Consider the following 288,358-nt stretch of genomic DNA (forward strand, 5'->3'; position numbering starts at 1 on the left):
AGTAACTTTATTAAAATATTTTTTTTTCTAATTTGATGTACAAACAAGATACAGGTTGATAGAGTGGTAGTGTTTCCTAGGCCTTATCAGTAAAATGAGAGAACAGCAGTTGTGTCATTGTGAAAAGCAAATGGTAGTGAGGCCAAGCCACTCAAACAGAAAAAGAGAATATTAACTATGTCATGGTGAAAAACCATGTGTAGGGTTTCACAGGTCCCTCCAGAGGGTAAAGAGCTGACTGTCACTATGAAATACCACTAGCTGGGAGGACCTGTCAGCAGAAGACAAACTGACTGGCCATGTTGCTGTGAAGAACCACAGAAGTGGGGTACCAGATGAAAAGAGAGCTGGCCATGCAACTCTGAATTGCTGGCAAGGAGGTCAGGCCACACTTGTAAGAAGATAAGCAGACACTGAGGTAGATCGATGGAAGGAAGATAGAGTAATGAAACTGAAAACACTCATTCTGGTCCATAGTTGACCTAAGACATTGTTTTAAAAACCTGATGTTGCATAAGTTGACTAGGTAAGAAAAGGGACGTCTAGGCTAGGATATTCATATATTGAAGTGAAATTTATAAAAGATTCACTGAATGCAGAGTCTTTTATAAAATACCCATGAGCCTAATTTTATAACCCCCCCCCCCCCCCGATATTCAAAGCTACTTTTAGCAGTCATACACAGCTGCTGACCAGTTAAATAGCATATTGGTGCCCAAGCTCAGACATTCAATGGGAAATAACAGGTTATCTCCTGCTAAAAATATGCAGTTACCAATTAGCCGCTAACTGGCTATATCGCGTGAAATAGATGGTTAGGCACAGATAGCACTTAACCAGCTATGTTCAACAGTTAAAATAGGCCGTATAAATAGTCACTGTAATTTTAAGTACTAAAAGGTAAAACAGTTAGCGCTGAATATCAACTTAACCAGTAAACATTTTAGAGGTTTAAAAATGCCCCGATATTCAATGCTAGTCACTGGAAGCTGCCTGGCTTTGAATATCTGGGTTTAACACTGGCAGCGGATAGCATAAGCACTGCTCACTGCTGGCTGAATATCGGGCCTTGTGTGTTTAAATGCCACTTATTTATTTATTTTTTAAAAATTCTAAGCCTCTCTATTCTCAGTTCTAGGAAAAGCACATGTGTACATACCAAATCATATAAAACAATAAAACAGGACACAAGGGAAGTCTTGCCTCACCAATTTGCTTCATTTCTTTGAAGACTTGAATAAACATGTGGATAAAGGTGAGCCGATTGATGTAGTGTAGCTAGATGGGTACTTTAAAATCAAGGTTGATACATCAGTCCTAGTTAGGCCAAGAGGCATTTTGTGAAGCATGAGTAACAGTGCAAAGAAAAAAAAGGGAGATATATGAAAGAAAACAAGCATTTTAAAGGACAGTTCAATTCAAACCAAACAATATTTATGATGCAGCCCCAAACAAACCCAAGTAACCCGCTATCCCCCAAACCCCCCAAGTCTATCATCCCCTCCACCTAGCCCTCTCTACCTTTCCCCCAACAGAAGAAAACAGTATATGCAAAAACCATACAATACAAATCCTTGAATAAAAATGAAATAGTAATGGGGTAGTGGCCAAGATGGCGGCCAGGCGCTGAGCTGTGGCATTCCTCAATTTCTGCTGGAAAACTTCTTCATCTTTTATTGCTTGATACACTATGCCCCACATATAATATAAGGGGTGTTTAGAAGGGGCTAAGGGAACAGAGAGGGGGTACCGGCGGAGGAGAAGATAAGGCCCAGAGGAGGGGAAAACCCAGATTCTTAGTTCAGGGAGTTCCACATGTCAGGAGAAAGCATAGATCATTTTCCCCAGAGGGCTGGAGGCAGGGTAAAAACTACAATTCCCAGCAGCCCTTGAGGAAGTCTTACAACAGAATCAAAGACTTCCTATCCCAGCAGCCGCCAGTGGAGCCCAAGGGAAAGGCAGGTAAAGGTGAAACCCAAGACACGGAGGGGAGACCAGGAATGGAGGGAGAGCCTCTAAGCAGAGCTAATCAGGGGGAGGAGGATCAGCTGGGGAATGGGTGGGGCAAGGAGCCAATGGAATGGAAGGGGGAAGAAAAGAAGGAAGAATTGAGGCAAGAGGGGCCGATGGAGATTGCAGCTCTGGCAAGATCCACAAGTAAAAGGTTCAGATAGCAGGTAACCGCTTGGTGTGGGGTCTTGGTAAACAAGGGAAGGCAGTGGGTATCATGGACAAGCCAGGGAGTGGGGTCAAGTGGGAGGAAGCCAGGAGATAGAGCTGGCCAGAGGATGGAGGGGACCCCTGGGAGCTTTCTGCCTCTGAACTGCTGATGGGATTTCTAAACTGCTTGTTTGAACTGCCTGCTTGAAAGTGCTTGTTTTCTTTGAGCTGCTTGTTTTTCTTTTGGAACATTTTTTGCTTTTGGGATTACTTATTTTGAATTGCATCATTGGGACTGCTGAGATTCATATCCTGTTGGTTTATGAACTGCGTTTTTGAAGCTGTGGAGATTCCTGAACTGCTTTGCATTTGGAACTGCATTATTAAAAACTACTTTTTCTAAACTGTTTGTTTTTTGGGATTGCTTTCTTGAAACCGCTGGGATCATTTCCCTGGCAGATGTCTAGGGAGTTGTGCTGGAATAGTACTGCTGACGTACCTCAGGTCGGAGGGTACACCTGGAAGATTACAGGGAGTTGTACCTAAGTGGAATATCATATAGAAAACTTGGGCCGGAGGCCAGACTTTTCCTGAGAGGAGCGGAGGGATCCTTCACAGGGGATAATGAAGGCATTACCCCTGCCAGCTGGATCTTCATCCATGCTCCAACAGACCTTGGAGTGCTATGTGGCCAGACCTCAGCCGGTGATCGGGAATGAGAGCCCTGCTGTGCAGCCCGACGAAGAAACGTCGGACCCTTTGGGGCAGGACACTTTGTTGAACCAGTCTGTCACTAATGTTCCGCCATGTCCAGCTGCCCTACGTGAGGAGTCTGCAGTTTCACAGCTGGTGGGATGCTTGGGCTGTGGTGGTAGAAGCCCTCTTGCAGTGAGTATGGCTGTGTGAGGACTCCTTGACATTATGTTGATGACACTTGTGGATATAGAAATTACTAGTAAGGTTTTCAGCTGGTTTTATGGGTTTTTAACCAATAGATTGTACACAATAATTATGAATAGCAGTCTTTCTGAGGACTGGAAAATCCCTTGTGGGGTTCCTCAAGGATCCCCTTTGCCTCTGATTTTTTTAATGCATTTTTGTATACACTGGGGTTTGAATTTGAGAAAAATGGGTATAAATCTTATATCTATGCAGATGATATTTCAATTCTTTCTAATTCTTATTAAAAGTTGGTCTGAATCAGAGCTGATGAATGTACAAGCAGAACTGAATCTGATAGAAGCCTGGATGTTAAAACACAGACTGAAGTTAAATTCAGATAAAACAAAGTTTATATGTTTTGGAAATTCATTCAAGGCCTCTTTTACAAAGCTGCACTTCCGATTCTAGGTGCGGCAAATGAAAGGAAGCTCATTCAATTCCTATGGGCTTCCTCTTATTTGCCACATGGGAATCGCTAACACAGCTTTGTAAAAGAGGCCCTCGATTTAATTTCATCAATAGTAACTGTGGACCAGAAAAAGCCACAGTCCGAACCAAAGATTTCAGTCCCTCCCTAAACTTCTGGAACACTCTCTGTGCTGTAAACTTGCTATTGTTGGCCAGGTCATTTGCCCCAGGTGAATTACAACATCAGTGTTAGAAGCCTCGCTCTCTCCTCGGATCACTTTCAGTATTTGGTTTGTACATTCTTGTAGCTGAAGATCCTGGAAGACAATTCACTACGTTGGAACCCCTGAACTGTGTTCTTAAGTTAATGCCTCTCTGCCTGGAATATAGTAAGAAAATTGTCACCCTCCAAAACTGAGTGTTTCTTTTACACGCAGAGCAGACGTGAGGCGCTGCGCCGTGCTGCACCGCGCTGCGCCGCCGCTTCATAGATTTTGTTTTACAGACAGGGTGCCGGTGGCAGGAGAAGAGGGCTGTCGTCTGTCGATGGAGCTGCGGCGCCAGCCAGCGGCCCTTGGGTGGGAGGCAGCAGTGGGAGCGGAGCACCCCCCCACCTGCTGACACCCGGGGCGGACCGCTCCGCCCTTGGTACGCCACTGCAAAACAGGCTTAAACTGTTTGTTCAGGAAGAAACTTTTGTTCAATTTACCATTCTATTCTCATTCTATTCTCATTCTAACATTTAACTCTTAATATCAAATCAAATCAAATACTAATGTCTTGACCTCTAGTAACCCTAATTCAGGGTTCAATGCGGTGGACAGAGTAGATAATAAAGTACAAAATTAGTTCATATTACAAACATAACAAAAGATTCTACTAGTCATTAATGAGTCCTTTTACCAAGCTGCAGAAAAAAGGACCCTGCACTGGCGGTGGAAGCCATTTTTCCTGTGTGCCAGGACCCTTTTTATTGCAGTGGGTAAAAAGACCCCAGGCACATATGGCCATGCGGTAAGAGAACTCTTACCACATGGCCATGCGATGGGAGCCTTTAATGCAACCCATTGAGGTGGCAATAAGAGTTCCTGCGCTAACCTGGTGGTAACTAGGCAGCGTGTGGTGATGCCCAATTACTGCTTGGTTATCGTCGCGCAAGCCATTTCCGGGGTGGGGGGTCTTTTTCTCCCAGAAATGGCACACGCTCGGGGCAGGACTACTGCCAGTGGCCATGTTGGGATGGTGGTAGTCCCGAAAGAGCAAGCTGTAAGCCCACATTGGGATTATCGATGCTCTGTAAAAGGGCCTCTAACATGTTTAGGAAATAAAAAAGTTTTCACCTTCTTCCTAAAAGTAGCATAGTTATATTCAGTCCTAATATGAGAAGGAAGAGAATTTCACAATAATACTCCCAATACTGAAAATATGGAGTTAAAAACCTGACATTTTTATTAAAAGGTGGGCATAAAATCAATTGATCTCGAAGTCACGGATAATGTTCAATAATGAGTGAAGTAAGCTTAATCAATAGTTCTGAAGTGGACCCATATAAAATTTGAAAGATTAAACAAACTGATTTAAACTTAATTCTCTCATTAACAGAAAGTCAATGTAATTTCTTAGTGTATAATGTAAAACTGAGAATTATTAGACGCATCAGACGTTTTGTTACAGAGGACAATTTTAGCAAGGTTGTCCAGTCTGTTGTTTGTCCTCTGCTGGATTAAGGATGTGATGATGCACTGCATAAGATTCTGGTGAGACCTAATTTAGAATTTTGTTTACTTTTCTGGAGACTGCACCTTCAAAAAGGCATAAACAGAACGGAGTCAGTCTAAAATGTTCAGTGGTCTTCATCATAAAATATATTCAAACAGACTTAAAGATCTCAATATATATACTTTGGAAGAAAGACAGGAGATATGATTGAGACATAAATACCAATCCTGCTTATTTTCGAAGGAGAAGGGCGCCCATCTTCCGACACAAATCCTAAGGTCGGCCAAATTGGCATAATAGAAAGCCGATTTTGACCGCCCTCAACTGCAGTCCGTCGCAGGAGCGGCGAATGTTTAAGGGGGCTGGTCGGCGGTGTAGTGAAGGCGGGACGGGGCGTGGTTAATACATGGGTGTCCTTGGCCAATAATGGAAAAAAGAAGGGCGGCCCTGATGAGCATTTGGCCGACTTTCCTTGGTCCATTTATTTTCAGGACCAAGCCTCAAAAAGGTGTCCGAACTGACCAGATGACCACCGGAGAGAATCAGGGATGACCTCCCCGTACTCTCCCAGTGGTCACCAACCCCCTCCCACCCTAAAAAATAAAATTAAAAACATTTTTTGCCAGCCTCTATGCCAGCCTGAAATGTCATACCCAGTTCCATGACAGCAGTATGCAGATCCCTGGGGCAGTTTTAGTGGGTGCAGTGCACTTCAGGTAGGTGGACCCAGGCCCATCCCCCCCTACCTGTTACACTTGTGGTGGCAAATGTGAGCCCTCCAAAACCCACCCAAAACCCACTGTACCCACATGTAAGTGCCCCCCTTCACCCATAAGGGCTATGGTAGTGGTGCACATTTGTGGGGAGTGGGTTTTGGGGGGATTTGGGGCGCTCAGCACCCAAGGGAAGGGAGCTAAGTACCTGGAAGCAATTAATGAAGTCCACTGCAGTGCCCCCTAGGGTGCCCTGGCATGTGAGGGGGACCAGTGCACTACAAATGCTGGCTCCTCCCATGACCAAATTGCTTGGATTTGGCCGATTTTGAGATGGGGGGGCCTCGGTTTCCATTATCGGAAAACCGAGGCCGGCCATCTCTAAGTCCGGCGATCTCAACATTTAGGTCGACCATCTCTAAGGTTGACCTAAATGTTGAGATTTAGCCTGCCCCGACCGTATTATCGAAATGAAAGATGAACACCCATCTTGTTCAATAATACGGTTGTCTCAGCCCCTTCCCGGGGCCGTCCCCGGAGATGGGCGCCCCCATTCGATTATGCCCCTCTATGTTGCATAAATGCTCAAGAAGTGAGTCTCTTTCAATTGAAAGAAAGTTCTGGAATGAGGTACACAATGAAGTAATCTGAGAAAATACTTATTCATGGAAAGGGTGGTGAATTCATGGAACGGCCTTCCAATGGAAGTGGTAGAGAAGAAAACAGTATCTGAATTCCATTTTTACTATCCATAAATATTTGATTGTGGTGACTGGTTTTGCTTCCACACACAGAGTTAGTAGTCTGGAAGGTAGTCTGTAAGATTGTCCAGTTGTCAAAGTACGGTCATGCTGAGGGTCTCCCCGTTTGCCCCTGAAGAAGCCCTGTGGTGGTGAAACGGGTCCGTTGGGCAGGGAAGCCCGATGGCGACCGCTTTTCAGCTAAGTGATGTTTAACATTATGGGCAATGTAGCTTTTGATATTTAATATTTGATTTGTTTGTTACAAAATTTGAGCACATAGGAGGATGGTGAGAAAGTGACCAGTGATTGATTTGTAGTGACGCTCATGTAGAGCACAACTTGTTCAGCATTATTGCTGTATGTCACTTATCTGAGGTCCTTTCCACTTTTCCTTATCACTATTTTTGAACAGGGTTCCCATTCATACAAACCCGCTCTTTTCTTGTTTAAATAAATAAATACAGTCTCAAAGGGAAACTACCCAGCACAACGTATGCACCAGAAATTGCATATGAGGACTCAATTATACAATCTCCACATATAAGGTCCATCTCTCCACAAATCTGCACCAACTCTTTTTTCAGTAGACAAAAGTGTGCCTACTGGTATTATGTGCTTACTTTTACTCACAGAAAGCATGGGGCAATGCTCAGCCTGCAAACACAAGTTTATCCTTATAAACTACTTTAGCTATTGTCCCACACTATTTTATAACACAGTTATTGAATGCTGAGTTTTGATATATTTTTCTGAAGATTTAAACTGTATATAGTATTAAGTACAAAATATTACTTGTTATACATAGAGACTCTTTTCAAAGTGATATATATCTTTTTCGTAATGCTACATAACATTGATATATTCCTCACTGTAATGGAGCAGAACCTTCAGAAGCATAGTGATTAATCACTGGGAGAAAATATCAATACTAAAAATTCTTTTAACATTTGAAGATGCAGTCTTAAAATCTCAGTAACTAGTCTACCAGTAATTCTGAAAAGTAAATATTTTATGTGCATATGATTTATCTTATTTAAGTTGTTGTTTATAAATAAAGATTACGTGGAGTATTTATGAGTTAAATATATTTTATTTAGTTCATTTATACGATACTAGTAAAAAAGCCCCGTTTCTGATGCAAATGAAATGGGGGGCTAGCAAGGTTTTCTTCAGAGTGTGCATGTGGGAGTGTGTGTGTCCCTGCCTTCTGCCCTTTCTCCCTTCCCCTCTGCTCTCTCCGTCCCCTCTGCTCTCTGTCCCCCCCCCCCCCCAGTCCTTCAGTGTTAAGTTTCCTGCTGTGCTGTGTTTGTTTGTGTTACAGAGAGAGTGAAGGCGTCTGCCCTCTCTCCCCTCCCTCCTCCAGTCCTTCACTGTTACAAAGAGAGCGATTTCCTGCTGTGCTGTTTTCCTTCACTGTGTTACAGAGAGAGCGAGGGCGGGGCAGACACTCATGGGGAAACCGGATATCTCTGCAGCTTCACACTTCCGGCTGGAGGCTTCATTAGAACGTTGGTGCTGCCTTTTATATAGAGAGATATCCTAATTTTACTTCTGTCTGTATGAAAAACGGGGGCAAACTCTTTTGCATTCCACCCCTGCTCATAAATATATTTTGTGGCACGTGTAGTGGACATGCACAAAAATGAAATTACCACCCAGGCCACACGGTAGCCAGGTGGTAGTTCTGAATTAGCGCGCATTGGGAGCATGTAGGCGCCTATGCAGCTTAGTGAAAGGGCCCCTACATTTGCAATCCTTATGGAGGATGTTAACCAGAACAAATAGGCTCATGTTTGAAAGTGCAATCTTTTTGAATGTTCCTTGGCTCCTTTTCTGTTGTTGAATTATGCATAGTATTAATATTCCTTCCCTGATTTTTCCTTCTGTCCCCTCACCTATTTGGGGACTAAGGGGTCCTTTTACTAAGGTGCACCGAAAAATGGCCTGTGGTAATGTAGGTGTGGGTTGTGGGCGTGCGCAGAATCATTTTCAGCACACTTGTAAAACAGGCCTTTTTAAAACTTTTGCCAAAAATGGACATGCGGCAAAATAAAAATTGCCGCACATCCATTTTGGGTCAGAGACCTTACCGCCAGCCATTGACCTAGTGGTGAAGTCTCACTTGGTAACTGTGCAGTAATGACCTAAACGCGAAATGCCACTTGTCACGTGTCCGATACTCACAGCAGAAAATAAAAATTATTTTTCAACCGCGCACATCAGATGCGCAGCAAAAATGAAATTACTGCAAGAGCCACGTGGTAGCTGTGCAGTAACTCCATTTTGGCACATGTTGGGCTTGAGTAGACACTTATGTATTTATTTTAACTAGTTCATTGTAAGCCGCTTTGGGGCTGCAACACTGTGGCAAAAGGCGGGGTATAAATGATCTGAAATAAATAAATAAATAATAAAAGGCCTAAGGGTTATTGTTTTTCTTTAATTGTGTAATAGAATATATTTCTCTTCTGTTCTTTATATATTTGAATTAGTTTGTTGATTCTGTTTTCTTTTCAAGTAAAGGTTTTCCTTGAATTGTAATTTGAAATTTCAATAAATATAAAATTTTTAAGAAGTTGTTCTACAGCACTCCAGGACATATTTCAATTGGGATATATTTCTAAACCCGTAGTTCATTCTTTAGTATGTTTTCTCCTCCCTATTCTGAATTACTGGAATAATGCTGGAACAAAATGATTTCGCTTTAGTGGCCACCAAATAAATCAACAAATGTTGATTAACTATATCCTAGCCCTCTCATTTTATAATTTTGCACACCTAATTGTATGCATAATCCCCCGGAATCCATGTAGCCAACTTAAGTTGTGCATACAAATCCGGTTTTATTCCGGATTTGCATGTGTAGCTTAGTTAATAAGCCAATCAGCACCGATAATTACCACTTAACAAGCAATCATTGGCACTGTCATTAATTAGAATTTATGCATACAACTGTCTAAACGTATTCTGCAACATGATATGTGTAAATTGTAGATTACATAGTTGAAAAGCTGGAGTGGCCATGGGCATGGAATGGGTGGATCATGGGCGTTTCTCAAATCGGTGCACGTTCTTATAGAATATATTTTATTTAGTTCATTTATACGGTATATCCTAATTTTACTTCTACCAGGTTTTACTTGGCATAACTGTCTGCCACTAAATTTAGTTGCATGGATGGGTGCTCGACATATTCTATCATCCACACAGAAATTTAGGCATACTTTATAGAATACGCCTATATTTTTTCAGCGTGGATTTTTCATTTGTCATATATAGAATCTAGCACAATGTACACAATTGTGTACAAGGTTATAGAATACTTAGAGTTACACTCATAACTTACATGTCAAGTTAGTTACTAATTGGCACTAACAACCAATTATTCATCATTGTTGGTGTTAACTGGCACTGAATGGCATTAGTTTGTAGTGTCTGTGATATCTGCCATAAGAATCAAGCGGGAATTTGTCCACTGATCCTGAAGCAGAATATGCAAATTCAAAACGCTGGTCGCATTGATCACGGTCAAAATTAATAAAGGAAACACAAAGATCGACTTTAAATTGAGCTAAGTTTGTTGAATTGCTATTTAGCCCTTATAAACGTTTATGCGAGGTTTTTCTGGTCGATGATGAGGAAGTCCAACCCCCCAATTGACCTTTTTATGTGTCAAGGGATTTCTCGAGGCTTTTTCCTCCTAAGTCACTATCCAGCTTATTTTCGAAAGAGAAAGACGCCCATATTTCGACCCAAATCGGGAGATGGGCGTCCGTTTCCCGTGGGCGCCCAAATCGGTATAATTGAAACCCAATTTTGGGTGTCCTCAACTGCAGTCCGTCACGGAGACGAACAATGATCACTGGGCGTGTTGGAGGCGTGGCGAAGGCAGGACTGGGGCGTGGTTATCGGCCGAGGAGAGATGGGCGTCTTTAGCTGATAATCGAAACAAGAGGGGGCGTTTTTGACAAGAATTTGGTCTGCTTTATTTGGACCCTTTTTTTTCAGGTCCAAGTCCCAAAAAAGTGCCCCAACTGACCAGATGACCACCGGAGGGAATCGGGGATCACCTCCCCTGACTCCCCCAGTGGTCACTAAACCCCTCCCACCAAAAAAACCCACTTTACAAACTTTTTTTTCCAGCCTGTGTGCCAGCCTCAAATGCCGTTCCCACCTCCATGACAGCAGAATGTGTTCTATCCTCTGACAGCCTTTCCCTGGTTCTGATGTGGGTCTCGGGTGAGTGTGACACCTTTTCTGTTAAGGGCACTACAGAGTCACATCACCAATGCATTGTGGTGGGTGCAGGGTATTGGGCTCCGTGATTCCACTAGCTTGTGGCAAATGCTCACAATGTTGGTAGTTGGTAGGCTCTACTCCCATGGTGCTTTTCCCCTGCTTACTGGATCAGAGTGTGCCCTATTTTGTTTCCGGTAGTCCATGCGGTAGTGGCCATTTGTGTAAGACACTTTTAGATCACTTTCATGTGTTAGCTATGTTACAGCACTTGGTTCTTACCTTGAATGTTGCTGAAAGAGGGCATTGTACACCATGCTGCCAGCTCGGACCTACTGCTAATCTCAGTACCAGCGAGACTCATTGCCAGTGGGGCACAACCTCTGATCTGCAGTTAACTGTGAGGAAAGGTGCTTATTCAAATAAAGGACGTTTTCAGTGAGATTAGTCTTCAGGTGTGAACTGCTGTGCCAATGTTATACACCAGCAACAAGTCCTGTCCCTGGAGCACTTTTAGTGCGTACTGCAGTGCACTTCAGGCAGGCAGACCCACCCGTAACACTTGTGGTGGTAAATGGGAGGCCTATAAAACCCACTGTACTCACATGTAGTTGTCCCCTTCACCCCTAAGAGATATGGCAGTGTTGTACATTTGTCCCTCCCATGATCAAATGGCTTGGATTGGGATGCTTCTGAGCTGGGCATTTTTAGTTTCCATTATAGCAAAAAAAAAAAAAAAAAACACCCATCTGAGAAGGGACCAAATCCATGGCATTTGGTCCGTCCAAACCGTATTTTCAAAACGAAAGATGGACGCCCATCTTTTTCGATAATACGGTCTGTCCCGCCTCTTCACATACCCGTTTTTGGACATAGACGCCCATGGAGATGGGCGTTCGCGTTCGATTATGCCCCTCTAAGAGTACTTACTTAAATAAATATTTGTTTGAGAACCTAAACAACATTTTTTACCATTAGTTTGTAGTTAGACATTTAACTGTAGTTAGGGGCCCCTTTACTAAGCTGCACTAAACAGTGGCCAGTGCTGTTGTTAGCACATGTGTTTCCCAGTGCTGTGGCCACTTTTATTACGGCGGTAAAATGGCCACAGTTGTATCTTTTTTTGTAATGGCCGTTCACTAATTTCCAAATTAGTGCATAGCCATTACCACAGGAGCCCTTAACATCCCTGTTTTCTAGGTGTAATGGCTCCTAGTCTAACCTCACGCTAATCTGACAGCATGTGGAAATGTGCTGACACTACCTGATTAGAGCACGGCATGCCTACTCTTCACCCATTGACACGCCTCCCACACTAACAAAATGAAAACTACTTTTTAGTGTGAGATTAGCACGTGCTAAATGGCACAGTACTGCAGGATGCCTCAGTGTGTCCTTTAGCAGTGCTTTTCGGCACCCGGTAGGCACGTGTTAGTGTCCACTGCGGTTTAGTAAAAGGGCCCATTAGTATTATTTATTTATTTAGATTTTGCTCACACCTTTTTCAGCAGTAGTTCAAGGTGAGTTACATTCAGGTACTCTGGATATTTCTCTGTCCCAGGAGGGCTCAATTATATAACTATAGCACACACAAATTCTATAGTGTGTAATTGCAATGAGGGTGTGGACATGGAAGATCCATGAGTGGGTCAGGGATGTTCCCAGAACTTACACGATAAAGTTCAGAATGCAGACAGTTATGCGCACAGTTGTAGCATTTGGCCATGTACATTTTTACACCAGTCATTGACATGGTGTAAGAAGGTGCTTAAGTGAGGACTTACACTAGTAATCTATAATGAGAATTATGCGTGCAATTGCCGATATAGAATTTGCAGCACCCTGTTGCCTAGCCTTTGGTAACCTGTAAAGCACTACCCCTATCCCCCGGATTCTATATAGCATGTCTAGAGATCTGCGCCGAAAACTAAGCATAGTCTATAACCGCGTACATAACTTAATTAGCTTAACAAGCTAATTAGCATTGATAACAGCATTTAACGAGCAATAATGAGAACTAATTGGCAATAATTAGAATTTACATGCACAAATCCTTAAGCATATTCTGTATCGTACAGCGACTAAATTCTAATGCATGCAGTTCAAAAGGGGCGTGTCTATGGGTGTAGAAAAAAGGCATTTATGTAGGTTTCAAAATTTGCATGTGTATTATAGAATATTATGCCACATTTTTGTTGGTGTAAATGGACGCATTTAGTTTTAGGCAATGGAATATCAACTAAGCATATTCTATATACTATCCTGCTTATAATCGAAAGAGAAAAACGCCTATATTCCGACCTAAATCGGGACATGGACATCTTTCTCATGCGGGTGCCCAAATCGGTATAATCGAAAGCCGATTTTGGGCGTTTCCAACTGCACTCCGTTGCAGGAACGAATAAAGTTGATGGGGGCGTGTCAGAGGCGTGGTGAAGGAGGGACTGAGGCGTGGTTCTCGGCTGAGCAGAGATGTGCGTGCTCGGCCGATAATGGAAAAAAGAAAGGTGTTTTTAGAGAGAATTTAGGTCACTTTTGTTGGACCCGTTTTTTTCACAAACAGGTCCCAAAAAAGTGCCCTAAATGACCAGCTGACCACCAGATGGAACCAGGGATGACCTCCCCTGACTCCCCCAGTGGTCACTAACCCCTCCCACAAAAAAAAACGAACATTCTTTTTCCATCTTGTAAGCCAGCCTCAAATGTCATCCCCAGCTCCATGACAGCAGTATGCAGGTCCCTGAAGTAATTTTAGTTTAGTTGGTGCTGCGCGGGACCCATGCAGAGAGGAAAAATCGGAAGAAAAAAAAAAAAACAAGCAAGCAAGTGCAGTCAGGGACCTCCAAATTAAACCGATAGTAAAAGGGGGATTTGAACCAGCAACCTTCTGATTACAAACTCAGTGTTTTAGCCACTGCACCACATTATTCAGTTGCTTAGATATCCTTCCCTTTCCATTAAGTCCCTCCAAGTTTCTGTCAGCCAATCACTGCTGTTTAGCTGACACCTATGTCAGCTAAATGAGATGTGATTGGCTGACAGAAACTTGGAGGGACTTAATGGACTATCTAAACAACTTAATAATGTGGTGCAGTGGCTAGAGCACTGAGCTTGTAGTCAGAAGGTTGCTGGTTTGATTCCCTCTTTTACCATCAGTTTAATTTGGATGTCCCTGACTGCACTTGCTTGCTTGTTTTTTTTTTTTTTTCTTCTGATTTTTCCTCTCTGCATGGGTCCTGCGCAGCGCCAACTAAACTAAAATTGCTCTGGGGACCTGCATACTGCTGTCATGGAGCTAGGTATGATATTTGAGGCTAGCATAGAGGCATCTCAGGGGGACCAGTGCACTACGAATGCTGGCCCCTCCCACGACCAAATTCCTTGGATTTGGTCGTTTTTGAGCTGGGCCACTTCGGTTTCGATTATCGCTAAAAAACAAAAACGCCCAGCTCAAAAAACGCCCTAATCCAATGTATTTTCGAAAAAAAAAAGATGGACGTCCATTTTTTTCGAAAATACAGTTCGGCCTGCCCCTTCACAGACCCGTTCTCAGAGATGGACGTTCTTACACATAGGCGTTCACGTTTGATTATGCCCCTCTATGTATAAATGTAGGCGCAGCTTATAGAACACACTTAGGAGGAAATGTTTACCATGTGGATTTTGTAGGCACCATATAGAGAATCTGGCCCTATATGTGTAATGGCTTTGAAGTTAAAGTTTGGTCAGTACTTGTAGTACTGAAAGATATTCATAGCAACCAATTAATGGTTCATTTAAAGGTTACTAATATGTCTTCTGTACACTATATTGTGGTAAAATGCCATTGGCTTCATTTATTAACATTTTGATGTGCACAGCCATCCTGTATTTAAAAAACAAAACAATTGATGCTGAAAACATTACCAGACGGCCTATGATATGTAAAATGCAATTTATTTTTCTGACTCATGAATTTTCTTTTGATTTTGTATAGATGCAATACAATAATAAACATGTACTGTTTGTGGGCATTAATTTTAGAGGATACAGTAGTTACAAATAAAAGTGCTAAGGCAATTTGTTTGAATTTCTTGAGTTGCTTCCTGGCAGGTTTATAAAGCGATAAATAGTGTAATATACAACTTATAGGCTATATAATTTATGCAGTTTTCTTTCATTTTTGATCATAAGCTGTACTATAGGACCATGTACACAAATTAGTAAACTGCAGAAAAGGCAGTATTTTCAGGTAGATGCATATATCAGTGGTGAAATAAACTTTTGGTTACAAAGTAGGCTGAGAATCTGGTCACCGCATCTCAAAAAAGATATAGTGGAGAAAAGGTACAGAGAAGGGCAACGAAAATGATAAAGGGGATGGGAGAACTTCCCTATGAGGAAAGGCTGAAGTGGCTAGGGCTCTTCAGTTTGGAGAAAAGACAGCTGAGGGGAGATATGATAGAGGTCTATAAAATAATGAGTGGAGTGGAATGGGTAGACGTGGATCGTTTGTTTACTCTTTCCAAAAATATTAGGACTAGGGGGCATGTAATGAAGCTACAAAGTAATAAATGTAATATGAATCGGAGAAACGTTTTCTTCATTCAACGTGTAATTAAACTCTGGAATTCGTTGCCAGAGAATGTGGTAAAGGTGGTTAGCTTAGCGGGGTTTAAAAAGGGTCTGGACTGCTTCCTAAAGGAAGAGTCCATAGACCATTATTAAATTGACTTGGGAAAAATCCATTGCTTATTTCTGGGATAAGCATCATAAAATGTATTGAGCTTTTCTGGGATCTTGCCAGATATTTCTGATCTGGATTGGCCACTGTTGGAAACAGGATGCTGGGCTTGATGGACCTTTGGTCTGTCCCAGTATGACAATACTTATGTACTTATAACCAGGGAAATGAGAGTCCAAATCCCACTGATGCTTCCTGTGACCTTGAGCAACTCTTTTTGCCCTCCACTGCCTCAAGCAGAAACTTGAAAAGGCTAGATTCCTGAAACTACCATGTTAGTATGTGCTACTGCCATTAAATAAGGATTATTAGTAAACAGGACCCTTTGTATAAAATGGGACCTGTAATAAATAATGCTTCCCAATGCATGTTAGCATGTACTAACACACTAGATCACTTTAGTAATAAACAAATCAATATTTGAATGGGCTGAGTCGGCATTAGTGCCCGACAGCCGCTAGTGCGGCTTAGTAAACAGGGGGATAAATGTTGCCACTATCTGGATATGTTCCAGGATTGCCCATGATCCACCACAGGACTATCCCCCAGATTCTATAAAGGTCACCTAAAGTTGGGCGCCCAAATTTGAGATACATGTACAAATTAATTAACGAGGCACAATTACAGACAATATTTGGATGCTAAAAATCAAATATTTATGTTAATTGACACAAATTAGTATTTATATATGCATCTTCCAGAATGCTATTCTATAACCCTGGGTGCCTAAATCCCATAGTGCACAAACCAAAAGGAGGCATGGCCATGGTCAGGGGATTTCTGAAAATGTGGGTACAGTGTTATGCAATAGTGCCATTTACCCGCCCAAATGCTATGAGTTGGGTGCTGGCATTTACACCAGGTTTCATCTGGAATAAACATTAGCACCCAAATCTAGGGGTGGGATTATAGTTATGCATAGTAACGTAACATAGTAAGTGATGGCAGATAAAGACCTTAACGGTCCATCCAGAGCGCCCAACAGTCACACTCATCAATTCATGATTAAATCAACAATGAATGTGATATTATATACTTTACCATGAGTCTTACTTTGGTGTTTCTGGAACATAGACTGTAGAAGTCCACCCAGCTCTATCCTTATGTTCCACTTACTGGAGTTTCCATCAAAGCCTACTCAAGCCTATCAAAATTTGTCTTCTCATTTGAAGGACCCAGACCATAAAGGTCTGCCCAGCACTATCCTCAGTTCTAGCTACTGAAGTTGATATTGAGGCCCTTCCAGCTTATCCTAAACCGGATTGCCATATAGAGACACAGACCTACAAAGTCTGACTGGCACTGGCCTTAGTTCTTTATAGCCAGAGTAGCCACCCAAGCATCACTCACACATCCATCCCCTGTAGCCATTTAAGATGTTTTTAAATGTATTTATTTTGTTTTCTACCATCTATTTTCTAGATAGAGTTCCTCTGTGTTCATCCCATGCCTTTTTGAGTTTTGTCACTGTTTTTGTCTCTACCATCTCCCTCAGGAGGGCATTCCAGGCATCGACCACCTTCTCCATGAAAAAGAATTTCCTGACATTACTCCTAAGTCTTACCATCCCACAACCTCAGCTCAAGTCCTCTAGTTTTATCATTTATTTATTTATTTTTATTTGTTACATTTGTATCCCACATTTTCCCACCTATTTGCAGGCTCAATGTGGCTTACATAGTACCAGAGAGGCATTTGCATACTCTGGTGTAAACAAATACAAAGTGATGTTGTAGTAAGATAGAGTTCATGTGGTACAGCCACATTAGAGAATCATTCAACGGAAGAGTTGTGTAATGTCCATTTCATAAGATAGGTATGTTGTACACCCCTTTTTGCCTGCATGCTTTAGAAGTTAGGTACACTGCGTTACAGAATACGCTTAGCAAGTTGTGCACATAAATTCTAATTATTGCCAATTAGTGCTTATTATTGCTACTTGAGTGCTGCTATCAATGGTAATTAGCTTGTTAAGCCATTTAAGTTACATGTGTTGTTATAGAATATGCTTGGATTTTGGTGTGGATCAATAGCAGGCTTATTTTCGAAAGAGAAGGGCTCTCATCTTTCAACACAAATCGGGAGATGGGCGTCCTTCTCTCAGGGTCGCCCAAATCGGCATAATCGAAAGCCGATTTTGGGTGTCCCCAACTACTTCCCGTTGCGGGGATGACCAAAGTTCCAGGGGCATGTCGGAGGCATAGCGAAGGCGGGACTGAGGCATGCCTAACAGATGGGCATCCTCAAACAATAATGGAAAAAAGAAGGGCGTCCCCGACGAGCACTTGGCCGACTTTACTTGGTCCATTTTTTCTTACGACCAAGCCTCTTATAGGTGCCCAAACTGACCAGATGACCACCGGAGGGAATCGTGGATAACCTCCCCTGACTCCCCCAGTGGTCACTGACCCCCCTACCACCCTCAAAAAAACAACTTTAAAAACTTTTTTTGCCAGCCTAAATGTCATACTCAGGTCCATCGCAGCTGTGTGTGTGTGTGTGTGCGTCAGCGGAGGCATAGCAAAGGCATGGACATCCTTCTTTCAAACATTTTGGACATCCTGAACCGCCCCCCCCCCCCCCCCACAGGGACACCACATTTCAAGAGCATGGAGTGGCAGAGTGGCCTAGTGGTTAGAGTACCGGTCTTGCAATCCAGAGGTGGCCAGTTCAAACCCCACTGCTACTACTTGTGATCCAAATAAATAAAGGGGTTGTTAGAGGCATAGCAATCTACATTTTGGACATCTTCAACTGCCCATCACAGGGAAGGAGGCATAGCAAAGGACCTCTGTCACACATGATTGCTTTGATCTTCTATGTACCCATCTGTATCTATATTTTGAAATTCCTGTCCTATGTTGCTATAACATTTTGTAAGCCACATTCAGCCTGCAAATAGGTGGGAAAATGTGGGATACAAGTGCAGCAAATAAATAAATAAATGATCTTTACCATGATATCACTATGTATTTGTCATACCGGAACTGGCGATCACCAGCACGGTACTATGTATGCCACATTGAGCCTGCAAATAGGTGGGAAAATGTGGGATACAAATGCAATAAATAAATACTCTAAAAAAAAAAAAAAAAGACATCCCTGACGAGCACTTGGACGCTTTCACCTGGACTTCTATTTTTCTAAGGTTGTAGATTGTTATTATACACGCAGCTTGTCTGCATATATGAAGTCATCTTTGGCATGCGCAGAGCAGCCATGCATAACGCTTGGCTGCTCTACACTGGCTTCCCCTCCTTAGGAAGGAAATCATGTGCAAATGAGCTAACAGTGAGCAGCTCATTTGCATGCAATTTCCTTCATACATGCCCGTTCCTTTCCAAATCACTAATGGATCAGTAAGGGAAGGGCTTTTTCCATTGAGTTAGTGCATCTGGCTGAAGGTAAGGGAGCTATGTACCTGGAAGCAATTTGTGAACTCCACTGCAGTGCCCCCTAGGGTGCCCGGTTGGTGTCCTGGCATGTCAGGGGGACCAGTGCATTACGAATGCTGGCTCCTCCCATGACCAAATGGCTTGGATTTGGTCATTTCTGAGATGGGCGTCCTCGCTTTCCATTATCGCTGAAAATCAGAAACAACCAAGTCTTGGGGAGACCATCTCTAAGGTCGACCTAAATTTGCTGATTTGGGCGTCCCTGACTGCATTATCGAAAAGAAAGATGGACACCCATCTTGTTTCGATAATACAGGTTTCCCTGCCCCTTGCTGGAGCCATCCTGCGAGGACGTCCCCAGGAAAACTTGGGCGTCCCTTTCGATTATGCCCCTTTAGGCGTGCTATATAACATCCAGGGGATAGTTACTGAATAGCACATAGGTGGATTTTTGGCATGTAAGTGCATATGTGCATGCCCATATTCTTGTTATTTACATGTCTATTTGCCACAACAATGTTAGTGCCATCTTTACAGAATTACCATTTCTAAGTGTGAACATTTACATTTGCCTCCGTGCAGCTGTAAATGTCCATGGCTTCATTTTATCTGCAATGTCTGTTGGATTTGTTCCTGTATTTTATAAAATAGGTTACAAATGCAGCTTCTTCCCCCCTCAGTCATGTTGACCTACTGTATTATTACCCTCATATTGACTGACTTTATAGTGGAGAAATAACTTTTTGAGGACAATTGTAATTTGGGTCTTTGTCGGTGGTCACAGATCTGCACTGACCCTACCACTGCCTCTGGCTTCTGAATTATGTATCTGTATATTTGTGTGACACAGTCACTGCAAAAATTCTGAGTTATGAGGCAAGACATGTATGAGTGTAATGTCAGTGATCCGTAACAGATTGACAAATTAAATATAGTACTGCTTGTAAGTAAAACTGTATAGTGCTGATATAACATTGACAAATGTTATAAATGTGTTACATGGGACACTTGGCTGATGCTAGTACCAGGTTTACTAGTTCCTGCTGCTGCCACTCAAACATCTAGGCAGCATTTGCTGTTAATCAGGTTTTTTTTCAGTTACTCAGATTCACATTTACTTTTAGTCCCTCCTCCTTCCCCAGCAGCAGCAGAACAGGGGAGCAATGTCACAACACTATGATACTCAATGAAATAGCAGAAAAACAAATGCAGTATCAATCTGCTCATTTTGAAATGCGCTTGTAGTTCACATCAGCAGATTACAAGCAGGACACACTAGCATTTCCTTAGAATGGACCTGTTTCCCCCACTGAAAAGAAACATGATGCACTTTTCTGAGAGCTACAACAAATGCCTATATGCTACCCAATAGTATCAACCATATAAACGGCGAGTGACCGACTCACTCGCAAATGCGCAGTAGACACTTCCCTCTCTGTCCCGCCCCCGCGTCAAATACGTGATGACGGGGCGCGACAGAGAGGGAAACTGCGCAAAGCCGCTGAGGTCCCTACCGCTCCCCCCACCCCACCCGAGGTCGCCGCTACTGCTCCCCCCACCCGGTGTCGCCGCCGCCAGCCCTCCACCCGGCCCAGGCCCTCTCTCCGCTACTGAACTTACATCCATTCGCCGGAACGCAGCATGCACAGCAGCTGAGCTGCCGTCCACCTTCCTTCCCTGCCTGTGTCCCGGCCTCGCTGACGTAACGTCACATGAGGGCGGGACACAGGCAGAGAAGGAAGGCCAACGGCATCTCAGCTGATGTGCGTGCTGCGTTCCAGCGAATGGATGTAAGTTCAGTAGCGGAGAGAGGGCCTGGGCCGGGTGGAGGGCTGGCGGCGGTGACTGTGTGGGGGGGGAACGGTAGCGGCGACCTCGCGGGGGGGAGCAGTGGTGACCACGTGGGGGGGCAGCGTCAACCTCCGAAAACCCCAATACCATCCCGTTTTAACAGGCTCAACGGCTAGTGCAATAATAAGTGCTACAAGGCTGTTTCCTTCCTCCTTTCTATCTGTTCTTCTCTAGTCCTTTCTGTCTCTTTTTCCTTCTCTTCCCCTTTAACTCTATCTTTTGCCTCTTTTCCACCATTTATTTGTATGCATTTATTTACTAGATTGATTTATAAACTAACCAGAGAGGGTGAACAGCATACATAGAAAGTATACAAACGAAAAATGCAACACTGGGCCTTCAAGACTGAGACAACAGGAGTCTTTATTTCACAGATGACCCGACACGATTTTAAAATGCGTAAGATATGTAGGTCCAATTCCTCAATAAATGAAAAGATCCCTAAAACCTAGCGGTTCTGTCGAAACGGACAGCCGCAGTGTAGTAGAAAAGCTCCTGTGATAGCCTTGTCTTCTTAAAGATTTTTTTCAAAGACAAGGTTATCACAGGCAGGGTCGTGCCTAGGGTCTCTGGCGCCCCCCTGCAGCCTATCAGTTGGCGCCCCCCCTGCAGACTATCAGTTGGCGGCGGCGACGGCGGCCCCCCCCCCCCCCCCGTGAAAATGATCGCTCACCACTTGCCACACTGACAGGAATTGTCAGCAATAGTCTTAGAAAGAAATTGCTATACATTGCAAAATAAGATAGCAGATGTAAATTCTCAAAGTGGACATATTCCAAACACTAAAATGAAAATAAAATGATTTTTTTCTACCTTTATTGTCTGGTGACTTTCTTTTTCTGATCATGCTGGCCCAGTATCTGATTCTGCTGCTATCTGTCCTCTTAACTCCATTTCCAGGGCTTCCTTTCCATTTATTTCTTTCCTTTCCTCTTTTCTTCTTCATTTCTGGTCCTCAGCTTCTGCCTATTTTCTTCATCCATGTGCAGTTTTTCTCCTCTCTTCCTTTTCCCTCATTTCATCTCCTTCATCTCTCTTCCCTCCCCTCTATGTCCAGCAATTTCTCCTCTCTCCCTGAGCCCTGCCCTCCCAATCCATGCCCATCCATGCTCCTCTGTCCCCTGCCCCCTCCATTCATCCCTTTCTAGCAATTCTCCTCTCTCCCTGAGCCTTGCCCTCCCAATCCATACCCATCCATGCTCCTCTGTCACCTGCCCCCTCCATTCATCCCTATCCAGCAATTCCCCTCTCTCCCTGAGCCCTGCCCTCCCAATCCATACCCATCCATGCTCCTCTGTCACCTGCCCCCTCCATTCATCCCTATCCAGCAATTCCCCTCTCTCCCTGAGCCCTGCCTTGCAATCCATATCCATCCATGCCCATCTGTCCCCTCCATTCATCCCTATCCAGCAATACCCCTCTCTCCCTGAGCCCTGCCCTCCCAATCCATGCCCATCCATGCTCCTCTGTCCCCTGCCCCTCCATTCATCCTTTTCCAGCAATTCCCCTCTCTCCCTGAGCCCTGCCCTCCCAATCCATGCCCATCCATGCTCCTCTGTCCCCTGCCCCCTCCATTCATCCTTTTCCAGCAATTCCCCTCTCTCTCTTCCATGACCCCCCTCGCATCCATGCTCCTCTCTCTCCCATGTCCCAGCCTGGCCCGCCCTCTTCTCTCCCCCCATTCGCATCCATGCTGTCGTTTCTCCCCTGCCCTCCCGCTCCCATTGTTCAACTGCCCACCCTCTTCTCTCCCCCCAACATCCCTTTTCTTTTTTTTTTCTTTTTAAATTTACCTCCGTGGCGGTTCCGGCAGCGCAGCGTCAGGGAAGGAGGCGGCGCTCCCGACGTCTAGCCTTCCCTTCGCTGTGTTCCGCCTTCTTCTGACGTCATCCTTGACATCAGAAGAAGGCGGAACACAGCGAAGGGAAGGCTAGAGACGTTGGGAGCGCCGCCTCCTTCCCTGACGCTGCGCTGCCGGAACCGCCACCACGGAGGTAAATTTAAAAAGAACAAAAAAGAAAAGGGATGTTGCGGGAGGGCGAGCGAGGTGAGCATGGTACGGCGGTGCCCCCCAGAGGGAAGCGCCCCCCTGCCATGCTTACCTCGCTTACCGGGTTAGCACGGCCCTGATCACAGGAGCTTTTCTACTACACTGCAGCTGTCCGTTTCGACAGAACCGCTTGGTTTTAAGGATTTTTTTATTTATTGAGGAATTAGACCTACATATCTTACGCATTTTAAAATCAAACCCTCACCCCTGAGGCAGGCGTTGTTTAATGCCGAAACACGGCCCGTGTCGGGTCATCTGTGAAATAAAGACTCTTGTCTCAGTCTTGAAGGCCCAGTGTTGCTAGATTGATTTATAAAATACCTGCTCAATTTAGGGGCCCTTTTACTAAGATGTGGTAGAAAGTGGTCTTAGAGCATCCTTACATGGGTTTTTGTCATGCACTAAGGCCATATATATCGCCCCAGTAAGACTAGGGGGATTGTGGAGAATTTAAAGTGCGGTGACTTAAAGTGCAGTAAGTGTAAACTCCATGCAGTAAATGCAAGAATCATACTCAGTAACTAACTGCATTTAGCTCACAGGGCAGACACTTACCATGAATATTGGCAGATAGTGCAGATGAACCCTTGCATGTAAAATGGTGCCCATTCAAGGCAAAACAAAAACATAGATGTACCACTGTGCTGCAACCAGAACCCCTCTGATCAGGTCCCCCAATCCCTGTGTTCAAGCCTCCATCTGAACACACGACTCTGATCCAATTCACCCCATTAGCACCACCTCCGGAAAGTACCCACTTCCACAATGAAACCCCCTAGCACATACCTCCACCAGAGTAGTACCCTGCTGACACACCCTCCCAAAGCCAAGCTCCTCTTTTAGGCAACCGCCCCCCAATATCATACCCCAAACCCCTTCCTGGGCCCCCCAAGATCATACCCCAACCCCCTTCCTGGGACACACCCAGGGTTCCCTAGTAGTCTAGAAGCATGGACTCAACATTCCACCTCTGCTCCCACCCTGCCTGGTTCTGGGTTTCCAAATTTTTCCTTATATGGATGAACTCTAATGGTAGTTCTGCAAAAAGTCTGATAGGGGTTATTGGCATCATTTTGAAACCTGGAGACAGACATGGCTAGAGTGGAGGAGAACCACTCCTAAATTGTGTCTCTAACTCTCCCTCTGCCCCCCCCCCCCCAACCACCCTTGGGTGAGTGTCAAGGTGGTTGGTGGCAGAGGGAAGGCTGGGGTACGGTGTTAGGAATTTGACTGGGGGATACTACTCTGGAGGAGGGGCATGTGCTGGTGGGGGTATGCACTGAGTAGATTTATTTCTGGGGGTGAGTACTGTCTACTTGGCCAAATTGCGTGCACAACTTAATTGATTAACAAGCCAATCAGTGCCGATAATTGGTACTTAACAACCTTTAATTAGAATGTACATGCACAACTTTCTAGGTGTATTCTACAACGTGGTGCAAGTAAATTCTAATGCATGCAGTTAAAAAGGGGGCATGGACATGGGCATGCAAAGGGTGGATTGTGGGCATTTCAAAAAAGTATGCGCACTATTATAGAATACACCCGATCTGTGCCTAACTTAGGCACAGGTATTTAGGTCTGGTTTTAGGTGTCCTAAATGGGTGCACTTAAATTTTAGTCACAAGAATGACGTATGAACTTTAGGCATAGCTTATAGAATCATGCTAACTGTGTGTTTTTTCAGCACTGATTTTTAAGGCACTATTTATAGAATTTGACCCTATGCATTATTATATAAAGAGTGCTTTGAGTTGGCCTTGGAAAATGTGTCTTTAAGCTAGGGAGCACTGGGAATCTTCATGTGAGGGAAGGATCTGATGCCTCAGGGGCTGGGTGAAGGAGAGAAATCACATTATGAGGGTTATCGAGGTGGGGAGAACATGAGCAGCGATTTTAGAAAGCTGCTCCCCCCCCCCCCCCCCCCACACACACACACATTGGGTACTCATGCAGGTATTTTTTCTCCACATGCAACTTTCTAACATTGCTGCTCATACCAGATCTGGAGAAAAATCAGCATGCAATCCTGTATATCCTTACATATATTTTACAAGAGGTTCTGAGCCTGGCAGATCGTTTTGTAAAATATGATAGGACTTCTCCACATCCCAACCTGGATATCTTAACTTTGCTCTCCATATCCTATCTAAAATTAATAGATCTAATCAGAAGGGGATTAACATAAATGGTATTCTTGGAATGCTTTTCTTCCTTCCTTCCTTCTTTCTTCCTTCCATCCTTTTTTTTCTGTCCCTGCCATTTATATTGGTCTCACTCTCACTGCTTATTCCTTTGCAACTTTCCCTTTGTCTCAAGCATTTTAACTGTTTTCCTTCTACTGTCCCTCCATATTATTTTGTACTTATTTACTTCTACCTATCCTACTCCCCTCCCCCCTATATAATTTGTTATTAGGGATGAGTAATTAGTACTATTATAATTATAAATCATAATGAAAGGAACATATTTCAGTCATTAATCAATATTTTCAGGTGGTTCCACTTCCATTGCTTTCAAAATGATGAACCAACAGAATAAATTATAAAAATATAAAGAATATACCCCCACACAGATTATGCATTTCCTTCATCAGTCCCACATATAAAATGTTTTTACTTGCATTGATGATATTGTAGCTTCAGAATCAGTTCATTAAAACAAATAAAAAACTAATACAAGTCCAGAGCTACTCATTGATAAGTACACATCGGACTAAATTCAATTACAGAATAATGCTTAGCGCCGGGAACCACGAGTACATTTATGCGTGACCATTTATATCAATGAAACCCTGATGTAAATCCCCACATCAGATCACCTTTATTTTATAATAGCACATATACATTGTTGGAATGCCTCGATCTGCCCATATTTTTATTTTATATTTATTTATTTATTTGGATTTTGCTCACACTTTTTTCAGGAGCAGCTCAAGGTGAGTTACATTCAGGTACACTGGGTATTTCCCTGCCCTTGGAGGGCTCACAATCTAAGGGACCTGTTTACTAAGGTGGACTAACGTTTTTAGTGTGTGCTAAAAATTAGCGCTCGCTAACGCTAGATACACCCATATATTCCTATGGGTGTCTCTAGCGTTAGTGTGTGCTAAAAATGCTAGCATGCCTTAGTAAACAGGGCCCTAAGTTTGTACCTGAGGCAATGGAGGATTAAGTGACTTGCCCAAGATCACAAGGAGCAGCAGTGGGATGTGAACTGGGCACCTTTGGATGTCAAGGATGGTGCTCTAACCACTAGGCCACACTTCCACTGCCCATGACCTTCCCATTGCCATGCCCTCTTTTTGGAGCATGCTTAGATCTGGTTGTGTAAATTTACACACACAAATTTTAATTAATGCCAATTAGCACCAATAATTGATTGCAAAGGCCTAACTATTGATGCTAACTGGCTCGTTATTCAGTTAAATTGCATGCACAAATTAGGCATATATCCAGATTTGCCTGAAAATGTTTTAGCGCCATTGATACAATTAAATGGATTATGCCTTGAAAGTTACCTTAAAGACATGCTCCAATATTAGTACTATATATTTTTTGATTATATGCTTTTTAAATGTTTTGATTTGATTATTATTGTATATGTTTTTTAGACTCCTAAGGCAGGCCTTTGGCCAAAACACAGGCCTGTGTTAAGTCAGTGGATGTATTAAAGAATTGGACAGTGTCATCTATTCATTGGCATCTTTGCTGTGGTTGTGCATCTGTGCTGCATGCAAGGGCTGTTTCCCCTGTGCTCTTTGTTTGCCCACAGCCGTAAAGCCATTATCATTAACCCTATATCAGGAGTCAATGTGTTCAAATTACTTCAAGTCTGACAACTGCATCACCATAGCACTGATATTCAGTTTCATGCATCCATACATCTGTAAATCCTTTTTCTAAAATATTAGCAGAAATTGGCATGTCCCACACTGGCTGTCTTAATTTCAGTTTGTGCGTTCTTTCTAAAATCTGTCTTTTAATAAACTGCAATACATGTAACAAGAAACAAAGGCTTCAAAGGCATTTACCCCTTTAATTAATATAGATTAATATGCCATTTGAAGGATCTACAATATACTAAATTGTAGTAATTTTCCATTAGATCAGATGAGGTTTTAAAACATTTTGCAGGATGTATATTGACATGTTTGTGTTGTGCATGGTCAAGTGTAAATGATGTTATGGGATACTGCCTCTGCAATCATCTTTAAATATAAATGAATTTTATACATATATGAGTATGAGTGGTTTTAGCATTAGTACATGCTTGAAATAATTGAGTTTACCGTATATTAAAGTGTCACCCTAGTGGCATGAGAGCTATTGCAGGCTTAGAAATCTGTTGTCAGGTGCAATCTGAGGGGCCCTTTTACTATGCTGCATTGGCGCCTACGTGCGCCCAACACAAGACAATTTTGAGTTACCGCTCAGCTACCGCGTGGCCCTTGCGGTAATTTGATGCGTGTCCGATACGCGTGCTGGAAAATATTTTTATTTTCTGGTGCATGGCAGTAATCGGGTGGTAATCAGCATTTTACATGCGTAGACCGTTATCACCTGATTAAAGCGTGAAACCTTACCACTAGGTCAATGGCTGGCGGTAAGGTCTCAGACCCAAACTGGACACGTGGAAATTTTCATTTTGCTGCATGTCCATTTTTGGCAAAAATATAAAAATGGCATTTTTTACAGGTGTGCTGAAAAATGATTCTGTGCGCGCCCAAAACACACGTCTACACTATCGCAGGCCATTTTTCAGCGTATCTTAGTAAAAGGGCCCCTAAGGCATTATAATTATTTGTTATTAAGAATATAACTAGCACAGCCCGGTGAAATTGAAAACTTTTCAGAATTTTTTTAGGTTAACTGTCCTGTGGTTGAGGGAGATTGAAAAGGAAGTTGGTATGAGTGTTCATGGGGTGATTGTTGCTGTACTGTCATTTGATGAGTTCTTTTGTTTAGTTTTTCTTAATTGTACAACACTCTAACTTTTAAAAAGGGGGTATATCAAATTCTTTAAATCTATTAAATTTATCTAGTGTCTACCCATAATAAATTTGTCCCCGCCCCCCCCCCCCCCCCGCCCACCACCCAAAAAAATATTAGTTCTGGCAACACCATGGATTGAAATGTTATTGCTTGTAACAGTTAGGAGTGCAAATTTAAAGATCACCATTTCAAGCAGATCAATACGGAAAACAACAGAACAGAGAGCACGTTTATAGTTATCTCTCCTGTTCCAGTTGCTGGTGACCATCAGTCATACTTGTCAAAATATTGATAAATCCATTAATTTAGCTGGAAGCACCTTTCTGAAGTACAATGAAACGTTAAGAACCTGAAAAGTATTTCAGTAGTCACAGTTTCATAGACTGTTTTAAGGCCAATTTCAGTATAGAGTAAAATAATACAAGTGCACAGTATCCTGCTAAAAGAAGCATTTATTCAGGTGTAGTCATATTTAAGACTATTATTTTTCTTCTTAAAATAAAAACCAACCTTGGTGCTTACTGTTTGAAATCTATCTTGATGTTTCCCCAATTGCATCCAAGAAACAGCTCACAGTAGTACAGAGTCATGCAGTATTAGCATGACATATTTTCAAAATTACTGCAATTTAGTTTTTCAGAAGGCATTAACATGTTTATTGTACTGTTTGCTGCTTGAAATACCATATAAAAACAGGAGAAAATTGAATTAGATATTCAAAGCAATCACTGCAGAAAAAGATCACTTGATCATTTTAAAGGAGAATATTAGCGTTTGCAATTTTTTTGTTATAAAATTGCCCAATTAAAGTAATTACAAACAATTTCAACCCTTTCATTTGCTTTATCAATCAAACCTTTTCATCATTCAAACTCTTGCTGTTTTATTCTTGAAAATAAGCTTGCAGGGCTTGACTGTACAGACTCCATGAACCAAAATATGATTTTTGTTAGCACAATGTAGCCCCATAAGTGCTTCACCATCGTGATAAAACACTTCTTTTCCCTGAAGCAACAAGAGATGATCAGGTAACATGGGTCTTAACTCAGTTCAAACCTACCCCCCAGTTTTTAGAAAACTTCATATAAAAAGTTATTCACCAAGCCCCCCAATCAGTTTTTAGAAAACTTCATTCTTCCTTCAGTCAATCGTGGCTAATATAAATTCAAACAGTAAAGATATGCTGCTACTTAGCTTGATTTATCAGATATTGAGGGCTATTAGCGTCTGACATGAACCATGTTTCGCCGACTCGCAGCTTTATCAAGGATCAACCCCCCTTTTCTTAATGCCAAGCCATTGTATGCTGAAGTGTTACCGTTTGACATACAATGGCTTGGCATTAAGAAAAGGGGGATTGATCCTTGATAAAGCCGCGAGTCTACAAACCATGATTCATGTATGGAGCTAATAACCCTCTACAGCTGATAAATCAAGCTAAGAGCAAATCTTTATTGTTTGAATTTATATTAGCCACTATTGAATGAAGGAAGAACAGAGTTTCTCTACAGAAAGTTATGCAGAAGATTTCAAACAGGCATATAAAAAATTTTTAATGGACAAGTGATTGATTTGGGCAGGTCAGAGTGATTTAAAGATATATATATCACCAGACCCCCTTACTGAGGTCCACTTAAAAAATCTTTAGAAGACTCAGATATACAAGTTTATTTTTTATAGGGGTGATTTGATTGTTTTATAGCTTGTTAACCAACCATCAGTTCTGACTATTTGATTTGATTACTATTAATGCTAGCATGAACTGAAGAGCTAAAAATGCTTTGATTATCACTCAGCGTCATTTAAAAATGTGCCTTATAGAAAACAGTGTGTTGAAAGCTAAATATGATGAAGAACATAATGTAAGGGTTCTAATCACTCAAATTATTTTTTGCCCAAGGAAAACAAATACAGGAAAAGAATTATAGGTAACAACTGTAGTTTTAGCTGGTACAAATGAAATATTCATATGATAAAGTTTAGTATGACCTGAAAACCAATTTTCAGAGCTTGTAGGAGGAAAAGTAATGACATACATTCTGATATTTTCTCTGCTATTTCAAAATATTAATTATTCATGCATTCCCATAAGGTAGCCCAAGACAACTTATAGCATAAAACAGAGACAAATTAATTATAAGACAAATAATATCAGACAGACAGAATATATACAGGCTGGTAATCAAATGTGGCCAATGCAGAAATGTTTTACATATGTGGATTTTAAAAATATACAGACAATATTTGACCATTTAAATCATTAAATTGCGCAATATTGTTTGTATATTTGTGGGTCAAGTTAGGGGAGGAGTGAGGGTGGACCAAAAATTATACAGATAGCAGCAATATTCAGCCATTATCCAGATAAGTGTTATCCCCCTGATTCTATAGAATCACCAAAATTGTGTGCACAAATGTAGGCGTGTTCCCAATTTGCATGTGCAATTTAATAGAATAATTAGCCAACTAGTGCCAATAATTGGCTTTTTAACAGGTAATTATTAACTCTAATTAGATTTAAATTGGGACCTATGCGTGTAAATTAAGTCTAAAATTTATACATGGCATGAAAGAGAGAGAGTGCAGAAAAGGGAGGGTCTTGGGCGTTACAGGGTGGATTGGGGGCATGGTTTTGAGTTAAGTACATAATTATAGAATAACACTACTGTGCACATAAATTTAGACATGGGCATTTGCACCAAGTTTTCATTGGTGCAATTGGTGGTGCTTAAATTTACGTGCAACTTCTCTGTTTAAACCACGCTGAACTTTAGGTGTACCTTCTAGAATTCTACTTAAGCAGGGTTTTTTTCAGCACTGATTTTTTAGGTGCCATATATAGAATCTAGCCCTATATGTTTAATTTAGGCTTGCTGAAGGCAAATATTGTAACTATACCAGGGCCGCTAAGAGACTGAGCTGGGCCCAAGGTGCTGTTGAAGAGTATGAGAGAGGAAAGAGATAGATCCCAAGGGGTTGAGTAAGGGTAGCAGGTTTACTGGTTCTCTAGGGCCCAGTCTAATGTTTATAACAGTGTCTTTTCATAGGTGGGTTAGGGCTATTATGGTTTGGTAAGGTTCTCCACTGAATTGCCTGCCCTACGGCTGCTTTTCCTCTCACTTCCCAGCGTGATATGTTACATATCTCAAGGCTGTCCCAAAACACACTTAGTCTGGTCCTATATCATTCCACTCTGCATATGGAAGGGGGAGAAGATACATCAGGCAGTAGAAAAAATAAGGTGTAAGATAAACAAATGGTTGCACACATTTATGTTTGCTCTGAAGGGAACCTGCATTTCACTCAATCTGTTGATGGAGGCATGCCTTGAGTTGTATCTACCTGACGGGGTCCACCTCTCATATTCCTTTCCAACATACAGGATGCTCTCGATAGGTTGCTGCTTAGGAAAGGTGTTAACACTGGTTGACTGCCCAGTATCTGCTACACTGTACATATGCTGATTATTTATTTATTTATTATCTCATTTATACCCCACATTTTCCCAACTGTGTCAGGCCCAATGTGGCTTACATCACACTGCAAAGGCGGACACCAATGCAGTAAATTAAGCTAATACATCATGAAACCTACATAAGAAATCATGGATAGGATGGGGAAGAAACGAAAGGTTATAAGGCAGTTCGCTTGGAACAGTTTTTTAAGTTAACATTACATAGTTAATTAAGCTGTGAGGCGAGGGGGACTCTACAGTGGTTGGGGATAAAGGGCCATAGCAGGGGCCCAATGGTAGGAGACCCATAACAAGTGAGGTGTCACTGTCATGGACTGTGGTGGCTAGGAGAGGTAGCCAAGGGCCACATGCAAGAAAAGGGGCCATACAAAAGTGTGCATACTATAGGGAGACCCCTCTACAATGGGGGTCATTGATCTCATTAGATGAAAAGTGGGAGGGGGTCACCCATCTCGAATGGATGGGAGGACCTATTTGACAATGCTAAAATCAGCTGAGACCACCAAAACTCTCACCCTTGACTTGGATGGTTGAGGGTGGGGGGAGAAAGGCGGAGAACTGGGTGGGCCTGGACGGCCACTTGAGCAAAGAGTATATATGGCCTTGCCAGGGTGTGCTTGTCATGGCACAGTGGATAGGAAAGGTAGCCAAGGGCCATGTACAAGAAAAAGGACCATATAAAATTTTTTATGCTACAGGGAAACACTCTCTAGAGTGGAGGGCATTGATCTCATCAGATGTAAAGTGCTGTGATCAGCTTCTTATCCTTGACTTGGATGGTTGAGGGTGTGGGGAGAAAGTTGAAGAACTGGGTGGGCTTGGATGGCCACTTGGGCAAAGAGTGTACTGTAGAAGGTTACTAGCTTTGACAGCGGCAACTGTGCTGAGAAACAGGACACCCTGTAGCTGGTTTTAGTCCCACTATAGCAATGTGGATAGCCCCCAGTTGCCAAGAGAGTAGAGTAAGGTTACCTCCCCTGGACCAACTAGTCAGTTCTAACTGTTAGAAAGTTAGGCAAGGACATTGTTGATTTGCTGATGTTTGTTATGTTTTGAAATGGATATTGTAACTGTGCTGCAGGCATTGTAATAAATTCCACCTTTTGAAGAACTAATACCAGTGTGACATGTGTTTTATTTCTAGAAGGGGGGAGGAGGAAACAGGAGAACAAAAGAAGAGAAAGAAGGGAATCCAGGGAACCCACCAGTCGCTGTCTACCCTCTTTTGTGTTTGGGGGAACTGTCTTCTGGGGCTATAGAAGGGCTGTCTACAGCGTGTATCTAGAGGAAGAGGAATTTGTTGGGCTGAGGTATCTGCTGGAGAGGAGATGGTCTTATAGGATGATACTCAGGGCTGCATGCCCCTTTCTCTTTTATCCACAGAGGATTCACTTTTAGTAAGTTTTTTTTAATATGATACTTCATATACTATGAAATAAAGTTTAGTGAGAAATACTAAATCTTTCCCTTATTAATATGGAATTTGTATAAGTATGATAATATACATGCATTACTGTTAACTATACAAAGTGGTGTTTACTAAGGCCTTAACATTCTTTAAGAAATAACATGTTCACAGTGGGACACTAGTACATAATAAAAAAGTATGTTAATGCATTTTTAATGTTCTTTAATAAATAGACTCCTAAAAATGTCAATATTTTATGATGGGTATTTTATATGCATAAAAGTAGTTTATGTTTGTTATAAAAAAAATCCTAGTAAATATCTGTAATAAATGTATGATACTTTATTTGTTTTGCCATTCAATAAGCATTTCATAACAGCTTAAGGAATGGTGATTATTACTACAGTAATAGATCTTACTCTATTCAAGATCATCACTTGATTGACCAGACAGAAAGAGATAAAGTTGTTGCTTTTATTATTATTCAACTTTATAGTGTATATAGGAAAGATGAATACTGGCTCTAAAACTGTTCTGAACTGTCAAACAATATACTACTAAAATGTCAACATGCAAACATTAGCATTCATCAATTAGTTTTTGCGTTATTAATGAGAAGATGGTATCAGCTGTGAAGTGTGGTTGGCCTCATTTTTATTTTAATGGGATAGATCATAAGAATGCTCATGTTTGTCCACATATTTCAGTGACTGACATTGTATTTTGTCATCTGTCATACTAACAGCCTTGAATGTCATTGTGGTAGTACAATATGGATGGTATGTTCAGATTTGGATCTAAAAAGGTTATGATATACTGACAGCATTAAGTGAGAGCTATAACACTGGTGTTAAAACAAATAAATATGTGGACATTTTATGCCATATGGAGGGGCAAAATTGATGGCCGGCCATCTTCAGGGCCGGCTCCGCGACGGGGCGGAGCCAAGCGTATTTTCAAAATACGCTTGGTGCAGGCCAAATCGCTCGCCGGGTTTAGAGCAGGATCGCCAGGTTTATATGAGATGGCCAGCTTCATTTTTCAGCCATAATGAAAACCGGGCCCGGCCATCTCAAACCTGGCAAAATGCAAGGCATTTGGGTGTGGGAGGAGCCAGCATTTGTAGTGCACTGGCCCCCCTCACATGCCAGGACACCAACTGGGCACCCTAGGGACCACTTAAAAAATTAAAAAAAAAAACAAACAAACACAAAAATAGCTTCCAGGTGCATAGCACCATTACCATGGGTGCTGAGCCCCCCCAAATCCCCCCAAATCCCACTCACCACAACTCTAAACCATTACCATAGCCCTAAGGGGTGAAGGGGGGCACCTATGTGTGGGTACAATGGGTTTGGGGGGGATTTGGAGGGCTCAACATTAACCACCACAAGTGGAACAGGTAGGAGGGAATGGGCCTGGGTCCACCTGCCTGAAGTGCACTGCACCCACTAAAAACTGCTCCAGGGACCTGCATACTGCTGTCAAAGAGCTGGGTATGACATTTCAAGCTGGCATACAGGCTGGCCAAAAAAGTTTTAGTTTTTTTTTGGGTGGGAGGGGGTTGGTGACCACTGGGGGAGTAAGGGGAGGTGATCCCCGCTTCCCTCCGGTGGTCATCTGGTCAGTTGGGGCACTTTTTTCAGACTTGGTCCTAAAAATAAATGGACCAAGTCCGGCCAGTGAAATGCTCATTCGAGCAGGCCATTTTTTTTCATTATAAGGTAAAGCCGGCCATCCCGTACCCACGCCCCATCCCACCCCCGTCCCGCCTTCGCTACCCTACCAACACGCCCCCTTGAAGGTTGGCTGGCGCTGTGACAAAAAAGCAGTTGGGGCCAGCCAAAATCGGCTTTCGATAATACCGATTTGGCCGGGATCAGGAGATTGCCGGCGATCTCCCTATTTGTGTTGGAAGATCGCTGGTGATCCCTTTCAAAAATGAGCTGGCTACTAACCTTATGTAATATAGAAATTTGCCTATGGTAAATGACTATGAAACAGTATCAGGGAAGCATGTACAATTCATAAAGACCTCAATAAACTGTAAAATTACCTTCCCAACATGTGGGTAACAATTAGGCACATACAGACAGTATGGGGATATGTTTCTAGAGATGGATTTGGGATGAGATTGCATTTAGATGCAGGCTTTAGACTGTGACTCTTATTTTAGAAGCCTTATCATGAGTTCCATGTATAAATATCAACATTTACATGTGTATATGGCGTAGACATGCAAATACCGATTTTGGAAAGCCACTATTTACCCATTTATGTGTAGCTTGTGTAATCCCCTTTTATAATGGGGAATACTAAAGAACATGAGATAACTCTACAGAGTTACTGAGGGAGAGTTCTGAGGTTGTGGGTGATAAAGAGTTCCTGGGTAAGTTGCAGAGGAAAATGTTTCAGGTTGTTGAATGGCAGTAGAGGAGGAGTTAGGAATTAATAAATGTTTTGGGGATTTGCACAAGGTCTTTGGTTACCTCTACCCCCATTTGGGACCCTTGAGAAGAGGGGGTGTCTTAGATAGTTTCAAGACACTAAGCCTAACCAAAGAGGAGGCTTCTGCCAGTAAAGCATTAACCGTGAAGTGGAGGATTGCTCCAGGTGGGAAGTAGGGGATCCCAGTCTAGGAGCAGGAACAGGAAAGATCTGTTCAGGGCCAAAGGTAGTAGCCTGGAGAGGTACTCTTTTAGAGGAGAGAATGTGAACAGATAGAGATGTCTGATCCAGAGGAAGATCTGCTTGCTGTACAAGTGCTGCAGGCACAGCCTTAGGTTGTTACACCCAGAAGGGATGGCTATGGACAGGAGGAGTTGTAAATATGTACATACTGTAGGATTATGAATTGCATTTGAGAAGATACACTATTCAGCTTATTTTCGAAAGAGAAAGACGCCCATATTTCAACCCAAATCGGGAGATGGGCGTCCGTTTCCCGTGGGCGCCCAAGTCGGTATAATCGAAACCCGATTTTTGGCGTCCTCAACGGCAGTCCGTCACGGAGACGAACAAAGATCATGGGGGCGTGTCAGAGGCGTGGTGAAGGTGGGACTGGGGCGTGCTTATCGGCCGAGGAGAGATGGGCATCTTTAGCTGATAATCGAAACAAGAAGGGCATTTTCGACAAGAATTTGGTTTGCTTTATTTGGACCCTTTTTTTTCAGGTCCAAGTCCCAAAAAAGTGCCCCAACTGACCAGATGACCACCGGAGGGAATCGGGGATGACCTCCCCTGACTTCCCCAGTGGTCACTAACCCCCTCCCACCAAAAAAAAAACACTTTACAAACTTTTTTTTCCCAGCCTGTATGCCAGCCTCAAATGCTGTACCCAACTCCATGACAGCAGAATGTGTTCTATCCTCTGACGGCCTTTCCCTGGTTCTGATGTGGGTCTCGGGTGAGTGTGACACCTTTTCTGTTAAGGGCACTGCAGAGTCACATCAGCAATGCATTGTGGTGGGTGTAGGGTATTGGGCTCCGTGATTCCACTAGCTTGTGTTAAATGTTCACGATGTTGGTAGTTGGTAGGCTCTACTCCCATGGTGCTTTTCCCTCTTCTTACTGGATCAGAGTGTGTCCTGTTTTGTTTCCAGTAGTCCATGAGGTAGTGGCCATTTGTGTAAGACACTTTTAGATCCCTTTCATGTGTTAGCCACGTTACAGCACTTAGTTCTTACCTTGAATGTTGCTGAAAGAGGGCATTGTACACCATTCTGCCAGCTCGGACCTACTGCTAATCTCAGTACCAGTGAGACTCGTTGCCAGTGGGGCACAACCTCTGATCTGCAGTTAACTGTGAGTAAAGGTGCTTATTCAAATAAAGGACGTTTTCAGCGAGATTAGTCTTCATGTGTGAACTGCTGTGCCAAGGTTATTCACCAGCAACATGTCCTGTCCCTGGAGCACTTTTAGTGGATACTGCAGTGCACTTCAGGCAGGCAGACCCAGGCCCATCCCCCCCCACCCGTAACACTTGTGGTGGTAAATGGGAGGCCTCTAAAACCCACTGTACCCACATGTAGTTGCCCCCTTCACCCCTAAGAGCTATGGTAGTGTTGTACATTTGTCTCTCCCAAGACCAAATGGCTTGGATTGGGATGTTTCTGATCGGGGCGTTTTTAGTTTCCATTATTGCTAAAAAAAAAAAGCACCCATCTCAGAAGGGACCAAATCCATGGCATTTGGTCCGTCCAGTGGCGTTCCTGGCCTGGATGGCACCCGGGGCAGAGCGCCGATGCGCCTCCCCCTGGGTGCAGCGTCCCCCCCCCCCGGCTAAATTACACATTCCCCCCCTCCGGCGAAATGACACGCCCCCGGGTGCACGCTGCTGGGGGGGGTGCCGCGGCGCACGCCTGCTCCGAGTTCGCTAAACTTCGCTTCGCTGCAGTTCCCTCTGCCCCGGAACAGGAAGTAACCTGTTCCGGGGCAGAGGGAGCTACAGTGAATGAGCAACGAAGTTTAGCGAACTCGGTGCAGGCGCGCGCCGTGGCACCCCCCAGCGGCATTGCACCCAGGGCGGACCTCCCCCACCGCCCCCCTTGGTACGCCACTGGGTCCGTCTAAACCGTATTTTCGAAACGAAAGATGGATGCCCATCTTTTTCGATAATACGGTCTATCCCGCCTCTTCACATACCCGTTTTTGGACATAGACGCCCATGGAGATGGGCGTTCGCGTTCAATTATGCCCCTCAAAATCTCTAATTTTGCTCTGGATTTATAGTTTGTATTTGATATCAAGTTGGAATACAAATTGACTGTTGGAGTCTTTTTTTGTATGAGAGTGAAATGGTTTTTGCTCCCAGACTGGTAAAGAAAAGAGAAGAGAGTAAAAAGAAATAAAGCCACGACTCAGGACACCACGGTCTTCTGGATTTTTATCTGGCACTGGCCTGCACCCAAGCTCAAGTGAGAAAGACTGAACTATGTGAGTCTGGAGAAAAATGTGTTTTGGTTTTGTGGCCCAGGTCAAGGGGTGCCCGACCCTGAGAACTGGCTGGTGCCCCAGGATGCTGTGCTGGAGGAGGTGAGACCCGGGTTACACAAATGGCACCCGTAATATGGGATGATAGGGTATGAGCTGGAGGGACTTTCTAAACAAGAATTATAAACTTCTGTTGTTCCTGGTACTGAAGGAGTGTGGCAGGGGGGGTTTGGAATAAGCCCATAAATACTGCTTGATTTAGATTTGGGACTTAAATGGTCATACCAATGTCTAGGGTGGAGTGGAAAGATAACATCTGAAGCCTGAGTACCTGGGAAAGCGGTGGAAAAGATCTGGGACCCTGTTATAGCTACCATTTCCATGCTGGACACAGTGAGGGGATGGAGAGAAGCGTGCCAAATTGTTATTCACTGGATAGAATACTGGGAGCAAGTTTCTATTGGACAGCTGACTCGCATGACTTCACCCATAGTGCACGAGGGCAGAGGTCGAGTATGAGGACCGAGGATGGTGCTTGGGGAGATAAAACCTGGAGCAGATCCCACAGATCATGGAGAGGAGGTGGATGTCATGCTGGGTGACCAGAGTAGTGGTGTTGGCAAGATGGCTTATCACCTGCATGTGACTATTAGCAACCCGACATAATAGACCATGACAAAAAAAAAACAACAACCCCCCCCCCCCAACAAAACAGAGTGAAACCAAAACAGACCTTGACAAAAAAAAACCCTCCCAAAACCCCCCAAGACAAAATAGACTGTACACAAAACAGGGCAGGGAAATCTTAATCAAGCTGGATTATCTTGTCAAGCAGATTTGATTCTCACTAGATACCAAATGTGGATAGTGAAGTCAAGCCATAGGCAGGTGCCAGGACTTTCAAGTGACAAGCCGTGGACTTTCTCAGTAAATCTATTTCATCAGACCCTTTTGTCAGGAGTCTATTTTGTCAGGGACTTTTATGTCGGGAACTTTTTCATTTGGAACTTTTTTGTCTGGTTTCTTTTGTCTGTTTTTTTTTACCGGTTTCTTTTGACAGGGTGCCGTGACTATCAAACTAGCAATGGAGGATGGAGTCAATGTGGGCTGTGTCATCTGCCCAGTGCACCTGTGCTGCCTTGCCTGTGGTACAGGATTCTACTGGAGGGAGGAGAGATTGAGGTTCCCTGCTGCTGGCAAGGTGGAGAGGAAGAGAAAGTAAAAAAATGAACTACATCTGGATGTGGATCTGGGATAGGAGGAGGATTGAGTCCCCAGACATGAGCTCCTTGGGGGAAGACCCCGAGGGGATGGAGGTGGCTGGACTGGAACCACCTAAGGCGGCAAGCCTGAAGATCTGTTCAGGAACTGGAGGCCTGAGTCCACTGGAAATACCAAGAAAGAGTTGGGGAAGTTATGGTGAAGGAGAGTTGAGTGCCAGCACTCCCCAGACATCATTATCTGTAACAGCAAGCAGCCCGGAGGGCATCTTGGAGTAGATGCAAGGTTGAGTTTGGAGGAGGAGATTGGTTGAGAAGGAAGAAGGAGCTGGTGGTGCCCTTGGATGGGGAACTGATGGAGGTGAGAGCAGTGACCCCTATGCCAGAATATGTCCAGGGGAACCTGGATAGAAAGCTGGGTGGTGGGCTATCCTCACAAGAGAAAAAAAACAGTGCATCATATGGAAAGTGCCAAAGACTTGGAGATGGGCCTTCCACAACCCGCCACCATGTTGCAGTACTTGTACTTGGCCACAGGGGAGGTAGGCTTGGACATTTCCATGCCGTTGGTGTCTGAGTTGGTGGCAAGGAGTCCAGAGGTTGACTGCGTGCTCATGAGCCTCCACCTCTGCACAGGCCCAGCTAGTGGAGAAGGAGTGACTGTGCTGAGACCTGAGGAAGTGACTATCTGTTGTCTAGGAAACCCAGTGAAGAAGGAACTACTGGAAGAGCCCTGGATTGAAAAAGAGAATACAGGTGGTGAGAAGCTCTTCAAGGTGAACAGAGTGGATAGACACTTGAGAAAAGTGGTTTGGAACATGTGAGAGCTGGATTATTCATATGTGCTCGTGCTCATAATGTGAATTGTGAATGCAGAAAGAGAAGCCTGGATGTGGGAGGCAATTTTTCAAAGAATGAGGCCCGACCCATGCCATCCTATTGAGCAGAAGACCCATGAATTTGTTATCACATTGAAGCATAATACAGAGATTGGACTATTGCTAAGTCCATTTGGAAACATCATGTGGTGGTTGTAGATACTTACCATAAAGCCCAGTTCCATAGCATGACCAGAACACTGCATGGGGGAGTGCTGGTGCACAGGCCGGACCCTAAGTGAACTAGAAAGACCTAGATTTTGTGGTTTTTGTTAAATTGAAACATTGCATGCCTGTGAATTATGCTGAATGAAAATGTTTGCTGAGAAAAGCCAACAAAAAGGACCCATGTGCCCTTCAGCTAAACATAAACCATTCTCCTTCCCAACCTGATCCCTTACCCCTTTCTTCCTCCTCCCCTCCCCTTCCCTCCCCTCCTCTCCCTACCCTATCCTTCCCCTTCCTACCCCATCCCTCCCCTTTTCTAAGGTTTCAAGATAACTCCACATCACCTATATAAAGTTCACTGATTACAACATAAAGCTGTGAGTCTATATTTTTCACAGATACATCCTATATAGTTGTTTTCCCTTCCCTTTCATTATTGCCAGTGCCTGTACATGTCTCTCAGACAGATTCCTTGGGCATCTCCTCACCACCTGAGGGGTTCGGGTCCCCCCAGGAACTGGCAGGGACATATCTGGCCAAAGCTCTCATCTCAGGAAAGGCCCCACTCACAGATTCCACAGCAATGATCTGGGAGAAGGAAGAGGAAAGAGAAACTAGAAATGATAATTGAATGTAAGGCTCATTCACATATTTATTTGCAGGAAGTAACTAAGGCAAAGTGGGACAAGTATTTAAATTATATACAGCAAGTAGGTAAAAAAGAATGTCAGTTGTTTCAGATACCCAAGTTTTGGAAAAATCTTTTTGCATGATATAATTTTATTAAAAAAAAAAAGATTGAGGACTTGGATATATCTTTCCCTTATGGTATGGGATTTGGAAGAGAGAGAGAGAGAGGTGAGGGGATTTGCAGTCATAGTAAGTCTGGAATTGGAGAAGTATGTCGCCAGTAAGTTACAGTGACTTGGAACCTTTACCTTTATTTATTAGTGGAGGAGTGGCCTAGTGGTTAGGGTAGTGGACTTTGGTCCTGGGGAATTGAGGAACTGAGTTCAATTCCCAGCACAGGCAGCTCCTTGTGACTCTGGGCAAGTCACTTAACTCTCCATTGCCCACCACATTGAGCCTGCCATGAGTGGGAAGGCATGGGATACAAATGTAACAAAAATAAATAAATTTGTGATAAAAAGTTGCAAACAAGATTTTGCCCCTATTAATGGTGGTGGTAAATACCTCACTGCAGGAGGGAAGGGTCATTAAAAACATTAGCATATGAGTACTTACCAACATCAATTTTGTAGACAGATTCATATGCTAATCCTGTGCTGAGTAGCTCAGAAATGCCCAATCTCTGCCTCAGATATACCCCTCCATAGTTTGCTCATTCCAATTCTTACTAGAGGACACCTGAGCGTGCCCGCAGTAAGCCCTTTTAAATTGCAGTAATCATGTGCTAGCACTTACCACAGCTTAGTAAAAGGGCCCTTAAGTTTTTTGTACCTGGGGTAATGGAGGGTTAAGTGACTTGAGTTTTAAGTGAGGGTTAAGTGACTAAGAAATCTTGTCAATTGAATGGGATTCTAATTGGCAGTACCCAATTGTGTCTTTATTCATGGGATACATATACTGGTCAGGACTGAAATATGTTATCTAGACCAGTGCTTCCCAAACTTGTCCTGGGGCAGTGGCGTAACCAAGGGTGGGCTTGGGTGGGCCCAGGCCCACCCACTTTGGGTTCAGGCCCACCCAGTAGCAGCATACCTATGATGTGGCTGGCAGGTATCCCCAAGCCCCACCAGCCGAAAACTCCCAACTAGTGTCCCTCCTGCATACCTTGTAAGTAGCAGATCTTTGCCTGCTAAGGTAGAAACAGGAAGTTGCATCAGAAGGAAGGGTGTGGGGCTAACATGAGCAGTGTGTATTAGTTGCTGCTGGTGAAAATATGCTATTTAACAGGTATACGGGAGAGGGGGTATGTTTGAGAGACCATATTGCATGCAGGCGAGAGAAGGAGAGACAAAATCACCTGTGGGATGGGGCGAGGTTCTTCTGCCCACCCATCTTGGACCCAGGCCCACCCAAAATTGGGTGTCTGGCTACGCCCCTGTCCTGGGGTCTCCCTAGCCAGTCAGATTTTCAGTATATCCACAAAGAATGTTCATGAGAGAGATTTGCATGTTCTGCCCCCACTGCATGCAAATCTCTTTCATGACTATTCATTGTGGATATCCTGAAAACCTGACTGGCTGGAGAGCCTCCAGGACAAGTGTGGAAACTACTGGTCTAGGTATTTGACTTCATGCAAAGTTAACTTTGAAACAGCAGATAAATCAGGTTGCCTTTTATTAGCAACACTTGTGAAATCTTTAAAGCCATTCCTGCTTTTTTCTGATTTTTGAATTGTCCAGATGATGCTTTTACTATCTTGTTTTGAATATGGTAAATGTATGTGGGCATCCCGCAAGCCTATGCTAAATCATTGCAATTGATTCAGAACATGGTTGTAAGACTTATATATGGTATTCATAAGGGAGAAAATATTACCCCATTTTAACTACAAGTTCATTGGTTGCTGGTGGAATGACAGATGAAGTTTAAGATGTTAATGATAATATTTAAAGATTTACATGGATTGGTCCCTGCTTATATAAACACAGTCATGTATTCTCACTGTCCATCTCTTATGTTATGCTTAGTGAATCAAAATTTATTATCAGTTTCTTAAAAAGGTTGAAACTCATGCTCATGCATTTTAATGTGTAGCTCTAGTATCGTGGAATGCACTGCCTGCTGATTTATGGTCTGATTTAGAAAGTTGGTAAAAGCTTATATTTGAACAAGCATTTGCAGGCAGTGTGCAATTGATGCTGTTTTGTCTTAAGACAGAGCAGCAGAAGCATATGCGATGAATTATTTTGCTATGTTTTATTATTTTATGCATGTAATGATGATAATATTCGTTATGGTTTTATTTTGAGCCACCTAGAATAGTACAAGGGTGGTACAGAAATTCTAAACAAATAAATAATGCATAACTTTTTCCCAATATTAAAATTCACAGTGTGATAGAAGATTAAAAGGGTATGAGCTCTCTCAACATAAATGATATTCTTTTGTTAGAATATTTGCCACTTTAATTTATGAAGGGCCCCTTTTACAAAGCTGCAGTAAAAGAGGCCCTGTGGTAGCATCGGTGTTTGGATTTGTTGCACACCAAGGCCCAATTTTACTGCAGAGGGTAATAGGCTTTTTTATTTTTAATGAAATGGCTATGTGGTAAGTGAACCACTTGCAGCATGGCCATTTCCTGGGGGAGGCCTTACCGCTACCTATTTAGGAGGCAATAAGGGCTCCTACACTAACACAACAGTAACTGGGTAGCATGCGGGCTGCCCGATTATCACCGGGTAAGCCCCCGGTGCTAAAAAAAATAAAAGTATTTTTCAGCTATGGAAATGGTGTGCATTGGGGCAGGCACTACTATTGGACTCCTGTAGTAACCCAGCAGTAGTGCAGGATTGGGGCACGGCAAAGTTACGGTACAAGTACCGCTGCTTTGTAAAAGGGGCCCTAAATGCGGTAGCTATGACCCTTCTCATGCCTTTGGCAATCTTCCCTCAGGAACAGAGTACATGTCAAATACACAGCACTCCATGTTAAATAAATATGATCACAGTTTTAGATAACCAGTTGATACTCTGAGCTTTCCTCCTTTTAATTTCCTCTTCCCCCTTCCCTCTCTTCAACCTTCTTCTTCAGAAGATGCCATCTAGTTGATCAATTCCAGCCTCAAATAGCAAGGCCTTGATCTTAAGTTTTTATGCCAGGGGTAACTTTTGCATTAATAAGGCTGCCTGACCCTGAGATATAAGCTATTTCCATTCAGGTAGTAACTCATGCAGTTTCTTGATTTGATTTGGTTTGATATACCACATTTACACCAATAGGCACCAAAGTGGTTTACAATACAACAGCAATTACAATATGCCAATTATACATATTAAAAAAAACCCATCTAAAGTAACAGTATATTACTGCAACATATTATCAACATTCTACTGGAAATTTTAATAACACATCAAAGAATGACCTGACATTTCATTCACAATTGTCCAGACGAGCTTACATAAAGCCACGTTTGAAAGGATTTGCAAAACTGCAGATAACTATCTATACTTTTCTAATTTCCTCTGGCAACTGGCTCTCTGTTGTCACCTTTATTATTCAATGTACTACCTAAACCTTTAGGTAGAGTATTAGAAAAAACTTTATATAGATTTTTTTCTTATATGCAGATGATATTTCCATTTTACTGCCCGCAACTAGTGATTGGTCTGCTACTCTGCTTGATATTGTTAGATGTGTCAAACTAATTGACAATTTGATCACTTCTCATAGATTTTAGGTTGAATTGTATTAAAACAAAGTTCCTATAGCTTGATCTTTCTGAAATTATTAAAAACATATTTGTTCAAAAAGGCATACCATAATGACCCAACCTAAACACCGGAAACCCAACAATACAACGAAACTCATACAAGAATTGGACTAAACCTAACCCCTCCTCCCTGACTACCCAATGCACCCTTTCAAATACTAATCCTTACTGCAAGTATCACTCTGTATTTCATACCCAATGTACTTTATTACCTATTGATCCTTAATGCAACTACCACTCTGTATTTCTCATACTGGAATTGGCAATCGCCATCACGGTATTATGTAAGCCACATTGAGCCTGCAAATAGGTGGAAAAATGTGGGATATAAATGCAACAAATAAATAAATAAATAAAAATTTGGACCCTTCTCTATACCCCCAACAGTTTTCTACTAATAACAACCTTTTTCATTTTGAGTTTTGTTCGAGAATTTTGAGTGTGGAATTATATGGAATGTTAACGTTTAATGCATGTATTAAATCATTAATAAGCATATCATTTTATATATTGAGAAAGCTTAAGTCAATTCATGGGGTTTTTGAGCCAGGCAAATTCAGAATATTACTGTTGTTCAATCACTCATTTTGTCAAGACGCAATTACTACAATGTAGTATATAATGGTTGTTCTAAGTCATTGATTAAACATGTACAACTAGTTCAGAACATGGTGGCCAGACTAATATATTCAGCTGGTATATTTAAGTCTACCAGCCATTTGCTTAAGGAACTGCACTGGCTGTATGTTCTGGCTAGAGTGCAATTTAAATTGTGCATAATGATTTTTAAGGTCATGTAAGGAATGGCACCACTATACCTTTGTAATTTAGCTATTCTATTACATCATTGTGTTGCAGGTAGAACTCGAAACCAATTTATGTTGCTCTTTCCATCTGCGAGTCATATAAAATCAAAAAATAATTTTTGATTCTTCCATTCAATATCAATATGCAATGATATGGAATACTTTGCTATTAGAATTTCTTACACTTACTGACTATCGGGTATTTTGTTAAACATTGAAAATGTTTCTCTTCTCTAAATATATAGCTGTTGATAATTAGTCTGCTGATTTTATGGTCTTTTATAGAGTTATATTATGCTATTACACTATTTATTATAGTTCTTGTAATATCCTGCTTTGTAAGAAATTCCTTCCCTACACCCCTTCCCGTGCACTCCGCTCCATGGATAAATACTTCTTATCTGTTCCCTTCTCCACTACTGCCAACTCCAGACTTCGCGCCTTCTGTCTCGCTGCACCCTACGCCTGGAATAAACTTCCTGAGCCCCTACGTCTTGCCCCATCCTTGGCCACCTTTAAATCTAGACTGAAAGCCCACCTCTTTAACATTGCTTTTGACTCGTAACCACTTGTAACCACTCGCCTCCACCTACCCTCCTCTCTTCCTTCCTGTTCACATTAATTGATTTGATTTGCTTACTTTATTTTTTTTTGTCTATTAGATTGTAAGCTCTTTGAGCAGGGACTGTCTTTCTTCTATGTTTGTGCAGCGCTGCGTACGCCTTGTAGCGCTATAGAAATGCTGAATAGTAGTAGTAGTAGTTTTTCCAGTATTCTTTTTTACTATTACCTGCAATGAACCAGCATATGGTATTTGTGGAATATAAGATCCATGTAACAGTAACTGATTCCACAGATAAAGACCAGAATAACAAAAAGGCCCAATTCATAGTGGATGATAACTTAACTAGAGATAAAGGCAAAAGTTCCAATAAGGTTTGCTGTGAGAGCCAAAGTTGCCTTTTAGGAACATACCTTTTGAGCATTGCAGAAAGATAGCAAGGAACCCCCATTCGAAAAGCTTTAAATAACAAACATAACATTTTAAAAGTTGTTCTTGCAGTTAGTGGTGGCCAATGAAGCCCAGTCAGGACCAGTGTTATGCGATCACTTCTCTATTTAACCATAATTATGCAGGCTGCAGTATTCTGTACCAACTCTAACCTTTTCAAACAAATCTGGGGCATACCCTGGAAAAGCGATTTACAATAAACCAATCTGCTGGTCACCAAAACATGTGTAATTTTCACCAAACTGGCTTTGGTCAATATTGGCCTTAATTAATATATCATTCTCAATTGAAAATGACAAGACTTGATCCCATCATTGATCTGGAGATTAAATATCATTTGATCATCACAATGAAAACCTAAAGTAGCAAAATCATGGACAACAGTAAACAGTTTTCCTTCTAACAACGGCTTAAACTGTAATGGATGGACTTCCCTCCTCATTCTTCTAGGCCTCTGGAAGACAGTGGAAGGTAGTGGACATAGATCAAACAGTATGTAGAAATTTGCTCGGAGGCAGCCATACATTCATGAAGTTAAGGATGAACAATGGAGCCATAATAAAAGAGTGTTAATGAATCAGTGGAAAAGGGGAGTGAGCCTGATAATGTTCATCTCCTAGATGAAGCCATACAACAAGCAGCTCAAGCCAAATGTGACTATGATCAAAGGAAACCCCCATGTTGCCCAAGGTCATGGGGATGAAAACTCTCCTTTCCTCCTACTGCAGAAGATGAGCTCTAAGGCGGTAGGAGAGAGAAAAAGTCACAATGTTACTAGTTATCACCTTACCACTTGTTTCTTATAATCAATACTATACTGGATAACTAACCTACATTACAGTAGGAATGAAGGAAAAGTCTATGCAGGGTTGCAGCAAGTTAAGCAGAGGAATTTATCAGGTTCAGTAAAAATTGCGCTTTTACTACATCTTGATTTACAATGGGAGTCACCAACTTGCAGTATAACAGTCCCACAAGTTGATGATTACCATGAATAATGACGCTTGTGAGCCACCTCACAAACCGCATTATTCTAGCAGAGCAATGATAAACCCAACCCCAGAAGCTCTCCCCCCCTCCCCACCATCTTCTTGTTCCATTGTGGAGATGAGCAGGGCAGGAGTGACTGGGGATTGCCCTGTCTGAAGAGCACTGGACCAACAGGTACTGGGTAGATAGGTCTAATAAGATGGTGGGGGGTCCCTTTGGGGGGGTAGTAGGGATGTGATTAAGGGGTTGGGGGCTTGATTGTGGGGTCAAGGGATGTCATCATGGAGAGGGGGTAATGACACTAGCTCCTTTATGCTCTGGTCTGGGAGTGTTGGGCCACAGCTTTAATGCCCAGTGCCCACAACAGCAAAAGAACCCAAGCTTTTGACTTGTGTTATTTTATCATCATTTTATGCCTAGAACATGGCTTGTAGTGTATACCTAGTGCACACCACTAGTCACGTTCTGGTAATTACATAGTAATGAGGTGCTTTGCATGCATTTGCATTTCATTACTATGTAAATTACAGAGATCTAAGCATCACCACATTAAGGCAAGGCAGGCTGCATTAGAGCAATTTAAGTCTTTCTAATAGACAAATAATTTAACTTGGGGCCCTAACGCAGCTTGATAATTTTCCCTTTAAATGTGTTAACCTACTTGCCCCAAATTTGAGAATTCCATTATATTATATTATAGCATGTGTAGACAATTAAACATGAAATTGAATAAGGCAGGTTTCTGTCCACTGGGTAGAAAATATGGTTCACAAAACATGCAGCAAATTTCTGACAGGTATATATCACATTTTATCATCGATGGATTTCTCTTTAATAGAAGTTTGTTAGCACTGGCAGATTTACCAGTAAGAAGTATACACAACCAGCCACTTCTGTACAGCCATATTATAGGATCAGCCAAGAGCTATCATGGGAGGATTCCCTCAGGCTGACTACAACTTTGGAAGGGAACACCACATAGCCATATCTTTAGATGTGAATCAGCCCAGTCATGACTTCTGAAGGAAGTGAGGGGCAGTTCTGTTGCCTTAGGACAGTCATTGGTTTGCTGTAAATCCTTCTTTGTTCTTCAGTTTAAGAAACATTTACAAATTTTATAGGTTTGTCAAATTGTTTCAATAAACATCTTTCCAAGAAATGTTCATTCCTTACTGCTGATAATCTGAAAATATTTCAGAAATGTTTCAATTTGTAGGATTTTTAGTATTCAAAAATTTTCCCCCAGAATATTTATCATACAATCTATACATAAAAATAGTTAAGAGACAAAGTTCATGATTAAAGAGTTGTTTCAGCTGTTAACTTTCAGTAACCTCCCTTCCAAACCTGGATCTCACTTGGCTCCTGGAGTATTTTTTTTTTTTTGGGGGGGGGGGGGGGGCTTTGTTTCAAATTTTTAGATCTTGAGAACCTCTCTTGTTGCTTAGAAATGAAGACCACTTATACCAAGTCATGTTCCACATTAAAAGAGAAACATGTTGAATGGTGGTAAGTTGACAAGTAACATATTTATTTCAAGTAATATCCACTAAATCAATTCAGACAGTCCGCAAATCCCCATGCCTCCTCACTTTTCACCCACGGAGTCTCATCATTTTATTGGTTCCTAAGGGTTTTTGCCAACTGTGCACACTAACTGTGTGGTATTTTTTTTTTTTTTATATATTTTCAATTTTCAAGGGGACATGTCAAGGGTAAAGAATGAGCATGGGTGTGTTAATCAGCTTGTGAGATGACATTACCACTGAACTAACTGGTTATCATGTCCATAATGCAGAATTCCTTAGTGCCAATTGAAATTTACTGTTCAAAATGTTTTCTTTAAGCTCAGGTTATTATGCAGGATGAAAGATTTTTTTTTGTCACCCTCTAATTTTCGAACTGATGTCCCAACATCCATTATCCCATTATGGGATTATTGTAACACTCTTTGTTTAGGTTTACCCACTTATAAATTGCGTGCACTACAAATCTGTGAAATGCTGCAGCTTGGATTTTGTCAAACCTATTTCGATTTGATAATATTACTCCTGCTCTCTGAAAATTGCATTGGTTGCTTATTGCTTGGAGGATCAAGTTTAAGGTTCTGACTTTGGTCAATAAAGCCTTGAATGACAATGGTTCTTAATTTTGGCTAGTTCTCTGAAAATCTGTACACCAACTAGATCTTTGAGATCTAGTGGTAAATCATTTTTAGAAGTTCCTTCTTTTCAGCAGGATAGATTTGATCTTTGTCACTCTTCTATTTTTTTTATTGAAGGACCTGTTCCTGGAATGCACTACCTGAAGTTTTGCACAGAACTTAGGGTCCTGTTTACTAAGCCAGGCTAGCATTTTTAGCGCATGCTAAACACTAGAGTTGACCATTCAAAGCACTTAGCCTACCAAAGTTCCATAGAAACCTATGGAACTTTGAAGGCTAAGTGCTTTGAAAATATGCCTCTAAATGTTCTTATGGGCAACTTAGCATTTAGCATGTGCTAATCATTAGCATGCACTAAAAACTCTAATGTGCCCTTAGCGCTGCTTAGTAAACAGGGCCGTATCTCTATTGTACACTTGAGAAAGTACCTGAAGGCTCAGATGTTTGCACAAGCTTTTGTTAACAATTAAGAATGCTGTTATTTTTTTTTTTTATATATTTTTATTTTACTAATAGTATTTTATGCTCTATGTCTTAACTAATGTGTTGAATAATAGTGCATTATTTGTAAAGATTTTATTGTGTATGTATTTTGGAAACCACCTAGAATTGTAAGATAGTGCAGTCTATAAAAATTTTAAATAAATAATTGTTAAGTGCTCCCGTGTTAATTTTTTTAATTGGCTGCATGCTAAAGCTAATATTAGCTCATGGCCAGAAAAAGATATAATAGAAAAAGGCCTAATTTATGCCACACTAGAAATAGGCTTATCATGTGGGAAAGACCCACGTAATGATGTGTTAAGCTTATTTCTTAGCACAGCTTAGTAAAAGGGCCCCTAAATTAGTCTGACTTTCCCCTGATTATACTATGTAGGTGAAGATGATAGGACACAATGGGAAATGAGGCTTTTCTCACTTTAGTGGCTTTCATCTAAGTTTCTAGGGGTAAATCATGCCTGCAAAGGTCCTGCTAACCACTTTCCTGGATACAGAACTTCTATGCAGTACTGCATCCTGGAATGTTTCCCTGTTTTTTGATCTCTCTCCAATTCTTCAGATCACTCAGGTGAAAATTATTCCAGCTAGAATATAGGGTATGGAAGGTACTTCCTCTCAATTGAAATCTCAAATAGGTTCCTGCCTAGAACCCTTAACAGTTCTAAGTTCAAGAAATTCCCACTATAGAAGAAAGAGGTCAAAACTGTATATGCTCTTGGTTTTATTCAGTCTCCTAAATGGCAAGCTTAGCTCACCTAAGTGTTAATGAATGACTCTACACTCCTCCTTAACTTCAAATATGTCCCATACTGAGGATATATGCTGCTTGTAAAGGGACCTTTAGACTCTCTTATATTACAAAATATATGGGTACAAAATCAATTTTCTGTAAAGAGGGGTATTTTTTTAATTTAATCCAAACACATTTAAATAATGATACATTAGATAACTACAATTTTGTTATGATCAAGTAAGTACAGATGGATAGATTTAGCACTGGGATATATCAGATTATACATCTCACTTTGAATCACTGATGAAATACAGTAGAATTAAATTGCTGAGTTTTTATGATACTTTCAAGTCATTGTCTTCCTCATATGTTCTTTAACTATGTTAACTCTCAAAAGAATAGGAGTGTGCAGTTTCATTTCATCTTTTCTTTCTTTTTTTATGTTTTTGTTTCACTCATTAATAATGCACCCTGATATAAAAAATAGTACATGCCAAAATCAATAGCATATGCACTTTAATGTTACCATCTGCTAAATTAGCATGAACTAAAAATAGTGTGTTAAAATGACCAAAACAAAAAATGTGTATGCCTACAAAAGGGAAGTTTTGGTTCAGCAGTTCTTTAGACTCAAGAGGGAATTTGTGTGGAGCAGCAGAAAGAAAAGAAGAACGCAAAGGCAAAAAGGTTGAATAAAAAATGAAAAGAAAAAATTGGAAAGTATATGCTCTTATCATTGAACAAAGAGGTCTGTACACCTCATAAACGTAGTAGTAAATGATACAGGTAGGAGGATATAAGCTACAGAGCAGCAAGCAGCATTCATCAGGTAGTGAATCGTACATATCAAGGAGACTGAAGTGGATGTGATGCATGCATGAAGTAAAAGTGAATTACTGGATATGGCATATGTGTATGTGTGTTGTGAATGAGAGAGAGAGAGAGAGAGAGAGAAATGGGTACGGTGTACTGCATGCATGTGAATGTGTATAATTTGTATAGCTGCTATCACTTGCCACTTGAAAACAAAGGATACATCATGAAATCACATCCCTCACACTGGGGAGGTTATTTGGCTAAATCCTGTGGCTCAACAATGTTCTAATGCTGTTAAGCCCTTCCTAGTTCAATAGTTGCTCATTACAAGTAAAGCACCGTTTTCTTCCCCTCCTCTTCCTAGACATAACTTACTGTGATTACTCTTCCTGGATGAGTTGAACTACATGGTAGACCAAGAGGGGTAGAATGTAGCACTTGCCAGTGGTGTTGTACTCAGGAAAGTGCACTGTCACTGCTTCTTTGCTGCTGGCAGTGTATGCAAATCAGTCTCATGCATATTCATTACAGATATCCTGAAAACCTGACTGGTAAAGGAGTATTTCAAGACTGACTTGGGAAACACTATCCTAGAACACCAAGCAACTTTCTGCAAGGAAAATCTGACAGAATATTTCTAAATTAAAGCTAAGTAATGGCCAGGCAATGATAGTGGAAAAATGGTAAACTTTCTCTAGCTTGCTTTTTCAGATGTAATCACTCAACCTGAGGATCACTTATCCAGACAACTTATGACAGCCATCTATACTAATTTAGCTGGGAAAGTTATCCAGATAGCAGACTAAATATTTCCAATATACGGATAAGCTCTGGGACTGCCCTGGCTCTGCCCACACTCCACACTGACACTATCAGGATAGTGTAGATGTGGTCTATAGGGATATTCAGAGGCATTGTCCGGATAGTGTCTCTGAATATCCCAGTTCTGAGGAACATCCCGGTTATAAAAGTTACTTTTGAATATTGACCTGCAAAGGACTTTTCTCTGGATTTATATGCATTGTTCACTTGTACATCAAAATTAGTGGCTCTGAAAACTGTTGATGCTATAATGGGTATACTGTTTATTTATTTATTTATTGCATTTGTATCCCACATTTTCCCACCTTTTTGCGGGTTCAGTGTGGCTTACAATATGAGATGAGTGATGGAAATACAGTTTGTTACAAATTGGTTATGGATTACATTGTGCAGAATTATGCGAGACAATCGAGGTGTCGTTAAGGAATGTAACACAAACATTGAAACATTGGAAGGAGACAATGAGCGCTTAGAGGGCGATAATAAGGCATAAAGACATATGGTTATATAACTCCTCTCAAAAAAGCATAACTAGAGATGGAAAACTATGAAGCAATTGTAACCCTGGTCCACTCACACAGTTCTGGGCACCAACTAGTTCTTCAGGTGAGAATCTGAGACCAGGGACACAAAATAATCCCTGAGGGAGCTGAGAACAATCTCCCATGGGTCACACAGTCATCAAGAATGGGAGTAGGCTGAGGCCGGGCTAATCCCAGTAGGCAATGGGGTTGAGCAACCCTAATGATGTATATTTCATTCGTAAATCCCAGTGGTTTAAAGGAATTGCATTCACAGTCAATGACCACTCACCAATCCAGCAATTATAATCAATGCAAACTTTTACTGAAAGCTGCAACAGGAAGAAGAAATCCAAACTTTGTGGTAAAGGCGGTTATCTTAGCGGAGTTTAAAAAAGGTTTGGACGGCTTTCTAAAGAAAAAGTCCATAGACCATTATTAAATGGACTTGGGGAGAATCCACTATTTCTGGGATTAGCAGTATAGAATGTTTTGTACTTTGTTGGGATCTTGCCAGGTATTTGTGACCTGGATTAGCCACTGTTGGAAACAGGATACTGGGCTTGATGGACCTTTGGTCTTTCTCAGTTTGGCAATACTTATGTACTTATGTAGAACAATCCCAAAGTCTAGAGTGCATGTAACACCAAATCAAACCTTTAGAGAAATTGGTAGCTCCAGTCCAGTTTTGTAACTAATCCTTATCACTAAGGGGTCCTTTCACAAAGGCACATTAGCGTTTTTAGTGCATGCGTTAAATATGCATGCACTAAATACTAGAGATGCCCATATATTCCTATGGGCAGAAAGGACCCCTAAATGAATATGCTCTGATAGAGTCCCATATTATTTACATTTCATACAAGTGTTCCAGTCCATTCCCTATTCTCATCTTCTTGGGCAGAGTAATCCAAGGCTGCAGAACCAGACCTCCCCGTCTGTCGTTCTTCTCTCCTCTTCAGAGCCAGGCACCGCTCCAGCTACATCCCCCACTAGCACTGACATTCCCCCCAGCAGTCTCTGGAGAGTTCTTGAACATTCTTAGTAATCAATTACATATAGATAATTGGCATGGTGTCAATACAAATGAAAAAGGCACCTGAATGTCAAATCAAACAAAATCAATGAGTAAGTGAACCAGCAGTTAGTTACCTCCAACCTACTTTGTTGATGCTTTTGTGAATGGTGATATGGCAAGTTTTTTTTAATAAACAAAATTAAACTATTAAACAAGCCAGTTTTCCTTAATATACCATCAACTAAGCTGATTAGTTAGAATTAAATCATATACGCGTGTAGATATGGTATTAAGCAACCTTATTTTCTAAGATATCAATATGGGAATTAGTTTATGAGATTCCTCAGACATCTGAGCCTCAATATCTCCACATTAGATGACTTTGTTGACAAATATGAGGGATCCTACCAGTGTGTAGTTTCTGTAGAAGTCTGTTTAGTAGACTCTTGTTTATACTGCCTTTCTGTGGTACAACCAAAGTGGCTTACATTATATAAAGGTACTTTATCTCTAGTGGGCTCACAATCTAATTTTTTTACCTGGGGCAATGGAGGGTTAAGTGATCTGCCGAGGGTCATAGGTCGCAAGGAGTCACACTAACCATTAGGCTACTCCTCTACTTGTTCTGTTTTCCTGTAATAGATTTGTATTGCTGTTGGTATTTTAGGACATGCTGTTTTAATATTTGCAGTGCTATCATTTCAAAGATGAAGATGATGCTGTTAGAGTTCAAGCCGTGTTGCTATAGTATGTCAGAATTGTTAAAGGGTACACGTGGTCTGTTTGCAGGGTTTTGTATTCCTTTGTAATGTACCAGACAGTTGGCATTAGAGGAAAGTTTTGTTATTGTTGCATAGATGCTTCAAACATTGAGATGATAGAATAGGTGAATATTTGTGTGTCCAGTTATACACTCATATTTTTAGAAGATCATTCCTGGTAAGGGTGGAAAGATCATGAAAATTGCTTTAGTACTCAAAATCTTGAGTGGAGAATATAAGGACCTGAGCCATGATTCTTTTACGTACCCAGTAATGACTCTGTCCACTTCTCAAAGGTGCTACACATCACCCTTTTTTCTCTGTCATCTTTCTAATTCTCTCCACACAAGAAGAGTGGAGTCAGTAATATGGTAGGCCAGGCATTTCTCTAAATTGTGGCATCTCTTCCAATGTGTAGCACAAATCTGAAGAGCTGTGAAATATATAAACAGAAGAAGCATAATTAGAAGGAAGAACAGACATAGAGAAGCACTGAGTGCTGAAACATCAGCTACATTATCCTGCCTTCAGATGGGACAATGCTACCTTTGGGGAAGGAAAGGCAGGGGGCCAGAAATGATATGGGTTAGAGGGTACAAATATAAACTTTGCCACTGGTATATTAGCAGGCTTATTTTCGAAAGAGAAGGACGCCTATCTTTCGACACAAATCGGAAGATGGGTGTCCTTCCCCAGGGTCACCCAAATCGGCATAATCGAAAGCCGATTTTGGGCATCCCCAACTGCTTTCCATTGCGAGGATGACCAAAGTTCCCGGGGGCGTATCGGAGGTGTAGCGAAGGCGGGACTTGGGCTTGCCTAACACATGGGCATTCTCGACCCATAATCAAAAAAAGAAGGGTATCCCTGATAAGCACTTGGACAACTTTACTTGGTCCTTTTTTTGTTATGACCAAGCCACGGAAAGGTGCCCAAACTGACCAGATGACCACCGGAGGGAATCGGGGATGACCTCCCCTTACTCTCCCAGTGATCACTAACCCCCTCCCACCCTCAAAAACTTCTTTCAAAATATTTTTTGCAAGCCTCAAATATCATACTCAGGTCCATCGCACCAGTATGCAGATCCCTGGAGCAGTTTTAGTGGGTGCAGTGCACTTCAGACAGGTGGACCCAGGCCCATCCCCCACTACCTCTTACACTTGTTGTGGTAAATGTGAGCCCTCCAAAACCCACCAGAAACCCACTGTACCCACATCTAGGTGCCCCCCTTCACCCATAAGGGCTATGTTAGAGGTGTACAGTTGTGGGTAGTGGGGTTTGGGGGGCTCAGCACAAACGGTAAGGGAGCTATGTACCTGGGAACAATTTCTGAAGTCCACTGCAGTGCCCCCTAGGGTGCCCGGTTGGTGTCCTAGCATGTGAGGGGGACCAATGCACTACAAATGCTGGCTCCTCCCACAACCAAAGGGCTTGGATTTGGTAGTTTCTGAGATGGGCGTCCTCAGTTTCCATTATTGCCGAAAATCAGAAACGACCAAGTCTAAGGACGATCATCTCTAAGTCAACCTAAATGTCAAGATTTGGGCATCCCTGACTGTATTATCGAAACAAAAGATGGACATCCATCTTGTTTCGATAATACGGGTTTCTTCCCCTTCACGTGGATGTCCTGCGAGGACGTCCTCAGAAAAACTTGGGCGTCCCTTTCGATTATGCCCCTCCACATGTCTCCAACACCCAGGGTGAATAAAAGTAGTAGAAAGGAAAACAAATCTTCATTAAAAAAACAATGATGAGAACAGGAAAAAACGCCAGACTTCTATTAACAGAAGTGGAGTATATCCCCATGTGGAAATATTGGGTCCTACACATGCATTCTTTTTTATGAAATGAGGAATTCACATGTAGATTTTAAACTTACTAGGGCCACACCCAAACCCTGCATCATATTATGGACATCCACATGTAAACTGAGCCTTTTCTAAAAATTTGCATTTACACATGATGCCATTTCCATGTGTAAATGCCAGAATTTTCAGATAAAATTATGAATAATGCTTCCAACATAACTCCCATGTGTGTCTGCATATATATGAAATTAGCTTTTAAGTTTGTGTATTTGAGAGAGTGTTAAATTTTATGTGTATGTGTGTTTTATGATAGAGATGATTTTTTTTTTAAAGAAGGGGCAAAGTTTCCTGGGGAAGAGTGGGCTTTTGGTGGCTAGATAGCTCACAGCTGTGAAGGGAATAGAGATTAAGCAAGCCACTGACCCACAAGGAATTTCAGACTTTTCTAGTGTGTGTGTGGGGGGGGGGGGGGGCTCCGACAGAAAGCCAGTAGCCTCTTTAAGAGCTTGTCACTTTTGCCCAAAACAGGACGCTTTAAAGAAAATGTTACTTGTCTTCTGATGGCCATAAAAGTGTAAACAAAGTTTTTTACTACATTTTGCAATGGCTACAAATGAGCCAGGAGATCATTGGCATTCATAGCAAATTTTATCGAAAACGACCCTATCCCTTTGGGGCGGAAAAGGTTTTGAGATTGTACATTGTTCTCTAAGAAAGACAACTTCAAGATTATTTCTATACATCTAAATTAGGGGCCCTTTTTCTAAGGCGCATAGGTATCTATGCACGCCCAACACATGTCAATTTGGAACTATCTCCTGGCTACCATGAACACCAGGTGGTAATTCCATTTTTTTATGTGCGTTCGATTCGTGCGGCAGAAAATATTTTTTATTTTCTATTGTGTGGCATCAACCGGGTGGTAATTGGCAGTATACGCGTTCTGACAATTACCTCCTGGTTAACATGTGTGACCTTACCGCTAAATCAATGGGTGGCTGTACATCCATTTTTGGCCAAAAAAAGGCCTTTTTTGCAGGTGCGCTGAAAAATGGATCTGCGTGTGTCCATTACATGTGTCTACAACAGCGCAGGCTACTTTTTGGTGCACCTTAGTAAAAGGACCCTTTAGTTTTCATCTTCTTAATGGTTCTATAATTCCAGATGCATATGTTTCTATAGCATACAATGCATACAATGGAAGCCTTACAAATAAAAAGTGGTATTATCAGATTAGTAGCTTCTTACATTATAAAACATTATACATTGATACACCATTTTACTATAAACTGTAATAACGTTTCTTATTTTTTCAATAGGTATGGTAAGAGATGCCCTTTAGTCTAAGACAGGGGTTCTCAACACAGTCATTGAGACACACTTAGCCAGTCAGATTTTCAGGACACTCACAATAAATATGCATGCAGCATCTCCATTGTGTGCAAATCTTTCTCATGCATATTCATTGAGATATCCTAAAAACATAATTGGCTAGGTTTACCCCAAGGACTGGGTTGAGAACCACTGATCTAAGTCAGTCAGCTGTTACGATGAACTGCGGCAGTGATTCTGAAATCTGTCCTGGGGGGAACCACATCCCCCTCAGGTTTTCAGGATATCTACAATAAATATGCATGAGGTAGATTTGCATACCAAGGAGGCAGTGTATACAAATCAATCTCATGAATATTCATTGTGGATATCCTGAAAACCTGACTGGTTAAGGTTCCCCCAAGATAGGTTTGGGAATCACTGTACTTAGGTGATAAATTTCCTACTCAACAATGAAAGTGACTGTAGACTTGGCATTAAATTAGCCACAAAATGCTTTACTCATGCTGATAATATATGCCTCCTATGGGAGAGTGACATGAATATTAGTAGCTTTAGTCATAAAAAAAATACTGCAATGACATTTCCTACAGAACTGCTCAATTTATTATAACCCTTACAGACTCCAGGAAACAAAAGCAGTTGAAATCTGGAAAGATATAATTAATTACATATTTTTCATATTTCTCTGTTATTTGTGAAGCAAATACCATACACAGGAATTGTTTCAGATGTCACATTTATTAGCTAAAATCATTAATTACAAGAACTGAAACATCACAAAATAATATGGACTCAATTCTGTCAATGTTGACAGCTGGAGAGAAAAATCTAAGACAAGTATATTTATGATAAGTATGAAACATATATATACACACAGAGCTAGAAAAGGATCACCCTAATATCCTAACATATCAGCATAATATGATCCATTGACTATGTTTAAGATCAGGTTGGGGGTTTTTATGCTCATGATGAGTGAGGGGGTTCCTTAAGGTTGACATAGCTTGGAAGCAGTTAACAATGGAGTAACCCCGATATCTTTTTAGGCTTTTCCTCCATTTTTTGAGTGTCACCACATTGAAAAAATATGCTGATGTGGAAGTATGAAACATAAACATGTACGTTCATTAGTCTGCACTCAGTTTGATAGCATGGCTTAAAAATTAGTGTGTGCAAGATCAGTTTAGGTCACTTTAAGCTAAGAATTAACATGCATATAATCAATGTTCATGTGTTAAAATACTCTAATATCTGTTAGAATATAAGATTAATGTCTACTGTAAATTGAACTGAAATAAATTGTTGAAAATTTGGAAAAATTGTTTAAAAAAATCTGAAAAGAATAGATTTATTTATTTAGGGAACTTTTTACTAAGCAGTGCTAAAAAGTGGCCTGGGCTATTTCACCACAGGTCTTTCCCACATGCAAAAGCCACTTTTAGAGCTGCTGGTAAAGGGCCAACTTTGACATTTCTGCAATAATGGCCATGCATTAATTTCCCTATTACCATATGGCCATTAGCGAATGAGCCCTTACTGACATCTATTTTGTAGGTGGTAAGGACTCACACACAAATCCTACGCTCATCAGTTAGTGCATGTGCTAATTGATTAGCATAGACACACCCACTCTTCACCCATAAACACACCCCCAGCACTAAAAACACATTTTATTTTTTAGTGCATGGGTAGCATGCGCACATGCAAAAGCTACTGCGGGATACCTGAGTGAGCCCTGCAATAGTGCATTTTAGCCTGTAGCAAGCACGCATTAGCACTTAATGCAGCTTAGTAAAAGGGACTCTTATTTATTTCCATAATTTCTAGACCACACTATCCTGTGTACTAGCAGGCTTATTTTTGAAAGAGAAAGACGCCTATATTTCGACCCAAATCGGGAGATGGGCACCTTTCTCTCATGGGCGCCCAAATCTGTATAATTGAAAGCCGATTTTGGGTTCCTCCAACTGCAGTCTGTCACAGGAATGAACAAAGTTGACGGGGTGTGTCGGAGGCGTGGTGAAGGCAGGAGTGGGGCGTGTTTATCGGCCGAGGAGAGATGGACACACTCAGCCGATAATGGAAAAAAGAAGGGCGCCAGAAGCGAGAATTTGGGTCACTTTTTCTGGACCCTTTTTTTTCACAAACAAGTCCCCAAAAAGTGCCCCAACTGCCCAGATGACCACCGGAGGGATGACCACCCCTGACTCCCCCAGTGGTCACTAACCCCCTCCTACAAAAAAAAAGAACTTTAAAAACTTTTTTTGCCAGCCTATATGCCAGCCTCAAATGTCATACCCAGCTCCATCACAGCAGTATGCCGGTCCATGAAGCTGTTGTTAGTGGGTGCAGTGGACTTCAGGCAGGTCGACCCAGGCCCATCCTCCCCTACCTGTTATACTTGTGCTGGTAAATGGGAGCCCTCCAAGCCACCCCCAAAACCCACTGTACCCACATCTAGGTGCCCCCTTCAGCCATAAGTGCTATGGTAATGGTGTAGAGTTGTGGGGAGTGGGTTTTTTGGGGGGATTTGGGGGGCTCAGCACCCAAGGTGAGGGAGCTATGGACTTGGGAGGTATTTTATTTTATTTTTTTAAACTTTTTACAAATGCCCCCTAGGGTGCCCGGTTGGTGTCCTGGCATGTGAGGGGGACCAGTACACTATGAATCCTGGACCCTCCCATGACCAAATGCCTTGGATTTGTTTGTTTTTGAGCTGGGCGTCTTCGGTTTCCATTATCGCTGAAAACCGATACCGCCCAGCTCAAATCCGCCCAAATCTGATGCATTTGCCTGGCACAAATGGTATCATCGAAACAAAAGATGGACACCCATCTTTTTCAAAAATACGGTCTGTCCCGCCCCTTCACGTACCTGTCCTCAGAGATAGGCGCCCATGGAGATGGGTGTTCGCGTTCGATTATGCCCCGCTAGGTGGTTTACAATGCAACAATCATAATAAAATAGCAAATGTACAAATCTTAAAGCATAAGTGACAAATAAAATATATGATCAAAAATATAATCTGATACCATATTATGGGGTCCTTTTACCTTGTCATGCTAGAAAGTGGCTGGTGCTGTGATTAGCAGGTGGGTTTGCCATGTGCTCCAGCCACTTTCTAGAGTGACTGAAAAATGACCATGTTTGTTTTTCTTTTTAAATGGCCATGTGCTAATTTTCCCAATAGCGTGTAGCCATTACCACTAGGAGTCTTTACTGCCACCTATTTAGGAGGTGGTTAGGGCTCCTGCGCTACTCCTGTGCTAATCAAGTAGCATGTGGTAATGTGCCTGCCGATTATTGCAGGACTTACCTACTTCCCGTCCCATGCTAGAAAATAATTCATATTTTCTACCGTGGGAATTGGAGCTCACTAATCATAGCAAAACACTTCAGCACACCCCGCAGGGTGCTGTGTTGACGCACGCTACCAGTGGGATAACTCTGCCACCTCTTAGTAAAATGGCCCCTTAAGTTCTACTATAGGTCTATTTAAAAGCCTCTTATAATAAAAAAAAAGCCCTAAGCAGTTTTTGAAAAATCAAATAATACTTCAGAGCAAGTCGCTCCATAGGAAGACAGTTCCACAAATAGGCCTCCTCAGCGTAGAACATGGGTCTCTCATTTTTATCACACTTTTATTTGAATTATAAATGGAGATGTTGATTTTATTCTAGATACATAACTTTCAGGGGCACTCTTAATTTAAAGGGGCATCACGTCATTTGTGCAGTTTAAGACATCCACGCATCACAGCTTCACAGCACCACTTTTTAGGTTTCTTTTTTTTTTAAAGCCAGGTATGGTATTTATGTTACCCCCCCCCCCCCCCTCATTTACTAAAACTTAGCTTGAGTTATCTGCAGCAGGGCCCATTTTATTCCTATGGGCCCTGCTGCAGCTGCAGATAACTGGAGCTAAGCTGTAGTAAACAACCCCCCAGGTGTTTACCAACTTTCAGCAGCTCACACATGCTATGCACATCTTTTGATGCCTTCAGGCGATCTGACTAAAGGTCTTTTTAAAGGAGGTCTTCTTTTCTCGTTTATCTTTAGCATTGTGACTTTACTTCTTATATACTTTACTTTAGTTCTTCACAGCACATTTTGTGACTACCTTTACGTAGTTGGTTTTGATGTCCTCGCTGTCCACAAGTTTTTTTTGCATTATTTTATTCAAGATATGTGCACGTATATCATCTAGATATTTCACCTCACTTTAGTTGGTGGCATAACCCCATCTCGTATTTTTTTCTATCACTGGATGGATCAATATTATAGAAACCGCTCATCGTTATTTTGACACTGTAACTGGCCAAACAGAGAGGATAACCAGCATACATAGAAAGTACACAAACAAACAAAACAAAAAAAAAAAAAGCAACCCTGGGCCTTCAAGCCTGAGACAACAGGAGTATTTTATTGATAAATGACCCGACACGTGCCGTGTTTCAGCGTTAAACAATGCCTGCCTCAGGGGTCTAAACAACAAAACATATACAAACATATAGATCACCTTGAGAAATAATAAAATAATCAGGAAACATAAATTAATAAACATTGTTATGTTAAGAAAACATTCATAAAATAGATAATATGATATTAAAAATCTTTCATCAAATAAGTTATAAAACAAAGGAAAACATATTACAAAATCATCACTGTAAATTATGTACTGTGATATGTATAGAATTTCAGAATGGCTTTCTCCAGAAAATCAACAATAGAGAGAACACTTATATTTTTGAAAAGACATTTTTTAAGAAATCATGACATCTATATAAAAATATATTTAAAATATGTACATATATATCAAAACATATATATCAAAGCATGTTTAATAATAAGCATTCATATATAAATATATAAATAATAGTAGTAAATGTACTTTAAGGGTACATCCATAGCACTCCTTATAAATCAAGTAACATGTGATTATATTCATCTAGTTTAAAAATATGTCATTTAGGGGCTTAATCAGAACATATTCTACAATACACTGAAGAGTTATTCCATGAATATTTATTTTTATGATACTGTAATGAAATGTGTTTGCACCTACTTGTGAAGCTATTAATCCTATTATCAAATTTTATATACAGCTTATCCACTTGAGGTAAAACCAGTATATTCGTAAAGCTGTTGTTTTATTGATAAGTTTTATGCGTGGTTTTAGCTGTTTTTGACACACATTAAAAGCATGTTATAATAAATCTGTGAACGAAGTTCTTACCAAGGTTTGGGTGTAAGTTGTGTGAAGTTGGTATGTCTCCAATGTCTATCAAAAAAAAGGGGGCGGAACAAAAATCAGACATCAAAAATAAAAATAAAAAGTGTTGGCAATATTATATGTAATCACTATATTGAGCTTTTAATTTGAAGAGTGAGTCGCGTGCACTAAGAGGTCAAGCCGATATATATATAAAAAATTATGTATACGAATATACAGAAACTATATAAACTTTGATAGTTAAAACTTTGAGGTATAAGGGCATAATACAAAAGCATTATATGTTAACTTTAACTATCAAGCACAGATACAATATGAATAGAGGAGTGCCATTTGATTCCTATTTCGAAGTCTGTAAAATTATAAATCTAGCAGTGTTCTTAGACTTAAATTTATAGCATGGCTTCTTATTTGTACTGCTAATAAAAGAACATATAGAGGTGAAATACAGAGGAGGAAAGTATATGCTTAAAACAAATAAGTAGTGCTAAAAGAAAATCAAATATAAATACAAACTTAAGGTAGTACTTTGTAGTGGCAATAAAAAAAATCATTATTGTAGCAAAGAACAAAAATAAATATCCTTGGGGTATTTGTAAGATGATTAGAAATATCATTAAAGTCAAGGCATCTGTTTAAATCCTTTGTGAGGCAGAAAACTCATCCACATGCATACATAAATGAAGGCTCAGTATACTAATATTGCAGTTTAAAAGCTAAATGTAACATGCTTTGCATTATAAAAAAACAAAACAATTAAACGCAAGGAGACTGTAAATCTAAGGAGACCCCAGTAACGATACTCACTGGATCATATGTAAATAAGCATCTGTCCAAACAAGAAATGTTCATTATAAAAAAAATCACCATTAGGTGTCTATTCTGTATTGTTAGAGTGAAAGGAAAAGTAATTTTCTTTAAGGCTGCTTTCAGCAAATAGAGCACTAATGAGAACAGTTCAGATGAATGGCAACAGTGACATTTTGCAGACAATCATATTACTTGTTATTTGAATTTTCAAATAAAAATCAAATTATTGAAACTTAACAAGCAACTGATAGATTTTTAAAAACTTTTATTAAAGGAGTGTCCTTAAAAGTAGCTTTAAAATAAATTATATATGTTCTATACCAGTACTCACCATTCTTTCTACCCACCCATGACCACAAATGTGGGTTCATGACCCTGCTTAGGGTCATGAATTGTGGAAGCCCTGTTCTTCATATGGTGCATACCCATTACTAGACCTTGGTGCTAACTGAGATGAGTCAGTTTGTGTAGGAGGTCATGAAGTGTATTGAGCTGTCAGTAGAGATAAATGGTCTTTATCATGTTTTTTAACCCTCTGGAAGTTGGAAAGAATTATAAGAGGCCTGTTTGTATCTCTGTGTAGGAGCAACATAACTGAAAATTAAACAGAATGGGACAAAACCTTTAAGAATGGGCCAGCACATTTCTATGGAAGAAGGTGTTCTAGTTTCTGTAGCACAGAAAACTAATATACTGCGAAACATAGCAGTTAAGGAATACCTGTACTCTGCTCTCGCAACCCCCCAAATTGCTGTACCCCCAAAACTACCCCCACACAAACTGCCCCATTCCTACCTCACCCCAACTGCCACAATTCAATATCTAGCTCTCCATAAGAAGACCATCACCCTGTAAACTAAATCTATACAAACCACCCTCTAGTTACTCCCCAAAGATACACCACACACAGAACACACAACAGAGAATCACACAAGCATATGTACACCACTCAAACATACATATACATCATAAACATATCCCTACCACACATACAAAGTTGCAAATATTTCTGTAGCTGTGAATTACGCAATTTAAGTTATTCAGAGATAGATTTCATTTTCTTTGAGTTTTTTTTCTACTGGGAAAATATATATACTCAATTATACTGCTTTCTTATTGGTGGCTATGTGCACTGAGAACTACCTCCCCCCCCCTTTTTTTTACAAAGCCATGCTATAGGCTGCTGAAGGTAATGCCGACATAGCCTATTCACTTTGAATGGCTATGTCAGCATTCAGGGCCACAAGAGACTGAGCCAGGCCCAGGGCAGGACCGGGCCCGCCCCCCCCAATGGTCGCCGCCGCTCTAGCCCCAAGGATTGCCCCCGCTGTCGCCTCCCTCTGCCGGGCCCAGGCCGCCAGCACCGCAGTCCCCAGTCTTCACCTGCCTACCCTCAGCTCCCTTCTGTCTGCCACCTGGCCCCCTGCATTTAAAAATAAATCTCAAAATAGGCAGCGCAGCACCTTCTGTGTGAAAGCGGCAGATCGCCTCAGGTGGGCCTTCCCTCACTGTGTCCTGCCCTCCTCTCCTCTGATATAACTTCCTATTTTTGTGAGGGCGGGACATAGTGAGGGAAGGCCCACCTGAGGCGATCTGCTGGTTTCACACAGAAGGTGCTGCGCTGCCGATTTAGAGAGGTTTTTTTTTTTTAAATGCTGGGGGCCGGATGGCAGACAGAAGGGAGCTGAGGGTAGGCAAGTGGAGACTGGGGACTGCCGCGCAGGCGGCCTGGGAGCAGGAGAGGGTGAGAGACCCCAACGCCAGACCCTCCTTGAAGGCCCAGGCCTGGGGAATATTGCACCCCCTCTCAGCGGTTCTGTCGACATAACTACACTGGCAGCCACTAGCATGGCTCTGTCAAAGGGGGAGTAAGTACTTATTTTAGCATAATTTGCATTTAAGTCATCCATAAACTGGCACTTAGACAGTTATCATGCATAGACCTCTAAGTACCAATTTTACAAAAGTGGGATATGTGCATCTGTAACATGATGTCAGTTCAATTGTCAGAATTAAATATGCAGCAGAATTATTGAAATATGTAGAATTGTGCTGAATCAGGTACCAATATAAAAATGCAGCTTTTAAAAGACATATTGAAACTGCATCAGCAGAAACTGGTTCTCATTTCAAGCCCATCTTCCCCCCTCCCTTTTTCCTGGGAAACATTTGGGAACACTTAACAGAGACAAAAGGGCACTGCTTCACAGAGATATAAAACTAAGGTGGGTACGTGAAGGCTCACCAACATCAAAACACAATTGCAGACAGAGGGTCTGGGAAGGCATAACTCCAGCTATTGACAACAAAGAACTCAGCGGAAAACCATAAACAAAACATTTGCCTGTCATCAGAGGTATACCTGCCCCCTCCCATCAGCTATCAGACATGAAGACGCCAAGACATGTGCAGAAAGGAAAGACATAATGTGATCATGTGAACAGACTACAATAACCATAATGCCTTGCAAAATATCCAGTGCAAACCAGGAAGCAAATGATCCAGAATCATCAGCTTTCATCTGCTTTCAATGTTTTAATTCATATGTTTGATCTATGAGTTCTTTCCTATTAACCCTATTGGTACTGCATTGCTTTTTAAAAATGGCAGACTCGCGAGACTTCTGTTAAAGAAGATGTGGCAGCAAAAGGGTCTGCGGCAGTGGGCAGAAAAGACTAGGATCTTTCCTGCCCCGAAGAATCCACTACACCAACAGAGTGGCTTCAGATATGTGCCGGGAGGGCACACTGCTGCTCAGGGGAGGAGAGGCAAAGTTTAGATCACCGTGGATTCCTCCCACTCCTGTGCAGCTCTCTAAACAGGAGACAGCAATAGCAGGGAGCGGGAGGGAGATGCCAAGGCCACTGCAGGGCCCCTGGGAGCATGAGGTCCTGTGCGACCATCCCTGTTGCCCCTGCCAAAGGCATTTAACAGGCAAGGATTGGCACCTGATATCGCTGTTTAGCGGCAAGCAGTTAGCCAGTTATATAGCTGGCTATCCGCCAATTTCGGTGCATCACCACCTAACTTTAGTGACATATTTGGCTGCATTCAAGGCAGTCCTATATTTGGTTTGACTTTGACTGGCCTGTGCTGAATATTGGCTTGGCTGGTCAAAGTCAAACTGGCAAAATGTATAGTAGGTATTCTTTGATGGTCAGCGGAAATGGCCCAGCATTGAATATCTGGTTTTACAGCCAACAGTAGGAGTTAGCCAGGCTAACTCCCGCTGTCTGAATATCAGGCTCTATGTCTATCTCTGTACCCAACAGTCAAGCAGGTTCATTTATTCAGCTGGCAACTGATGAAGCCAACTCCTCTATACAGTAACTTTATTTCCTACTTGTGCTCCTAAAGGATTTTTTGCCCAAAGTGTTGTAAAGACTGCCATAATCCCCTTGCACTCCTTGTAACTCAGATCTGCAAGAATTGCTATTTCAGATATTTATACTTCCATGGACTCACTACTAGGATCCTCCTTCCTTTTGCTTCAGCAAATCCATTTCCATCTGCAATGGCTCCTCTATACCTGTATCTATTTCAGGCTATTGAGTAGAAGCTCCTCCATCCCTTCTCACAGCGTCCTTCCTATCCCAATATCCCCTATGTGAACTCTCATGGTTCCTAGGAATGTAGAGAAATATATTTGTCAGTGGTTAGCATGTCTTATGTCCTGTAGGCTATAGTATTCTGCCTCTTCTGATTTGCAAGAGTTGTTTCATTTCCTTTATAATAGTTCTTGGTAACAGAAGGGAAGATGAGCCCCTAGAGGAACCAATTAAATCAGCAGTTGGTTTCAAATAAGGACAAACCCCCATGCTGTTCTAATAAGCTCCACTTGGGGTACGTCTTGCTTTCTACTGTCCATGTCTTTCTGCTGGAGGAGTAGCCTAATGGTTAATTCAGTAAGCTGAGAGAACCTGTGGAGCTGGGTTTAATTTCCACTGTGACTCCTTGTGTCCCTGGGCAAGCCATTTACACCTCCATTGCCCCTGGTACAAAAAAAACTTACGTTATTGGTACAATATAGTTAAATTTTCATAAGAGTCACAGACAGTCAGGAGTTAGCATCACAGTGCTGCTATCACGTGACTCCTGCATATTCTCAGTCAGAACACTAAATAGTTGAGACTAGAACCACAAATGAGAGTTTCAAACATTGTTAAAATTTAAGGTGAAAATTTGATTTACGTGTTATCATTGCTATAAACATAGGAAGATATGACTCAAAATGAACTGTTCCTAATTAACCATTCTTCATTACCTATCATCCCAATAAGTTTGCAGCAGGAAGGTCTTATGTTTTATATTTTAATAGGTTTTATTCTTGCTAGTTTTCAACTATTGTTAAATCCACTTATGAAGAATTATCAGCTTCTTTGTTAAAGGTTTTACAACTAGTCCAGAATGTATCATTTATTTATAAATCAGCCATCTATAATTCTGAGCAGCTAACCAATCATCATAAGAAATAATCATTTTATAGATATAATATGCAGTTGAACAGTTAAACAAAGCATAACAAAATCAGACATAGTCTGGCTTCTTACCTGCTGATGCAATCTCAGTGAAGATATCACTCATAAGCAACGTGATATGCATTGGCTTCCTGTTATCTGGCCTATCAAATTTTAAATTGTCATTTTGGTTTATAGACCCCCCCATTTACTTGAAGTCTACGTTAATCTTATACATACCTGCACATTCCCATCATTTGTGTGAGCGAGAATTGTTGGGTATTTTATCCATGGACTTGGTCAGTCATGCAGGCATGTTCCCTTACGAGTACATCCTTTACAGTTGATGGCTTTTTGTTGTGGAACACACTATTTCTTGTAATATGTTTAAAGAAAGTTTTTGTGAATTTCTGGAAACAGGTGAATGCCTCTGTGCAGTCACAGATTTCATTCTTCAATATTGTTCAACTGCAAGTTTATAGTATGGTATTTTAGATGTGCTATTTATTGCTGTACTGTGGGTCTTTTACAAAGGCGCGCTAGAGGTTTTAGGGCATGTTAATCATTAGCGCAAGCTAAATGCTAGCCATGGGTGGAGCCAGATCTGATCATTTGGGGAGTCCAAAGCCCAAAGTGTGGGAGAACAGTGGCACACCACCCGGCTGTAACCCCTCAGTTTTAGTGAAATTGAGCATGCACATGACTTGAGGGGAAGCAGGGCAGGCAATGCGCAGAGACAGCGCTGGAGAAATGTTTCAGCTGGTGGGGGTTGGGGACCCCTGCCAGCCCAATCAGAGGCCCTGGATCCAATTTTGGGGGCCCAAGGCCCCCTGTAGATATGCCACTGATGCTAGAGATGCCCAAAGAAATATATAGGCGACTGGCATTTAGCATGTGTTAATTTTAGCGCTCGCTAAAAACGCTAGCGTACCTTTGTAAAAGGACGCTATTTCTTATCTTTGTATTGTAACTGTGAGGATTAGTGGATTGTAAATGGTTTTAAATACATAAATTACAGCAGAACTCACCACTAACCAGATAAACGTTTCAATGCCAACTGAATAATAAACAAACTTTTCTAATCAAATTAGCTATATATCCTTATAGAAAAGATTCTTATAAAAAAGAAAAAGAGAAAATATTCTCTATAAAGCATCTGTAATTGTTGATGATCATATCCATTGATTTAGGAAACATACTTCTATTAATTCTACATATTGCTTCTACAATGCTATTAGATGTGGACTGCCATTGATCAAGCTCATTGGCAAATGCAGAGTTATAACATAAAGCGGTACATGAACAGCTCTTAAGGATTTTAAAACTTCATAGTACTGATTTTTTTCATACAGACTCAGAAAGTACAAGCCTGTTGTTGCTTAGGTCCTCAATGAAATCCACCCTTCTCCTTTTTCACATGAAAGATTATAATATAAATATAACCCAAGCTCTACATCCTCTAAAGGTTCATTTCTGACTTTTCTAAAGACTTTATTACATGATATAAAAACATCTTTTCATTACTTGTTATTATTATAATTCATGTCTGCTTGGATGCTTAACTTCTAGGTGAAAGTGAAATATTTTCCATTATTGTGTAATGTATTTAAAGAGTCAGTAGGCATACTGTGTTCACAAATTAAATACAGAAACCTGAAATGTAATTCAGACAATGCTTCTAAAACTTATTTCTTCTCTGTTTCCAATAAATAAAGAATACAAGGTAAGCTAGGGAATAGTATTTCTCTAGATGGCAGTATTGCCCACATAACAAAATGTTTATGCTGATACAGTATTTTTCCTTCCAGATAGTTTCAAATTATTTTGACTTATCAGCAACTAAGGATACTTTGCCTATGTTTTTCTCTACTATATTTTCTAGTTGAATATTTCAGATAAAAATGGCTGACCTTTTAATGCATTAATGGTGCTGTACCCTCTGCCCTGTATGCCTGCACCCCACAATCTAACTTTGTCTCCTTGAGACAAGTATCACACTATTTCATGTACATTGAAGAGTTTGTTATTCAGTGAATAAAAATGGAAACAGCAGTTTATTTAACTATGGATACCCAATATTATCCTTTATATAATATATTGCTTTAACATGGAACAAGCTACACAAACAAACCTAAATCTCCACCACCCAAGCTGCAAAGGACTCAAATACAAATCAACCTATGCATCCAGCTTCTCTTATATAAGCACGCAACTATGGAACACACTACCAATTACCGTGAAAACAACATACGACCACCTAAACTTCCGGAAACTCCTAAAGACTAACCAATTCGAAAAGGCATACCCTAATGACCCAACCTAAATGACTCAACCCCGCTACACAACAAGATAAAAGTTTGTATTGGACATAACCTAACCCTTATTCCTTACAACCCCCAATATGCCTATCACACTTGATCATTATTCTGCTATAACTTTGTATTTGTTCATACCGGTATTGGCGATCACCTCTACTGTACTATGTAAGCCACATTGAGCCTGCAAATATGGGAAAATGTGGGACACAAATGTAACAAATAAATAAATTGGTAGCATGGAATGCTGCTACTAATTGGGTTTCTGCCAGGTACTTGTGACCTGGATTTGCCACTATTGGGTACAGGATACTGGGCTAGATGAACCGTTGCTCTGACCCAGTATGGCTATTCATATGTTATGTTCTTATGCGATATCAGCCCCTCTGTGGGGGTAGTGTAGGAACCTGGCAGTAGTTCTGAAGTTGGTGTGCACAGTTTCCCAAGGTAGAAAAAAAATTCTATTTTGTACCCCGGAGGCATTCCTGGTGGAAATCTGCAGTGCAGCCACATTGCTGTGTGCTGTCTGATTATGGTATGAGTAGTGCATGAGCCCTTAGTACCTACTAAATAGGTGGCTGTAAGGGCTCAGGCAGTAAATAGCTGCATGCTAATTTTAATATTAGCACGCAGCCATTTACTGCACCATTTTTTAAAAAGGGCTTTTCTCTGCCACAGTAAAAACTGGCTCAGCACACTCCAATTTTACACGCCAAAACTAGCACAGACCACTTTTTACTGTGGCTTAGTAAAGGGGCCCCTAAAAGAACAGGCATAATCCAGAATAAAATACAGCAATACATCAATGTCACAGAAAGACTAAAAAATCCACATCCTGGTTAAGTCCAAATGGGGAAACTGTATGAAAATTATAGTTGAACCTTTATTCTGCTTGCAAAAGTAGCCTATCCAAATCGTCTTCCCTTCAGGAGGAATGTGGCATACTTTATTATTATTATTATTATCATTTATATAGCACTACCAGACGCATGCAGCGCTGAACATCTGACACAAAGAGACAGTCCCTGCTCAAAAGAGCTTACAATCTAAATAATACAGACAGATAGGACAGATACAGGTGATGAAAAGTAATGGGTAATGAAGTAATAGGTGATGAAGAGTGATGGGTGAGAAGGAAGGAAGGGACAAATTTACAATTTTTCTCCATGCAGTGTTGTACTAGTTGCTTAGCTGCAGATCTTTTGTACTTTTATGTTCAAGAATATGTTTGTTCAAAATACATATGATCTTTTCTACATATATCAGCTGATATGGAGACATAGCAACATGCATGATCCCAACACTCTTGCAATTGGTAAATTTGAAAAGATGATATTTCAGTCCTGTAACTGGATGGGTGAACACTTTGATATTAGTATCAACTCTACAAACTGAACAGTAACCACATTTATGACATCCCATCAGTCTTTGAATTAGCTGCTGAGAAGATGCTGGGAGGACAGAGTGAACCAGCATTTCTCTGAGACTTTCTCCCCTTTCTTGTGTGCAATCATAATCTCTTTGTCCCTAACATGGTCAATTCTTTGAACAATGTGCCAGTGTTTCCACAATATTTTAATAATAGCCTTAGTCAAGTGAGTGAAAGGTTAGGTAACGACCATCTTTTCATTAGATTTTTTTTAAAGTTTCAACAGATCCTCTCTATTAGCTTTCAAAGCCATAGAGTAACCCTTGGACTGGAAAAGTCAGGTTATTTCTCTGGGCTGTTTCCTGAACAAGGTGTCTTTGGGGCAAAGCCTCTTACATCTCAGGAACTGACTATACAGCAAGTTTAACTTTAATGCCCAATTGTGGCAGCTATGGAAGTCCAAATATTTTTTAACATCAGTGGGTTTCCTGTAAAGGTCGCTATGAAAATATCCCTCTTCAAAACTGATGTATATGTCCAGGAACAGGATGCATTTCTTATCAAAAGACATCTTCAGTTTAAGATTTATTCAAAACAGTTAAGAGTCTCAAAAAATCCTTGAAGATCTTCAGCAGTCCCTTCCAGATCATCATAATATTGTCTACTAGGAAAAAATGCCCGTTTCTGAGCGGAATGAAATGGGCGCTAGCAAGGGGCCCCCTCCCTCCGTCCCTCGAAGCTACTTGCCTTGTTTGCTGTGGGCCGTTTCGGCCCTCGAGTGTCAATAGCTCCGCCCTCGACGTCATGACGTTTTGACGCGTCATGACGTTTTGACACGAGGGCGGTGCAGACACTCCAGGGCACACCGGATATCTCGGGCGCCTCAACTTCCGTGGAGGCTTCAGAACGTTGGGGTTGCCTTTTATATATATAGATGTATCTTCTCCATAGGTCAATATGGTTTCTCTATGATTGCTTCCCAACTTTTCCTCAAAGTCTGCAACATATAAGTTTACAACAGATGGTGCCATGGTGGCACCTATTGCAATCCCTTTAATCTGCTGATAATGCCTTCAAATCAGAAAAAGTTCATCTTCAAGGCTAAAGAAGTCAACTCAGTAATAAACTCAGTCAGAATATGAGGACATATGTGTACTCCCACTAATGCTTCTCTTATTACTTCAATTGCTTTGCACTGTGATATGTTCATGTATAGCAACCTTTTGCTGTACATAAACATATCACAGGTGATATGTTCATGTATAGCAAAAAGTCAAGGTGACCAAAAAGACTTCTCGCTTGACCTGTAGACATCCTAAAGTGGTGATAATGTCAGAAGAATCCCTCACATAAGACATAATTCTGGGGACAAGGGGTCTGAGGAACTTGTTCATAAAGATTGATAATGATTTCAGCACTGATCTAATGGCAGCCACTATGGTGCAGGCAGGTTGGAAAGGGATTTATGGATCCTAGGAAGGTAGGCGTTAACTGATTCTTCACCTTTAAGAACTCCACATGATGTAAGAAACCCTTCTTCAATAGCAATCTGAATCAGAGAGTCTACTTCTGCTTGAATCTCCCTGGTAGGATCACTCTTGAGCTTGAGGTAGAAGATATGATCTTCGAGTTGCCTATGAATTTCTTTTTTGTAGTCCATTGTGTTCATCACCACCACTGCACCTCCTTTATCTGCAGGCTGAATGATAAATGAAGTGTCTTGACTAAGTCACTTGATAGCTTGGTTCTGTGCATGTATGTATTATAAAACACTCTCATCTTACCACCTTCCAGTAGAGATATATCTTTTAGCACTAAGCCTCATAAGTCTGTATCAAAGTATTTTGGTTACCAGGCAGATTCCATTCATTGTTGTGTCTGACGAACAGTCAGTGCTGCTTGCTGTATTTGTAGCAAAGAAGTCCATGATCTTAAGATTCCTGATAAACTTATATAGATCAAACCTAACATTAAAAGCATTATACTTGAGGGTGAGAACAAACAACAGACCTTTACTTAGTTCCTCAATTTCATCCTGATCCAGTACTCTTTGTGATGATTGTATGACTGATTGTAATAAATCCTTACTGGTATTCCTCTCCATCTTCCTCTCCAAGGATATAAATGATAGGAGTCACTGAATTTTTCTCCTTCAAGAATTCCACTTCATGTGATATGTAAAACTCTCCTTCAATAGCGATCTGAGTCAGAGAGTCTACTTCTGCTTGAATCCCCTTGGTGGATCACCCTTGAGCTAGAAGTGTGACCTTTGAGTTGCCTATAAATGCTTTTATTGTAGCCCACAATGTCAATCACCACCATTGCACCCCATTTATCCTCAGGCTTAAAACTAAGTCTTTTGATCATTTGGTTCTGTGCACATTTGGTATTGTGAAAGACTCTCCTCTTATTACCTTCTAATAGACATGTATCTTTTAGTAGCAATGTCTCATAAATCTGTGTCAAAAGGACTTGGATTCCAGGTGAGTTTCATTTGCTATTGTGTCTGAAGATCAAACAGTCAGTGCTGCTTGTTGTATTTGTAGCAAAGAGGTCCATGATCTTAAGTCTCCCGGTAAACTTATACAGATCAATCCTAACATTAAAAGCATTGCACTAAAAGCATGTACACTTGTTTATGAGTCCTGGGAGCTTTGAACAACCAATAAAAGATGGGATACTATAGATTGTGTTCTCTTGTTACTATGTAAGCCGCATTGAACCTGCGATGAGTGGGAAAGCGCGGGATACAAATGTAATAAATAAATAAATAAATAAATAAATAAAATATTCCTTAACAAGGTCTGATTTCTTCTTTTCTTTTCCACTTTGGATTTATTTATTTTTTTATTTGTTGCATTTGTACCCCACATTTTCCTACCTATTTGTAGGCTCAATGTGGCTTACATAGTACCGTCAGAGGCGTTTGACCAGTCGGTTGATAACAAATACAAGGTTGTAGAGTAATCGAATGAGGTAAATGTGGAGGATCAGAGGGATGAAGATTGTGTATTGTCCAGTGCAATCATTAGTCATGCTATGTTTCTGGCTGAAAAGGTTTACATAGGGTCGTTGGGGTAGGTTTTTTTGAAGAGGTAGGTTTTTAGTGATTTCCTGAAGTTCAGGTGGTCATGGATTGTTTTCACAGCTTTTGGGAGGCCATTCCATAGTTGTGCACTTATGTAGGAGAAGCCAGATGTTTTGTATTTCAATCCTCTGCAATTTTGGTAGTGCAGGTTTAGGTATGATCTTGATGATCCAACTCTGTTTTTCGTTGGTAGATCAATAAGGTCTATCATGTATCCTGGGACTACATCATATATAATTTTGTGGACTAAAGTGCAGATTTTGAAGATGATCCATTCCTTTATTGGGAGCCAATGCAACTTTTCTTGGAGGGGTTTAGTGGACCAGTTGCCTTCTTGTTTTCTCACACTTGAAAATTAGTGGACAGCCAATGTGTCTTGTCATATTTTTTTTATATGTCTATCGTTGGCCTGAGAATATTCTAATGCCTTTGTATTGCTTCATAGTGTGACTGTACCTGAATATTGTGTGTAAGTTTGGTCATCACATCTAAAAAAAAAAAGATACATCAGAATTAGAGAAAGTACAGAGAAGAGTCACGAAAATGATAAAGGGGATAGGATGACTTCACTATGAGGAAATGCTAAAGAGGTTAGGGCTCTTCGGCTTGGATAAAAGACTGCTGAGTTGAGATATGATAGAAGTCTATAAACTACTAAGTGGAGTGTAAATGGTAGACGTGAATCACTTGTTTACTCTTTCCAAAAATACAAGGACTAGGGGACACACAATGAGGCTACTAAGTAGTAAGTTTAGAATAAATTGGATAAAATATTTCTTCACTCATTGCTAGATTCTATATATCATGCCTAAAAAATGGGCACAAAAAAATATGCATAGGCGTATTTGATAAAGTACACCTAAATTTAGGTGTACTTTATAGAATACACCTAAATTTCAGCATGGCTTATAGAATATGTCTAGCACCCATCCACGTGACTAAATTTAGTCACAGGCAGTTACACCAAGTAAAACTTGGTGTTAATGCCAATGCTTAAATTAAGCGCGGACCAGGTGTATTCTATAACAATGTGCATAGGGTCCTGCTTACTAAAGTGCACTAGAATTTTTACTGTCCACTAAAAATTAGTGCACTCTAGTGCTAGAGACACCAATAGAAATATATGGACATCTTTAGCGATAGCGTGTGCTAAAAGCGCTAGCATGCCTACAGAGCAGATTAGTAATCAGAGCCCATAGATTTCAGAATACTCATGACCCACCAATTCCACGTCTATAGCCATGCCCCCTTTTCAGCTATGCTCCTTAGAATTTGCATGCAACCCTTACAGAATATATGCATAGACAGTTGTGTGTGTGTAAATTCTAATTAATGCCAATTAGTGTCAATAAAATTGCTTGCTAATTGGCATATCAGCACTGATTGGCTTGTTAACTAATTAAATTGCATGCACAAATCCAGAATACAACTGGATTTGCACATGCAATTTAAGTTGCACAATGTATAATCTTGGGATCAATGTGTGTTTAAACTCTGGAATTCATTGCCACAGAATGTGGTAAAAGCAGCTTAGCAGGATTTTAAAAAGGTTTGTTTATTTTCCTAAAAAAAAGTCCATAAGCCATTATTAAGATAGTCTTGGGAAAATCTACTGTTTGTTTCTAGAAGAAGCAGCACAAAATCTGTTTTACTCTTTTGGGATATTGCCAGTTACTTGAACCTGGATTTGCCACTGTTGGAAACAGGATACTGGACATGATGGACCTTATGTTCATGCCTGAGGTTGGTTTCTCAAATTTAGTCAAAGTGAAATATAACACTAGCAGCTAAATTTATGTGAATAATTACATCCATAAAAATATAGATGTCCTGAATTAAACCTAACTTCACAAAACTTGTGGGGTTGAACTTGATATTGTTTTAGCTATGCACTTATAGGGAAAGTTGCTAAGGTGCATTAATGGAATGACACATTATTTGCCCCTTTTTGCTGTAACAGACTTAGTAATTATGCACAAAGACTAATCTAACTTGTATAAAATTTCATAAGTTGTATTATTCAAGGAAAAATAATACATTCAGCAAGATATTTTTTTGTCTTCCCTGGAAGCACTAGGCTGCCAACATGCAGACTGATTCTGCCAGATTCAAATTACTCTTTGGCAGATTTAAAAGCTTACCTTCATTATCTGATTCCCCTTTCACACATATCCATCCAGTCCTCTCATTCCCCTAGAACCTACTGGTGGTCTCCTAGATAGACAGTGGGTGGGGGGGGGGGGGGAGCAGTGGAGCAGGAGTGAATCCCATGCACCCTGCCTCGCAGCTCATGGAATCAAAATTTCAGCTTAAGATCCCAAGTAGTAATTTCACAGCACTGTTGCTAGGGGGTTAGGGTGTCATTAAGGGCACTCCCTTATTTGGCAGGCTGTTTCCCTAATGGTAATATGGTGAAACTAACACTAATGGACTGTGACTGCTGCTTTGAGCCAGAAGTTGATGAGGCAAGAGCATTCAGAGATAATTTCTGCCCCTTACCTACCTACCAGTAGGTATGGTAAGGGGGTGCATGCATTTGAGACAGGGGAGTATGGGGTGCAAGGGGATCAGGTAGCAGGTCTTTACCTGTCAAGAAGATCAGAGATGAGGTATTTTTAAAATAAGTAGCACTGAAGCCTTAGGAACATGCAATATTCTCACCTGCAGCAGTGAAAAGCACATTTACCACAGAATTCACTAACTTGCAGTAGTAATGTATCACAGATTAGTGAATCCCAATGTAAATTCTTCTGGAGTATAGAACATTTTACTACATCTCAGTAAATCTAGCCCTTAACTGGTTTAGTGCAACTGATTATCCAAAGTTAAAAAATGAATGTGAAACTACATGATATTCAGAAAAAACGGGACCCCCTTACATAGTTTCAAAATACGTTGCAATTGTTTAAACATTATGTATGACCTTTGAAAGTACATTAATCTACCATTTATTAGGAAACTCCCTTAGCAAGCACTTTGTGCCGTATGCCTTGTTTTGTTGCAAAAATGTAATTACAACTTTATCTTCTCTGCTAAACACCATTTTGCTAAAACTGATCTTAATGGTCACTTCCTGAATGATGTCATTTTGAAAACAGGGATCATCCAGTTTTTACAGCATCTTGCGGTAACACCTATCAATAATAGCATCCATCCCTTTAGCAGTCAAATTAATGGAAGGAATGGTGACCAAACAACTTACTGATTACTTAAACAAGTTCTCAATATTGCATGAGTCACAATTAGGATTTTGATCTAACCACAGTACAGAAACTGTGCTAATCACTCTCCTTTCCGAATTTAAGAAAACAATCGCAACTGAAGACAACATACTTCTCCTGCAATTTGACATGTCCAATGCATTTGATATGGTTAACCATGAAATACTGCTAAATATCTTAGAATACTTTGGAATTACAGGAAACATACTCAACTGGATCAAAGGCTTCCTAACAACAAGAACATACTATATCATCACCTTGGAAACCGGAATGTGGAGTTCCTCAAGGATCACCACTGTCGCCGACCCTCTTTAATCTCATGATGACACCATTAGCCAAAACATTATCCAACCAAGGCCTTAATCCTTTTATTTACGCAGATGATGTCACGATCTACATCCCATTTAAATATAGCCTAACAGAAATCACTAAAGAAATCAACAACAGCTTCCAGATTATGAAATCATGGGTGGATGCTTTTCAACTGAAAGTCAATGCAGACAAAACACAATGTCTCATTCTCTCATCGCAACACAACAAGTACAAGCCCACTCATTTAAATATCCCAAACTTTACCTTCCCTGTCTCAGAAACTATGAAAATTCTAGCAGTTACAATCGATCGAAACCTTACGTTAGAAAACCATGCGAAAAACACAACAAAGAAAATATTTCACTCAATGTGGAAACTTAGAAGAATAAAACCTTTTTTCCCAACAGAAACATTCTGCAGTCTGGTACAATCACTGGTACTATGCCAATTAGACTATTGCAATGCTATCTATGCTGCACAAAACACGGCAGCCAGACTCTTATTTGACAAAATGAAATATGAAAACGCCAGACCCTTAAGAGAAAAATTACATTGGCTTCTATAAAAAGAATGCATTGCATTCAAGGTTTGTACCCTGGTTCATAAGATCATACATGGTGAAGCTCCGGGATATATGTCAGGTTTCATAGACCTACCAACCAGGAACTCTACTAGCTCATCTCGTACGTTCCTGAATCTATACTATCCTAACTGTAAAGGACTAAAATATAAACTAGCATATGCATCTAGTTTCTCCTACATAGGCACACAAATCTGGAATGAACTACCAAAAACCATAAAAACAACCCATGATTTAATTAATTTCTATAAACTATTGAAGACCAATTTATTCAAGAAAGCTTACCATAACAACGCACCCTAATTGTCAATTAACAAGATGTACACTGGACTTTCACAATATCTAATTCTTTATTTTCTATTGCTCAGACTAATTTTGAAGTTTAATAATGGTTTAAGCTAAGTTATCCCGATTTTTATTATAAGATGAACTTTCCTTCCTGAATACCTACTCCATTCTGTCTACTCTACCTTAACTATGTATGTATTTCTTTTTCCGGAACTGGTAATCACCATTTTGGAACTATGTAAGTCACATTGAGCCTGCAAATAGGTGGGAAAATGTGGGATACAAATGTTGTAAATAAATAAATAAATATATAATATATATATTTTTAATAATAGTACATTTTGTGTGGTTGGAAAAATGTTGGGGGTCTCATTTTATTCTGGACACCGTGTACTTTGTGTCCTTTCTGTTGCTAATGAATATTGTCCCCTATGGGCCAGATTTTGTATATGTTGTCCAAAACATAGGTGTGTTGGAATAACATGCCTATTGCTATTCTATAAACTGCATCTATGATAAGATATGGTTTATAGAATAGTGTATAGGCCAGGGGAACATGAGTTCATTTAGGCGAGACCATTTACGTCACTGGAAACCTGGTGTAAATGACTGCTCCTAAATGTGTGTTCCCCCAAATTCTATAGCAATGTGTGTAAATGTGATTGACACCCCCGACATGCCCACACTTCTCCCATGGCCATGCTCCCTATTTAGCTATACACATTGGAATTTATATACACCTCTTTTTAGAATACTTCTAAAAAGAAGCACACATAAATTCCAATTATTGCTAATTAGTGATGATAATGGGTTGTTATCAGCCAATTATCATCACTAATTGTCTTGTTACTCAATTATGTGGCATATATAAATTGGCCACATGCACAATTTAATGTGAGTTACTCTCCACGCCTTATATAGCATCCAGGTGAATGTGCATAATGCTGTCTGCTGGAATCGGTTTGCTTTCACATAGCTATATGTATTAGTTGCTTTCTAATTTATTATTTACTCTTAGCAAAACTGACAATGTGGTCACACCTTTAGAGTTCTCTTTTGTGAAAATAAATTCAGCTCTCAAATGAGAAACATGTCACAGTCTACTTCTTTTGTATGCAAATCTATTGAGTGGCTGTTCATTGTGAAGATCCTAAAATCCCAATTGGCTAGGTGTGTCCACAAGACTGAGAACCTCTGACCCTAGAAATGGCTTTGAAAATTCTCCTCACTATGGGCCAAATTCTATAAATGGAGCCTTAAAAATTGGCACTAAAAAATCACGTGGTTAGCATGATTCTATAAACTACACCTAAAAGTAGGCGTAGTTTATAGAATATGTTCATGTGTCATTCTTGCAGCAAAATTTAGGTGTACCCATTTAGGCCACCTAAAACCAGACCTAAATACCTGCATTTAAGGTAGGCACAGATTGGGTGTATTCCAAAATAGTGTGCATATTTTTTTTGAAAAACCCACAACTCGCCCATTTCATGCCCATGGCCATGCCCCCTTTTTGACTGTGCACATTAGAATTTACATGCACCGAATTATAGAATACACATAGAAAGTTGGGCGTGTGTATTCTAATTAATGCCAAATAGTGCCACTAATTGGTTGTTAAGTACCAATTATCAGTGCTGATTGGTTTGTTAATCAATTAAGTTGTGTGCACAATTTGGCCATGTGGCCAAATTAGCACACACAAGTTAAGGTGCCATATATATATGGAATATGGGGGTATATATATACAAGAAACCTGAACTTTAATCAGTTGTATTTTACTATCTTTCAGAATAACATATCAGCAAACTTACACTTTGGTTTTATAGTTGAAAAATATTGACTTCTTCAGTCTTTCTAATTTGTGGCTCAATGTTTTCTTTCTGAACTTCATATTTTTTGATCTATAACCCTCACATATATCCCCCCACACCCAACTTTTTCTCTTATTGCACATATATATATATATATATAAAGAGAGAGAGAGAGAGAGAGAGAGAGAGAGAGAGAGAGATAATTTAATCAAGCACCAGCAGTAATATCAATGTTAGCTTAAAATATAGTATTCTTCATAAAAGAAAGGGCAAAATAAAGGCAAGATCTATTCTGCAAAACAGAGCTGCAATGTGCATTTTTCACATATTTATTAAAAACGTCTCACAGGTTAAGAAGATGTTATCCATTATTTGCACAATAGCCATAGTGCCTCCTTTAAATTGTTATTGAAAATCAATGGTTTTCAGTAGGAGAAAGCCACCTCTCCTTCATAAATCAAAAGAATGGATTTCATCGTTACAAATTTAATATAGAAACAATGAAAGCAAAACAAATAGCACTTTGCTGGTTTATTAATAAGAAGGAATCTAATAACATTATGGAATAAAATGTACTTGCGTTTGATCAAAGGTCGATGACATTTCTAACAAAGGAAAACCAATGGGCAAAACTTAGTTTATGTCTTACGTTACATGTTCATGTAAAAAAAATGCTGTTTTTTTTTCATATAAGATTGACAAGTGTGCAGAATGTTATATTATCTGGGGAAAAGGCAGAATTTTATATTATCTGGGGAAAAGGCTGTCTTCTATCCTGGTCCTTTTACAATAATTTTATAGCACAAAACATGCAGCTTTGGGATTTAGGCTTTCACAGTCCCCAAAGAGTATAAACTGATTTGAGTCATACAATTTGAAAAACTGAAAAATAAATTGCCCATAGTCAGCATGTTTGACATCTGAAGTGTCCTTTGAGGAGCAAAATGTATCACACTTGTTTTCGCTTTAATAGATATATAACCTGGATTTTGATTTCTGTAAACAATTCATCAATTTTCTTTGGTTTCACTGCTAAGTTCTATTTTATTTTAAATTCAATTTCAAATGAAAAACATGTTATGTTCTATTGCAGTAGGAAACTAACCTATAAGGAATTCAACAAACTTAAGCTGACACAGGGAAAAAAAACCACAATAATCCATTTTTATCATAACCATTGTTCAGGTTTCTGTTCTTCAAAATTCCTGATCTGCATCAGAATATAGAAGCAGATTCATTAAATATCATATATTGCAAATCACTTTTAACCATGTTAGAATATATGACATATGTTATATCCACTAAAATCCTTCATATGCACATTAAGGCATTTGCTAATCATAAGCAATACAATCTAGTGAAAGCTAACCATCTATGTACATGATAGTGAACAGATATGCAAATGAATGTGTAATGAGTATGCTAAAGATTTCACTCTGGTCACTAAACCTTATATTATTTTAGTCATGTTCTTATTCTAAAAAGGTATCACCCACTCCAGTGCAGGTATTAAATACTGATTTCATAAAACATAAAAAACACCTGATGACCCCGGACAATTTAAAAGGAGAAAATGGAGGCTTAATTTGCTGCTGCTTTAGGAAATCCTGAGGGAAACACTTCAGAGACAGAGATGCAGAAGAGGAGACAGAGGATAAGAGGAACAGGAGAGAATAGAGAGAAAGTAAGTAGCAAAAGGAGAAGAGTGGGAGAGAAGTTAAAGGAAGTGGGTGGAGGGTGTGATAGAGTCACATCCAGGATAGTTGGGTTAAGGCAGTTTCAGTCTGAAATACAAGTCCCAGAAGGCATTGCAGGCAAGGAGCCAGGGGGTGAGATGAAGAACCCGGACTGAACTCCTAGCTGCAATAGGGGAAGACATGGGTGTAAGCTGGCAAGACGTGTAGATTGGCTGCCACTAGGGGGAAAGAGAGATAGGAAACATTGTGTGCAGGAGCTCATCATTAGTCTAATGCTTAACTCAGCTGGTATGGGTGTGGGGGAAGCTACTCCCCCAGTGGTCACTAACCCCATCCCACCCTCAAAAATCATCTTTAAAAATATTTTTTGTCAGCCTCAGATGTCATCCATGACAGCAGTATGCAGGTTCCTGGAGCAGTTTTAGTGGGTACAGTGCACTTCAGACAGGCGAACCCAGGCCCACCCCCCTCCCTGCCTGTTACATTTGTGGAGGAAACAACGAGCCCTCCAAAACCCACCACAAACTCACTGTACCCACATGTAGGTGCCCCCTTCACCCGTAAGGGCTATGGTACTGGTGTACAGTTGTGTTTAGTGGGTTTTAGGGGGGGTTGGGGGCTCAGCAGACAAGATAAGGGAGCTATGTTCCTGGGAGCATTTTATGAAGTCCACTGTAGTGTCCCCTAGGGTGCCCGGTTGGTGTCCTGGCATGTCAGGGGGACCAGTGCACTACAAATGCTGGCTCCTCCCATGACCAAAAAGCTTGCATTTGGTTGTTTCTGAGATGGGCGACCTTGGTTTCCATTATCGCCAAAAATCAGAAATGACCAAGTCTAGGGACGACCTTCTCTAAGGACGATCCAAATGTAAAGATTTGGGCATCCCCGACTTGTTTCGCTAATACGGGTTTCCCCGCCCCTCCATTGGGACATTTTGCGAGGACGTCCTCAACAAAACTTGGGTGTCCCTTTCGATTATGCCCCTCCATGGTGCCTATAAAGTTAAGGCACGTTAAAACGCTCAAGTGTCTGTATATTCCTATAGGCACGTTAGTGTTTTAACATGCCTTAACTTTATTGTTGCCTTAACTTTATAGGTGCCTTAAAACCGCTAGCGCACCTATAAAGTTGAGGTGTGCCTTTGTAAACACAGGCATTAGAATGTAATATGCATGCATAGTTTTTGTGTTTGGGTCATGGTTATTTTCACCAATGAGAGCTTTTTGGGTTTTTTTTTTTTTTTTGCTTTATTCTCATTGTCATTTTAATGCATTTATAAAACAAGAATAAAAAGAGCAGAGAGGGATTTTTATCATGCCTGAAGCCAAACTATATTCAAATTCAGAAGTACTTTTTCTAACTTTGTAGGCAGTGGAGAGTTACCTGACCTGCCCAAGATCACAAGGAACAACAGTAAGATCTGAACCCTGGCTTCTTGCCAGGATGTATGGACTTCCTAGTCCGGAGAATCTTCACTGCTTCTGTAAGAAATCGCCCTTAACGTTTCCAAACAGTCCTTTAAATATGAAATATAATAATCTTTCTGATGATATTCCAGTCATAGGAGCTGCCTCTGTGGGTGCTATGGGTGACTGAGCACCCCCAATATTGAGAAAATTCCTTGTATGTGTCCAAGGAGGGTTTATTTCTATTTGGCTTAGCACCTCCAATAATTTTGAAAAGTTTGGCTCCTATGATTCCAGTCCTCTACCCATTAGGCTAATACTCCACTTTGAGCTTTTCATTGTCACTTATGTTGTGAGCCCTGTGTCCAAACAACCTGATGCCGAGGGCTACGTAAGTGAAATCACCAGCTACTCATATAGAAAGACTGATCTCCCCTGGAACATAACAGGACGCAAAACACCTCAGGTTTCAGACCAGCTTTCTTCAGGGACTTGGGTTAGGGCAGTCTCTCCTTCAAAACTGCCAGCAGCCTGGTTAATACGCCACTCTTGTAGTACTTATAAAGGCTCCGTACAAGGCAAGGTCACTCCGGATGTTGATAGATATCTGACGTCACTTCTATCAGCATAGCAGGCTTCAGACTGCGCTCTGGCATCCTTCTCCCAGAATCCTGTGCACCGTTAAGGCTGGTTCAATGTGCCAGAGGGACTTGTAATACTTCTAATTGGCACTAATTAGAATTTGCATGCACTACTTGCTAAGTAGAGTGCACTATAGAGAGGAGGACCCAGGCCCATATCCCAATCTACCTGTTACACTTGTGGTGAAAAGTGTGAGCCCTTCCACACTCCCTGAAAACCTACAGTTCTCACATATAGGTGGCCCCTTTACCCATAAGGGCTATCATAATATAGTTGGGTATAGTAGGTTTTTGATTGGGTTTTGGAAAGGTAACTATGAGGTGTGTACCTTCAGTGCCCTAGGGTGCTCCATTGATCTCATTTTTTCATTTTCATTTATTAGCATTTATATACTGCCCTTGCCAGAAGGGGATGTTTGTGTGGAAGACTACTAGGAATTCTGGCTCCTCCTACATCAAAATGGCTCGATTTTCCATGTTTTTCAATTAGACTTTTTTTTTCAAAAATGGCCCCAAAAGATAAATGCACAGAGCATGAAAACATCTTACATGTGGCCATTTTGAGCATGAAAACATCTTGCATGTGGCCATTTTTGGAAAAAAAAAAAAAAGATAGATGTTTTGCTCTTCTGAAAAAAGGTCAGATTTCCTATTCAGATTTGGTATGTATAGCACAAAATGATGGTTTGGAGCCATGTTTTTTCAGACTATTTCCATGTTTACGTGAGTTTGTGTTGTCACTGTTTGAGCAGCCAAAAATAATTTGCTCTCAAACACCAAAACTGTAGTGCTCAAAAGTAACACTCCCCTTTCATCTTCTTATACTCCTTGAATCCATCATCTTCTGAAAGTATGTGCTCTGTATGTTTGCTGCTCTTATTATGAATGGTATGTGTTCTTTCCTATCTCACACTGTAGTTCTTTTTTCATTTCTTCTTATTTTATTGTGTATGATTTTGGGGTTGTTTTTTTTTAGAAGTGTAAACCACTTTGTCCTGCTTGTCAGTTAAAGCAGTACAGAAAGTATGGAATAAATAAATAACTAAATAGATCTCTGGAGGTGATAACTCTCCATGAATAACCTTAATGCTATATGCCACAGAGATAATAATCAATTGCTCTACATTCATTTTCAGGTGATACAGCTAATTATTTTTTAAATGGGTATTGTGTCAGATTTTCACATTTTATTTTGAAACAATGTGTTATGTACAGTTAATAAGCATTAACTGCTCTTTAATATATGTTGCTGCCATAATGCTGCTTGGTAAATAGATATCCAAGTATGCCTTGTAGACTTTTGTTCTGGATTCTCATGGTAGGGATCATTCTGGGTGGCAGAAACTACAGTAAATTGATCTCTCCTGGAAGTGCATTGCTCTTTGAATTACAAATATACTGTATTTATTTCTTTTTAAAGTATACACGTCTCCTAATTCTATACGCTTCTATAAATATATTATATAAATATATGTCTAGTGCACAAATTTCTACGTAAAACTTATAGAATAAGTAAAATTATATACACAACTTAACTCCAAGTTAACAGCCAATTATTTACTTTAATTGGCACTAATTGGCCCCATTTAATTTCATTTTAATTATTAACATTTATATTCCATCTTTATCCAGGGCCGATTACAAATAAACATACATAATCACTCTAATACAAAAAAGATTCATACACTGGCTATCAATAAACACACTCATATCAAGCATCATAAATTTATCGTACATTCAGTCTGTACACAGGGCAATCAGCCATTGTTCAGCCACAGCTTAGAAGTACTAAGCTGATTGTTCTAGCAAATGTTGCTGCAGTAGTCTTTTAAACACCTGATAGTTCATTTGTTATAGAAATGATAAGTAGTAGTAAGAAGGGAAGACAGTTTATTCCATTCAACAGGTGTGGCTACTGAAAAAAAATCTTTTTCCTAGTATATTCATATCGAAAAAGCCAGAAATATGGTACTTTCAACAAACAGGAAGTGTCCGGGCTAAGTGCTTGTGCTAACAATCAATCAAATACCATGATGACTCCTGATGTAAACTCCCATAAATTAATGTCAATGACACTTTAAACTTAATTCTCTCCAACACAGGTAACCACAACATTTTTCTACTCAAAGGCGAGACGTGCTCATTCTTATCCAACCCATACAATAATTGAATAATAGAATTTTGGACAACTTGCAAGGACTGGATACAAGTAGCTGGCAAACCAACCTGTTCAATGCTGCAATAATGAAGCTCAGTCAATATTAGGCTCTCTAACAATCCATTTGTGAAATTAATGGTCGTCGTTTGCTCAGCAGCCTCAACTTAAAAAAAGACTTCTTCACAGACTGAATTAGTGTGCCCAACTGCCCTTAGTTGCTATGCTAGAAGTTGCTTGCACAAATTCTATTGTGCCCAGTTTCTAAGGTGTATGGATGTGGGAAGTGTATGAGTGGGTCAGGGGTGTGCCTAGGAGCTAAGGGCCAAATTCTATATATTGTGCCTGAAAAATTGGTGCCAATTAAAGTCACACTTAGCATGATTTTATAAAGAGTGTGCAGAAATTAATTGAACAACAAGGTAATCAGTGCTGATAATTAGGAGATAACAATCATTTATCAATAATTAGGATTTAGGCACATATCCATCTCTATAACAGATTGTGTCTAAATCCTATCATGCATAAAAATGTGGGGGTGTGATTAGGGGCATTCATGGGGGCATTCCCAGATTTTTTGCATGTTGATACAGAATCACACCTAAGTATGCCTAACTTAGGGGGTCTTTTACAAAGGCATAGTAGGATTTTTAGTGTGTGTTAATGATTAGCATGCGCTAAATTCTGGAAACGCCCATGGGAATATATGGGTATCTCTAGCATTTTGTGCACACTTATTTTTAGTGTGCACTAAAAATACTAGTGCGCCTTAATAAAAGAACCCCATAGGCACCAGTATTTAGGCCTGCTATTGCAGCCACCTACAGTTAGGCACACCTTAGTGCTAAGCGCAAATCTATAAAGGAAGCATACTCATAGAATCACAATGAGTGCATCACATTATCGGCACCGATTTTTAGGTGCTACTTATAGAATTTATTCCTCAATGCACAGATTGTAAAATACTGTCTTACTGTCAACAGCCACGAGCACGAACACCAGCCTTTGACATGGGGTAAGTGCTCACACTTACATTTAGGTGTGAAACTGCAGACTTATGCTAGTATTCTCCAACGACAGTTCTCGGCAGAATTGCCGATATAAAATTTGCACTTAGCACACATCATCCCAGCACTTACATTTTCGTTCTCTTTTGTGATTCTCCAAATTAACTAATAGCAACAAAGACATCCCTCCAATCATTACATATAGCAGAAACTTCTTTTTCTACATAGAATTTTTCTATGTTTTATGCTAATTTACAGCATAAACATATAAATAAGCCTCTTTCTGATACTCCTGGAAAATATATTTGTAATAAATTTAAGATATAGGAAAATGAATACACTTTTAATTTGACTGTAGTTATCCTGTACTTTATTCTTCATGCAAAAGTATTCCATGTGATGCACATAAATGCCTTTTTGTGCAGCAGAAAATTAAAAAAAACTCAAGTAATCCACAATAAGCATGAAGAGATTTGATTAAGAAATGATGAGTCTTTTTTTCATATTTAATAAGGTTCATCTAAAGCAATCTTAGATATGCATTGTATAATGGCACAAAGTAGCTACAGATACTTATACTAACAGCCATCCATGTTTAACAATGTCCTTTTCATCAAAGTTTTGCAATTATATCTTTCAGAAAATAAGGAGATGTATAGTAATGGAATAGTAAGATAATTGCAGATCTGTAGAGTTATTAATAACACTTAATTGGTGGCACTTTATAAGAAATGCCTATTAAAATTATTCCCTGTGGTAGTAAAAGTAATAATATTCATCACTGTAATTTAATTTTGCATTTATGCAAATATGAAATATAATTCCAGATAAATCACATTTTAATGTAAATTATTTTAATTATATACTAATCAGTGTGAATTACGATGGCATTCCCTTTGAAATAAATACAAAATCCACATTCAAGCCAAAGTTCTTGTACTCAGGTTGAATTTACTGATATCTAGTCAGTTGTTATAGAAAAGGAGATCAAAGAAATCAAGGGGGATTCAAAATGAAAATTTTAAATATAAAGCTAACATGGATGTATTTATTTATTCACATTAAGACTATTTAGTAAATTACTTCATATTTACATAGTCACTAACTGCTGTATGTGTTTTAATAGACTGACACAAATCCCAGAAGTAGCACCAGAATCAGATAGCCTAATAATACTGTTGGATTTGACATCCTCCTTCGGATAAGCATGATGAAGGTCTTACCCCCTGTAAAAGAAAAGGATTTCACTTATTGGATACAAAGACAGATGCTGATGGACTAGAAATGGTATTTGGTTTGAATATGGATACATAATTACCAAAACAATTTGCCATCACTTTTCTATTAAGTAGGCATCTTACTATGCTAATCTACCTTTAATAGCCTCCAAAGTTAGAATCAAATGCTGACACAGATACAAAACAGTGGACAGACATTTCAGTGTTCCATAAAGATATTGATTAGAGTGGGTTCTAATTCTTTTTGTATAGCTATAAGATTATGTGATATTTCTGCCATGATATATAGATGATCCTACAATGGAAGAATTTAGATTAAGTATAATAGAAGCAAATTATGGACATGTATTTATTTTTCTTCAACTTGATATACTGATTTACATTACATACCATGAAATAGTTTGCACATCAAACATTAGTTGAACTAAGGTTCCTTTTTAAATATGCTATTTTGTATTTATTTATTGAGTTTACTAACTGCTTTGTGGAAATATTAATCCAAACTGGTATACAGCATGCATGGTTTAACATAAAGTTTACATTTTTTTTTGTTTACGGCATAATAATAGTAAAATGACTAAATATAAGCATAAATACAATCAATAAGTCAAACTTGGAGGTGTGTTTTGGGTGGGACTAGAGCAGGCTTATGATTTAAGACATCCATCAGTGATAATGGAACATTGCAAAACTATTGAAACAGGTCCAGCCTAAAACATCATAACGACTAAGTACCAAAAGGGAACCCAAGTTGAACAGATGACTACTGGAGGGACAAAGGCATGACTCCTTTAATCCTCCAGTACTCACTAACCCCCTCCCACTCCCCTAAGAGGTGAAAGTGACAGTATATACCAGACTCTATAACATCTTCACATATACCGTGAGATTCTATATATCACGCCGAAATTTCCACATGGAAATCAAAGTGTATTCCATAACAATGCACATAAACTGATTGGTTAACAAGCTAATCAGCAGTAATTGGCATTAATTAGAATTTACACGCAGAACTAAGCATATTATAATGTGCTGCGCATAAATTCTAAGTCACATAGTTGAAAAGGGGACATGGGCATGGAATGGGCGGGTCATGGGCATTTCTAAAATCTATACACGTTATGGAATACACCCAGTTCCTGCCTAATTTAGGTCATGTGGACTGGTGCTTGGTATATTCTATAAACAGCATGGAAATTTAGGCTATAAAGTACGCCTAAATTAAGGCATACTTTATAGAATACGTATAAGTGAATTTCATTTTGGCACCAAAATTTTAGGCATGATATATAGAATTGTAGGGGTAGTTACCTGAGATCCCACCTTTGCTGGTCTTGGCCTATACAAGCCTGAACCATTCTTATAACAATATGGATTCTACAGCCTGAGGCCTGAATACATCTGTAACTATCAGAATCTAGCTTTCTTGCAAAGGAAAGTTACTGCTGAGCATTGCAAGATTACTTCATCTAAGGACATATTCTTTGTTGCAAACTGGCCCCCGTTATCTCCCTGGAAAGCTTGGAGGAGAAAAACACCCATGGCTCCAAAAAGAATGGAATCAGACAAGGAGTTTGCAGGCCATTGATAACCGCTTCATGGCTACAACAAAGGCTTCTTCATCACTATGAACTACTACTACTACTACTATTTAGCATTTCTATAGCGCTACAAGGCGTACACAGTGCTGCAAAAACATAGAAGAAAGACAGTCCCTGCTCAAAGAGCTTACAATCTAATAGACAAAAAATAAAGTAAGCAAATCAAATCAATTAATGTGTACAGGAAGGAGGAGAGGAAGGTGGGTGGAGGCGAGTGGTTACAAGTGGTTACGAGTCAAAAGCAATGTTAAAGAGGTGGGTTTTCAGTCTAGATTTAAAGGTGGCCAAGGATGGGGCAAGACGTAGGGGCTCAGGAAGTTTATTCCAGGCGTAGGGTACAGCGAGACAGAAGGCGCGAAGTCTGGAGTTGGCAGTAGTGGAGAAGGGAACAGATAAGAAGGATTTATCCATGGAGCAGAGTGCACGGGAAGGGGTGTAGGGAAGGACGAGTGTGGAGAGATACTGGGGAGCAGCAGAGTGAGTACATTTATAGGTTAGTAGAAGAAGTTTGAACAGGATACGAAAACGGATAGGGAGCCAGTGAAGTGACTTGAGAAGAGGGGTAGTATGAGTAAAGCGACCCTGGTGGAAGACGAGATGGGCAGCAGAGTTTTGAACCGATTGGAGAGGGGAGAGGTGACTAAGTGGGAGGCCAGCAAGAAGCAGATTGCACTAGACTAAACGAGAGGTGACAAGGGTGTGGATGAGGGTTTTGGTAGAGTGCTCGGAAAGAAAGGGGCGGATTTTATGGATGTTGTAAAGAAAGAAACGACAGGTCTTGGCGATCTGCTGGATATGATCAGAGAAGGAGAGAGAAGAGTCAAAGATGACCCCAAGATTTCGAGCTGAGGAGACAGGGAGAATGAGAGAGCCATCAACAGAAATAGAAAACGGGGACATTATGTCCTCATCTCTGATTGGTCCACAGGTATCATCTGACGCTTGGATACCAAAGGTTTGGACTAAAGAAAGTTGAGGGGGAAAAAGAACTGGAGAGAAAGAAAGGAGAATGAGAAGAAGAGAACCAGAGAGAGAAACACCGGAGAACTTGCAGGTGGATAGAAAGCTCTAAAGAGAGCAAGAGAATGATTTTCCTAATACCAGTGAACTGCATGCCTTTTAACCAACTCAAGGTTAGCTCAGCCACCACAAGGCCCTGTTGAAGACTGAGTAATCTACATTCAGAGATACAATTCTTGGACTTCTTCCTGGACTGAGACTTCAGCTCAAGTCAGAGGAAAAATCTGCTTCTCTACCATTGGGAGTCTATGACAGACGGCAAGATGAGATATCAGGATTTATTACCTATAGTCGGGGATAATTAGTCCTTAGTTTTTGTCTGGGACAGATAGGTTTACTTCAGGACTTCTGGTCTTTGTAGTCAGGTGATCACTGTGTTTTGCACAAGACGTGTGATAAGTTCTTATGACAATCATTAGGAATTCATGATTGTACTGGGTTGTGCAATCTAATTTTATAGCAATGGCACTTTGCTTCAGAAATATATATATATATATATATATATATATATATATATATATATATATATATATATATATATATATATATATATATATATATATATATTTATATATATATTTCTTTTTTTTTTCTTTACATAATAAATAATATATATTCCATCTGTGGCATTGTTCATTTCCTCACACAGCTAGCATATCATTCAGGCTATAAGAGTAACACCCCCTAGACAAGAGTCCAAGATAACTGATTAGCAGTGTTCTGAGTCATATAAGTACCTCTACCATGCCTTACAGAATCTAGCCCATAATGGCCATTCCTCTTAGAGCACCAAGAGGGTCCTTGGATTAGTCTTATGGTTGGAGCAGTGGAATGAGAGGACAGCCAGGCCCATATCCCAATCTAATTGATGCACTTGTGGTGGAAAATATTAACCCACAGAATACCTACTGTACCTACATATAGGTGATACTTGCAGGCTTAAGATCTATTGTGATAGTGTGCAGTTGGATATAGTATTTTTTTGGCTATTTCTGGAGTGCTCGCCAAACAATATAAGGGGATTAAGGTGAGATGCGTACCTGGGGCTTTGCATGTGACATCCACTGCAGTGCCCCTTTGGCTGCCACATTGCTTTGCTGAAATGTCTGTGTGGCCTGTCTACTAAGAATGCTGGCTCCCCATACATCCAATGGCTTCTTTTTGTGTATTTTTCCCTAGAACTTTTTTTTTTCAAAAATTGTGCCAAAAGATAGGCACACCGAGCACAAAAACATATAGAAAACAGCAATTTTCAAAACAAAAAGATAGATATTTTTCTGGTTTGAAAATTGCTATGTTCACCACTTGATTTTTTGACTTTTTAAGCAAAACATGCTAAATCGGACTTAGATATCATATCAAAAATACCCCTACCAATATCTGAAAAATATAAATTTAACAGCATTGGAGACTATTCATATAATATTTAAGCAACTGGAGGGAATTCTTTAAATGGTGCTAAAAATTTGGTGCCGGAAAAGTTTGGCGCTAAGCAATGGCATGCACCCTTTATAGAATTGTGCTTTGTGCAAATTTCCGTGCCTAGCTTTAGATGCTAGCATTTATGCCTGCTGAAATCTGGTGTAAAATGCTGGTGCCTAAGTTAGGTGCACATGGATCGGGAATACCTATCTTACAATTATAAACACAGAAAAAAAAACCAACAAAGGAAAGTCAGCAATGTACACATATAGATGTTGACATCTATAAGTATAATTTGGTACTTTACAACTTACACATCTAAACTGTTGGCACTTACAGGTGTATGTCACCATTTTGCAAACCTACATGCTGTATTCCCTTTCTGAAATGGTGAATACATACATAGATTTTACTTTTGTATAAATCACATCCCTTTGAAATCTACACCATTTGTTGAATGCAGATTTCCATATGTAAATAGCAGCTTTCCAAAATTGGTACATGTCATTATTTATATGTGGGGATTGTGAATAAGGCTTCTAAAACAAGGGCCATACTGAAATTACAAATCATACAAATAAGCAGGAACCAGTAGAGATCCTTTAAACCTGGTGGGGGGAGGAGGGTGCCATGATAATAAGCCTTGGTGCCAACAAGAATGTTAGCAAAGATATTCTGCAATAGCTGTAAATGCTTCATCAGTCCCTTTGAGAATTACAATATTCAGTTCATGATAATTGCTTGGATCAGAAGCTTCAAGTCGAAAGGCAAGACACAGCCACAATTGACTCACTTTCCATAAATAAACATTGAGAAAAGTGCAGGCACTCAAGTATTTATTTTCAATTGGAATCCTAATTCAGTTCACATAGTTTAGAAAATTAATTCAGTCTTTGGGGTGAGAAGAAAAATATCATGCACTTTTCCCTCGTGTATGCAGTACCAGAAACATTTTTAGGGACCCTTTCACAAAGGCATGGTAGGGCTACTGCGTGGGTAGTGCACGCCAAATCAGCCCTACCATCAAGGTAGTGCAGGAGCCTGGCAGTAGTTCTGAAGTTGGCATGTGCAGTTTCCTCCAGTAGAAAATATTTTTTTGTTTTCTACCACATTGGCATGTGCTGCCCAATTACCTTGGGGTTAGTGTGTGAGCCCTTACTACCAAGTAAATATGAGGCGGTAAGGGCTCACATAGTAAATGACCATTATTGCTGAAAATAGAAATTTGTTTTCTTGGCAGACGCGCTAACAGGTGGCCTGAGCATGTGGGAAAATTATCCGCTAAAAGTAGCGCAGGCCACTTTTTAGCACACCTTTTGATTTGTATTCATTTCAATTATTTTTGTTTTGTTTTTGAGTGTGCCAGTTTGCCTTTGTCTACTTTACGTGAAATAAGGCATGCTTAAACAAAATAGTATGAGCCAAACATAAATGAAAATGCTGCAAACAAAAATGCACACTCCTAACATTTTTTCCCCTCTCAGCACTCTCATTAGTTGACATGCCCCTCTTTTTCCATGTTCATGATGCTATCCAGGAAAATAATAATTCTAAGAAGAATAATGAGAGGTTGAGACCATTAGTGAAAGAAAATAAAATAATCCACAGGAGATTTTTAAAAAAGGCAGATCTTGAAAATGTATTAATTTATCTTCCTAGAAAGAGCTATTACCTATTGCATGTATGTAACTTTGGATTCTAAACCGCAACAACCCCTAATGAAATACACTTGGAACCAGTGTATTTCATTGTGGAGTTTAACTTACATTGCAAGTTCTATGAAAGAAATAGTAAAAATATTCAAAGTTAAAGTCTTTAGAATAGTAAAAGTCATATAGATTCAAAGTTTACTTTTTCTTTAAAATTGTTTCTATCCCACCAGTTTTGTTTCTATAATACTATAATATGAACACACAAGGAGTAAATATGGCCAGGGAGGAGGTTACAAGAAACATACACTCAGGAGTCCATCAGGCAGGTCATAAAATGTTATTTGCCACAACCTCTCAGTAAAAAGCATTTGATAACATGACAAGGGTGTGTTTTGGTGATGTGCCTGCTTCAAGGGTCCAGATAATCTATATATAGACATTCAAAACAATCATGTTGAACTCCACGCTGTCCTCATCACCATTTTTTGATGGAGGTAGAAGACCTCAGAGGTACCATGAAAATATTACGTAAAAACTTAGGGGTCCTTTTACTAAGGTGCGCTGAAAAATGGCCTGCGGTAGTGTAGACGTGTTTTGGGTGCACACAGAATTAATTTTAGCACACCTACAAAAAAATGCCCTTTTTGCCGAAAATGTACGTGCAGCAAAATGAAAATTGCCGTACGTCTATTTTGGGTCTGAGACCTTACCACAAGCCATTGACCTAGCGGTAAGGTTTCACGCGGTAACTGTGTGGTAATCTACGCATATCAAATTCCACTTGACATGTGTAGCTGCTGCGCGTCAGAAAATAAAAAAAATACTTTTCAGATGCGCATAGCGGAAGCATGTCAAAATTGAAATTACCACAAGGACCGTGTGGTAACCAGGCGTAACTCCAATTTGGCACACGTTGGGCGTGCATAGGTGCCTACGCAGCTTAGTAAAAGGGCCCCTTAGTGAACCAGGAAAATTTGGGAAACACTCAATTATTTATTTATTTATTTATTTATTTATTGTGAACATTTATATCCCACATAATCCTATCTATGCAGGCTCTATGTGGCTTACAATGTTAAGGAAAAGTACAACATAATAAGTCAAGTGCAAATCAGGGTAGAAAGTAGATGAGGGGTAGAGAGGGAATCAACAGGGGAGAGGAATGCTGGGATGCAGAAGATCAAACAGTAGAGGAGTAGGTAGGTCTTTAAGGATTTCTTGAACTGGCTGTGATCGGATGTCTCTTTTAACTTTGATGGTAGAGCGTTCCAGAAACGTGGACACGTGAAGCAAAAAGAAGAGGCAAAGAGCAACTTGTATCTTAAGTTCCTGCAGTTAGGAAAGTGGAGATTGAGATAGGTGCGGGATGACTTCACGGAATTCCTGGGTGGCAGGTTGATTAGGCTGAACATATAGGCTGGAGTGCTCCCATAGACAATCTTGTGGGCAAGAGCACAGACTTTGAATACAATACGTTCTTTGATCAGGAGCCGGTGGAGCTTCTAGCGAAGGGGCTTTGCAGCCTCAAACCACGATTTGCCAAATAGCAGTCTCACCTCCGTGTTCTGTGCAGTCTGGAGCTTCTTAAGGGCATGTTCTTTGCAGCCGGTGTAAATTCCATTGCTATAGTCGAAGTGGCTCAAGACGAGGGAATGGATAAGTGTCCTGAATAGGTCAAATGGGAGGAACTGCTTGATACGTTTAAGGAACCTCATGGAAAGGAACATTTGCTTTGTAATAGACATGACTTGAAGCTCAAGAGTCAAATGGGGATCCAGAACGACACCAAGGAGCTTCAAACTGGCTGCAACAGGAATGGTGGTGTTCTGCGCAGTAACCGTGCCCGGTATAGACTTTTTGAACTGGGAGGCGAGGATGAGGCATTGCGTTTTTCCCTGATTAAGCTTAAACTTAAATGTATTTGCCCAATTGTTCATGATGGCAAAACTACGCTGAATTACTGCTGAGATTTTGGCTAAGGAAGAACGAAAGGGGATGTAGATGGTCACATCGTCTGCATAGATGTAGGGATTCAGGCCATGGTTGTGAAGGGCCCTTGCGAGAGGAGACAGCATGATGTTGAACAGGGTAGGCGAAAGGGGGGAGCCTTGAGGAACCCCACAACGAGATCTCTATGATGGCGAAATAGAGGACCAGGCTTTGACCCGATATGATCGGCATGACAGAAATTCTCTAAACTAATCCAAGACAGGACCCCCAACACCACATTCAGCTAGTAACATAAGGAGGAGACTGTGGTCAACCATGTCGAACGTGCTTGACATATCAAATTGAAGAAGCAAGATGTTCATTCCGAAGGACAGTTACTTTCTAAAGTTGGATAGGAGGGTAACCAGTACGGTCTCGGTGCTGTGGTGCAGCCGGAATCCAGATTGGGAGGCATGAAGTATTGAGAATGTGTCAAAATAATCAGAGAGCTGGGAGTTTATCAAGCTTTCCATAGTCTTAACAAGCAATGGGATTGTTGCAACAGGATGGAAGTTACTAATAATACTAGGTTCACACCTTGGGTCCTTCGGTATTGGCGTCAGGAGAATATGACCGTGATCAACGGGGAAGCAGCCGTGCTGGAGCATGAAGTTGAGATAAGATGAAAGGTCAGCAACAAAACACTCTGGCACCGATTGCAGCAGGTAGTTAGGGCAGGTATCCACTAACACTCAATTATTGGAGCTGATTGGTACTTAATTGGCACTAAATAGGAGTTATGTGCACATCTGCCCTATTCCCTATTCTATAAAATATGTGCAGCACAAAGGGAATGTGTCCATGGGATGGGCATGGTGTGTCAGGAGCATTCCCAGAAATTTGGTGCAATGTTATAGAATACTTCGATTTGTGTACCCCACTACTTTCAGCTTTTGGCAGACATAAGTCCTCACTCCCAAAGTTAGGTGCGGGTATCATGCTAAACTAGTATTCTGTAAAGGGTGTTCTGCACAGAGTGCCATTTACAGAATACTAGCTTAGGGGTCCTTTTACAAAAGCGCACTGAAAAATGGTTTGCGGTAGTGTAGGTTTCGGTTTGGGGCGCGTGCTGATCCATTTTTAATGCGTCTGTAAAATATTGAGGAGAATGTGTTGGGAGACAGTTTGAGTGGAGAAGAAAATGAACATGTGAGAGTTAAGAGTATGGGAGTTTGTGTAGCCCTCACATCTTACTTCCCAACATCTCACATCCTGCACTCTCCTTACTCAGTCACACCCCCATATCTCTACTCACTCCAAAACACCTAAACATATACACATAACTATACTCAGCTATCCCAGCCCATCCAATGGAAAAAAATGTGATTGACTAGATTTAGGAATATTTTCATCTTAAACCCCAGCTGACTACATTCAGCTGAAATTTCACCAAAAAACATAACTGACTAAATATTGTGCAGGTACCTTGGCTGCTCAGTGCTATGAATACTGACCTCTTTCTAGATCCATGCTGTAATATTCATTTACACTACTTGACTCAAACCCAACCCTATTTACATATAGCAATTCAAAATGACGTGTAGTTAGCTTGATGTATTTTTCAAATATTTTTTTATATTACATTGAATTCTAATTTGAATATTTTCATGGCAACATTTTCAAAAGACAGCCTTTTCATTTTCATTATTTGTTTTTTTTCAGTTTGGTACTAGTTTTCACTTTTGTTTATTTGCAAATTGTGAAAAGAAAAATATCTAATCATATATCATGCAGATACAAAAAATATTGAAGATTGTTTCCATCTTGTCAGTGCAAACATATTTCTTTGACTAGAAGCAAAAAATTGGAAGACTTCTCAGATACTCAGTCTTTTATGTCTGACATCTGTGATAAAGAGAACTACAACAGAATCAGACAAGATTTTATTCTATGAAAATTTGACATTGTTGTGTAATTCTTGCCAGTGTTCATTTTAGTTGGCTCATTAAAACATGATGACATAAGACAAGGTTGAATCTTTCGTTTGGCAATGGTTCTGCAACAGCCTAATTAAAGTAAAGTAGTAGTGAGATGTGAAAGAATGGCAGTTCAGATGCTTCATGTGTGGGTTTCTCAGAAAAAAAAAAGTTTGCTTACTTATTTAATAAATGTTTGTCTTTTAAAAACCTGCCAATGGACATTTACCCCCAGAGTCTATATAGTGCGAATAAAGTTGTGCACGTAAATACAGTTGTATTCAGTAATTGTGCATGCAACTTAATTAGTTAATAAGCCAATCAGTGCTGATAATTGCCACTTAACAGCAATTATTGACACTAATTGGCATCAATTAGAATTCACACGCACGAGTGTAAACTGTAACACCTAAATTCTAAGGGCCCTGTTATATAGCCGCGCTATATGCATGGGTGTCTCCAGCATTAGCCCATGCTAATTTTTAGCATCCGCTAAAAATGCTAGCGTGCCTTAGTATCAGGGGAATAGAGAGCTGAAAATCTTCTGATTTCGAATTGTCTTTTCAAATGGTGATGCTAACATTAGTTGTTGTTTCTGTCTGTTAGACTGGACCAGATATAGTAAACTGTCAGATCAATATTCAGTTGTTATTTTTTTAAATGCTGACTGTGGTGATCAAAATTATCTGCATATTTTGTCTGGTGTTGAATATCTGGATATTGTTGGTTGCTATCCATATAACTTATCTGGGATAACAACTAAGAGGCTGATACTGAACCAAGTTGATCAAATGCCAGCCACCACGATTAAATTGAAACTGGATATGCAACCCTGGTATCCTGATACCTGTGGCGCTAAATACTCATTTCCAGTGCTGATCCTGAAGTACTGTCTGGTTAGCAGTTATATCTAGACCACTAATTGGATTGCAAACTGAATAAAGTTAGGACAGCCCTTTTCTTGTCACAATTTTATCTGGATAGATATTCAATTAGTGATGTGAATATGGCCACTAACTGGATAACCTCTATCTCCAGCCAAATGGTGGGGTTATTTTACTTGCTAGAAGAATTGGACCTCAAAGTCAAGACCCAATGCTCCTAGGCTTGATCTTACAGGAGCCAAGGTGCTGCTGTTAACCCATATATCTTTATATGGATAAAATTCAGAGGAAATTGGATAATTATTGATGATATCATCTCAAGGCTGTAAATTTTGTTTGTCAAGGACTTTTAAGTTTGGGTTTTCTACTACTACTACTACTACTACTACTATTTAGCATTTCTATAGCGCTACAAAGCATACGCAGTGCTGCACAAACATAGAAGAAAGACAGTCCCTGCTCAAAGAGCTTACAATCTAATAGACAAAAAATAAATAAAGTAAGCAAATCAAATCAATTAATGTGAACGGGAAGGAAGAGAGGAGGGTAGGTGGAGGCGAGTGGTTACAAGTGGTTACGAGTCAAAAGCAATGTTAAAGAGGTGGGCTTTCAGTCTAGATTTAAAGGTGGCCAAGGATGGGGCAAGACGTAGGGCTCAGGAAGTTTATTCCAGGCGTAGGGTGCAGCGAGACAAAAGGCGCGAAGTCTGGAGTTGGCAGTAGTGGAGAAGGGAACAGATAAGAAGGATTTATCCATGGAGCGGAGTGCACGGGAAGGGGTGTAGGGATGGACGAGTGTGGAGAGATACTGGGGAGCAGCAGAGTGAGTACATTTATAGGTTAGTAGAAGAAGTTTGAACAGGATGCGAAAACGGATAGGGAGTCAGTGAAGGGTCTTGAGGAGAGGGGTAGTATGAGTAAAGCGACCCTGGCGGAAGATGAGACGGGCAGCAGAGTTTTGAACCGACTGGAGAGGGGAGAGGTGACTAAGTGGGAGGCCAGCAAGAAGCAGATTGCAGTAGTCTAAACGAGAGGTGACAAGGGTGTGGATGAGGGTTTTGATAGAGTGCTCGGAAAGAAAGGGGCGGATTTTATGGATGTTGTAAAGAAAGAAATGACAGGTCTTGGCAATCTGCTGGATATGAGCAGAGAAGGAGAGAGAAGAGTCAAAGATGACCCCAAGGTTTTGAGCTGAGGAGACAGGGAGAATGAGAGAGCCATCAACAGAAATAGAAAACGGGGGGAGCGGGGAGGTGGGTTTGGGGGGGGGGAAATGAGAAGCTCGGTTTTGGTCATATTTAATTTCAGGTGGCGTTGAGACATCCAGACAGCAATGTCAGACAAGCACGCTGAAACTTTGGTTTGGATGCAAGGTGAGATATCAGGGGTAGAAAGGTAGATTTGGGAGTCATCAGCATAGAGATGGTAGGAAAAGCCATGGGATGAGATTAATGAACCAAGGGAAGAAGTGTAGATAGAAAAGAGGAGGGGACCAAGAACAGAACCCTGAGGTACGCCGACAGGCAGAGGGATAGAAGTAGAAGAGGATCCACCAGAGTGAACACTAAAGGTGCGGAGGGAGAGGTAGGAAGAGAACCAGGAAAGGACAGAGCCATGGAATCCAAGTGAGGACAGGGTATCGAGAAGTATGCTGTGATCGACAGTGTCAAAAGCAGCGGAAAGATCAAGAAGAATGAGGATGGAATATAGACCTCTGGATTTAGCCAGTAATAGGTCATTGGAGACTTTAGTAAGCGCAGTTTCGGTTGAGTGGAGAGGGCAAAAACCAGATTGTAGTGGGTCAAGAATAGCATGTGAGGAAAGAAAATCAAGGCAGCGGCGGTGAACAGCACGCTCAAGTAATTTTCCTGCAGTTAAAAATGTACGTTACAAATCCATCTATGACAGTTTATTTTCAGTTCAAGGAGCTAGACTTTGGAATTCATTACCTATGGATATTAAACAAGTGTTACCACTTCTTTTCAGAAATGTGTAAAGATTTATATGTATGAGTGTCACAAAACGCCTAGCCGCCTGTCTGGGGGTATCCCATGGCCACTTAGAGGGTCTATCCCCAGCACAGCTCAGGTCCACCTGCACCTGCTGCTTGTTCTTTACACTAGCACCCTCCTCCGCAGACTGCGTCACAAGCGCCTCTGTGCGAGTCTCCCACTCTCAAATTATCCCAAGTGATTTCTAGGTTACTGGAACCCACACTCCCAGTGGTCCCACAGTACCCAGAAAGCACTCACAGACCCAATATACAAACCACCAGGATTCTGTATCTGTCCAAACAGGCAGAGACAACAAACTAATAGTGTTCACTGTCATAAAAATATTGAACAGTGAAACATAAAAAGTGCAATCAGTAGAACAATAATAGGTAACTGAAATATGTATCAATTATAACACTAACTAAACATTTGTATACTATTTAAGTAAAACCTGGGAAGATCAGAACATATAACTGTTCACAGAGATTCAGCAAAGAGATCCTACTCTCGTTTCTTCCTGGCTAAGACTGAACACAAAACCAGTAACTTCTGAGTAGCTTCAAACTCCAGGCCAATTAAATCCCAGAACAACAAGTTAAAAACAAAACAAAACTGGTTATATCACTGCAGGCATTTCCTTTATCCGTGTTAACTAAAGAAAAAAAGGTCAGTTCTTTATTGACAGCTTAAAACATAACTTACACCACCTGCTGGCCAAACTAGAGAAATATACTTCAAGAATTAAGGCAGTTTTATTTATTTATCGCATTTATACCCCGCTCTTTCCCGCTCAATAGCAGGTTCAGTGCGGCTTACAATGTATGGGTACAAGGTATCACAGAGCTAACAACGTATGGGTACAAAGTATCATAGGGTAATACAATGTATTGGTAAAAGGTATCATAAAGATAAAACAATTGTATAGAGAAGGACAGGAGGAGATGTGGGTGGAAGGATTAAGACATGTTTAATGTTAGTGGTGTGGATTGGGGTCGTAAATTAAGTTGGGTCGTTTGGATAGGCTTGTTTGAAGAGGTATGTTTTCAGCAGCTGACGGAAGCATAGATGTTCGTTTGTTGTTCGGATGAATCTTGGTATGGCGTTCCAAAGTTGGCTGCCTATGACGGAGAAGTTGGATGCATAGTAGGTTTTGCATTTGAGACCTTTGCAGTTAGGCAGGTGAAGGTTGAGATATGTTCAAGAAGATTTAGACCTGTTCCTGGCTGGAAAGTTGATTAGATTGGTCATGTTACTTGGAGATTCTCTGTGGAGGATCTTGTGGATCAGTGTGTGGACTTTGAAGTTTATTTGTTCTTTGATAGGGAGCCAGTGGAGTTTTTCCTGGAGAGGTGTGGCACTTTCAAATCGTGATTTACCAAAAATGAGTCTGGCTGCCATGTTTTGGGCAGTCTGGAGTTTTTTTAGGATTTGGCCTTTGCAACCAATGAAGTTACTGTTGCAGTAGTTGGCGTGGGTGAGTACTGTGGATTGTACCAGATTACGGAACGTTTTGGGGGGGAGGAATGGTTTTGCTCTTTTCAGTACCCACATCATGTTGAACATCTTCTTCGTAATGGCTTTTGCGTGAGTTTCTAGTTAGGTGGTTGTCTAACGTTACTCTTAGGATTTTCAAGTTGTCGGATATTGGAATTGTGACGTCGGGGGTGATTAGGGAAGTTGGGAGTAGAGTGGAGTGTCTTGAAGAAAGGATTAAGCATTGAGTTTTTTCTTTATTCAGTTTCATTTTGAAGGTATTGACCCAGGAGGCTAAGATGTTCATGCCACTGTTCTATCACATTGAGTATTAATAATCTTCTGAAGTCTGGTTTTAAGGAGTTTTAAGTGAACTATATCTGGTATAGTAATTGTTTCCTCTTCATGAAAAGAATTTCATCTTGAATATGTAAACCTCCAAGAAGTCCGTTATGGATTAGTGAGCAGTATAAATAGCATGGCAAATAGCATAGCATAGTAAGGATATCAGCAGCTCCACAGCCCCTTTAATATCAAGCCTGGGAGCATTGGGCAATGGCTTTGAGGCCTGATGTTCCCCACACAGTAAAATAATCCATTGGACCATCAGTAAGAGCGACTCTCGCTGAAATTGGGGACTTGGGTAGTTTGGGGGTTAGACTGCCAGAGAACTTTGAGAGGGTTGTATTAGGGGGCTTCAGAGCTACTTGCATTATGGGGAGGTGTGATAGGGGTTAACAGCAGCCCCGTGGTCCCTCTAAGATCAGACCCAGGAGCATTGGTCCACAGATTTGAAGTCCAGTGCTCCCTTGCACATAGCATAGCACTGCTTGCAAGGTGGCTTGCAAGCAGCATCATTCTTTTATCATGGGATTCAATAACCTGTAGCACTAAGGTACTGGTAAATCAAGTTGCAGTAAACACGTTTACCACACTGTGGTAGTGTGAGCAATGGAAAGGTATGAAATCCTCATAAAATAAAGACAGAGGGCAGTGCAATGTCAAAAGGAAAGCTGTATTAGTATACAAAAAGGGAAGGGAAAGGGAAATGACTTGATATACCGCCTTTTTGAGGTTTTTGCAACTAAATTCAAAGCGGTTTACATATATTCAGGTACTTATTTTGTACCAGGTGCAAAAGGGAAATAAACAGGCCTGTTTCCTCACAGGTTTTGCACTCTCAATAAAGTCTCTCAAAAATAACTCTCGAAGCTTGTCCCTGACAGGTCCCACGCTTCAATATATACTACTTTTCCTTCTTGGTTCAGGGTCCCGGCAGCTTGCCCCAGACACAGCTTCCACAGGTTAAATATCACTTCCTCTTAACTCAGACTTTGTTAACTTAAGTGGCCCTTTTGCAGAGGCGCACCAAAACGTGGGCTGCGGCAGTGTAGGCACGTGTATTGAAAAAGGTTTTTTTTTTTGGGGGGGGGGGGGCTGGGAAATGGATGTGTGGCAAAATGAAAACCAGTGTCCATCTATTTATGGCCTGAGCCCTTAATGCCACCCATTGTCTTAGTGCTAAGGGCGCACACATTACCCGTGCAGTAACTATCCAGTGAGTGCCAACTGTCAATTACTGCTGGAAATGCCCCCGTGGTAGAAAATTATTTTCTATCGCACATTTTTTGCAGGTGCCAAACTTATTACAGCCAGGCGCGTGTGCTAGTCAGGTGGTAATGCCAATTTGACATGCGCTGCACGCAAGTAGGCCCTTACACGCCTTTGAAAAAGGGTCCCCTATGTTCCAAGGAAACTTCTCCTACCTTACTGAAACCTCTGCTTCTGAAACACTCAGGGTAGCAATGTCTTCTGGGGACCATTCTGCTTCCCTAGACCTCTCCAGGTGCTGCAGCAACAGGACAAACTGGGAGGATCCTTGCCCTCAGGACCTCATCTTTTGGAGACCATTTGCCTCAAGATCGCTCCCTGGGAAACCTCTCTCCTTGGGGCCTCCTCATCTTGTTCTGCCAGAGGGTTTTGTCTTCCTGCTCTTCCTTTGAGCCGTGCCCTCCTGGCCAGACAGGTTACCACACCTATTCTTAAGGTGGCTCCATTTTAGTGAAGTAGTGTTCCTAAGAGAAATCTGCCTTGTACCACCCACTCCTTCATATGCATCTTGATAACTTCCCCCTTTTAGTCCTTATTCTATAAAGGTTATACTCCTACATTTATGCTTCTAAAATTTATGCTCCTAAATTAGGAGCATACTCTATGCTCCAAAATAGATTATGCTCCTAATTTAGAAGCATATATTTAGGAGCGTAAATTATGCTCATAAATTAGAAGCATAACTTTTATAGAATAAGGCCCTTTGTGGCAGCATTTCTGAGAGGTATGTTAGAAAGAGGATTTAAGCAATGCATATTATTTTGTATGCTAAACTTTATGAAATGTATTTTGGTTAGAAAAAGTACCCCCAGAAAAAGAACATAGAAGTGTTTGCAAATACTTTTTCCTTAGGCAATTTTCACAAACCAAAAGTATATGTGTACTTTTCACTTTGAAGCTGTTCAAAATCGAGGAGTAAAATGTCTCCATTGACTTTGCTGTCTTATAACATAGGCAGAGAAAGCTTTTAGTATAACCACTGGAATAAATGCTCTTGTTTACAATCAAGATGAAGGTTAGTTTAAATTAAACTTTTTTTGAATTTATTTCCTTTATTGTAGAATAAACTTGCAAGAACTGTTATTAAATTTGAATAAGACAATGTAGGCATAATTGTTTATGACCAAATAATGGATCTTAGTTTAGATTTTTTTTTGTTTTCTGTACAATCAGAATGATGACTGGACAATTTATTAGAAAGAAAAATTATAATATTGAATTTTAATCTAAAAAAAATAATGTAAAAATATGCTATTTTTCATTTTTTTTAAATAGTGGAGCAAATGACGCAGAGGGGTCCTTTTACTAAGGTGTGCTAATGGATTTACTAATGATTAGTGTGTGCTTAATAATAAGATGCCCACTATATTCCTATGGGTCTCTTATCATTTAGCACATGCTAATCATTAATGTACGTCAATTCTTAGTTTGCCTTAGTAAAAAGACCCCTAAAATGTTAATAGTATCTAGTTTCCACCTAAACCCACCTCTCCTCTTCCTCCACTCTCCATCTCAGTTGATAACACCCTCATCCTTCCCGTCCCATCTGCATGCAACCTCGGAGTCATCTTCGACTCCTCCCTCTCCTTCTCTGCGCATATCCAGCAGACTGCCAAGACCTGTCGCTTCTTCCTCTTCAACATCAGCAAAATTCGCCCTTTCCTATCTGAGCACACCACACGAACTCTCGTCCACGCTCTCATTACCTCTCGCCTTGATTACTGCAACTTACTCCTCACCGGCCTCCCACTTAGCCATCTATCCCCCCTTCAATCCGTTCAGAATGCTGCCGCACGTCTAATATTCCGCCAGAACCGATATACTCACATCACCCCTCTCCTCAAGTCACTTTACTGACTTCCGATCAGATACCGCATACAATTCAAGATTCTCCTCCTTACCTACAAATGCACCCGGTCTGCGGCTCCTCACTACCTCTCCTCCCTCATCTCCCCCTATGTTCCCACCCGTAACCGCCGCTCACAGGACAAATCCCTCCTCTCAGTTCCCTTCTCCACCACTGCTAACTCCAGGCTCCTCTCATTCTGCCTTGCCTCACCCTTTGCCTGGAACAATCTTCCTCAACCCATTCACCAAGCCCCCTCCCTACCCATTTTCAAATCTCTGCTTAAAACTCACCTCTTCAATGCTGCTTTCGGCACCTAACCTTTGTGAATTATAGTATTCCTATCAGACGGACTCTATACTCTACACTTGTTTTTAGATTGTACACCTGTCTTTTAGATTGTAAGCTCCTTGAGCAGGGACTGTCCTTCTATGTTAAATTGTACAGCGCTGCGTAACCCTAGTAGCGCTTTAGAAATGTCAAGTAGTAGTAGTAGTAGTAGTTTCTAAATCAAACAAAGCTATTGTTAATTATTTTCTTTAATTAGAATTTTAGCATGGCTGTGTAAGGAAGAATATTTGAATTATTTGCAATGGAGATGATTTATATTCACATGGAAGTGGAGAGTGCTTTTTGCAAAACAAATACACTAGAATATACAACTGTTCATTGTTTGCAGACTGGACTCTTCTAATGGCATGCAAGAAAAATGAAGCTTGTATTGATTTATTATGGGGTCCTTTTACTAAGGTGTGCTAATGCAGAGTTTCCCAATTCGGTCCTGGAGTATCCCCTTTCCAGTCAGATTTTTCAGAATATCCACAATGAATATGCATGAGATTAATTTGCGTATAGTGCCTCCATTGTATGCACATTTCTTTCATGCATATTCACTGGAGATATCCTGAACACCTGTCTGGCAAGGGGGTACTCCAGGACTGACTTGGGAAACACTATGCTAATGGATTTAGTATGTGCTAATGATTGGTGTGTGCTAAATGATAATAGGGTGTCTTAGCATTTAGTGCATGCTAATCATTAGCGCGCATTAAGGGCCTCTTTTACAAAGCCCTGCTGCTGAATCCTGCACGGTAAAAGAGAGGAAGCACATTCAATTCCTATGGCCTTCCTCTCATTTGCTGCACGAGAATCTCTAGCATAGATTAGTAAAAGAGGTCCTAAGTCTCTTAGAACACCTTAGTAAAAGGACCCCATTATAAGGTAATTTGCAATATGTGAACCAGTACTATTGCAATGATATGGAACTCTTAATTTAATTAAAATAATAGTTTTATTATTTTGTTTTATTTGAAATACTTTACTGTTTGTATTTCTTGTATATATTAAATGCTAGTTAATATGGTGTTTGTAAAGCTTCTTCATCAAACACATTGTGAAGGCTGGTTGTAAATTTAATAAATTCAATTCAATTAGTTTCCCATTGGTAATTGAAGGTCCTTAAGCAGTACTGAAGCTAGAGGGGAGGCAAACGCGTGCATTTATAGTTTTAAAAAATGACTTGCTATCATATGTGCTCAGATTGTTTTGATCATATTTTATATCATTTTTAAATATAATCCTTGGCATAATGATTAAACCATCATAATGCAAAGCTATTCTCTGATTGTGATGAAATTCATGAATACATTCATAAATATTAAGCTTAATTCTGGAGTGAGTGATAAGAGGAAGCCTTGTGAAAGGAGGGCAAGAACAGAGAAAATTGATGACACACAAAATGTGTCCCAAGACCTATCAAAAATAGAGCTGTGCTGAAAGCATTACCTTCAAAACATTCATAAAGAATTTAATATAGCCAAAGGTGAACACATTTCAGAACTGAAACAAAATCTGTTTTGTGTCTCTCAGAGGCTTAGCACTACTTGATTTTTAAAGAATATGTCAATGACAAGCATATACACGTGATATGCTTATTAGTTTTGAAGACCCTTTTGTGACCAGGATTTACTGTATATTGTGCAGGTTAACCTTCTTCCAACCCTTTCATGTAATGCAGCAAATTTATATAAACTCTCTCAGGCTCACAAAGTTCACATTCTAAAACGCGGTTCCCTCATGATATTTATAACTAACATCTATTGCAAGATAATTTTCCAGATCTGTGATTATTTTTCTTAAAGATAATTTATAAAAAGTAATGCAAGCATTTATTCCATCTCAACTGGATTACTGCAATATGTATTATGATTAATATTATTATTATTTTTTTAAGGACATCAGTCTTAAAATTGCTATACTTAGACCAAAGGTTTACTTACTTCAATATCTTTATTGCCAGCAGTGGCCAATCCAGGTCACAAGTACCTGGCAGCATCCCCAAAAGTAGCAAGAATCAAGACACTTACCACAGAAATAAGCAGTGACTTTTCCCATGGTCTATCTTAATGGTTTATGGACATTTTTTTCTAGGAATTTATCCAAATCTTTATTTTTTGTCATCTATGCTAACTGCTTTTATCACATCCTCCAATGAGTTTCCGAGCTTAACTATGCACTAAGGGGGGTATTCTATATATGGTGCCTAAATCATTCATGGTGAGGTCCCGATATATATGTCAGATCTTATAGATCTACCAACTAGGAACTCAAAAAGATTGTCACGTCTGTGGCCGTGACAACCCTCAGACTTACCCTGTTTCTGGGAGTCAGTGTCTGTGCTGGCTTCTGCTTGTCTCTGTGTCTGTGTCTGTCTTAGGTTCTCTCTGGCTCTGTGTGCTGATTGCCCTACTGAACCTCACCTGTGTGGGCTATGCCTCTTCCAAGATGGCTGCCGCCTCCTCCTCTTTGCCAGTATCCAAGATGGCTCCCGCTGTTCCTTCCTATGGGCTGACTGCTCTGTGTGTCAAGCCTCTGTTTGGTTGCAAGGTGATTGCTGCAGCTGTGCCTCTGGTGTTGAGGGGCTTATTAATCACTTAGAGACTACAGCCCTGGCCTTTGCATCTCATCTAAGGGCCCTGGTGTGTAGAGTGCTCTGTACACTGCTTCAGTGTTTGCTCTGTGTGAGTTTCTATGTCTGACTAGCTAGCTTAGGCACCGTGTGGCTTGTTAGCCTGTGTATAGCTTTGCTAGTTCTCTGTGTTTGTTCCTAGTGTTAGACTAGCCAGCTTAGGCACCGTGTGGCTTGTTAGCCTGTGTATAGCTTTGCTAGTGCTCCGTGTTTGTTTCCAGTGCATGACTTGTTAGCTTGGGAACAGCTTTGTTGTTAGCTGGTGTATAGCTTTACAAGTCCCCTGAGTTTGCTCTGTGTATGTTTCCTGTGTATGACTGGTTTGCCTGGGTATAGCTTTCCTATTAGCTTGGGTACAGTTTACTAGTCATTGTGTTTAAACTTGCCGACTGCCAGAACCCGGACACTCCCTGCCTGTCTGCCTTGCCTTCGCCGAGGTGCCAGGGGGCACTCCTGGATCCTCATTCCTGCTGTTCCTGCTTGCAAGTTCCAGTTCCGGTTTTTCCTGTAAGCCCTGCCGGCCGCCAGAACCTGAGGGCTCAACCCTCGGGGAAAGGTGGTTAAGCGTAGGTGAAGCCTAGGTCCAGTGTGTTCCAGTCCAGCGGGTTCCGGTCCCGTGGGTTCCGCTCCAGTGTGTTCCAGTCCAGCGGGTTTTACTCCTGTATGTTCCAGTCCAGTGGGGCCACTCCAGTGTGTTCCAGTCCAGTGGGCTCCACTCCAGTGCGCACCCTTCCGGTGCGTTCCAGTTCCGTGTATTCCTGTGTGGAACTCCAGTCCGGGGTTCCGGTTCAGTTTTGTCTCATCTCTACCTTGGAGGTGATCTTGCCTGCCACTGCCGCTCCACGGTAGTGGCCCATGGACTCACAAACCCAGTGCTCCCAGGGAAGAAGCCTGACAGTATGCCAAGGTCCTCGAGCACACGACAAAGATCATCACGTACATTCCTGAACCTCCACTACCCCAGTTGCAAAGGACTTAAGTACAAATCAATATATGCATCTAGCTTCTCCTATATCAGCTTGCAACTGTGGAATGCACTGCCAAAGGCCTTGAAAGCAATGCATTCCGGAAGTTACTAAAGGACTAATCTGTTCAGGAAGACATACCATAATGACCCATCATCAGTCACCTAAAATCTAAACTCTATTAGAACCAGATAAAATTTGAACACTTTTCTTCTGATTGCTTTAATTAATTTGTCACTAATGTACATTAATGTTTTACCCCCTATCTCTTATACCGATATGAACTGTTTATCTAATTTACTTTATACTGTTCTTTAACATTTAGGAACTTTAATGTAATACTACTTTGTATTTCTCATGCCGGAAATGGCGATCGCCATTATGACATAATGTAAGCCACATTGAGCCTGCGAAAATGTGGGAAAATGTGGGATACAAATGCAATAAATAAATAAATAAAAAATCAGTGCATAAATCAATGCCGACTAAGCGTATTCTATAAGAGGCACCTAGATTTAGGCACATTATATAGAATATGTTTAGTTGATATCTCAGTGCCTAAAACTATGTGCTTCCATTTACACCAACAAAAATGTGCTGTAAATCTTGGTACATTGATTTAGGCGCACTAGGCCATATTCTATATCAATGTACATAAATTTCAAAACGCCGACAAATGTCCATTTCCCTGCTTATAACCATACCTCTTTATGCCTGTGCATGTTGGAAGTTAGGTGCACTGCATTACACAATGCACTTAGCGAGCTGTGCATGTAAATTCTAATTATTGCCCATTAGTGTTCATTATTGTTTGTTAAGAGCTGTTATCAATGCTGATTAGCTTGTTAAGCCAAATAAGTTATGCGTGTTGTTATAGAATATGCTTGGAATTCAGCATGGATCTCTGGGCGCACTATATAGAATCTGGCAGTAAGGGGGGAATTAATCAAGCAGTATTATGGTCTTAACACACCCTAATGTGTGTTAAGGGAATTAGTGCACACTAAATGCTAATTCCTTTAACGCATATTAAGGCCATAACATTGCTTGATGAATTCCCTCTATGTGTAAAACTATTTTCTTCAGTTTGTTTTAAATGTATTTTTTAGAAACTTCATGGCATCTCCTAGTCTTTGTATTTTTTGAAAAAAATAAACAATCAATTTTCTTGTACCTGTTCCACCCAATTCAGGATTTTAAGTGCATAAGTACATAAGTAGTGCCATATTGGAACAGACCAAAGGTTCATCAAGCCCAGCATCCTGTTCCAACAGCAGCCAATCCAGGTCACAAATACCTGGCAAGATCCCCAAAAAGTATAAAATATTTTATGCTGCTTATCCCAGAACTAAGCAGTGGATTTTCCCCAAGTCCATTTTAATAATGGTCTATGGACTTTACCTTAATCATTTTGGTTGCCCTTCTCCGTACCATTTCTAATTCCTCTATAACTTTTTTGAGATCTGCAAGAAATGTGCACAATACTGACATCATGGAGAAATTAATAGGCATTGTGTTATTTTTTGTTTTATTCTCCATTATATTTCTAAAAATTCCTAATATTCTGGGGCCTTTTTACTAATCAGTGCTAAAAAGAGGCCTACACTACCCCCAGTGTGGGTCTCTCCTGCGCACTAAGGCCATTTTTACTATTGCCAGTAAATGGCTTAATGTCTTATTTCTGCAATAATGGCCACATGCTAATTTTACCATTATTGCATGGCCATTACCGCATGAAGACTTACTGGCAGCTATTTTGTAGGCGGTAAGGACTCACTCGCTAATCCTGTGCTAATCAGTTATCTCATTGCAATGCACTGACCACTAGCTTACTCCTGGGACGAGCTTGCTGTTCTAATAGAAATGGCCATAATATCTGAAGCTGTCATATCACTGGTATGTACTCTCACTGTCACATCTTTGGGGGGGGGGGGGGGGGTGGGTGGAAGGTGTCAGTGACTACTGGAGGATTAAGGAGGAGACATGCCTTAACCCTTCATCTGGCACTTTGTGCCACTTTTGAGACATTTTCCCCTTTAAAAATGAGTGTCATAGTTAATAAATGATAATGTTTACAAATAATTTGTATTATCCATGAGGCCAAAGTAGAGTACCTCAACATACACAGGAATTTATCCATAGGCACTTTAGGTTTATCCAATAACAGGAGCAACTTGTAAGTATGATATGCTCTTTAACATTCCCATTTGCACATCGTCAGTTATTCTTAACAAAAATCTCAGCCCTGGCAAACCAAATAAACACCCAGCACTCCAAATGTCATATGAAAACAGTTGTGGCTACACTTCCAAATAACCATAATACTGATTTTTTTTCGTACACTTAGCAATTCAATCCTCAATCCCTCAGTGCAGCTGCCACCCTTTGAGAGCTATTCAGCTTCAAAACTAGCTCTCCCACTATTTCCTTCAAGGGTGTGACCTACGGTAACATCAAGCTACACCTCTGCTCCAAAGCAACCCCCCTTTACCCAAAAATAATTGCAAAAACCTCTTTACGATTCAGTTGCACTGAGTCAACTCTCCCCCTCTGGGGTACCGCTGACCCCCCCCAACACTGCGATGACCCTGAGCCCTGTAGCAGAACACCACCCCCATTCCCAAGCCCAAGACCACTCAAACAGCAAAACAAATACAAGACAACTACACAGAAGGGAGGGGGAAATTCTAATCTCCTCAGTCTCACCCGACCCCACACCCTCCCTTCTACACCAAAACTCCCAAAGCCCGCCAAATCTCCTAACACTAGCCTACCCTAAACCTCACCTCCCTGCAACCTTCCTATCAAATCCCCAACTTTCACTACCTTAAACCCTCTGTCAACTGTTACTACCCAAACACTCACATCCTCATCCAATACCTTCTCATGAACTTCTCCCCCCTTTCCCACACCTTTATTTCCTAGTCAACCCCCCCATTTCCCCTTACCATTAACCTTTTATATTCTCAGCGGTTGGCTTGCTCAGGAATGTTATTCCTTTTTCCCAGTCAAACCTGGGGGGTTCCTTAAATAGGTTTTCCTTAAATTGCTTTTGGATATTCCCTTGCTTTTCTTTTTGTTACATTTGTACCCCTTGCTTTCCCACTCATGGCAGGCTCAATGCGGAAGTTATTCTGCTTGAAATTTAAATTCCACCTGAGCAGAGCGTATTCTTCATAGATGAACGGACTGCCCAATAAGAAAGTCCTCTCTTGGATTTTTTTGGATGATGGCTATCAAATCCCAACAAGATATTACGATCAACTGATTTTCTATATACTGTAGTACATAGCATATAGCCTACTTTAAATGCATGGAGGGGCATTATCAAAAACTTGTCTAAGTCAGAACTGGGATGTCCTGCTCATAACATCCAAAAAAACATGTCTATCTGACAGCCAATTTCAAACAGGAAAAACATCCAGATTTTCTGCTTAAAAATGGCTGTGAGATGTATGTTTTCATGCTGAGAATGTCCAAAGTGAATAGCCATTTTATAAAATGAAACATCCAACTTATGAACCACAAAAAAACAGGTATAGGGACATTTTTCTGGTAGATTACCAGGCACAGCAGAGCAGATGGGCAGCCTAGTGGTTACATAAGTACATAAGTATTGCCATACTGGGAAAGACCAAAGGTCCATCATGCCCAGCATCCTGTTTCCAACAGTGGCCAATCTAGGTCACAAATATCTGGCAAGATCCCCAAAAAGTACAAAACATTCTATACTGCTAATCCCAAAAATAGTGAATTCTCCCCAAGTCTATTTAAAAATGGTCTATGAACTTTTCCTTTAGGAAGCCATCCAAACCTTTTTTTAAACTCCGCTAAGCTAACCACCTTTACCACATTCTCTGGCAACTAATTCCAGAGTTTAATTACATGTTGAGTGAATACATATTTTCTCTGATTCGTTTTAAATTTACTACATTGTAGCTTCATTGCATGCCCCCTAGTCCTAGTATTTTTGGAAAGCGTAAACACTCCACTCATTATTTTATAGACCTCTATCATATGTCCCCCTCAGTCGCCTTTTCTCCAAGCTGAATAGCCCTAGCCGCTTTAGCCTTTCGTCATAGGGAAGTTGTCCCATCCCCTTTATCATTTTCGTCACCGTTCTCTGCACCTTTTCTAATTCCACTATATCTTTTTTGAGATGCGGCAACCAGAATTGAACACAATACTCGAGGTGCGGTCGCACCATGGAGCAATACAAAGGCATTATAACATCCTCTTTTTTGTTTTCCATTCCTTTCCTAATACTACTTAACATTCTATTTGCTTTCTTAGCTGCAGCAGCACACTGAGCAGAAGGTTTCAATGTATGATCAACGACGACACCTAGATCCCTTTCTTGGTCCGTGACTCCTAACGTAGCTATAATTCGGGTTCCTCTTTCCCGCATGCATCACTTTGCACTTGCTCACATTAAACGTCATCTGCCATTTAGACGCCCAGTCTCCCAGTCTCGTATGGTCCTCTTATAGTTTTTCACAATCCTCCTGCGATTTAACAACTTTGAATAACTTTGTGTCATCAGCAAATTTAATTACCTCACAAGTTACTCCCATCTCAAGGTCATTTATAAATATGTTAAAAAGCAGTGGTCCCAGCACAGACCCCTGGGGAACCCCACTAACTACCCTTCTCCATTGAGAATACTGACTATTTAACCAACTTCCGCAAATTATTGAAGACTCATCTCTTTGCTAAAATTTATTGAAAGGATCAAAACACATGAAGTCCACACACACTGTCAGTAATGCATCAATACACTCTCTTGGAATTTTCATCTCCCTTTAATATTACCACATTTATAGCTTTACTTACAGAAAAATGTTATACTGAATGATCTCCTACTATTGTTTTGTTGCCCTATCAGTTTCCAGTTGTCTCTTTCCATTGTTCCATTGTTCTTTTCCCTCAACGATACTCTGACTTTGTCTTCGCATAACTCCTCACAATGTAATCCATAACCGAGTTGTAACAAATTGTATTTCCATCATTTACAATGTATTGTAAGCCACACTGAACCCGCAAATAGGTGGGAAAATGTGGGATACAAATGCAATAAATAAATAAATAAATACTCTCTGTTTTCTATCTTTTAACCAGTTTTTAATCCACAATAGAACACTACCTCCTATCCCATGACTCTTCAATTCCCTCTGGAGTATTTCATGAGGTACTTTGTCAAACACTTTAGTACAGTGGACTTTAAACCAAGGGACCCAGGTTCAAAGCCTACTTGAACTCTTTTATTTTGTAATTATGAGCCCTCCAGGAACAGAAAAATACCTACTGCACCTGAATATACACCACTCCAATAGCCTTCAGGCTTGCAGGTTGCTTATATATTTAGTTACAGCAAGTATATTTCTGTTTCTGGAGGGCTCACAATTAAAGAAAAAAAAAAAAAAAACCATTGAGTTAAAGTGATATTTGAATCTGGGTCCCTTGATTTAAAATCCTCTGTACTAACCACTAGGCTAGTCCTCACACTGGCTTCCTGCTTTGGTCAGAATTCCTGTAATACCTGAGGCTGTCACAGAGCTTGGTATTTCTTTCTAGTTTCACTTTCAAGGGTGAGGGAAAGATATACAGTAACCACTGGAGAATTATGGAGGGGGTCATGCCTTAATCCTTGCAGTGGTCAGCTGCTCAATCAGAGTACCTTTTTGGTTTTAAAACCTGGAAGTGTTTGAAACAGGTCTAACTTAGGACATCCTAAATCAAAGACTTGGATGTTTCTTCCTGTTTGATTATTGCTGTTGGATGTCCTGTTTTTAGGCCCTCCCTAGTCCCACCCAAAATATGTCCGCCCTGCTATTTGGATGAACTGCAGTGTTGGACCTTTTTTTTTTGCCATATAAATTTGCTATTTGGATGTTTTTGGCAGATAGATGCTTTTTGGGGAATTTTGAGACATCTGTGCACTTGAAAATGAACACAATGAGGGGCATTTTCGAAAGGGACGTCCAAGTTTTGATTTGGATGTACTTGCAAAACGTCCCTATCCAGGGGCAGGGAAACCTGTAATTTCAAAACAAGATGGACATCGATCTTTTGTTTCGAAAATACCGTCAGGGACATCCAAATCCTTAAATTTGGTCATCCCTAGATTTGGACATCCCTAGACGTGGACGTTTCTGATTTTCGGAGATTTTCAAAACCAAAGACGTACATGTCAGAAATGACCAAATGTAAGCCATTTGGTCGTGGGAGGAGCCAGCATTTATAGTGCACTGGTCCCCCCTGACATGCCAGGACACCAACTGGACACCCTATGGGGCACTGCAATGGACTTCATAAATTGCTCTCAGGAACAAAGCTCCCTTACATTGTGTGTTGAGCCCCCAAAGCCCCCTACACCCAACTGTACACCACTACCATAGCCCATACGGGTGAAGGGGAGCACCTAGATGTGGGTACAGTGGGTTTCTGGTGGGTTTCGGAGGGCTCACTGATTCCTCCACAAACGTAACAGGTGTGGGGGGGGGGGGGGATGGGTCTGGATCTGCCTGTCTGAAGTGCACTGCACCCAGTAAAACTGCTCCAGGGACCTGCATACTGCTGTCATGGACCTGAATATGACATCTGAGGCTGGAAATCAATATTTTTAAAGATGTTTTTTTGATGGTGGGAGGAGGTTAGTGACCACTGGGTGAGTAAGGGGAGGTCATCCCTGATTCCCTCCGGTGGTCATCTGGTCATTTCGGGCACCTTTTTGTGCCTTAGTCGTAAGAAAAACACGACCAGGTGAAAACGTCCATCAGTGTTCATCAGGGATGTCCTTGTTTTTTTCAATTATGTGTCAAGGACATCCAAGTGTTAGGCATACCCAAGTCCCGCCTTCGCTACACCTCTGACATGTCCCCTTGAACTTTGGCTGTCCCTGCAATGGAATGCGGTTGGGGACATCCAAAATCAGCTTTCGATTATACCGATTTGGACGTTTCTGTGGGAAGGACGTCCATCTTCTGATTTATGTTTAATGATGGGCATCCTCTTTCGAAAATGAGCCCATATGGGCATCAAAAAATGTTGTGCTATTTGTGACAAAAGTATCTTCAAATTTTAAATGAGAATCCAATGAAATCAATCACTGCACAGACTGATCTAACAATTCCTGAGTAGATCTCCAAACCATAAAGAAGTCATCAATAAAACATTTCCATATAACCACATGTTGGAACAAATCTGAGGCATATAAAAATGTTTCTTGTAATGACGCAACACACAGATGGGCAACACTGGGAGCGATAGATGTTCCCATGGCCATATTTAGAGATAAATATATCCATGAAATAAAAACATATGTATGCCCCAACACTAAATCTGATAAGGATAACAAAAATTTTGTTATACAAACAAACTGAATCCTTGCATCTAATACCTCTTTAATAATGTTTAAATCTAATGTTTGAGGTTCTCCAGATATAACATTGCCAGAATCGTAGTAGGGTTAATAGTCTCCAATTACTGTAAAATACAGATGTAAATAAAAAGTGTAGTATATTTCAAATATGACCGCCTCTGAAACATGTGGAGGGGCATTTTCAAATGGGGACGCCCATCTCTAAGGGTACCCATCTCTGAGGATGTCCCCGCGAAGGGCGGGGCATCCCATATTATCAAAACAAGATGGGTGTCCATCTTTCGTTTTGATAATACAGTCGGGGACACCCAAATATCAACAATTAGGTCGACCTAAGAGATGGTCGACCTAAACGTTGAGATGGTCGACCTTAGAGATGGACGACATCAGTTTTCGCTGATAATGGAAACCAAGGACACCCATCTCAAAAACGACCAAATGCAAGCCCTGTGGTCGTGGGAGGAGCCAGCATTCGTAGTGCACTGGTCCCCCTGACATGCCAGGACACCAATCAGGCACCCTAGGGGGCACTGCAGTGGACTTCACAAATTGCTTCCAGGTGCATAGCTCCCTTAGCTTGGGTACTGAGCCCCCAACCCCCCAACCCCCCCAAACCCACTCCCCACTACTGTACACCACTACCTTAGCCCTAAGGGGTGAATGGGGGCACCTAGATGTGGGTACAGTGGGTTTCGGGTGGGTTTTGGAGGGCTCACATTTACCACCACAAGTGTAACAGGTAGGGGGGGATGGGCCTGGATCAGCCTGCCTGAAGTGCACTGCACCCACTAAAAACTGCTCCAGGGACCTGCATACTGCTGTGATGGAGCTGGGTATGACATTTGAGGCTGGCAGGGGTGAAAGGGGTTTGGTGACCAATGGGGGAGTAAGAGGAGGTCACCCCCGAATCCCTCCGGTGGTCATCTGGTCAGTTTGGGCATCTTTTCGAGGCTTGGTCATGAAAAAAATTGGACCAAGTAAAGTCAACCAAATGCTCATCAGGGACACCCTTCTTTTTTCCATTATCGTCCGAGGACACCCATCTCTTAACCATGCCCCCGTCCCGCCTTCGGTACACTGTCAACACGCCCCCATGAGCCTTGGTCGTCCCCGCGACGGAAAGCAGTTGAGGACACCCAAAATCAGCTTTCCATTATGCCGATTTGTGCAACCCTGAGAGAAGGACACCCATCTCCCGATTTGTATCGGAAAATGGGCGTCCATCTCTTTCGATTATGCCGCTGATAGTCTTTAAAACAGTCAACAAATTGAAATAATGACTCTAAAATAGTACCACATAAGGACATTATCAGATGCCCTGATGGAGATTTTAAGATTTATTCACCTTTGGTACTGTGTAGAAAACCAGGGGGGTAATATTCAGCCCATGGCAGTTTTAAAAATTGGTCTCCCTTTTCATCAAAAGCCACACTAGAATGTAAAATCAACCAAATCTGCTATCGCCTTCCACAATACGGATATAGGATCTGACTCCAAAAGTCTTAACATTGACATATGGAGACCTGGCACTAAATATACGGGGCTAATTGTCCCTTTGCTAGCTGCTAAAGCTTACAGTATGTGGGTAACAGCCAAGGCTCGCATAATTAGTACAGAGGTCACATAATGTTTGCTAAATGTACACTGGATGATTTCTGGTGAATTCTGTATATGGTGCTGAAAAAAATCAGCGACATAAAGAAACACTATTCTTTAAGCCACGTATAACATTACATGCGGTTTATAGAACAGTGCTTATGCCTGGGAATCATACCTAATTTTAGGCACTGCCATTCGCACCAGCTGAAATGCGGTGCAAATGTATTGTCCTAAATTGAGCGCATATCCCCCTTATTCTATAACAATGCATGTAAATATTAGGAACACCCCTGTTTCACCCATGGCCCTCCTAGTTCTGTGCTCCTTTTACTCATGTGTAAATTCCAATTAAATCTTATTAGTGACAATAATTGCTTCTTGTTAAGCCAATTATTGGTGCTAGTTAGGGGAAAGATTTGTAGGCTCGACTCAGGCCTTGGGGTGTTGGTGTCCGAGGATCTCAAGGTGAAGAAACAATGTGACAAGGCGACGGCCATGACCAGAAGCATGCTAGGCTGCATAGAGAGGACTATAACCAGCAGAAGAAAGGAGGTGTTGATGCCCCACTGGAAGCAGTGCAAAGAAAAGCTACAACAATGGTATGGGATTTGCGTTGCAAACCGTACGATGAGAGACTTGCCAAACTGAACATGTATACCTTGGAGGAAAGGAGAAACAGGGGTGACATGATACAGATGTTCAAATATTTGAAAGGTATTAATCCACAAACAAAACCTTTTCCAGAGACGGGAAGGCAGTAGAACTAGAGGACATGAATTGAGGTTGAAGGGGGACAGACTCAGGAATAATGTTAGGAAGTATGTTTTCATAGAGAGGGTAGTGGATGCGTGGAATGCCCTACCGCGGGAGGTGGTGGATGTGAAAATGGTAATGGAATTCAAACATGCGTGGGATAAACACAAAGGAATCCTGTTTAAAAGGAATAGATCCACGGAATCTTAGCGGAGATTAGATGGGAACACTGGTAATTGGGAAGCAAAATCAGTGCTGGGCAGACTTCTACGGTCTATGCCCTGATTGTGACTGAATATATCTGGATGGGCTTGAGTGTAAATTTTAAGGGGCTTCAACATTAGTGTCAGAACATTTAGTACAAAAAGAATGCTGGGCAGACATCTACGGTCTGTGCCCTGAGAATATCGACAAATCAAACTTGGGTATACATATAAAGTATCATATACCATGTAAAATGAGTTTTTTTCTTGTTGGGCAGACTGGATGGACCGTACAGGTCTTTATCTGCCGTCATTTACTGTGTTACTGTGTTACTAATTAGATCATTATTAAATTGCACCTGCAATTGGCAACTTTTATAGAATTAGGATGTTTATGTTTTGTTCCAGTTTTTGAATCTTGTATTTTACAAGGTATGTCACTACTACCTTAAAGTATGGCAATATGTATTGTTATTGCTTTCTTTTCAATACATTCCTGGATGTTTACTGAAATTTGATTTAAATAGGTGCACGGTAGCTTTTTCACTTTGTATAATATTCATTTTATATTCTCAGCATAGCAATCAAAATCCTAAGACCTTGAAAAGACGAAGGAAATTAAGGCTATTAGCATGTTAGAAGATTGTTTAATTTACTCATTATAAATTAGTCTGAATCTGAGAAGCTCATAAGTGATGCCTATGGGGGGAAAAGAGAGAGAGTTTTGACTGGTGGTATAAAAAAGTCAAGGACAATTAAAGGTTTCTTGTTAATTAGTTTAATTGGCATGCTAGCATCTTAATTATGTTTTTATTTAGAGAATTAATATTTATTGTATTAACAGAAGATATGTTTAAGAGAGTTCCATTAACTGAAAATTGTGATGTTTTACTTAAATATTTAAAATTGACCTAATAAATAATAGTTTCAGTTTCAAATCAAGATGTGCAGGGAGGTTGTTTTTTTTACATTTTAATTCTTTTTCCAATTTTGTCATGTTTATTTTGTTTTAACATACATTACAAATCCACTTATAGCAAGTAACGTTCTCTGTTAAATATCTTACTTTAACTGAGGAAAAGACTTCAGATACTCAGTTCTGGCGGATATATCAACCATTTAAACCGGGCGCTCAGCGTTTACCTTGAAATATTTCTTTTCTATAAGTAAAAACTGCTGGCGAGTATCCTCATGAGTCAAAAAACCTCAAAATCTGCTTAATATTATGCCTTTATTTTTCTTGGCAAGTTATTAGTTAGATAAATGTGTACTTAGCTGCTGTTTTGCTGTGTTGTCAATGGGTACGCCAAACAGCGAGCTCCTGTTTCGCTGAAAGCTTCTTAAGGAGCTGAACCCATCTGTATCACCCTAAAAATTAAATAAACAGCGTTAAGTTTCTGGAGAGAATAAGATATCCGTGGATAAGCAATGTCCAACTGTTTGCCTACCTGACATCTTTATGTGTAGTCTTTCTGTCTGCTTTCAAAATGGCGGCAGCATTTTAAACCAGATGCCAATATTAGTAGCCAATCATAGTACACTAACAATTTAAAGGGGACTGGCCATCGTAAAAAAAACATTCTTTATTTATACCAGCAGACATAGGATAGCAAGCACCAGGTACAATATTAATTTTTAACATACATTAGCAATCATTTTAGAAATGCTATTTGTGATAGTGGATATGCTGGCATATCCACTTTGAAATTTCCATTTTAGAAATGCCATGATTCAAAGTGGATCTGCCATCAAAGTTCAAATATCATCTATTTAGGAAGAATGTAGTCAGGGGAGTGGTATGGTGGCATAGACCTCCAGATGGTATAGGTGGTACAGTGATATAGACGTGCAAGTCAGGAGATTTTGCTATCAGCATTTACGCTTGCTATAAAATATATCAAAATGCTGGCTTCCCTTGTCTGTTTTGACTGCTTGCATTGGTGGTGAAGACAAAAAAGCAAACAGCAAGTTGTTTACATGATTTTCATCTCTTTCTGTCAGGTCTGTCTGTTCCCAGCGTTTACTGCTCTGCATTGTATACTATCCATCTCTGTAACATATCTACCATCTCCTGTAAAACCCCTATGCACATTTCTCCCATGCATTCTGCCCCTCCCAATCCACATGTACCCCTCTGTCTCCACCTGTGAGCCTACCCTGCTGCAGTCTGTATCTGCACCCTACTACCTGTGCTCCATGTTTGTCTGTGTCAATACTTACTTCCCTGGGTCTTCATCATAGTATATATATGTATGTATCCTGATAGAGTGCTGATAATGTATGTGGGTCAGGGTGCTGGTGGTGGTGGGATGGACAAGCCATGTCACACCTAGGGCACTGCAGGTATGGCATGAAAAATGCAGGGAGGCCAGGAGGGCCACCAGGAGGCATCCCTAACATATGATATATAGGCCCATGATCCAATTCCTACACCTCACATATGACAAAGCATCACCAGTTTTAATGTTAATAAGACTGTAATCTACCATTTCTGCCAAGAGTTATAGTCTCTCCTCTGCTCCACCACACACAGGTAGCAACTCACACCAATTCACGTAAAGTACATTTCTGCCTAATCTTTTTCTTCATGGGTAGCTTCCAGTCTGTATTATCACTGTGGGCATCGGCCAGTCAAGCATCTCATAGTACATCACATAGTTCCTCACAGCTTTTCTTACCTATATCTGACTATATAACCTTCTTTCACACTATGAAGCAGAAGCACCAAACAGTGACCCAGTTCAATGAGGTAGCCAATTTCTCATCTGTACTGTGGTCATAGGCTGCACTCTTGTGCCCATCAGTCCCTCATGAAGAAAGGGGCCACTTAATGCAACAGAACGGCCTTTCGCTCTCTCAACATGCAGGTGCTCTGCAACACCCATGGCAAGATAGCAGATGTCTGTGTACATTCCCCCACTTGCCAGGATCCTGTCATGACTCATACATCTCTCACTTGGGGATCTATGAGAGGTTTAAGGGAGGCCATATCACTAGACTCTGGCTGCTCCGTAAACCCTGCACATTCACACTCATTCCTCCGTGTGCATATGGAATGAGGTTATGTGCCCTCTGAAAGCTTATAACTGATTAATCACCGCAGTTTACAAGGCATTATGTCATGATGATCTCTTTTATTTGTCCACCATTTTGAAAATGTACAAACCAAGCAGTGTTTTGTGTTCTGATGGCACACAATGGCTGATTATTCTATCTATTCTCAAAATTCATTTTACAGGTACTCAAGGAGGGGCATATTACTATCATTTGTGCAAGACTTAACTGTTATTATTTTGTTGATGATGACTGGCCCTTTGTTTGTCTTAGTTACTATTTTTGTCTTGGATGTAAGAAATAGTATTTGCATTATGGGGCCATTTACTAAGTTGTGCTAATAAATGAACTTAGCACCCTAACGCAGAAATTTCCCACATAATAAGCCTATTTCTAATGCGGCTGTAAAATAGGCATTATTTTATTTGCTGAATTTCTAGCCCACATGACAATTTAAAAAAATTAACATGGGGACACTTACCTCCTCCTATTTAGGAAATGCTAAGGGATCCCATGTTATAGAATTGCTAACTAGATAGCGTGTCGGTAATGTCAGTGCTAGCTAAATAGTGCTTCCATGCCTATTCTCCATCTCTGACAGGCCCCTTCCAAAAAAGTAAAAAAAAAAAAACAAATATATTGCATACTTAGCATGGGCAAATGGCAAAACTAGTTCAGACTACTTTAGCACATCTTGAATTAGGCCAAACGCTGGTGTTATTTTACCATGCTAGGAGCATCGTGCCTCAAAGCCATGGCCTGGTGCAATCACAATATCTACCACCCCTGATCAAACTCCCTCAAGCCCCCAATCACATCCCCTCACTCCTTGATCACACTATCCAACCCCGATCAAACTCTCCCACCCCCTGAATTAATTTAACAAGGACATTTATATTCCACTTTACCGTTCAGTTCAAGATGGGTTACAAATATATCTACAGAACAGAGATTCCCAATATCTACAATACATTTCTCTAACAAAATAAAGCATTAACCTTAAACACCCACAATAAAGCAACTTCAAATTAAGAGCCAAATTTTCAGTTGCTGTTTAAACATCTGATATGAAGAAATCTCTCTAAGGTCACCAGGCAAACAATTCCATAAAATGGGTACATAACTCACAATAGTTCTAGTCCTTGTATTCTGATCACATCCCCCCACTCCTGAAGGGCCCCCTCCATCATCATCCATGGCCTACCAGCTCTGTACCTGGTGATGCAGTGATCCTAGGGCAGGAACGATCCCCAGTTGCTCCTGCCCTGCTGGTACCATCTCCAAAATGGCACCTCTAGTGGTGGTCTTGAGCAAGTACCACTATCGGTCATGATGCCTTGTAAGAGATGTCTCAGTGTTATGATATTTCCTAAAACCATTTTGATTAGTGTGCAAGATCTGCCATGACCAGGCTACCCCTGGTCTTTTAGTTTATACAAGCCATATATATTGACCATCTAAATCTCCTGCCATGCCTCCCAATCAGGAAGGCTGTTTCAAATGGGATCACCTAATCACACTCACAGTCCTCAAGGCATCTAAGTGTTGACCATTCTGCCTACTTTGCCAGTTATTCAACACTGTCCATATGAACAATGGCTTTAATATAGTGCCACAGATATCAAAAAAATCATTCATTTTCCCATGCTTCTAAAATAAAAAGATTTGATTCCAGTGCACCTTTAGAGTGTTAAATAAACCTAGGACAACATCAGATAAACACACTTTGAGGGGCATTTTTGATATGACATTTTGTGTAAAATGTCAGAAATAAAAGAACCATAATTGTAAAAAATATATAAATGTTTTACTCTCTACTCTGCTGCATTCACTTATGTCTCTAGACAGATAAATGGCACAACTCTTCACCAACTGTGGTGGCAGCCTGTCAACATATGGCTTCTTAACTCTGCTCAAGAAGAGCTCCACCTCCAGATAACCTACACATGTCATCTCAGCCAGGGTCACTGAGGATTTAGGGAAAGGACTGAAATGGAGAAGCATTATGGAGATGACCTCTTAATGTGGGTACAGTGACCTGGACATAACTTCTGAGAAGTTATGAGAGAAGAGGACATTTCTGTGGGTAAGTGACATTATTTTATTCTGTGCTTAGTAACTTAAAGATTGGGTTTAAAAGAGGAATTGCAGGATATTGATAAATACAGAATTAAAAAGAAATAAAATAAACTTTATTAGCTAGTCTCCATACCCTATTCCCCATATTTTTAAAACTTGAATTTTCTGCCACAGCATTAACAGTCTCTAGAAGGCACAGTAGGGCCTAGTTCAGTCCTCATTCCCACCCACCCTCCTAACTACCACCCACCCCTAGCTCAACCCTTCATTTATAGTCAATTATTCTAATTAAGACAACAAAAGGACAGTTTTCATTAGAGCTTTAATTACATTTTAGTTTCTGAGAAGCAAACACTAAATACATTACAAATTACACCATATAATCTTAAGGCTCTTTATATTCATCTGATATCCCTAGTACCTTAAGAAGTTTTAATTAAACAACTCTATAATACTAAGATGTAGACAGTAGTCCAGCAGTGAAAAGGGTGCTATCCAATCTTTAGCATTGAGTGTCACATGTCTGATTATCTCCCATTTGATGAGAGGTCATATGTGTGTGCTCGATGCAAAGAGCTCCTAGCTGTCAGAGAATGAGTCCATTCTCTTGAGGCTAAAATAACAGACTTGGGGGAGCTGAGGGAGACAGAGAGTTAAATAGAGGAGGCCTACTGGGACATTGTAGAGAAGTCCCACCTCCAATCTGGCAGCCCCTGTGCTGCCTTGGAGGAAGGAGGTCTTCTAAAAGTAAAGCATCACCCTGGTGCAGCTGGAAGTAATCCTGTAGCCAGAACCAGCACACCAGGGTATGCAATATCCTCTTGCACTGAGGATGTGTTTCCAGGAGCTACTGCCCAGGAGAGAAGGGTTAGGATGGCTGTTGTAGTTGGTGATTCGATTGTTAGGCATGTAGATAGCTGGGTGACTGGTGGACGTGAGGATCGCCTGATCACACCATTGGTAGGATTTTAGATAGTGCTGGGGAGGAGCTGGCTGTCTTGGTACATGTGGGTACCAATGCCATAGAAAATGTGGAAGAGAGGTTCTGGAAACCAAATTTAGGCTTTTAGGTAGAAAGCTCAAATTCAGAACCTCTAGGGTAGCATTTTCTGAAATGACATGAAAATGTTGTGGACGCCCATTCCTACTGTATCCTCTCCTTCTTTTCTTGGATCTGTAGATCCCTGCTACTCTCTTGTGCTCCAGAGATGGTTACTTTCTTTCCCTTTTCTTATCTGTTTCCTTATGGTATAATTGATTAGCCAGACACTGGGGTTAAATAACTTGACCAACCAAAAACCCTTTTATCTTGCTGCATGGTGTAAAAGACGGTTACAGTGAGGCTGGGATTTTAAACCAGTCCCACATTCATTCCAAAACGGTCTCCATCCACCATTATCTCACTGGTCATGAGAGTCCTCCCCTTGTTCTAGAAACTACGTGATATAAACAAGGCATGGTATAATAGTTTAGTAATGCTAGTAAAGGTCTCCGCCATTTCAACAAGGCAGAACCCAAGTGATCTCTATATACATGTCTATAAAATGAATGGCACTTCCACAACTTTTAGTTGCACATGTGGAGGGGCCGGCCATTTCTATGGGCGGCCATCTCCGGGGCCAGTGCCATAAGTGGGCGGAGCCAACTGTATTTTCGAAAATGATGGCCAGCCATCTTTTTCTGCGCTAATACGGTTGGGCCAGGCCAAATGTCAGAGCTCGCTGGGTTTAAGATGTCTGGCATCGGTTTTTGGCCATAATGGAAAATAATGCCGGCGATCTCAAACCCGGCCAAATCCAAGACATTTGGTCATGGGAGGAGCCAGCATTTGTAGTGCACTGGCCTCCCTCACATGCCAGGACACCAACCGGGCACCCTAGGGGGCACTTCTAAAAATTAAAAAAAATAAATAAAAATAGCTCCCAAGTTCAGAGCTCCCTTCCCTTGGTTGTTCAGCCCCCAAATCCCCCCCAAATCCCACTCCCCACAACTGTACACCATTACCATAGCCCCAAGGGGTGAAGGGGGGCACCTACATGTGGATACAGTGGGTTTTGGGTGGGTTTTGGAGGGCTCCCATTTACCACCACAAGTGTAACAGGTAGGGGGGATGGGCTTGGGTCCACTTGTCTGAAGTGCACTGCACCCACTAAAAACTGCTCCAGGGACTTGCATACTGCTATCAAGGAGCTGGGTATGACATTTGAGGCTGGCAAAAAAGTTTTTTTTTGTTTTTGTTTTGGGTGGGAGGGGGTTGGTGACCACTGGGGGAGTAAGGGGAGGTCATCCCCGATTCTTTCCAGTGGTCATTTGTTCAGTTGGGGCTCCTTTTTAAAGCTTGGTTGTGAAAAAAAAGGGACCAAGTAAAACCGACAAAATGCTCTTCAAGCCTGACTTTTTTTTTTTTTCCATTATCGGGTGAAGCCGGCCATCTCGTGAGCACGCCCCCGTCCCGCCCTGTCCCGCCCCCATCCTGCCTTCACTACCCTATCGACATTCCCCCTTGATGTTTCGCCAGCTCCGCGATGGGAAGCAGTTGGTGCCGGCCAAAATCGGCTTTCGATTATACCGATTTGTGTAGGAAGATGGCCGGCGATCACTTTCGAAAATGAGCTGGTTAGCTGCCCCACTTTACAAACCTACATGTGCAAGTGATGCCAGTAACTGAGGCAGTAATTTTAGTATAATTTCATTTTAAAGGAAGATATCAAGAACAGGCACTTAAGGAGAATGACTTCCTCAATCCCTCGTAAAAAGCCCTGGCTGAAATGAGCACTTTAGACAAATATGTGTGTGGTTCTGAGCTGTGTAAAATATGACATGGATATTTTCCCCCATAGAAGTATTCCCTTTGTGAAATGAGGAATACACAGTAGATTGTTGCCCCACTCAAGCCCTGGCCAAGCCCAATCCTGTGTGGTATTGACCTCAATGTTTAAATAGCACTTTCCTAAAAATAATATTTGTGCATTTGTGTGTTCTTTTATGCAAATGGTGCTATTTATACATGGATATTTTTTTAATAGAGATCTAAATCCTATCTATACTGTAGATTTGGGTTGCCTGGCTCCTGCCTATATAAGATTTTTTTTTTCTTGTGATCTCTTCAAATATATTGGTTTAGTTTCCTTTACAGAAAATACATTTTAGAATCAATGCATATCACTATTCATCTTGTAAATGTGCATAAGTGAAATATATACATTTCTTGTTATTTAGAAACTCATTTTATATGATTTTGTTTTAACCAAGATTCTTTTTTTGGTTTGGAATTTTACGTAAGGAATGCTATGGCTCACTATAATAACATTTTGACCCAGCGCTCTCTCCGTACTAGTTTTCCATTGGACACTTCATTTCTTACACAAAGGTAATAGCTTGCTAATGTTCTGATCCATTCTTGATAGTTCCCTATAAGGAAAAGACAGCACGTTGTTATTAATTTGGAGGTATGCAGTATAAGTCCGTAAATCTATTTCAGAAGAGGAAAGACAGTGGGTCTTGTAAATATACAAGTATGTCTTTGTGGGGAGATTTACAAAGCATAAGTGTTAATTTAAAATTCTGCATAAATCTGCTCTTTGATCATGTTCATTAAAATAAACAGAAAACTATTAGTTTATAGAATTCCTCCATGTGTATCTGGCATTCTGTTTCAGAAAATGCTCATTCTACATGCAAAGCTTCTTCTTACACTTGAAAAGTATTTCTAAAATTACCTCATGTCTAATATTTTGGCTCATCCATCCAAGAAAGGAGACCATTCTTATTCTGATCTCTACTGTAAAAGAAAGGCTGAAAGGTATCTTAGGAATGGAAGAAGTCAAAGGCCCAGTTCAATTGTTTAAGATCTAAAAAACTTGATTCTACACTGCTTGCAAAGTTTTCTCCACAGTGCTGCTAGTTGAAACTATGATTTTTTCCTAACTCTCACTTTTATTCATATAATTTATCTTACTCTCTCATCATTTTCTTTCCTTCCTTCCTTTTCTTCTGCTGCTGCAGCTATAACATTAAAAGAGTTTTGTGTACTCTCATCAGCACTCTCTAGGTAATGTTTATTTCTAATTACAAATCTCCAATAAACAGTGCGCTAGGATTAGGTTGTCATTTGCAATGACATAGGAAAGGTTAATGACATACTGTATCCTATGTCATTGCATGTTAACAAATGAAAATGAGTAGAAAAAACATGACATTTTGGGCCCTATTTACAAAGCCACCCTGTAGGCACGCAAACTTTTTAGTGCGCATTAACACTAGAGACACCCATAGGAATATAGTTGGTCTCTCTATCATTAGCACATGCTAAAAAGTTAGTGCGCCTACAGTGCAGCTTAGTAAACAGTGCACCCTCATTAAAAAAGAGTAACACTCTTTCTCAGTAATGCATGCATGCACAACCCATTGAGAGTGTACTTTTTTGCAAATAGTGTGCATTCTTTGCAAGAGAGAACACTATTTTGAAAGAATGCATACTGTTAACATTGACCTTGAAACAAAAATGAAGACTAAGCGAAACAAAACAAAATAAACAGTGCTGTGAATGACTCAAAAAATGAAAAACTTTGAGTTTTCCATCCCTATGGTACACTATTTACTACACTTTAGGACAAATGAATTAACTCCTTCACCAGCTTATATATGTCCAACAGTTTAATATTTAGTACAAACCTGTTTCTATAGTTTATTACATAGGTTCTCTCTTGTATATATCTCTCTTGCATTATTTCTCCTATGATTTTGGTGTTTCATTGTATGACAGCAGAGCAGGCATTTTTAACTCAAACCTTGGGACGCATCCAGCCAATCCGGTTTTCAGAATATGCACAATGAATATAACATAAATTTGCTTGTGCTACCTCCATCCTATGCAAATCTACTTCATGAATATTCATTGTGGGTATCCTGAAAACCTGACTGGCTACCCAAGGACTGGGTTGAGAATTGCTGCAGTAGAGTAATGAGTCAACAAAGTGTGGCACTTCAATTTCAGACACTTCAATTTGAGATGCCCTGACTATGAAAATGACTTAGATATTTATGCCTATATTTACTGAGGTGCGATGTAGGTGCGTTAGCGTGGTTATTGCATGTTGTTTATGCCTATGTTTACTGAGGTGCGATGTAGGCGCGTTAGCATGGTTATTGCATGTTAATGGTTAACATGTGTTAAACACTAACATACCCATAGAAATGTATAGGTGTGTTAGCATTTAACGCGCCTTAACTTTAAAGGCACATTAAAAATGCTAATGCACCTTAGTAAACATACCCCTTAATGCTTAACAATGTCTCTTCCCTAATTCAGATATTGGTGTAGCATTTTCAAGTTTTAGGCCTAAGAATATCTCTCTGATAATGACCATTTACTTCATTAACTCAGGGAAATCATTCTATTAAATAGCATCTGTTTAGATTTTTTCTGCAATAAACACATGACTGTTTGTTTCAAGGGAAAAACTCAATGAACTAAAAATCTTGTATTTTTAATCATTAGCATTAGCATTTGTCTACATTCTATCTCAATCGTAAGCTAAATCCCCACAATTCCACCCCTTTAAACAGAACAGCATTTCTAATATTAAAAAAAAAGCTGTGCAGAAGCAGTCTCCAAACAAGCATTTGGTTGGATCAACAGCTGGAAATTGAATACAACAATGCCACATGCTGCTTTATAGAATTTTCAAAAGGTTTAAACCACAAACTCAATTTTTCAACCTTCACTATTGGGATTTATGGTGTTGTTTTCTTTCTGCAAAGAAAGCAACAAAGAACTCATATAATTTTCTCATTGAAAAAGGAGACAAGAAAGGATTAAGGAAAATAAAAGGGTTACTAATCGTAACCCTTATGCCCATGGCATTTCTGGGCAGAATACTGAACATTTTGTTCAATTTTTAATAAAGGAAGACTTTTTTTTTTTTGTTCACAGAAAACCAGTTATACATTACTTTCTATCACTATCTGTGTACAATAAGCAGCATTCCAAATCAAACCTGCCAAGTCAGCTATTTTTAGAGCACACATCAATATTTCACAAGTGTTGATTACTCTTAATGATTTCTCCTGCAGTGAATCTGAATAAAGCAACTGAAATATTAAACTGGACTATTTCTGTTTCTAAAAGTGTTTTATTTGTACTCATGATGCCAACCCTGAAAAATGTAAGCACGTTAACTGCATGGCATCTCTTTTGTCTTAAGCATCTCTGGGGCAAATTCTACCTTGTATGGAAAATGGGAACAAATAAGTCATCAGAAAACATGCCAAACTTCAAACTTTAGAGCACCACCAAGCATATTTGTCACAACTACCCGTTACGTTCATAATTAGTTCCTCCTGCTGATTCATGTCATTTTCCTTTATACACATAAAGAAGAGAAGGATGGTTTAGGTGAAAATGCAGTTGATTCTCTGCAGCATGCCAGACATTATAGCCTATGAAAGACATATTTTATTATAAATTTGACACCTGTACTATTAGTAAATTGCTATTCCTGCAGATCTTGGTTTTGCAGAAAATACAATAATTTTTCTATATAACAGTATATGTGGAATTTGAATCAGAAACGTACAATTATGATGTCTATCAATAGGATTATTTTTTAGTAAAAGAAAAAAAACCCAAAACAAAATAACCAAAACTTTGAAAGAAAGCTAGCCTAAAAGAAAAGAGGAACTTGGGCACTCAGGGGCTCATTTTCAAAACAGAAACAGATCCAAAAAAGGAGGCACAACATTGCAGATGGATTTTTTGCTTTTGCCAAAATGTCTAAATTGTTATTTTTTAACCCATTTAAAGATGTTTTCCTGTGAAGTTCAACTGCAGTGCATCAAAATCACAAGGGGCATGTCAGGGGGGGAGGGGGTGCTGGGTATGGGTTTTGGGTATTCCCAAAACATGGATGTTTTTCTGCCACAACAGAACAAAGCAAAAACATCCAGGGCTAAAAGATAGATGTTTTGGTCTAGACCTGTTTCAATCAAATTAAGAGGGTATTTTACTAACGTGTGCTAGCGTTTTTATCTCTCACCAATAAATCAGCTTGTGCTAAACACTGAGATGCCCATAGAAATATAATGGGCATCTTAGCTTTTAGTACCAGCTGATTTTTATCGCAAGATAAAAATGCTAGTTCACCTTAGTAAAAGACCCCCTAAGTCACAAAAAGGTACCCTAAATGACCTCTGGAATGATTACTCCCCAGTGGTCACTGACCTTCTCCCACCTCCCAAAGATATAAAAGAAACAGTATATACCAGGTTTTATGACAGCTTCAGTTGTAATTGCCAGTCCTACTAAAGCAGCAAATAGGCCCCTGGAGTAGCCTAGTAGCCAGTGCAGTGCACTATAGAGAATGGAACCCGGGTCCATATCCCACTCTAACAGTTACACTTCTGGTGGAAAGTGTGATCCATCCAAATCCCACCAAAAACCTACTATACTACATATAGGTGACACCTGCATACATATGGGCTATTGTAGTGGTGTACAGTTTGGTACAATAGGCATTTGGTAGGGTTGGATGGCTCACCATACAATATAAAGGGGTAATAGTGAGATGTGTACCTGGGACCTTTTATGTGAAGCCCATTGCAGTGCCCCCTATGGTGTCCCACTGCTCTTCTGGGATGTCTGTGTGGCCATTCAACCAAAAATGCTGGCCCCCAATACATCCCAAAGGCTTGTTTCTATGCATTTTTCCCTTTGATGTTATTTTTTGTTATTTTCTTTTTAAGATAGATGCACTGAACACAAAAACATCTAGCAAAGGTCACTTTCAAAACAAAAAGATAGATATTTTATTCTGGTTTGAAAATTCCTATGTTCGCCACTTAATCTTTGGACGTTTTCAGTAAAACATCCAAAATTGGATTTAGACATCATATTAAAAATGCCCCTCTCAGTAGTCATTTTTAATATTTGTTTGCATGTATGTTGTGGGTTCTGTTTTCAAACATAATTCTACCTACAGAGTGAGAAACCTTTTTTAAAAAATAGTTTTCTACACAATTGAGTCTTGTTCTCATTCAGAGAACTTCCATGTCAATAATGTTATGCTGATGTCAACAAGCTGTCAGAAATATCACTTGATAAGCCAGTTCATAGTGTAGAAAAAGTAAATAATCAAAGACCCCAATGACAGAGAAATGTTATGACAGCTACATCGAGCTATGCATTTTTTATATCATTGATTATGGGCTGCATGAAAGGATGAATTGGGATGGGGATATGTATTTACTTCTTCAACATAAAGGATTTGATATAGTTGTCTATGAATTATATTTCTGTAAAAAAAAAAAAGAAATTCAAGGACATGGTGTCATGATATGAAGCTGGATGGAAGAAGGAGTTATGAGGATCAGTTGCTTTGCTAAGATAATGCTGGATTCCTAGAACAGTCTACCGACAGAGGTGGTAGCAATGAAACAGGACATGCTTGGGAAAATTTCTGAATGTAGTAAATTGGTTATGTAGAGAAGAAGCAGGTAAAATTAACTAGTTATAAGCTTGAATGCAAAACTATATGGGACACTAGATGGACCAAACAAAACTAACAATAGAACTGACAGATGGCTGTATATAGCTCTATAAAGAAGATTCAACCAATCAACTTGACAATGCCACAAGGTTTATATATTATATATACACTTTCCACTATAAGTGTTACAGTTAGAGTAGATCATGGGCCTAGGTCCCCTTCTCAGTGCATTGCACCAGCCACTAGGCTATTCCAGGAACGTGCTTGCTGCTCTAATAGGCCTTGTCATAACATCTGAAGCTGTCATAGAGCCTGGTATGTACTGTTTCATTCACAACTTTTGGGGGTGGGACGTGGTCAGTGACCACCGAAGGAGTAAGAGGGTGTCATTCTTTTAGCCCTGCAGTTGTCATCTGGTCATTTACAACATTTTTTTGTGGCTTAGTCATTATTAAAACAGGTCTAGAGCAAAGCATCCAACTTTTAGCCCTGGACATTTTTGTTTTGTTTCATTATGGCAGAAAAATGTCCAACTGTTAGGAACACCCAAATCCCGCCCTTAACGTACCCCCGACATGTCCCCCCTCCCCTGTGATTTGGATGCATTGCCACTTTTTAGATGTTTTTCTCTTTTGAAAACGAGTCCTGTGGAGGGGCATAATCGAAACACCGGCGAACTCAGACCAACTCTGCATTCTGTACCCTCCAGGACCTCCTTCCTGTGTGTGATGTGGTGGCTTACTGCCCCCCCTTCTCTCTCTCCTGTGTTGAAGCAGCCAGCCTCTGGTCCCTTGGAGCCTATAGATTCCAGCACCACAAGTTCTAGGTAAGCTCATACCTCTCAGCCACCCCTTCCCTTTGCTAACCAAACACTTCTTGCATCTTGCAGGACAGTTGGTCTAGAGGATTGCAAGAGACAGCAGTGGACTGTAATACCCTGACCTCAGAGATCCATGATTTGCAGTGGCTTACCAAGGGGGGGCGGTCCGCCCTGGGTGCACGCTGCTGGGGGGTGCCACGCGCGCACGCGCCTGCTGCGAGAGTTCGCTAACTTCTCTCATTTGCTGCAGCTCCCTCTGCCCCGGAACAGGTTACTTCCTGTTCCGGGGCAGAGGGAGCTGCAGTGAATGAGCAAAGTTAGTAAACTTGCAGCAGGCGCGCGCTGCGGCACCCCCCCCCCCCAGTGGCATGCACCCAGGGGGGGGGTCTTTCGCCGGGGAGGGTCCGCGCTCCATGGGGGGGCGCTGCACCTGGGGACGGGGTGCCGCCCCGGGTGTCCGCCCCCCTAGGAACGCCACTGATGATTTGTTCAACCCACTTCATTGTACAGATGTCTTGTTCTCTATGACACAATCAGCAGTGGCTGGCTGTGGGGTGGGGGTGAGGGAGGGGAGGGGAGGGGAAGAGGCATTGAGAATGGATGTGTGCATCCCTCATGGTTAAGGGTTCCCCATTCTATCTGTCTCCTCACTGCACTCAAATTGTACCTCTAGTTTCACCTGGTTCACAGGTATCCACAGCTGGTAGTTTGTGTCCTGCTTTGCCCCTCATGTGTCTCCCCACTAGGTTCCATCCTTCTTTATGTGGTGAACCCCAGTCCCCTGTTATGAAGTGCCAACCCATTCGCAGGGTTGTTGGGGGTGGGGGGGGGGGAGAATGCATACATACATAACAATATATAACAAATCAGTTACCATATATGTTCTTTACTATGCCACTGCAGTATGCCTCCACCAACTGCTGCACCACCTATGCCTCCACCAACTGCCGCACCACCTATGCCTCCTCCAGCTGCCGCACCACCTACGCCTCCTCCAGCTGCAGTCTATGGTGATGGTGGCACAGATGAAGAAAGTGATGAGGCGGGGGGGGGGGGGGGGGCAGCTGCTCAGCAGAGGCCAGCCAGCCAGCCAGAGGAGGCAGCTACTGCGCCTGGCCACACAATTGCTGAGCCACAATCTGCAGATGAAGGAGTACCGGCAGCAGAAATTAGAGGTGCACTGGCAAGTGCTCCAGGTGCAGCAGGAAGTGCTCCAGGCCCAACGGCAAGCACATCAGGAAGCGCTCCAGGCCCAACGGGAGGCCCACCAGGAAGTGCTGCAGGTGCAATAGGAAGCAGTAGAGGCCCAACGTGCTGTGATCCAGCAGCTCCAACGGCTGGAGCACAGCATTGAGGGCCTACACCGTTACCTGAGAGCACGTAGTCCAGCTGTGCAGCACCCACCACCACAACAACTGCCATCCACTTCTTCGACTGCACATGAACCACCTGCGAAGAAGTGGAGCTTGAGATCTTCCGCTTCCCCAGCCACCGGTCCAGCATCCACCACATGAGCTCCCATTCTGGGTCCTGTGGCCAGTTTGCAGGACAAGGGACAGAAAACAAAGTGGCCAGATTTCACCAGGGCAGCTGAGGCAGTGGGCTGCCTTGTGGACACCGAGGAGGAGGAGAGTGGGAGCTCAGAGGAGGACTCTCAGAGTTCCCATGCAGCACCAGCTGCAAAGGGACACAGTAGGAGGTGTAGTAGGGGATGGGGGAGGGGACGGGGAAAGTGATGGCACATGCTGGGGGTTGAGGGGTGGAGGGAGGGGAATATGCACACAGCGGGTGATGGTGGTGGGAGGGGGGTGTTGTTGGTGTGTAAATAACTATGCACTTACTTCACTAAAAACTTGTGTCCAAGAGTCTTTGCCTGGCTCTGACCCCCAGCTGGTGAGCAGTGAGCTCCAGTGGCGTAGCCAAGGGTGGGCCTGGGTGGGCCCAGGCCCACCCACTTTGGGCTCAGGCCCACCCAGTAGCAGCACACCTATGATGTGGCTGGCAGAGATCCCCAAGCCCCACCAGCCGAAAACTCCCAACAACTGTCCCTCCTGCGTACCTTGTAAATAGATCTTCATCTGCAGTGAGCAGCGAGTGATACCTACTGCTCGCACCGCCCCCACTGCCTTCCCTCTGACATGTTCCTGCCTGTGTGGAAACAGGAAGTTGCATCAGTGATAAGGATGTGAGGCCAACATTAGTTGTTGCTTGCTGCCGGTGAAAATCTGCTATTTAAAAGGTATGCAGGAGAGGGGGGATGTTTGAGAGATCATATGGCATGCTGGTGAGAGAAGGAGATACCAAATCACCTGTAGGATGAGGCAGGGTTCTTCTGCCCACCCATCTTGGGCCCAGGCCCACCCAAAATTGGGTGTCTAGCTACGCCCCTGGTGAGCTCTGCTCTGTGGGCGGGAGGTGGAGGGGGCTCCTCATCCTGTTCCTCTGGGGCCTGCTGCTCTGGTGGCTGTGCCTCTTCTGGGAGGGTCTGTCCTCGGCGCTTTGCCAAATTATGTAGCATGCAGCAGGCCAGGAATATCTTTGCCACCTTTTGGGGGCTATACAGGAACTCCCCTCCAGAACAGTCCAGGCATCAGATCCTGTTCTTTAGTAGTCTAAACATCCGCTCTATTATGCCATGGGTGGTCCGATGCCTACTGTTGTAGTTCTCCTCTGACCTTGTTTGTGGGTGCACTATGGGGGTATTGAGCAAAGTCCACTGTGGGTAGCCTCGGTCACCTTTGGAGAGAAGCAGAATGAGACAGATGATAAGTATGTATTATTTGGAGTGGGTACCTTGTGGAGGTGGGGGGGGGGGGTTAGTGGGTTGTGGAGTGAGCTGGATGTAGACAGTGCTGAGGCCTGCCTGTTGGAGGAGGTCTAGTTTGCCCACATCCATGCTGCAGGTATTCGTTGCCGGAGAACGTGGTACGGGCGGTTAGCTTGACGGAGTTTAAAAAGGGGTTAGATAGATTCCTAAAGGACAAGTCCATAGACCGCTATTAAATGGACTTGGAAAAATTCCGCATTTTTAGGTATAACTTGTCTGGAATGTTTTTACGTTTGGGGAGCGTGCCAGGTGCCCTTGACCTGGATTGGCCACTGTCGGTGACAGGATGCTGGGCTAGATGGACCTTTGGTCTTTCCCAGTATGGCACTACTTATGTACTTATGTACTTATGCACTTACCTAGGAGCCATCCGCCGGTAATCTCCCCTCGGTCAAACCTGCAAAAAATGCCCAAGTGCTGCAATATGTAGGCATCATGGGTCGACCCTGGATATCAGGCACACACGTGTAGAATCTCCCCCTGGGCGTCACACACCACTTGCATATTCATGGAGTGGAATGATTTTCTGTTCCTATAAGTGGCCTCTCGTGCCCGGGGGGTCTGAGTGCGACATGTGTGCAGTCAATAGCACCTATGACCGAAGGGAAGCGAGCTACGGCGTAGAAGTCAGCCATGTTGTTGTTGTGCAGGGCCTGGGGGGTGGTGGGGAAGGTGATGTACTCAGGGATGTGGGTGAGGAAGGCATCAAGGAACTGGGTGAGGCAGTTAGAAATGGAAGGCTGGGTGAGACCCGTGTTGACAGCTAGGACAAACTGGAAACTCCTAGTGGCCAGAAAAGAGAGAGAAGCAGTGATCTTTAGGTGCACAGGGATGGGGTTGTTCCTACGGGTCCCGGCCTGCAGGAGGGGTTGGAGCTGGTCACAGAGGTAATGAATGGCAGCTCTATCAAACCGGAACCTAGTGAGGCACTGCAGGTCAGTGAGGTCTAGGAAAGTGGAACGGGGCCTGAACACTCTGGGGCGTGCATACCTCCTGCGGTGCCTCCCCTCTTCCTCTAACATGCAAGCCACCTGTGCATTTAGTGCCTCCATTTCCCCACAGTACAGGTGTAATACACCAGTGAAAGATGCAGGAACACATAGAAAATGCCACTCACTCTCACACCACCCAGCAACACCCACTACAAACTCTCCTGCCACACCCTCTAGCCACTCTCCAAGCAGCAAACCAGTCTTCACAAACAGCTGCAGCACTACACAGGACAAACACAAAAACAGAGTCTACAAACTGATAAGGGTTTGAATTATGAACTTGGACACACTGAAGGGAGAGGGAGAGGGGATGGGGGAGATAGAGGAAGGAGTAGGTGTGTCTGGGTTTGGGGAGGGGTTAAAGGTGAAAAGGTAAACCACAAATGAGGCAGACACGGACAAAGGTAACAGGTACACAACAAACTCTCAGCTTTCTCTGCAAACACCAGTTCAACTCTCCCAACAACGATTTCGCCACTCTCCAACTCCACACAATCGCTAATGGGTCTATAGACAATTTCCCTCTTACTCTGGTCGCTTTTATTTGTGGTCTAATCACGCCGCCTCTATCGCCGGCCATGCGTTACTAATACGCCGGCCGTGTCGTTACTCCGCCCCTAACACGCCCCTTATGGGCCCGGCCATAGATGGCCGGCTTTACGTTGACGCCGGCGACACGGCTGGCAATCGATTATTGTATTTGGCCGGCTTTCTGTAACGGAGCCGGCTATATCCCTTGTCACTTTTTTGCCGGCGCTTTCTTTTGATTATAAGCAGGATAGTCTCCTCCTGATGTGGGCTAACGTAGTGCAGAATTTAATTATCTCTTTCAGATATGTACTTTGCTTTGTTTCCTTGAAATTGATTGAGACTCTGTATACTTTTTCAAAACATTATTTTGTCAGAAAATTGTATTTGAAAAGGCATTAAGAAAAAAAAACAAAAAAGAATAACATGAGTAACTGCAAATAATTCCAATGATCACTGATTATTGATTTTTAGTGTCAATTCACACCTAATAATGCAATTAACGCATGTATAACTGCCACTTTTCTATAACCTATGCAAACAATTGTGCATGCTAAGCACAAAAATTTGTGCACAAGATTATACAATGAAAGGGCTAGTGCTTGTCAGGGAAAAGAAAAAACAGAAAAATGGTAAGGTAAACAACACTGCAAATTTTTGTCTTCAAATGTTAAAACAGCATTGCAAATTCACAGTATCCCCCTAATTCTACAAAAGTCACCAAAATTGCATGTGCAAATTTGGACATACACCCAATTTTCATGCACAATTTAATTAAATAATGAGCTAATTAGTGCCAATAATTGACTTTTTAACAAGCAATTTTTGACACTAATTAGATTTGATTGGAGCTTATGCGAATAAATTTAGGCATGCGATACGTGCCTATATTTTACACGTTAGTAAAAGAAAAGGGGTGTGGAAATGGGATGGCCATGGGTGGAATGTGGGTGTTCCTAGCATTTATATGCATTGTTATAAAATATGTGGGAAATGCACCCAATTTAGGTGTCTATATTTGCACCACATTTCAGTTGATGCAAATGGTCATGCCTTAAGTTAGACACGAGTCCCAGGTGTTAGTGCTATTCTATACTGTGTCTAACTTTAAGCATGGCTTATAGAATAGCATTTTTGAGTGCTTTATAAAGAATTCCCCCCCTATATGCTAAAGATGACACAATGTGAGCAGTAAATGCAATTCTTGGAAATGTATCCACTATTATGTTTAGGTATAGCATAGGTTGTCTACAATCCAATGGTCGTCCCTTGAGAATTTTTTTTAGGAAACAGAAAAGTTACTTATCTTTGCCAGGATTCACAAATTAAATCATAAGTATTATTAATAGGTTTGTGCACAGTCAAAAAATGCTTCATTTGTTCTCAGATTTTTCAAAACTTTTCACAGTATTCTAGTGGTTATTTTTTAGTCATCTCATACATTCTTTTAGGGCTCCTTTAACAAAGCAGCACTACTGATTAGCTTGCACAGAATGCGAAGAAGCCCAAGGAATTGAATGGGCTGCTTCGTGTTCAGCGTGCCACTAATTGGTAGCGCTGCTTTGTAGAAGGAGCCTTTAATATGCATAGATCCATTGAACATTAGTATGTAGTTTTATATGTGTAAAATCATTGTTGTACACACTAAAAGGCCCTTTTACTAAGCTATGGTAAAAGGGAGCCTGAGCTAGTGGTGGCGGCCATTTTTTATCGCAACGGATGAAAATAGCCAAAAATGAATTGACCATGTGGTAAGTTTGCACTTGTCATGTGGCCATTTGGGTGGGAGCACTTACCGCCACCCATTGAGGTGGTGCTAAGGGCTCCCACATTAACCCAGCGGTAACCCCCTGTGGAAATATGTTTTCAATATTTCTGCTAGCACCGGAAATGGTATACACTGAGGGCAGAACTACCGCCAGCACCCACGTTAGGGTGGCTGTAGTTCCGGGTTGCCACATGTCAACCCTTTAGTAAAAGGGTCCCTAACATTTTTAAGGTGCCCAAATGAACAGAAAGGAAGCCAATGAATACATATTCATACTTATAATAATTACAGGGCCCTGTTTACTAAGCTGCTAAAGGCACCCATATAGTCCTATGGGTGTCTCAAGTGTTTAGTGTGTTCTAATTTTAGCGTGCACTAAAAATTCTTGTGCACCTTAGTAAAAAGGTCCCACAATGTGTTAATTACAAAGGGGACCTTTTACAAAAACGCGTTAGATACTATGCACATGCAGAACACACCTAAATGAGACTACTGCCAGGCTACCATGCCCCCATGGTGGTAATTTTAGATTTGGCACGTGCCCATAATAACTGGATGATTTATTTCCTCCCACTCATATCATTTCCAGCGATAATCGGCATTTGACATGCACCGACCGGTCACCACACGTGTAGCATGTGAACCCTTACTGCTAGATCAATGGGTGGTGTTAAGGGCTCAGGCTGGTTTTGGATGCATACTGGTTTAGTTTTACCGCATGACCTTTTCTCATCCCATTTTTAAAAAAGCCCTTTTTTGCAGATGCGGTAAAAAGTGGCCCGGCGCGTGCCCAATATATGCGTCTACACTACCGCAGGCCACTTATTACTGTGGCTTAGGAAAAGGACCCCTAAGATTATTACATCTGATATTCAAAGTAAGTTATATATTCAGAGGTGGCCAGTGAATATGAACATTATCATACTGAAAATGAGTTTAAACAGCCCATATAATAAAGGGGCAGAAGGGAATTGGAATGAAGCCAGGCTCAAACTTATCCCCCAAAAATGGCAGTATTAAACTGCTCTCCAAGTAAATTATATGTTTAGTTTAGGTCTGCTGAATTAAATGTGTGGAAGTAGATTTTTGAAAGGCCATACAAATCAGAATCAAGATATTCAGATATGACATGACAAGTTCCACCAGTGCTTTGGAACAGGATCTGCTAATAGTACCTGTTCCAAAATGCATGCGGCAATGGACAAGTTTGCACCAGTTATTTTCGGTGGGATGCATCCATTTTAAAAACATCCACGTTTAAACTATGAATGAGATCAGCGTGGCAACATAAACATGCACATTCTGGCACACGCATGTGCACTGGTATTTCAAAATATACATGAATGTCAACCATTTCAGAAACGTACATTTTTATGTTTTCTGACACTGACATAGAGCCCCATATCCTTTGCTATTATTCCTTTAAGTAGAGGACAAAAATAAAACCTCTGTGGGATTAAGGTGGTATCTGCCTCTAATATCTCTAGTGGAGTACTGCACAAAACTCGAAACTTTCTCTCACCTAGATGTAAATTCCAACACTGATATCAGCAAACATACATGCACATTCCCCTTCTAATATGGGGAATGCACATGTATCTTTTGGATCTGCCCTAATCCCACCTAAAACACACCCAGACCATGCCCCCTTAAGAAATTCATGCATTTGAATTTCTATATACCCTGGCTTTCTAATACTGGGATTTACATGTGTTTGCAAAATATACCTCTACATGCTGGCTTTTGCATGTCCAAAATGCAAATAGAGCTTCTAAAATGACCACCATAGTGATGATGATGATGATGCTTTATGTGTACATTTATCTCTGACTATACATAGAAGAGCACTGAATCTATGAAGTAATTTAAGAGCTGGGGCTGGTGTTTGCAGTAAATGAATATGGTCACTGACATCTCTGAAAATTGGAAAATATATTTTTATTGAAAGCAGTATTTCTACAATATTTATAATTTTGGAATTCTATACTTTTATGTATATGAGTTGTTTTAATTTTTTTTTTAATGATGTGGGATTTTCTGAAAAGACTACATTCAGTTGTAAACAATGATATTATATCAAGATGTTTTCACTTGTAGAAGCACTCTTTGCTAATCAAGCTTTAGTACAGCATTTTCCCTATTCATCATGATTCTTTTGAAGAAAGGACTCCATTCATGACTTTGGAAACCTACTGGGAATCATTACATAGTCCCCAGTGCTCCCAATCATTTTCAATGTTATTTTTTTTATCTCAAAAGTATAATTTTCCATCCTTTTTCTTTCAAATTTCAAATAAAGGTTGCTTTTTTCCACTTTAGTTGCTTTGCGTGCTGTTGGGGTGATGATGCTGCCTCAAAATAAACCAAGTCCACAATAGCACATACAATAGAATACATTTACAATATTGTGACAGCTCAAGCTGTCCTTTTCATTTCTCTTTCTAACGCACAGTTGTTTTTATTAGAATAGAAGTGAGGGAATATACAATGGACAAGCCCATAACAATATATATAAATAAGAAGGAAGTATTCTTTCCATTGGAATGTCTGCTTTTCAAATAAACTATATTGGAGAATTAAAAACAGCAGTCCTAATGAGATTCTTCAGGGTATTTTTCTTCTGGTCATATCCTTTTACTAAAGAGTTGCTGTGGAGCAACAGATTTGCCACGTGGCAACCCGGAACTGCCGCCGGCCCAACGCAGGTTCCGACAGTAGTTCCACCCCCAGTGTGCACCATTTCTGACACTAGCAGAAATATTTTAAAAATATTTCCACAGTGGGTTACCTGGTGGTAATCAGGCAATGTCGCGAGCTGCCCTATTACCGCCAAGTTAGCACGGGAGCCCTTACCGCCATCTCAGCATAGAACACACCCTCTCTCTATCCCCAGACACGACCCCACCACATAAAAATTCACTTTATCTTTAAAATATAGGAGGCACACTCGCATCCCAAAATTACCATGAGACACCTCGGTGCACTCTCAGGTATGCCATTTTTTGCTGCAGTAAACACATATCAGTGCTTGCTGTAGCTTTGTAAAAGTGTCCCTAAAATATGCTAAGCTTTTGCACAGTACACATTAACAACAATTATTAAAATGCATTAAGTCCAGAGACTATGAGGTAATTGTTGGGGGTGTGCTCAGCATGTTCTCTGCAATTACCAACTGAAAACTTAATTAGCATGCTTATACCTGGTTGAAAGTAGTGCAGAGGCACTTGCCCCTCCTATTGAGAAAGTGCTAAGAAAACCCTGGCTAACAGCAGATATTACAGCATAGGGTAAGTACTACACACCAGTCTCCACCTAGTTACTAACTCCTATTAAAAAAATGCAGTTAATGCACAAATTTGCACTTGCTAACTGGCATGATAGTGTGCTAACAGTTGACACACTTATGAGGTATTGATTAACGCTTGCTAATTCGCACATTAACAGCCTTGAAATCCTAAATAAAAGAGCCCCATAAACCTTGTTGAATTCCCACTGCTTCCAAGTACATGCTATGCAAATGCTTAGGTGACACACAAACCCAAGGTTACAGGGAGAGCAAAGGTCTGTCTTTGTTGTTTGTGGTAGTCCAGGAATCATTTGTGAAGGCTGGGTGACCAGCTTTACAATGGGGATGAGCACTAGGTGTAGAGCTAGGATCACAAGCTGTAAGTTGTAAATATCCAAATTTATGATTTCTCCCAGACAATAAGGAGATGATTTTTTTTATAACTTATTAGTGTATGCATTATTAAGAACTTGTTTGTTTCACAGAGAGTTAAAACTGTAGAATTAGAGAAGGTAGGAGAAATCTGAAACATTTGTTTGTGATCTCCTTATTATTCTAGGTTTCTATACTTAACAGACTAATAGATTTGTTAAACCCCCTGGTCACTTCCCCACCCCTGGTCAAGCCCTAATCCCCAATTGCTTTCCTTACCTCCCAGTCAAGCTCTCCACCCCCCATCAAGCTGTCCCCCCCAAGGCCCCTCACTCTTCAAAAGGGCCTACTAGTGGTTTTCCTGATGATCTAGTAGACTTTGGTCAGGAGCAATCCCAATTTGTTCCTGCCCTGGCCAGTACCATCTTCCAAATGGCACCCCTAGTGGTAATCTTTGGGAAGGCCGGGTCAATAGGGATCATGCTTGCTTACATGGAAGTTACATCTCTTTATTATGTCACCTGTGGTGACCTAAATATCATTGGAGTAGAACAAGGACGTTAGCGCCCTTTAAATCATGTTAAAGAGCAAATAACATGACAGGGTCCTAACATAGCTTGATAACTTCCCCCATTAGTGGTCTGATTTTAATATAGTTTAGTAAACAGACCCCCCATATACTTTTACTGTAATTCATAATCTGTTTATCTATTTTACCCAATTTGTGCAAGGGCTTATACCACCAATACTTGCACAGATGGACATAATTGTTTTCAATGAGCTTTTGTACCATTATGTATCCTTCAAATATCTGTTGGCTGTCTCAGAATAATATCTCACCTTAATAAGAGGTCTTTAGCAGCATATGATTCAAAGTTAATTGAAGCATAGTAAGTACTAAAATTAATGGAAAGAAGGAAAGTATCAAGGTGAAGTCATCTTCATTTAGGGTTCATATTTAGTGAATAGCCATCTTAACAAGAGAGCTAAAGAGAATAAAGTGTGGTATGTCAGATTTAATGATACAGAAAGTAGAGCAGTCACATTAAAATGCAATACTGGTACATATTGAAACAGTTTATGAGCCTTAGGTTTTATTGCTCACATTCTCCTATATGATTGGATGTTGAATATTATAATGTAATCTCTAAATGTTCAGAGCAAGGTTGTAACACTGCTGCAGAAACCTTGTAATACAAAATGATTCAGTATTTACAAGGTTGGCATTAGTTTTCAAGATTATGAGAACAACGTTTCGTATCTGATGATATTGTACACAAAGGTGTTCATTTTCAAAGCACATAAATAGACTACTACCGGACCGTCATCTGTGAACACAGAACAGAATTATTTGAGCAATTTCGCCTTATCCTTACCAGGTTCTCTATATTCCTCTCCTTCACCCTTGAGTAAGCACTTCGTTTGGGGGATACATTTATTTAGGAATAATTTTTTGTAAAGCCCAATGTAATTCATGTAATTTATATAGTCAATGCTATTCATGTATTTCGTACAACCACTAGTAAAAAAGGCCCGTTTCCGTAACAAATGAAACGGGCGCTAGCATATGGTTTAGGTTATTATTTTTTTGTTTTTCCTGTTTGATATTAAGGGATATAAGTGTTTGTTCAGATTTTTTTTTTGGGTGGGGGTTTGAGGGACGTGGTGTGCTTTTGTGTATCGGGGGGGGGGGGGGGGGGGTTGTGGAAGTTTTTTTTTTTCAGAAATGTAAATGTGTGTCTTGGGGTTATCCTTTCCTGATTGTTGGATACGTTTTTTTTTTCTTTGTTTTGCTGAAGAGCATTGTTGTTTTATATTTTTTGAAGGAAGAGGAGCATGTTATTTTGTGTCGGGTAAGGCAGGAAGAGAGAAGTGCTTTGCTTCTGGAAGGTTTTTTGGCATCCTGGATTAGTGAAATGATTTTCCCCGAGGTGGAAGGGAGAGGAGCATGTTGTTGGGGCTTTTGGGGGGGTGGTGTGAACCAGAACGTCTTCTGTAAGGTTTGTGGGCATCCTGGATTTTTTTGACGATTTCCCCGGGTGAGAAGGGAGAGGAGCACGTTGTTGGGGCATGGGGGAGGGGGGAGTGTATGGGAATGTCTTGTGGAAGGTTTGTTGGCATCGTGGATTTGTGAAACGACTTGCCGGAGTTGGAAGGGAGAGGAGCACGTTGTTGGGGCGTCGGGGGGGGGGGGGGGAACCGGAACATTTTGTCCTTTGCAGTCCGCTGGAGGGAAACGCTTGAAGGGGGGTGCGTCGGTGTGGGAATTGGGGGGGGGGTGCGTCGGTGTGGGGTTGGTTTTGCAGGTTTGCAGCCAGTCTCCAGTGATCCCAAGGCAGGGGAGGAGTAGGGACTCCTCCCCCTGTGTCGGTCGCTGTTTGCTACTGGCTGGCTCATGGCTAATCATTCCAGCTGGGCGACAGGTTTCTGTTAGCAGCAGCCTTTTGTGGGCGGCGACGTCCCTGATGGTGAGGGGCATGCTTTTGTTTTTCGGCTCCACCTAGTCCACGGGAATGGAACGCAAGTATTTCGCACATACCCACAGGTAGCGGTGGTCCTCTACTCTCCGTTCTGATCCGCTCTTCAATGCCCACAGTAGGAATATTGTGCTATCGTTCTAGCGTTGCTCCTCTGTTCTCTGTGCTGCACAATAATGTGGCGTTCTGCTGTTGAATGCTCCTCCCTTCTTGCCTTGTACTTTCCTGTGATTGGTCCGCCTAACGTTGCATTGCGTTGCCTGGTAACGGTTCACATTGTGTGTGGTATTTTCTGATTGGTCCTTCATGCCTCCTACGTGATTACCGTTGCCTGGCAACATGAATGTTTTCTTCCGTCGACGTTTGACGCGAGGGCGGGGCATAGGCTGGCTGGCTTCACCACCATGAATCCACGAACCCTTCAGGGAGTGATTGAGTGACTTCAGAACGTTGTCTTCAGAACGTTGAGGGTGAGTTTTATTATAGTAGATGTTTGTAATTTTCGAAATGTTTTTTTTTGTAACCACCCTTCCCTTAAGAGCAATACATTTATAACATTTATACTTGTGTATTACTTTTGGATGCTAATAGAAGTTACATTGCGAGTTCAAGTAGTGTTCATGTCAGCAATGTTAATAAAGTTTCTTTTTTAGTGACATTACTGGATTAAAGACTTCTGAAGTCACCCCGCCTCCAAGGGAGCCTTTATAAGTACCATGCTATGGATTCCCAACAAGGCTGGCGGCATAATTGAACAAGGACACCTCTAACCCGAGTCCCTGAAGAAAGTTTTTCTGAAGCCAGCGGTATCAGGTGGATTTCTCATCGCAGGGGAAAGTTGTTTGGTCCTGATAGTCTGAAGGCATCTCAAGCACTGGAGCCCTATGCGTTGATATTGACACAGGGTAAGCTAAGTACTCTTATATTTTCATTGTCATGAATATGTTGTTCTGATTGAATCTTCTGTCTGGCTCAGTTGGGTTACAAGGGCAAATCATATATATATTTTAAGGGAGTGCACTACTGGCACTAGTATACACTTATACACGCTTTTACACATTAAAGCTCATGAGAGAGACACCCTATGAATGAAGTGCAAAACATTTACCCATTAGTGGTCTGAACAAGACTACCAAATGGGTGTGACAATTTCTGAGGGAGCTCCTCTTTCATGATTTATTATAGGTATTGTAGCAGTATATTCTCCTGGTTAGTATAAGGGGGCAATACTGCACTGGCAGCTGCTAGCATAGCTTTGTAAAAGGGGGGTTAATATGGTTTTTGTTTCCTCATATTAAAACGCGCAACACTGCCCGATTACTGCCGGGTACACTCCAATGCTGCAAAAATAAATATATTTATGTAGCACTGGAAATGACGGCGTGCTAGGGGTGGGAAGCACCGCTGGGCTGCTGCAGTAGCCTGGTGGTACTTCCTGTATAGCGAGTGGTAAACATGGTAGAAAATATTTTCTATTATCTACTGTGTGGCAATCACCTGGTAGTATATGGCAGTATGGTAGTATATGGCAGTGTGCGTGCGCTGCATGCCTACCACCCGGGTAGCGCATGAGACCTTACCGCTAAGTCAATGGGTGGTGGTAAGGTCTCAGGCCAAAAATGGACGCGTTCTGGGTTTTATTTTGCTGCACATCCATTTTCAGGTCCCTTAAAAAAAGGCCCTTTTTCCAGGATGTGGTATAAACTGGTCTGGCACACGTACAAAAGACACGCCTGCACTGCCACAGGCCACTTTTTGCCACTGCTTAGTAAAAGGGCCCCTGGGTTCCCTACACTTTATTTACTAAAGTGCACTTTCATTTAGAGTTTATTTTTAGAGACTTTTGATTAATTATTTTCAGTTACAGCATCTTCACAACATTCTGCAGATTTTTAAAGACATAAACATCAATTTTCAGTAATACTGCGGAGGCTTCATAAAGGTACTTTTATGCTTTTCTTCGTCTTTTTCTTAAATTCTTTTGTGACAAATTTTGTTTATAAAATACCACACAGATATCCATGTTCATCACCATTTTTCATTTAGCATTTTTTTGTATTCATTTCTCTGTTATATTTGCTTCTGCACTAAACAGGAAGCTTGTTTATGTATTGTTTTTTGTGGATTTTAATGGTTCACTGTTCATTATATGTATTTTATTTATTCACTCTTTTATTTTATTTTATTTATTACATGAGACACATTTTTTGGGTGCATTCTTTCATGATGCCTCAATTTTCTTTGCTTTATAGGATACATTAACAATGATTTACATGTATCTGTTCTGGATTTTTCATTTTCATGTAGGATATATTTTTTAAACGTTTTTGTATGTATTTATTTATCATTTGTATTTTGGGCTGATCCTGTAGTCCCTAATGCTTTTTATTAAATTATGTATATATCCTATTTATTATCCTTGGAACAATGATTTTATAGTATGGGTTTTTTATATGTATAATCATATTCATGTTTTAGCATAATTTTAATTTTTAGCTTTAGTTTTCTGTATACACTACTTGGAGTGATATTTGTTTCTCTGTGCATTTATACTTTGTCAGACATATTATAATAGTCACCGTAAAAGTCTGCCTGGCACGGCACTTGTTCTAAAACTTCAGAATTTGTCATTGAAACCCCTGAAAAGCTCCACTCCAACCCATCCAAATCTATTTAGCCATGATCATGGCACAGACCGTAGAAGTCTGCCCATCACTGGCCTTGTTCTCTAAATTCTGAAGTTGAATCTGTCCAGCCATGATCAGGGCAAGGACCGTAGAAGTCTGCCCAGCACAGGCTTTGCTTCCCAATAACTGGTGTTGCCACTTAATCTCCACTAAGCTTTTTTGGATCCATTTCTTCTAAACAGGATTCCTTTGTGTTTATCCCATGCATTTTTGAATTCCATTACCATTTTCATCACCACCTCCCACGGGAGGGCATTCCAGGTATATACCACCCTCTCAGTGAAAAAATACGTCCTGACATTATTCCTGAGTTGGCCCCCATTCAACCTCAATTCATGTCCTCTAGTTCTACCGCCTTCCAGTCTCTGGAAAAGGTTTGTTTGCAGATTAAGACCTTTCAAATATTTAAATATCTGTATCATATCACCCCTGTTTCTTCTTTCCTCCAGGGTACACATGTTGAGGTCATCAAGTCTCTCCTCATACGTTTTGCTACACAAACCACATACCATTTTCATTGCTTTTCTTTGAACTGCTTCAAGTCTTTTTACATTCTTAGTAAGATATGACCTCCAAAACTGAACACAATACTCCAAGTGGGGCCTCACTAATGACATGCATCTCAATGGCTTACTAGAGGTGTATCTGATTTATACATATGGAGATTAGTTGAATAGTAAGATCATTTTTTAATATATAGCAAGGCTCTAGTGTAGAGATATATATACAATTAATAGAGAACGTGGAAAAGGTGATATCCCAGAGAAGATGTGTTGATTAAATTTTAACTGCCAGACGTTTGACCATTTTTCTAATTTTTGGAGATCTCTTCTCATGGTTTCTACTCCCTCCAGGATATCCACTCTATTGGCTATCTTCGTGTCATCCACAAAAAGACAAACTGTTCCTTCTAAGCCTTCAGCAATATCTCTCACAAATATACTAAAGAGAATCGGCCCCAGCACCACCCTCTACCATATGTCAGTCAACCAGTTTCCAATCCAGTTCACCACTTTGGGTCCCAAGTTCAGCCCTCTAAGGTTATCCATGAGTGTTCTGTGAGGGACCGTATCAAAGGCTTTGCTGAAATCCAAGCAGATTACATCTAGTTCATGTCCTTTATCCAGTTCTTTCATCACCCAGTCAAAGAAGTCAGATTTTCCTTTAGCAGTGACTTTTTCCTACTACCGACGTGAAGCTTACCAGCATCTAGTTTCCCACTTCTTCCCTCTCTCCACTTTTGTGAAGAGGGACCACATCAGCTCACCTCCAATCCCACGGAACCTCTCCTATCTCTAAAGATCTATTAAACAATTTTTTAAGAGGTCCTGCCAGGATTTATCTGAACTCCCTCAGTACCATGAGATATATCCCATCTGGCCCCATAGCTTTGTCCACTTTCAGGGTTTTCAAGTTGTTTATAAATGCTTTCTTCCACGAATAGCACAATATTTACTCCATTCCCAGATATACCCTCAGTAGTCAACTGTGGTCCTTCTCCAGGATTTTCTTCTGTGAACACCAAACAGAAGTATTTGTTTAGCACATTCGCTTTATCCTCATCACTCTCTACATAGCCATTCTCTGCATCTTTCGATCTTACAATTCCATTCCTATCTTTTCTTGCCCCAAGATATCTGAAAAGGTCTTGTCACCTCTATTTACATCTTTAGCCATTTTTCCTCCACCTGCACTTTTGCTATCCATATTTCCCTCTTCACTTCTTTGAGTTTAATCCAGTAATCTTTTCCATGATCTACTTGCTGTGTTCTTCTGTATTTCTAGAATTAAGCATCTTTTGCATTTTTTTCAGCCATTTGTTTGGTGAACCATATAGGCTTCCTTTTTCAGGTATCCCCACATTTTACCAAAATCAGTACGTCTGAAATCCAGTACATTGAGTTTTGTGTGTCTGCACTCCATTTTTGCTCATATATAAAACCATACCATGTGATGATTACTATTGCCTAGGTGGGCACCCACCCAGACATTAGAGACACTTCCTCCATTTGTGAGCACTAGATCCAGAGTCAACCCTTACCTTTTGGGTTCTGTCACCATTTGTCTGAGCAAGGCAGGGGCGTAGCCAGACAACAGATTTTGGGTGAACCTAGGCAAGAATTGGGTGGGCACCAAGTGTTCTCCCTCCCTCCCTCCAAAAAAAAAAAAATTATCTCAGCTAGTGGAAAAATGCTTCTTTCCGCCTTGGCAGCAGGCATGCACTGAAAACTGAGCATGTGAAGGTGCCGGTGTTGTGGAAAGTAGCATTTTTGTTACCATCAGGGGGAAATCTTCAGCTGGCAGAGCTTGGGATTCCCACCAGTTACCACTAAACATGTGCTACTGTTAGGTGGGCCTGAGCCATAAATGGGTGGGCCCTGGCCCACCCAAGCCCACCTGTGGCTATGCCACTGGAGCAAGGCACTTTGACAGGCATCCACAATCTCTCTACTTATCGCCAATTCTGCCGATGGGACATTCCAATTCACATCAGGCAAGCTGAAATCTCCCAGTAATAGCACCTCCCCTTCCATACCAAGCTTATGGATATCTTCTAACAGATCCTTGTCCAGATTCTACATTTGTGTCGGAGGTCTGTATATTTCTTTCTTTCTCGTACATTGCTTGCAACATTTACAGACCACCTTATCTTCTTTAGCTATACTACACACACATTTCCTCCATTATGCCTTGTTTCTCAAGTTATTGTATAGTATATTCTGGTTCAGCAATTACAGATAGCAGATAATATTCACAGCTCATTCCCTGTAAGGTTACAGCTCTAATCAAAAGAAGAATTTAATAATTATTCTTTATATGACTGACAAAAACTATCCATTTCTCCTTGGTCTCCCACTGGACCCCACTGAAACAAATTCTGAAATTCTCCTTGGTCCCCTATTGGACCTCTTCTACATCTATATTCCAGTCATAGTTCCCCATGAACACCTCTCCAGAACTGCCACCAAATCCAAATCAGCCTCTTCCATCACATCCTCTAGATCCAGAAGATACCATACCCAGTACATATCACTTATTTAAAGTTCATCCGAAAGACAGTGCTTACAATAACTCTGCAGCCAACTTTAAATTAAATTGTAGGTCAAATATTGGTGATGACACAGCTCACCAAAGGAAATTAATTTGTCACAGAGAGCATTATGTACAGTAGCCCTCAAATAGCCCATAGAGAAAAAAACAAACAAAGCAAAACAAAAAAAAAAAAACTCATACCACACTGCAGCCATGTTTAAATATTATTTTCCCACTTTTGAGCAAAGATTGGCAACTACTATGAAATTTCTTGTCACCAGATAAGACAATTTATAACATTTGCTAAGACATAATTGCCTAGTAGGGCTGTAAATTTCCACTATTTTTTATTATCACATAAACATTGCATATCTCTACTTGGGAGAATGACATACATATATTAGTTCCTGAACACATTAAAGATAAACTATGGCTCTCTCTCATCAAACCATTACCATCTGCTAACATATTACAATCAATGTATTTCCTCTACCATAGATCTGTGTGGACACCGAGGAAATTACACTCTGCACGTCTAACCCCCACAAACCTATGCTGGCATTGTAATGGAACATGTGGAACATTACTGCACATGTTATTTGATTGCCCTCATATTCTAAAATTTTGGAAAGCAATATGGACCATCATTAGTAAAATATTTGATTCAGATATTCCACTAACTTCTTCATTAATAATTTTGAAATCCTGTTCTCCAGAATTCACGTTGTCTCCCAATAATTACAAATTGTTTGACATATTAGTTACTATAGCACAACGTATGATTCTAAATAATTGGAAAACCTCTTCAGTGTTAAATGAACATTTCTGGTGGCAATCTGTTCTAATGTACCACAAGCTAGAATTGGCTTCCGCCACATTCACAGGATCAATAATTAAAACAAATACTGTATGGTCTCCAATTGCTTCCTATCTTGATTCCATTACAAATGAAACTACATAAATGATAACTACCTATCTTAGATTACTATTATAACTATAATTATATAATTCCTTGGCACACTATAATCCATTATATATCTCCATAATGCATCTTTATTTCTTTTGGTTAATGTTATGTACTATTTACATTGTACTAAAATCAATAAAAAAAATCTTGAAAAAAAAAAATAAACATTGCATATCAGAAATATCAAGCAACTTAAGTCATCTCAAAACTTGGTGTATTTTACAGGTATCTTACCACTCCTGATTTATTTTTACTTTAATTTCTTTAGAAGGTTGATTAAACAGTAAAGAAAGAAATGTCTGTTCCAATACACTGAATGTAGAGATTGTAGATTAACAAAAGCAGAGCATGCCAAATTCCATCTTCATGTTGTTGCAATATTGAGAATGTGCATGTTATCTGTATCAATGATTCAATATAGTTGCAGCTGAGAATTTAGTACTGTGAACAACAGTACACATCAGAAAGGACAGATTCAGCTTCTCAGTGAGAGAAATGACTAAATAGATAAATCAAAATGTATAAAGCAGCATTACCCTTCTATATCAATATGGAACATCGTAATGGAACATTATGGAAAAAAAAACATAAAGCACAGACAGAGAAACTTTATGAAAGGAAATGCTAAAGCAGGGGCTCTTAACCTTAAGTCTATGGGCAGGTTTCAGGGGCTTCTTAGACCAGGCACAAAAAAAATGAACGTTTTTATTTTTATTAATTTGAACCTTGTCTTTTTGAAAAACAGTCACAAAGGCACCTACCTTCTTTTACAGAATACTGGCATAAGAGCTTAGATACACATGTATAATTTAGGAATCTGCCCCCAGATTCTATAAAGGTCACCTAAATTTGGGTGTAGAGGCCAGATGTGTGCAGAAACTAATTAGCTAACTAAGTGCCAACAATCAATTATTGGTGTTAATTGGCACTTGGTACTAATTATGAGTTACGTGCATGTCTGCCCTATGCCCTGTTCTATAGTAGGGGCACCTAAATTTCATAGCACACAACTCAAAATGGGGTGTGGCCATAAGAAGGACATGTGAGGGTCAGGGACTTTCCCAGACATTAGGCGACAGGTGCGTGTGCACATTGGCTCCCCCTGTCATCCTATCTCTGGATCTGGGCCAGAGAGTGTCTTGCTTCTTTGGGTTCACTCACTCATCCACACATGTGCACAATTACCACAGGATTGTCAGTGCCTTGAACCTGGCATCATCCTTTACTTACCCCACCAGATTGTGGTCCCCTTAAAATCCTGGCTATATTATCATCCCAGGCTCATCTCCTTCTTCCCACCAGTTCCTGGACACAACCGGAAATCTCACTCATGTTCTAGCAGCATGCATGTGTTCAAACCATCTGGTCCAGGACCCAGACCTAGCTTCTACATCCATCTTCCAATTTCTCTTAACAGCCATTCCCAGACCTGTAAGACTTGTAAGAACCCAGCATTGGTTCTTACAGGCACCCTCATGCATATACACATCTACCACTGCTGCCACCACTTCTGGGAACCACGGCCCCAATTTCTTAAATAATTAAATTCTGCTCTGCTAGCAATGACGCTAGCCAACCCCAGGTCCATACCAGTACTACAACCCCAGAACTCAGTGTTATTGTAACCAGTCGTTAATAAAAAAATAAAATAAAATTATATATATATTTTTTTTTAAATTTTTTTAATTAACAACTGGTTACAATAACACTGAGTTCTTGTTATGAGGGAAAAGAGCAAATCTGGTAGGACATACAATGGGCAGTTCTATAACTGTGTCCCTCCAATCAGCTGCCTGCAGTGCATGTGGTACTTTATGCAACAATGTACCCACCTTACATGGCACACAGGGCGGAGCATACCTCCCCCGGATGGAGCACAGGTAGTGCACCCCCCCCCCCCCCGGGCAGTGCACATACACCCTCCTCCAAGTAAGGGGGTGCGCAGAACAGGTGTGTGCTGTCGGATTTGTCAGTCCCCTGCCCCCTCTGACATCAACTTCCTGTTCCTGTGTCGGCACCCAGGTGGACTGCCCCACTGCCCCGCCCTAGGTAGCTGGAGACTCTATGGAGACTATCCAATGTTATGGAATACTATTGTAATCTGATCTGATATTAATGCTCCTAACATTTGAGGTGTTCACACTTATGCCATTCATTGAGCTGGTGTAAGTGTGCATGTCTAATGGTCTGTAGTTTATAGTTTATTCGGACTTTCTATATCGCCCACACTCACATGCAGAACCAAACAATGTACAATCACTAAATCTTGAAAAACAGAAAGGAACTACACTTTTCTAAAGGATAGAAACATACACATAGAAGGATAGAATTTAGTCAACATCCAAACCACAATATAGAAAAGAATATAAAATCAAAAGTAAAATCAATAAGTAGTTATCCTATAAGGACACATTACCAGAAAGAGAAATCTTCACCCACTTCCTTGATCGGTACCAAATGGGTGACCAAGGAGCCACTTTAATGCTATTTTGAATTCCTTTAAAGAGGAGATGCCATGGAGATTCAAAGGCAAATTATTTCATGTAAACAGAGCTAAAACATAAAAAGCAGAATGTCTTGTGGTCTCAAGTTGTGCTTGTTTGGGACCAGAGAGAACTAGACAATAATTGTTGATAGACCGGAGAACCTGTGATGGAATATAAGAAATTGTGAGAGCAGCCAGGTGATCTGGCAAGCCTATTTTAAATGTCCTAAAGTGTGGCAGGGATGCATTTAATTTACAGTATGTCCTGCCGATGCTCCACTATTATGTATGTCTTCTTGCACATATGTGCTATATGAGTGAAACAGGTATCTGCAGAATGTTACTTAGGCACCATTCTAGCACATACACTCATAAATGCTAGCATAGTTAAACATTTACATTCATAACATGCACATAACATGAACACCTAGGTTATAGAATTGGGATACAGGAGCTCAATACTCAAGCTATCTTTTTTCTCCATAGTAATCAGCAGACTAGATTTTTTTTTTTGAAAGGGAGGGAGCAGACTCCAAGAGGAAACAAAATGCCTTCTTTATTGGAGAAATATTTGGGAGTAAACTATCCATGTGTTTTTCTTTTCTCCTCTAGGCAGAGGGCAGGATGAGGTTACCGATGAAGAAATGTATCCACTCACTGAACTGCTGACAAACAAATTCACAGACTAGCTCAACTTTATTAGCGCAGCTCCACTTCAGGAGACTTTTGTATATTGTTAAGAATTGTGCTTGCTTGCAGGAGCTCACTGCTCCTTTGTTAATACTTCAATTTATTCTGAAAATCTCATTCCTTCTGACCAGCAAAAATGTATACTCGTCTAGAAATAGGAACCATCCTGGTTAGCTACTACTGCTACTTATCATTTCTATAGCGCTACCGGACATACGCAGCGCTTCACACCTGAACATGGAGAGACAGTCCTTGCTCAATAGAGCTTACAATCTAATTATGACAGACAGACAGGACAAGTAAGGGATAAGGGTTAGGACAGACAGGACATATCAGGGAAACGTGAAGATTTTATTGATATCATACACCAGAACATTGCCCGACACAGGCCGCGCCTGTTAGCTCCCTTCAATGCAGTCTCAGAACTCCTTTCTGTCACATGCTCACCACTGCATGCCCACTTCAACCATGTGTTCCAGCTGCAGCACCCTCTCATAGCAGATGGGAGAACACTACCTGCTCCTTGAGGAACTTCATCTTCAGGCCTCCTCACTTCCATCAAAATATGTAGACAAAGACTTTAAAGTGCTCTTTATTTTCTGGTTCCTGCTCTGTGGAATTTATTGCCATAGCACCATAGATTAGAGAAATCGTGCACCTCTTTCAGGGGCTGCTTTCAAAAGCTAACTTTTTCAAATTGCTTTTGGTAACCACTAGCACGATTGGGCCCTGTAATTGGGGATCATCAGTCTGAAGAGCACCAGATGATCATTTAGTAGGGATGATTTTATTTTATTTTATAACTGTCTTTGTTCTTTCCTAACAATTTATGGCATTCCTTTTCCTAGTAATTCATGTTTCTTTAAATATTTGATACTTTGGGGAGGAAGTGACGTCACCACCTGAAATGGCTGCCTGAGCCACGAGCTCCGATCAGCCCCAAACAATCAGTAAACCCACTGCATGAAAAACAAGCAAACGCGACCGAGAAACGCAAGAAAACAGCATTTAAAACCAAGGGTAAGCGAAAGATGCTGACCTCGAAAGCTCCAGCAGTCGACTTACAAACCTTCGCGTATACGGGCCCAGCCGCGAGTTCAAGCATGCCAGCTCTCGAACAGCGCCAATCCGAGTCCCGAGGGGGGAGTCCCCCGCCGCTCTCCCCGTCGCTATTCGCTACGGGGGAGGGACGGATCCAGGAAGATACAAATATGCAGGAAATACGGGGCTGGTTGCAGGAGATAAAAATGGAAATAATAACGGCAGTGCGGGCAGACATCGCCGCGATGGGGGCGGAGCTACGTGGAGAAATAGGCGCGCTGGGCCTACGAGTAACTGAAATAGAAGACCGCCTGGAGGAACAAACAGACTTAATCCAGACACTCGACTCCCAGCACCGCGAGGCCCGACAAGATACCCAGCAAGTCTGGGACAAAATAGAAGATCTTGAAAATCGGAGCCGCCGATGCAATGTGCGATTTAGGGGTCTGCCAGACACACCACACTATACAGATTGTGAACAGACAGTTCAAAAAATTGTGAGTGCGCTGCTCCAGAACATTCAAATCACAAGAGACCCTGCCACAATCCAACTGGTGAGGGCCCACAGAGCTTTAGGAACTTTAACATCAAACCGCCCAAAAGATATTATTGCATGCTTCAGCGATTTTAAATTAAAAGAACAAGTCATGCAGGCATCGCGCTCCACGCCAGGATTTGAATGGGACACATACCATATTGAATGTTACCAAGACCTGGCGGCGGCTACTTTGAAAAGAAGGGCAGAACTCCGACCCTTCACGAAATTTTTGACAGACAAGGGGATTAAATATCGCTGGGGCCACCCTTTTGTGCTGCGATTTTACAAGGAGGGGAAGCAATGCCAAATACGAGATATCGCAGAGGCAACGCATATCTTTCCGGAAGCAGGCCCCAGCGGAGACATTAATACTCCCAGGAAACGTATACCATTAACTGGAGATAGACCAAGATGGCAGCGGGTCACAGCGGGAAAAGGACGACTACAGCGACAACACTCTGATACCCAGCTACGAAGACCCGAAGACAAAGCAAAGAAGTGACTGGAGGAACGGACACAACAAAAGCTGATTCCAAACATAAGTTACAAGAAACTGACTGTAAGATTGAACAATGTAAGGTGATGACATTTAATATGTAAAGGAAAAAAAAAAAAAAAAATGCCTTTCAGTTGCGCAATTAGCACTTCACATTACTTTGCCCAAAGCAGTGGGGCTCAAATTGTTAATTGATAATATGTGGGTGGGTGGGTCACTTCCCTCTATGACACCCTTGTGCTTTGGATACGAGGATGTCTTAAAGGGGGAGGGGAGGGTAAGAGAGTTTCTAGTTGGGGGGAGATTAGTTCAGATTCGACATTACCTGAAGGTTAGAGAGCAGGACTTTCAAGAGGGAATAGACCAGAGGATTGGGAATAGAAGAGGGACAAAAGAGATTGTCACACAGTTGAGATGAGTATTGTTAAATGCATGACCCTTAATGTAAAGGGACTTAATTCACCAGGAAAGAGACATCTTATGATTCAGGAGATAAAACGCCTCCATGCTGATATAACGTTTATTCAAGAGACCCATTTACTACAGGAGGCAGAGCGGCTGTGTAGTAACATGAGATCACAGCAAATATTTTTTGCATCAAGTCTCACAGAAAGGAAAAAAAACGGAGTCCTGATAGCATTATCCAATAAATACCCCTGGCAAGTGCAAAGGATAGTAAGGGACAAAGGGGGTAGATATCTATTGATGATTGTAAAAGCGGAAGGAGAGGTGTTGACACTTTTAAATATATATGCCCCCAATGACCAACAAGGTGCCTTCTATTCGGACCTATCAGTGCTCCTCTCTAAACATGTTGAAGGGACCCTTTTAATGGGTGGTGATTATAATCTCACACTGCAACCAACACTAGATAATTCTACGCAAGGGATACGCTACTCACAAGCAGATCGATCCCAATTATATAAATTCATGAGACAATGGCAACTAGTAGACATTTGGCGACACAGAAACCCTCAAACTAAAAGCTATACATTTTACTCGGCTGTACACAACTCTCATTCCCGCATAGATTTTTGGATGGGGCACTTGACATTAATGACAAATACAGTGGATATTCAGATATATCCGAGGACATGGTCAGACCATGCTCCAGTAGTCCTTGAGTTGAAATTGAAGGTAATGAGCCCTGGAACGCCACAGTGGCGCTTTAGTGACAAACTACTAGCAGACCCAATCATAGCCGCCAGGATAGAAGCAGATATTAGAGAGTACATTGACATCAATGATAATAATGAAGTATCAGCTGGGATCCTCTGGGAAGGATGTAAGGCCGTGCTCCGGGGAAAAGTTATATCCTTACAAATCCACCTAGAACGACAAGTAAGAGCGAGGACCCAACAAATACACGCGGAATTAAGAGACCTCACTGAACAAGGTGCAGGGCGACCGGGGGCGGGAGCTATAAACCACCGAATACACGCATTACGGACAGAACTTAGGGAAATTCAAATGGCAGAGATAGCAGAGCACCTCCAAAGAGTGAGACAAGCTCATTTCGAATTTGGAAACAAAGCTTCACGGCTACTAGCATTTAAGTTAAAAAAGCACTATACCCATACACAAGTGCCCTCCATATTCAATAGGGAGGGGAAATTATGTATAACAGGAGAAGAGATCAGGACAGTCTTCTCAGACATTTACACGGCCTTATACAAAACGGAGGGTACTTTAGATGCGCAGGAAGCCCAGAATTATCTTGCAAAGGCGGCCCTACCCACATTGACAATGGTAGAAGCGGAGGCGCTCTCTGCACCGATCACAGCAGATGAGGTGGCGTGGGCCATAAGCGATATGCCTAACGGTAAATCCCCGGGCCCAGATGGATTCACAAACAAATTTTATAAACGGTATAGCAAGTTCTTAATCCCTTTACTAGTCCGAACATTTAATGAGCTTGATACCCAAGAGGAGCTATCCTACACCTGGCGGATAGCAAATGTAGTAGTTTTACCTAAACCCGGAAAGAATCCACAATACTGTGGTTCCTACCGTCCGATCTCCTTGTTGGGATCGGACTACAAGCTTTTTACTAAGATATTGGCTAAGAGACTACAAAGACTCATGCCGAAGCTGGTACAAGAGGACCAGGCGGGATTCATCATGGGAAGGCAAGCAATAGATAACATTCGCAGGGCACTCCACCTGATTCAGGAGGCAACCAATACCAGACAGCCAATGTTGCTCCTGTCTTTAGACGCCGAAAAGGCGTTCGATAGGGTCAATTGGGTCTTTATGTTTGCAGTACTAAAGCGAATGGGATTTGTAGCACGGTTTATAGTATGGCTCCAATTATTATATACCCAGCCATTAGCAATACTGAGAATCAATGGAACCAACTCTGACCCAATAACATTAGAACGTGGGACCCGCCAGGGTTGTGCCCTGTCCCCACTGCTGTTTGCACTAACAATGGAGCCCTTGGCCCAATGCATACGACAACATCCACGCATACATGGTCTCCAGGTGGGGCATCTAACACACAAAGTCATGCTATTCGCCGATGATATCTTATTAACAGTGACTAATCCAGGCGAGTCCTTACCATATATATTACAAGAATTGAATCAATACGGCACCATGTCCGGGTTCCGGGTGAATATAGATAAATCTGAGGCTCTGGGATTGGGACTGGCGGCAGGGGACGAAGCCTCACTGCGACAACAATTCCAGATCAAATGGGTCCAGCGGTCCCTCCGATATCTAGGCATTCAATTAACACCCAAATTGTCGGACCTCCATCAAGTTAACTATCCCCAGAAACTTAAAGAATTGTTTCGAGATCTTGACAGGTGGGAGGGGTTAGAGCTGTCTTGGTTGGGACGTGTGGCAGCCATAAAAATGATGATTTTGCCCAAACTTTTATACCTGTTCCTCGCATTACCATTACCAGTACCGAAGGGATTTTTTCGACAACTTAATAGAAAGGTTTTCGCCTATGTATGGCAACACAAACCACCACGGGTACGAGCGGTTGTTATGTACCAATCAAAAAAAAGAGGAGGAATGGGAGTCCCAAATTTTGCTCTATACCACCAAGCAGCACAGTTACGAGTATTAGCAGAGTGGAGCACTGGTAGTACTAAATCATGGGTCCAGATGGAACAACACTGGATGGGATTAGCAAACTTACGCTCTATACTGTGGCTACCAAAGAGCCAACTCCAGTCTTATATTAGGAAAGCCCCAATAGCAGTGCAATACCCCTTGCAAACATGGTGGGCGGTTAGGCAAAGGACTCTACCCAATAGACTACATTTTCAACAGATGACAATAAAAACTGCCCCGGGATGTCCGTTGGGGGTAGACAATCCTCTTTATGGCCAATGGGAAAGGAGGGGTCTTATCACGCTAAGTCAACTGTGGGAAGATGACCAAGTAACCCCATTTGAAGAATTACAAGAGGACTATGGATTACCAACCTCTCACCTATTTCACTACCAACGATATAGAGATTATATAAACAAGAAAGCAAAAACAGAACTGATTCGGGAGGAGGTAGATATAGAAAGAGCAATGAGGGCGGGTAGCCATAGGGGTTGTGTGTCTCGCCTATATGGGGCCCTGCTTGCTGATCAGGCTCCAATCCAATACTATATACAACGCTGGGAGCGAGATCTACAGATAACTCTAGATGATACCCAATGGGAAAAAGCTTTAGAACACATGTTACATGCCTCTGTATCTAGTTCTCTCACTGAAAACAGCTATAAAATATTGTATCAATGGTACTATACTCCAAAGAGATTGGTAAAAATGTATGGGAAAGGGTCTGATCAATGTTGGAGAGGATGTACAATGGTGGGGGACATGGCCCATATTTGGTGGTTCTGTCCTAAGATCCAAATATATTGGACGGAATTGATTAATACGTTTGCTCAAGTGACTGGGGTGCGATATTCAGCTAAGCCTGAGATATGCTTACTACATGTTCGTCCACCTGGAGTGCGCCTTGCTGACCACAGACTTACTTCTATATGGTTTATAGCTGGGAAAATAACATTGGCGGCAGTGTGGAAAAGTACAATGGCACCACCGGTGATCCGGGTGATACATAAGATGGACTACCTCTACCAAATGTCAAAACTGACAGCCTTGAAATCGGGACATATAACAAAATTTAACTTGCTATGGGAGCGCTATCGCGCATGGAGAGGACACAATGGGATAGATCTTGATGCGCCCCACTTGATTGTTCCTAGACTCTGAAAGCGAATAATTGACCACAATACGACTAACCTTCACTAATGAGTAAGAGTTTCTCATGTTAGGTAGAGGGGTAGGGAGGGAGGAGGGAATTTGTTCACTTTCTTGTTACTGGTTATGGAAGTTATATATATGTGTCATATGATTGTGCCATGACAAGTGTTATATATTGTTATTCAAAAATTTCAATAAATATAATTAAAAAAAAAAAAAAATATTTGATACTTTGTGAACCGCTTCAACTCGTGTTTGAAAGAGGCGGTATATCAAGTGAATAAACTTTTTACCAGGAACGGTGGAGTTCCCTCTTTCCATAGGAACTAGGCTCTGCTTGAATCCTTGCCAGTTCCAGGTTGACTAACTCTCTAGTCCTGGTTTTCTCATGCCCTCAGTTTACTCCCAGCACAGTCTTAAAAGAACCCCTTAGTAAGACCTGCTGCTGCCCAGCTTTACTGTGCCTATAAATACCCCTGTCACATAGCTAAATAAAGCCTTGTGCTCACCTAAAGGTTTACAGTCTAGTACTGTTCTAACATAAACCCCCTTAACTTTCTCTCTCTTGCACATTCCTGAATTTTATCTTGTGCAGGAAGGCAGCTTACAAAATAGATACTTTAACTCACCCAGAAAGAGGGCAAGTGCTTTCTTAGCAAATGGTTTCATTCCCTCCCCAGTCTGGTATTCATTCCTATCCACTACCATCGCGTTAGGGTATTTACATAATAATGAGATGCAAAATATGACTTAAATATCACAGTGGTATTTTTAGAAAAGTATTGTTAGGGTTGTTTAAGTTGCGTTAAGGGTCAATTAATTCACCGTAAAGTCCTAATGCCGCTTGATGACTTCCTTCCCCTTAGTAGTTCTCAGGATGCAATTGTCACTCAGATGGTTCAATTTGAAAATTGGCCTCCAGATGTTTTATAAGGGATATGATTCAATTTGAAATGCAATTGGAAAGTCCAATTACTTTTCCTGGTTTTATTTTGATTTATAATGTTAAAGAAAAATGAAAGGGACTTTGTTTATTGTTGGTAATTTCATTTTCAAAATTAATTTTAAAGCCATCCTACCTCAAACTAAAGTGTTTCTTCTAAATTATAAAAGACATCTTAGGCATTTGACTAGCCCCCAAAGTCTCCCCCCCCCCCCCCGAAAAAAAGCATCCCCACCTTTACTCTTACCCATCTATGATGTTCACAGGCAGGAGTGTTCCCCAGTCACTTTCACCTCACTAGTGCACTGTTCCATAATGTTGCTGTCATGAATCAGGGTAAGCCCTCGGGCTGCAGCTGAGTTGATACTACCTACCCAACCCAAGAGCTGACTAGGCCCAACTGGCAGCGAGCGAGACACATGCTATTAGCACCCAATTATCTGTGCAAATTGGTTTGTTACTTGATTAAATTATGCGCGCAAATCGGGCATGTGTCCAAATTTGCACACAGAGTTGTGTGTGTCCTATATAGAATCCATGGAGAACTGAACATACGCTAACTTTGAATCCACAATGTTATATATTAGTATGGGCCCACACTAAAAGCTTGCACTAATACACTTTAGTAAATAGGGTCCTCGATGTCTTCAAATTAATGGAACCTCTTTAGTAAACAGGGTCCTAGATGTCTTCAAATTAATGGAACCTAAAAGGGTCTGAAACTAAAGGATACAAAATAAATACATAAAAAAATAAATAAATAAAACAAAATGAAAATTGAGAAGAAAATATTCTGCTTGCACATTACTAAGTAAAACAATCTGACCAGTTTCTCCAGGAAAAGTTCACAAAATCTGAAATGTTTGTCACTGGTCTGGTTTCATTTAGACTTTGAATTAGTTGCACATTTTTAATTATGAAATGCATTTTGAACTAGTAATCAGCTTAGATGTTAAGCTTCAAATTTCTAAAGACAATTAACGCATAGTTAATATATCATTACTAAGGTCTGTTGTTATTAATGTATACAAAATGTTAACATACTGTATGCATTTTATCGGCACAACATATTGGATACTATTTTTGATAAATGTGGTTTACTGAGTGTTGATGCAGAAAACTGACAAATATCAAGCAATTTTTATAGTTATGAAGATAGATGAAAAAATCAGATACATTTCAAGGAAGATTGATCACTGAAAATATGTCAGAAGAAAGCTGTCAATTAATTTAAGGGTACCACAATAAAAAACCATATGCGAAGCCAGACATGAAACAATGACATCTACAAAAATTCAGTCAATGCTCTATGGATATTTAGCTTCTTCAAATACAAAAATGCATCTGATGAGTTGTGGATACATATGTATGTTGAGTGAATACCCTATTAGCTGAAATATTGGGAGGAGAATATCTGAAGCTTCTTAAAGGGTTAACAAATGTATCCAAGTAAAACAACAAAAGTTTCCAGCCTCTCTTCTACTGTATGTATTTTTACCTATGGTAGGTCAAGGAGCCTGACCCCTAGCAGTAGTACTGCAAGACTCCCACTAGGGGTTGCAGGCACTATTTTGAACCCAGCAGGGGCAGGTGTGAATGTAGATTGCTTCTGCCCCAACCTCCTAGACAACTAGGGATTGATTGAGGTAGTCTAGAGGAACCTATGGTGGTGGGGGTAGGGCCTGGTGCTCTTGGGGAGCAGAATAATGCCACTTCTGAGGATGATCCCAAATTGTATTCCCTTTACTATGGGAGTCACAAGCCTGCGGTACTGCATTACTGCAAGTTTGTGACTCCTGTGGATAAACACTATGTTTTGCTGCAGCTTAATACCTCCCCCCCTTTTAAACATGACACTGGTTGTAATAATGAGGGACACTTTTTCTCATCAAAAGTATTTTATCAATAGATCATATACTGGAGTATTCTTACTGCAAAGTGATACCATTCCATAACATTGCCCGTGTTCAATTGTTTGTAAGACCTCTTTATGGAAAGAAATCCCTCATTCATTGCTGATATTACCATTTTCAGAAAATATAAGTGTTTCTAGGATACCTTTTAATAATGGGCTTCCATGATCCTTTGCTCTCCCCCTCTGTTGTCTACCCATTGTAATACATAGATGTTAAAGCTTGTATAGAATTATGTGTTGCGGCTTTTATCAAAGCATAAATTAACCTCAAAGTATAACTTAAGTAGCCTTTGCAACCCACTGAATCTGCCATAAAATAAGTTAGACCAGTCCTATGAGTTCCAGTCACAAACCCTCACTTAACATGGTCACACCTGCCCTGCTGCTGCTGTCAGAGACTCTCAGTAACATTTGCTTGATGAGCAATTGCAAACACCATCTCAGCTGTAAACCAAGCACACAGTTCCTGGGAATGAGAAGCCCGTCCCCTACCCCTTGCTCCCCCAGGACATGGTGCTGCGGTTGGCTACCATTACTCACTTTGACACCAGGATTAATTAATAATATAGCAGTACAGTAATCTAATGGGGCAAACATGAAACTGGAGTACATGACACATGAGAAAAATGTACAGATAATTATAGTGATAGAATTACATTGTAATAGTAGGAGGGAATACATTCCCTATTATGGTTCAAATAAAATGACTGCTAGCTGCTTGTAAGGCTTCTTCTAAAGCATTATGTTACGCTCTTCCTCAGCTCCTACCCTTCAAACAATCACTCCTGGCCCTTGATATGTGACAGGAATATTTCATTCACAACTCCAGCTGTCTCAAGCCAAAAGGGTTCAAGACAGGAAAATACAGGACATGGGAACTATCATGGGTGTACATATTTTGTTATTGTTTTCTGATCATTTTTTGATGTTTTTTTTTTTTTTTTACCAGTTTTCCATTTGTTTCTGAAATTAATGCACATAAAATTTGATTAGTGCATACACATTTTTTAACATGTATAATTAAACTCTACATACATTAGTTCAGCTGTTTATGTACATAAAGTTGATTTAGTGAGTGTTCTCTAAGTGGAATTGAAGTCACAAACTCTAAGGCACCCTATTAATTTCAGGTTCCCATGCACAGGGCATGGGCCTTCCTATGACATGGAAATCCATAATTCTAGGCCTACAGTCACATAATGGCAGCAGAGGAGTGAAGACACACTGTGGGAGTGCTCCTGGCAGAGATGAATAAATACAGACTTAAATCCCTGTTAAATGCATATCCCACTTTTCCCTGAGACATTGTATTGGAAGGCATGCCCCCTTGAACAGACCTAGAAAAAGATCACCAAATTTGCAGACAACACTATATAAACATTGACACCCTCTAGAAAAACTACAATGTTGCAGTGCCTGGCTCAGCAAGATGGCATCTCTCTGCTGATGACTATCTCACCTCCGAGCACTCTCACCACGTGATTCATCTGTGAAGCATGCTACAGAGATGGTGAGTGGCAATCTAGATTTGGTTTTACATGCTATTAAAGAAGGTAACCCTAAACTTGCAGCCCAACTCACTAACATCCAAGATGAACTTGCAGGAGTGCGGGCCGAGGTTCAGACTATAGGCAGGCTTGACACTGTGGAACAATGTGTAGGGGCAGTGGAAAAAATGTTTCTGACTTGCGGAGGGACACAGATTCACATGACTCAGTTATTGCAAGCCTCCTTCTTAAAATTGATGACTTAGAAAATAGAATTCGCAGATCTAATGTACGCATTAATGGAATACCAGAGGGCATGGAAGTGGGCAATATGGTGGACTTCACTGAAAAGGTGCTCTCCGATTTATATGTGACTGAACTATTCCCAAAGGGCTTTACTATAGAGTGGGCACAATGAGTTCCAATGCAACTCAACTCCAGGATTACTTTACAATTGCCCACATCCATCTTTGCAAAAATTCTTAATTTTAGACAGAGAAATGCTTCTATCTTTTGCGAGAAACACAAACAACTACAATTGCAAGGCCACAGGGTTTTACTCTTTCCTGATTTCAGCCAGGAGATTCACTGGATACGCATGTAGTACAAAGAAATTAACAGCAACTGAATAAGCATGGAATACAGATGGATATGATATACACTGTGAGGCTGAGAATTCAGTGGAAAGTGGAACACATTGTTTTGTTTTTTTTTTGCTGATCCTATGAAAGCAGAAACATTTTTACAATTGCATTTTCCGGATGACCTTCCGCTTCAGCACCCCTCCAAGGGGTGGAGGGTGGGGCTTAAACACAGGGAGACAACAAGTGGTCAATTTAATCCAGACTGAGATGGCAGAATAAAACAATGGTCCAGAAAGTGATTGACACATATGTGCTAACAGGTTCTAGCACAGAGTCGGGGGGGGGGGGGGGGGGGGGTAAATGTGGCATGGTTAGCTTTGCTAGCTTCCTTTCTCTGGGACTTCATGCCTTTTTTTCCATTGGGTTTAAGGTCTGTCACTATTATAATCCAAATACAGATATATATGATTAGTAGATATAGATGTTATTCTTATGGGTCATGATATTCAAAATTATTTAACTGGCCAGTTAAATAATGTTTTAGTGCCTAACTGTGGATATTCAGTGGGAGATAACTGCTGAATGTCCACAGTTAGCGGCTAGCTGTTAACCGGCTATATCATGTGATGTGGAGGGGTATAATCGAACGTGAACGCCTATCTCCATGGGCGTCTATGTCCAAAAACGGGTACGTGAAGAGGTGGGACCGACCGTATTTTCGAAAAAATGGACGTTTTTCAGCTGGGCGTTTGTTTTTTTTAGCGATAATGGAAACTAAAAACGCCCACCTCAAACACGTCCTAATCTGGGCCATTTGGTCATGGGAGGGGCCACGATTCGTAGTCCACTCGCCCCCCTGACATGCCAGGACACCAACTGGGCACCCTAGAGGTCAGTGTGGTGGACTTCAGACAACACTCACACATGAATAGCTCCCTTACCATGGGTGCTGAGCCCCCAACCCCCTCCCCTAAAACCCACTACCCACAAATGTACAACACTACCATAGCTCTTAGGGGTTAAGGGGGCACCTACATGTGGGTACAGTGGGTTTTGGAGACCTCCCATTTACCAGCACAAGTGTTACAGGTAGGGGGGATGGGCCTGGGTCCACCTGGCTGAAGTGCACTGTGGTACTCACTAAAAGTGCTCCAGGGACCTGCATACATGCAGGCCTCTAGGACTTGTTGCTGCTATATAACATTGGCACACCAGTTGACACCTGAAGACTAATCTCTCCGAAAACGTCCTTTATTGGAATAAGCACGCTTACTCACAGTTAACTGCAGATCAGAGGTTGTGCCCCACTGGCAACGAGTCTCCCTGGTACTGAGATGAGCAGTAGGTCAGAGCTGGCAGAATGGTGTACAATGCCCTCTTTCAGCCACATTCAAGGTAAGAACTAAGTTCTGTAGCGTGGCTAACACTTGAAAGGGAGCTAAAACTGGCCTACAAAAATGGCCACTACCTCATGGACTACCGGAAACAAAACAGGGCACACTCTGACCCAGTAAGCAGGGGGAAAAGCACCATGGGAGTAGAGCCTACCAACTACCAACATCGTGAGCATTTGCCACAAGCTAGTGGAATCACGTAGCCCAATACCCTACACCCACCACAATGCATTGCTGATGTGACTCTGCAGTGCCCTTAACAGAAAAGGTGTCACACTCACCCGAGAGCCACAGCAGAACCAGGGAAAGGCTGTCACAGGATAGAACACATTCTGCTGTCATGGAGTTCGGTACAGCATTTGAGGCTGGCATACAGGCTGGGAAAAAAAAGTTTGTAAAGTGTTTTTTTTTTTTGGTGGGAGGGGGTTAGTGACCACTGGGGGAGTCCGGGGAGGTCATCCCCAATTCCCTCCAGTGGTCATCTGGTCAGTTGGGGCACTTTTTTGGGACCTGTTCGTGAAAAAAAAGGGTCCAAAAAAGTGACCCAAAATTGCGGTAAAAACGCCTTTTTTTTTATTATCAGCTAAAGAAGCCCATCTCTCCTCGGCCGATAACCACGCCCCAGTTCCACCTTCACCACACATCCAACACGCCCCCGTCAACTTTACCCGTTTCCACGACGGATTGCAGTTGGAAACGCCCAAAATCGGCTTTCGATTATACCGATTTGGGTGCCCACGGGAGATAGACGCCCATCTCCCGATTTGGGTCGCAATATAGGCGTTTTTCTCTTTTGATTATAAGCTGGATAGTCAATTAGGTGCAAATATTCAGCACCAAACCAGCTATGTTTAGCGGACAAAATAGGCCACATAAATAGGAGACCTATCTTTAACTGCTAAGCACATAACTGGTTAGCCCAGCTCTTTAACATTGCTTTTGACTCGTAACCACTTGTAACCACCTGCCTCCACCTACCCTCCTCCTTCCTGTACACAAGAATTGATTTGATTTGCTTACTTTATTTTTGTCCATTAGATTGTAAGCTCTTTGAGCAGGGACTGTCTTTCTTCTATGTTTGTGCAGCGCTGCGTATGCCTTGTAGCGCTATAGAAATGCTAAATAGTAGTAGTAGTAGTATCACATAACCAGTTAAGTTCCGGGATGAAAAAATGAAAACAGATACTCAATGCTGGTCTCCAGAACTGGCACTGCATTGATTATCCGGGTTTAACACTGGCAGCAGACAACAAAAGCGCTGCCTGCCACCGGCTGAATATTGGGGGGACTGTTACTACTTCTTTTATAACTATTGTTGGTTCATAAGATAGTATTTGGGTTGATATTTCCAGCTGCCTAAAGAGATAGACTCCTGAGAGTGACGTGACATAGACTTTGTTTTCATTTTTTTAGATTTATTTCTGTGGGAGATAGGAGCTGGGGGCTGCGTCTTTCATTGGGAGATCGTAGTATCAATATCTCGTACAGGTCAGAAGGCCTTTTCAGCCATTTATGACTTGCTGTGAGGGCTTCCACAGTAGATAAGTAACTGTCCTCACAGACTTCCTGAACCTGCTAACTCATTACTTCTAATGTTGTGCAGTTTAGAGCTGTGACTGTTATTAATGTTAGCTTTCATTATGAGTTTTGGTTCTAGTTCTTATGTGTGGGCGTTTCAACTCTCCTTAATAATATATATTTTACAGATGCTATGTTGTCAAGAATATTATGCATTATACTGGCTTACATGCAGTCGGTTTACCACTAAGCCATGACTGCTTCAAGCATAACTTTGACATCCTATAATATATGGGGCATGTGAGAAGATCATAAACAAAGAAAATGTTTGAGGGCCTTACGTCAAATTAAAACAGATATTTTCCTACCACAGGAAAAATGTAAGTGTCCCGTTCCGGGCCCTTACCTGGCGGTCCGCGGACAGGAGCGGGAGCCAGGGCGCCCATGGGACCCGGGAGGGCGGTGATAGTCTGCCTGGGGGATCGGGCGCTGCCGCCGGCCGCTCCGAGGCCGGCGATCCACAGAGGCAAGCGCCGGTCTCGAAGAAGGAGAACCGCCGGCCAAGATGGCGGCGCCGGCGTTTTCGTTCCCCTCGCTGGAGCGGGGCCGGCGAGGTAGCTCCGCCTACTTGCGCCGGATTGGCGCACCCCCCTGAGAGACTCCGCCCGCTGGGCGGGAGAGCCAATCCAGGCCCTTAGGTCTGCCTGGGCGAAGGGGATTGGTTCCAGCTGGCATTAGCGAAGGAACGAGCGGGGGATTTAAACGGAGCCATGGAAGGAGTCCAGTGCTTCCGTTTCGTGTTTCAGAAGCCTATCTTCTTTGAAGACTGTGTTTGTTCCTCGTGGCAGCTAGCCGTCCTGCTAGCTATCTCCTTTGAAGACTGTGTTTGTTCCTCGTGGCAGCTAGCCGTCCTGCTAGCTATCTCCTTTGAAGACTGTGTTTGTTCCTCGTGGCAGCTAGCCGTCCTGCTAGCTATCTCCTTTGAAGACTGTGTTTGTTCCTCGTGTCAGCTAGCCGTCCTGCTAGCTATCTCCTTTGAAGACTGTGTTTGTTCCTCGTGGCAGCTAGCCGTCCTGCTAGCTATCTCCTTTGAAGACTGTGTTTGTTCCTCGTATCAGCTAGCCGTCCTGCTAGCTACCTCCTGTGAGGACTGTGTTGGTTCCTAGTGCTCAGCTGGCCGTGGCTAAGCCACCTCCCTCAGACTGTGTTTGTTCTCAGTGCTCAGCCAGCCGCCCGGCTAAGCCCTTCCCCAAGAACTGTGTACTCACATCCAGACAGGCCAGCCGTCACCCCGCGGTTCCAGCAGTCCTGCTGGCCGCCCGCAGCTGAGGGCTCAACCCTCGGTGAACGGCGGTCACCGCGGGTGAAGATTCGGGGTGCTCGGCTGTTTCCTGGGGCCTTGTGGGGCTCGGGGAGACTTGAGAGCTCACCAACACCAGAGCGACAACAGAGGCGTGACAGAAAACGGAAGCCATGAGCTCGCCGACGCAACCTGATCTACGGGACCTGGCCAAGGTTCTCCAGCAGCAACAGGAACAGCTTAATGCCCTGTCTGGGGCACTCCAGAACGTATGCTCTCAACTTTCCACGCTTCAGGTACAGAACCAGGCCGCTGCGGCCCAGGGGGCCGCAGCGGCTCCCCGTGTGGGAGGGTCCCGCATGGGACCTCGGTTCCCTGAACCAGCACGATACGATGGGACCCCTGGAGGTTGTCGGGTGTTCCTTAACCAGTGTAACCTGGCCTTCCGGATGCAACCGGAGGCATTTGCTTCGGACCAAAGTAAGGTGGGCTACATTATGGGCCTTTGCGTAGGGAAGGCCCAGGACTGGGTGGCCCCCCTGAACGAACAACAGGACCCTATTTTGGATGATTATAGTGAATTTCAGCGCCGGTTCCGGATGGTGTTTGACCTTCCGGGGAGACCCTCCTCCGTGGCGTCGGAGCTGCTCCGGATTCATCAGGGAGAGGGCACGGTGGCCGACTATGCCATCCGGTTTCGAACCTTAGCCACGGAGCTGCGTTGGAATCCGGAGTCCTTGATGGCCATTTTTATGGAAGGCTTACAAGAACAAATCAAGGACGAATTGGCGGGACGGGAGATTCCCGGACAATTGGATGCCCTCATCTCGCTCTGTATACGAGTAGACACCCGATTCCAGGAGCGAGCCAGAGCCCGGGTGGAGCGGCAGAAGTGGGCACGAGGGACCCCCCGGACGGGCAAAGGGCCGTCCCCTCGCCAGGGGAACCGGGACTCCACGGAGCCCGGGGAAGAGCCGATGGTGATGGGCCGTCAACGGTTGACCCCCTCCGAAAGACAGCAACGACAGTCGAACGGACTGTGCTTCTATTGTGGCAAGGCTGGACATTTCCTCCGGACTTGTTCCGTCCGGCCGGGAAATGCGCTTCCCAAGGCACCCTGAGGGGAGGGTTCTTGGGGCACTCCGCTCCCCTACCGGACTCCCTGATCATCCTACCTGTAACATTACGGTGGCAGGAGGCCACGATCCAGACCCGGGCCCTGGTGGACTCGGGGTCAGGGGGCAACTTTATTGGACTCGAACTGCTGCAGAAAATGGGCTGGCCCACGCTCCCGCAGAGGCCGGTGCTGCGAATAACCTCCATCCAAGGGACTACCCTTCCCCAGCCGGTCACGGAGATCACCCCCGTGTTGGGATTGCAGGTGGGGGAGGATCATCGGGAGGAGGCCGAGTTCTTAGTGTTATCCCGGACCATTCACCCAGTGGTCCTGGGATTGCCGTGGTTACGGTACCACAACCCGGTTATCGACTGGGCCGGGGGAAGAATTCAAGCCTGGGGTAATTCCTGTCAGGAGACCTGTTGTAAAGGTCGGGCTGGCAGCTGTCCGGCCTTAAATATGTTGCCCAACGAGGGACAGGTTGAACTGGGCTCGCTGCCTATGGATTATAGAGACTTTGCAGACGTGTTTAATCCTAAGGAAGCGGAGGTGCTACCGCCTCATAGGTCTTTTGACTGTGCCATTAATCTGAAGACGGATACGGTACCCCCACGGGGCCGACTGTACAAACTGTCCCGAGGAGAGTCCAAGGTGATGCAAGAATACATCCGTGAGAACCTGCGAAAAGGGTTCATTCAGCCTTCTACATCCCCAGCCGGGGCAGGGTTCTTTTTCGTTACCAAGAAGGATGGGTCCCTGAGACCTTGTATTGACTATCGGGGATTAAATGCCATCACCGTGAAAGATCGGTTTCCTCTACCGCTCATTCCCGAGCTCTTTGACAGGCTGCAAGGAGCTCAGATGTTCACTAAATTGGATTTGCGGGGGGCCTACAATTTAGTGCGAATCCGGTCAGGGGACGAATGGAAAACGGCCTTCAACACCCACGAGGGACATTTCGAATATCGGGTGATGCCGTTCGACCTCTGCAATGCCCCTGCGGTGTTTCAACGTCTTATCAATGACGTGCTAGAGGATTTGCTAAACTCCACGGTGATTGTATATCTGGACGACATCCTGGTTTATTCTAAGGACCCCATGGAGCATCCGGGCCATGTTCGCGCGGTGCTGCACCGCTTACGACAAGCGCATCTATTTGCTAAGCTCAGTAAATGCGCCTTCCATCAGCGGTCCTTACCCTTTTTAGGGTATATCCTGCTTCCAGGGGGGTTACAGATGGAGCCAGACAAACTCCGGGCCATTCGAGAGTGGCCGCAACCGATGGGACTGAAGGCCCTACAACGATTCCTGGGCTTCGCTAATTACTATCGCCAGTTTATTCCCCAGTACTCTCGATTGACAGCCCCGTTGACGGCGCTCACCCAAAAGAACGCGAGGGTCAGGGATTGGCCGCCAGAGGCGCAAGCGGCCTTTCGTCAGGTAAAAGAGGCTTTTGAATCAGCGTCAATTCTGCTGGCCCCCGATCCTGAGAAACCTTTTATTGTAGAGGTGGACGCGTCCGCCCTAGGGGCCGGGGCGGTCATTTCTCAAATCAACCCTGAGGGTCGGCGCCAGCCGTGCTCCTTCTTCTCACGTAAATTCTCCCCAGCCGAACGGAATTATACGGTAGGGGATAGAGAACTCTTGGCCCTGAAATTGGCATTGCAGGAGTGGAGACACTTGCTGGAGGGAGCGGAACACCGGTTTACGGTCATCACTGACCATAAGAATCTCCTATACCTCCAAGAGGCTCAGCGGCTGAATCCCCGACAGGCTCGGTGGTCATTATTCTTTGCCAGGTTTCATTTTCAATTACTGTTCCGGGCGGCGTCCCAGAATACTCCGGCAGACTCACTCTCTCGGGCATTTGAGGTCCCGGAAGAGACCAAGGAGACTCATCCGATGTTAGATCCCGCTTGTCTCAGTGCGGCTACAGGGGACGTCGCACCGATCCAGAAGTTCGTGGCGGCCGCCGATCGGAGAAAGGTCATGCACTGGGGACACTCGTCTAGATGGGCCGGGCACTTCGGGTATCAAAAGACTCTCCGATTCATCACGAGACATTATCAATGGCCACAGATGAGACGAGATATTCTCCAGTTTGTTACCTCGTGCCCGGTGTGTGCACGGACCAAGCCAGTAGGAGGACCCCCCGTGGGAGACCTACAACCACTACCCGTACCGACCAATCCCTGGTCGGAGGTATCCATGGATTTCATCACTGACTTACCTCGTTCCCAGGGTCATACCGTGATCTGGGTTGTGGTAGACCGGTTCTCAAAGATGGCTCACTTTGTCCCATTCTCGAGCCTTCCTTCGGCAGCCTCTCTAGCCCAGGCCTTCATTCATCACATTTTTCGACTACATGGGCTGCCCAGTCGGATCATCAGTGATCGAGGACCCCAATTTACCTCACGCTTCTGGAGAGCCTTGTGCACGGCCTTGGGAGTAGAGACCCATTTTTCATCCGCCTACCATCCTCAAACCAACGGCATGGTTGAGAGGATTAACCAGACACTGAAGGGATTCTTGCGAGCTTTTGTTAACCAACGACAAGATAACTGGGTTTCTCTACTTCCCTGGGCCGAGTTCGCTTATAACCAAAGTGACCACTCATCCTCAGGACAGTCCCCGTTCTTCCTGGTATACGGACGACATCCTCGGCTTCCAGGGCCGTTCCCTTCTACCGCAGTAACACCGGCGGGGGACCAAGTCGTGGCCGACCTACAGAAGGTCTGGGAGATGGCTAGGGAACAATTACAGAAGACCGTGACCAGGGATAAGATCTTTGCCGACCGCCATCGGCGGCCCGCCCCAGTGCTCCAACCAGGACAGAAGGTATGGTTGAGCACGAAGCATCTGAGGTTCCGAGTGCCTTCCCGAAAACTGGGACCTCGATATGCGGGACCATTTGCGATTCAAGAACGAGTTGGGCCAGTAACGTATCGGTTGCGGTTACTCGGTACCCTACGAGTGCACAACGCCTTCCATGTCTCGTTATTGAAGAGGTTCCGGGGGTCCGGGTGGCACCCGCACCCATCCCAAGAGGAAGATCTCCAGGTGGCCCCGGATCCGGAGTATGAGGTAGGAGAGATTCTTGATTCAAAGTGGCGGCGGGGAAAACTGTATTATTTGCTATCATGGAAATCATTTAGTCCCGAAGACAACTCCTGGGAACCCGTAGCTAATGTACATGCTCCAGAATTGGTCAAAGCCTTCCACGCCCGGTATCCGTCCAAGCCCGGGCCCCGGGAAAAGGGGTCATCCGGGGAGGATACTGTCCCGTTCCGGGCCCTTACCTGGCGGTCCGCGGACAGGAGCGGGAGCCAGGGCGCCCATGGGACCCGGGAGGGCGGTGATAGTCTGCCTGGGGGATCGGGCGCTGCCGCCGGCCGCTCCGAGGCCGGCGATCCACAGAGGCAAGTGCCGGTCTCGAAGAAGGAGAACCGCCGGCCAAGATGGCGGCGCCGGCGTTTTCGTTCCCCTCGCTGGAGCGGGGCCGGCGAGGTAGCTCCGCCTACTTGCGCCGGATTGGCGCACCCCCCTGAGAGACTCCGCCCGCTGGGCGGGAGAGCCAATCCAGGCCCTTAGGTCTGCCTGGGCGAAGGGGATTGGTTCCAGCTGGCATTAGCGAAGGAACGAGCGGGGGATTTAAACGGAGCCATGGAAGGAGTCCAGTGCTTCCGTTTCGTGTTTCAGAAGCCTATCTCCTTTGAAGACTGTGTTTGTTCCTCGTGGCAGCTAGCCGTCCTGCTAGCTATCTCCTTTGAAGACTGTGTTTGTTCCTCGTGGCAGCTAGCCGTCCTGCTAGCTATCTCCTTTGAAGACTGTGTTTGTTCCTCGTGGCAGCTAGCCGTCCTGCTAGCTATCTCCTTTGAAGACTGTGTTTGTTCCTCGTGTCAGCTAGCCGTCCTGCTAGCTATCTCCTTTGAAGACTGTGTTTGTTCCTCGTGGCAGCTAGCCGTCCTGCTAGCTATCTCCTTTGAAGACTGTGTTTGTTCCTCGTATCAGCTAGCCATCCTGCTAGCTACCTCCTGTGAGGACTGTGTTGGTTCCTAGTGCTCAGCTGGCCGTGGCTAAGCCACCTCCCTCAGACTGTGTTTGTTCTCAGTGCTCAGCCAGCCGCCCGGCTAAGCCCTTCCCCAAGAACTGTGTACTCACATCCAGACAGGCCAGCCGTCACCCCGCGGTTCCAGCAGTCCTGCTGGCCGCCCGCAGCTGAGGGCTCAACCCTCGGTGAACGGCGGTCACCGCGGGTGAAGATTCGGGGTGCTCGGCTGTTTCCTGGGGCCTTGTGGGGCTCGGGGAGACTTGAGAGCTCACCAACACCAGAGCGACAACAGAGGCGCGACAGTAAGAACTTACAGATGGAATCTACCACTTTGGAGATTTTAAATTGCAAGAAACAGTATAATGAATATATGGATGCGGAATTAGAAAAAGCATATATGAGAGCTAACCAAAATTACAATGTCAAAGAAGTAGTTGCATCAGTCTCCTGTTGTCTCTGATTGGATTGCGAAAATCCATCAAAGACTGAATATTTGGTGTAAGAAATGGGAAGCCCCTAATTGAACTCCTTGCAAAAGACCCTAATAGTTGGGATATTTCTTGACTTAAGCCTTGAGGGCCTTATTCTATAAAGGTTATGTTCCTAAATTAATGCTCCTAAATTAGGAGCATAATATATTTTGGAGCATAGAGTATGCTTGTAATTTAGGAGCATAAACTTTAGGAGCATAACCTTTATAGAATAAGGCTCTGAATGCTAAAATTGATTTCATCTCATAGACCTAATTTCAGTTTTTCTGCTCATTATTCCCATATACCTCTGGATTCTATAAACGTCGACTAAAGTTGCACATGAAAATCAATGCATGTAGCCAATAAGCGTGTGCAACTTAAATTGCTTTAGAAGCTAATCAGTGCCAATACTTGGCCACTAATAAACAATTAATGGCACTAATTCACACTAACTAAAATTTATGAAAGCAATTTTCTAAACGCATTCTGTAAAGTGGTACACATAAATTCTAATGTGCGGATCACAAAAGGGGACATGGGTGGGTCATGGACATTCCTGAAAACTATGTGCACTGTTACAGAATACTCCCAATCTGCACCTAAATTAGGTGTGGGCATGGTCAAACCTAAATTTTAGTCATGGGGACAGGTGCTACAGTGTCAACTTTTTTTAGACAAAATGTATAGAATTTAGTCCATAATGCTTCAATATCTTTGCCTTTTGCGCTAATAGGACATTTAGTAATCATTTTATGCTTTGGGGTTTTTATAAGCCTATTTGAAGTGCATAGAGGGAGTGCCACATACACTTATGAGTATTTCATGGTTGATGTTATTATTTCTGTTATTAGAATATAACATAAAAATATATGAATAGCTATACTGGGTCAGACCAATCTAGCCCAGTATGCTGCTTCAAACAGAGGCCAATCTAGGTCACAAGTACCTGCCAGAAACCCAATTAGTAGCAGGCATTAGTTGCTATACTTAGACTGCTACATCTGATGCTGTGATGTGATATGTGTTACAGTATTATAAAAAGTTTAATAAAAATGTAATTAAATAATTCTAGGTCTCCCTATCTTTGTTCCCCTGACTCAAATGAATGACACTTTTGAGTAGTTTAAAAAGCTTCAACTCTTTTGGAACAATATAATATGAATATGTACCCTGAGGTAATATGCAAGCAAAAATAGTTTAATTTCAAATATATATAAATATCTTGTAATTCCTGCTACAATTGCATTAGCATTGTCTGACTCATTAAATACTCATCAAGTGAAGGACCTGCTTTTTAGCCCCTGTCTAATATTGGGAAGATAACTTTGTACACCATGTTTAAAAAAAAAAAGGGGGGGGGACACCCCCTTTTATTTTTCTCTGTAACAAATAAGTGCCAGGGTATTCAAATATAACTTGGCTCCTAAATAGGCCTATGACAGAGCTTTAAAATGATCATGCAACAAATATGGAATGTGAAAAATATTCTTAATAAAGTGGCACTTTTACTAAGCTGTGGTAAAAAGTGGCCTTAGGGTGCCCTTACACCCTATCTTTCCTATATGCTAAGGCCATTTTTACTGCTCAGCACTAACTGGTTAGCACAGAAATGTCTACTCTCCACCCCCAGACTTGCCCCCTCCCCCCCAAAATATTTTTTTAGCATGCAGTTAGCACATGCATTTGGCAGTTACTGCAGGACACCTGAGCACATCCCACAGTTTGCCATTTTAAGCTAAGTTAGATGCACGTTAACAACCTAGCACACCATAGAAAAAGGGCCCCAAGAGTACTTCAAATATTTCACAGAAACAAATACAAATGATAACTGTGAATGCTTAGAAAGTTGTGCTCAAAATCAATTTGCATACAAAGGTTTTCTGAATTTACGTTATTTGCACAGAGAGCAATGTTTAAAATGTTGTCTGTGTTGTACCCTCCTGACTTAATACCAGATCTTCAACTTGGTCAAGGACATTGGCAGTGTGCGCACTGTGGGGTTGACTGCTACCTCGACAGTGTTTGAGATCACTGGTAATATTGACTTTGGGGGTCTTTTACGAAGCAGCAGTAAGCCCAATGCAGGCTTACTACTCGCTAATCCGGAACTACGGCTAGGCTACTGCAGCAGCCTGGCGAAAGTTCACACCCCCAGCATGTGCCACTTCCAAAACTACAAACATATTTTTATTTTCGTAGTGCTGCTATTTACCCAGGAGGTCATAAAAATGATAGGAAAGCACATACGTCACAAGAGCAATCACTCTTTATTGCTTTTATTGACCATAAGGAGTGTTCTGTTCACTATCAGGCTTATTTTCGAAAGAGAAGGGCACCCATCTTTCGACACAAATCGGGAGATGGGCGTCCTTCTCCCAGGGTTGCCCAAATTGGTATAATCGAAAGCCAATTTTGGGCTTCCTCAACTGCTTTCCGTCGCAAGGACGACCAAAGTTCACGGGGGCATGTCGGAAGCAAGTGAAGGCGGGACTGGGGCATGCCTAACACATGGGCGTCCTCCACTGATAATGGTAAAAAGAAGGGCGTCCCTGACGAGCACTTGGGCGATTTTACTTGGTCCATTTTTTGTTACGACCAAGCCTCAAAATGGTGCCTGAACTGACCAGATGACCACCGGAGGGAATTGGGGATGACCTCCCCTTACTCCCCCAGTGATCACCAACCCCCTCTCACCCTAAAAAATAAATTTTTAAATATTTTTTGCCAGCCTCTATGCCAGCCTCAAATGTCATACCCAGTTCCAGGACAGCAGTATGCAGGTCCCTGGAGCAGTTTTAGTGGGTGCAGTGCACTTCAGACAGGCGGACCCAGGCCCATCCTCCCTACCAGTTACACTTGTGGTGGTAAATGTGAGCCGTTCAAAACCCACCACAAACCCACTGTACCCACATGTAGGTGACCCCCTTCACCCCTTAGGGCTATGGTAGTGGTGTACAGTTGTGGGTAGTGGGTTTTGGGGGGGGGGGGACAACCATCTCTAAGGTCAACCTACATTTTCACAATTTGGGCGTCCTTGACCATATTATCGAAAGAAAAGATGGACGCCCATCTTGTTTCGATAATACGGGTTTCCCCGCCCCTTCATCAGGATGTCCTGCGAGGACGTCCTCAGGAAAACATGGGCGCCCCTTTCGATTATGCCCCTCCATGCTTCCCTGGATCAAACAATATCATTGTTAAATTCTTGTAAAAAAGGGACTTTGATGGCTAAAGCAGACATTGAGTCTGCTTTTAGATTATTGCCAGTACATCCAGCTTCGTTTCCATTATTAGATTTAAGTTTCAATCACGTTATTGAGAAGCATATGCCTATGAGCTGTTCTGTGGCTTGTTCCTATTTTGAAGCTTTTTGACCTTTTATTCATTGGGTATCAGGAGACTGAGGGATGTTAATGCTGTTCATTATTTAGATGACTTTCTTTTTGTGGGGCCTGCTGTTAGTGGTAATCATTACTTTTGAGAAGGTAGCTGAGGACTTTGGTATTTCATTTCATTTGGCACCATTTATAGAATTTCCCCCTCAGCATTATAGCACTTTAAGTCACATTAAGGGGCTAATAATGCAGGCTATTGCCCTAACACAAATTGATTCCTTCTCTCCTTGGTATAGCTAGCTGTTCTCTCATAACATGGGCATTTGCACCCAACTCTCCTTCTATTTAACATAAAACAATGTTCATTAAAATTGTGGCAAAACAGTGTTACATCTTTATTAATGTTCTAATAATACGCAAATGCATGACCAGTCTGTTGCCATACTTGGCTGTTTAACTAGATAGTGTTGTAGATAGTGTTGACCTAGCCACAATGAAGTAATAATGCCTATGAACAATTCTGGTAAACACCACTGTGGTGATGTCAGGTTGTTCTTCTCAACAGAGCTTAAGGAATTCCATCCCAAAAAACACACACAGCTCTCTAATGGTATCACTGGCAAACCATGTGACTATGTAGCCATTTCCACAAAGTGCAACTCCCACATATTCCTCCTATACTAAAATTAACCATACCAAAATGATGGCACGGACCAAGCAGACCAAATAAAAAGTAAAACCAAATATTGGAACAACATAAATTCAAACTGCCTGACACAGACCGTGTTTTGCCTACATGAGGGCTGCATCAGGGACTCTAAAACATATAAACAAATATTAAATATAAAACATCTAAATGTATAGCAAAAAGTATGTAACAATGAAACCATGACATAGATTACATAGAAAGTGGCAAGTCACCAACAACAATATAAGTAAACCTACAAAAGTGAGAAATATCAAGAAATATCAGGCAGTCACTAAATAAGAGACACAATAGTAAACCTGCAGAAATGGCAAACATCAGTGAATGCTAGAAACTATATGAAGTGAAACATGTTGCCAAAATACATCAGGTCATTATCAGCTGCCAAAAAAGAAATGAATCCAAAACTCTATCAGAAATGTGACATGCCAAACTTTCACCCAAAGTGACATAATTATTTTATAACATATTTAACAAGGAGACAGACTGAGCTGTGAGAATGCTGCTTTAAAGTCAAACAGGACACATACCTTAGTGATGGCAATGAAAAATATTGCCACTATCGTTTGACTATAAACAACAAATCAAAATAAAAAAAAAACTATGAATCAAAAAAACACGATATATCAGCCATAAGATTACTCAAAACGTCAACCACTGTGATAGAAAAAATAGAAACTTACCTAAAATATCCTGAAGATGGCAGCGTCAGCTTAAAACACCCCTCCCCCCCAATATTAAAAGCATTTAACTGGCCAAGATCGGCACCTGGCTAGTTAAGTGCCTCATAATCAACTATCCTTCGATGTTCAGCGGGGGATAGCTGGCTATCTCCCACTGAATATCACTGTTAGCAGCTAACGGATAGCCGGTTATATCAGATGATATAACCAGCTATATGCTGACTTTTCAGCCACACTTTTGCGGTTATATTTGGCCGCTTGAATACATGGGATATTTTTGGCCAGTTTGAAGATAACTGGCTAAGTCTGAATACTGACTTAGGCAGTTATGTTCAAACCAGCTAAAAATAAACCAGATATTCTGTGCCAGTCAAGGGGAAATGGTTTAGCGCTGACCACAAGAGTTAGCCAGGTTAACTCCCAAGGTCTGAATATTGGTCCTACAGAGTCTCTAAAGGCAACATAATGTAGCTCCACAGATGGTGCACATATTTACATTCTTCCAAAAATTCATAAATCCATTACTTCACCCCAAGGCAGACCTATTGTGTCTGTGTATCTCTATTAGAACCATTATCCATTTTTACAGATGTCTTTACGTCCTTTTGTTAGTAAGATTTCTTCATATGTCCCGTGACTCGGCAGATGTTGCTAATATTTTAGATACCAAGACATATATTAATGATATGTTTTTAGTTACGTTAGTTACATCAGATGGAGGTTATTGAGGTTATTAGAGAGAACATTAGTAACAGAAATTTTTTTACTTAGAATTCCTACCAAATTTGTGATAGAGTTGGCTACAATAGCCTTGACCAAAACTTATTTCTCATTCAATGGCAAATATTATCAACAGATAAAAGACACAGCCATGGCAGCAAATGCAAGAACTGTATCTCCACAACACCTTTAAAACCTCCTTGGTGATCCAGTGGACCCCCTCGGTGCCTCCGTGACCTCCTGGATCTAAAAAAATCCTGAACCTTATTATGATGCTTAGCCCCTCCCAGTGCATCCCAGGATGCACCAGGCAGAGGCTGGGCAACGTCATTTTGAGTAGAGTGGACCCAGAAGCAGAAGGGAGTAGGTGTTGGTCCTACTCTCCTGCCTCCCACGCTCACAAGGTGGAGGGGAGGGAGGGGAAGGAAAGGAAAGATGAGGGTTACTAGGTCACCATGGAGTTTTTTGAGTCATGTGGGAGAGAGATTGAGAAGGGGTCCACTGGATTTTTTGGTTCTGGGAGCAAGAGGGGGGCTCCAGGAGGGTCAGAAGGGGGTCTGCTGGACCACCGGAGAGGTTTTCAAGGTTTTTGAGGAGTCAGGGACCACTGGACAAGGGAGTTTTAAAGGTTAGGGGAATTGGGAGGGGTCTGATCATCCCCGAACATGGCCACAAGAGCTATGCCTACTGCACAGCTTTTGTGGGCATTTGCCATGAATGCTCTGACCCTTTTACTTACTGATGCTCAAAATTAATAGTGTGCATATAATTTCCATGTTGTTATTGTTGTGCATTGTCAGCAATTCTGACTTGTTAATGAGCCATTGTTTCTCCAGCGCTGTTCCTTAGAGCACTGGAGTTCTCTGTATCAGGTTCTTAGTGCCTTCTAGTTAGGAGGTGCTAAGTGATCCCATGTTAATTCTGAGTTGTCCAGATAGCATGCATTTTAGCATAATACACTAGCTGGATAATGTTCCATGCCCATTCCCTTCCCATGTCTCCTCCCAGAAAAGGTTTTGAAAAATCTCTAATGTGCAGTTTACTGTGTGCTAATAGGCAAAATACCACAAAACATTTTAACATACCTCTATGGTAGACTGTACATGCTAACTCTGTGTTAAGGGCTTAACACCCCTTAGTAAAAGGACCCTACAGTGCTAATTTGGCCCTGCATGGTGCATACAAAGAAGGTAGAGAAGTAGACATGGTATATGATGTTTCAACTCATTAGCAGTTAATGAAGCAAAGAATAATAGAATACCAGAATCAGACAGTGGAGGAATCAGTTGAGAAGGGCCAGGGAAAAAAAAGGCAAATGATATATATATATATATATAAAGAGGTAAGTCAAAAAACATTGAGTGTCCTGTTTACTAAGCCATGTTGTTGGCGCATTAGTGTTTTTAACGCACGTTAACCATGTACACGCATTCGTGTATGCACCTACAATATCCCTATAGGTACCTACACAGTTAGCACACGTGCCAATTGTAGGCACGTTAAAAACGCTTATGCACTTTAGTAAACAGGGCCCTTAGGCTTTTAAGTCAGGATTCACAAGATGCCTTCAAAAGCTCTTTTTCTAATGACTCCCGTTCAAAACCACCATGTAAAGTCCAACTACCACTTCTTATGTGTTACATTCCAACTTTCTTTACACAGAAAACAACCCATAGTAATAGTCAATACTGAAAAATACTTGCGATAAGATACACAGCTTTTTAAACTGTACTGAACAAATAAATACATCCTACCCATGACCACTTTTAAAAAGAAGCAGATTTGGTTCTTTTTTTTAAAAATCTTTTTTCAGTACTATGTAATGTGACAGTTGTTTTATTTATATATAAAAAATGTATGTTTCATTTTTTTGTGGATATCTTAGTATATGTGGGATCCAATCACACTACTTTTGCTACTTGTCACTTGTACACTGGAAAATCCAAGTCTCTCACAGCAAGTGAGAATAAAGCTTTTCTCTAACAAAGTAAAATCACCTCTTCTGTAGCGTACATTATAGAAGTCTCAAAAATTGAAATGTGATGTTTCAGTTTCCACAATAGTGAAAGTTACAGATAAGTGGCAATCCTTTTGTGTTGACTGTTTTAAACATGTATCTATCAATGTAATTAATGGATTTATAGGCTATGTATTTAACAATCATAGCTGGCCAAGGACCATTTGAAATACTCTAATAATCCACACACAATACAAACATAATTCACAAAGAAAAAGATAAGCAAGATCAATTGAACACTAAACATATCAGACAACATTGCCAAAAGCATCCTAATGGGCTGATGATCAGAAGCAAACACAGGCATTAGAGGCTATTAGCACCATACTAGTGCCTGCATTTTCTACGGACCCATGATCAGAGCCCCCGAGCATGTGAAACAATGTGTTTGCAGGCTCTGACTGCAACTAGTATGCAAATGCATGCTAAACAGGGCTCTTAGTGCAAGTAGCTTGCAAATGCATGCTAAACATATTCCTCCCCAATGATCAGCGCTGCCCGGTTTCTGCTGGGTGAGCATGGGAGCCCTTACCGCCCAAAATACAGCAGCAAGACTCATCTTTGGCAGATCACGTTTTGAGAGTGCAACTCCTCTCCATGCAAGACTGCACTGGCTCCCAATCAAAGAACGTATCAATTTCAAAGCCCAGACTTTAATCCACAAGATAAAACACGGAGAATTTCCGAACTATATGATAAATCTGGTCGACCTCCTAGCAAGGAACATGTCTGTATCCTCACGAAAGTACCTCAACCTGCACTACCCCAGCTGTAAAGGTCTCAAGTACAAAACGTATTATGGATCCAATTTCTCCTTCCTGGGCAGCCATCTATCGAACGCTCTCCCTAGACCTATCCGAGCAATCCATGACCACCTACCATTCAGAAAAGCACTAAAAAAACATCTATTCAAACAAGCCTACCCAAAAAACCCAGATTCATCTGATGAACCCATCTACCTTACATGTACTGAAAAGAAAACAACATTGACCCAGAATCTATCTCCCACCTTACCCTCCTCTCTCTATCACCTGTCTCTACCTACCTACCCATCCATTTATCTATTTTTATTTATTTATTTATTTATTTATTTATTGCATTTGTACCCCACATTTTCTCACCTCTTTGCAGGCTCAATGTAGCTTACAATACATTGTGGATAGTGGAAATAAGAAGAGAATAGAAATTTGGTGTTACAGAAGGATTTTGGGTTACATGGTAATAGAATGCATGATAGTAATATAACAGAAGACATTATTAAACATTTCTGTATATATGTGTGGAGTATTACATGTGTTGATCTTTGTGGTATATCTTGTCAAGGATGGGTCTTCAGTAGTTTGCGGAAGTTGGTCAGCTCATAGATCGCTTTTAGGTTGCATGGCAAAGTGTTCCAGAATTGTGTACTCATATAGGAAAAAGTTGATGCGTGCATTAATTTGTATTTTAGACCTTTACAGTTGGAGAAATGAAGATTAAGGAATGTGCGAGATGATTTTTTAGCATTCCTGGGTGGTAGGTCTATCAGGTCTGACACGTAGGCTACCCATCCTTCTATTATGTTTATACTTAATTTCCTACTTTACATACAAAATTCTGTGTTACCTATTACTATGTAAGCCGCATTGAGCCTGCTTTTAGTGGGAAAGTGCGGAATACAAATATAATAAATAAATAAATAAATTACCACTACCTCAGTCAGGTTTTCAGGATATCCACAATGAATATGCATGAAAGAATATTGCATATAATCGAGTTCATGCATATTCATTGTGGATATCCTGAAAACTGACTAGCAAGGTGTAATCCAGGACCAACTTGGTAAACATTGATTTAGGGCATCTTTTTGGAGCTTATTTGTGATTCAAACAGATCTAGACTAAATCATCTAACTTTTAGCCCTGGATGTTTATACTTTGTTCCATTATGGCAGAAAAACATCCAAGTTTTGGGAATGCCAAAATCTCACCTCCAACACATCCCCAACACTACCCTTTGTGATTTGGATGTACAGCATACAAACTGCATAGAAATCCATCTTAAATATGGGTTTCAAAAATAGCGATGTGTACATTTTGGCAAAAAATGTCCTTCTGCCACTTTGTGCTGCTTTTTGGACATTTTTCTGTTTTGAAAATGAGCCCCTTAGTATACCATATACTTACAAATACTATATTAATAATTTTCTTCTATGTCAGCCATACAAAGGATAAACAATTGAAAAGAGCAGAAGGCACAGTGAAGACAAAATCATTATGCAAACAGATTATGGCATCCTTTATATGAGAACAGCTTCCCTAAAGAGACCTAATGGGATGACTGACCTATAAAGTATTTAATCTGTTGTTAGCATTTCACTTAATTGTCTTATAATTCCTTAAGGAATAAAACTTTTAATTGTAGAAACTTCTAAATGGCACATGTTTTATTTTCATTCCTTTTTTACTTGTTTCTTCACATTAGCAGACAATTCTAAATTATGATTACTCAGTTCTTATAAGTGTCATTTAAAATACTGTTGACCAAATTCTGTCTAGAGGAAGGATTATCAATGTCCTTGTTAATTATGAGATTATATACAACAACTTTTTGACAGTTACCATATGATCTTAGTGTTGGCCACTTACTTGATGATTTAGAAATAATGTTTGTATCACTTTGGGAGAAATTATCTTTAAATACATAAATAAATGGCACACCTGTACTTCTTTAGGCAATCACTATCATGTCATCTAACAGAGATCTGCAGCTGCACAAAACAGCAAACTGGATTTGTTAAATCTTGAAGGAGGAGTCAATTTATTCATTATGGAACTGCTTGTACACCTGGTTGGAAGTTCTGTGTTTTCTGCAATTTATTTTTGAAGTTGAAGCAGAGTAGCAAAATTCTGTGTGAACATAAAGAGGATAATTTTATACCAGCGCAGCTAGGCTGAGATGGGACATAGGTCCACATATTGAGTCTATTTTATTAAGACAATATATGCACCTCTCTGCCCAATATTAAGCAGAATACCAGTGGAATAATTGAAACATCTAATCAAGGTGTTACTAATAATTCTTAGATTTAGCAATCTTCAGTTGCTGAAAATATAAGTATACCTCATACAGGCTCATATTTTAGAAGCATATGCCCAGAGAAATGGCAGCAGTTACTCATGTACTATTCACAAAAGGCAGCAAAACATATGGCAATAGAACAAGATAAAAATTGCTTTAATAAAACTAAAGAGTGGAAAACTTTACATTTATTGAATAGAGAGATATAGACATCAAAACCACCATGCCATACATAACACATAATGGGGCTCATTTTCAAAAGAGAAAAGCATCTCAAATACAGCATAAAGTGGCATTCAGATGTTTTTTCTCCCAAAACTATCCAAATCAAAATTTTCAAAACACAGATTTGAGACCTTTTTCTCTGCAGTGCATCCAGTTCACAAGGGGGTGTGTTGGGGGCATGTTGGGAATGGGATTTGGGCATTCCCAGAATGTGAATGCTTTTCTGCCGTAATAGACAAAACAAAAACATCCAGGGCTAAAAGTTAGACATTTTGCTCTAGACCTGTTCCAATCACACCTAAGTCACAAAAAGGTGACCTAAATAACAAGATGACCACTGGAGGGTTTAAAGCATGACCCCTCCTTATGTCCCCAGTGGTCACTGAAAGAAATAGCACATACCAGCCTCTATGACAGTTTCAGATGTTATGGCCAGTCCTAATAGAGAAGCAAGCAAGTTCCTGGGATAGCCATTGGTCAGTGCAGTGTGTAAAGAAGGGGACAAGGCCCATATCCTTCTCTAACTGGTACACTTGTGATGGAAAGTGTGAGCCCTCCAAAACCCACAAAACCCCTACTGTGTCTACATATAGGTGATACATGCAGGCATAAGGGCTATTGTAGTGTTGTACAGTAGGGTACAGTAGGTTTTTGGTGGACTTTGGAGGGCTCTCCATACAATATAGGGGGTAACAGTGAGATGTGTACCTGGGACCTTTTATGTGAAGTCCATTGAAGTGCCCCCTAAGGTGCCCCACAGCTCTGCTGGGATGTCTGTGTGGCCAGTCTACTAAGAATGCTGGCCTCCCATACATTCCAATTGCTTGATTTTGTGCATTTTTCTCATGGACATTTTTTTTTTTCAAAAATGGTCTTAAAATATAGATGGTTTGAGCACAAAAACATCTAGCAAATGGCCATTTTTGAAACAAAAAATTGGCCGTTTTTCTGGTTTACACTCACTACTGGATTTTGGATGTTTTTTTTACAAAACATCCAAAATTGGATTTAGATTTCATATCGAAAATGTCCTCAAAGTTTTTAATATAGCTCCATTCATATCATTTTCACTCATCTCCATGAACAACTTGAAGCCAAAAAACACCCTAAAAATAGCTTAAACAATGGGATTTAAAAAAAGACTTCAAGAAAATGTATTGCTCATTTAACCAAAACAATGTCTCAAAATACATGTGATATGCTTTTAACTCAAGTTTTTGTTTAAATATCTCATTGATTGAGTCCTTCCTTACTTCTATAATTGTAACCAAAAAGATATTAAGCACCGAGTCTTGTACAAATCCAGGAGTTATTTAAATATATTCAATATAGAGAGAAATATTAAGAAAGACATGTTAAAAAAAGTCTATTTCCACCCCCCCCCCCCCAAAAAAAAAAAAAGTCCTGCTGATAACATCCAAAACAAACTCCAGCCATCTCACAGCCATAATCAAACAGGAAAAATGTATAGATTTCCTGTTTGATTATGGCTGTGAGATGAATGTTTTTGCACTGAAAGTGTCCAAAATGAATTTTCCAAAGTGAAACGTTTAACTTTTGAACAACAAAACACTATGCACATGAAAGTCTTTCTGGCATAATTTTCAAAAATGTGGCTACAGAGATGTTCTTGCACAGCAGAAGTACTCTAAACCAAGGGACTCTAAACCAAGGAACAAAGTTTCAAGCCCCGCTATAACTCTTATTTATTTATTTATTTTTAAATGTGATCCCTCCAGGAGCATAAAAATACCTACTAGTACTTGACACCTGTCCGTTTGCATCATATGTTTCCTCTGCTATCGCCTTTCTTCTGGATATTCCGCTGTAATATTCTTTTTATTGCTATTAAGGATAATGTCTAACTAGTATTAACTTAGAATAAGTTAATATGGTGTTAAATATAAAAAGCAAGATAAAAAGTTCATCATAGTAAAAAATATTTAATTGATAATAGATATATATATATATATATATATATATAATTTTTAAGAAAAATATGTCATATGTTTATCCTTGTTCAACTTAATTTAAACTATATGAATTTATTTTAAAAAAGGTAATGTGGAAAAAGATTTCTCAATAACTTTCTACACTATAGTAATACTTATGCTTTTTACAAAAAAAAAATCATTTAGAAATAGATTAATCAATAATATATCAATCGTGCATCAGCTCCTGAAAAGCATTCTTATATTAATAATGAACATATTGAATATATTGGTAGTTATTTAGGAAGCCTTATTCATGATTTAAATGAGGAAAATCAGCATTTACACGTGCAAATGACATTCGTGTGGAAACTACAGTTTTAGAAAACCTACATTCTAACATCGGCACTTGTATCCCCATACCTTCTTAATACACATCTACACTAAGAAACAGTATAGCAAAGTATAGTGAGAGGGGCACTATGGGTCACATATGGTGTACTTGTGTTAAGGTGCGCACTTTTTGGAAAGCAATCCAATATAGACTCCAGGTTTGTCTTTCCAGACCTATTAGGTGGTCTCCTGAATATTACCTGTTTTCTGGAAAGCCTCCAGGCCTTAATGCATCTCAGTTTCTGCTGGTTCGACATGCCATGTCAGCTGCTAGAGTTACACTAGCTGCTTCTTGGAAGTCTCCTCAAGTCCTTTCTTTGATTAAGTGGTTGAATAAGTTGTGGTATTTTTTTGAAATGGAGAGATTGAGGGCTATTCGTAGTAAAACCTTATCTAAATGGGAGGAGGTTTGGGAGCCTTTTATTTCCCATTGTTCTTTTTGAGTGCATTAGCTTAAGGGGTTATTGGGTGGTAGGTGGGGGAAATGGGATTTTTTTTTGGGGGGGGGAGGAGGGGGGATTGGGGTTTTGTTTCAAAATAATTGGGAACAAAACACAAGAAGTTTAAACTTTGTGTATAGTTATGTATTTCAGAGATTTATGACTTGTTCCATTTTCAAGCAGTTTATTATTGCTTATTTGTATCGTTGTTATTGTTCCTTTATGGATTGATATTGTTCCTGACTGTATAATCTATCTATCTATCAGTGGCGTACCTAGGGTAGTTGACACCCGGGGCCGGTCATTTTTTAACACACCCCCCCCCCCCCCCCCCAAATCCAGTACTAGGCATGCTGAGAATACAAAACACTCAGGACCTATAGAGCAATTCTACCATACCATAAGCAGTCATTTCTACGAGTCACACAAGGAAAAGGAAAGCATCTTAAACACTATAGTGAGCACTAGAACATCAATTCACCTATTGTAAAACTAAACCAGACAGAATAGTACAGATCGTAGATCCTGCACAGTCAATGCCAACTGAAAGCCATGTCTTTTTCACAAACACAGATACACCCTAATCCACTATAGAATAAGTAATCATAAACTTTCTATTTAGACAAAAATTAAACTGAACCCCCAATGCCAGACTCTGCATACAATGCAACACCACAAAAACAGAAACTGTCCCCTAGTACTGTGCAAAATATAAAGACAGCAGATGTAAATTTGAAAAAAACTAACAAGTACCAATCACCACTTTACAAATTAACAAATAGAAATAAAACAAATATAGAAAGTAAATAATACCATTTTATTGGACTAATACATTTAGCTTTCAGAGGCCAAAACCTCCGTCCTCGGGTCAGTACAGTATAGTGCTGTTACAGTATCCTATCCTGACCTGAGGAAGAGGGTTTTGTTCTCCGAAAGTTAGTCAAAATGTATTAAAATTAGTCCAATAAAAAGATTACCTTATATACATGTTCTATTATAAACATTTAACATATCTACAATACTTTATCCTAAAGCAAAAAAATAAAAAAATATATTTTATTTACAGTTTGTTGTCTCTGGTTTCTGCTTTCCTCATCTTCTTTTCACCGTCTTCCTTCCATCCAGCATCTGTCTTCACTCTCTCTCTCTCTCTCTCTCTGCCATCCAGTGTCAGCCCTCTCTGCCGTCCCTTCCATCCACTGCCTGCCCTTTCTCTCTGCCCCTTCAATCCACCATTTGCCCTCCCTCTCCCATCCATCCAGGGTCTGCCCTCCCTCTCGCTCCCCCTTCCATCTAGGATCTGTCCCCTCTCTCTCTCTGCCCTTTTTCAGCCCCCAGATCCAGCCCCCTTCTCCCCTCTGAACACCCCCACCCCAGTCCCTTCTCCCCTCCCCTTCTCCTGTCTGAGACCCCCACCACAGTCCCCTTCTCCCCTCCCCTGTCTGAGACCCACACCCCAGTCCCCTTCTCTCCTCTGAACACCCCCACCCCAGTCCCCTTCTCCCCTCCCCTGTCTGAGATCCCCACCCCAGTCCCCTTTTCCCCTCCCCTTTTCCCCTCCCCTTTTCCCCTCTGAACACCCCCACCCCAGTCCCCTTCTCCCCTGTCTGAGATCCCCACCCCAGTCCCCTTCTCCTCTCCCCCTCCCCTGTCAGATCCCCACCCCAGTCCCCTTCTCCCCTCCCCTTCCCCCGTCTGAGACCCCACCCCAGTCCCCTTCTCCCCTCTCCTTTTCCCCTCTGAACACCCCCACCCCAGTCCCCTTCTCCCTCTCCTGTCTGAGACCCCCACCCCAGTCCCCTTCTCTCCTCTGAACACCCCCATCCCAGCCCCCTTCTCCCCTCCCCTTCCCTTCTCCCCTCTGAGATCCCCACCCCAGTCCCCTTCTCCCCTCCCCTGTCTGAGATCCCCACCCCAGTCCCCTTCTCCCCTCCCCTTTTCCCCTCTGAGACCCCCACCCTAGTCCCCTTCTCCCCTCCCCTTCCCTTCTCCCCTCTGAGATCCCTACCTCAGTCCCCTTCTCCCCTCCCCTGTCTGAGATCCCCACCCCAGTCCTCTTCTCCCTCCCCTTTTCCCCTCTGAGACCCCCACCCCAGTCCCCTTCTCCGCTCTGAACACCCCCACCCCAGTCCTCTTCTCTCCTCCCCTTCTCCCCTCTGAGATCCCCACCCCAGTCCCCTTCTCCCCTCTGAACACCCCCACCCGAGTCCCTTTCGCCCCTCTCCTTCCCCACCGGCGAAGCAGCGTCGCAGGCAGCGCCTAGTGCCCTGTTTGTAAAAAAAAAAAAAAAATCTCTTTCCTTCTCCCTTCTCCTCGTCTTGACGTCGACTCGGACCTTCCAATCAAATTGATTGGAAGGCCCGAGTCGACGTCAAGACGAGGAGGAGAAGGAAGGAGGAGATTTTATTTTTTTTTTTTACAAGCAGGGCACGAGGCGCTGCCTGCGACGCTGCTTTGCCGGTTTTTTTTAATGTGCGGTGCCGCGGGAATGGCCACTGGAGGCGGCGGGAGCGGAGCACCCCCCACCCACTGGCACCCAGGGCGGACCGCCCCCACCGCCCCCCCCCTTGGTACGCCACTGCTATCTATCTATCTATCTATCTATCTATCTATCTATCTATCTACTTATCATTTCTATAACACTACAAGGCATACGCAGCACTGTACACCATACACAGAAGACAGTCCCTGTTCAAAGAGCTTACAATCTAGATAAGACAGGTAAACAGACAGAACAATTAAGGGTAAGGGAATAAAGAGGTGAGGACAAAGGACAGGGTAAGTGAGTTAGGAGTCAAAAGCAGTGGTAAAGAAGTGGGTTTTGAGTGTGGACTTGAAAACGGCTAAAGACGGGGCTAGACGTACAGGCTCAGGAAGTCCATTTCAGGCGAGAGGTGCAGCGAGATAAAAGGAATGAAGTCTTGAATTAGCAGTAGAGGAGAAAGGGATGGACAAGAGAGATTTATCAACAGAATGGAGCACTCGAGGGGGAACATAGGGGGCGACAAGAGTGGAGAGGTACTGGGGAGCGGCAGAGTGAATGCACTTATAGGTCAATAGGAGAAGTTTGAATAGAATACGGAAACGGATAGGGAGCCAGTGAAGTGACTTAAGGAGAGGGCTAATGTGGGCATAATAAAGACTTCTTTAAGTTTCAAAATACTTACTGCACCTGAATGCACACCACTTCAATTGATGTCATGCTTGAAGTTGTCTTATATATTTAGGTAAGGTACAGTAGGTATTTTTATGCTTATGGAAGGCTAGGGAATTATTTAAAAGAAAAAAAAAGTTAAAGTGGGATCTGAACTTGGGTCTCTTGGAGCACAGTCTACAGTATTAACCACAGTTTCAATTTCAGGAGAGAGGGGGTACTCCAGGACCGACTTGGCAAACACTGATCTATGACATGGGGGATTTGAGGTCTATATCTCTTCATTAAACAAATGTAAATCTTCCCACTCTTTGGTTTTATTAAAGCAAAGCATGCATTTATAAATGATGATGTTTGGACTGGTGCAATCTATATGTGGATGTGGCAGCAATGCTGACGTTTGGACATCTGTAAATAAGGTGTGTTGGGGTCATAATATGGGTGGTGCTGCACAATACACATCCCTGTCCTATTTCAGAAAGATGGAGGACATGAAGGGCAGCAACTTTGAATATTGTTGTTGGTACCTGCTATAAATAATGCACAAATATAATCCATTCTGGTCTGTGGTGAACTGATACTTGTGGTGCTGGTGACTGAAGGCGATCTGATTGTTAGTTGATGTGTCTGATTGCTTGCATTGCCACAATAGGTTGCTTTGCTGACTTTCATTTAACCTCATGTCCATGTTCTGGTCTACAAACTAACTCATCTCTTCTATCCATTTCTGAAATGTGTTTCTCATCTCCCTTCCCCAATCCATCTCTGCTCCTTCTGCCTACTCCATTTGTTTTTCTGACTGGGCCTCTCCGTCTGTTTCTATATATGTGAGTGTGTGTGGCTAGGCATGTTGTATGGGTTGAAGGCTACACAGAGTGCTGGTGGAGGGCTATACAGTTCATCATGAATAAGATCAACAGTTGGCTTATGCAGTCACTAAAGCAGCAGAGCCAATTGGCACAGAAAAGGGCCAGGAGAAGGCACTCATCATAAAGCATATAGACCTAGTACCCAGTTCCTCAAGCTCATTGATGAGCAACACATCACCACCAGGCTTCACTTTGATAAAGCTGCCATCCAACACCTCTATCAGCAACTACAGTCACTCCTTCAGTTCACTATCCAGCAAGGACAACTTCTGTCAGTCTACCTCAAGGTGACTACTGCCCTTACATTACTTGGCATGGCTCTTTCTGATTTGAACTGGCTACTGCCACAGGCATAGGCAAGTCTACATAGGCAGATACATCACCTCACTTGGAGCTCAGGTTTGCTGTGATCTATATATATTGCCAGCTCCACAATAATGATAACAAGCATCTGCCAATTTGTTACAGGGTTAACTTCAAAATCAAAATGAGAGTAGGAAGCACTAATGACTCATATAACACCTTAGAATTTGTAAAAACACATGTACCATTTTTAAAAGGCAGGTCACACCATTATCTGATTGACAGCTCATTGAGGTGTAAATGATCTAAAGCTGTAAATGCCATAAATCATTCTACTCCAAAATCTTCTAATTAGAAATGAACAAACATTACTCCTTTGGCATAAGTTATCTAATTATGATTTAGTGCATAATTCTACTTTGAATATATATAATTAAAATGACCATACAGATACAGATTAATTCTTTTTAATATTCTTTTAATTGCTATTAGGGATAATGTCTAACTAGTATTAACTTAGAATAAGTTAATATGGTGTTAAATATAAAAAGCAAGATAAAAAGTTCATCATAGTAAAAAATATTTAATTGATAATAGATATATATATATTTAATTTTTAAGAAAAATATGTCATATGTTTATCATTGTTCAACTTAATTTAAACTATATGAATTTATTTTAAAAAGGTAATATGGAAAAAAGATTTCTCAATAACTTTCTACACTATAGTAATACTTATGCTTTAAAAAAATCATTTAGAAATAGATTAATCAATAATATATCAATCGTGCATCAGCTCCTGAAAAGCATAAAAATATAAAATAAACAAGTAAGGGCCTGATATTCAAAAGGGTTACTTAAACCATGCTAAACAGGCCGGCTACTACTGATATGCAGCTGTGACTACTATTTAATATCAGCTCTAACTGGCCATGTCAAAACTGGGCAGTGGAAGGGTGAACCAAGGCAAAGTTGACAAGGAGCCATGAATTCTATGGGTACCAGTGTTCAGGGCTGGCGGAACATGATAAGCAATGTATGCATGGCAGGGGGGGAACCAACATTCAAGAGGCACCAGAAACTGCCATGTATACCCATTGCACTGCGCTCCACTGGCCACTGCCACCATACACTACAGCCCTCCCAAGACCTTCCTGGAAGGCCAGGGCCCGACCTGGTGGTGTAATGGACTCTGCAGCTATGGGGGCAGGAAAGAATCCCACTCTTTCCTCTCCGCTGCTGCTGCTCCGTCTCTGCTTTGCACTTCTGAGCCGCAGGCAGCACCGCCATGTTTTAAAAATGGTTACGAGGCTTCCAGCAGCAGTCTAATTTTAATACATAGCACTGTTCACATTTTAGTCATTCGATATGCCATTTCGCCGTTCTCGTATAATGTTTTAGTATATATTTATTTTGGGATTTTGATGATTTACTAAGAGCATTATGTTGAATGAGTACCAGTTTACCTTTTCTCAAGTCTGGTTTTTACAATGCATGTGTGTTATGTATTTTATCTGTTTTTAATTATTTATTTGTTCTTTTTGCATAGCAATTTGTATTTGACCCCTGATGTAGGCCGTAATCTCTGCTGAAACCTGGATCCAGGTCGGGTCAAGTTTGGTCTTTAAATAAAGGATTTGCTTGAAGTCATGTGTCATCCTCTACTCTTTGGACCTAGTTAGCGATATAACCCAGATAATCAGCACTATTGTCCAGATAGTGAATGGCTCTTAATATTCAGGATATTTTTAAATGCTACAGTGGGTGTTTAAAAGAAAAATTGATGGTAAGGTTTAATTATGGTATGGAGCTGTTAAAGGCAAGATTTTTTTTTAGCTGCTATCAAAGACAGCACAATAACATTTTCACTAAGAATCTTATAAGTACACATTTCAGATGTAATTAATGGAATGTTAAATCATGGTACTCCTGTTTAATATATGACAAGCATTTATGTGTTAAAATAAGAAACTATTGAAAAAAAATTAGAATGTGACTAAAACAGTTTATTCTTTTCATATTCATTTCTGAAATAATTGTTCCTGAAGCAACTTGATTAGATGGGTATACTTTCAATTACTCAAGTTATGATCTGTCCAAACAAATTTCACCTCTTGCTGAGTGGCATCATATTGCTTAATAAAGGTTATAAAGTTAAGAAAAAATTTCCATGAAGCATTTAGGTAATTTAGGTCTCTGAAATCATAGACTTTGACACAGGAAGAAACTGAATGAAAATATGAACATAGATGACAGGTGATGAATAATTCACTAGGAAATATGAGCTGTTTCTTGTCTATTCATATAGAAACATAGAATATGATGATAGATGAAGAGTGCTAGGCCCACACCTCTAGTCTACCCACTTTTCCTTCTTGCTGTATAATAAACTGAGCTTTGGGCTTACCTTCACTGTTTCACTTGTAAGGATCTTCTATGCCTATCGTATGATCTACTGACCTCTGATTTTGTTTATACCTATACCAGTGGTTATTTTTAGTCTATTATCTATTCAATGAAGAAATATTTATGACTCACTGAGTGAAATCAGAATATCAGTGTCTAACCGGATAAATTGTGCGCTATAGCCGGTTATGCGCTAGGCACTAACTGGCAATATTCAGGGTGAGATAACTGTTACCTCTAGCAGAATTTTAGTGGTTCAGCGCTGTTATGCAATTTAACCAAACTGTGACCGTTACTCATTAGTTTGAATAACAGAGGGTGTCTCATTAACAGTAGAGTGGAGTGGAGGAGTGGCCTAGTGGTTAGGGTGGTGGGCTTTGGTCCTGGGGAACTGAGTTCAATTCCCACTTCAGGCACAGGCAGTTCCTTGTGACTCTGGGCAAGTCACTTAATCCTCCATTGCCCCAGGTACAAATAAGTACCTGTATACAATATGTAAGCTGCATTGAGCCTGCCATGAGTGGGAAAGCACAGGTATAAAATAATAAATAGATGGAATTCTTTTATCATATGTAGTTGACATTTTTCTATTTGCTCCTGTATCATCAGATTTAGAATATTCCAATTCCAAAATAGTTACTTTTATTTATTTATTTATTTGTTGTATTTGTATCCCACATTTTCCCACCTATTTGCAGGCTCAATGTGGCTTACAATTTTCCAACATGACTTATGCCATTTCAGAGTACAGATACAATTGGTAATATATATAGAACATGGATGATATAATGAACAATCAGGTAAAAAAGGGGAAACAAACAATTGGTATCACATTTTAACATGGATTATATAATATAATTAGACAATAGGATATAGGGAGAAAATACTTCGATTGTTAAGTAAATAATGGAGAATTACGGTTCTAATTATGAGTCATTATGGTATGTCATGTTAAAGAGATGTGTCTTCAGTGCTTTACGGAAGTTGATTAGGTTGTGAATTATGTTCAGGTCAAGTGGTAGAGAATTCCATCATTGTGAACTGAGGTATGAAAAACTGGACACATGTATTACTCTATATTTTAGACCTTTACAGCTGGGGAAGTGAAGATTTAGGAATGTGTGTGTTGATTTTATAGCATTTCTGGGTGGTAGGTTAATAAGGTCTAACATGTAGGTTGGGGCATCACCGTGAATTATTTTATGCACCAGAGTGCATATTTTGAAAGTTATACGTTCTTTAAGAGGAAGCCAATGTGAATTTTCTCTTAGGGGCTTAGCACTTTCGTATTTAGTTTTACCAAATACAAGTCTGGCTGCAGTGTTTTGGGCAGTTTGAAGTTTTTTGATGATTTGTTCTTTACAGCCAGCAAGAAGACCATTACAATAGTATAAGTGACTCAGTACCATTGATCGTACTAGATTACGAAAGATTCCCCTAGGGAAGAAAGGTTAAACACTTTTGAGTTTCCACATTGAGTGGAACATCTTCCTTGTAGTATTCTTCACATGGCTTCCCAGTGTGAGATTATGATCAATGGTTCCTCTGAGAATTTTCAAGGTATTTGAAATGGGAAGGGTAAAGTTTGGTGTGGATATACTGTTTTATTACATTAACTCAAGGATTGGACATTATCTCACTTGTTAAAATTACACGCAGACAAAACAAAAGTACTCTGGTTTAGTAAACAACAGAAGTGTTTGCCAACAATGATCTCATTAAGCCAAAATGATAAATTGGCAATGGAGAAGTCAATGAAGGTACTTGGAATAATTGAAAGTCGAACTTAGATGTCATTTTGAAAATGCCCCTCCACATAACTTTGTAAGTCTAGGTGTTTTGAAAATATGTCTCTATGTAACTTTGTAAATCTAAGTGTTTTGAAAATACACCTCCATGTGTATTTCCACTTACTTTACATGTGAATATTCACACCTGCTACTGAGCAGGCATAAATGACCATGACTTAATATTAGCCACAATTTTTTTCAGCTTTACTAGAATAATTTTCTAAAGACAAATAGAGGTTGACTGAGTTTCGGTTTCGGATTTAAGATATTTCATGCTCTTCAAGTTGTAAACAGAATGAATCATTTGTTGACTTTATTGTCTTGTAACATCATAGAAAAATCAAAGTCTGACTAATTCTGTAGAAAAACACAACACTTATAAGAGATTATTATAAAATACCAAATCCACTATCTACAAATGTAATTAAGACTATATGTCGCAGTTTAACATGCCCCCATCTGTGTCCTAATGGCACCAAATCAAAATTCACATTTATGTAAATACTAAAATAAACTTTCTTATTCATGGCATGTGCATAATTACAAATTTTCTAAGCCTTAGCAATCCACCCAGAGTAAAGCAAATCATAGAAAGATGTACTTTCCATGACAAATTTTACATAATATATTGTCGTAGCTTGGAGACAGCCCGAGCCCAGAATCTTGCAATCAACTTAAAGAACCTTTCTAGTGAGAGAGCAACTGTTACTGAAGAGCAGGGAACACAAAGAGGGGCATAACCAAACGGGGCGCCCAAGTTTTCCTGAGGGTGTCCTCGCAGGACGTCCTGGCGAAGGGGCGGGGAAACCCGTATTATCGAAACAAGATGGGCGTCCAACTTTCATTTCAATAATACGGTCGGGGACACCCAAATCTCAACATTTAGGTCGACCTTAGATTTGGTCGTACTTAGAGATGGTCGTCCCCGGTTTTTGGCGACAATGGAAACCGAGGACGACCATCTCAGAAATGACCAAATGCAAGCCCTTTGGTCATGGGAGGAGCCAGCATTCATAGTGCACTGGTCCCCCTGACATGCCAGGACACCAACCGGGCACCCTAGGGGGCACTGCACTGGACTTCAGAAATTGCTCCCATGTGCATATCTCCCTTACCTTGGGTGCTGAGCCCCCCAAAACCCACTACCCACAACTGTACAACACTACCATAGCCCTAAGGGGTGAAGGGGGGCACCTACTTGTGGGTACAGTGGGTTTGTGGTGGGTTTTGAAGGGCTCAAATTTACCACCACAAGTGTAACAGGTAGGGGGGATGGGCCTGGGTCAGCCTGCCTGAACTGCATTGTACCCACTAAAACTGCTCCAGGGACCTGCATACTGCTGTCATGGAGCTGGGTATGACATTTGAGGCTGGCATAGAGGCTGGCAAAAATATTTAAAAAGTTTGGGGTTTTTTAGGTTGGGAGGGGGTTGGTGACCACTGAGGGAGTAAGGGGAGGTCATCCCCGATTCCCTACGGTGGTCATCTGGTCAGTTCAGGCACTATTTTGAGGCTTAGTCATAACAAAAAATGGACCAAGTAAAGTCGGCCAAGTGCTCGTCAGGGACGCCCTTCTTTTTTCCATTATTGGCCGAGGATGCCTATGTGTTAAGCACACCCCAGTCCTGCCTTCACTATGCTTCCGACATGCTCCTGGAAACTTTGGTTGTCCCCGCGACAGAAAGCAGTTGAGGGTGCCCAAAATCGGCTTTCGATTTGGGCGACCCTGGGATTTGTGTCAAAAGATGGGCGTCCTTCTCTTTCGAAAATGAGCTTGCTAGTGCCTGAACTGACCAGATGACCACCGGAGAAAATCGGGGATGACCTCCCCTTACTCCCTCAGTGGTCACTAACCCCCTCCCAACCTAAAAAACCCCAAACTTTTAAAATATTTTTTGCCAGCCTTAAAAGTCATACCCAGCTCCATGACAGCAGTATGCAGGTCCCTGGAACAGTTTTAGTGGGTGCAGTGTACTTCAGGCAGGTGGACCTAGGCCCGGCCCACCCACTACCTGTTACACTTGTAGTGGTAAATGTGAGCCCTCCAAAACCCACCACAAACCCACTGTACCCACATGTAGGTGCCCACCTTCAACCCTAAGGGCTATGGTAGTGGTGTACAGTTGTGGGTAGTGGGTTTGGGGGGGCTCAGCACACAAGGTAAGGGAGCTATGTACCTGGGAGCTTTTTCTGAAGTCCAATGCAGTGCCCCCTAGGGTGCCCGGTTGGTGTCCTGGCATGTCAGGGGGAGCAGTGCACTACGAATGCTAGCTCCTCCCATGACCAAAGGGCTTGCATTTGGTCATTTCTGAGATGGGCGTCCTTAGTTTCCATTATTGCCGAAAATCAGAAACGACCAAGTCTAAGGACGACCATCTCTAGGGATGACCTAAATGTCAAGATTTGGGTGTCCCTAACCGTATTATTGAAACAAAAGATGGACAACCATCTTGTTTCGATAATACGGGTTTCCCTGCCCCTCCATCGGGGCATTTTGCGAGGATGTCCTCAGCAAAACTTGGGCGTCCCTTTCTATTATGCCCCTCTATATAGACTTTAATTTACAATTTATGATGTACATTACTAGTTATTCACTTACAATCATGCATTTATGTCTAAAATAATTTGAACCAATTATTATTTAAGAAAATATATCTACAGATTTCTTTTACAAGCCCAACATTGCTTGAAAATGTTGAGCCCTATTTTGTGGTCCATGATTTCCATACTGTTAAACACATTTTACACATTAATACAAAACATTTTAAAAAAGATATTTCTGGTTTTGTACAGTATTTTTAGGTTTATTACATCAAAATTGTATTCTAGTATAAAAGCATGGTGTGTTCTAATTTTCCTGTAATTAGATTATCATTTTCATGCTCACTACAATATCTTCTAACTGTGCATAATCCGCTGTCAAGCTTAGTTTATTTTTAATTATCTGTTTAAGCCCACATTGATTATGACTCACAAAAAGTTATCTCATTTATATTTTCACAAAGGTATTAACCTTATTAGAAATATTTTATTATTCTAAGTAGGAATATGGATTAAGCATCCAATATGACATGAAACCAGGAGCTTAGGAGAGATTTCTTAATTATATGTAGATATGTTGTGATGATAGCAGAGGTGTGCTGCTAGGTCAAAATGATATTAATACACCAGTCATTTGCTATTTTTCTTTATGTCATTTCACTGAAAAAATAACACAGCCCTCACCCCCAAAATATAATTTTTGTTCTTTTATTCCCATTAAAACTAGTGAGGAAACCTATGTATGCTATATTTTCACTTTTAATGCAAGAAAGTATTCACTCCACACACACTATACCCACAGTAATGTACTGCAATGCAATTTTGCTATTACATCTTTGGGAACAAGAAACTCCTAATTCTTGCCAGTGTCATAAACTAGACAGATGGCATTTTCTTCCAATCTGACTTGGCATTTTAATATAGGTGTAAGAAAGGTGTATTGATGGCTCTGGACACACAGTACTCGTGCAAACAAACACTTTATGTGTTTGAAAAAAGTGCTTTTATTTAAGGCCGCAGCACATTAACTATAGGGGCACTTTTTTATCAATCCGTGCTAAAATGGCACCGGCGCTGTTGTGAGCCCATGGGCTTTCCATGCACTGTGGCCACTTTTAATTTGGGGCATTGCCACATATTTCTTTAATGCGTTAATTTTAGTGCAGGATTGGTGTGCACTGATGGACATACTACCACGGAAAGCCTCAGCACGTCCCACAGCAGTGCTTTTTTCCACACGGTAAGCACGTGTTAGTGACCACCACACCTTAGTAAAAGGGCCCCTTAATTACCAATAACTTTGGCATCATGTGTCTCTTCCCTCTTGAGCTACACAGCATTTGTACCCAAGATGTGTGATGGTCAATGGACATATGTAGTCATTTCCTGACCTTTAGTCACTTTGCAGGTCCAAAAGCATTGAAGACTGCCTGTTACTGTGAATCTTTCATCAGATGAGATGCTTCCCATTCCTATTCCCTTCCTCAACCTTACTATATAAACTTTGGACCTGTCCTGTCAGAGTCTGGGTACCCACAACTCTTTTGTACTTATGTTCATCTGAATAGACTTCCAGCCATACGCAACCACTGTCAATAGAATATGTGTGCCTTTTGCAACAGTCCTCACTCTTGGAGTGTGGGGCTCTAATATATTCTTAGCATGCAGTGCTGGGCACTTAAGGAATGCTGATGAGTCAGAAATTGCCACTGACTAATAGCCTTGATACACTTACTTGAAAAGCCTATAATGCTGCAGTAATGTCTGTTTCTAAATGAATATGTGTTGAAGAATTGTTCATGGTCCATGATAGCTAAATCTAACTTGCCACTGGCATCCTATACAAAACCTATGCTGTGACCATTGTAGGATAGCCACAGATAATAAATTACCTGTGTCCCAGGTTCCCCAAACAGAACTATCTGCAAACAAATTATCCTGTATTCGGCCTAGGGGTGGGAACCTTGGAACTTAGCCAAATACTTCCGTTAGAAAGAACTGCAACTGAGAACGCAAGCTGGAATATATTAGTTTATTATAGATAAGAAAATATAGATAATGTATGCAAAATATATAGAACTCTGGCAAAGCTTTGGCTGAATACAAAATTACTGGCTGATAAAAATTACAATCATACGTCACACTACTAAACACTAATTCTTACTGGTTACCATATAATATTACACCACTGATTGGTCAGGTTACACTATGTACGAGGTAGTACGGTTATTAGCAGCTTATCTCCTGATCACGGTATGACTACACCCAGTCCTTTACTCAGGTAATTACCACTAACTAGCCCCAGACTAATAGGAAATAAATCACTGTGTTGCTCACCAGGCTGACCTCAGGGCCGTCTCTCGGAAGCTGGCACGGGATACTCCACAGACTCAAGCTGAATTCACAGCGAGTCTCAGTCAGAGCTGGAACCGGAACTCTGCAGCAGACAGGAAGGGCACAGGTCACTCAGTGCAGGTACAGCTGAACCACAATACTTCCTCCAGATACACAGTTCATCAGGTGAGGACCTTATTAGGTCTCACTGGTCTTATTTCCACCTCCACCTTCTTCCAAGGCTTCTGACTAACTGATTTCTCCTTGTTCCCGCTCTCCTGAGTCCCTGATACCCAGGTGACCAGCTGGGGCCAATCTGGATCTTCCTCGGCTCACTGCATGGCAAGAAGGGTCTGTTGTTCTTGACCTTCAAGTTGTTACATTTTGGTATGCATTTTCTGTTTCTCACCCGCCTTGCTGGAGCCTTCAGCTTCTCGAGGAGATAAGGGGGGCCTGGTTTGCCCACAGCATGTCCTTGGTTTTGAGCTTCTGCTGTAATTTTCCACAAGCTGCCAAGCTGTTTCTTGCTGACACAGAGATGTGCAGGTCAGAGGTTGATGCAGCCATCTTGTTGTAACAGGATGTCATAGGCTTGTATAGGCCAAGACCAGCAAGGTAAGACACACAGGGAAATACTCCTACACCATCCCTAAGTATCAGCATTTCTATATAATTCTGGAAGGAGTAGATGAATATGACCAGTCCTATGTTAGATAAATATACACTATTAGGTGATATAAACTCGCACATGACTACATCAACCAGTCATGCACAATAGAGAAACCATGAATGGACCCCACAAAACTAAACATCTATTTGTTTATTTTCTTTCTGATCTTTTACAGTCTATTGGATTTTTTACCCTTCCACATCCTTTTCAGCATGATGTCAGAACAGGCCAAATGCATATTTGGGAATATTCAAGCAAAATTTAGAAAATCACATACATATTTCATGTATTAAAAAAGGAGGGAGGAGAGCAAACAACAGCCTGCATTAAATTAAAAAGTGAGGTGAAGGAAGCTATTAGAGCTAAAAGATAATCCTTCAGAAAATGGAAGAAGGATCTGAATAAAATTAATAGGAAACAGCATAAGGAATGGCAAGTCAAATGCAATGCGCTGATATGGAAGGCAAAGAGAGACTTTGAAAAGAAGATTGTGCTGGAGTTAAAAAAAAACAGAATAATAACTTTTTTAGGTATATTAGAAGCAAGAAACTGGCAAAAGAATCAGTTGGACTGCAAGATGACCGAGGGATGAAAGGGACACTCAGTAAAGAAAAGGCCATAGTGGAGAGATTAAATTAATTCTTTGCTTTGGTCTTCACCAAGGAAGATGTGGGAGAGATATCGCTGCCAGAAATAGTATTCAATGCTGATGAGTCAGAGATTGCCACTGACTAATAGCCTTGATACACTTACTTGAAAAGCCTATAATGCTGCAGTAATGTCTGTTTCTAAATGAATATGTGTTGAAGAATTGTTCATGGCCATTCCTTGTTCTAAACTGCAAGATTAACCTAATGATTACAGCAGAGGGCTGAGAACCAGGGGAGCTCAGTTTAAATCTCACTGCAGTAAATTGCGATCTTGGTCAAGTCTCTTAATATTCCATAGTCTCAGGTACAATTTCAGATTGTGAGCTCTCCAAGGATAGAAAAATACTTATTGTACCTGAATGTACATCACTTTGATAGTTTTGTGGCTTGCAGACAGTATATAAAAAATTAAAATTAAATCTAGGGCCAGCTTTCTGCATCATAATAAACTGGAAGCGTGATAAAAGGTCATGGCTGCCGAGATGTGCAGGTGCAAGTGGGCATTGCTCCTGCCCATATGACCACACTGTGCCGCCAAGTGGGGGAGAGCCTACAGGAGGGGGGGGGGGCTCAGCTGGCCTTTCAATACATGCAGAGTGAGTAGGAGGAGGGATTTCTATAAGTGAAGGCACCTTATGCTGGTCCTGGCTAATATTCAGCTGGAGTCCACATAAGTATCTTATGCAGGTACCAGCCAAATCAGTTGGGACCTGCATAAGCTCCATTATCTTCCTTAAATTTATTTACCTGTCAGTGCCAAGGCATGACCCAGCATTTAATATCCAGGGCTAAATTTGCCAACAGCAGTCAACATTTAAAAACAAAATAACAAACATTGACTGCCGCAGGCTGAATATCAGCCAATTCGTTTTCAAAGTGGAGGCCTGATGTTTAAACTGTTCCATAGTTAAGCAGATGCACTGAATCTTTAGAACTTAAAAGACAGGTAAAGCATACTGTAAGCATAGGGATGATAACTCAATTTAAATGATTGTTGTGATCTACTGGCTTAAAATACACCATGGTATTCAAAATAAAACCTTGCTTGACAATCATGGTATTCAAAAAAGAAATCTTTGAAAGATCCATATGCATTGTGAACTGTAAATTGGGATCTAAATTGTATTGTATTTATTTTGCAAACTTCTATTCTGCCTTTAACCTATGCTGAAAGGCGGATTATAATTAAAAAGCTTCAAACATTAGAAAGAAGTTACAATACATATTATAAAACCCCAAAATTACATTCTATAAGATGTGAATACAAAACTCCCAAGCAAAATATATTAGATCACAATCTCTGTCTAGAAAAGAAATAAGGCAAGAGTTTTTCTAACAAGAATATATGGAGTGATTTGACAAATTTGAATTGGAATATTACTCCAAAACCTAATGCTTTGAAATCAAAATATCACTCCCTAAAAGATTTACAGTTAACATTTTTCATAGATGGAAAATCCAGTAATAATCTTTTCCCACTCCTTAAATTAGGTCTGCTGTTTGAAAAAATTAAAAGTTGACCTGCTGTCTCTGCATTTAGCTCATAAAAAACTTTTATAGACCAGACAGGCAAGTTTCAAAAAGGATATGGCTGTTGATCTTATGCCAATGTAAACCATTTAACAATGGAGAAACTTCAGAATATCTACCTACATAAAATATCAACTGAACAGAAGTATTCTGAAGTTTCCTTCTAAGCTGTAAAGTAAGGGAACAGTATAAAGAATTATTGTAATCTAAATGAGGCAATAAAACAGCTTAAAAGCAATTGTTCTGAAATGTGTAAGACTCAATGTTGATCTTAGGGACCTCAAACGATGCAATGCAAAGAAAAACTTCTTAACCAAACCATTTATCTGATATTCAAATGTTAACTTAGAATCTAATATTATTCCTAATACCTTAGTTTTTCTTCAAACTTGATAATAGCTCCTGAAGGCAAAGCTATATCTACTGTTGAAATCTGCTGGTAATTACCAAACAAAAGCAATGTGAATAGCATTGATCTACATGAATGACTTTCACATATGCATTCTGTAGAATTCGGGCATAGCTTTTCTTGACCAAAAGTAAAATGGATATAAAGAAAACTAGATATAAACCGATGAAAGCCGTCTCAAAATGGATATAAAAGATCAAAGATAATGTCATCCAGTACATACCTGAATAGAATCATCTTAGTCATATTTCTCAATCCTCCTGTACAAACATATAATTTAGGCATGTTTGCTTTGTTGTAAATAGTAAATATCACAATTGTATCAATATATTTTTGCTTTAGTGAAGATTCAGCAGCTACATAAAATATCATAAACATTACAGAAAAAAGAAATCAGATAGAACTGGACAAAACCCAAAACCTATTAGGAAAAATCAAGATGTTGACATCTTTTCAGAAGTTTCAAAGAAATGCCTTCCCTTTGTAAAACGCAAAAACTCTCTTACATCTTTCTTTATGCTTCATATTTTAGAACTGCAAAGGACTGAATATTAAAATGTTTGAAACAGACCTTCTTCAAATACTTTTACACATCTTTGGTGTTATTTCATATTGACTGGACTGAAATGAAGCACTTTATCTATGATCTACAAAGTAAGAAACTCAGGAAAGAGACAGGCATTAGCTGTCACCAAAATGCAAAAGCTGCATGTAACCTATAGCTACTGAATTGCAAATATTTTGGCAATAGTCCATTCATAGGCAACATAACATAAGCATTCACAATCCCCCCATCGCCTATTCCCAAGAAATGCATATGGATAACAACTGGCATTTGGCAAATTTGATTAATTTAATGGAGTACAATTATACATCAACTTCACCATATTATCCCCCATTATTTTATTTGTTACATTTATATCCCACATTTTCCCACCTATTTGTAGGCTTAATGTGGCTTACATAGTACCGGAGAGGCGTTACAGACTCCAGTGTAAACAAATACAAAGGGGCTCATTTTCAAAGCACTTACACTTACAAAATTCCATAGTAACCTATGGAACTTTGTAAATCTAAGTGCTTTGAAAATATGCCTCGACGTGATACAAATACATCAGCATATTTATTTATTTATTTATAACATTTGTATCCCACATTATCCCAAATAAGCTCAGGTTCAATTTGGCTTACAATTCAAGAAATATTAATATTGTGCACATTATAATAAAATACATAATTATAGGTACATAAAATATTGCATTGCAGAGACAGTATAACAATTTTCATTTAATATTCAGTTGGAAATTCATAGCTAGATGGTACCAAATTAACCAGTGTCATTTAAACAGGTATCTTGAACAAATTCAATAGGGCCTGGGGTAACACAGAACCATAACCTTTTGTTCATGCCACGCCCCCAACTCTCTCCTTTTACTCCAGTTAACATTTTATTTTGAGAATCCTGATCAATTTATCCAAATGGGGATGGCAAATGCAACTCCTCCCTAGCTACAAAATCACCCCATCCATCCCTACCTCCTGAACAATTCCCCATCACACCCCTCTGAACTCCACTCCATCTGAGGTAAGTGGATGAGTCAAAACCCTCCTGTCTCTATTTCCATACTTATGTAAAGTTCTAGCTTAAGATGTCTGTCTATTTTGTCTACTATTCAAAACCTCTATGTATCTAGGTACATATTCAAGACAATTTAATAAGTTTCCCACAAAGGAAATATTTCCCTTCCACTCCTTATTCACTTCAAATGAAACTTGCAAAAGATTTTGCCAATAGTCTTCATAGCCACTCAAACCACCCCCACTAATAACCAAATAAGAAATAAACACCATCACATTTGCTTCATTTTATCATCCATATCTATAATCTCTCTGAGAGCTGCTTCGGTAAATGTATATATGATTCTGCAATAACTGGATAGAATTTATAATCCACACACAGTGAGAAGACTCCTGACACATGCCTATACGGTCGAAACACAGCTGTGTCGAGTCCCTTTCTCCCTGCTATTTTTTGGCCAATAAAGTTGATTTTTAATTTTTATAATCAGAGTGTCGTCTATTTGTTGTTTTTATATTTTTAAATACATATTTTGTGATTTTCATATTTTGATAATTTTATTATTTTCATTTTTGAGTCATTTTTATTTTTGTTTCTGTTTTTGTGAGTCATCTTCGCTGTTTTGTTTTCTATCATCCATATCTAAACATCTCTCTTCCTCTCCTTGGTCCACATGAAGGGCCACACAAACAGCCCTTTGGTATAGTCTTTTGACAGGGTTCACAGGAGGAACAGTCCTGCCTGCAAATCAGCCCTCTTGTAGGGCTGTAAGCATGTAATGTCACTCACTAAGGGGGCAGGGATTAGTGCCACAGAAAGGCCAGGATAGAATTAACTGCTCCGGAGGGGTAAGGAGAACAGGTAGATGGACCCGGTATTACTACCTTTCCTGGAGAGAGTCAGGCAAATGTATGAACAGTCCGTGCAAGCGAGCCCTCTTGTAGGGGGTGAGGCTTAGTGCCACAGATAGACCAGTCGTATTGTAAAGGTTAAATATGCAGATGTGTTATACTTGTTGACGAGGGACTTGGATATTAGGGACCTTTAAAAAGAGAGAATAACAAGGATGATAAAAAGAGGATGTCTTAGGTACCAAAATCTATATTTAATTGTTTTTTTTTTTTTTTTTACATTTAAGCATGTGTGCTAGGGGAAGCAAAGCCAACTCAGGATTATTGAAGTATTCTAATTTGATTTAAGAGTTTACAGAAATGTTGGGGGATGGGCTAGACTCAATTATGATGAGCATTTTTGGAAGGACCTGATTCATGGGGTTTTTGTGACATTGATCTTTGGTGCTCTAAGATACATGGAGAATTGGACATTTATGTGCTGGTTATATGAAGCAGGACCATCCATTTTAAAACCTAAACATCAAAAATATCAATCGGTGGCCAAACTGGGCACATAAAAAGTTTATATGGTAGAATGCAAACATTTACGTTAGCCATTTTAGAAACATAAAATTTATTTTCCTATGCTGTCTTAGCGTCCAACGTTTTTTCTCAGTTTTCAATTTTTTTCGGGGTGGGGGGGGGGGGACTGTAATCACTGGAGTATTAAAGGTGGAACCTTTTATAATCCCTCCATTAGAGCATTGTATGAAAAGAAGACCTTTGTGAAATCTAGACATCCCAGATAGTAGGTGTAAATTCAGGTGTCAATCATTTTGGACATAGATGTGCATTCCTCTTTGAAATGTGGAATACTTGTTTATTCAATATGCACTTTAGTTTTCAGGTTTAGACAGGAATATCCTAGCTTTCTAAAATTGGAATTATGCAATATAAACTTCTAATTGCCAGTTTATGCAAGTCTAAAAGGTAAACATCACTTCTATAATCATTACCATAATCTCTTGAATTAGAATTTTTCTACCTCTGCAGATCAAACAATCCCATTGCATCCACCAAGGAATATATTTCTTTCTATGTTTTAGCCTTCAGTGATTTAGGGTGTCTTTTACTAAGGTGCGCTCACGTTTTTAGCGTGAGCTAAAATTGTGTGGCGCTAAACATTAGAGATGCCCATAGGAAAGCATTGGTGTCTCTAATGTTTAGCACGCCCATAATTTTAGCGCCCGCTAAAATCGTGAGCAAGCCTTTGTAAAAGGGGGCCTTAGATTGGTAATCTAAATCTAAATTCAATGGTTGAAAAGTTTGTTCGGATCAACAACTCAAGGTCAGCATACTCCATCAGTACCAGCAGTAATTCTAATAAATTCAAGTGAATCATTTGTGGGGACATTCACTCATGATAAGAAAATTCTGCTGATGAATGTATACCACAACCACAGCCCAGTGGACATCTGAATTATTAGCCTGATGCAAAACCTGTACATGGATGAATTTCCTAAAAAAGATGAATACTTTTTTAGGAAGCATTTTTAGCATGTGCTAGCATTTAAACACCTAATTAGGCACGAGTATTTACACCAGCTATTAAGCTAGCATGCATGCTTGTACCTAATATTAGACATGTAAATGCAGTCTTATGCTTGTATTCTATAACAGCAGTTGTGCACACAACTGCTATTATAGAATTCGCACTTATATGCATCATCCCTGGGCTCAACTTTAGGCGATCTAAAGAAAATTACCTTAGTGGCATCTTTACTGATTTTGCACTTTCTATGTGTTAACCAAAATGAATGTATTGCAAGTGCAAAGGCTGTGCATTAAATGTTGAGGACATACCTAGCTTATGAGTGTGTGCATATGTGCTAGCTCTGCACCCAAGTGGTTATTTGAAAAGAAAAAAAAAGTTGTATTAAGGGCAAGTTGCATCTGCTGTTTTGCTTGTAATGTTCAGAGAGGAGATTTATGCTGGCAATATTACCTGGAGGGTAACTGATGTAATTATGTAAAATATTGATACTATCTTCAGGATTGGGCTGCCATTTTCTTTCTTTTTTTTCCATAATTGATGTCGTATTTTAACATTATTTCCTGGAATGTCAGTGGCTAAAATCAGCTTGTTAATAAAAAGAAGTTTTTTTAGTTATCAAAAGATAGAACATACGGAAATAGTAATGGTGCCAGAAATCTTTCTGAATCATGATGCCTGTTTGATAACTCAAACATGTTACTGTGTTTGATAACTCAAACATGTTACTGGAGGGTCACCTTTCACCAGCATGTTACAATAAGGGGCCCTTTTACTAAGGCGCGTAGGTGCCTACCTGCATCCAACGTGTGTCAGTTTGGAACTACCGCCCGGCTACAACATGCCCCGGGCGGTAATTCCATTTTTTACATGCATCCAATACGCGCATCCAGAAATATTTTTTTTTCTACCGTGTGGCACTAACTGTGTGGTAATCGGCAGTGTACGCACGCTGACGATTACCGCCCTGTTAATATGTGAGACCTTACCGCTAAGTCAATGGGTGGCGATAAGGTCTCAGGCCCAAAATGGATGTGCGCTAATTTTTATTTTGCCACACATTCATTTTTGGCCAAAAAAAGGCCTTTTTTGCAGGTGCGCTCAAAAGTGGGCCTGTGCGAGTCCAATACACATGTCTACAACAGCACAGGCCATTTTTTGTCGCACCTTAGTAAAATGACCCCAAAAAGTGGACATTTTTAGTAGTGTTTTAAGCATGTGCTAAACTTAGGGTGCACTAACTGTGTAGATGCCCATAATATTCCTATTAGTGTCTACATGGTTAACACATGCTAATTGTTAACGTGCAGTAAAAACACTATCACACCTTTGTAAACATGGCCCTTTATATTTCTTATATTCCCATTTGTATGGATTGAAATTTGGGCACACAACGTTTTAGAATTAGGGGGTAAGTGTATGGCATGGATAGGGGTGGGGAATGCAGTTAACACAATGCAATTTACAGTTCTGTGCATTAACTATTACTGCAGTTCATTAAATGTTGTGGCATTAAGTGCATCTGTGTTATCTATCATGTACTAAACGTGGTAAATGATTTCTTTTCTCTCTGTGGTAAATGCATTGGCAGGTGCTGAGAAATCCTGCAACAGTTAATGCAGAAGCTTTGCAGTTACTGCATGGTAATTTGGGCAGTTACCACGTGGTAACTGCAAAAGGACCCAAAGATTCATTTTGGATGTACCAATGCTTAAAATATGTATTAAAAAAACTACAACTATCTGGTTTGCTTTTTTTTTTTTTTTTTTTACATAGTCATTAAATCTTTGAAGCATAGCCACATCCCTTAAAAAATGTCTGGAGTAACATTTTTGTGAAGAGTTAGTACAGTTTTTACACTGATGGCATTTTCATGACTCTCTTGAGCTGAGCGGTATAATAATGTTACAATCATTTCACAGGCAGAAAGAAATGTTTCCCATAACTCACTGAGTTTTCTCACATTATTCCCAAGTTTTAGAAAAAAAGCTATGGACAGGATCTGTCAAGGGTTAGACACCACAATTTTTGAGCAAGTTTGAATTTAAATGTGTAAAAGGACATCAGTAATTTTCTCACATTTGCCTAATCTTCTCTGATGGATTCGGGCCATGCTTTTCATTTGTTCCAGATGTGATAACCAAACTGTCAGCAATGTTTCAGCTTTTTCTTTAATCTTTCCCTGAAGCCCATAATAAAAGATTAGTAATTGACAGTGGTTGCTAGGCTAAGAGTAATGCTTATTTAAAGCACAAGAAGCAAGAGTAGTATTACTTGAAAGGGATAATTTGTGGGGTGCCTGAAAATTGGATTAGCTTGTTATCGGTTATGTAAATGGCACAGATATGCAGTGCCCTTAAAAAGTCAAGGCGATTTTAATTATAACATTCCAAATTAAGCAATAGTCGGGTGCTGCTGTATGCAACTACGAAACCTCGTTAATGTGATCAAAGTTTAAAAGTTTTGGTTTCCCTCTAGGCACAAATCACAACGCAAACTACTTTATATATGAACTCAATAGCAGTTAAAGGGGTGGGCTTGATTTGACAGATGAAGAGTGATTTGTTTGTAGTGTGCTGCTATTTTTCACATGTCCTAATTATCTGGACTCAGGGAGGGAAGCAAGAAGAGTGAAGGCCATTCGTAAGCTTTATAGGTAGGTGAATTCTGATATTTCTAAACATGTGCGATCATTGTGTATTTCCTGTTGACAGCTGTGTCTGGATCTGTATCTACATGATGGTGGTCATGTTTCAGATACTGGCCTTGTCTTCCATTCAGGATTTGTTAGAGGTGTGAGGGCTTACTATATATTAAAAGTTGAATGGGGACCAGGGTAAGACTCATGGGCATCATTGCTATGGATTTGGCGTGGGTAAAGGGATAGTATAGTCTGGCATTACTGTAGGCTATGTGGATTTGGGGAAGACCATCCACAGGGTACCCAGGGTTCCTCATTAGGTTTGGTTGCAACTATAGCTGAATGAACAAATTGGTTGTAGAGGGATGAGTTACAGAAAGGTCTGGAAGATTTGGGGCCATATTCAGTAAATGGTGCTCAATGTTATGTGTCATTAAGATCTGTGCTAAGCACCAATTGTATAAATGTCACCTAGAACTAAGCAACCTTTATAGAATAGCACTTAGCATGGATTCCTGTGCCCAACTTTGAGTATGAGGACTTATGCCGGTTGAAACCTGGTGTTAATCCTCACACCCAATTGATAGCAGTCGGGCGTGCAAATTCAAGTATTCTATAGCAGTGCACCTAATTTCTGGGAATGTCCCTGACCTGCCCTGTCCCTCCCATGACCACACCCCCTTTTGAGTTGCATGCTATGAAATTTTAGGTGCACATGTTATAGAATAGGGTATAGGACAAATACATGCTGAACTCCTAATTACTGACAATTAACTCCAAAAATTGATTGTTAGTGCCTAATTGACTAATTACTTTATACACACATCTGGGATTCACACCCAAATTTGGACATTCAACTTTAGGCAATTTATATAGTATCTGGGGTTAATGGGAAGATGGAATTTAGTGTAGATTGGTTTAGATGTTGCTAACATGTTATTAATGATGACAATAAAAGCTGTGGCCAGTTTTTGCTACCACCTTTATTTATTTAGATTTTGCTCACTCCTTTTTCAGTAGTAGCTCAAGGTGAGTTACATTTGGGTACTCTGGATATTTCTCTGTCCCAGGAGGGCTCACAATCTAAGTTTGTACCTGAGGCAATGGAGGGTTAAGTGACTTGGCCAAGATCAAAAGGAGCAGCAGTGGGATTTGAACCAGCCACCACTAGGCCACTTTAGGTATTTGGATGTTTTGGGGTACAGAATTATGGGAGGAGAGGGGGCAAATGCCTATGTTGAGAAAACCCCACAGACTTAACTGGGGGCACAACAACATGGCTGAGCCCCCACAACTCCCTTTTCTTTAAAGGGTCCTAGTGACAGGGAGAATGGGGAGGATACAAACGATTGGTTCCTGGTTATGTGGGGGGGGGGGGGACATATACCACTGCTCAGCCCTTTAGGTAAAATTGAAGATAATTTATCACCCTGTGTTGGCCTTTTCATATATGGTACAGCTTCCTGAGTTGAATGAACACTGAGGTAAGAGTGATGGGTATAACTGCTATTGGTAATGAGGTAGGGGAAGGGATAGCCTAGCTTAATGTTAACACAGGCTATACACATGTAACCCCTCTGGGGAAACTGGTGATAAAAGGAAGTGATGAGGAAGTTTCCCAGGGGTGTTACTAAGGGTGAAGCCTGTTGCAGAACACAAACAGGAAGAAATAGAATGAATGTTAGGCTGCTGCTGTGTGTGTATGTGTGTGGGGGGGGGGGGGGGACCGAGCAGACACCAGAATAATTATCTCCCCCTACGGTGTGGGTGGGGCTGGATAACTAATACAGTTGTTGATTTTGTGAAATTATGATTGACAGTGTTCTTATGCATGATGGTGGGGGTTGGAAGGGATAAAAGCACCCAGGTGACTCAGAGCTGGGTTTTTAGCAGCCCAGAACCCCACCAAGACCCAAAAAGCTAAGGGGGTATCCTAAGCCTGGCAAAAGAAATAGGGGCTGGGGAGAGAAGATTCAAAGTGTTCCTGCCCAGTAGCTGGGGCACTGAGAGTAAAGGTTTACACACACCCCTTCCCGAAACGGAGGAGGTCTAGAAATCTGGAGATTCGGTGTCGCGTTGACCTGCTGGTGAGGGATGTGAGTGAGCGAAACTGCACTTTGAGAAGTAGACAGGCGGTGAGGGTCCAGTTCATAAGAATTTATATCAGCTGGGAATAGCACCCAGTGAGACTTTAGGAGAAATAGCCTAGATGCTAGCCCCAGGTTTTTCTGCCAGGCAGGACAAAACCCACTAGCAACAGTGGATTGGATGAGAGGATTCACATGACCTTACTTCTGATATTTTTTTCTGAAGTTTGCTATTTGCAGGGAGTGTTCATTTGATCCTGTTTCTGTTAGTAAAGTTTAACTGTTTTTATAAAACCCAGTGTGTGAGTGAAATTCTTGGAGCTGTACTGGTTGAGACACTGTGTGGTGGTAGTGGAACCCTCTGGCCTACCAGGATTAAACCCGATCCCAGCCTACGCCCTATTTCACCTTGACCTTTTTTTTGTGAATCCTTGTCTGGGTACCTACCCTGAAGAGCTTAACCAACACCTTGAACTGTTGTGAGTGGGACTAGGGTCACACACATTTTGGAAATGCAATCCACAGAGTGCCAAGCATACCTTATTTGTGGGTCCTTTTACTAAATAGCGGTAAAAAGTGGCCTGCGGTAGTGTGGATGCATGAAATTGGCACGCACTGGGCCATTTTTTACTGAGGTTGGGAAAAAGGACTTTTTAAAATTGGGGCAGTAAATGATCATGCGCTAAAATTAAAAGTAGTTCATGGCTATTTACTGCCTGAGCCTTTACCGCAATCCATTGACCTATCTGTAAGGGCTCATTTGCTACTCGTGCAATAATCAGGCAGCATGCTCCAATGTGGCCAAATTGCCAATTACCAACAGGAATACCCCCTGTTGTAGAAAATAGAAAAATATAAAATAGTGCGCACAAACTTCGAAACTACTGCAGGGCACCTGAGTTACCCTTGCAGTAGTGCCAATTTGGCACATGCTACCCATGGAACCTAGGTTAGGTCAAATCTGGCTAGCTGAATGTCTGAATCTGACTTAGAGAGATGAGTTACAGACAGGTCTGGAAGGTTGCAATTACTCCCCCCCCCCCCCCCCCCGGTATTGAAAACAATCTAACCAGCCAGAGGTAGCACCTGCTCAGTTAAATGGTACTTAGCTGGCCATCCGGTGATGTTCAGCAGGAGATAATCTGCTGTCTCCAGTTGGATATCACCGGTTACTGCTCAGCAAATAGCTGGTTATATTGCGCAATATAACTAGCTATCCAACGATTTTCGGCACATCACCAGCTAAGTATGGTGGTCAAATTTGGCTGCGTCAATAGCAGGTCTATCTTTGGCTGGCTCCAACTTAACATATAGGTGGTATTTTTAAAAAGGTATTTTTACATATTCATGACAGAATATACACCTGAAATGCTGCTTATATAATTACCACCATGTAACTGTACATGCAATGACAAGAACATCCATACATTTACAATCTTTGTATGTAGGTATGTTCCTACAGGACTTTTGAGCAAAGCAGGTGTAAATGTTTGCATATAAAAGTATAAAGATGCATGTGCATTTTGGACACAATATCACAAACTTCAAACATATGTTCCACTCAAAAACTAAAGAGAACTAGTATCTCAAACAGGAAAAACACTGCTTGAAGATCTAGAAAAATAGGAAGGAAAAACCTCAAAGAGCTCCTGGTCTAACAAGCTGTAACGATCAAAATGATCTGCACTTCATCATTGGCAAAAACCTTCCATTTACTATATGTCCAAAATAATTCCCATAAGTGTCCAAATTAAATGGTGCAAAAGTCTCTAAACATTTTTGCAAACATCACACTTAAAGGACTTCCTGTGATCCAGCTTCTCATCAGAATAAGATCCCCAGGACGTCAGAGGAGGGCGGGCCCAGGAAGAAAAAAGGGACGTCTGAGGAGGCCTTCTGACTTGCCGATCAGCTGTTCTTGCCCGTGCAGCAGAGGTGAGAGGTGCTGCACGGGCCGGTAAGGCAAAGGGGGGGTCGTTGAAGGGGGGAGCGGCAGCCACGACCAAAGGGGGGCGGTGGGGGCGGGGCACGGGACCGGAGCATGGCGGGAGGCGGAGCTAGAGAAGACACAGGAAGGGAGGAGGGCCGTCCCGGGGCAGGGGCTGCTAAAATTTGAGTTTTTTCGTGTGGGGGGGTGGGAAACGGCGACCTCGGGTGGGGGGGCAAGGACGGCCATACAGGACGCTCCTCACGAGCGCCTTTGTCCCCTCCCGATTTTTTTTTCTTTTGTGCTGAGGGAGAGGGGAGCAGCAGCGACCTGGGGCGTCAATAAAGGACGCCCCTGACGCGCGTTTTCGCCCCCTTAGTTATTTTTTAAAATACATTTCACTTTGAAACTTGTAGCTGACAGCCCTAACGAGAGGTACAGACCTCTCGTTAGATTTCCTGCCTTTTTCCTGCGTAAAGGCAATCGGAAAAGGTTAGTGCATCTCGTATCAATGGGGTTTTTACACTAATTGCTCATCTCCATTCCGTTTTCGTTAGCTGCTAGCTTCCTCTGTAAAAGCCCTTTGATGCATGCAACGGATCAAAATTTCCTCGTTGGAGGGTCATTAAAGGCTCATTAAGCTTTTGTGCATCTGCCTCTTAGTGCACTGTCAATTGTTCACTTAACAAAGGTGCACTTAACTATCTCTTCAAGCGGAGATGTTAAGTCCATCCACACTAATTACAAACAATCTTAACGTGCATTAACTGCAGAGGACATGCTGGGCATCTCCCCAAACAATTACCACACCAGTCTTTGTGCTTATGGTACATTAAGTTTTGTTCTTAAAGCTCAGTGAGTGCAAAAACTTACCACACTTTTGTAAAAGGTCAATTAAGTTCTCCTCCTGCCTTTCTTCTACATAAAAAAGGCCAACTTTAGGAGCTGTTAAATATAACTGCTTAGTGAAAAGGCAATTAAGGTTAATCACTTTCAGGTTGAGACATTTTTATTCTAGGGTTCTAGTCACAAAGCTCCCTGATTAGGTGGCTAACTCCCTTTGAATCCTCTAAAACACAATCACATGGTGGTGGAGATCTTCAACTAGATATAATACTAAACTAACAACTCCACTATTGAGTAAGACGAAATGTGTGATCCATTAATGTGTAATAAATCGTAAATGTCTTCTTTTTTTCTTTTTGTTGTGAATAGTAACTAAAGGAGGAAAAAGCCTCAAAGTACCAACGTTGTTAAATCTCCCTTTCAGTACCAAATAAATCCATTTTGCTGATACTTCGATAGTTACATGGGATTAGATATTTATCATCAGCCAAAAAACCTCCTTAAATATGTATGATGGTGTGCACGATGTAAACCAAATTTTAGAGCACTACAGATTTAAATTTTTAAAATCTTGCTCAGTACTGTCATCGTATACATACATAAACTGAAAACACATTAGTTCACCAAAAATTGACTCAACTTATGTTGTACTTTCACATAGGTCCCCAGTTGCCTCATTTAGATCTCACCTGGTCAGGAAGCGTGTTTCTCTACTCCTCCCCCTACCTAGGAATCGCTCCAGACTGGCTGCCAACCTCCCGAAACACTCTCAGGAAGTGTACTCCCGACCAAAAAAAAGAAAGAAACACCTGAGGAGACTGCCGCTCTCAGGAAGCGCCCTCCCGACCCTGCCGTCCAAACAACTGATCCGCCGCGATCCCGAAGCTGCCGCCCTCCAAAAAACAACGAGGTACCTGCGCCCTCCCGATCCTGCCGTCCAAACAGCTGACGCCAGTACCGCGATCCCGAAGCTGCCGCCCTCCAAAAAACAACGAAGCACCTGAGGAGAGTGAGAAGAAGGTGGGTATGTAGCAGGCAGGGGGAGGAATAGGGAGGGAAGAGGGAGGGAAGGGGGCCACCTTGGGGGAGGGGCACCCTGGCACACACTCTCATTCTCACACACACACTTGCTACCACCCGTTTCATTACACACTCTCTCTCTCTCACACACAAACACTGACACAATCTTTCTCTCTCTCTCATTCTCTCTCTGACACACACACTCTTTCTCAAACATACACTCTGAGGAAAACCTTGCTAGTGCCCGTTTCATTTCTGACAGAAACGGGCCTTTTTTACTAGTGTTAAATAATTAATTAAAATAAATGAATAACCACATGTAAAATCATGTGTTATAATACTGATAGATAACTATGCGTGACATTTTTAAGTGTGAAGTCAGTGCATTGATTAAAGTTTATGTTCATTCCAACTCATCATTTAGTTTTAATGATTTCTGCTGTCTCTCACACTTAAAATTGAATTCTTATATAAATTATGCAGGATCACACACTAAGAAAGTAGAGCTTCAAGTTATAATGACTTTGCTGAATTGGGGCATTCATTACAAGTCCTGTGTATTTACAGTAGTGAATAATTTGTCATGTAAGACAGACAGATAAGAATTACTTAAACCAGCAAGAAATATTGTAGCACTACTGCAGCACTTGTCAGGCTATATTGATCTCTTTTTCCAATATATTTCTCCCTTTTTAATTTCAGCATTTAAATGACATCTTTATCCAGGTCACATTATAAAACAAACATAAAAATAGCAGTATTAAGGGTAGTTAAAAAGTGAGATAATGAGAAAAAAAACAATGTAGAAAATATAATTTAAAAACTACCCCAAATATTATCATAGTCAATTTTGAAAGGATGAGCCTTCAGGAGAATATGGAATGAAAAAATGCACATTGATCATTAACTTAAATCAGTATGAATGATGACAGTGAAGCTCAAGGTATAGTAGTGAATAATAGAATGGTAATTCCCAGAATCTTAGTACACTAACAGCTTTGATAAAATAATAGTGGCTGAATGCCATATTCCTTTAGCGTACACTAGTTCAATATAAGATCATTTCTACAAATGGTCCTTTCTATAGAGAAAACTGATCAGATATTGCTGCTTTCATGGGTACAGAGATTTGGATCTATATCACACATTTTCTCAGTAGTTCAAGGTGAGTTACTATGAGTGCTCTAGTGGTGTGAAATGGTATTGCAAATTTGTTTTAAATAGATTCATGTCACGGTCTTCGGGTTTCCCTTTAAATCAGCACCACATAGGGAATTCACAAGAAAAGACAATAATGCAGATATTTAAAATATTTTTATTGCACAAAGATATTTATAATAAATAGAATAACTTTAAAATGTTAAAAACAGAATTAAAAACATACAGCTGCATTAAAGCCAGTTAAAGTGCAAGTGATGCACAACTAGATGTAAAGTGAATCTTTTACTCTTATCTCCCCAAATTTTCTCTTAAAGGACTGATTCTTTCTGATTTCATTATATCTTTCAGACCTTTTCAGTTAAGTGTTTAAATACCTTCTCAGCACTTATCAAGTCCCCAAAATGATGTTTCTTTCCTTAAGTGTGTAGATTCAGTCACCACTTATCTGGAGTTCTTTCTTGGCAGGGCTTTGGTCTTGCTTGTATAGGGGCCTGTGGCACTGTTTCCAGAGGCATGTTGTTCCAATGGGCTTCTCACCTGCCTTTACATCAAACTTAAAAGGAAACAAAACCTTAACTCTCTCACTTATCTGTATGAACAAGCTTCCTGGGTATGGATTACTTTGGGGTTTTAGCAAGTATCAAAATAAAATTATTTTCTCTATTGGCTTCCTATTTTCTACCGTGTACCTATTCTACAAGAGCTAGGCTAGTCAATAGTGTCAGCCCCCACACTTCCAGAGCACTTTCTCACTGAACCCTTTCTTCTTTCTTTAAGCACACCACCTTCTGTCACTGCCCATGCTTACAGCGCTCATCTAGTAGCAATTCATTCAGACTTTTATTTGGTCCAACTAAGACAAGATAGTCACTTTAAATCTCTAACACACACAGTGCACAGACTCAGTTTTTCTTTTACAAGCTACTCTCAGCTTACCATTTTCCTTCCTGTTTGTTCCATTTGCACACACACAAATGATTCTTTTTAACAGGGCTCTCATTCCTCCATGGCCAAACCCTTCATATAGGAGAACCACTTCAGTCCCCTGACACTCAGCTCATTTTCACACTAGTGTGCCTTTGTGCCTCTGGGCAATTTCCATTCTTGTTTGAACAAACCTAAGTCCAGCTAACACAGAGCCTTAAACCATTCAAGTCAGCTATAGCCTAACCAAAAGTTATTTTAAGAGAAACAAGTTTTTTTTTTAAGTCAGACTATTCAATTAGCAACAAACATTCAATTTCTCAGACCGCTTTTCTCACTTTTGCTCTTTTATCACCCTCTAGAGCTCACACACCACACCACAGAGCTATACACACGTACTTCCACGCATACTGAAATCCATTGCTTCTCTGGCAAGAGCTGCAACTCCCGTTGCCTAGGTAATGGAGTCTCAGATGGGGCCACATGACTCTGCAGAGCCAATCAGGTGCAAGTACATGGAACACACAACCACCCACATCATATCAACTACAATCCAGTCCATTTAGGTACAGTAGGTATTTTGCTGTTCCCAGAAGGCTTACAGTCTTAGGGACATAGTTATTAATGTGGGCTACCATTAAAACATGTTATTTTACCATTATATTGTGCTATTTAGGCATAGGTTACATTTTATGCAATGAAACATAGGGCTTCTTTTAGAAGGCAGCGATAGTAATCATCACATGTTGAATGCGACAAAATCCATACGAATTGAATGGCATCACTTAACATGCACATTTTTACCTTATTGAAATAGGGACATCTTCAGGCAACCAATTCACATATTCTTAGTCTCTGTGGGCCAGATTTTGTAAATGGTGTCCAAAATCTAGACGCATCTGATTAAAGCACCTAGCGCTATTCTGTATAATGCACCTAAAGTCAGGCATGGTATATAGAATAGAGCATATTTATTTAGATTTTGCTCACACCTTTTTCAGTAGTAGCTCAAAATGAGTTACATTCAGGTACATTCAGTACCAGAACCAGGGAATGCATCTACATTTAGGCACGGCCATTTAATACACTAAAATCCTGGACCCATACCTAAATGTAAGTGCATCCCCCTGAATTCTGTGACAACATGTGTAAATTTGAGTAACGTCCCTGACACGCCCACACTTCTTATATGGCTACATCCAATTTTCAGCTACATGCATTAGAATTTACATGTACCTCTTTTTAGAATACACCTAAAAAGAAGCATGCATAAATTCCAATTATTGCTAATTAGTGATTGGCCAATTATCATCATCACTGATTGGCTTCTTACTCAAATGAGTAGCACACATAAATGGCCATGCACACAATTTAACACACGTTACTTGTCGCACCTTATATAGTATATAGAATCCGGGGGTATATAAAAAAGTATATAGTTTGGGAAATTGCCATTAGAAAAGCAATTATTTATGAGTGTTTAAGAACCTCATACAGAGCCAGAGTCCTTTAAACACTTGGGGGGGGGGGGGGGGGGGGAGAGTTATCAAAGTGTGATAAAAGGCTAATGTTTACATGCAAGTTACCACCTGCAGTATAACAGTCCCATAGGTTGCTGACTACTGTAGTAAACAAATAACTCTGCTTGTGAGTCACCCTGCAGGCACTGTTATTCTAGAGGCCCAGAGTATTAGGTCACCAAGCTGCAGCCCAGTACTCCAGGTCATGACTTCTAGGGCCCTCTATCCCAGTCCTCCCAGAGGTAAAGACCCCCAAATAAGAACATTCCTTCTGCCAAGGCCCCACACCCTGTTTAAAACCCCCTACCCCATGGCTGTACCTTAATTCCATGATGGTCTAGGGGGTCTCCAGACAGCAGTGATCTCAAGTCACTCCTGCTGTTTTAGCACCAACCCTCAAAATGGCAATTCTAGTGGCAATCTCGAGCAGCTACAACTGTAAGTCATATTTCCTTAGACAAAAACATGACACAATGGTAGTTGCACCATTATGGCACTGGAAGGGCAGTAACAATTGAGGATCACTTCTGCCCAGGGACTCCCTAGATCAGGGAATTAAAGGACAGCACGGGGGAGGGGGACTTTATCGTGGGGGCTTATTCAGAGAGACTCTGTTTCAGGGAGGATAAATCAGAGGGGTCTTCTTCAGGCAGTTCTTCAAAGGGATGGATTGGGGGTCTTGTTTGTGGACTCTTTTTTGAGGAGGTCTGGATTGGGAGGGCTTGATCGGGGTGGGAGGAACCCTGGAGGTCATAGCTGGATGCAACAGGCTGAGGTTTAGTGGCTTGATGTCTCAGGGCAGTAAATTACCTCAGCTTTTGGATAGGGTTACTTTATCATAATTTTAGGGCTATAACACAACTTGATGTGTGTACCCATTGTGCACAGTAAGTCACGCTATAACATTTATATAGTAAAAAGCTGATTTAAATGTATTGTATGTTTTGCATCTCATTACTGTGCAACTCATGGTGACTTAAATATCACTGTATTAGTGATTTGAAGCATTAAGAGGAGAATAGCATTGGTTATTATCCTAACACAGCTTGATAACTTCCCACCTTCAAAATTTATCTCTCACTGGAAGTTAAATGTGGTCAGTTTCTTGTTGTTGTGGCTTTATCTATCTTGCACTAAGAGATGAGAAGTGTGATGTTTCAAACACATCTGTAGGGCAGTGTGTTTCTTCTGCACAAAAGTTTGTTGACTCAAAAGTAGGTGTGCATAGGAAAATGAGAAAGAAAACAAGAAAACCTAAGGAAAGGAGGCTAGGAAAGTCCAATAAAAAATTGTCTACTATGATTACCTGGATAGATTTAATGAAAATTAATATTCTTGTTTACTTCAGAATTTCATTTTCTAAAATCCTCATCGGTTATCAAGAACATGTCTCTTTATATAAATTTCTACATATAAGATGTAGACCATACTTTTTAATCAAAGGTCCAAGTCATCAATAATTTTGTTTCATAAAGGTTAACATCTCACCAGATTAAAACTGTCAGAGCAAATAATATTCAGCATTTACTCTGTGGAAATTATTTTGCTCCCAGAGATTTATTTTAAATGTGTTTGTACTATAAATAGGTAATAATCTGAACTTGTACATATTTTTAGATGTAACCACACTCCTCTACTTGCCTATAGGAGATTTCACAACTTTTTCTTTTTGAGTATCAGACTTCTCTGGCAATGATATGACTGAGGAAGAGTCATAAAGATTTATTATGAAGATGGCAATAGCAGCATATACAATAATGAGGTAGCTAATGTTCTGTTGCCCTACCAGTATCCATTGTTCTTCTAGTGTTCAATCGTTTTTCCCCATTGTTTTACTCCCCTTAACGATACCTGGACCTTGTTCTAACTTAACTCCTCAAAATGTAACCATAATTGTGTTGTAACAAATTGTACTTCCATCATTACAATGCATTGTAAGCCACACTGAGCCCGCAAATAGGTGGGAAAATGTGGGATACAAATGCAATAAAATAAATAAATAAAATAACCATTTTCAGGCACTTTTAAATTTCTCTAATAAAATGTAAACACAGTTCTAACATCAGGCTAAGGGGGTTCTCTAGCTAGCCCCAAAATGCCAAAAGAAAGAAAGAAATCATAATCATTCAAAAGTGGAGAAGGATCCCAGAAGAATTCCTAGGAATGGCAGCAGCTCTGAGATCAGGCAGTGAGAGGAAGCCCATAGAAACAGAATGGACTTCCTCTCATTTGCTGTGCAGGAATCACTAGCACAGCCTTGTAAAATAAGCCCTTAGCCTGAGCTGTCTGAACTCGGGACAGTGAGCATGTGGTGGGTCAGCAAAGACAGATGGCCCCGATCTCATACAAAGGAGCAGTTGAGAGTACGAGGCATAGACATTGCTTGTAACAAATCTTAGAATGTTGGCTAAATGAGTAATTGCAGAAAAAACATGGCCAAAAAATGTATGTGACAAAAAGCATATGTACCAAAAGCCATAACACGCTTATGTCTGTGCTTGGCGCCAACAATTGGAAGTTACATGCTTAAGTACTAGATGCTATTATATGAACAGTGCACCTAAATAACTTTGCATGCAACTGTTGGACATCCATGGACAGAGCAAGGATGTGTCATGGGTGTGCCACCAAGTAATACGTGCAACTTATTTAATACAATCAGTTGTGAGCATTGCATTGCACATTTAAGCACACCCAATTACACCAGTCATTGACCTCTCTCTCTCTCTCTCTCTCTCTCTCTCTCTATATATATATATATATATACACACACACATATACACATCTTTATATCTATCTATCTATCGAGAGAGGCAAGTATATATAAATACACACACACATACATATATATATATACTGTAAAAAAAACTATACAAAGCTTTTTTTTTTTACATAACTATATAAATGGAACTTTCTTAAGCTTTTTAAATCATCTCCTATCTGTGATCTTCACTATCACAAGCTTCACAGATCTCTGCCTGATCAAAGAAATCCCTTTGTATTTACTCTGTCCTCAGTATACCACTTCCTCCTCCTCCCAAGCACAGGCTGCTATGAAGACGAGAAAAGATACATTTAACTGGCAGCACACACAGTTATATCACATCAAAACTAATATAAAAGTCTCACAAACAAATCCTTGCTGAATGAGGAGGTCCACATGGTACCTAGTCTTTCTACATTTTAAACACCCTTCCTGCTGCTGGTGCTGCACTTCTACACCTGCCTCATGGTCCAGTGTCTTTCCCTTTCACACTTCTCTTCCTGCCAGGCAATGGCAGCAAATTTTAAAACAATGATGGAGCCTTCGCTCTCTCATGCTGCAGAAGGCTTTGCCATCCCAACAACTCTGATCATAGGAGCCAACTTTTCAAAATGATTGGGGGTGCTGATTTTTTTTTACAGGTGGTGCATTCCCCTTCCCCTCCCCCTCCCTCTCCCCCGTTCCCCCGTCCCCCTCCCTCCCTCCGAGTTCCAGGCCCCCCTCAGTCCCCTCTCATTCTCCTTTCCCTCCCCCTCCCTCCGAGTTTCATGGTCCCCCCTCCCTCCGAGTTCCAGGGTCCCCCTCCCTCCCTCTCTCTGAGTACCAGGGTCGTCCCTCCCTCCAAGTTCCAGGGTCGTCCCCCTCCCTCCCTCTGGGTTCCAGGGTCCCCCTCCCTCTCTCCGAGTTCCAAGGTTCCCCTCCCTCCCTCCCAGTTCCACAGGGTCTCCCCCCTCCCTCCCTCTTTCCCTCTGACTTCCAGGGTCATCCCCCCCTCCGAGTTCCAGGGTCGTCGTCTCTCCCTTCCTCCCTTTGAGTTCCAGGCTCCCTCCCTCTGAATTTTAAAAGTCATCTTGACTTACCTCGTCGGGGTTACAGCGGCCGGCAGCAGCGGTAAAAAGCATGCAGGCTTGGCACTTACTTCAGTTTTCCCTTTTCTGTCTCTCAGCTCTGGTCCCGCCCTCATTTCTTGTTTCCGCAAGGGCGGGACCAGAGCTGAGAGAGAGAAAAGGGAAAACTGAAGTGCCGAGCCTGCACGCTGTTTACTGTTGCTGCCGGCCGTCGTAACCCCGATGAAGTAAGTCAAGACGACTTTTAAAATTCAGAGGGAGGAGGCCTGGAACTCAAAGGGAGGGAGGGACGATGACCCTGGAACTCGGAGGGGGGGAGGGAACGAACTTCCGGTGGGTGAAATATTGGGAGTGCTTGAGCACCCACGGAGTCGGCGCCTATGACTCTGATATTCATTTCTTATATATGGTAAAACATGACAGATCCCTCAGTGAACAGGCCTGCAAATGGGTCAAAGTGCTTGCTGTGACAACATGAAGGGAGGTTTGAAAGGAAGAGATGCTGTACTGATGATATTAAGGATGTATTATGAAAATAATAGGACCCTCCCCCCCAGCTCAGAGGGAAATATCAAAAGTTGAGTATTAAAATGTGAAAATCAAGATAATTTGAAGAAAGAGCAGGACAGTTGCATTTAACCTAGTTACAAGTTGCTGACATTGCTGAGATGACAGTTTAAGTTTGCTTAAGTAATGAATGTCCTGTTCAGATGCTAGGAAGTGTTACTAAGAACACGCATGTTCTAACAAGAACAGGGGTACTAAAAATAATGTAGCCTCGTAGCTTATATATATTCAACAGATGTATGCTGAATATATATAAGCCAATTGCTTAAGAGTTCCATGTTTCTAATGTGGTAATGATCTTTATTGTTATAGTATAGCAGCTGTCTGACCTTTTCCCTTGAACCCCTTTTAGAATATTGATAGAAGCTGAATATAACTTATTGACATGTAAACCATTACCTAATACTTTTTGCCAATAAAATGGAGCAGAAGGCCTGAGGGAGTAGAGAGAGTTCTGGGTGAGCTAATTGTCATTACATGGGACCCAGTGGGGTCATAGGCAATCAGGACATGTTGAGAGGGGAAGGAAGGAGAGGAAGAGATTCTGGATTTGGGGAGACAAGGAGAGATGCTGGACCTGGAGTAGAAGGGAAATAAATTGTGCCAGGAGGGAGAGGGTATGTTTGGAAAGGGAGGGTATTAAGGTGGGGGGAGGGGACATCAGAGGTCATGAGTGAGTAAGTGTTGGGAGAGATAGAGCAAAAGAGAACGTGTGTCAGGAGGAAGGAGGAAAAGAGAGAAAGTGGGGATGGGGGGGTGGAGGAGGGAAGATAGAGGATGATGAAAGATGGGAGAAAGGAGAGAGTTAAGAGATGTTTGTGAAGAGGGAGATCAAGGCGAGCAGGAGGGTAAGGAAACAAATGGAGAGATATGAAGCAAGAGGAGTAACAGCTGACAGAAGGTTAAAGAGGAGGAAAAAGTGGAGAGAGAAGGAAGGAGGGAGAGGATGGTGTGGAAGAGAGAAGCAAGAAAGGGTAATTGTCAAGATACAAGGAAGAGGTAAAAGATGAGGGAATTATGAAGACTGAAAGAGGGAGGGGAGATGAGGAGCAAAGGGTGTGTGAGTTTGCAGGACGGTAGCAGAGGAGAATGGAAGCGTAAAGGTGAGATTTAAAAAACACACACACACAAGAAAAGGGAAAACAAAAGATACTGAATCTATAACATAAGTGAAAATGATGACAGCAGGATTGAAAAATCTAGAGGAAATGCTGGGAAAATAAAATGAGTAACAGAGGAAGAAAAAAAAAAAAAACTTTCCACCTGATATTCAGTCGGCAGTGTCAGTTTTCAAACATAACAATGGATATTCAATACAGGCCCAGTTCATGCAGTGGTATTGAATATCTAGGTCATAGGTGGCTCCCTGAACTTATCCAGGTACCAGGGATATTTAGACCAGTACCCAAAAAAGTGCCTGAATTGTTAGGAGAGCTTTTTACTGATTTAACTTTTCCAGGCACTTACCAGATTAGCAGGCTGAATATCTACACTAAATGGATGAATCTTGGTGCCGCTTGACTCTGCCCCTGGACTACCCTGGCACTACTTGTATGGGACTAGATTCAGTGAATGATGCCCAAATGTGGGCATAAATAAAAAATAAATGCTGAGCGCTATTCTAGAAATGGCGCTTTGAGCTGGGTGCCATTTATAGCATAGTGCATAGTGCCAGGATCCGTACCCAACGTTTGGCAAGATCCTCATATGTAAATTAGTTGTGGATCCCCCCAAATTGTAAAATAGTGCACACATCTTTGGTGAATGCCCCTGACCCACCCATACCACTTCCCTGTTGTGCACTAAAAGATTTACACACACCTTTATAGAATAGGAGGTTCCTGGCTCGGAGAGTCCTGACGGTTGGGGCTGTGGAGGATGACCGTTTGTCCGGCATCTTGTTTCAGAGGATGCCTGCCTTCGGCTTCATCCAGCCTCTGTATGCTTCTGCTGGCTCTTCAGTGCTTCATTTGGGGATTACTTTGCAGGACTTATTCACGTCAGCCTGGTCTTCCATCATCCCTCTTGGCCCGCTTGGGCTTCTGCTGTTCCTCTTTGCCTTTCCCTTCTTGCCTTGTCCTCCCGCCCTTACTGACGAAATGTAACTGTACTGTATTTATTTTAATGTATTTATTTTAACTAGTTCATTGTAAGCCGCTTTGGGGCTGCAACACAGCGGCAAAAGGCGGGGTATAAATGATCTGAAATAAATAAATAAATAATAGCACCTAACAAGATGCATGAACAAATCCAAATTGTTGCCAATTAGTGCCAATAATTGATTGTTAGCACCCAATTAATGGTGCTAGGTGGCTCATTACTCAATTTGCATATGCAACTTTGAGCGCCATAGATGGAATCAGGGGATAGTGCCACATCAGTTAACACCACATTTTTCAGATACGTGCTGCTGAAAATTTGGGAATGGTCTGCTCATTGTGATTTAAATGGGCAGGATCCCTTCCTTGCTGTTATATCATTCTGAATATCTACTGTTTATAAATCAGAAGGGAGAGGAAATGTGGGACAAGATATATTATATGATATTATGTTTTGTTACACCAGGTTTATATTCTGTGACTACCTTAAAAGTTCAGCATGGATTACAATAGAACATATTTATGAACTATAAATGTTTTTAGAACCTTTTGAAACATTACATAATTTTTAAGGGGCCCTTTTGCTAAGCCATGGCAGGCACTAGTAAGTACATACCATGCATCATAAAGCACTGATGCAGGATGTGCTGAGGCATCCTGTGGTAGTGTGCTGATCAGTGTGCATTAATCCCGAGCTAAAAAATAGTTGTTATTTTTTGTCAGTGGGGGGCATGTCTACGGGCAGTGAGTAGGCGTGCCCTGTGCTAATTGGATAATGCAGGTACATTTATTTACTTCTTTATTTATTAGGATTTATTTACCGACTTTTTGAAATAATTCACTCAAGGAGGTATACAGTAAATCAAACATAAGCAATAGATAATTACAGCAGTAAAAAAAATTGCCGCACGCTGCTTGATTTGCACAGGAACAGTGCAAGAGCCCTTTCCGCCTAGTACATAACATAAACACTTTGAGAAAACAAGATATGATAGACGGAACCTATCCATAAAAATCTTTGATCACCTCTACACAATCAAAAATTTGTTTCTGTGTGGTTATCCAATCTACAGAAACTAGGAACAGTACAGTAATATCATCAGCATAAATACAAAATTTTATATTAGCCTGTTTAAGACTGTTCCCAAGGGAAAGGAGTAGTGTAACCAGCAACGATCTTCTGTAAAAGTAACGACAGGAATAAACGTTTTATTTTCTCAATCAATCGTCCTGCTGTTATTCTTATGGAAGAGCTTTGCTGGTTACACTACTCCTTTCCCTTGTGCTCCTGTACGTAGTGCATTATGGTCCTCCGCTTTTGCGCTGCTCGCTCATAAGACTGTTCCCAGCAACTGGAGAAAAAGGTAAAACAGGGAGTGAGATAGAGAGGAGCCCTGCAGGACTGCACAACTAGCTCTTCAAGGAGCTGATAAACCTTGCTTCCTAACACTATAGTAAGGAATAGACAAGAAACCACAAAACAAGTTTATAGTTTAATATAACTTGCTAGACTGCTCTAGCTGACAAACCAGGACAGAGCAGTGTACAGACTAAAAACAAAAGAAATTGGTAAAGAACTCCATTGTTTTAATATGAAAGTTCAGCAGGCATACCAGATTAGAAAATAGTACAGCGAGAGAAATAGAATGGGGGAGGGGAAGTTGAAGGGAAGGTGAGGTTAAGGGCTCCTATGGAGAGTGTCCAACTAGCTGATCAGTCTGATCTCTCAAAAGCCTGCTTGACTAGCCAGATTTTCAAGGAAGGGAAAGAGGAAGGTTGTACCGTACATGTAGGGGAAGAAAGAATAATGTACTGTTCCTAGTGGTTTCTTAGTGAGCCATTTTAGGACCAGGAAGGACCAACCGATGATTGTTTAGGGAAAGAAGAAGATGGGAAAGAGAATATGGAATCATGAGGCGAGCAAGATAATCCGGAACACCGAGGTGAAGAGCGTGGAACATTAGAATTGCTATTTTATGGGTAATGTGTTGCTTAATAGGCAACCACTGGTGCTGCTTTAGTAGAGAGGTAGTGTGAAATGGAAAAAGAGGAGGGGGTCTAGCCATAATATACAATTCCCAATTCACCATCACAACCACAGCTGAATCCATCACGCCTCAGCTTGAAATTGCCTTGGTCAGAATCAATCACCCATACCTACAAAAATACCTTAATTCAGTACTGCTCTATAGACCACCAGGCAACTGGAAAGATTCCCAAACACACTTCATGGACTTTATTTCAAATACATGTGTCTCCACCTCAAATCTTATCATCATAGGGGATATCAACTTACACCTTGAAGACCCCACCTCAACTAGCACCCAAGAATGTGAAGAGTTCCTACAACTATGGGATCTCCACAAGCCAAAAGTGCAACCAACCCACAAAAAAGGACACACATTAGGCATCATCACACACAAATTCGATCCCGATTTAAACCTCATACTAACTGATACAAAGTGGACACCTACACCGTGGTCCGACCACCACAAAGCAAAACTTCGCCTCCAAAGGCAAAAGAAAGACTCAACCAGTAAACAAATACAAAAAACCTACACCACAAGAGGAAGAATAGACCCAGCAACGTTTTGGTGTTACAAGAAATTAATTTATTTTGGGGAAAATAGCTCTAGAGCAACTCGCCTCTCTTTATAATTTAAGAGCAGGTGCTGTATTTATAAGTTTTAGGATATTAATTTCTCCACCAATCACCAAAGGTGATAATTGCAATAAATTAAATATATATAGCTTCAATATACTCAGAACACAAAGAGACCGTATTTTTAGCTTCAAAAAGATTGATTTAATATACAATTGCACACGAGAGGTAGATTTTAAGAGATCTTTACAGGTAATCTATGCATAAAATAGAACAAAGTAGCAGGTAGGTTAACTTACAAGTCCTTGTTACAAGCATGCTGTGGTCCAGCTGATTGATGAGCACATGTTGAGGGGCAAGGCGTCAGCAGACTCCAAAGAGAGCAGCAGGTCCCAAGAGGAGGCAGGTCCCAAGAGGAGGCAGGTCCCAAGAGAGCGAGCTGGGCTGTTTCCAGGCCTTTTATAATGTTAGCAGAGAAGCATGGTGTGTGCATGTCCTGGATATTTTGCAAGGCGTTATGGTTAATGTAGTCTGTTCACATGACCACATTATAAGTCCTTCCTTTCTGCACATGTCTGAAAGCTGATGGGAGGGGCAGGTATACCTTTGACAAGCAAATGTCCTGTTTATGGTTTCCCCTCTGAAGTCTTTGTCTTCAATGGGGTATTCCAGACTTTCGGTCTCTTGGGTCTTTGGTTTTCAGAGATGTCCTGATGAGCATCCAGGTACCCACCTTAGTCATGCTTTTGTTCAGTTCTATTAGGTGGGAGGGCAGAGAGAGTTATATATCTCTCTTTTGTCTTTGTTAAGTGTTTGTAATTAACTATCCCTGCTATCAGAAGTTCCCAGAAAAAGGAATGGGGAGAGAGGGACTTGAAATGAAACTATTTTCTCTGCTGCAGTGTAAAAGCTGCACAAATATATTGGTGTATATATAATCCAGCAAAATATAATAAACTGATACCATTACACTGGCAACAGATTTATGATAATGAATGGACTACAAAAACTGATACACACCAATTCCTTCAAGAACGGGATAAAAGATGCAAACACATACTAGATGACATAGCCCCAATCCAAACCAGAACCTCACATAGAAAGAATTCACTATCATGGTTTAACAAAGACCTGAAAAAACTTAAAACACAAGTTAGAAGACTGGAACGAGCATGGAACAAACAAAAAAACAACTCCACATACGAAGCCTGGAAACAACTACATAGGAAATACAAATACACCATAAGACAAACTAAAAGAACTTACTACAAAACCATAATCGGACCAAATTACAAAGACACACACAAACTCTTCCAACTAGTGAACAAATTACTAGACACCACACCGGTCACATCTAACAATACAGAGGCACCAACAGCAGACAGCCTCGCAAAATACTTCAATGAGAAAATCGTAAAACTACGACAACAAATGCCCAGCAGCACCATCGACTACACCACAATCCTTGACTGCCTAGACCCAGACTCTGGTGTATACCCTGCAGACAGAACTTGGACAAACTTCGAGACGGTATCAGAAGGCAGCATCTCCCAAACGCTTAAGAGATATGCCAAATCTCACTGTAAATTAGGCATATGTCCCAACAACCTTATAACATTCGCTCCTCAACAATTTATAACAGACCTCAAGAACATCTGAATTACATGCTACAAAATGGTCTCTTGCCAAAGGAGAAAGGAAATATTCTACTCACACCCATACCCAAAGACGCAAAGAAAAATGCTAGCGAACTTACTAACTACAGACCAGTAGCATCTATCCCCCTAATAACCAAAATAACGGAGGGAATGTAACCAAACAACTAACTGATTACTTAAATAAGTTCTCAATACTCCATGACTCCCAATCAGGTTTTCGTGCTAACCACAGTACTGAAACAGTACTAGTCACTCTCATATCCAAATTTAGACAACTAATCGCTACTGGCAATAACATACTACTTCTACAATTCAACATGTCTAGCGCTTTCGATATGGTCGACCACAGTATTCTCCTGTCGCGTGCTCGAGGACCTTGGCATACTGTCAGGCTTCTTCCCCGGAGCACTGGGTTTGTGAGTCCATGGGCCACTACCGTGGAGCGGCAGTGGCAGGCAAGATCACCTTCCAGGTAGAGATGAGACAAGACTGGACCAGAACCCCGGACTGGAGTTCTACACAGGAATACTCAGAACTGGAACGCACCGGACGGGTGCGCACTGGAGTGGGGCCCGCTGGACTGGACACACTGGAGTGGCCCCACTGGACTGGAACATACAGGAGTGAAACCCGCTGGCCTGGAACACACTGGAGCGGAACCCGCGGAACTGGAACACCCTGGACCTAGGCTTCACCTACACTTGACCGCCTTTCCCCGAGGGTTGAGCCCTCAAGTTCTGGCAGCCGGTAGGACTTACAGGAAAACCCGGAACTGGCACTTGCAAGCAGGAACAGCAGGAATGAAGATCCAGGAGTGCCCCCTGGCACCTAGGCGAAGACAAGGCAGACAGGCAGGGACTGTCCGGGTTCCGGCAGTCGGCAGGTTTAACACAATGACTAGTAAACTGTACCCAGGCTAATAGGAACACTATACCCAGGCAAACCAGTCATACACAAGAAACATACACAGAGCAAACTCAGGAGACAAGTAAAGCTATACACCAGCTAACAACCAAAGCTGTGCCCAAGCTAACAAGTCATACACTGGAAACATACACAGAGAACTAGCAAAGCTATACACAGGCTAACAAGCCAAGCGGTGCCTACGCTAGCTAGTCAAACACTAGGAACAAACACTGAGCACTAGCAGAGCTATGCACAGGCTAACAAGCCACATGGTGCCTAAGCTGGCTAGTCTAACACTAGGAACAAACACAGAGAACTAGCAGAGCTATGCACAGGCTAACCAGCCACACGGTGCCTAAGCTGGCTAGTCTAACCCTAGGAACAAACACAGAGAACTAGCAGAGCTATGCACAGGCTAACAAGCCACACGGTGCCTAAGCTGGCTAGTCTAACACTAGGAACAAACACAGAGAACTAGCAGAGCTATGCACAGGCTAACCAGCCACACGGTGCCTAAGCTGGCTAGTCTAACACTAGGAACAAACACAGAGAACTAGCAGAGCTATGCACAGGCTAACCAGCCACACGGTGCCTAAGCTGGCTAGTCTAACCCTAGGAACAAACACAGAGAACTAGCAGAGCTATGCACAGGCTAACAAGCCACACGGTGCCTAAGCTGGCTAGTCTAAACAAACACAGAGCACTAGCAAAGCTATACACAGGCTACAAGCCAGACGGTGCCTAAGCTAGCTAGTCTAAACAAACACAGAGCACTAGCAAAGCTATACACAGGCTACAAGCCAGACGGTGCCTAAGCTAGCTAGTCTAAACAAACACAGAGCACTAGCAAAGCTATACACAGGCTACAAGCCAGACGGTGCCTGAGCTAGCTAGTCTGAACACACATAGAAACTCACACAGAGCAAACACTGAAACCGTGTACAGAGCACTCTATACACCAGGACCTTTAGATGAGATGCAAAGGACAGGGCTGTAGTCTCTAAGTGATTAATAAAGCCCTTCAACACCAGAGCCACAGCTGCAGCAATCACCTTGCAACCAAACAGAGGCTTGACACACAGAGCAGTCAGCCCATAGGAAGAAACAGCGGGAGCCATCTTGGATACTGGCAAAGAGGAGGAGGCGGCAGCCATCTTGGAAGAGGCATAGCCCACACAGGTGAGGTTCAGTAGGGCATTCAGCACACAGAGCCAGAGAGAACCTAAGACAGACACAGAGACAAGCAGAAGCCAGCACAGACACTGACTCCCAGAAACAGGGTAAGTCTGAGGGTTGTCACGGCCACGGACGTGACATCTACTACATCTCCTCGAATACTTCGGAATCGGAGGTAATGTTCTTAACTGGTTCAAAGGATTCCTAACCACAAGATCGTACCAAGTGACATCCAACTCGACTACATCTGCCACATGGACCCCTGAATGTGGAGTTCCACAGGGATCCCCCCTCTCGCCGACTTTATTCAATCTAATGATGACACCTCTGGCTAAACTACTATCCAACCAACACCTCAACCCATATATATACGCAGATGATGTAATGATTTACATCCCATTCAAACAGGATCTACAAGAAATCTCCAACGATATCAACCAAAGTCTGCATATCATGCACTCATGGGCGCACGCATTCAAGCTCAAACTCAATGCAGAAAAAACCCAATGCTTAATACTCACTTCTCAACACAATACGAACAAATTCACAACCATAAACACACCAAATCTGACACTCCCTATATTAGACACCCTAAAAATCCTAGGAATGACTATCGACCATCATCTAACACTTGAGAGTCATACGAACAACACAACCAAGAAGATGTTCCTCTCAATGTGGAAATTAAAGAGTAAAACAGTACTTCCCAATGACAGTCTTCCGTAACTTGGTACAATCAATGGTGCTCAGCCACCTAGACTACTGTAATGCACTATATGCTGGCTGTAAAAAACAAACAATCAAGAAACTCCAAACAGCCCAGAACACCGCAGCCAGACTTATATTCGGAAAAGCAAAATATGAAAGCGCTAAACCATTACGAGCAAAACTACACTGGCTCCCACTCAAAGAACACATTACGTTTAAGATTTGTACACTAGTTCATAAAATCATCCATGGAGACGCCCCAGCATATATGTCAGACCTGATAGACTTACCGACAAGGAACGCCAAAAGATCAGCCCGCACATTCCTCAATCTTCATCTCCCAAGTTGCAAAGGTTTAAAATACAAACTCACACATGCAGCAAACTTTACCTACTTGAGTGCCAAGCTATGGAACGCACTGACGCAAAACCTGAGAGGGATCTACGAATTAACAAACTTTCGAACATCACTGAAGACCCATCTTTTTAAAAAGGCATACCATACAGAATAACAATTACAAATGTGTACATCTCCCACATCTTTACTCAGATCTATTTTTATATATCTGCTTGCTTTAAACTCTAATACGTTATTCAACATCTCTATGTAACAATAAGTGATTACGTTCTAATCTATCACCACCAAGAACGATTTATTGTAAGCCACATTGAGCCTGCAAAAAGGTGGGATAATGTGGGATACAAATGCAATAAATAAATAAATAAATAAATCTGATAGCATAGTACTGTGATCATCAAGATCAAAGGTGCAAGAGAGATCTAACTAGGGGGAATCTTTTGCATAGGCTCGCTGGTGTTTTAAGCATGTGTTAAAAATAGGCACACACTAAACGCTAAAGACACCCATGTATTTCTATGGGTGTCTTTAGCATTTAGTATGTGCCTATTTTTAACACACACTAAAAACGCCAGTGCGCCTACGTAAAAACCCATCTGGATGATCATAGAATTCTGACCATGGCTCAATAAATGAATAAGGAAATGCTACAGAAATTAAAATAAATCTAATTAAAGTAATCAAAAACATAGAGGAAAACAATATGGATATATTAAGAAATATAAAGGTTTGAAATTCTTGTACCCTGCTGCAGCTACAACTAAAGAGGTGGAGAAGGTTGAGACTGGTGACAGCAGACCTGAGAGCAGAAGGTGGGACATGAGTGAGCGTGTGCATATGAGTATGTATGTATGTATGTATGTATGAAGAGAGGGTGGGTGTGGGGGGGGGGGGATAGAAAGCTCATAGTCTGAGGTGACATGACATGAAAGCAGGGAAGGAGTGAGAAAGATCTCCTCTGCCACTAATCAGAATTCCCTGCCCACTGCCCCTCTGCTTCTCCCCCTTCCATACAAAGCAAGGAACCTATGCATATGTCTTTAAACTATATTTGAAATAAAATTCTAATATGAAATTATTACATGACTTGATTAAATAAATCGTAAAAGGAAGTTTGAGAAATCTTTTGGTCTGTGGGTGATTTCTTAACTCATTTTTAGAGTGATGTGTCCATTAAAATCTTCACAGAACAGCTTTACTGTGTTGGTAGTTTTGATCATTTAGAACATACTGGAAGGAAACAGGACTTCAATAACAATTTGCATCTGGAAATTCTTAATATTAGCAAGCCACTGTATTTATTATGTGATCGACTAACTTTTGGAAGCCAAGTCTGTCCCTACTTATTTTCCACTTATCTAGCTGTCGTGCATTCAAGTTGAATTCTTGAATTAAATGTGATTGCTGTTGAAAAGCATATGCTGTCATTAATAGAAATATTCAGACAGCTACATATGTACACTGAAGTTAATAACAGGGCTTTTAATGTTCTATGCAAGAATGAATACATAATGATTCTGATATAGTAAGTCTATAAACAAAAACACAGAAATATAGGTAATTATAGTCCATCTCATTAAGCTCTAAGGAGTGTTACTGTGCTAAATATTTAGCTATAGGGTAGAAAGTTTTCAAGTTATTTATGGGTTGTAAAGCATATTTTTCCATAAGCAAGCAAAATTAAATGAGGCGTATAAGTAGGTAAGATCATCCAGTGGTGCAGAGACAGAATAGCTCGCCCAGAGCTCAGAACTTTAGTGTACATTTCTGAGGATGTACGGCCTTTCCCATACACACACAGTGGTCTCCTCAACTCCTCGATTTTTTTTCCTTCCAATTTACCAAATGAATTTATTTATTTTAAAATCTTGCACCTTGCTTAAATCTAAGTGGCTAAAAACAACAAAAAAAGAACATGCACAATAATAAACATACAAACAAACGCGCTGGTCTCCCCCTCAACAAGTTTCTCAAAAACAATAGCTTCTACTACCTGCCACCAGAAAAATAGTGAGTTTGTAATAAATTCTTAAATTGTCCCACATTTATGGCAAAATTTTCCAAATAAAACATTGGTTTTTGGTATACTGTATCATTCTTTTGGGTACTGCAGGTAACTTTCCTTCTGTTTTTGGAATATTGTCTATGCGGTACAGCAGACCTCCATCCTCAGTATCTCTTTTCATTCTGCTTTGCGCAAAACAACATTGCTAACATGATTGTGTTGTGTTTCCATGCTTGTAGTCTGTAATTATTTTCTTTTCCTTCCTGGAATCCAAAATTGGTACTGAATATCTATTACAGATGGGCAACTGTTCACAGCCACATTTATAAATTCTCAGCTGCAGTACAAGCAATTAGTTTCCTGCAATAATTCAGATTTCCCACATTTTTAAATATCTGATAATGCTGCAATGGATGTCCATGCATAGAACTTGTTTCAAACTGAATCAAGGCCAGACTTCTCATCGTACGATAAATCAAAAATCAGAGCCGTTCTACTCTTCTTCGCAGCTCTTTAGCACAACAGATTGTCATTTTTGTTGTTTCCAATTTTCAGTCTCTGATTCTGATGTCCTAACAGGCCACTAGAGATTTTGGGGGTCTTTTACTAAAGCTTAGCTCGAGTTATCTGCAGCAAGACCCATTGTATTCCTATGTGCCCTAATGCAGATAACTCGAGCTAAGCTTTAATAAAAGACACCCTTTGTCTTTTGTTGTCTGGCAAGGGGTACTAGAAGCAGATCTAACTGCATAAGAGGCTAATTTTATTTCTTTGAACAAAAGTGAAATAAAAGAATAAAGAAATAAATAAATGCCACCCCCTCAGGGGTCAAGGGGTTTTTGATGTCATGGGGGAAGGGGGTTAGATGGGAGTTTCTGTAAGCTAGAAAGTGATTAGGGGAGGGCTAACCTTGATATTTACACCTGCTCCTTTTTCGCAGATATATGTGCCTTGGTGCTGATGTAAATGGTAACATTTAGATTTTTTCACAGCAATGTGAATTCCTCTTGTAAGATGAAGAATTCAGTTCCATGTTCTAACCATACCCCATTGACTTCTAGACATGGTGTGAATCCCAATGTGCAGATAGCAGCCTTCTAAAATTACTTCACAATCTACACATACAAAAACTGCTATTTACACATGAGGATCCTTCTAAAATAAGGGCCAAAATCATACAGATACAGTTTCATATTTTTGAACAGAATACATTTAGGGGCCGTTTTACAAAGGCATGCTGAAAAATGGCCTGCGGTAGTGTAGATGCGTGTTTTAGGCGCACACAGAATTATTTTTCTGCGCACTTGTAAAAAATGCCTTTTTAACATTTTTGCCAAAAATGGACATGCATCAAAATGAAAATTGCCGCATGTCCATTTTGGGTCTGAGACCTTACTGCCAGCCATTGACCTAGTGGTAAGGTCTCACGCGGTAACCGGGCGGTAATGGTCTATGTGTGTAAAATGTCAATTACCACTCGATTACCGCTTGCGCACCAGAAAATAAAAATATTTTCCAGCATGCGCAGTGTACGCGTGTAAAAAATTAAATTACCACAAGGGCCACATGGTAGCTAGGCGGTAACTCAAAATTGATGTGCGTTGGGCGCACGTAGGCGCCTACATGGCTTAGTAAAAGGGCCCCTATGGGATTCTTTTACAAAGCCATGCCAGAAATTCCTGTGTGGCAAATGAGAGGAAGCCCATTCAATTCCTATGAGGTTCCTCTCATTTGCTGCTCAGGAATGTTTTTAAAAGAAGTCCTTAGTCACATATAATTATAGCATATGTGACAGCATTCCAATTGCCTGTTTATATATGAACCTCATAAGTTTGTTTCATAAATTTGTCAGCTTCTACTGAATGATCGTGTAATCAATGTTGATGATTATCAGTAAAATTTATCACTTTTTTTCTAGTGGTTGGGTTTTGAAATACTCTTGAAATGTAGCTTCCATACCCTTTCAGTTCCAGTACATTTGTTTTACTCCTTTCAACAAAATATAGTTGCATGTTTTGATGTTTATATCACTTTATTATAGATCAGTTCCATTTCACAACCAAATGCTATATTTTTTTTAAATCCAATTTACAGGACTAAAGACAGTAATATAGCTGGAACCACTAGCAAAACTGGTTATTGGATAGGCTGAATTCTGTTTGAAGATTTCTAAAAGGGTTTTATTTGTGGCCCAAGAATATTTGAGTAATTGACTACATGTCCTGCCTTTGTTTAGTCTTTTTTTTAATTTAAAACTTTTATAATCCCCCACCCCCAGTAGATCATGGAAAAATATCTGACAACAATTATGTCAGATATTTAACATAATTCACCAAAATCTTGTGCAAACTTCAGGATGTTCAGTTGTCTTCTAAACAGGGTAAAATCAAGCATCAATCTATATTCTGCTGACAAGGTAGTCTATAATAGAAAGGCAGTAGTTGAAAAAGAGTGCAGTTGTATTGTAGCCCCCTGAACTACCCTCACTGAAGGTCTCTTTTACCAAGGTGTGCCAAAAAATAGCCTACACAGGTGTAGGCATGTGCTTTGGAAGCATGCAGGTTCATTTTTCAGTGTGCCTGTAAAAAAGGCCTTGTTTTTTGTGGCCGAAAATGGACGCGGGGCAAAATTAAGAACATCACACATCCATTATCAGCCTGAGACCTTACTGCCACCCATTGAGTTAGTGGTAAGGTCTCACATGCTAACCGGGTGGTAATTGTCAGCCTGTGTAAACTGCCGATCACCACCGGGTAGAAAATTTAAAATATTTTCCACCGTGCATTTTGGACCCATGTCAAAATTGGAATTACTGCTCGAGGCACACAGTAGCCTGATGGTAGTTCCAATTTGACATGTGTTTGATGCACGTAGGCACCTACATGCCTTAGTGAAATGGTTCCTGAGTGCACATTGAGGCAGCTATACTATTAAGGAATAAACTGAATACAACAAATAATGCAATTGAAGCAGGGAACTCAAATAAAATAATGAGAAACCTTGCATTTCCTTAAACACAAACAGAAGTTCATACCTTATCCAATACTCAATAGACAACCAATGGAGTATGTACAGACTAAGGGTTATCTGCTCATGCTGCCTGCAACTGCTGAAAATGTGTCAGTTGCATTCCTTATCAACCAGAGGACCCTACAGGACACTTTGAGAAATAAATCACATATAGTAACTGAGGAGAGTAATCCTGGTCTAGAGCATACGAATCCTGTATAAGAGGCTTGGTGAGGCTAAGCTTCTCCAGCCCGAACATGACCTTCCCTTTCTCCCTCATGCTGGGCTACTGTTTCTCAACCTGTGGGGACAGCAAAAAAAAAAAAAAAAATCGAGCTTCACCTCCGCACTGACTGTTTACCTAACCTGCCGTCTTCTTGATTCGGTGGCTCAATAAACAGAAATCATGCACAGGGTCATATAGCTCTGCACGCCGCTGACAGCTCTGCCAGTCTACCCCCTATGATGTAACTTCCTTTTCGAGTGGACTGGCAGAGCTGTCAACAGCTTACTGAGCTCTATGACCCCATGCATGGTTTTTGTATATTGAGCCATTGAATTGGGAAGGCAGCAAGTTGGGCAGGCAAATGGTGTGAAGGTTAAGCTTAATTTTGTTTTGTTGTGTTTGTTTTTAGATCATTTTGTTTTTGGTGCTGCGGCCGGGCAGAGATGCGTGGGGAGGAAAAAGAGCGATGTTGGAGGTGAGAAATCGGAAGAAAGAAAAAGGAATCCTGCTCAGAGGGAAGGGATCCCCAGAGGCTTAGCCGGTGGTGGGAGGCGGGGCTGGTGGTTGGGAGGCAGGGATAGTGCTGGGCAGACTTATACGGTCTGTGCCCTGGAAAGGACAGGTACAAATCAAGGTAAGGTATACACAAAAAATGGCACATGTGAGTTTGTCTTGTTGGGCAGACTGGGTGGACCGTGCAGGTCTTTTTCTGCCATCATCTACTATGTTACTATGTTACTATGATGGGGGGAGGGAAGAGACAGAGGGACAAAGTTGGATAGTGGGGGGGAGGAGAGAGAGATGGGCAATGATGAATGTTGGAGGAAGAGAGGCAGAGGGGTGATAGTAGAGGGAGGAGAGATAGGTGGCCATTGCTGGATGGTGCTAGTGGGGAGGGGGGGGGGGGTAGAGACAGAGGAGCATCATTGCAAGAGGGAAGATAGACAGAAAAGAGATCCTTGATAGCTAGGGGAGAGAGAGACAGAGGGGTGATGTTGGATGGGGGGGTGGGGGGAGGGTAACACAAAGGAGATGCTGTATGGCAGGCAGAGAGAGACCCAAAAACACAGACAGAAGATCCTGGATGGTGGGGTGGGTGGGAGAGAGAGACAGAGGAGGTCATGTATGTCGGGGGGGGGGGGGGGGGGGCTTCTCTGCTGTTTTTGCACCTTGCATCTGTTAGAACACATTTCTATACCTAACGTTCAGTGCCATACTTAGAATTCCCCTGAAAATATATATTTTCTTTCTGCTCATTTTCAGTTGGTAACAACATTTGGACCCCATTTACTAAGCCGTGTTATAAGCGCAGTAGCGTCTTTCACATGTGTTAATCATGTATGCATGCTAACAGTGTACGTGCCTACAATATCCCTATAGGCATCTACACGATTAGCTCCCGCGTTAATTGTAGGTGTGTTAAAAATGCTAATGTGCCTTAGTAGACAGGGTCCTTTGTAACATAGGATACATTGTTCACTTTTCCTATGTCATTGCAAATAACAACCCATCCCTAATATTTATTTATTTGTTGCTTTTTTTTCAGATCTCAGTATTCTCCATGGTATCCATTAAAAAAACAGACATACATGAACACCTAAAACACAATTCAAAATACATTAAAATTCTAGATCTCCATCTTATAAGAACATATTATAGCCATACTTGGTCAGACCACTGGTCCATCCAGCCCAGTATCCTTCTTCCACCAGCGGCTAATCCAGGTCACAAGTACCTGGCAGAAACCCAAATTAGTAACAACATTCTATGCTTCCAATCCCAGGACAAGTAGTGTCTTCCCCCATGTCTATCTCAATAATACTAATTTCTTAATAACCAGACACATTTTGTATCAGTCAAGCCATGACTGCTCTCAGAATTCCAGACATACAAGAGGACTATCCTGCTTATAATCGAAAGAGAAAAACACCTATATTGCGAACCAAATCGGGAGATGGGCGTCTTTCTCCCGTGGGCGCCCAAATCGGTATAATCGAAAGCCAATTTTGGGCGTTTCCAACTGCAATCCGTCGTGGAAACGGGTAAAGTTGACGGGGGCATGTCGGAGGCGTGGTGAAGGCGGAACTGGGGCGTGGTTATCGGCCAAGGAGAGATGGGTGTCTTTAGCTGATAATCGAAAAAAAGGCGTTTTTACCGCGATTTTGGGTCACTTTTTTGGACCCTTCACGAACAAGTCCCAAAAAGTGCCCCAACTGACCAGATGCCCACTGAAGGGAATCGGGGATGACCTCCCTGGACTCCCCCAGTGGTCACAAACCCCCTCCCACCAAAAGAACCCCACTTTAAAAACTTTTTTTCCAACCTCTATGCCAGCCTCAAATGCCGTACCCACCTCCATGACAGCAGAATGTGTTCTATCCTGTGACAGCCTTTCCCTGGTTCTGATGTGGGTCTCAGGTGAGTGTGACACCTTTTCTGTTATGCACACTGCAGAGTCACATCAGCAATGCATTGTGGTGGGTGTAGGGTATTGGGCTCCATGATTCCACTAGCTTGTGGCAAATGCTCATGATGTTGGTAGTTGGTAGGCTCTACTCCCATGGTGTCAGGCCTATACTACTATCTGTGAGCCCCTGTGCCAAACAACGTCTGGCAGCCAGACAGTTCTGATCTTACCTGGAGAATCAGGACTGGAACTTCCTAAGGAGGGCAGGACTGTACACAGGATGGACAGCAGACCGAAGGCAAAAGGCAAGGTCCAGGTCCAAACAAAGGTTCAAGGCAGGCGGCAGACAAAAGCAAAGTCCAAGTCCAAACAGAGGTACAAGGCAGGCGGCAGGCGAAAGCAAAGTCCAGGTCCAAACAGAGGTTCAAGGCAGGTGGCAGGCAAAAGCAAAGTCCAGGTCCAAACAGAAGTTCAAGGCAGGCGGCAGGCAAAAGCAAAGTCCAGGTCCAAACAGAGGTTCAAGGCAGGCGGCAGGCAAAAGCAAAGTCCAGGTCCAAACAGAGGTTCAAGGCAGGCGGCAGGCAAAAGCAAAGTCCAGGTCCAAACAGAAGTTCAAGGCAGAAAAGCAATCCAAACACACCGAACTCAGGAATCCACACAAGCAGAAGCCGAAGCAAAGTGTTCTGCCAGTGTCTGTACTTAAATAGCCCCCTCCATCAGGAAGACAACCATCAGCTGTCCGGGGGTGGAGCCTACAACCAGCCCCAGGGCTCTGGATAGGCTGGTCACAGAGAGAGGGCGGAGTCCAGCCGCGACCAGCCAATCCGGACCCAGAAGGGGCGTTCTCTATGCTCCCGGGTCCAGCGCCCGGAAGAGACTCTCCAGCTTGTGAGCGCCGGCGCTGCCAAAATGGCCGGCGCTCTCCAGCCGCCACAGCACTATAGCGGCGAACCGGCACCGTCCAGGAGGCAGGCAGGATAGCCTGAACACGCCGCCCGTAGCCAGCGATACCCCGCTCTCTCCTGCTCGCGGAGCGAGGCATCACTGCGGGCAGGGCGGCACAGGTAAGGGACGTGACAGTACCCCCCCCCCCCCGTAAGCCCCCCTCCTCTGTCTTGGTCCTGGTTTTTGAGGGTAACGAGAGTGGAACTCGTGCAACAAATCAGGGGCAAGGATATTACCAACTGGCTCCCAGGAGTTATCCTCAGGACCAAAGTTCTTCCACGAGATCAAGTAAAATAATCGTCCTCTCTGGAATTTAGAATCAAGAATTTCCTTTACCTCAAACTCAGGATCAGGGTCAGAGTCTGGAACCAGAATCTTCTTTGGTGCAGGATGCCAGTGGGAAGTCCGAAAAGGCTTGAGCAGAGACACATGGAAAGCATTGTGAATGCGAAGATTACCAGGTAAGTGAAGACGATAGACCACCGTCCCCACTCTAGATTTCACAGAAAATGGACCGATGAAGCGAGGAGCAAACTTAAGGGAGGGAAGACGAAGTTTGAGGTACTTGGTGCTGAGCCATACTCGCTGTCCTGGCTGGAATACGGGAGCGGCACATCGAAGCCGGTCAGCAAACTGCTTATATCGTGCGGCCGCCCTCCCCAACTGCTGACGAACCGTCCTCCAAGTGGCATGAATGGTGGTGAGGGTAGACCGGATCAGTGGAGAGGCCTCAGTCAAAGGAATCGGAGGCGGAAGATGAGGATGACGTCCAAAAACAGTAAAGAAGGGTGATGTCCGAGAAGCAGAATGGAAGCTATTGTTGTAGGCAAATTCAGCCCAGGGCAGGAGATCAGTCCAATTATCTTGACGAGCATTTGTGAAGGCCCGGAGAAAAGCTTTAAGGGTCTGGTTAGTACGTTCTGCCATGCCGTTGTTCTGGGGATGGTAAGCTGAAGAGAAATGCGTGGTAACCCCAAAGGCTGAGCATAAAGATCTCCAAAATCTAGAGGTGAATTGAGAACCTCTATCACTGATGATGCGTTGCGGTAGTCCATGTAACCGAAAAATGTGCTGGATAAAATGGGAGGCAAGAACCGCCGCAGATGGCAGAGACCGCATGGGTACGAAGTGCGCCATGCGGGAAAAACAATCCACCACCACCCAGATGATCGTGTTGCCCTTGGAACAAGGAAGATCAGTTATAAAGTCCATCGAGACCTCCTGCCAAGGTAGTTGGGGTACCGGCAATGGTTGAAGAAGCCCCCACGGCTTGCCTGGCAAAGACTTGGTACGGGCACAAGTAGGACATGTAGAGACAAACTGACGAATCTCCTGAGTCATGTGCGGCCACCAAAAATAACGGGAAATAAGATGATAAGTCTTACGGAATCCAAAATGTCTTGAAAAAGCAGCAGAATGAGCCCACTGAAGAACCTTGCGACGAGACCGGGCAGGAACAGGAGTCTTAAGGCAGGCGGATGCCCCCACAGTAGGGGAAAGGCAAGCAGGATTGAGCATAGGATAGAGCTCCTCAGGTTCCTCTGGTACATCAAAAGCTCGGGAGAGAGCATCCGCCTGTATATTCTTCTCCGCGGGGCGGAACACCAAGTGAAAGGTAAAACGAGCAAAAAACAGTGACCATCGGGCCTGCCGGGGATTCAAGCATTTGGCATCTTGCAAATAAAGCAGGTTCTTGTGATCAGTAATGACTGTAATAGGGTGAGCAGCTCCCTCCAGCAGGTATCGCCACTCCTGAAAGGCGAGCTTCAGAGCCAGCAGCTCTCTGTCCCCGATGGTATAATTACGCTCTGCTGGAGAAAACTTCTTAGAAAAAAAAAAAAACAAGGGTGTCTTCTACCAGAAGAAGCCGTCTGGGACAGTACAGCCCCAACCCCCAAAGCAGAGGCATCCACCTCCACAATGAAAGGCTTCGTGACATCAGGACTGCGGAGCACAGATGCAGACAAGAAAGCCGTCTTCAAGGTAGAAAAGGCTTCCAGAGCAGCTGGAGACCAGTGCCGAACATCCGCACCCTTCCGAGTAAGGGCTGTCAAAGGAGCCGTGATGAGCGAATAATGGGGAATGAATTGTCTGTAGTAGTTAGCAAATCCAAGGAAACGCTGCAGAGCCCGGAGCCCTTGGGGAAGAGGCCAGTCACGGATAGCCTGTAGTTTAGCAGGATCCATTTGTAATCCAACAGCAGAGATAATATGTCCCAAAAAAGGAATAGTGGATTGATGAAACGCACATTTTTCCAATTTGGCAAACAGTCGGTGATCCCGGAGCCGTTGAAGTACTGTGCGCACATGCCTGGGATGATCCTGAGGGGAAGCAGAGAAGATCAGAATATCGTCCAAGTAAACAATGACTGAAGAATAAAGGAGGTCCCGGAAAATGAAGTTGATGAAATCTTGAAACACAGCAGGGGCATTACAAAGACTAAAAGGCATGACACGATACTCAAAATGGCCTTCGTGAGTATTAAACGCAGTCTTCCACTCGTCCCCCTGGCGGATACGAATCAAGTTGTAGGCCCCTCGGAGATCCAACTTAGTAAAAATAACCGCCCCCTGGAGTCGATCAAAAAGCTCCGGGATAAGCGGAAGAGGGTAACGGTTCTTGACTGTGATGTTGTTAAGCCCTCGATAGTCAATGCAGGGTCGCAAGGACCCATCCTTTTTGGAGACAAAAAAAAAAACCCCGCCCCGGCAGGAGAAGAAGAAGGTCGAATGAATCCTTTACGAAGATTCTCCTGAATGTAGTCCCGCATGGCAGCAGATTCATCCCGGGACAAGGCATATAATCTTCCTCTAGGAGGCATCGTGCCTGGCAACAAATCAATGGGACAATCAAAAGGGCGATGGGGTGGGAGGGAATCCGCCTCCCGGGCATCAAAGACATCAGAAAAATCATCATATTCCTTCGGAAGACAGGCCTCACAGGGATGGAGGATTCCAGGTAGAGCTGGCACCTTAGCAGGAGGAGGGTGCACTGGTGTCAGACAGGTCTCAAAACAACAAGTACTCCATTGACTGATCTCTCCCGAAGGCCAGTCTATGCAGGGCGCATGCAGCCGCAGCCAGGGCATACCTAAAATTACAGGATGAATGGTTTGAGGTAAAATAAGAAACTGTATCTCCTCGTGATGAAGAAGACTCACCTGCATCCGAAGCGGAAGAGTGAGATGAGTAATCGGCTGGGGAAGAGTAGAGCCATGAATGGAAGTCACCTGCAGAGCTGGTTTACAGGGAATAACCGGCCTTCCTAGCCCCTGAAGTAGGCTAGCATCAATAAAGTTGCCTCCTGCTCCTGAATCCAGCAAGGCTAGGGTGTTTATTCTGAATTCTTGCCAAAGTAAGATAATCGGTACTGTCATTAAATTATCCGGAAGGGCTCCCGACTGACCCAAAACCACCCCCTCCACAAGGCTAGGGTCTAAGCATTTCCCGGCTTGTTGGGACACCCCTTCACAAAATGACCAGGTTTCCCACAGTACATGCATAATTTATTATCCCTCCGGTGGGCCCGCTCAACAGCTGACAGTCGGTGCCTGCCAATCACCACAGGCTCTTCCGATCCCTCCGCAGCCGGGCCCGCAGCTTCCTGGGGTGAGACCGTACGTTGTCTTTGAGGGGAGATCCTTCGAGACGGACGAGAGGCACCCTGTTCTCGTGCCCGTTCCTGGAAGCGGACATCAATCCGGATACATAGAGAGATTAAAGTGTCCAGAGTACTAGGAATTTCACGGCCGGCTAACTCGTCCTTAATGCGCCCACTCAAGCCTTGCCAGAAAATGGCCGTAAGAGCCTCTTGATTCCATTTAAGTTCCGCAGCCAGGGTGCAGAATCGAATAGCATAGGCTCCAACCGAGCTGTTCCCTTGCTGAATCCGTAGTAGCTCACCTGCAGCAGAAGAAGGGCGCCCTGGAACATCAAATACCATGCGGAACCGACGCAGGAATTCTCCTAGTTCAGAGAGGAGAGGATCCTGTTGTTCCCAGAGTGGTGAAGCCCATGCCAAGGCAGGACCGGAGAGCAATGAAATGATATAGGTAATCTTTAATTTGTCCGTAGGAAAAGAGGCAGGTTGCATGTCAAAGAGCATTTGACATTGGTTCAAGAATCCGCGGCATGCGGAGGGTGTGCCGTCAAACCGGGGAGGTTCGGGCAGACGAAAGGCAGGTTGAGATGGAGATGTCCTACTTGCTCCGGGAGACGGTCCTCGCTGCGCTGACATCTGTGAGCACACATCTTGTAATACCCCAGACAATCTGTTAAGCTGGGCCTGCTGTTGTTGAAGGGCTTGGGCCAAGTCGGTCAGATCAGGCTTATCTGGCGAGCTCATGGCTTCGGCTTTCTGTCAGGCCTATACTACTATCTGTGAGCCCCTGTGCCAAACAACGTCTGGCAGCCAGACAGTTCTGATCTTACCTGGAGAATCAGAACTGGAACTTCCTAAGGAGGGCAGGACTGTACACAGGATGGACAGCAGACCGAAGGCAAAAGGCAAGGTCCAGGTCCAAACAAAGGTTCAAGGCAGGCGGAAGACAAAAGCAAAGTCCAGGTCCAAACAGAGGTACAAGGCAGGCGGCAGGCGAAAGCAAAGTCCAGGTCCAAACAGAGGTTCAAGGCAGGCGGCAGGCAAAAGCAAAGTCCAGGTCCAAACAGAAGTTCAAGGCAGGCGGCAGGCAAAAGCAAAGTCCAGGTCCAAACAGAAGTTCAAGGCAGGCGGCAGGCAAAAGCAAAGTCCAGGTCCAAACAGAGGTTCAAGGCAGGCGGCAGGCAAAAGCAAAGTCCAGGTCCAAACAGAAGTTCAAGGCAGAAAAGCAATCCAAACACACCGAACTCAGGAATCCACACAAGCAGAAGCCGAAGCAAAGTGTTCTGCCAGCGTCTGTACTTAAATAGCCCCCTCCATCAGGAAGACAACCATCAGCTGTCCGGGGGGTGGAGCCTACAACCAGCCCCAGGGCTCTGGATAGGCTGGTCACAGAGAGAGGGCGGAGTCCAGCCGCGACCAGCCAATCCGGACCCAGAAGGGGCGTTCTCTATGCTCCCGGGTCCAGCGCCCGGAAGAGACTCTCCAGCTTGTGAGCGCCGGCGCTGCCAAAATGGCCGGCGCTCTCCAGCCGCCACAGCACTATAGCGGCGAACCGGCACCGTCCAGGAGGCAGGCAGGATAGCCTGAACACGCCGCCCGTAGCCAGCGATACCCCGCTCTCTCCTGCTCGCGGAGCGAGGCATCACAGCGGGCAGGGCGGCACAGGTAAGGGACGTGACACATGGTGCTTTTCCCCCTGCTTACTGGGTCAGAGGGTGCCCTGTTTTGTTTCCGGTAGTCCATGAGGTAGTGGCCATTTTTGTAAGCCAGTTTTAGATCCCTTTCACGTGTTAGCCACGTTACAGAACTTAGTTCTTACCTTTAATGTGGCTGAAAGAGGGCATTGTACACCATTCTGCCAGCTCTGACCTACTGCTAATCTCAGTACCAGGGAGACTCGTTGCCAGTGGGGCACAACCTCTGATCTGCAGTTAACTGTGAGTAAGCGTGCTTATTCCAATAAAGGATGTTTTCGGAGAGATTAGTCTTCAGGTGTCAACTGGTGTGCCAATGTTATATAGCAGCAACAAGTCCTAGAGGCCTGCATGTATGCAGGTCCCTGGAGCACTTTTAGTGAGTACCGCAGTGCACTTCAGCCAGGTGGACCCAGGCCCATCCCCCCTACCTGTAACACTTGTGCTGGTAAATGGGAGGTCTCCTAAACCCACTGTACCCACATGTAGGTGCCCCCTTCACCCCTAAGAGCTATGGTAGTGTTGTACATTTGTGGGTAGTGGGTTTTGGGGGAGGGAGGCTGGGTGCTCAGCACCCGTGGTAAGGGAGCTATGCATATGATAGCGTTGTCTGAAGTCCACCACACTGACCTCTAGGGTGCCCAGTTGGTGTCCTGGCATGTCAGGGGGGCGAGTGTACTACGAATCGTGGCCCCTCCCATGACCAAATGGCTCGGAGTAGGACGTTTTTGAGCTGGGCATTTTTAGTTTCCATTATCGCTAAAAAAAACAAATGCCCAGCTGAAAAACGTCCATTTTTTCGAAAATACGGTCTGTCCCGCCTCTTCACGTACCTGTTTTTGGACATAGATGCCCATGGAGATAGGTGTTCGCGTTCGATTATGCCCCTCCATGTCCCTTCCAGTCTGAAATGATACAAACAAGATGTTATCATCCACATAAATACAGTAGAAGATATCATGCTATTGTGAACATTCACACAATGGAGACATATATGGAATAATTCTGTATGGGTTGCCTAAACTATGTGTTGTAAGCACACATTCTATAATAGCAATTAAGTGTGTAATTGCTATTATAAAATACTAGGATATGTCTGCTTTTACACATTTACCTTTATGTGTGACCACTTATGCCATGTTAAAGGCTGGTGGAAATGATGTCAGTTACTCATGTATCAATACTCTATAATGTTAGTGCATAAATGCTGGGCATGCCCCTGACCCACCCATGCACCCCTTACATCCATGCCTCATTTACACACTAAGGTTATACAATTAAAACCAAGTGCAGTTAAGCAAATAACTGCATGTTAGTGTCAGTGATAGTTAATTGATAGTACCAATTAGAAGCTAATGTATCCATTAAGTTCTACATGTAACTAGCGCTATTCTATAACCCACATGCTCATTTTACGCTCTAAAATTGTTCACTCAATTGGCATCCAGCCTCAGGTCTTATCTCCAACTCTCATTATTTATTTATTTGTTTGTTTGTTTGTTTGATACTTGCATCCCACATTATCCAAATATAATAGTTCAGTTCTATGTGGCTTACATAAGTAATAAACCGTACATGTTAAGCTTATGAATACTGTAAGAGTTAAAGGAACATTCTTGAAAAGATCTTGGCTATAACTGATTTCACCATCATGAAAGAATTTATTGTAAAGAAAAACCTTCAAGAATTTGCAAAAAGGCAGATAGTTATTGAGTTGTCTTATTTACCTTGGGATAGAATTCCACCATTTAGTGCCTAAATGAGAGAAATCTCGAGTTAGAGTAGATTTGTATTTGAAATTTCTGTAAATAGAGAAGTGTAGAATAAGATAATTCTTTGCAGTTAAAGTTGAGTTTCAAGTTGGGAGATCTATCATGTCACACATATAGTCTGGAGCCATCCTGTAAATGATTTTATTAATTAAAAGTACATGTTTTGAAAATGATTCTAGCTTTAATAGGTAACCAATGAAGTCTAATGAGGAATACATTACATCTACTATGAATGATCCACTAGGCATGAAGAAAAACACTCAAAATAGTTGGCTTAATCCTTATAATCTGAAATTGCACCACCAATACAGAATGGACAGCAGTATTAAATGCTGATAAAATATCAAGAAATACCAATAATAAAATTACATTGGTATTATACAGCCTCTTCATTTGTAGACAAGTGGAATGTCTCAACATCATGATCATCTAGAAAACAAAAGATCATGTTCAACAACAAAATCCTGAAGCTGGATCAAAATCACACACTTAAGAACTTTAGCTAGTATAGACAAATGAGCATTATGTAAGCCCTGTAAGTGCAGGTTTGTGCTGAAGCACTGCCATGTTCTGTTCACAATGAAGGCAGATTTCCTGTTGGTGGAGAAGGGAGGGGTGGCTAAACACAGCAGCACTGTAGTGATGGGACTGTGCTTACAGGGCCTGCATAACACTAACTTATCTTTAAGGTGCTGGTGCAGGAGGAAGGAGATGGCTGTGGTCTGGAAGCAGGGAGGTATGAGGGATGTAGATGCTAGACATTGGGGTGGGACAGGAAAGGGGAAATGTTGGCAATCCTGGGTTATAGGGTGGGGAAAAGGAGATGCTAGCAATACAGGGACAGGGGTAGAAGGAAAATGGGAGATGCTGGCAAGTAGGATAGGAGGGGAGATGGGAAGGCCACCTTGTATAGGGAGGGGTAGAGAGGGGAAGGAGAGGTGCTGAACTACAGGGAGGGGGGTTGTGATAGGATTTTGAACCGACACTGGGGAGATACATAGTTGAAGAGTCACCTAGGGCAGTGATGGCGAACCTATGGCACACGTGCCAGAGAGGGCATGCAGAGCCCTCTCCCTTGGCACGCGCGCCATCGCTGGTCTGTCCACTCTCCCTCCCTCCCAGCACCAGGCCTGCCTCCTGCCCACCCTCCCTCCAACCAAACAAGCAACCATCAACCCGCCCGCCTGCCCGTCCTCCCTTCCTCCCTCCCAGCACCAGGAACCCCCCTTCTCCTCTTAAATTTTAAAAGCATACCTCCTCGGAGTTCATTCAGGCGGCGTGCATCGGCAGTGGCAGTGAAGGGCTGGTGTAAGGGGTGTGGCTACCATAGGGGTGGAGTCATATGTGGTGACCCCGCCCATAATGAGTACCGGAACTTTGCGATAAATAATTCGATTTTGGGTTGCTGTTTGGGCACTCGGTCTCTGAAAGGTTCGCCATCACTGACCTAGGGCATCCGACACCCTTGGGCAGCTCTGCTAAGGAGCCGGAGAAAGACATAATATCAAAAAAATATGATGTTGATATTCAGTTTTCAGTGGTAAGCGGCAGGGGCGTAGTCAGATAACAGATTTTGGGTGGGCCTAGGCAAGAAGTAGGTGGGCACCAAGTGTTCTCCCCCTCCCAACCACAACCCCAAAAATATCTCAGCTGGCGGAAAAATGTTTCTTTCCACCTTGGTAGTCTGCAGCAGGCATGCGCTGAAAACTGAACATGAGTAGGTGCCAGTATGGTGGAGAGTAGTGTTTTCATTACCATCAGGGTGAAGTTTTCAGCTGGCCGAGCTTGGGATTCCCACCAGCTACCATTAAACATGTGCTATTGTTGGGTGGGCCTGAGCCCTAAGTGTGTGGGCCCTGGCCCACCCAGATCCACTTGTGGCTACGCCACTGGTAAGTGGTTGGTAAGCTGCTTCTGGCTGCAAGTTGAACTAAATCTGGATATTCAACACTAGGGTATGAATGGCTTTCAGCATTGAATATCTGGGTATGACTGCCAACTTGGAAGTTAACCAGGTACCAGTTGATATTAACTTTTTATGTGGTTACTTAGCCAGTCAGTGGACTGAAAATCCTTGCTAACCTGCTAAGTTTCTGTTCTGCCTAACTGCATATCCAGACTACCCACAAACTAGCCAATTTGAGCATAGGCAGTTAGAGGGGATATTCAGCGGTGCTATCCAGTTATGTGCTGCTGAATATCTCTGGATAGGTCTGCACAAGCCAGTTAAATGGCCAGAAGCCTCTCCTGGCTGTTTAAATCGCTTTGAATATCGACCCCTATATTTCTCCATTGAAAAGATGATGAATGCTTTGAAGAGTCTTCCAGGACAGTGGAGGAAACAAGAACAGTAACAGAATTCAACAAAGCTTGTGAAAAAATTTACCTAACTCTGGGATCCTTTTATAAAGGCGCAGTAGCAGTTTTAGTGAGTGCTAATGATTAGTGCACGCTAAATGCTAGAGCCACCCCATAGGAATATATGGGCATCTCTATCATTTAGCATATGCTTATTTCTTATGCACACAAAAAACGCTAGTATGCTTTTGTAAAAGGACCCCTATATGGGCCATTATCTGCCTCACATGATATAGCTCTTTTTCTATGTAATAAAGCAACTAGGATGCTTTATAACATGCAGGTTGAAAATATATTTATTTTTAGAAAGTAAGGTTTATTACATTTATAATAATAGCTAAAGACTTTAATCAACATGTTAAACAGTGAACATGTCATTTAATTTTTATAAGAACGTGTTTTTATGCTATAGAGGAACTAATATATACATTGTGGCCTATTGGTATATATCATAAGTAGATATATTGGTATTTAACACAATAAAAATCATTGCAGTTTCTTGCACCTGTTTTTGAACAGAAATATTCTTTCTGGGTCATTTAGGTCGTTTCATCAGAAGACAGAACCTGTGTGATCTTGAGGCTTATTAATTAGAATATCTCTTTTATTAGTTCAGTGAAAGATAGCATTACCTGAAAAGATTGCTTTTATTGGTATGTGCTTACTATTATTTATCCTTTCCAATTTGTTGTAATTTCCTCTTATCAGTGGTTCTGAATGCATCACTGATTCGAAGAGGATAAAGACCAGTTCTTTTAAGGAGGCGTGATAGTAATTCATGTTGCATAAAACATTAGTGGCAGGAATTTGTGTACACAGTTGTATTATTCATCTGAAAATATTGTGTTGCTTCTGTCATCAATATTTGCGAAGACCCAGTAGGCCAGGATGTGGTGTGTGTCAAATCTCAGAACAGTACATCTCTCAGACAAAATAATGAAGCACCAGATAAAACTTGTGTCTAAGGATATTGAAAGCCAGCTCATTGATTATATCTGCTCAAGTGGAAAGAAGACATTACAAACGGATGAACCTTCAAACAGTTCTGGAGATACTCAGTTATTATCAATGTCTATATTTCTTCCACTAAACTGTTGTAGAAATAATAACCCCCACCCCCCCCCATCCTTTCAAACTGAGCAACTGAACAATTGAAGGACTTGACAGAAAAAAGTTATTTACAATAGTTATATAGGTGCAGTACCAACTACATAAGCAGATATGATACATGAAGAGGAAATATAGCTGTCGGATTCAAAATGACAATGTTTCAGAATCTACATGCACTCTTCCATGCTTTTACAATGACTATTTCCCCTTATTACTGAACTCTCAGAACAGACTGTTGCATCCTAAATGCATTATGGGTGGTTGTTCTATAAAAATATATTTATTCATGATCATTTTGTTCCAGTTTTGGAGAATTGACATTGAATGGTGCCACCACTGCAATATTATTTTCAAGCAAATGTTGAACTTTAAAGCAATGTGATTGAACAAATAGCCATACATTTTGGGGGAAAAAAAAGAATTTCTCTACATTAAACCATAACTCAGTATAGTGAATACATGATTTTGCATTTTGCTCTTCAGTTGCAATGAATATTGTTAACTGAATACTTTAAATCATTTTTGGGGAATTTGATTTTGCAGGAAAAAAGCTTTCTCATGTCACAAAAATAAAAGCTATAGATTTGAAAGAAAAGCACAGACATAGCAGTGTGTTTATTATACCAAAAGCTGTATAAATTCACAATCCCTACAAGTAGAATTGATTGTATTTGTTGAGTGCATTATAGGACTAGGGTTATAAATTTTACAGTATAAAACTGATTTACAGTAGTTTTATGGAAAGTAATATGTTGAAAATTAGGCAATAATATTGTAAGGATGAAAATCTCAAATCAAATTGTCAAATCTGATCAAAGAATTAACTTAATATCAGTGTATACAATAAAGTACAGTTTGGCAGATAAAACAGGGAATTGTTATTGCTGACAAATAAAAATTCAATTTCTTATTCCTAGTATGTTTGGTTTATGAAATTATTTACAGAAAATTGATATAACTTTGACTAGTACTCATAATACTGACTTCAAGTTAAATCCATGACTCCTGTAGAGGTTACATTTACCAGTCAACTTACTTGCCTCAACCAAAACATGTCCTTCCTGAATTTTAGCCAGTGCTTTGTTATACAAGTATTTTGTTTGCCAATGACAGGACAGGCTATTGGAGACAACCCAAATTTATAGCAATGATACTGTGCAGATCATGCTTGAAAGATAACCTCTGTTTTATTGAAGCCCAAGACTTTCCTTCTGAAAAAACAAAATCAACCTTCCTGCATTTTGACCGAAGCCCAACTTAGCCTAAGGACAAGGTGAAGCACTGGTCATAGTGCCAGCAATAAAAGGTGACAAACTCTCTAGCATCTTATGTCACCAGCCTGGTTTACCTTACTTTATATTAATCCAATCAGGCAAAGGCAGATGCAACAGCTGGGCTGGGATGTAAAGTTTGCTCGGAAGTGCTTGATGCATGCCCCACCCCTACCCCCATGGCAAGCTGTGTCTCAGGCAAAGCCCAGCTTATACATAGAGACTATGCTGGGACCGCCCCCTGTACATCCACCACACAACTCTCCTATCCCTTACACAGCATACAAGGCATCTGTGGTCCCCTGGAATCCCCTCCAGGGAATCCCCTCCAGGGGAATCCGAAGGTCCAGTGGGACCGACACTAAAGTCCCTTAAATTCCATCTCTTCTCCTCCTCCCTCCACAGAACACTGACTCACCCCAAGGGTCCCAGGAGCAACAGGCAGGAATGATCCCCCAAAACTACAACTAGAATATGCCTACTTCAAATCTCCGAATGCCAAGGCATATACATATTAGTGTCTTTTCTAAAATACTTCAGATCAATATTTCCGGTGCAGGTCTCTAATCTAAACAACAGGTGCTTCTACTAAATAAGTACTTTTGAATATCAGGCTGACCTACTTATACATGTATGCCTTTTTAGATATATAAATCCACTATTTTATAGATAAATTGAATCTACCACTTCTAAAATCATATTCACAGTACTTAATACAACGTAAATCAGTTTAGCAGAACATGTAGTTGGATATTGCTTATTATTATTTCTTATTATTTCCAATATATTTTAGAAACACTGTATGGGTTCTACATGTGCATAAACTGGCATTTAAGTTGTAAATATTTAGCCTGTGGTGGTAAACGTTTTGCTGATCACTATGGACATTATTCCTGGATGTTCAATGCTGGGCTATGTCCTGACTTTGGCATTGAATATCCAATTTATACAGCACTGGCTAACACATTACCGGTAAAGCCGATATTCAGAATTTAACCAGCAATGGATTGCCTCTTAAAGATAGAACTATGTTTAAAAAGTTACCCTGGCCGGTTAAATGCTGACTCTGTCCCCGGAACTCCCCCAAAATGGACAACTTTCACTTAGGCACTAACTGCTAATTTTCAGTAGAGATATATAGTTAAGTGCTGCTGAAAATTAACGGATAGCCTTGAACCAGTGGCATAGCAAGGGCGGCTGCCACCCGGGGCGGTTTGCCGCTGCACACCCCCCTCGGTGCATCAATCCCCCCTCGGCGCATCACCCGAGCCCCTCCCCGAGTGCATTCTTGCCTGCCGTGTGCACGCCACTGGGGGGGGGGGGGTCGGTTCCGCTGGTTCCCTGCTCCCTCTGCCCAGGAACAGGAAGTAACCTGTTCCAGGGCAGAGGGAGCAGGGAACCAGCGGAGACGACCCCCCCCCCCCCCCCAGCGGCGTGCACCCAGGGCGGACTGCCCCCACCGCTCCGCCCTTGCTAAGCCACTGCCTTGAACAATCAGTTTAAACAGTCAATGTCCATTTTTGGGAAGTTAAATCATTTTAAATATCGACCGGCAAATATTCATATTGCATAAACATCTAAATCCTGATTTTACAAAGCTAAGATATATACAGTGGGGGAAATAAGTATTTGATCCCTTGCTGATTTTGTAAGTTTGCCCACTGACAAAGACATGAGCAGCCCATAATTGAAGGGTAGGTTATTGGTAACAGTGAGAGATAGCACATCACAAATTAAATCCGGAAAATCACATTGTGGAAAGTATATGAATTTATTTGCATTCTGCAGAGGGAAATAAGTATTTAATCCCTCTGGCAAACAAGACCTAATACTTGGTGGCAAAACCCTTGTTGGCAAGCACAGCGGTCAGACGTCTTCTGTAGTTGATGATGAGGTTTGCACACATGTCAGGAGGAATTTTGGTCCACTCCTCTTTGCAGATCATCTCTAAATCATTAAGAGTTCTGGGCTGTCGCTTGGCAACTCGCAGCTTCAGCTCCCTCCATAAGTTTTCAATGGGATTAAGGTCTGGTGACTGGCTAGGCCACTCCATGACCCTAATGTGCTTCTTCCTGAGCCACTCCTTTGTTGCCTTGGCTGTATGTTTTGGGTCATTGTCGTGCTGGAAGACCCAGCCACGACCCATTTTTAAGGCCCTGGCGGAGGGAAGGAGGTTGTCACTCAGAATTGTACGGTACATGGCCCCATCCATTCTCCCATTGATGCGGTGAAGTAGTCCTGTGCCCTTAGCAGAGAAACACCCCCAAAACATAACATTTCCACCTCCATGCTTGACAGTGGGGACGGTGTTCTTTGGGTCATAGGCAGCATTTCTCTTCCTCCAAACACGGCGAGTTGAGTTCATGCCAAAGAGCTCAATTTTTGTCTCATCTGACCACAGCACCTTCTCCCAATCACTCTCGGCATCATCCAGGTGTTCACTGGCAAACTTCAGACGGGCCGTCACATGTGCCTTCCGGAGCAGGGGGACCTTGCGGGCACTGCAGGATTGCAATCCGTTATGTCGTAATGTGTTACCAATGGTTTTCGTGGTGACAGTGGTCCCAGCTGCCTTGAGATCATTGACAAGTTCCCCCCTTGTAGTTGTAGGCTGATTTCTAACCTTCCTCATGATCAAGGATACCCCACGAGGTGAGATTTTGCGTGGAGCCCCAGATCTTTGTCGATTGACAGTCATTTTGTACTTCTTCCATTTTCTTACTATGGCACCAACAGTTGTCTCCTTCTCGCCCAGCGTCTTACTGATGGTTTTGTAGCCCATTCCAGCCTTGTGCAGGTGTATGATCTTGTCCCTGACATCCTTAGACAGCTCCTTGCTCTTGGCCATTTTGTAGAGGTTAGAGTCTGACTGATTCACTGAGTCTGTGGACAGGTGTCTTTCATACAGGTGACCATTGCCGACAGCTATCTGTCATGCAGGTAACGAGTTGATTTGGAGCATCTACCTGGTCTGTAGGGGCCAGATCTCTTACTGGTTGGTGGGGGATCAAATACTTATTTCCCTCTGCAGAATGCAAATAAATTCATATACTTTCCACAATGTGATTTTCCGGATTTAATTTGTGATGTGCTATCTCTCACTGTTACCAATAACCTACCCTTCAATTATGGGCTGCTCATGTCTTTGTCAGTGGGCAAACTTACAAAATCAGCAAGGGATCAAATACTTATTTCCCCCACTGTACTTCTAAAACTCTAAGGTCCCTGTTTACTAAGCTGTGCTATAGGCGCTGTAGTATTTTTATTGTGTGCTAACGCTAGAGACACCCATAAGAATATATGGGTGTCTCTAGCATTAGCACACTTTTGTTAGCACACACTAAAAACGCTAGCGCACCTTAATAAACAAGGCTCTTAGACATACATTTGGCAAGATGGTGTGGCCTGACCACATTGTGTGTGGGACTAGGGTAGGCCTAAATTATAAATATTTATTACACCGTTTCAGAAGGAGAATGCATGTCTATGTCCAATCTGGCAAGGGATATCGGACTCCATGACAGCCTCAGGAATAATAAATGCTTAGGTTTTTAAAATGGCTGACAAACATTTATGTTGCTATTTAGAACATAAATGTTTATATGCCCATTTTTGCCCTGTTCATATTTTAGACACATATGAGTCTGAAATGAATGCTCCTGTGGTACATAACCAGAACATAAATGCCCAATCCCTCGTGTATTTTACAGCAGGCTTTACGTTGGCAGATCCCATTATAAAATATTAGTGGAATTGAAGCATCCCAACCTGGACATCTTAATTCTAGTTTGTAAGTCCTTTCTAAAATGCCACTCCACATGTATATTTAATTCTAATACAAATTCTGTTTGCTACATCGCAGCGTAAGATAGGTACTGTAACTGAAAGGAAAGAAAATAAATTAAGTTATAGTACACACTGTCACATCTGTAAACTACAAATATCCAGACTATGCTGTCAATTCAATGATCACTATCTAGAAAACAGAAACACTCAAATTAAAATTGAAAACATCAACATGGAAGGTGCTAAGTACAGTAGTGTGGAATAATGTAACCTAGGATTTTATCTCCTGGATGCATTACACTCCAATGCAATTAGGCTTTAATTAGACCAACGTGTATAGAAGATTACTGTAACCATTAAACTAATTAGGATTCTATTATTTTCCTAGATAAACACAGCAGCCTTTTGTCAATTGACTGTGATTGCAGAACATCAGCCACTATTATTTTTGATGGGAGAATGATCACCCTCCTGTAGTCCTCTCTGTTCAGTGCAAGTGTAATCCACACAATTCAGCAATGTGACATAATGCTGTGGCAGATGGAAGTCAGATGGACTATGCTTTTTAGCTGGCACACACTTAATTGTTTTCACTTTCTCTGTCTACATTGTTGCATGCTGGTATATATTTTTAGTTAAGGGACAAAATGCATGGAGCTTGCTTTCAATATGATCAGGATTGATTAGCCAATGGTACTATTGTGCTATCCCAAAGACTTTTACCATTCTGAACGTTTCTATGAGGACATACATATTCCTATAGTAGGTCCATGGTGTTGAGTTTGACTTATATTCTCACAATGCAGTGCAATGTTTTCTTTAATATAAACTTGTGATATGAAGGGATTAATCCATGCAATTAAATTTAGGAAAAACAGTCACTGTTTTGTAAAAAGTATGTAGTTTGTATATATAATGTTTTGGAGCTTATAAAATATATGGAGATCATAATTGTTCAGTAAGGAACAAATTTCCTTCTTTAAATGTATGTGTGTGTGTGGATAAATCTAAACAAAGCCAGGGTGACAGCTGAATACCTGGACATGTAGTGTGTGTGTGTGTGTGGGGGGGGGGGGGGGGGGGGTCAATATTCAGAAAATGTATCCAGTTAACTTTTGGAATGAACCAGATTAATCTGAGCCTACTAACTGGTTAAATTATAACCAGTTAACTTTATGAGAGGAACTGGAGTCATTCTGATGCATGTCTTAAAAATAAAGGAATAGCACAGATATTGAGCACATTCCAATTATTTTTATCCAGCTAGGAGGGATAGTTAACTAAGGTACAGTAAATTCTAAAGCCAAATTTACCACAGGAGTCACTCTATACCTTTGATTAGTAAGGTGTGGTAATTAACTGAAATTGAATTTACACAAAGATAGTGGGCCTCAAGTCACCTCAAATATTTTCGAAAAGGACTTGGGCAAGTGCCAACATCCCCCTAGATCACACCATCCCCAGACTTCTATAACACCCCCTCTCCCAACTAGGAATATTAACCCCCCTCACTCCTCTAATCATACTTTCCATTCCCAACAATAAATATAAAACCCTTTCCACTCTTCCTACTATAATTCTGGAGTCCATTTGGGGTGGTTCATGGTGACTGTTCCTACCCCATCAGCAATCTGGTGCAAAATGGCAACCAAATACTTATAGCATTAGCCTTGCAGTTCTACCATTAGGAGTAACGCTGCCAAATAAGGTGGCATTCAGATCTGACATTATATTTCCATAAATAATGCAGCTTTTAGGGGTTAAAGCAAGCTGTTATTTATTTTGCATAATAACGAGCTGTCTTCTTGCATAAGCATGCTTCGTATTTCATTATGTAACTCATGTTACAGTAAAATAATGTATGCTAAGGGCAAATAACATATCATTTGTCTTTAAACATATATTATTTTGCCTCAAATTACCTAATGAGGCTAAGTAACTACCCCCTAAGTCTGACTGGAAAACACTACTCCAAATGTCAACCAGATAAAGTTGTTTGGTTAAGCTTAGCCATGTGTTTTCTAAAGCCCAAACTTAACCAGATTTTTATATCCACATTTGGATAAAGAACTCTGGATAACTTGCCAGGCTATCTTTAACTGGATATTCATTGTGGGGATAATCTTATAAAGGAAGCCCAAGGATTTACCTGGGAGCAATATAACATTAGCATCACTCCAGCTGAAATGCATGCCATCTGGTTAGTGCATTTATAATGTGGAATTGGGTGGGGAGGAGGTGAAATGAAAAAAGGAGGATTAATAGCATGGAAATTAGTTTAAAGTTTATTCATATTGTAAGAAGGAAACATTTAATAGCAGGATTAGGAAATCCAAGTAAAGCTAATTAATTAATTCATGTCGAGCTACTGGGTATAAAATGACAATTATATTAAAATAAATTGGAATTAAATTAAATAAATTTAAGAGGAGGGTTGGAGACCGTAATGTGGAATTTAATTAAGGGTATTTGGAGGAGTGCTAAGAAGGTACGGGTTAATGGAAGCTGGGATGTGATTGGAATTCTGGGAAGACGGGAAAGAGGAGAAGAAATGTTGAGGCTGAAGAGATATTCTGTGAAGAAATGCTAGGGCTGTGGGTGTTTGGAGCAAGAATGTTGCTCTCCCCCTGCCCATCCCTTTTATGGGGTCATTAGTTTTATTTTGAATTTTGCTGTGGATATGTGTTTAACATTCTTTTTTTCTGTACTGTGTTGTTTGTATTGGTAGGATTGTTTCTTTTGGGTTGGGGGTAGGGGGTCACAGACAGCAGGAAAAGACAATGAAAAATTGGCATTCGGCCTGCATTTATGAATTGAATTACTATTTTCTTTGCTTGTGTGCGAGACTTCCAGAAACTGAGGTGAGGCCTTGATTGCACCACAGGTCTCACTGAAATAAATATGATGAATAATTAAATATATATTTGATGGAATTTGGGCAGCTAGTACTGCACTGACTAGCAACATAGATGATATGGAGGGTCATAATCGAAAGGGATGCCAAAGGTTTCCTGAGGACGTCCCCCAGACAGGGGCGGGGAAACCTATATTATCGAAACATGATGGACGCCCATCTTTCGTTTCGATAATACGGTCGGGGACGCCCAAATATGGAAATTTAGGTCGACCTTAGAAACTGAGCCGACCATCTCAGTAACGACCAAATCCAAGCCATTTGGTTGTGGGAGGAGCCAGCATTCGTAGTGCACTGGTCCCCCTCACATGACAGGACACCAACCGGGAACCCTAGAGGGCACTGCACTAGACTTCATAAATTGCTCCCAGGTGCATAGCTTCCTTACCTTGTGTGCTGAGCCCCCCAAAACTCACTCCCCACAACTGTACATCACTACCATAGCCCTTAGGGGTGAAGGGGGCACCTACATGTGGATACAGTAGGTTTCTGGTGGGTTTTGAAGGGCTCAAATTTACCACCACAAGTGTAACAGGTAGGGGGGGATGGGCCTGGGTCCGCCTGTCTGAAGTGCACTGCACCCACTGAAACTGCTCCAGGGACCTGCATACTGCTGTCATGGAGCTTGGTATGATATTTGAGGCTGGCATAGAGGCTGGAAAAAATATTTTAACATTTTTTGAGGGTGGGAGGGGGTTAGTGACCACTGGGGGAGTAAGGGGAGGTCGTTCCCGATTCCCTCCGGTGGTCATCTGGTCATTTAGGGCATATTTTTGTTGCTTGATCGTAAAAAAAAAAAAAAAAGGACCAAGTAAAGTCGTCCAAGTGTTTGTCAGGGACGTCCTTCTTTATTCCATTATCGGTCAAGGACGCCCATGTGTTAAGCACGCCCCAGTCCCGCCTTCGCTATGCTTCCAACACGCCCCCGGAAACTTTGGTCATCCCCGCAATGGAAAGCAGTTGAGAACGCCCAAAATCTGCTTTCAATTATGCCGATTTGGGCGACCCTGTGAGAACGACACCTATCTTGCGATTTGTGTCAAAAGATGGGTGTCCTTCTCTTTCGAAAATAAACCTGATAGTACACTACTTACAATGTCAACACAATACGTAATATAACATTTTAATTGATAGTGAAGGGTAAAGAAAAGATATAACATATAGATAGGTAAGAGAGTAAGAAGAGTTAGGAAGTAAGGTGACTGATTTAAAGAAAGTTGCAAATGAGGTCAGAGAGATGGTCAAATATTATCTCAGCTAGGGTAGGAGTGGATAAACATATCCTGCTGCAGTATGTGCAGCCCAAGTCACTCCTTGTGTATGTGAGTGAGACTATCAAGTTAGTTACTTCTTCCATTTAAGGCCTGGTTGAAGAGTCAAACTTTTACCTGCTTCCTGAAGTAGAGATAATCTTGTGCTAAGCAGAGCCTTTCAGGCAGTGCATTCCAGAGTGTGGGGGCTACTCTGGAGAAAGCTTGCTTGCGGGTATCACATTGTGTAATGTGTTTTGATTAGTGACAGTCCTTGAGAGGACCTTAATGTCCTTGGTGGTATGTAGAGGATCATCCTATTCTTCAGGTGTTCATGGCCATTTCCTTTGAGGGCCTTGGAGATCTGACATAGAGTTTTAAATTTAGCCCTGTATTGTACTGGTAGCCAATGAAGTTTTTGCAAAAATGGTGTGATGTGGTTGTTTAGTTTAATTTGTGAGTGAGTACAGAAATGAATATGAGTGCCATTGTTTTGTATAATACCTCATAAGGGTGTCCTTTTACTAAGCCGCAGAAAAAGTGGCTTGTGGTAGTGTAGGTGTGGGTTTTGTGTGCGCAGAAATATTTTTGAACGCACGTACCAAAAATGCCTTTTTTTCCTCAAAAATGGACATGCGGTAAAATCAAATTTGCCGTGTGTCCATTTTGGATGTCTGACCTTAACACCAGCCATAGACCTAGTGGTAAGGAATCTGCACGGTAACAACCTACGCATGTCAGATGCCATGGATGTGAACCAGAAAATAAAAAATATTTTTCAGATGCGCTTAGCGGATGTGCACCAAAAATGAAATTACCACAAGAGCCACGCAGTAGTTGGGCGGTAAGTTCATTTTGGCATGCGTTGGGCACACGTAGATTCTTACGCAGCTTAGTAAAAGGGGCCCAAAATTACTAAATGCAAGTACACATGATGGCATGCTCATGTGCACTTGTATGCACATTTGGTGTAAGTGCAATCTGGCACAGACTTTAAGCAGAAACAATTAGTGTGTATTTCATAAACTGTGTGTTCACACGTGTAGAGATTTACACTTACACAAGCTTTCCAGTTGTTGTAAATTTATCTGGGTTTCTTTTACTCATTATTTCAGCAGGATTTGTGCTAGTATTTTATAAAGACACACCATTATGTCATTATGAAATAGGCTGCAAAATGTTTATAAAATTATCCTCTGTCTGAACATCTACCTCTTTTTTTGCACTCTGGCCAAAGGAAAAGAAGACAGGCTGGTGTTTGTATTGAAGTTTTCAACATCTCCAAATGATTATCAAATTGGATCCTGTTATATTTTAAAATATTTATATATTTATGTTTATTAAAACTTTTGATATAGTTCAATTGCTCACAAGAGGATCAAAGCGGTTTATAGTAAAATAATATAACATTTAACAAATAAAACAAGGAATGCCATCATAAAATAGGGAAGAAAGAATTAATATAAATTAAATAGACAAACAAAAAAAATAAAAAGGGCTACTTTCACCGGTCATCAGAGTGACAGTCATCTGCAATGCCAAAAGCAAGCAAGAATTTGACAAAGGAAATTTCAGAATGGATAGAAGGGGAAAGGTTAATCTAAAGTTTGGGGACAACAAGATAAAAAGCAGAACTCGGGTGGTTTCGTGGAGGGGCATAATCGAACGGAAACGCCTATCTCCATGGGCGTTTATCTCTGAGAATGGGTCCGTGAAGGGGCGGGCTGAACCGTATTTTCAAAAAAATGGACGTTTTTGAGCTGGGTGTTTGTTTTTTTTAGCAATAATGGAAACTAAAAACGCCCAGCTCAAAAACGTCCTAATCCGAGCCATTTGGTCGTGGGAGGGGCCACGATTCGTAGTACACTCACCCCCCTGATATGCCAGGACACCAACTGGGCACCCTAGGTCAGTGCGGTGGACTTCAGAAAAAGCTCCCACATGAATAGCTCCCTTACCATGGGTGCTGAGCTCCCAACCCCCTCCCCCAAAACCCACTACCCACAAATGTACAACACTACCATAGCTCTTAGGGATGAAGGGGGCACCTACATGTGGGTACATTGGGTTTTGGAGGCCTCCCATTTACCAGCACAAGTGTTGCAGGTGTGGGGGGGATGGGCCTGGGTCCACCTGGCTGAAGTGCACTGCGGTACCCACTAAAAGTGCTCCAGGGACCTGCATACACGCAGGCCTCTAGGACTTGTTACTGCTGTATAACATTGGCACACCAGTTTACACCTGAAGACTAATCTCTCCGAAAACGTCCTTTATTGGAATAAATACGCTTACTCACAGTTAACTGCAGATCAGAGGTTGTGCCCCACCACTGGCAATGAGTCTCCCTGGTACTGAGATTAGCAGGTCAGAGCTGGAAGAATGATGTACAATGCCCTCTTTCAGCCACTTTCAAGGTGAGAACTAAGTTCTGTAACGTGGCTAACACATGGAAGGGATCTAAAACTGGCTTACAAAAATGGCCACTACCTCATGGACTACCGGAAACACAACAGGGCACACTCTGACCCAGTAGGCAGAGGAAAAAGCACCATGGGAGAAGAGCCTACCAACTACCAACATCGTGAGACTGTAACAGAAGCTAATGAAATCACGGAGCCCAATACCCTACACCCACCACAATGCAATGCTGATGTGACGCTGTAGTGCACCTGAGAGCCACATCTGACCCAGGGAAAGGCTGTGACAGGATCAAACATATTCTGCTGTAATGGAGGTGGGTACGGCATTTGAGGCTGGCATAGAGGCTGGGAAAAAAGTTTTTAAAGTGGGTTTTTTTTTTTGTGGGAGGAGATTAGTGACCACTGGGGGAGTCCGGGGAGGTCATCATCGATTCCCTCCAGAGGTCATCTGGGCAGTTGGGGCACTTTTTTGGGACTTGTTTGTGAAAAAAAAGGGTCCAAAAAAAGTGGCCCAAAATTGCGGTAAAAACGCCTTTTTTCGATTATCAGCTAAAGACGCCCATCTCTCCTCAGCTGATAACCATGCCCCAGTCCCGCCTCCACCACACCTCCGACACGCCCCCGTCAACTTTATTCGTTTCCTCGATGGAGTGCAGTTGGAAACGCCCAAAATCGGCTTTCGATTATACCGATTTGGGCGCCTTTGCGAGAAGAACGCCCATCTCCCGATTTGGGTCGAAATATAGGCATTTTTCTGTTTCGATTATAAGCTGGATAGTGAGCTTTTCTAGGGGACACTAACACCAAGTGGTTAGAATCGAGAGAACGAAGAGTACGGGAAGGAGTGTAAGGAATGGTCAAAGAGGAAAAATAGGATGGGGACTCAAATGCCAAGCCTTGTGTGTAAGACAGATAATTTTGAATTGAGAGCGATAATTTAATTGACAACTAGGTCAACTCAGGAAACGTGTTTGAAATCTACAGATTTGGGATTGAGAGATACCAGAATAAATGGAATTATAATAATCTAACAGGGAAATGACAAAATAATGAACTAAAGTATGGAGTAATTGGAAATCCATTATGTTTTGAAATGAGCAGAGATGTCACAATGCATGCAAGCCACACTGAAGAACCTGAGAGATTTGATTAGCAAATGAAAGTTCTGAATCAGTAATAACCCCTAAATAATGGAAAGAATGAACAGCCAGAATGGTCATGTTAAAGAGGAAAGGATCAAGTGAAGGAGGGAAGAACATCCCAGTGACCCAACATGCTGTGGTCTTACCTGGATTGTTTGAGGCAAACAATTTATTTTAGACAGTTGATATTTACATTATATTGGCAGTTTACAATTAATTTCTGTTCTCAATATTTGTGCCACTTAATAAATAATTTCTGCACTTTGAATTTAATGATCCAAACTATTAAAAATGTATGTATTGTAGAATATTATACACAATGAAATCAACATAATCAAGCATATCTAATGATATTGGAATACCTATTAGCAGAAGTTTTAGTTCACTAATTTCTTTTCAGATTTTGCTGACTCAAAGAACTAAAATTAGTTAGCTGACAATCAGATACTTTTCAGGACTTTTTTTCTTTTCTCCAATTAGAGTATAGACAAGCATGCATTACATAGCCCAAGATGTTTAAATATTTAAAGCATACACTGTAGAACTGTTTATTCTTATTGTAGTATAATTGTTAATTTTGCTGTTGATGGTTTTCAGTGGAAATTGGTTTAAAGAAATAATTTAAGTTGGATGTAATTAGACCATGTTTGAGATCAGAATATATATTGTTTTGCTGCTTTGTCAATAATTAGATTGAATCAACATTTTTGTTATTTGAAAAAAGAATATTTCACAATCCACACCTTGCAAATATTGGAATGGAAACAAAGTTTAATCCTCTCAAGTTCCAAATATAATAACTCAAAGATAAGGGGGTAATTCAATAAAATAGATGATAACATGATAAAATTAAATAAAATAGGTGCAAATTATTTTTAATAATGGCATATATGAGTGTAAATGCCAAATATGTGCTTAAGCACTGTTCTGTAAATACATCCATATTTTACAGTACACAGCATGTATTTTACAGGCAGGCGTGTGCATAGGCAGAATCTGGGTGGAGCATGAAGATGCACACATAACTTATAGAATACTAGAAATTACATACTAATTCTATAACTGACAAAAGTAGTTGCACTTAACTGCATACACACATACATATCCAGTTACATTAGCATTCTATAATGTAAGTAGCCATCTACTTTCTTTTATAGAACAGAAACACAGAAAAATGTAGGCAGATATAAACCATTTAGCCTATCCAGTCTGCCCATCTATACTATCGTATCTGTTCTTTACAGTTCCTATGTACTTGTCCCAAGCTCTCTTGAATTCTGATACTGTTTTTGTCTCCACCACTTCCATCAAGAGGCTGTTCCACCAAGTCATCACCTTTTTTTTTGTGAAAAAGTATTTATATTTCTGAGTCTATACCCTTTCACCTTCGTCCTATGCCCTCTTGTCCAAGAGCTTTATTTCAATTACATAAGTACATAAGTAATGCCACACTGGGAAAAGACCAAGGCTCCATCGAGGCCAGCATCCTGTCCATGACAGCAGCCAATCCAGGCCAAGGGTACCTGGCAAGCTTCCCAAACGTACAAACATTCTATACATGTTATTCCTGGAATTGTGGATTTTTCCCAAGTCCATTTAGTAGCGGTTTATGGACTTGTCCTTTAGGAAACCTTCTAACCCCTTTTTAAACTCTGCCAAGCTAACCACCTTCACCATGTTCTCCGGGAATGAATTCCAGAGTTTAATTACGCATTGGGTGAAGAAAACGCTTCTCCGATTTGTTTTAAATTTACTACACTGTAGTTTCATTGCATGCCCCCTAGTCCTAGTATTTTTGGAAAGCGTGAACAGACGCTTCACATTCACCTGTTCCACTCCACTCCACTCATTATTTTATATACCTCTATCATGTCTCCCCTCAGCCGTCTCTTCTCCAAGCTGAAAAGCCCTAGCTTCCTTAGTCTTTCTTCATAGGGAAGTTGTCCCATCCCCTCTATCATTTTAGTCGCCCTTCGCTGCACCTTTTCCAGTTCCACTATATCTTTCTTGAGATGCGGCGACCAGAATTGAACACAATACTCAAGGTACGGTCGCACCATGGAGCGATATAACGGCATTATAACATATCCAATACATTGAACATGCTTAAAACATACTGGGCCCCTTTTACCAAGCTGCGGCAAAAGGGGGCCGGCGCTGGCATCAGCGCGTGTACCGCTGGGCTACCGCAGAAGCCTGGTGGTACTTCCCACCCCTAGCGTGCCGTCATTTCCAGCGCTACAAAAATGTATTTATTTTTGTAGCGCTGGAGTGTACTCAGTGGTAAACGGGCAGTGCCACCTCAACGGGTGGCAGTAAGGGCTGCCTCAGAAATGGCCACACGGCAAGTGTTTTACTTGATGCCCGGCCATTTCCTGTCAGAAAGCAAGACATCCCTTTTACCAGCTGCGGTAAAGGGGGGCCTCAGCAAGTGTGTAAATGTGTAAAACACGCGCTGATGCCAGCGCTGGCCCCCTTTTGCCGCAGCTTGGTAAAAGGGGCCCAGTATGTTTTAAGCATGTCCAATGTATTGGACTGACTTGTTTATGTTTATATGGTACAAAGATAATAGGAAGTGTCTGTAGTGATGTAACCAGTTTCTATTTGAAACTTGACTGCTCTGGGCTCTGATTGGCCTGGAGTTTTGAAAATTACCCAGTAGTGTCATTGCTTCAGTCTTAGCCAGTTATATGTCCTGATCTTCCCAGGTACTGTTTAGACAGTATATAGATGTTTAGTTAGTGTTATAATTGATCCATATTGCAGTTACCTGTTATTGTATGCTAATCACACATTTTTTTGTTAATTGCTCCAGTGTAAGAATAAACACATTTGTTTGTTCGTTCTGCCTGTCTAGATTGATAAAGAATCCTGGTGGTTTGTGTGTTGTGCAGTGGTGTGCTGGTAAATATTTAACAACAGGCTCTCTTCCTGGTTCCCCTCTGCGTCCCCCCAGTCCCCCTCTGCGCCCCCCGCCCCCCTCTGTGCCCCCCCCCCAAATTGCAGAGCTGGCTATGGCCGGGGAGAGAGCCTGGGGGGGGGGTGGCAATGCATTCCTCCAGGAAAAAAAATTAAATGATCCCAGGTTCCAATCTAATTCATGTTTAATGTGTGATAAAATGCCATAAATATAAACTTTTAATGTTGAGCATCTGATTCTCAAAGTGAACATATTCCAAACACTAAAATGAAAATAAAATGATTTTTTTCTACCTTTGCTGTCTGGTGACTGTTTTTCTGATCATGCTAGCCCAGTATCCGATTCTGCTGCTATCTGTCCTCTTAACTCCATTTCCAGGGCTTCCTTTCCATTTATTTCTTTCCTTTCCTCCTTTCTTCTTCATTTCTGGTCCTCAGCTTCTGCCTATTTTCTTCATCCATGTGCAGTTTTTCTCCTCTCTTCCTTTTCCCTCATCTCATCTCCTTCCTCACTCTTCTCTCCTCTCCATCCATGTCCAGCATTTCTTCTTTCTCCCCTCCTCTCCCCTGCCCTGCATGCACCCATGTCCAGCAGTGACCCTCCTTTCCCCTGTCCTCCATCCACCCATGTCCAGCAGTGACCCTCCTCTCCCCTGTATGCACCCATGTCCAGCAGTGACCCTCCTCTCCCCTGCCCAGCAGCGACTCCCTTTTCCCCCCTGCCACCCCCTCCCGAGTTGTTTGGCGAATTCTCCTCCCTCCCTCCCTCCCGATCCGGTCCCTCACCGACCGCTTGTTCTTCAAATTCTTCAAAGACTGCCTGCCCGCTTCCAGCACTGAGTATCCCCCGCTGCCGATTCGCGCTTCAAAATGGCCACCGAGACTTCAGCAGAAGTCTCATGAGGCCGCCTCTGGAAGTCTCGGCGGCCATTTTTAAAGTGCGAACCAGCAGCGGGGGACAGTCAGTGCTGGAAGCAGGCAGGCAAGACTGCCTGCCCCAAAGAATTCGAAGAACAAGCAGTCAGTGAGGCGGTGAGGGACCAGATCAGGAGGGAGGGAGGGAGGGAGGAGAGCCAGAGCCGGCTCGCTGTTTTCAACAACTGGCTCGCAAGCCGGAAGAAAATTTAACAACCGGCTCTTGCGAGCCGGTGCAAGCCGGCTCCAGCACACCACTGGGTCTGTGAGTACTTTCTGGGAACTGTGGGACCACTTGGAGTGTGGCTCCAGCAACCTAGAAATCACTGGAGATAATTTGAGAGTGGGAAACTCGCCCAGAGGTGGTTGTGACCCAGTCGGTGGGAGTAGGGTGCTGGTGTAGAGCACAAGCAGCAGGTTCAGGCTGACCGTAGATGTGCTGCGGATAGACCCTCTAAGTGGTCACAGGGTAATCCCAGGTGGATGGCAAGGCATTTCATGACACCAAGCATAGGATGGTTGGAGAGACCTGTGACAAGACCATATAAGCATTGGCAGAATCATGACATCAGACTGGCAGGCTACCTGTAGTCTGTGACAGGGCTTGAAATCATGACAGTCTTACTTGTACTTGTTAATGCCTGGAAAATACCACTTCGCTGAAGGACCATGATCTTACTTGTTCACAGCAAGTCAGCAGTGCAGAAGTGATTACCTGATATACTAAAAGGCACCTCACCTCTCAATCCTTTTACTAGTTATAGCTCAAATGGAGACTAAAAGTGAAACATTCATAGTTGCTTATAATTACATGATTTAGGACTGCTGTTGTTGCTACCTATTAGAAATACCTTGATATGTGAAACTATGAACAGATTATTAATTAGAAGCTAGATGCTCTAACTGAAACATGTTATGAAGATTGGACTAGTAAATAATAAATATAAGCAAAGGCTATCACTGGTGTCTACATGGAAGGTCCTGACTCTGAGACACAGAGTTACTTCCTTGAACAACTTAAAAAGAAGATAGAATTCATAGAAAAACATCTAAAAATTGGTTTTGAAAATACCAATTGTGATGTTTTTATGAAAAACACAAATCTATGCCACTTTTTGGATGTTTTACTCTTTTGAAAATGAGCCCCATATTGACACGGAGGCTGGGAAAGTGTGCTAGATCCTGTTCGGCAATCAGCCTCAAGTATATTCTATGCTAAGCATCTGATTTCTCAGTTTATTTAGTCTGACCCTGTTCAGCTATGATGTCCAGCAGTGGCTAATCACAGACTTCACAGGGTTTGGCCCATCTCATTTCAGGCTCTGTCAGTAGTTCTTGCTCTGATCAGCATGCCACTGTGATTGTTGCAATCTGTAGATCTTCCTGCTTGCAGCTGTGTCTTATTCGGAAGGAGCAGTGACTGGTTATAAATGTTCCCTGTGCTGGTTCCACCTCTTGAAGAATATCCATGAATGTGGGCTCATGGGGGGGGGGGGGTCCTAGGGGGTTATTCTGCCCTGGCAGGGATGTTTCTATGTCTTGAACCTACATCTTTATTGTTCAGATTTTCCCTATCTCCCCCTCCTCCTGGAAAATTAAACATCTTAATATAGAAGATTGTAAGACACAGTTTGGTTTATTATTATTGCAGTGTTTTCCTGTAATCTAAGATAGACTAGACAGATGACGTAGTTCCTTAAGTCTATGGAGAAGTATTGAACATCTGTTTTGTGTTGTTCTCTGATATTTTTACTGTCCCGTGATAAAGTTATGCAGGCTTCTCAGTTTTTTGTAAGGTAGAATCCAAATAGATTTTTAATTAACAAAATTGGTTTTTCTTATCTTCTGACCCATCATTGTACGTTTAGCTGAACTCTTGACTCATCCCATCTACACTACATTGTTGACTAAGCCTGAATATATTAGTGGATAGGTGTTGCCATTAAATGGTCTGCTTTTTTCTTTTTCTTTTTTAAATATTGCTTTTGCTATAAATAATTTTATGCAGCAGATTGCTCCACTAGCAAATATATTCAGCAAATATACATATGTGTCATTCACCACATTCCTACAAGTCTATTTATTATTTCCCAGTTTTCTGACTGATTCACACATATTCCATGTTTTCACATTTTTCCCTCAATTTAAAATTTCCAGAAAAGGTACTTCTCTAAAATAAATACAGCCATGAAGTATCCAGATCGAAATTTTCAGGAACATAGTTTACAATGGTATTTTGACTATCATTTGTTCAGAATAGCAAACAGCAGGATTGAAAACAGGATTCCACTCATGGGCAAAGGCTGCCTGCTTAGTTTGGAGGGCAAGGGATAGAGAGGCCAAACTGTTGGTTGAGGAGGGAAACAAATTCAGTCATAGCCATTGGTCTGTTTTGATCATACCATCCTCTTACTTAACCACTTTTAACCACGCTTGCTATATCTATGGCTATACTATAATATTGAACAACTATACTATTTTAACTCTTGAAGATAGGCTTATTGAAATGTAACATGTATAAGCATAAACAAATAAAAAGAAATTATGAAATTGCATTTTAAATAAACTGATTTTTTTTCTAATGCTGAAATAAAGATTTGTATTGTTTTTGATTTCTAGCAAACTATATCAAATCTTCCATCCCCTTTTGCTTCTTTTCTTTGACACTTTTAAACTGCTGCAATTCTAGGACAGTTTACACAAAGAGGGAAATCATCTGCAGAGGATGGGAAATGAGCCTCTCTCATTGTTGTTATACTTTGAACAATCAACAAAATTGTAAAAATTTACTGGTTGTTAAACATCTTTGTTTTCTTTTGCAAACTATGTGCGACTCCCTGAGGCATCCACTCCATAAAATTCAATACACTATTATTGGCATTCAAATCAACAACAAAGAAAGCAATCATTGTACCCTACTTTTCTCAGTGTGTTTTCTCACTGCATGATTTCAGGTCTCTATGTATGCGTGTTATGTTGATACATCTGTAATTTGAAACTATTATTATTGTTAGTACTGTTATGCTGTTTGTACTGTTGCTATTCAGTTACCAAAACAAAACAAAACTAGGCAACAACTTTGGAGGTCCTTTTACTAAGCAGCAGTAAGCACTAACATTCAGGCACCCTGAGGTAGTTCAGGTATCTGCACTCATTTCCCTGGCACTTTGTATTTTTTAGTATTGGGGGGCATGTTTGGAGGGTGGAGAGTTGGCGTACCTAGAGCTAATTGATTTGCAAAGCTACATTGCTGCATGTCAACCGATTAGAGCATTACTGTGAGAGCCCTTTCTACATACTAAACAGGTGTCAGGACTCTTGACTATCCCAAAGGGTTTACCAATAAAGAACTCTTGACTATCTCATGCTTGACAGACCTTGATGCTTTTTTGTATTTATTACTGTAGTGTGTACTTTGACCCTCTCCTTTGCTACTGTGAAGTATATACGCACACTGCAGTCTCATCCCATCTCTACTTCTGGGAACATCCATGCATGCATGAATGTAAGCACATGCAACAAAGTGCTAAAATATGTTCATACAACCATTCAATATTACAAAGGTCCCTTTTCATAAGTTTGAGGGCCAACATGTAGAACAGCTTTTCTTAATTGACCTCCAAAGTTGCTATTGCTTTGCCATCACCACTTAAAACCTAGATCTAGTTAATGACTCGCTAATATTTATATGATTCTTCCCCATGCATTCTTTCTTTGAAAGAGGCTGGATACTGAGGCAGCAGAGATTTCTGAGAATGATGTTGCAGCTAAGTTTATCATTACTATAGTTTAGTTGGTCTACCTTGTTAACAATTTAGGCTCTTTCAGCTGATAGCTGATGAGCCTTCTGGTTTTCTTTGTTACAGTAGTCTAAGTCTCCACATCTGTGCTGTCTGTGGATTTGGCCTATGTGCTAAGTGCAGGAATTATGCCTCTACAGTGCTGACTCTTTACCAATCCACCCATGTCTCTGGATCTCTAATTTGACTGAAGGATAAAGTCCTTACATTAAGTGGCTAAGGCCCTCAAGAGAACTCCATCTCATCATTCTTTTCTAGATTCCCACCTACCCCACTGGAAGAGTCCTACATCCTCCTAAAAACCCTCATTTCTTGCAACTTCATTCAAAATAAATTATTTCTATCTTGAATAGTTCCACCTCTAATTCACCTGTTTTATTCCTTCTTTTCATTTTTCACTTTTTTTAGCTCTAACCTTTTTATTTTCTCATTCGCTCTATGTCTTATCATTCTGTCTTGACTAGATAATAAGCTCCAAAAATGTGTTAAATGTATCCACCTTACCAGTCAGTACAGTTACCATGTGGTAACATAATTTTCTGTGCAGTAACTGTATGGAAACATGCTAGAAATATGCACTGGGTTTGTACGTACCATTAGTATTTTTTCTCTTTTTTGTTAATCTGTCTAGGTTTAGGTGGAATATATGTTTTTAAAATGAAATAAATAAATAAATACAATTATGTCAGGCCATGGCAAATAAGCATGGAGTTGGCTTCCAGCATTATTTCAGGAGACATACCTTGAAACAGCAATTTTTTGCGAAACATGAGTTCATGTCGGACTGAATGTCTCCATAGTAGAAATAAGGAAGAGAGATTGATACAATTTTAAGCTAAGTAAAATTTAAATTAAAATAATGTTTGGAATGATAATAATAAAAGTTGGGATCTAATGAGATCAAATGAGGAATATCTGCCCACCATAAAAGTGCCTGGCTCACATTAGCCTGAATGGTGGTGACAGAGATGTTTGATGGATCTTATATAATAATGTCTATATGAATAGTATAAAGAAAAGTTTGTTATATAGTATGTGAGCTGGGTATTACATGTTGTATTATATAGAGGATCCCCTCATTGAAAATAAGAGCGATACTGTGTAATAGGCCATGGTAAGTGACATCATTAATTACAGAAGTCCCTCATCACTAACACTCTCCAGCAATGTCATATACCCCCCCCCCCCACCACCACCACCACCACCCCCACCCTCAACTCATCACCTCCCTTGGCTCTTAGGGAATGGGGGCAATCTTATGTCCATAACCTAAGTTCTAAATGGTACTTCTGACCTCTGGCAATAGTTACATGATCCTACCACTGGAGTCAAGCTGCAAAAAAAGGGCACAGGGCAGGAGCCACTGAAAATCACTCCTGCTCCTTCCCAAATACCATAGAAACCTCTGGTAAGAACCGAGGGTATCAGAGGTCGGGGGTAGTATATGAAGATGTGAGGGGATATTGAGTATGGACTTCTAGTTACAACATCAAGGTCACATTAACTATATCACTGACAGCAGGGGTCCTTTTACAAAGGCACGCTGAAAAATGGCCTGTGGTAGTGTAGGAGCAGGTTTTGGGAGCACGCAGAATCATTTTTCAGCCAACCTGTAAAAAGGCCTTCTTTTTGCCGAAAATCAAAATTGTCGCACATCCATTTTAGGTCTCAGACCTTACCGCCAGCTATAAACCTAGAGGTAAAGAATTTGGGCAGTAAGGACCTACGCACATCAAATGCCACTTGGCGCATGTCAGAAAATAAAAAATATTTTTCAGACGCATGCCAAAAATGAAATTACTGCAAGAGCCACATGGTAGTCGGATGGTAAGTCCATTTTGGTGCACATTGGGTGTGCATAGGCGCCTATGTGGCTTAGTAAAAGGGGCCCTTACTGCCATATCTTAAGGAGGGTAAGTGCATATGCGTTCTCTGCAGCGGTGACATTAAGCACATGGTAATTTACTTAATGCTACCTCCAAAGTGCTGTCCATGCCAATCACCTTTCCCTATCCCCACCAATGGCAAAAGGTTGCTGAGTCACTGCATGAATTAGAGCAAGGTGAGTATGGGATGGGATGACTTCCCTATGAGGAAAAGCTAAAGCGGCTAGGGCTCTTCAGCTTGGATTAAAAGACGGATGAGTGGAGATATGATAGAGGTCTATAAAATAATGAGTGGAGTGGAAAGGGTAGACGTGAAGCATCTGTTTACTCTTTCCAAAAATACTAGGACTAGAGGGCATGCGATGAAGCTACAAAGTAGTACATTTAAAACAAATTGGAGAAAATGTTTCTTCACTCAACATGTAATTAAACTCTGGAATTTGTTGCCAGAGAATGTGGAAAAGTCAATAGACCATTATTAAAATGGACTTGGGGAAATGCCACTGCTTATTTCTGAGATAAGCAGCATAAAATGTTTTGTACTTTTTTGGGATGTTGCCAGGTATTTGTGACCTAGATTGGCCACTGTTGGAAACAGGATGATGGGTTTGATGGACTTTTGGTCTGTCCCAGTATGGCAATACTTATGTACTTATATCACAGCTATGAGGTAGTTGTTACTACAGCTCATGCAAAACAATTACCACGCACTAATTTGCATGTTCCGTAACTGCTTCTTGGCTGCATTTATTTTAGAGATGTACCCTTCCTGGGAATTTTGAATTGAGGGGAAAATGAGAAAGGCGGAATATGTGTGAATCAGTCACAAAACTTGAAAATAATTAATTAGACATACAGAAATTCTCACCAGTTTTGTATGGAAGCATCAGTGTTGCAGCTTGTGGGCATGTGTACTGATAAAATAGAACAGAAAGCAGGTTGCTAGGATCTCATCCCAATAAAATGCAGAGCTCTGATAGCTGGGCAGATTAATGCAGATTAAGTACATTCAGGGCTAAACCAGACTCTTTGCTGCCTGGGTGATAAGATCAGGTTGTAAATAGAAACCCACTTATCTTGAGCAGGCACAAGAAGTCTATTAGGAAAAAGTAGAAACATATTTAGGTAGCCCACTTAGATACACTAATCTTCTGTCAAAGAGGTGAAAAAAATGTTCAGATGTACAAGTTACTGAAAAGGTAATTATACACGGGGATAATAGAGACTACAAGAAGTAAAAAATGTCTCCATGAACAGATGTGTCTTCAATAATTTCTTAAACTGGTTATAACCGTAAAGGCCCAGGCAGTGCATTCCACATCCATGGACAAACCACAGAAAATGCAGCACCCTGAATCTCAGCATAATGCACATCTTGTATACATTGAGTCAACAAGAGCATAGCTACCTGAATTATGACGTGAGCTGCAATGTTTAATGTTTAACATTGGGATAATTCAACTGAATTATATTTTAAATTTATTACGCAGTTAGGAACCTTTTGTCTAGAATTGAATTATTTTGTACAGAGGTGCATCTGAAATTAGAAATAAATTTGTTGTGATCCAAACATGTGACTGGTTCTTTCAGAAAAAATCCTGAATAGCTTCAATTCCTCCAATCAGTCCAGGATTCTATGGACAAGGAGAGTGATTTTATTTATTTTGCTCAAAGTCAGAGTTAGTCTGCTAGGCTGGTTACGACTACAACCACTCTTTCCCAAAGACTAATTTTGCTTGAAGACAGAGTAAGTTACATTAACAAATAACTCTTTTATATAAAATATATAGAATAGCATTTTAACAAAAAACTATAATAATCAATAGAACATAATAAAAGATAAATTATGAATAAAACCAGAAAAATTAAAGTACAAAAATGTGTCAAAAATAAGATTAGTAAAAACTAATATATGTACCTATATACACTGAACAAAAAGGCTTAGGGAGGGGTGTCAGAACACTGTGACCATAGGGGGAGAAGGAGGCTACCCCAAGAGCTCAAAGAGCTGCCTCAGGAGGTGGGACAAACTAAAGGTGCTGGAAGAGGTGGGGTCCTCGGATTACAACATACTCAAGGGCAGCAAAAATTAGCCCTTCACCATGCTGGAGCCTTTCCACAGCCACCACCAGCGCACGTCTGTGGTCAGTGGCCTCCCATATCCTATCCAACTCCTCCAGCACAGCATCAATTATAGAGGCAGGTGCAGGCAAAGGTAGAGCTACAGCTGCCCCTGGAACTGGCAAAGCCTATGCTCTCTGTTTTGGGGAGAGATGAGGAATGGTGCTTGAGATCTTTGTCCTCTCCCTTAGAAGGGATATTCCCCTCCTGAGGGTGGTCCTATAGCTCCTGAGGTGGCACAGAGGGGCCGGGGTGGGCAGAAGAGGAAGTATGATGTGGTAAAGTGGTGAGGCTACAGTCTGGCCCTGCTCCTCGTCTTCCTCTCCAGTTGTCTCCTCCTCCTTCACAGATGTCTATTCCCCAGACATCTCCTCCTCCTGGGGTGTGTCTTCCTCCTCCTCATTCCCAGACATCTCCTTCTCCTCCCTAGGGGTTGACCCTGTGGCAGCAGATCCAGGGTGTTCTATAGCTGGTGGCTGAGCTACAAAGGTGGCAAACATAGACGTTGGTTACAATCATACTCTCCATCAGCTGCACTACTGACCCTAACATATTCTAAGGTGGGTATTGTATTTTGGGAGCAAGCCATGGTGTATGGGGATTAGGGATGAACCATTGTCTATTGGTTATATTTTACCACGTGCTGTTTACAGTAACCCTGATATAGTGTTCAGATATGGCAACAGCTCATTCAGCAGATCCCTTCCTCAAGGATGTGAACCTGCTGCCTACAGGTACCTATGGAGCTGCCTGTGCCACACCTGGCCCAGGCGTCTTTACCATATTAGAGGACCTTATTGAGCATCTGTACTTTGTAGCAGCATAGATGGGTACTTACCCCCAAACGGCTGCCTCAGAGATTAGTAAGATGTGGAGAAGGAGCAAATGGTGTGTGCAATTGACACTGCAGTGTTACTCACCTGCCTCCAGCTGGCATCTCACCCACCAGAGATAGTCCTGCTTGTGATGCAACAGGTATTGGCTCCTTTTCATTAGATCCTCCATCTATGTGCAGACAAGGGTTGGGAAGGGAGAGGGAGATTGAGTGACAGGTATATTATAGATGTTTCACAATGCTACCTAGCTATTCACATTGGAAATTGACATTATTATGTTGCATGACTCCGGTTGCTTCCACCTCCATATAACACAGTATAGCTTGCCATGCTGATGTCTGTAGCTTTGCCTCATGACATGGGGGAACGGGCTGCTGTAATGGCTTCTTTGATCTTATTTCTAGGTCAGAACATATATAGCAATGGCAATCTTACACTTAAAAATGTGGATGCAAAAGCACAATATTGACAGCAAATCAGTATGGGCAGGATGGGTGAGTTTCAATGGTGATGATAGCAAAAATAGTGACAAGATGCTGGATGCTCCTGGGAGGGTCTTCCTTTTCCCCCCTCCCACTTGTGACCCACCTGCAACTGTCATGCCTGCATTAGTCATTGTGGTGTGCTTTCCTTCCACCCGCCAAGTTCCACCTGGAAGTGTAGGAAGGGGAAGGCTGACATGATATTATTTTGGCAGGGCCGGCGAAGACTCTGCTCATGGCCCTTTATTTATTCTTGCATTATGCATTCACACAGTCATGCATATTAAAAAAAAAGAAGGCAAATAGTCTCATTTGTAGTTCAACTACAATTGGATTAATTTATTACACCACTTTAATTTTGGAGTCAAAGCTTTAGAAAGTTTCTCATTCAATTATGCAGATAGAGTTGTGCTTTATAGGATTTTCTAAATTGTCAATTCATTGCCAAAGACAGTCAAAAATAACTATGTTTTTAAAGTAAATATAAGTGTACAAGAAATTATAATAGTAGTTGTAGTACAAGGAATACATTAATGGCTGCAACCTCCGAGAAATGACACATGCTAATATCTGATTGTCAGAATATAAGCAGCACATCCCTTCCTTTAGCTTTATTGTGCAGCAGGCACAGTGGGAAACTTTTATGAAGATGTACAACACTGCAGTTTTTCAGTTTGATGATCTATTAAAAGTGAAACCGAGTGAGAAAATGACTCTGCTTACAAAACCCCATGTTGGTTTCTTTGTAGTGAATATTTGAGAATACAGTCTTATAAGGAGATCTTTGATTAGTGCCTCCAATAAATGTTCCCTAGTGGAAAACTGAGATGGGTTTGGTATTCCATCATAGATAGTAACAATGCAAACTCATGAAACATTAATGGAAGAAAATTCAACTGAATTCTAAATATCTTAATGCAATGAATGGTTTTGCATAAGTACATAACTGGCATAACTAGATCAAATCTAGGGCTTCTGATTTTAGGTTTTTACCTAATAAACACAACCCTGCCACAAAAAAATGAAGGGGTCTTTTTACTAAGGCTCACTAGTGGATTTAGCGCACGCTAATGGTTAGCGTTCGCTAAATGATAAGATGCCCATTGGAATATAATGCCTTAGTAAAAGGACCCCTAAATTAGGTGTTTAGTAGATAAACGTTGGATAAACATTACATATACATCCTCTGGCTTGTCTTGTATCCTGTATTCAGTTCCTGGGTATGTCTATACTGATGACTCCTAAGTTACATAAATATGTATTTTTGATCCCATCAGAAACGGTACCCAGCAATACTACCAGTGAACTGAAAATACAGGTAAATAATGACATTTTTTGGACCCTCATAGAACACCAAGGGGCCCTTTTATTACAATGCATTAAGAAATAGCACATTTTAGTATGGGACTTCCCCACATGCTAAGCTCATTTTAACATAGCCCCCAAATATTAATGCATAGGAGATAGTAAGTGCTCCCATATTAAGTCTACATTATCCAGTTAGTGCATGCTAATGCAAACGTGCTAGCTGGATAATGCTTCCACACCCATTTGTCACCCATGACATCCCCCTTTTGAAAAAATAACAAAAGAATAAATAGCATGAAATTAGCACAAGCTGACAGGCAAATTACTGGAAAATGCTTTAATGCATTTTATGGTAAGTCTTTTTTCTCCCACATTAAGCAGGGGGCCCTTTCACTAAGGTGTGCTGAAAAATGGCCTGCACTGGTGTAGGCGTGTGTTTTGGACACACACAGGTCTATTTTTCAGTGCACCTGCAAAATAGGACTTTTTGTGGCCGAAAATGGACATGCAGCAAAATTACAATCAGCCCACATTCATTTTTGGCTTGAGACCTTACCACCACCCATTGACTTAGTGGTAAGGTCTCACATGTTAACCGGGTGGTAATCGGCAGCATGCGTACACTGCCAATTACCACCGGGTAAGTGCCATGTGGTAGAAAATTTCTTCCGCATGTTTTGGACGGATGTAAAAAATGAAATTACCGCCTGGGTACACGGTAGCTAGGTGGTAGTTCCAATTTGATGCACGCTGTATGGACATAGGCGCCTACGCACCTTAGTAAAAGGGCCCCTAAACCGCTTACCGTGGTTTAGTAAAAAAGCCCTCTAAATAGCTGGACTTTAAGCACTTAGATTTAGAATTTATAAACACCTTAGAAGCCAGAATTATATCACAAATGATCTTTCTTCCAGCAGAATGAAACAGGAACTCTGCTTTCCATTCTTTCCACTCTAATATTACATACCACTCTTTTGTCCATCTTCAAAACAACTTGCTAAAGGTATCATTTTTAAGACACTTGCTTGATCTGACTTAAATTTATTAAAAATTGAACACATATATAAAACTCTACAAATATGGCTTTAAAAGACACATTTTTTAAATTCCACTGAAGGATCCTGTCTAAGGGGTCTTTTACTAAAGATTAATGTATGGAGTCCTTTAGGAAAAAGAAGATTTAGTGGTTACTAAGGAAGGGCAGACTGGATGGGCCATGTGGCCCTTATCTACCTTAGTGTTTCTATAAGTACATAAGTATTGCCATACTGGGAAAAACCAAAGGTCCATCAAGCCCAGCATCCTGTTTCCAGCAGTGGCCAATCCAGGTCATAAATACCTGGCAAGATCCCCAAAAAAGTACAAAACATTCTATAGTACTTATCCCAGAAATTGTGGATTTTCCCCAAGTCCATTTAATAATGGTCTATACACTTTTCCTTTAGGAAGCTGTCCGAACCTTTTTTAAACTCTGCAAAGCTAATCGCCTTTACTACATTCTCTGGCAACGAATTCCAGAGTTTAATTACACGTTGAGTGAAGAAAACGTTTCTCTGATTCGTTTTAAATTTACTACATTGTAGCTTCATCGCATGCCCCCTAGTCCTAGTATTTTTGGAAAGTGTGAACAGACGCTTCATGTCTACCCGTTCAACTCCACTCATTATTTTATAGACCACTATCTTATCTCCCCTCAGCCGCCTTTTCTCCAAGCTGAAGAGCCCTAGCCACTTTAGCCTTTCCTCATAGGGAAGTCGTCCCATCCCCTTTATCATTTTCGTCGCCTTTCTCTGCACCTTTTCTAATTCCACTATATCTTTTTTGAGATGCGGTGACCAGAACTGAACACAATATTTGAGGTGTGGTCGCACCATGGAGCGATACAAAGGCATTATAACATCCTCATTTTTGTTTTTCATTCCTTTCCTAATAATACCTAACATTCTATTTGCTTTCTTAGCCGCAGCAGCACACTGAGCAGAAGGTTTCAACGTATCATCAACAACAATACCTAGATCCTTTTCTTGGTCTGTAACTCCTAACGTGGAACCTTGCATGGCTTAGCTATAATTCAGGCTCCTCTTTCCCACATGCATCACTTTGCACTTGCTCACATTAAACGTCATCTGCCATTTAGACGTCCAGTCTCGTAAGGTCCTCTTGTAATTTTTCACAATCCTCCCGCGAATTAACAACTTTGAATAACTTTGTGTCATCAGCAAATTTAATTACCTCACTAGTTACTCCCTACTCTATTTGCAGCAGGGTCCATAGGAATAAAATAGTTCATAAGGCAGATAACATGCACCAACGTTTAGTAATAGAATCCTAAAAAAACAAGAGACAAAAGAAACCCCCTCTTACGAAATATTTGTGTTGATAGTTTAGATAATGGAAAGGAAAGGAAACGTAGGAAAGGGAATCCAAAACCCACCCAAACACAGCAAAAAAGCCAAAAAAGCACAAGGAGCCTTCACAAGCCAAAAAAGCACAGGAAGCCTGTGCTTTATTGAACAGACCCAACACGGGGGTCTAGGCAAAAAAAGACATTTGTAATATAAATATTCACAAACATACGTTAACGTGATAAAAAAACAAATAAAACCTAATAATGCGTGTGAGATAATGCTTATAACAAGTAGTTAATAAAGGGTCTTTTTTTATTAAAGGTGTTAGAATATTGGCTTAGTGTGTCTTAATGTGGGACTTTCCTGTGTGCTAAGCCCAGATACAATGTGGCAGTATTTAGGTGCTTTTTATTTTTTTTCCAGGCCATGCACTAATTTTTCTATTAGCACAGGAATTTGCAAAAGATTAACATGGGAGAATTTACTACCGCCTATGTAGGAATTGCTAATTACTCCCAGATTAACTCAGCGTTAATGCATGCTAATATGAATGTGCTAGCTGGTTAACGCTTCCACAATTATGATACACCCCCTCTAAAATTCTTTCTGAAAAATAGTTAGTGTACTCAGTGCACAGAAACTGGCAAAATACCGCAAAATGCTTTAATGTGTTTTGCGGTAGAATGTTTTTCACAAGCTAAAAGAGCCCCAAAGTGCCTTAAGGGACTAATGCACATTTTTGCCAAATAATAACATGTTAAATGGCAAAACTATGTTGTTTACTCTTCATATACATCAATACAAGTGAAATAATTAGATGTAGAGAATGTGCATGCAAAGCACTTCATTATTATGCAAATTGAATAATATAACTTTTAAGCGATTCAAGATGCATTATTTGTGGAAAGATAACAATAGTTTTCAGCTGGTGTTTTTCCCAGAAGCATTTGACCACTAATATTTTGTCTGATGCACCTAGGGAGTTTCTTAAAGTAGCCAATGCCTGCACTTGAACCTCCCATTCAGCCCTTACCAGTTCAATCTCATCCCCTCTGATCACTACCCTGACAGTCAAATCCCATCTCCCTATTCTCAACACCTCTCTGAAAAGTCCAACCCCATCATGTTTCTCCTCTGACATCCCTTAGTGTTGCAAAATAACTCTCCTCTCGTGTGTCTGGGCAAAAAACTCTTTATTTGGGAGTCAATCCCCTTCTTATATACTCTATGAATATTCATGGATATTACATGTATTATCATTACTATTGGTTACATTTTGCTTACACAACCATGATCATGCATTGCTTACAAGAACAACTCTACATGAACAGCTCGTGAACCTGCTCAGGAATGTACAAACATCACCTGCTATTCTGCTACTTTCTCAGGAAAGAACAAAAACATCACATGCTAGATTCTCAGGAATATACAAAAC

At 41.5% G+C, this 288,358-nt stretch overlaps 1 pseudogene; it reads right to left on the reverse strand.

Annotated features, from left to right (window-relative positions):
• Positions 1–100,583: 100,583 nt before the first annotated feature.
• On the reverse strand, positions 100,584–101,500 carry LOC115474912 (annotated as a pseudogene).
• Positions 101,501–288,358: the final 186,858 nt, after the last annotated feature.

This window comes from Microcaecilia unicolor, chromosome 7 (genome assembly GCF_901765095.1).
Source record: "Microcaecilia unicolor chromosome 7, aMicUni1.1, whole genome shotgun sequence".
Classification (NCBI taxonomy): domain Eukaryota; kingdom Metazoa; phylum Chordata; class Amphibia; order Gymnophiona; family Siphonopidae; genus Microcaecilia; species Microcaecilia unicolor.